Source organism: Erinaceus europaeus, chromosome 13 (assembly GCF_950295315.1).
Source record: "Erinaceus europaeus chromosome 13, mEriEur2.1, whole genome shotgun sequence".
NCBI lineage: Eukaryota > Metazoa > Chordata > Mammalia > Eulipotyphla > Erinaceidae > Erinaceus > Erinaceus europaeus.
Genome location: NC_080174.1, coordinates 91,714,084 through 91,996,668, shown reverse-complemented (window position 1 = coordinate 91,996,668; position 282,585 = coordinate 91,714,084). Strand labels below are relative to the sequence as shown.

General features: G+C 49.4%; 5 protein-coding genes across 7 annotated transcripts in view; all 5 read left to right on the top strand.

Annotated features, from left to right (window-relative positions):
• PLOD1 (procollagen-lysine,2-oxoglutarate 5-dioxygenase 1) overlaps positions 1-54,367 on the top strand; it is a 59,162-nt gene extending 4,795 nt beyond the window's left edge. For 2 of the 3 annotated variants that reach the window (XM_060170885.1, XM_060170886.1), the window contains exons 2-19: positions 12,552-12,643; positions 13,925-14,055; positions 17,745-17,908; positions 19,241-19,353; positions 20,697-20,760; positions 24,368-24,465; positions 25,549-25,650; positions 25,857-25,988; positions 35,836-35,957; positions 41,323-41,427; positions 41,927-42,052; positions 43,426-43,567; positions 43,875-43,988; positions 44,474-44,539; positions 46,373-46,477; positions 48,667-48,813; positions 50,479-50,604; positions 53,412-54,367. In XM_060170885.1, the coding sequence (XP_060026868.1) occupies positions 12,552-12,643; positions 13,925-14,055; positions 17,745-17,908; positions 19,241-19,353; positions 20,697-20,760; positions 24,368-24,465; positions 25,549-25,650; positions 25,857-25,988; positions 35,836-35,957; positions 41,323-41,427; positions 41,927-42,052; positions 43,426-43,567; positions 43,875-43,988; positions 44,474-44,539; positions 46,373-46,477; positions 48,667-48,813; positions 50,479-50,604; positions 53,412-53,567 (2,105 nt within the window). In that variant the 3' untranslated portion in view covers positions 53,568-54,367. The remainder of the gene's footprint in view (positions 1-12,551; positions 12,644-13,924; positions 14,056-17,744; positions 17,909-19,240; positions 19,354-20,696; positions 20,761-24,367; positions 24,466-25,548; positions 25,651-25,856; positions 25,989-35,835; positions 35,958-41,322; positions 41,428-41,926; positions 42,053-43,425; positions 43,568-43,874; positions 43,989-44,473; positions 44,540-46,372; positions 46,478-48,666; positions 48,814-50,478; positions 50,605-53,411) is intronic. The other variant, XM_060170887.1, reaches the window with a different exon arrangement.
• A 9,161-nt stretch (positions 54,368-63,528) lies between these two features.
• MFN2 (mitofusin 2) lies at positions 63,529-93,488 on the top strand. Its single transcript, XM_016192529.2, has 19 exons — positions 63,529-63,700; positions 65,730-65,877; positions 70,034-70,212; positions 73,753-73,888; positions 77,665-77,827; positions 78,830-78,954; positions 79,751-79,859; positions 79,972-80,079; positions 81,639-81,792; positions 82,242-82,309; positions 82,427-82,548; positions 85,252-85,378; positions 86,269-86,373; positions 86,552-86,654; positions 87,044-87,264; positions 88,064-88,219; positions 88,445-88,641; positions 90,156-90,290; positions 91,579-93,488. The coding sequence occupies exons 3-19, from the start codon at positions 70,038-70,040 to the stop codon at positions 91,646-91,648; spliced, it is 2,274 nt and encodes a 757-aa protein (XP_016048015.1). The 5' UTR covers positions 63,529-63,700; positions 65,730-65,877; positions 70,034-70,037; the 3' UTR covers positions 91,649-93,488.
• An 18,968-nt stretch (positions 93,489-112,456) lies between these two features.
• On the top strand, positions 112,457-122,605 carry MIIP (migration and invasion inhibitory protein). The gene is made up of 9 exons (XM_007532993.3): positions 112,457-112,901; positions 113,005-113,622; positions 115,585-115,666; positions 119,912-120,020; positions 120,108-120,160; positions 120,968-121,097; positions 121,192-121,288; positions 121,569-121,703; positions 122,332-122,605. Exons 1-9 carry the CDS (start codon positions 112,788-112,790, stop codon positions 122,416-122,418), a joined length of 1,425 nt encoding a protein of 474 aa, XP_007533055.2. The 5' UTR covers positions 112,457-112,787; the 3' UTR covers positions 122,419-122,605.
• Positions 122,606-155,023: 32,418 nt separating this feature from the next.
• On the top strand, positions 155,024-241,874 carry TNFRSF8 (TNF receptor superfamily member 8). The gene is made up of 14 exons (XM_060204960.1): positions 155,024-155,265; positions 179,417-179,504; positions 184,594-184,710; positions 192,068-192,220; positions 193,506-193,599; positions 193,919-194,055; positions 199,127-199,243; positions 212,671-212,761; positions 213,644-213,750; positions 215,483-215,578; positions 215,672-215,725; positions 218,568-218,688; positions 229,046-229,317; positions 237,728-241,874. Exons 1-14 carry the CDS (start codon positions 155,203-155,205, stop codon positions 237,955-237,957), a joined length of 1,740 nt encoding a protein of 579 aa, XP_060060943.1. The 5' UTR covers positions 155,024-155,202; the 3' UTR covers positions 237,958-241,874.
• Positions 241,875-277,269: 35,395 nt separating this feature from the next.
• Positions 277,270-282,585, top strand: part of TNFRSF1B (TNF receptor superfamily member 1B) — a 44,531-nt gene continuing 39,215 nt past the window's right edge. Inside the window, exon 1 of the mRNA XM_007532995.3 lies at positions 277,270-277,424. Within this exon, the coding sequence (XP_007533057.1) occupies positions 277,338-277,424 (87 nt within the window). The 5' untranslated portion in view covers positions 277,270-277,337. The remainder of the gene's footprint in view (positions 277,425-282,585) is intronic.

Sequence of the window (282,585 nt, the reverse complement as noted above, 5' to 3'; positions counted from 1 at the left end):
GGAGAGGGAGGCAGAGGGGAGAGAAAGACAGACATCTGCAGGCCTGCTTCACCACCTGTGAATCGACTCCCCTGCAGGTGGGGAGCAGAGAGCTCGAAGTGGGATCTTTACGCCGGTCCTTGCACTTCGTGCCTTGTGTGCTTAACCTGCTGCACCACTGCCTGGCTCCCTCTCTCTTTTTAAGATTTTATTTATTTATTAATGATAAAGGGGGAGAGAGAGAGGAAGAACCAGACATCACTCTGGTACATGTGCTTCCAGGGATTGAATTTAGGACCTCATGCTTGAGAGTCCAATGCTTTATCCACAGCACCACCTCCCTGACCACCCTCTCTCTCTCTCTTTTTTTTTTGCATAACCATTATGCTATCTCCCCAGCGTTGGTCCACTTTCCCCTGGATCCCTGTCCTTAGTTTTGGCTGGAGAGAGACAGAAAAAGAGAGGTAGGAGACAGAGAGATAGACAGACAGACACAGACACACCAAGACCATGCAACCTGGCAGCTATTTAGATGAGGCACCAGGGATGGCAGATGGGCATCCTGGATCACGCACTTCAGCAGGACACGGCAAGGTGGAGCCAGGCAGGCCCAGCTGTGTGTGTTGGCAGGAAGAGGGGGCAGGGGCTGAGTAGACCTCAGGCAGCAGCAGTAAACAGGCAGCCAGACCTGGAGGGGCCAAGGTAGCTCCTGTTTGCAGAAACCTGCCCTTGACTTCCCGATGGGCTTGGAGAATGGGGCGGAGCCTCCCTCATGCCAGCTGCGCACTGAGCAGACACACTGGCTCCCCTCTCTGTGACTCGGCCTGACCTGACCGTGCGCTGGAGGAGGGAACTTGGCTCTCCTGTGCTCCATCAACCAGGGCCCAGAGGCCCTCTGCTTCTGGAAGCTTCTTCTGCACATCTGTCCCTCCCTGCCAGGCCCTCTGACTCAGCCTCTCAGCTTGTCCTTGTCCACCGGAAGCTCCTTTGGCTCCACCCCTGAGTCCAGCCCAGTCCCCGCTCAAACACTGTTCCCTCTAAGGGGAGATCCTCTAGGACAAGCACCCATGAGGCAGCCAGGGCTGGGTACTGCACTAAGTGCTTCAAGGACTTTAGCTTGTTTAATCCCCATAGGTCTCCCTGGAGGCAGGGAGTATTGTCATGACTCCTGTTTTATTCTTATTTTATTTATTATGTTATATTATTATTGTTGTTGTTGTTGTTGCCTCTGGGGTTATTATTGGAGCTCAGTGCCTGCACTACAAATCCATTGCTCCTGGAGGCTATTTTTTTCCCATTGTTATTGCCCTTGTTGTTACTGTTGTCATTGCTCTTGTTATTGTTGGATAGGACAGAGAGAAATCAAGAGAGAAGGGGAAGACAGAGGGAGAGAAAGATAGACACCTACAGACCTGCTTCACCGCCTGTGAGGTGACTCCCCTGCAGGTGGGGAGCCGGGGGTTCAAACTGGGATCCTTACTTTGGTCCTTGCACTTTGTACCACTTGTGCTTAACCTGCTGCGCTACCACCCAGCCCCCTATTTTTATTATCTTTATTTATTGGATAGAGATAGCCAGAAATATGGAGGGTAGGGGGTGGTAGACAGAAAGAGAGAAAGAGACAGGGAGACACCTGCAGCCCTGCTTCACCACTGGCAAAGCTTTCCCCTTGCAGGTAGAGACCAGGGGCTTGAACCCGGGTCCTTACACATTGTAACATGTGCACTCAACCAGGTGCACCATCGCCTGGCCCCCATGGCTTCTATTTTCCTAATGAGGAAATGGAGGCACAGGAAGCCCCCCCCCAGCAAGCTTCCTTGGCCACCACACCCTAGTGTCCTGTGTTGACCTGCTGACCAGGGGTCATAGGTTGTGTGGGGGGACAGCTGCTGAGTTTGGGCAGCAGATGGTGAGGTTGTTTAGCTCTCTGTGCCTGGGCTTCCTCAGCTGTCTCCCTGCGGGCTCGCTCATCTGGGTGCTGTGCGTGCTTTGCTGTGTGCGTGACGGGACTGGGGAGGCTTCGGTGCTATGGTGTCTTCCCCTCTCTTTTTTATTATTATTAATTTTCCCTTTTGTTGCCCTTGTTTTATTGCTGTCGTTATTGTTGTTGTTGATGTTGTCGTTGTTGGGTAGGACAGAGAGAAATGGAGAGAGGAGAGGAAAACAGGGGGAGAGAAAGACACCTGAAGACCTGCTTCACCACCTGTGAAGTGACTCTCCTGCAGATGGGGAGCCGGGTGCTTATGCCAGTCTTTGTGCTTTGTGCCATGTGTGCTTAGCCTGCTGCGCTACCGCCCGACCCCTGCTTTTTTTTTTTTTTTTTGCCTTCAGGGTTATTGCTGGTGCTCAGTGCCGGCACTATGAATCCATTGCTCCTGGAGGCTATTTTTTCCCTTTTGTTGCCCTTGTTGTTTATCACTGATGTTGTTATTATTGTTGTTATTGCTGTTGTTATTGTTGGATAGGACAGAGAGAAATCGAGAGAGGAGGGGAAGACAGAAGGGGAGAGAAAGAGACATCTGCAGACCTGCTTCACCACTTGTGAAGTGACCCCCTGCAGGTGGGGAGCCGGGGGCTCGAAAGTAATTTTTTTTAAGGAGGGGAATTCATGATCACCATTGTACAGGAAGGGAAAGAGAGTCATTGGAAGAGGCGATTTCTCTCTCTTTCTCTCTCTCTCTCTCTCTCTCTATATATATATATATATATTTCCTTTTGTTACCCTTGTCGTTTTATTGTTGTAGTTATTATTGTTGTTATTGCTGTCGTCGTTGGATAGGACAGAGAGAAATGGAGAGAGGGGGAGAGAAAGATAGACACCTGCAGACCCGCTTCACCGCCTATGAAGCGACTCCCCTGCAGGTGGAGAGCTGGGGCTCTAACCGGGATCCTTACACCAGTGCTTGTGCTTTGTGCCACATGCACTTAACCCACTGCACTACTGCCTGACTCTCCCAGTATGAACTTCTATATCATTTGCTGGGCAAAATGAGACTGCCCATGGTTAAGACTGACCACATGTGGTAAAATAAGGAGGCCTTCCTGGAGGCAGTGGCCTGGGACCTCTTTAGGGTAAGTAGTGAGTTTTTTCAGGCAGGGCCAGAGAGTGGCCTATAGACTGGTAGGCTTGGGACAAGTGCCATGTAGTCCAAGGAGCCCAGGCTTTATGTAGTCCTGTTGGGAACATCTCAGGGTCAGGAAGACAGTGAAGAGTCTGGCTACATGGGAAGCAGGTGTGGTGGGGGTGAGGAGGCCTGCTCCCACCTCAGCTAGACGGCTTGGCTTCCTTAGATAAGACAAACAGATGGCCTGGCCACTGTCCTGCACCTGGGCACTGCAGGGAGACGTGAGGAAGAAACTATTATTTTTGTTGCCAGCAGGGTTATCACTGGGGTCTTGTCCTGTGGGGAAGAATCCACCATTCCTACTGGCCCTTATTTTTTTCTTTTTTAAAAAAATATTTATTTTTTTTATTCCCTTTTGTTGCCCTTGTTGTTTTATTATTGTAGTAGTTGTTGGATAGGACAGAGAGAAATGGAGAGAAGAGGGGAAGACAGAGAGGGGAGAGAAAGATAGACACCTGCAGACCTGCTTTATCACTTGTGAAGCGACTCCCCTGCAAGTGGGGAGCCAGGGCTTGAACCGGGATCCTTATGCCAGTCCTTGTGCTTTGTGCCACCTGCGCTTAACCTGCTGCGCTACCGCCCGACTCCCTCTTTCTTTATTTTTTAAAACTTCGTATTTATTGGGAGTTGGGCGGTAGCGCAGCAGGTTAAGCGCACGTGGCGCAAAGCCCAAGGACCAATGTAAAACTTACTTATTTATTCCCTTTTGTTGCCTTTGTTGTTTTATTGTTTTACTTACTATTGTAGTTATTATTGATGTCGTTGTTGGGATAGGACAGAGAGAAATGGAGAGAGGAGGAGAAGACAGAGAGGGGGAGACAAAGACAGACATCTGCAGACCTGCTTCACCGCCTGTGAAGCGACTCCCCTGCAGGTGGGGAGCCAGGGGCTTGAGCCGGGATTCTTACGCCTGGTCCTTGTGCTTTGCACCACCTGTGCTTAACTCGCTGTGCTACCGCCTTATTCTCCCTATTGGTCTTTTTTTCCTTTCTTTTTACTCTGTAGGACAGAGAAAAATTGAGAAGGAAGGGGGAGAGAGGGAGAAGGAGAGACACCTGCAGCCACATTTTACCCCTCATGAAGGTGGAGGCTAGGGGCTTGGACGCAGGTCCTTGAATATGGCGACATGTATACTCAACCAGGTGTAGCACCACCTGGCCCTGGGGGAAATATTTTTTAAGTTTCTTTATTGGAGGATTAATGGTTTATAGTCAACAGTAAAATGCAACAGTCTGTACATGTGTAATATTTCTGTTTTCCACATAACAATTCAAAGCCCACTAGGTCCTCTGTCCTCCAGTACCTGGCCCTCTCTCTCACTCTATCTAGAGTAATTGTTTGTTTGTTTTCACCAGAGCCCCACTCAGCTCTGGCTTATGGTGGTGTAGGGGATTGAACCTGGGACTTTGGAGACTCAGGCATGAAAGTCTCTTTGCATAACCACTATGCTGTCTACCCCTGCACTCCCCAGAGTCTTTTACTCTGGTGCAATACACCCTGGAAAAACTCTTTTAAAAAGTTACTACTACTATTATTATTTTTTAATATTTTACTTACTTTAAATATTTACTTTTTAATGAGAAAAATACAGAAAGACCAGAGCACTGCGAAGCTCTGGCTTATGGTGGTGCTGGGGATTGAACCTAGGACCTCAAAGCCTCAGGCATGAAAGGCTTTTGCAGAACCATTATGCTGTCTCCCCAGGCCTAAAAAATTATTTTTAAAAATTTATTTAGTAGGGAGTCGGGCTGTAGCGCAGCGGGTTAAGCGCAGGTGGCGCAAAGCACAAGGACCCGGCATAAAGATCCCGGTTCGAACCCCGGCTCCCCACCTGCAGGGGAGTCACTTCACAGGCGGTGAAGCAGGTCTGCAGGTGTCTATCTTTCTCTCCTCCTCTCTGTCTTCCCCGCCTCTCTCCATTTCTCTCTGTCCTATCCAACAACAATGACAACAACAATAATAACTACAACAATAAAACAACAAGGGCAACAAAAGGGAATAAATAAAATAAAAATATAAAAAAATTATTTAGTAGCTGAGGCGGGTGGGCACACGCAAAACACCTACAGGATTAGGCATTTATTTACGACTGCTCGATTTTTCAAGAAAATAATTTGAAAATTGCCACCAGATGAGGGACCCAAGAACCAGCGGGAAAGGAGAGAGACCCCTACATCATAAGAACCAGTTTACCAGTAAAATTGGTACAGTCCTGGCCTGGAGGGTGGCACACTGGATAAAGTGCTGGACTCTTGAGCAAGAGGTCCCGAGTTCAATCCCTGCTGAGTCTGATCCCTGGTACAGCATGTGTAAGAGTGATGCTCTGGTGTGTACACACACACACACACACACACACACCTCAGCCAAAATTCCAGGCTTTCAAATAAACAGTGTCCTCTCAAAAATCATACTTTGGCTACTGAACACAATTCTTTTTTTTTTTTTTTTTTAAGATTTTATTTATTTATTTATGAGAAAGAGAGGAGGAGAGAAAGAACCAGACATCACTCTGGTACATGTGCTGCCGGGGAACGAATATAGGACCTCATGCTTGAGAGTCCAATGCTTTATCCACTGCGCCACCTCTTGGACCACAACTGAACACAATTCTTAAAACTTCCTGGGGCCAGGCACTGGCGCACCTGGTTAATCATATATGTTACAGTGAACAAGGACCGAGTTCAAGCACCTGATCCCCACCTGCAGGGGGAAAGCTTCATGAGTGGTGAAGCAGGGCTGCAGGTGTCTCTGTCTCTCTCCCTATCTCCCCTCTCAATTTCTCTCTGTCTCTAGCCAATAATAAAGACTTTTAAAATCCTTTAAAAGGGAGTCGGGAGGTATCGCAGTGGGTTAAGCGCACGTGACACATAGCTCAAGGACCGGCATAAAGATCCTGGTTCGAGCCCCCAGCTCCCCACCTGCAGGGGAGTCGCTTCACAGGTAGTGAAGCTGGTCTGCAGGTGTCTATCGTAGAGATCCTGGTTCGAGCCCCGGCTCCCCACCTGCAGGGGAGTCCCTTCACAGGCGGTGAAGCAGGTCTGCAGGTGTGTATCTTTCTCTCCCCTTCTCTGTCTTCCCCTCCTCTCTCCATTTCTCTCTGTCCTATCCAACAACGATGACATCAAAAACAACAATAATAACCACAATAATAAAACAAGGGCAACAAAAGGGAAAATAAATAAATATTAAAAAATATTTTTAAAAAATCCTTTAAAAATACTTCCTAGGTCTAATATATAAATATTATTTTTATTCATTTATTTTTTTTTTAATTTATTTACTTGTGAGAATGCGAGAGTGAGAACCAGAGCATCACTATGGCACATGTGACTCTAGAAGTTGAACTTAGGACTGACTGCACCCATGAGGGTCCAAGTGCCTTAGACCCTGTGCCACCTAGGGAGTGGGGCTTTCCTGATGTGAGGAGCTGAGACAGCCCAGCCCCCTTTGCTGGGAGCTGGGAGCAGGACCTGCAGACACCTGGAACAGCCCCACCTCTCTGGGCTCCACCCTCCCCTTCCCGCCTGACTTCAGGGGCTCTGTTCTGATGAAGAATCCAGAGTCTTCCAGGGACTAGTTTTTCCACTAGTGAAATGTGACACCACTCTCCCTTCCATAAGGGCCTTGCAACTGGCTTGGCAGCGCTGGCTGGAGGAGACTTACCCATCCTGGCGGAAGTGGGGTGAGCTCTTACCCTTCTTCCTGGGCCCAGGGGCAGGCAGTGGAACCCGCCAGCCCCACACCTGCCCTCACGAATCCACCCCTCTGCAGCAGGTCCTGGGCTCACCTCTGGCCTGCTCCTGCCAATCCTTGCTGGCTGCCTGGCAGAAGCCTCTGCTTTGCAGCCTCCACCAAGTCCCTTTTAGCTCCCTCCCCTTCCTCTCCCTCCCTCTCTCTCCCCCTCCTCCATGCCTCTCCCTCTCTTTCTCTCACTCTTTCTTGGGTTGTAGATATATATATATATATATATCCCCTTTCAGGTTCATGTGTTTTGATTCTCTTATTTCTTCTACTTTCTTCCTCTCTTTCTCTCTTTCTCTCTCTTTCTCTTTCTTCCTTCCTTTCTTTCTTTCTTTCTTTCTTTCTTTCTTTCTTTCTTTCTTTCTTTCTTTCTTTCTTTCTTTTTTACCAGAGCACTGTCAGCGCTGACGTATGGTAGTGCTAGGGATTAAACCTGGGACTTTGGAGTCTCAGGCATGAGAATCTTCATATTCATTATGTTATCTACTTCCATCCTTGTTTCTTTTTTAAGGTTTTATTTATTTATTAATGAGAAAGACAGGGACAGACAGAGAAAGAACCAGACCCAGACATCACTCCAGTACATGGCTACCAGGGATTGAACTCAGGACCTTAAGCATTAGAGTCTAATGCTTTATCCACTACGTCACCTCCTGGCCCACCTCCCATCCTTGTTTCAATTCTCTATTTCCACTTATGAGTGAAATCATTCCGTAGCTATTCATTTTTCTTCTCAGATAAGAGAAACAGTGCCTGACTTCCTCAGGCATTCTCCAGAATCTCTTTCCACTCAGTGATGGTACAAAAACAAAGGCTCCTGGTCACAAAAGTTTTGGGTCCCAGTGGATTAGGGTTCAGAGCTCTCTGGTTATCTTCCCCTAGCATTTTCTCCTCTGGGAGTATGGACCAAAATTCTTGATGGGGAGCAGAAGGTGGGAGTTCTGGCTTCTGTAATTGCTTCTCCGCTGGACATGGGTGTTGGCAGGTGGCTCCACACACCCAGCCTGTATCTATCTTCCCTTGTGGGGCAGGGCTCTGGGGAACAGAGGTTCCGGGACAGGTTGGCATGGTCGTCTGTCCAGGAAGGTCAAGATGGCATCATGGAGTGCAAAGACCGGCATAGGGATTCTGGTTCGAGCCCCTGGCTCCCCACCTGCAGGGGAGTCGCTTCACAAGTGGTGAAGCAGGTCTGCAGGTGTCTGTCTTTCTCTCCCCCTCTCTGTCTTCCCCTCCTTTCTCCATTTCTCTCTGTCCTATCCAACAACAACAACATCATCAACAACAATAACTACAACAATAAAAAAAAAAAAACAAGGGCAACAAAAGGGAATAAATAAATATTAAAAAAAAAAGATGGTGGTCCGGGAGATGGCGCAGTGGTAAAGCTTTGGACTCTCAAGCATGAGGTCCCGAGTTCGATCCCCGGCAGCATATGTGCCAGAATGATGTCTGGTTCTTTCTCTCTCCTCCTATCTTTCTCATAAATAAATAAATTCTTAAAAAAAAAAAAAAGATGGCATCATGGTAGCAGCCCAGACTCCTCGGTGTCTGGTGTGAAGGTGTGGGAAGGCCTGACCTGTCTGTGCTGCCTTGACCACTTGGCCCATCTGTTTACCTGGCAAAGTGTTGAGTCCTGGACCCCAATGACCTCCTGAAACACTGTAGGGGATTTGAGAGGGCTTCCTGGAGGTGGTGGGAAAGAGGTGTTCAGTCATAACCCTGGGGTCTGGAGGCAGGTTGAGGCAAGTTGGGGGGCGGGAATAGTGGCAGGAGGGAAGAGGCCATGAAGCTGCAGCTACGGGCTAGTGGAGGTGGAGGCGTGAAGAGGCTGCCAAGCCATGCACAAGAGTCTTGAAGCTTAGAGCAGAGCACTTGTCTCTGAACAGATGAAGTAAGAGCCCTCATGTGTGCAGGGCCGGCTAGGGCAGCAGACTTGGTGGCTGAGACCCCAAGCCCCAGGTTCAGTCCTTAGCACCACGAGATCCCAGGGCGGACGGCTCATCCTTCATGCTTGTTCTCTGTCTTCTACCATAAATCTTTCTCTTTCTCTCTTTTTAAAGTATTCATTTTGATTATACTATAGAACTTACTCTTTTTAAAAATATTTTTATTTATTATTGGATAGAGACAGAGAGAAATTCAGAGGGGTAGGGGGAGATAGGGAGAGAGACAGACACCTGCAACCCTGCTTCACCACTCACAAAGCTTTCCCACCAGCAGGTGGGGACCAGGGGCTTGAACCCGGGTCCTTGTGCACTGTAGTGTGTGTGCTTAACCAGGTGTGCCACTGCTTGGCTCCCATAAATCTATCTCTTCCCCATAAAAAAATAAGTAAACACATGCATTTCTCTTTCTTTTTTCTTTTTTTTTGGCCTCCAGGGTTACCTCTGGGGTGTGGTGCTGGCACTATGAATCAATCCACTGTTCCTGGTGGCCATTTTTCCATTTTACTGCATAGGAGAGAGAGAAATTGAGAGAAGAGGGGGAGACAGAGGGAGAGAGACAGAGAGAAACTAGTAGACCTGCTTCACTACTTGTGAAGCATCCCCCTTGCAGGTGGGAAGCTAGGGCCTCGAACCTGGATCCTTGCATGGGTCCTTGTGCTCCATACTATGTGTGCTTAACCAGGTGAACCATAATAGTTTTATGCAAAGTGACTTTCATGCCTGAGGCTCTGGTCTCAGATTCAGTCCCCTGAACCACCATGAGGCAGAGCTGAGCAGGGCTCTGGTTAAAAACAAACAAACCAGGGAGTCGGGTAGTATCGGAGTGGGTTAAGCACAGGTGGTGCAAAGACCGGCATAAGGATCCCGGTTCGAGCCCCCAGCTCTCCACCTGCAGGGGAGTCGCTTCACAGGCAATGAAGCAGATCTGCAGGTGTCTGTCTTTCTCTCCCCCTCTGTCTTCCCCTCCTCTCTCCGTTTCTCTCTGTCCTATCCAACAACGACATCAATAACAACAATAATAATAACTACAACAATAAAACAACAAGGGCAACAAAAGGGAATAGATAAATAAAATAAAATAAAATAAAATAAAATAAAATAAAAACAAACCAGTATGTGCTACCATACCTGTGAGGACTTGCAGCCCTGAGCTCCCTTGCAAAGTGAGCAGTGCTGGAAGACAGCTTCTGGTTTTATTGCTGTTTTCGGTGTGTGTCTGTGTGGGGGGGCACTGAAGCTCAGAGAGGTCAGGGACAGATGTCCTGTCACACAGCTGCTGAGGACTGGAGCAGACCTTTGCCCAGGCAGGCCAGCGAAGGAGACTTCACTCCTCCGGGAACAGAGTCCCTACGTGTGATCTGGGATGCACTTTCCCAGGCCTCATCTCTGGCACTGCACCCAGTGGAGTGCACATACTACCATGAACAAGAACCCAAGTCCAGGCTACTTATCCTGGGGGGGGGGGTAGGGGAGGGGAAGCTTCAGAAGTGAGGAAGCAGGGCTGCAGGTGTCTCTCTGCTTCTCTCCCTCTCTCTCCCCCTCCTCTCAACGTCTCTGCCTTATTAAATGAAAAAAAAAGTTAATAGAATGTCATTTCCCTCTCTTGTCTGTTGCTCCTGACTTCACATGGCTGGGACACTTAACTTGGTGGTGAGTGTGGATTACTTTACTGTTGGTCAGAATAGCTAGTGATTGAAGAGAGTGGGGCCAGAAGAGATAAGTCCAAGCTTGAACTTGTTGGTGTCTGTCTCTCATCCCATCCTATCAAATAAAAGAAAGAGAAAGGAAGAAAGAAAAAATGCCTTCTGGGAATGGTGGGTTTGTCTTGCAGACATTGAACTCTAGTGATAACCTTGGTGAGAATTAAAAAGAATGATAACAATAAAATAAAAAGGCAGGGGGCGGTGTGTGTGCAGACAGTGGCATACCTGGTTAAGCACACATAGTAACTAGTGCTCGGATCTGGGTTCGAGCACCCACTCCCCATCTACAGGGGGTCTACTTCACGAAAGGTGAAGCAGGTCTTCAGGTATCTATCTTTCTCCCTATCTCTCCCTCCTCTCTCGCCTTCTCTCTGTCCTATCCAATAAAACGGAGCTGTGGATTCATAGCACTGAGCCCCAGTGATGCATGGAGGCCAAAATAAATAAATAAATAAAAGTAAAATGAAATAAAAAGGCAGTACAAGGGCTGGCAAGCCCTGGGACAGTACATTGCTTTGCCATGAGCACACCCCGGGTTTGAGCCCAGGTCCCGCTGCACGGAAAGAAGCCTTGGTGCTGCGGTCTCTTTCAAGCCCACTCTCTCTAAATGGCCACATAAGTAGGAAGGCAGGACAGCTGCTGTGGCCAGAGGCCAGGATTTCAGGTTGGTTTCCACGCCTGGCAGATTCTCCCTGGTTCTCACACTCAGAAGAATCAAGCATGAGACTCAGCGGGAAGGCCGCTGGGATGATGAGCTTGAGAGGGTGGCTTCCTGTGCAGTGTCCAGCGCTGGTCAGCGAGGCCTCATGATTAGCATCTTCCCTTTGTCCCCTGGGGACAGTGGCTTAGCTCCAGGGAGACCCCGTATCGCAGTGCTCTGTGGGCTTCGTAGCCTGCCCCTCAGTTACCAGGCATGAGGGAGCCCAGGAGAAGAATCATGACCTAGTGGGGAGGCTTTGGACACCAGTCTTCCTTCCATCTGGGCCCTGGGCCCTTGTCAGGAATAGGCTTCATGAAGATGTGTCCTTGGGATTATTATTATTTTTTAAATAATTTATTTATTCCCTTTTGTTACCCTTGTTTTATTGTTGTAGTTATTATTATTGTCATTGGATATGACAGAGAAATGGAGAGAGGAGGAGAAGATAGAGAGGAAGAGAGAAAGATAGACACCTGCAGACCTGCTTCACCGCTTGTGAAGCGACTCCCCTTCAGGTGGGGAGCTGGGAGCTCGAACCGGGATCGTTATGCTGGTCCTTGGGGTTTGAGCGTGTGCTTAACCCACCGCACTACTGCCCGACTCCCAGGATTATTATTACTATTATACATTTTTTTATTATTTTCCCTTTTCTTGCCCTTGTTGTTTTAGTTACTGTTGTTGATGTCATCGTTGGATAAGACGGGGGTGGGAGAGAAAGACACCTGCAGACCTGCTTCACCGCCTGTGAAGCGACTCCCTGCAGGTGGGGAGCTGGGGGCTTGAACCGGGATCCTTACGCTGGTCCTTGCGCTTTGCGCCACCTGCGTTTAACCCGCTGCGTTACTGCCCGACTCCTGATTATTATTATTATTTTAAAATTTTATTTTATTTGGTAGAACAGAGAGAAATTGAGAGGGGGAGACAGACACTTGCAGCCCTGCTTCACCACTCGTGAAGCTTTCCCCTGCAGGTGGGGACCGGGGGCTTGAATCTGGCTCCTTGCGCACTGTGATGTGTGCGCTTAACCAGGTGTGCCACCACCCGGCCCCTGTCCTTTGGGGTCTTTTTTTTTTTTTTTTCTTTTTCTGTTTCTGGGACTTTACCACTGTGACTTTATGAGATAAACAGAAAGAGAGACAACATAGCACCAAGTACCCTTTGGTGCCATAGAACTCCCACGTCAAGCACCAGGACCTTGAACCTGGGATACATGCAGGGTGGGGCAGGGCAGGGCAGGTACCCTCCTCTCAGGTGAGCTATCCCCCTCCCCACGAGGGTTTGACATGTCTCTGGGAGCAGTGACCACACCTGCCTGTCCTCTCACCCTGCTGTCCCGTTCACCTTTCTCTGTCCCTAGACAACCTCTTGGTCCTCACAGTGGCTACAAAGGAGACGGAGGGTTTCCGCCGCTTCAAACGCTCAGCCCAGTTCTTCAATTACAAGATCCAGGTGAGGGGCTCTTGGGGCTGCCTGAGCTCGTGGGTGATGGGGGGGGGGGGACTCGGCAGCTGGGAGCCTGGCCTTCACACACAGCGAGCTTCCAGGAGCCTGAGAGAGAGAAGAGGGTAAGTTGGGAGAAGCTGGGAGTACATGATACAGACAGGACGGTCCCAAAGGTGCACATGTGAGCAGTAGAGGTGGTGGCACTCAGTACTAGGCTCTCCTATGCCTGTGACTGCTCTAGAGGGCGGCACCTGGGAACCAGCATTCCCACAAGCTCCCCCAGCTGGCCTTGGATCAGCCACTCTCTGCAGGCCTCAACTGTGTAAACAGTGCTCGGGAGGAAATCTCACGAGTGGCGGACCCCTACTGTCTCTTTGTCTCTGTCTCTATCAAAAAAGAAAAAGGGGGCCTAGTAATGACCACCCTGGAGACGCCATGCAGTCACCGAGCCCCAGTGTAAACCCTGGTGGCAGAAAAGGAAGGAAAGGAGGAAAGAAAGGAAGAGAAGAGGGAGTCCCGCGGTGGCACAGCGGGTAAAGTGCAGGTGGTACAAAGTGCAAGGACCTGCGTAAGGATCCCGGTTTGACCCCTCGGCTTCCCACCTGCAGGCAGTGAAGCAGGTCTGCAGGTGTCTCTGCCCCTCTCTCTGTCTTCCCCTCCTCTCTCCATTTCTCTCTGTCCTATCCAACAACGACAACAACAATAATAACTACAACAGTAAAACAACAAGGGCAATGAAGGGGAATAAATAAATATTTTTTAAAAAGAAAGGAAGAGGGGCTGGTGCGGTGGTGCACCTGGTTGAGCGCATGTGTTACAGTGCGCAAGGACCCAGGTTTGAGCCCCCGGTCCCCACCTGCAGGGGACAAGCTTTGCAAGTGGTGAAGCAGGGCTGCAGGTGTCTCTCTGTCTCTGTTTGTCTCTATCTCCCATACTCTCAATTTCACACTATCTGTCCAATAAATAAAGATAATAAAAAATTTAAAAAGGAAGGAAGAGACAAAAAAGCCTTTCTCCACTATGAATGAATAGGACCGCCTTGAGGAAAGCCAGCCAGGCTTGTGCCACGACTTAAACCCAAGGCTGCGGGAGGGGTCGGACATCCTGATGGGGAGGTGTGACCATGTCCACCCAGTGTAGCAGAGTGGGGAAGGTGGTGGGGAGGAGGTGTGGGGAGGAGGTGCAGGACAGACCATTAAAGCCGAGGTGTTGACTTCTCAAGTGTGGGGAGGGGGCTGGCGAGATGAGGCTTCCCTGAGATCTCACCTGCGAGGGCCTTCCTCTCAGGCGCTGGGCCTGGGAGAGGACTGGGCCGGGAAGGAGGCATCCGCAGGTGGAGGGCTGAAGGTGCGGCTACTGAAGAAAGCCCTGGAGAAGCACGCAGACGAGGAGGACCTGGTCATTCTCTTCACAGACAGGTGTGTAGCTAGAGGGACAGAGGCCAAGGGGACCTGGGGGCAGCCTCTCAGTGAGGAGGTAGAAGGATTTATTATTATTATTATTTATTTTTTAAAAAGATTTTATTTATTTATGAGAAAGATAGGAGGAGAGAGAAAGAACCAGACATCACTCAGGCACATGTGCTGCCGGGGATCGAACTTGGGACCTCCTGTTTGAGAGACCAAAGCTTTACCACTGCGCCACCTCCTGGACCACTTTATTATTATTTTTATTATCTTTATTTGCTTATTTGATAGAGACAGAAATTGAGAAGATGGGAAGACAGAAAGGGAGAAAGAGAGATACCTGCAGCCCTGCTTCACCAAGCTTTCCACATGCTTGTGGGGAACAGGGGCTCAAACCCAGGTCCTTGTGTACTGTAACGTGTGCTCAACCAGGTGTGCCACCACCTGGCCCCAAAGGATTTTTTCAAATATTTATTTATTTATTTTCCCTTTTTGTTGCCCTTGTTTATTTTGTTGTAGTTATTATTGTTGTTGTTATTGCAGTCGTTGTTGTGTATAGGACAGAGAGAAATGGAGAGAGGAGGGGAAGACGGGGAGAGAAAGATAGACACCTGCAGACCTGCTTCACCGCCTGTGAAGCGACTCCACTGCAGGTGGGGAGACGGGGGCTTGAACCAGAATCCTTATGCTGGTTCTTGCGCTTTGCACCACATGCGCTAAACCTGCTGCACTATCACCAAACTCCAAAGGATTTTTTTTTACAAGATTGATTTATTAATGAGAGAGAGACAGAGAGAGAGAGAGAGAGAATCATGAATGGTGGAGATAGCATAATGTTTCTGCAAAAAGACTCTCGTGCCTGAGGCTCTTAAGTCCCAGTTTCAATCCCCAGCACCACCATGAGCCAGAGCTGAGCAGTGCTCTGGTCAGTCTCTCTCTCTCTCTCTAATAAAATATGTATATATATATATTGGGAGTCGGGCTGTAGCACAGCGGGTTAAGCGCAGGTGGCGCAAAGTGCAAGGAACAGCGTAAGGATCCCTGTTCGAGCTCCGGCTCCCCACCTGCAGGGGAGTCGCTTCACAGGCGGTGAAGCAGGTCTGCAGGTGTCTGTCTTTCTCTCCCCCCTGTCTTCCCCTCCTCTCTCCATATCTGTCTGTCCTATACAGCAACAACGACTGCAAAAACGACAAAAAGACGAAAAAAAGACGAAAGCTTTATCCACTACCCCACCTGGACCATGATAGAAAAATATTCTAATTCCTTTGACATTTTATTCATTTATTTTATTTTCCTTTCATTTTTGCTGACAGAAACAGAAATGGAGAGGGACAGAGGTGGACAGAGTAGTCTGGGAGGTGGTGCAGTAGATAAAGCATTGGACTCTCAAGCACGAGGCTCTGAGTTCAGTCCCCGGCAGCACATGTGCCAGAGTGATGCTTGGTTCTTTCTTGCTTTCCTCCTCCCTTTCTCATTAATAAATAAATAAAATCTTAAAAAAATAATAAAACTTTATCTTGGTCCAATCAAAGCCAAAGAATTTAATAGTGTAAGGGCCAGGCGGTGGCAAACCTGGTTATATGCACACACTACAGTGATCAAGAACCCCGGGTTCAAGCCCTTGGTCCCCACCTGCAGGCAGAAACCATCATGAGTGGTGAAGCAGGGCTGTAGGTGTCTCTGTCTCTCTCTCTCTTTCTTTTTTTTTTTTTTTTTTTAATCACCTTCTTCTATCTTGATGTCTGGCTGTCTCCAATAAATAAAGATAATTAAAAAAAAAAAAGAAGCAGAATCTACCAGGATGGATGGACTCATGCAGGTACAAAGCCCCAGTGGCAAGTCCTGGGAACAACAATAAAACACCACGGTGGCTCTGCAATGCTGGTGTGAGTAGAGCACAGGACACAGGACTTGTAGGCACAAGGTCCTGAGCGCAGCTGCCTCTGCATCTCAGGGGCCGGAGTCGGGCTTGGGTTCTCGCGCCCTCGAGCCACCATTAGCCAATCAACACAGCTTTTTGAAAAATACTTTACATCTGCTTCTTTTAAAAAAGTTTATTATTCATTAAGGGTGGAGTAGAGACACTGTCTCTTCAAAGATGAAGCGCAGGTGGCACAAAGCGCAAGGACCCGTGCGTAAGGATCCCAGTTCACGCCCCCGGGCTCCCCACCTGCAGGGGAGTCGCTTCACAGGCGGTGAAACAGGTCTGCAGGTGTCTGTCTTTCTCTCCCCCTCTGTCTTCAACCTCCTCTCTCCATTTCTCTCTGTCCTGTCCAATGACAGCAACAACAACAACAACAATAATAACTACAACAATGATAAAAGAACAAGAACAGCAAAAGGGGAAAAAATGGCCTCCAGGAGCAATGAATTCGTGGTGCAGGCACTGAACCCTGGCAATAACCCTGGAGGCAAAAAATAAATTATTATTATTATTATCTATTTGATAGAGACAGAGAGAAATCCAGAGAGAAGGGGAGATAGAGAGGGAGAGAGACACCTGCAGCCCTGCTTCACTACTTGTGAAGCTTTCCCCCTGCAGGTGGGAGCCAGGGGGTTGAACCTGGGACTTTGGAGCCTCAGGCATGTCTCTTTGCAGAATCATTATGCTATCTACCCCTGCCCCCCTACATTTATTTCTTTTTAAAAAATATTTATTTATTCATTCCCTTTTGTCCTTGTTTTATTGTTGTAGTTATTATTGTTGTTATTATTGATGTCGTTGTGAGATAGGACAGAGAGAAATGGAGAGAGGAGGGGGAAGACATAGAGGGGGTGAGAAAGATAGACACCTGCAGACCTGCTTCACCTTGACTCCCCTGCAGGTGGGGAGCCGGGGGCTCCAACCGGGATCCTTACGCCCGTCCTTGTGCTTTGCACCACCTGCGTTTAACCTGCTGCGCTACTGCCTGACTCCCCCTACGCTTATTTCTTTATGAGGGGGCGGGAGGGAGGGAGAGAACCAGAGCATCAATCACTGTGGCACATTCAATGCCAGGGCTCAAACTTGGGGCCTCGTGCTTAAGAGTCCAGTGTTTCTCCACTGTGCCTACTGGCTCACTAGATACATCTTTAAATCAATCAATCAATCAATCAACAGTCAATCATCAATCAATCAGTCAACTCAAGGGAGCCTCCAGGGAAAACCAGAGAGCAGGACCACTCTGGTTAGGCTGCCCGAGGGCAGTGGGAATCACCCTGTGGTTCACAGCATCACATTGTAGAGAAGAGATGGGGACGGTGCCAGGGCAGGTGTGGAGATGGTGCCAGGGCAGGTGTGGAGATGGTGCCAGGGCAGGTGTGGAGAGCTTGCTGGGTCCCCGCCCTGCAGGCTGTGGAGACTCTGCTCAGGTGGCCCAGGCCCGGCAGTGAGGTGGGGGCTGCAGAGCTCTGAGCGGCTGCTGCCTGTGCCCTGACCACACTCATGCCTGCCCGGGCCTGTCTCCTCCCTACTCACCCCTGCTTCTCCCCATCTCCTCCCTACTCACCCCTGCTCCTCCCCATCTCTCTACTCACCCCTGCTCCTTCCCATCCCCTCCCTACTCACCCCTGCTCCTTCCCATCTCCTCCCTACTCACCCCTGCCCCTCCCCATCTCCTCCCTACTCACCCTGCCCCTCCCCATCTCCTCCCTACTCACCCCTGCCCCTCCCATCTCCTCCCTACTCACCCCTGCCCCTCCCCATCTCTGTGGGGCCTCAGCTATGACGTGGTGTTCGCCTCGGGCCCCCGCGAGCTCCTGAAGAAGTTCCGGCAGGCGAGGAGCCAGGTGGTCTTCTCAGCAGAGGAGCTCATCTACCCCAACCGCAGGCTGGAGGCCAAGTACCCGGCAGTGTCTGACGGCAAGAGGTTCCTGGGCTCTGGAGGTATGGAGAGAGTGTGTGTGTGTGTGTGTGTGTGTGTGTGTGTGTGTGTGTGTGTTTGTGTGTGTGTGACTGTGAGTATTTGTGTGTGTGTGACTGTGTGTGTGTGTGAGTGACTGTGTGTGACTGTGTGTGTGTGACTGTGTGTGAGTGACTGTGTGTGTGTGACTGTGAGTGTGTGTGAGTGACTGAGTGTGTGTGTGACTGTGTGTGTGACTGTGAGTGTGTGTATGACTGAGTGTGTGTGTGTTTGAGTAACTGTGAATGTGTGTGTGACTGTGTGTGAGTGAGTGACTGTGTGTGTGTGAGTGACTGTGACTGTGTGTGTGTGTGACTGTATATGTTTGAGTGACTGTGTGTGTGTGAGTGACTGTGTGAGTGACTGAGTGTGTGTGACTGTAGTGTGTGTGTGTGCGCGTGCGTGTGTGACTGTGTGTGAGTGACTGTGATTGTGTGTGTGAGTGACTGATTGTGTGTGTGTGACTGAGTGTGTGATTGTGTGTGAGTGTGTGTGACTGTGTGAGTGTGTGTGTGAGTGACTGTGATTGTGTATGAGTGACTGATTGTGTGTGTGAGTGACTGTGATTGTTTGAGTGACTGTGAGTGTGTGAGAGTGACTGTGTGAGTGACTGAGTGTGTGTGTGACTGTAGTGTGTGTGTGTGTGCGTGCGTGTGTGACTGTGTGTGACTGTGAGTGTGTGAGTGACTGTGATTGTGTGTGTGAGTGACTGTGATTGTGTGTGTGTGACTGAGTGTGTGATTGTGTGTGAGTGTGCGTGTGTGTGTGTGTGACTGTGTGAGTGTGTGTGTGACTGTGATTGTGTATGAGTGACTGTGATTGTGTGTGTGAGTGACTGTGATTGTTTGAGTGACTGTGATTGTGTGTGTGAGTGACTGATTGTGTGTTTGAGTGACTGTGATTATGTATGAGTGACTGTGTGTGTGTGTGTGTGTGACTGTGATTGTGTGTTTGAGTGACTGTGAGCGTGTGTGTGTGACTGTGTGTGTGTGACTGTGTGTGTGTGTGACTGTGGTTGTGTATGTGACTGAATGTGTGTGTGTGTGTGACTGTAAGTGTGTGTGTGACTTTGTGTGAATGTGTGTGAGTGTGTGTGTGTGAGAGTGCATGTGTGGTGGGGTGTTTGTGTTGAGGGGGGAACAGGTAGGCTCCAGAAAGGTTCAACCCTTATCTGTGAGAATCCTAGGAGGACTTCTAGGAGGAGGTGGGCTCCCGGGTAAAGGAGTGTGAGGGATAGAAGGGGAGGCTTAGAGTGCTGAGTCTAGGTGTTTCTCTGTGCTCCTTGCTCACCCCATCTCCTTCCCCATGGCTCCCAGGCTTCATTGGTTATGCCCCCAACCTCAGCAAACTGGTGGCCGAGTGGGAAGGCCAGGACAGCGACAGTGACCAGCTCTTTTATACCGAGATCTTCCTGGACCCAGAGAAGAGGGTAAGATGGTGTGGCTGGGCTGGGCTGGGCTGGTTTGGGGAGTCCCAGCTTCCACCCACCAGGCTGTACCTGGTGCAGCCCCTGAGGTCCACAGCCCTGGGCTGCACTGGGCGGTGCTACAGCGAAGCCGGCCGTCTGCAGGTTCCTCTGTAGTTCTGAAAACCCAGGGCTCTGGCTCTGAGCAAAGCACCAGGCAGTGGGCTGTGGGGCTTTGCTGCTGACTGGTCCAGCTGCCCTGTCTGTTGGCACAGAGTGGATTGGGGGAGAGAAGTGGTGGAGGGACCAGTGGTGACATCTCTGGTTGAGCACACACATTATCATGCACAAGGACCTGGGTTCAAGCCCCCATTCCACACCGGTAGGGAGGAAGCTTCATGAGTAGTGAGTCAGTGCTGCAAGTGTGTCTGTCTGTCTGTCTCCCTTCTGCCCTCTCTATCCCCTCTCCCCTCTCAATTTCTCTCTTTCCTATTGAGGAAAAAGAAAGGAAGGAAGGGGGCAGGGGTAGACAGCATAATGGTTATGCAAATAGACTCTCATGCCTGAGGCTCCAAAGTCCCAGGTTCAACCACCTGCACCACCATAAACCAGAGCTGAACAGTGCTCTGGTAAAAAAAAAAAAAAAAAAAAAAAAAAAAAAAAAAAAAGGAAGGAAGGAAGAGGGGGACACTGGTAGAGTGCACATGTTGCAGTGCACAAGGACCCAGGTTCAAGTCCCTGGTCTGACCTACGGGGAGAAAGCTTCACGTGTGGTGACGTAGGACAGCTGGTATTTCTCTGTCTCTCTCAATGTTTCTGTTTCTATCCAATGATAAATAAATAAAACTTAAAAAAGGAAAATGGCTAATAAAAATTTTAAAAAGGAAGAAAGACTGGAAGCACCAAATCCCAGCAGTAGCCCTCGTTGGGGAAAAAGAAGCAAAGAAAGAAAGAAAGGAAGGCAGGAAGGGAAGAAGGAAGGGGGGAGGGAGGGAGGGAGGGAGGGAAGTGAGGGAGTGGGAGGGTAGGTATGGTGGGTGTTATGCCCACAAGTTTGAGTCCTGATCTCCTGCAAAGAAGACCAGAATCACATGCAATAGCAAGAACCTTTATTAGGAAGCTTAAGCTTAGGCCGCCGACACCCTTCCAAGTAAAGGGAGAGTCTGCGACCCCAATCATTTCTTGTCTCACCTTTTTATAGTTATCACAGGGTGGATATGGGTGGAAATATTTACGCAGAACAAGGAACAGTTGGTTTCGGGTCAACAGCTGCTCTCAATATTCGGGGCTTTTCTTTAACCTCACAGTGGGGCCCTGTCCTCTGCTAGGCCTGGGCCTGCTGTAACCTGCCGGTCTCCCTCCTACAGGGCCGTATTAACATCACCCTGGACCACCGCTGCCGAATTTTCCAGAACCTGGATGGAGCCTTGGGTGAGCAGGCCGCATGGGAGAGGCCACGGGGAGGGACAGAGGAGCTCGGCAAGAAATGGCACAGGTCTGGGGACACTGCTCAGTGGTAGAGCCCTTGCCTCTGCCACTCCAGCCCTGAGCCCATGGAGGAGAGCCAGGCTGATTCCTGCCTACTCATAGTGCTAGGAAGTCAGCCCTAGTGGATGACCCCCTGGTGGGTGTCTTGCTGGGAGCTGCAGAAAGGAGTCCACAGAGCCCAGCAGACTCTGGGCTGGAGAGCTGCGTCCTGCCTGCAGTCTGTGGGCCTCACAGCTGAACTTGCTCACCTCCGTGGTGAGGGCTTTCTGGACTCCTGGGGGACAGAACTGAGCTGGCAGGGAAGTGATGGGCTACTTCGGAACTAGAGAGACTGCTTGGCCCTGGGAAACACAGGAGCTCTGGGCCTGGCCCTGCGTCATGACTGGTGGTGGCATGGACGTCACCTCTTGTCCTCGGGTACAATCTCTGCACTGCTGAGCCAGCAGGTGCCTCCCCAACCCCATCCCTGGGCCTCTCTGAGCTGTGTCTAGAGCTCGGTAACTCCAAACAAACATCTCTCTCTCTCTCTATTAGGTCTCACTTTCCCCATCTGCAGAAAGCTGCAGCTTCTTGCTCAGAGAATACAGAAGTAGCCTCACTTTTTTGTTTGTGGCTTCTGGGAGTTCATGAATCTTGAATTAAGAACCCAAATCTATAGCTCCAGTCTCAGGTTCAATTCCCTGTACCACCACAAGTCAGCTGAGCTGTGCTCTGACAGGAAGAAAGAAAAGAGATGACAGAGAGAGACAGAGACAGAGCACTGGGCAGTTGAACTCACACATTACCATGCATAAGGACCCAGGTTCAAGCCCCCGGTGCACCCCCTGCAGGAGGAAAGCTTCATGAGCGGTAAAGCAGGGCTGCAGGTGTCTCTGTTTCTCCTCACTCTCCCCCACCCGCCCTTGATTTCTCTGTCATATCAAATAGGAAGATGTAAATTAAATAAATAGGTTTTTAAAGAAAGAAAAGCAACTTGGGAGTGGTGAAGCCCTGGTTTAGATAAAAACAAAACAAACAGAAAGGGAGTTGGGCGGTAGCGCAGCGGGTTAAGCACAAGTAGCGCAAAGCGCAAGGACCGGAGTTAGGATCTGGGTTCGAGCCCCTGGCTCCCCACCTGCAGGGGAGTCACTTCAGAGGTGGTCTGCAGGTGTCTATCTTTCTCTCCCTCTCTCTGTCCTCCCCTCTTCTCTCCATTTCCCTGTCCTATCCAACAACAACAACATCAATAATTACTACAACAATAAAACAAGGGCAACAAAAGGTAATAAATAAATTTAAAAAACCAATAAAACAACAAGGACAACAAAAGGGAATAAATAAACAAATATTTTTAAAAATTAAAAAAGAACACAAACAGGAAACCCAACACTCGGTAGGGTGTGTGTTTCAAGCTCCAGTGCTGTGGTCAGTCCATCTCTGTCTTTCTGTCTGAATGAAACAGTCCCCCTGGAGTGGTGGAGTCCTACCTGCGCAAGGCCCCAGCTCTGCAATAAGAAGAGGAAAAAGGCGTGTGGGGAGGTGGGGGGGAGGCCTAAGTCTAAACAATAAATAAACGGGGTCAGAGAGTCACCGCTTGGACAGCCCAGGAACTTGCACTGTGGCGCCCCTTCAGCCACAAACACCCCTCCCTGCACGTTCCCAGCCTTCCAGGAAGGCCTCTCTGTGTAATTGTGATTCCTTCTGGTCCTGTAATTGCTGGACCAGGTTGTTCCCACCACTGTCTTTCTTTTCTTTCAAAATTTTATTATTGGATAGAGACAGAGAATTGAGAGGAGAGGGGGAGATAGAAAGGGAGAGAGACAGAGAGACACCTGCAGCCCTGCTTCACCACTCGTAAAGATTTACCCCAGCAGGTGGGGATCAAGGGGCTTGAACCTGGGTCCTTGCGCTCTGTAATGTGATCATTTAACCAGGTGCACCACTCACTGCCTGCCCCCCTTTCCTCAATTGTCTTTCTTGTGCAAGACTGAGGCCAGGGCCCTGATGGCAGGGGCTTATCTGTGGGCATCACCTCCGAGGTGCTGACCCAGCAGAGGCCTCCCAGGCTCCTTCCCTGAGGCTTCCTGGAATGTGTCTGGGGCTTCAGTGTCTCAGGTTTTGTTTGTTTTGTCTGAGCCCTGCTGAGCTCTGGTTTATTTATTTGCTTTTTTATTTTTACCATAGTACTAACCAGCTCTGGCTCATGGTGGTGCAGGGGGATTGAACCTGGGACTTCCAGAGCCTCAGGTATGAGGGTCTATTTGCAGAATCATACACTCTCTACCTTCCCTTTTCCCACCGACTCAGCTCTGGTTTTTGGTGGTGCCAAGCATTAGACCCAGGACCCTGGAACCTCAGACATCAAAGCCTTTTCTTTTTTTGCCTTCAGGGTTGTTGCTGGGGTTTGGTGCCTGCACTACGAATCCACTGCTCCTGGTGGCCATTTTTCCCATTTTTGTTGCCCTTGTTGTTGTTGTTGTTATTGTTATTGCTATTGTTGTTGGATAGGACAGAGAGAAATCAAGAGAGGAGGGGAAGACAGAGAGGGGGAGAGAAAGATAGACACCTGCAGACCTGCGTCACCACCTGTGAAGTGACTCCCCTTTAGGTGGGGAGCTAGGGGCTTGAACCGGGATCCTTATGCCGGTGTGCACTTAACCCGCTGCGCTACCACCCGGCCCCTGACATGAAAGTCTTTTCCATAATCATTATACTATCTCCTTGTCACAATTTTTTTTTGCATTATCTTTATTTATTTATTGATAGAGACAGCCAGAAATCGAGAGGGAAGGGAGTGATAGAGAGGGAGAGAGACAGACACCTGCAGCCCTGCTTCACCACCTGTAAAGCTTTTCCTCTGCAGGTGGGAACTAGGGGCTCAAACCTGGGTCCCTGAGCACTGTAACATGTGCGCTCAACCAGGTGTGCCACCACCCAGCCCCCCCCCCCCCCCCTTTTTTAACCAGAGCCCTGCTCAGCTCTGGCTTATGGTGGTGCAGGGGGTTGAACCTGGGATCTGGGAGCCTCCGGCATGAGAGTCTCTTTGCAGAACCACTGTGCCATCTACTCCCGGCCTTGCTATCTCCTTGTCATCCCACCCTGTCCTGCCTCCAAGACTGTGACAAGCAGTGATGAGATTAGGGGGCTGCCGCAGGCTCCTGGCTCACCCTGTACGGGCTGTGGTGCTGAGTGCCAAACCACGAACCCTTCCTCTTGTACCTGCATTTCACAGATGAGAATGCTGGGGTTTAGATAAGTAAGCTCCAGGGGGCCAGGGGGCAGGGCATTTGGTTACTTAATCACGGTGTGCAAGGACCCAGGTTCAAGCCCCCGTCCCCACCTGCAGGGGGAAAGCTTCAGAGTGGTGAAGCAGGGCTGCAGGTGTTTCTCTGTCTCTCTCCCTCTCTAGCTCCCCCTCCCCTCTTAATTTCTCTGTCTCTGTCCAATAATAAATAAATAAAATGACTGTTTAAAAAAGTTTTAAAAATGTGCCCTGCTGATAATGGGGGACCCTGTTATCTGCTGGGCTTCTAAGCCTGAGTCCGGCAGGGCTGTGTTTCCTCACCCTTAGATGAGGTCGCGCTTAAGTTTGAAAAGGGCCACGTGAGAACGCGGAACCTGGCCTACGACACCCTTCCCGTCTTGATTCATGGCAACGGGCCCACCAAGGTAGGGAAGCTCCCAGCCCCGGGGGCCAGGGGTGAGGAGGGGAGCTAAGGCCAGCGCCCCTGACTGTTTTCACTGCAAACACAAAGCTGCTCCTTGCTAGCCCATTGCCAGATCCCTGCCTCTGACCTCACATCTGAGTTCCACATGGCACCTTTTTTTTTTTTTATAAAATAATAATTACTTTTACTATTTATTTACTGGATAGAGACAGAGAGAAGTTGAGAGGGTGGGGTGGGGTGGGGAGATGGAGAGGGTGAAAGAGAGACACCTGCAGACCTGCGGGGCACCCCCTCTCACTAATAAACGAATCTTTAAAAAAAATTTATTATATTTATTTATTTTCCCTTTTGTTGCCCTTGTTTATCATCATTGTTGTTATTGTTGTCATTGTTGTTGGATAGGACAGAGAGAAATGGAGAGAGGAGGGGGAGAGAAAGATAGACACCTGCAGACCTGCTTCACCACCTGTGAAGTGACTCCCGTGCAGGTGGGGAGCTGGGGGCTCGAACTGGGATCTTTAGGCCGGTCCTTGCGCTTTGTGCCACCTGCGTTTAACCCGCTGCGCTACTGCCCGACTCCCATAAATGAATCTTTTAATATATATATTTATTATTGGATAGAGACAGAGAAATTGAGAGGGGAGGAGGAGATAGAGAGAGGAAGAGAGACAGAGAGACACCTGCAGCCCTGCTTTACCACTTGTAAAGCTTTCCCCCTGCAGGTAGGGACCAAGGTCTTGAACCTGGGGCCTTGCGCACTGTAACATGTGCACGCATAACCAGGTACACCACCACCCGGCCCCCTCATGTTCACATTTTCCTACCCAGCCCAAGAGCCACACAGTGGGAATTCTGGAGGGCCTGAGACCCAGGACTCTGCATGTTACCAACTCCAGCAAATCCAAATAAGGAAGAAGCCTCAACCTGCAGGCTCTCTCCCATGCCTTCACCCCTGGCAGCTTTGGGGGTCTTCAGAGGCACACCCCATCCTCCTGTGTGGCAGAGGCTTGGGCCGTGTGTCCCCATGGAAATGTGGTGTGGTGACTCCTGGTGGCAGGGCGGGTCTGACCCTGTCTCCTCACAGTTGCAGCTCAACTATCTGGGTAACTATGTCCCACGCTTCTGGACCTTTGAGACGGGCTGCGTGGTTTGTGACGAGGGTCTGCGTAGCCTCAAGGGCATTGCGGTGAGACTTCTGGCCCTGGGTGCAGTGGGGGCTGGAGCGGGCTCTGAGGTCACCTCCCCTCGCACCCCTTGGAGCTCTCTGACCTGCACCCTCTCCTGCTAAGCCCGCAGACTGCTGGGGCTCCAGGTCCCTCTGGCCACCCTCCCGCTCGGCTCCCCAGGGTGGCTGCACATTGCCAAGCCCCCCGTGTGTCTTCCTTCCTGCAGGACGAAGCTCTGCCCACAGTGCTGGTGGGCGTGTTCATCGAGCAGCCCACACCGTTCCTGTCCCTGTTCTTCCAGCGGCTCCTGCGACTCCAATACCCCTGGAAACAGATGCGGCTTTTCATCCACAATCACGTGAGTCCAGTGCTGGGTGCCCCAGGCCTCTGAGGGACCAATCGGGCCCTGATGGGAGTAGGCGTCCAGTGCTGGGTGCCCCAGGCCTCTGAGGGACCAACCGGGCCCTGATGGGAGTGGGCGTCCAGTGCTGGGTGCCCCAGGCCTCTGAGAGACCGACCGGGCCCTGATGGGAGTGGGCGTTCAGTGCTGGGTGCCCCAGGCCTCTGAGGGACCGACCGAGCCCTGATGGGAGTGGGCGGTGGGCTGTGGCCCCAGTCACGGGGTTGAGCCTGGAGTCGGCTGGCTGGATCTGAATCCCAATGCCACTGCTTCTAGCATCTGTGTGACCTGGGGTCTCCTCCTCAGCCCCTCTGGGCTTTAGCTTTTTCTCATACACAATAGATAGAATGGTGGTGTTCCCACAGAGAGATGCTCCAGGGGCTGAACAAGCTGACACAGGAAGCACATAGGAAGGAAAGAAGGAAGGAAGGAATAGAAGGAGGAAGGAAGGAATAGAAAGAGGAAGGAAGGAAGCAGGTTCGAGCCCCCACTCTCCACCTGTAGGAGGGATGCTTCATAAACGGTGAAACAGGTCTGCAGGTGTCTGTCTTTGTCTTTTCTTCTGTCTCCCTCTCCTCTCCTCTCTCTGTTTCTTTCTGTCCTAACAAAATGGAAAAAATGGCCTCCAGGAGCCGTAGATTCGTAGTGCTGGCGGCACCAAGCCCCAGCGATTACCCTGGAGGGAAAGAAAAGAAGAGAAAAGAAAGATTGAGAGAGAGGAAGGAAGGAAGGAAGGAAGAGAGAAAGGAAGGAAGAAAGAAATAGAGAAGGGGGAGGAGAGAGGAAGGAAGGAAAGGGAAAGAGGAAGGAGGAGAAGAAAGTGTCTGGCGTGCAGGAGGTGCATATAGAAGGTGGTGCTGTCTGTTGCCATCATCACAATTTCTTTTTCTCCTCCAATTTTCTCCTCCTGCCCCCCTGTCCCCCTGCCCCAGTTATGGGGGCTAGTGATTTACAGGACAGTTGCTGACATGCAAGGACAGCTTCTCATCTCCCCTGACAGCTGTCTGCAAAGCACCCTCACCTCCAACTCAACTCCCTTTCCACCGTCCTGCACCAGCACCCCCACCCCTCAGTTCTTTGCTTTGGGGCAGAGTATGAATCACAGTTTGACTATTTTGAGGCCAGTTTCTAGTGGGGAAGAGTATGAAGGGAGATGCCGGCAATAGCAGTTCTCCAGGGGAGCCTGAGAATACATCAGGCTTCTGACACCCTAGAGATAACCATCAGGATCTGCTTAAGTGGAACCTCAAGAGTGGAACCTCAGAACCTCAAGGCAAGAGTCACAAGTCCGAGATGTTATCTGTACTCTAACTTAGTGACTACAAATCAGAGCTTTCCCTGGCCCCCTCCCTGGGTTCCTTTAATTTTATTATTATTATTATTTTAATTTTTAAATATTTTGTTTTGTTTTGTTTGTTTGTTTTTTAAATAATTTATTTCTTTATTGGGGAATTAATGTTTTACATTCAACAGTAAATACAATAGTTTGTACATGCATAACATTCCCCAGATTCCCATTTAACAATACAACCCCTACTATGTCATTCATCATCCTTCATGGACCTGTATTCTCCCCACCCACCCACCCCAGAGTCTTTTACTTTGGTGTAATACTCCAATTCCATTTCAGGTTCGACTTGTGTTTTCTTTTCTAATCTTGTTTTTCAACTTCGGCCTGAGAGTGAGATCATCCCATATTCATCCTTCTGTTTCTGACTTATTTCACTCAACATGATTTTTTCAAGGTCCATCCAAGATCAGCTGAAAACGGTGAAGTCACCATTTTTTACAGCTGAGTAGTATTCCATTGTGCATATATACCACAACTTGCTCAGCCATTCATCTGTTGTTGGACACCTGGGTTGCTTCCAGGTTTTGGCTATTACAAATTGTGCTGCCAAGAACATATGTGTACACAGATCTTTTTGGATGGATGTGTTGGGTTCCTTAGGATATATCCCCAGGAGGGGAATTGCAGGGTCATAGGGTAGGTCCATTTCTAGCCTTCTGAGAGTTCTCCAGACTGTTCTCCACAGAGGTTGGACCAATTGACATTCCCACCAGCAGTGCAGGAAAGTTCCTTTGACCCCACACCCTCTCCAACATTTGCTGCTATTACCTTTTCTGATGTATGACATTCTCACAGGAGTGAAGTGATATCTCATTGTTCTCTTGATTTGTATTTCTCTGACAGTCAGAGACTTGGAGCATTTTTTCATGTGTTTCTCGGACTTTTGGATCTCTTCTGTGGTGAATATTCTGTCCAAGTCCTCCCCCCATTTTTGGATGGGGTTATTTGTTGTCTTGTTGTTGAGTCTGGCAAGCTCTTTATATATGTTGGTTATTAAACTCTTATCTGATGTATGGCATGTAAAGATCTTCTCCCATTCTGTGAGGGGTCTCTTGGTTTGGGTAGTGGTTTCTTTTGCTGTGAAGAAGCTTTTTAATTTGATGTAGTCCCATAGGTTTATACTTGCCTTAGTCTTCCTTGTAATTGGATTCGTTTCATTGAAAATGTCTTTAAAATTTATGCGGAAAAAAGTTCTGCCAATATTTTCCTCTAAGTATCTGATAGTTTCTGGTCTAACATCCAAGTCCTTGATCCACTTGGAATTTACTTTTGTATTTGGTGAAATACAGTGATTCAGTTTCATTCTTCTGCATGTTTCAACCCATTGTTTCCAACACCATTTGTTGAAGAGACTCTGCTTTCCCCATGTAATAGTCTGGGCCCCTTTGTCAAAGATTAGATGTCCATAGGTGTGGGGCCTCATTTCTGGGCTCTCAATTCTATTCCACTGGTCAGTGTGTCTTGTCGTATGCAGTGTCTGTTCATGTTCTAGTACCAAGCAGTTTTGATGACAATGGCCCTATAATACAGTTTGAGATCTGGGAGTGTGATGCCTCCGGTTCTGTTCTTTTTTTCTCAAGATTGTTTTGGCAATTCTCGGTCTTTTCTGGTTCCAGATAAACATTTGTAGCATTTTTTCTATTCTCCTAAAAAATGTGCTTGGGATGTTGATGGGGATAGCATTAAATTTGTAGATGGCTCTGGGTAATATATTCATTTTGATGATGTTAATTCTTCCAACCCATGAACATGGAATATCTTTCCACTTCTTTGTGTCTTTTTCAATTTCTTTGAGTAGTGACTCATAATTTTCAGTATACAAGTCTTTCACTTCTTTGGTTAGGTTTACTCCTAGATATTTTATTGTTTTTGTTGCTATAGAAAAAGGAACTGATTTCTGGATTTCAATTTCTTCTAGCTTAGTGTTTGCATAGAGGAATGCCACTGACTTTTGAATGTTAATTTTATAGCCTGACACATTACTGTATTGCCTGATGATTTCCAAAAGCTTCTTGCTGGATTCCTTAGGTTTTTCCATGTATACTATCATGTCATCTGCAAATAAGGAGAGTTTGACTTCTTCTCTTCCAATCTGTATGCCTTTAATTTCTTGCCTGATTGCTATGGCAAGAACTTCCAACACTATGTTGAATAGTAATGGTGATAGTGGGCAGCCCTGTCTGGTACCTGATCTGAGGGGAAATGCTTCCAGTTTTTCACCATTGAGTATGATGTTGGCTGTAGGTTTGCTATATATAGACTCCACTATCTTCAGGAATTTTCCATCTATTCCCATTTTTTGTAGTGTTTTGATCATAAAGGGATGTCGTATTTTGTCAAAGGCTTTCTCTGCATCTATTGATATGACCGTGTGGTTTTTGGTCTTGCTTTTGTTGATGTGGTGGATCACATTGATTGATTTACGTATATTAAACCAACCTTGCATGCCTGGGATAAACCCCACTTGGTCATGATGAACAATCTTTTTGATATACTGCTGTATCCGGTTGGCTAGAATTTTGTTCAATATTTTCGCATCTATGTTCATCAGAGATATTGGTCTGTAGTTTTCTTTTTTGGTTGTGTCCCTGTCTGCTTTTGGTATCAGGGTGATGTTGGCTTCATAGAAGCTGGCAGGGAGTATTCCAGTGTCTTCAATCTTCTGGAAGACTTTTAAAAGTAGAGGTATTAGTTCTTCTTTGAAAGTTTTGTAGAATTCATTTGTAAAACCATCTGGTGCAGGACTTTTATTTTTGGGGAGATTTTTGATAACTGTTTCAATTTCATTAGCTGTGATGGGCCTGTTCATGTTATCCACTTCCTCTTTACTTAGTTTTGGAAGTTGGTAGTATCTAGGAAATCATTCATTTCTTCCAGGTTCTCTAACTTGGTGGCATATAGTTGTTCATAGAAGCCTCGCATGATATGTTGAATTTCTGCAGTGTCTGTTGTGACATCTCCTCTTTCATTTACTATCTGATTTATTTGGGTCTTCTCCCTTTTTTGTTTTGTGAGTCTGGCTAAAGGCTTGTCGATTTTGTTTACTCTTTCAAAGAACCAACATTTACTTTCATTGATCTTTTGTATGGTTTTCCTATTCTCAATGTTATTTATTTCTGCCCTAACTTTAGTGATTTCTGTCCTTCTGGTTGCTTTAGGATTCCTTTGTTGTTCTTCTTCTAGGTCTTTAAGATGTGAAATCAGGCTGTTTATTTGTGCCTTTTCTTGTTTCCTAATGTGTGCTTGTATAGCTATGAACTTCCCTCTTAGGACTGCTTTAGCTGTGTCCCAAATATTTTGATAGCTTGTGTCTTCATTTTCATTGAACTCTCAAAACATTTTGATTTCTTCCTTGATTTCCTCTTTGACCCAGAAGTTGTTAAGAAGTGTACTGTTGATCTTCCACATTTTGGGACTGTTACTAATCTTTTGTTGATTGTTAAGTGTTAGTTTAATTCCACTGTGGTCTGAGAAGATGCTTGGGATGATTTCAGTGCTCTTGAATTGGCTGATGCTGTCTTTGTGGCCTAACATATGGTCTATCCTTGAGAATGACCCATGTGGATTTGAGTAAAATGTGTATTCTAGTTTCTTGGGATGAATGACTCTGAAAATGTCCAATAGTTCTAGTTTATCTATCTCTTCATTTAGCTCCCTTATGTCTTTACTGATTTTCTGCCTGGATGATCTGTCAAGTTGAGATAGTGGGGTGTTGAAGTCCCCTACTATAATTGTGTTACTGTTAATATATTGCTGTAGCTCTTTCAGTAGAAGTTTGATGTATTTAGATGGCTTCTCATTGGGTGCATAGATATTAATAATTGTTAAGTCCTCTTGATTGACTGATCCTCTGAGCATTAAGTAGTGTCCATTCCTATCTTTTTTAATCTTATCTATTTTAAAGTTTATCATGTCAGATATGAGAATAGCTGTTCCTGTCCTTTTTTGTGGGCCATTGGCTTGTATGATAGTTTTCCATCCTTTCACTTTAAGTCTGTGTTTGTCTTGTTGAGTTAGTTGAGTTTCCTGTAGACAACATATTGTTGGGTTGTGTTTTCTGATCCATCTTCCTACTCTGTGTCTTTTAATAGGTGAATTCAGGCCATTGACATTTATTGATATCAAAGATTGAAGATATTTTAATGCCATTCTTGTAGAGTTTTAGAGTGTTTTGATATATGTCCTATTTGTGGTGGTCTGGTTGTTTATAGGAGACCTTTCAGAACTTCTTTCAGGGCAGGCTTGGTGATGGTTGCTTCCTTCAACTGTTGCTTGTGTGAGGTTTTGATGCTTCCATCTAGTCTGAATGACAGTCTAGCAGGATATAGTATTCTTGGCTGAAAGCCTTTCTCATTGAGCACTCGATAGATATCTTGCCATTCTCTTCTGGCCTGTAGTGTTTGTATGGAGAAGTCTGCTGCTAATCTTATGGGTTTTCCTTTGTAGGTGACTCTTTGTTTTTCTCTTGAAGCCTTGAGGATCCTTTCTTTATCCTTATTCCTTTCCAATCTAAGTATGACATGTCTTGGTGTCTTTAGGTCTGGGTTAATTCTGTTTGGGACCCTCTGGGCTTCTTGAATCTTTATGTCTTTGGTGTTGTCTAGACTAGAGAAATTTTCAGCTATTATGGTCTGGAGAATGCTTTCTTCCTCCCCTTCTCTTTCTTCCTCTGGTAAGCCAATAATGCGTATATTGTTTCTTTTGAAGTCATCCCACAGGACTCTGTTGTTGTTTTCAGCATCTCTTAATCTCTTTTTGAGATCTCTTACTTCTTTTTTAGTTGTCTCTAATTCATCCTCAATCTTGCTAATTCTGTTTTCAGCCTCATAGATTCTATTCTCTCTGCCCTCTACTGCTTTCTGGAGTTCATCTATTTTGTTGCCCTGCTCTGATACTGTTTTATTTTTTAATTTTTTTTCTCTTTTTTTTATTTATTTAAGAAAGGATTAATTAACAAAACCATAGGGCAGGAGGGGTACAACTCCACACAATTCCCACCACCCAATCTCCATATCCCACCCCTCCCCCGATAGCTTTCCCATTCTCTATCCCTCTGGGAGCATGGACCCAGGGTCATTGTGGGTTGCAGAAGGTAGAAGGTCTGGCTTCTGTAATTGCTTCCCCGCTGAACATGGGCGTTGACTGGTCGGTCCATACTCCCAGTCTGCCTCTCTCTTTCCCTAGTAGGGTGGGTGTCTGGGGAAGCAGAGCTCCAGGACACATTGGTGGGGTCTTCAGTCTAGGGAAGCCTGGCCGGCATCCTGATGACATCTGGAACCTGGTGACTGAAAAGAGAGTTAACATACAAAGCCAAACAAATTGTTGAGCAATCATGGACCCAAAGCTTGGAATAGTGGAGAGGAAGTGTTAGGGGGTACTCACTGCAAACTCTAGTGTACTTCTGCTTTTCTGATACTGTTTTAGCTTGTTCAGCTAGTTGCCTTCTTAGCTCAGCGATTTCAGCTTTCAGCTCTCTAATAACCATGAGATAATTAGAATTTTCTTCCATTTTCTCATTTGTTGTTCCTGCATTTCTGATTACAATTTTTTCAAATTCTTTACTCACTCCTGTTATTATTTCCTTAGCTAATGTTTGGATGTTGAACTCATTGTTTTGTGCTTCACCCTCTGGAGGACTTTTAGCTGGACTCTTGTCCTGGTTCGAGTCTCCAATATTTTTTCTTGTTGTTTTAACCATTTTATATAAGTTAACAGTTTTTTCAATCCCTGAGTTGGAGCTCAGTGGTGTAAAAGCCTCTTTTTTTTTCTTCCCTGTAGGCTATGGGAGCCTTAGGGCTTTTAAACTATCAATAGGCTTCTTAGCTTAATCACTGACTCCTGACCAAGAGATAAAGCAGGGTGTGGCAGAGATAATCTAGTGGTTATGCAAAGAGACTTTCACAGCCCCTCAGCTATGCCACTGAGGTATAGGTCTTCTCCTGAGTTTCCCGGTTAGATCTCTGTGCCCTGGTGTCCCTCCCTGTTGCTGCTCCAGATTCTGAGGGTAGTAGCAATTGAGACTCAGAGTTGCACTTAGTGAGTCTCTGGGGAGTCCTTTCCTCCCTTCAGCTGTCCCCTTGTTGTGGAGCAGACTGGAGGTGGTGTCTCCACTGATAAACTGTTGAACTGTTAGCAGTCACTTAATCTCTCCTTAGGCCCCTCTCTCCTCTCTGTCACCAGCCACGTGTGTTTGTACTCATGGGTGATTTACTGGGTTCCTGTGGTCATTCTAGTTCTGTCTTGTTTCGGTCCGGGTGGTCTCCTTTGGTATTCCTAGTTGATCTGGGAGAGAGAGGAGAGGAGAGGAGAGGAGAGGAGAGGAGAGGAGAGGAGAGGAGAGGAGAGGAGAGGAGAGGAGAGGAGAGGAGAGGAGAGGAGAGGAGAGGAGAGGAGAGGAAGCGATCTCGATTTACTGGGTTCCTGTGGTCATTCTAGTCCTGTCTTGTTTCGGTCCGAATGGTCTCCTTTGGTATTCCTAGTTGATCCGGGAGAGGAGAGGAGAGGAGAGGAGAGGAGAGGAGAGGAGAGGAGAGGAGAGGAGAGGAGAGGAGAGGAGAGGAGAGGAGAGGAGAGGAGAGAAAGCGATCTCAATTTTTAAATATTTTATTTATTTTCTTTTTTGTTGCCCTTGTTGTTTTTATCATTGTTGTGGTTATTGTTGTTATTGATGTTGTTGTTGTTAGATAGGACAGAGAGAAATGGAGAGAGGAGGGGAAGACAGAGGGGGAGAGAAAGATAGAGAGAGACCTGCAGACCTGCTTCACCACTTGTGAAGCCACCCCTCTGCAGGTGGGGAGCCAGGGACTTGAACCGGGATCCTTACGCCACTCCTCAAGTTTCGCACCATGTGTGCTTAACTTGTTTCACTACAGCCCGACACCTATTTTTCTTATTTTCATTATTATTATTACTATTGCTATTGCCACAGGGTTATCACTGGGGCTGCCTGCACAACAAATCCACCACTCCTGGTGGCCATTTCCCCCCTTTTTCTTTCTTTTTTCTTTGATGGGACAGACAGAAACTGGGAGGGGGGAGGAGAGAGAGGGAGAGTGACTGGGTGGTGGCGCACCTGGTGGAGCACACACATTACGGTGTGCAAGGACCCAGGTTCAAGCCCCTGGTCCCCACCTGCAGGGGGAAAGCTTCACGAGTGGTGAAGCAGGGATGCAGGTGTTTCTCTGTCTCTCTCCCTCTCTACCTCCCCTCCCCTCTCAATTTCTCTCTGTCTCTCTCCAATACTAAATAAATAAACTATTAAAAAGAGAGAGAGGGAGACAGAGGGACACAGGCAGCCCCACTTCAGTGTTCGTGAAGCTTCTTGGGGGCCAGGTGTGTGAAACTGGGTCTTCCCACGGGGTGGGTGGTGTGCAGGCTAAATTGGGTGCCACACCACCTAGTCCCCTGGTTGTTTCATGATTTGCTGGGGCTGTTCACACAGATGAACTCACATAAACAGGCCATCCCTAGGCTGCTGGTTCCTTATAAGAAGAAACCATTCAGGGGCAGCTAGGTCAGAAAGGTGCCTAGGGCAGGGGATGTGGGAATCACCTGGCATTGAACTTTTGGTATTAAAGCACATCCTGGTAGGGGCCAGGTGGTGGTGCACCTGCTAGATCACTCACATCTCTGTGAGCAAAGAGCAGAGTTCAAGGGCTGGGTGGTGGCACACCTGGTTGAGCGCACATGCCATAGCGCACAAGGACCTGGGTTTGAACCCCGGGTCCCCAACTGCAGGGGGAAAGCTTTGCGAGTGGTGAAGCAGGTCTGTAGGTGTCTCTCTGCCTCTCTCTTTCTCTAGCTTCCCTCCTTCTCTCAATTTCTGGCTACCTCTATCCAATAAATAAATAAAGATAATAAAAAAGTTTTTTAAAAAATAAAAAAAGAGATTTAATTAAAAAAAAAAAAAAAGGCAAGTTTAAGCCCCTGGTCCAAAATAGTAGATATGGGCTGCAGGTGTCTCTCTCCCACTCTGTCTCTCTTACATCTCAATTTCTCTCTTTTTAATGAAGGTCATTCTTTATTTTTAATTAATGAATTAATTTAGTATTGGATAGAGACAGAAATTGAGAGGGGAAGGAGGGAGATAGAGAAGGAGAGAGACAGACACCTGCAGCCCTGCTTCACCTCTCATGAAGCTTTCCCCCTGCAGGTGGGGACCAGGGGCTTGAACCCAAGGGGTCCTTGTGCACTGTCATGTGAGCATTTAACCAGGTATGCCACCGCCTGGCCCCCATTCCAACTTCTCTGTCGCTATCCAAGAAGGAAAGAAAGAATGGAATAGCAGAAGTAATGGGTGGAAGACAGAGGATCAAGCCAATCCTCAGGGCCATAGCAGAAGCCCGAGATCCAGATGTGGGGCCTGCTGTTCTGGTGACAGGCGTCCTGAGGAGGCTCTGTGTCCCTGGGGTGGACATGTGTCCTCCTCCTCACCTCCACGTGGCCCACCCACAGGAGCAGCACCACAAGGCTCAGGTGGAACGCTTCCTGGAGGAGCACGGCAACGAGTACAGGTCCATGAAGCTGGTGGGCCCCGAGGTGCGGCTGTCCAGCGCGGATGCCAGGAACATGGGCGCGTGAGTCGGGGGCCATTGACTCTGCGGGGATGTGGGGGCCAGAGGGGCCAGCACCTCAGGAGCCCGACTGAGAGGTAGTTCAGGAGGCTGTGTGTCCTCCAGCAGGTTTCTGTCCCTCTCTGGGCCTTATTGGTCCCAGCTACCTGAAGCGGGTGTCATCTTTTCCATCACTGTGGGGGCTCCTGGGTGGGCCTGGGCGACAGAGCTTGGAGCCGGGAAACAAATATCAGGAAGAGAGCCGTGACAGTTGCAGAAACATACTCTGACGTTTCCCTTATTTACTTATCTTATTTATGATTATTATTATTATTTAAACCTTTTAAAATTTTAATCTAATTAATAAATTATAAATAATGTGATCTGATGGCTCTAAGTGGGAGGGGTGGGCCCCCAATATATATAGCAGGAGTTCTCCAATATATATATATATATGTTTAAATTATAAATTATAATACATTAATATTAATCAATAAATTTAAATATTAAGTTAAAATTTAAATTTTTAACAAATTTATTATTGGATAGAGACAGAGATAAATTGAGGGGGGGAGATAGAGAGGGAGAAAGAGAGAGGCACCTGAAGCCTTGCTTCCCCTTGCAGGTACGGACCAGGGGCTTGAACCTGGGTCCTTTTGCACTGTAATATGTGTGCTCAGCCAGGTACTCTACCACCAGCCCCCCCCCACCTTTTAAAAAATCTTTTAATTTATTTACTATAGCATAGAGACAGAAAGAAATTGAGAAGGGAGGGGAAGATAGAGAGATAGACCCCTGCAGACCTGCTTCCCTCTGCAGTTGGGGACCAAGGACTTGACCTGGATCCTTGCACACTATGATGACAACTTAACTAGGTGCGCCACTGCCTGGTCTCCTGTTTCATTTATTTTATCCAGAGCACTGCTCAGCTCTGGCATGTGGTCCAGGAGATTGAACCTGGGAGCTCAGAGCCTCAGGTATGAGAGTCTGTTTGCATAACCATTATGATATCTCCTTTGTCCAAATATAGACACATAACAGACAGATAAACAGATAGATAGATGGGTGAAAGAGGAGGAGGAGGAGGGCGGAGAGAGAGAGAGAGAACCAGTGTATCCGTCTAGCCATTGTAACCCCAGGGATCTAAATCATAAAGCATGGCAGTGTACTGCTGTAGTCAGTGTGCCTATCCTGGGGCAGCCCCCTCTGTTATTCAAAGAAAGGGTGTGTGTTGATGGCAGGGGACCTGGAGTCTGGAAAGGAGGCAGGCAAACTAGCAGGAAAGCTCCCTTCAGGACGGTAGGGGGCCAGGCTCAAGCCTGACTGGTAGCCATGGTAAAACAAGTATACACTAGCCACGTGAGCCCTGGTGTGGCCCAGCCTGCTTCCAGCGGCTGTCCCTAACTCCGGTGTCAGCTCACAGGGCGCACAAAGCCAAGTGCTGCGGTCCTGACTCGGGTAGAAGCCCACTTACTTTTTTTTTTTGACCCCAGGGTTATTGCTGGGGCTCGGTGCCTACACCACAAATTCACTGTCTGGAGGCCATTTTTTCCCTTTTGTTGCCCTTGTTGTTTATTGATGTTGTAGTTACTATTACTGTTGTTGTTGTTGGATAGGACAGAGAGAAATGGAGAGAGGAGGGAAAGACAGAGGGGGAGAGAGACACCCACAGACTCGCTTCACCACCTGTGAAGCGACTCCTGTGCAGGTGGGGAGCCGGGGGCTCGAACAGGGATCCCAGCGCCGGTTCTTGCGCTTTATGCCACGTGCTCCCTACCCGCTGTGCTACCACCCGGCCCCCACTATTTTTTTTTAAATATTTATTTTATTTATTTATTCCCTTTTGTTGCCCTTGTTGTTTTATTGTTGTAGTTATTGTTGTCATCGTTGTTAGATAGGACAGAGAGAAATGGAGAGAGGAGGGGGAAGACAGAGAGGGGGAGAGAAAGACACCTGCAGACCTGCTTTACCGCTTGTGAAGCGACTCCCCTGCAGGTAGGGAGCCAGGGCTTGAACTGGGATCCTTCTGCAGGTCCTTGCACTTTGCGACACCTGCGTTCAAACCGCTGTGTTACAGCCTGAATCCCAGAAAACCAGTCATGATTAACTGACTGATTCATTGGATAGAGATAGCCAGAAATCAAGAGGGAAAGGGGAGATGGAGAGGGAGAGAGACAGACAGATACCTGCAGCCCTGCTTCACCGCTTGTGAAGCTTTCCCCCGGCAGGTGGGGGCCGGGGCTGTGAACTCTGGTCCTTGCGCACTGGAGCATGTGTGTTCAACCATGTGCGCCACCGCCAGGCCCTGGCCCCTCCTGCTCACCATCCTCCCTAGATCTATTTGCTACTTACTTTCCTCAATAAATGTGCTCTTTATGGATATAAACTTCATTTGCTCTCTGCTTTAATCCTGTCCTCAGATGTTGTAGCCCTTATACAGAATAGAGATCCAAATGTTTGTACAAAGAAAACTCTTCCATTGCTTCTGAGTGTCCTTGTTCCCTGCTGTCTCCACTAACTGAAATGAGCCACTTAGCTGGAAAACGTCCATCCATCAACCAAAGCCTAACTGCCATGTCACCTCTCGTCTCTTTTGTCCCCACACACAGTTCCTAACCCCTTTGTTTGACTCCCTTACTGTCTTACCCCCATCTGTAGCAGCAGTGTGAGAGGAATGTACTGTGCTAACCCCAGTGCAGGTTTACGTGTGTTATTCACGTCGACTTTCTGACAAGAATAATGGCTTGTGATTCACACTTGTGCCTCCCTGAATCTAGCACAGTTTCTGATAACAACAGACCTTTAATAAATATTTATTTTAAATGTGAAAAAAAAAGTAAACAAAACTGTCAAACCATTCTTTCCCCATATGGCTGGGGCTTCACTGCTCCAGGCCGACTTTTTCAGATAGAGAAGGAAGGACCACACAGCATGGGAGCTTCCTCCGGTGCAGGGGGTTGGCAGGCTGGAGTCTGGGTCAGGTACATGACAAAGCAGGTGCAGTATCCTGGTGATGTCCCTTGCCAGCCTTATAAAACCATTCTTCTCGGGAGCCGGGCGGTAGTACAGCGGGTTAAGTGCACGTGGTGCAAAGCGCAAGGACCGGCATAAGGATCCCGGTTCAAGCCCCCGGCTCCCCACCCGCAGGGGAGTCGATTCACAGGCGGTGAAGCAGGTCTGCAGGTGTCTGTCTTTCTCTCCCCCTCTGTTTTCCCCTCCTCTCTCCATTTCTCTCTGTCCTAGCCAACAATGACGACAACCATAATAACTACAGCAATAAAAAAACAAGGGCAACAAAAAGGAATAAATAAATATTTTTTTTAAAAAAAATTCTTCTCTTCTCCTCCTTCTTTTAATTTAGTTTCTTTTTGATAAGAGACATAGAGAAATTGAGAGGGGTGGGGGAGATAGAGAGGGGCCAGGTAGTGGTACACATTACAATGTGTAGGGATAGGGGTTCAAGCCTCTAGTCCCTACCTGCAAGGGGGATGTTTCACAAGTGGTGAAGCAGGGCTGCAGATGTCTTTCTATCTCCCCCAAAATAAATAAATAAAATGTAAAGGGGGGGATGAGAAAGAGAAATACCTGCAGCAGTTTCTCTGCTTGTGAAGCTGCTCTTTGCAGGTGGGGACTGGGAGCTTGAACCTGGGTCCTTGGACACCGTAATGTGTGCACCTGACTAGAGGTGCCACTGCCTGGCCCTTTATTTATTTTGCCAGAGCACCACTCAGCTCTGGCTTTTGGTGGTGTGGGGACCTGGGACCTGGGAGCCTCAGGCTTGAGAGTTGGTTTGCATAACCATTATGCTATCTCTCCCACCCTACCTGGCCTCTTATAAAAACTCTTCTTGAGGGGGCTGAACCATGGTGCCCTTGGTTAAACACACACGATACAGTGTGCAAGGATCCAGGTTTGAGTCCCTCGCCCTCAACCCGGTTCCCACCTGGAGGGTCGGGGAGCTTTGTAAGTGGCAAAGCAGTGCTGCTCCACCCCTCCAAGATCCGTTTTGCCACCCACAAACAAACAAAAGAAACCCACCACTGTTCTTGACTTCTGAGCTGTAGGGAGCGGGCTTTGGGTTGAATCTGGATGATGGGCCGTGGGCAGCTTGCTGAGCCCTGGTCCAGAATCCAGGGAGACAGTGAGAGCCTTGGACTTGAGAGGACGGTGGCCAAGGCCTTGGGGTTTAGAGTCAGAAGGGATCTTGGAGCTGTGGGTGGCAATCTGCCTCGGGGCTGGCCTAGCTCTGCCCTCGGTGGCTGGTACCCAGTGAGGCAGAGTCGGCAGCCTCCAGGGGAACCCAGCTCCAAAGCTCCTGCCTGCCGGGCTAGCGTGGGGGTGCCTCTTCCTGGGTGCATACTCTCTGGGTTGGAGAGAACGTGACCGGAGCCAGCCTGGGCTGCTTACTCACTCAGCGACGCTAGGGAGATGACTCAGAACCAAGCTCATAGTGTGAGGCAATGCAATTTCTTTACTGATCAGAGAGCCAAGGCTTTTAAAGGGCAGACCCGGAAGTGGCAAGTCGGAAACGGAAATGGCTAGGAAAGGGGCGGAGAAAGGCAAAAGGGGGCTGGGAAGGTAGGAACTTCCTTAGCAACTATTGTGAGGGTTTTAACTGGTGGGATTAATATTACCCTGGAGGCAGGGAGGGTCTTGGGGGGTAGAAAGAAGAGAGATCAGGGAGTCAGGCTGTAGTGCAGCGGGTTAAATGCAGGTGGCGCAAAGCACAAGGACCGGCATAAGGATCCCGGTTCGAACCCCGGCTCCCCCACCTGCAGGGGAGTCACTTCACAGGCGGTGAAGCAGGTCTGCAGGTGTCTATCTTTCTCTCCCCCTCTTCTCTCCATTTCTCTCTGTCCTATCCAACAGCGACAACAACAATAATAACTACAACAATAAAAAAAACAACAACAAGGGCAACAAAAGGGAATAAATAAATAAAATAAAATATTTTAAAAAAAAGAAGAGAGATCAAAGGAATAAAATTGGTGGGGATCTTTCAGGAAAAACAATGATTATGATGTAGATAGGCCATAGTATCAGGAATACAGGGTGGAGCAGGGGGAGCTGGCTTAATGTTTTAAGGAATGCCAGGCTCCTGGAGGCAGAAAAATGCAGGGCGCTTTGTGAGGCTCCTCACAATTTCCTGACATCTCCCCCTTTCTTTTTATCTAATGGCCATAGCATCAGGAATGTGGGGTGCTTTGTGAGGCAGGGAGTCTGATAAGACGAGGCAAACCTTTGGGGTTGCTCCTGTTTCTCCTTGCTCAACCTCTCAGTAGAGAGAGAGACTGACAGGATAGACGCACTCCTCAGGTCAAGCCCTGCCAAGCTCAACCACATCCTCACAATTTCCCGACACCTGCCCACATCACCCTCTTCCCCACAGGGATCTGTGCCGGCAGGACCGAGGCTGCACCTACTACTTCAGCGTGGACGCGGACGTGGCTCTGACCGAGCCCAGCACCCTGAGGCTCCTGATCGAGCAGAACAAGTGAGCTGTGGGTGGCAGCAGTGGGTGGGCAGGCAAACCCCAGTCTGGTCCTTGTCCAGCCCAGTCCAGTACTGTGCACCATAGGCCCCTGCCTGCCTTTCCCTCCCTCACCTCCTCACCCTCCTCTTCTCATCCTCCTCTTCCTCTCCTCTCTCCTCTTCCTCCCCTTCTCCCTTTCTCTTTTCCTCACCTCCCCTTCACCTCCTCTCCCCTTCCTTCTCTTCTCCTCTTCCTCTTCCCTCTCCCACCTTCCCTTCTTCTTCATCTTCCCCTTCCTCTCCTTCTCTCCTCCTTCCTCTTCCTTCTCTTGTCCTCTGCCTCCCCCTCCTCCCCTCCACGCCCTGCCCTCCATGGCCTCATCCATTCCCCTGTATGCGCCTGGCAAGCTTGTCTGGGCCTGGCCTGCCGCCCTCACACCTCCCTGCTGCAGGACGAGGGGCGCCCACACTGACTCCAACTCCCTTCCCGGATCAGCTCCCACCCAGTGCCTCTTCCCCAGGAACATCATTGCCCCGTTGATGACCCGTCACGGGAGGCTGTGGTCCAACTTCTGGGGGGCGCTGAGTGCAGACGGCTATTACGCCCGTTCTGAGGACTACGTGGACATTGTGCAGGGCCGCCGCATGTGAGTGCTGGGGGGGGGCCTGCAGGGCCGAGTGTGAGTGCTGGGGGGACCTGCAGGGCCGAGTGTGAGTGCTGGGGGGTGGGGGGCCTGCAGGGGTGAGTGTGAGTGCTGGGGGGGCATGTAGGGCCGAGTGTGAGTGCTGGGGGGTGGGGGGCATGCAGGGCCGAGTGTGAGTGCTGGGGGGTGGGGGGTCTGCAGGGCCGAGTGTGAGTGCTGGGGGGTGGGGGGCCTGCAGGGCCGAGTGTGAGTGCTGGGGGGTGGGGGGCCTGCAGGGGTGAGTGTGAGTGCTGGGGGTTGGGGGGCCTGCAGGGCCGAGTGTGAGTGCTGGGGGGTGGGGGGCCTGCAGGGGTGAGTGTGAGTGCTGGGGGGTGGGGGGCCTGCAGGGCTGAGTGTGAGTGCTGGGGGGTGGGGGGCCTGCAGGGCTGAGTGTGAGTGCTGGGGGGTGGGGGGCATGCAGGGCTGAGTGTGAGTGTGTGGCGGGGGGCTGCGTGGCCTGCAGGGTGTAGGCTGGTGCCTCTTCCCCAGGTCTGACTGCGGGACTTCCTGATGAGTATCTTGGCCTGTGCCCCCTTCCTTTTTAAAATTTTAATTAATTAATTAATTAAAACATGTATTTATTTATTATTGGATAGAGAGAAATTGAGAGGGGGAAGAGGAGAGATGGGGGGAGAGATGGCACACCCGGTTAAGCGCAGACAGTGTGTAACCCAAGGGTCCTGTTTCAAGCCCCTGGCTCCCCACCTGCAGGGGGGATGTTTCACGAGTGGTGAAGCAGGTCTGCAGGTGTCTCTCTTTCCTTCTCCCTCTCTTTCTCCTCCTCTCCTCTCAATTTCTCTCTGTCCTGTCCAACAAAATGAAAAAAAATGGCCATAGAGCAGTGGATTCCTAGTGCCGGCACTGAGCCCCAGCGATAACCCTGGAGGCAAAAAAAAAAAAAAAAAAAAGGGAGGGAGTTGGGCGGTAGCGCAGCGGGTTCAGCACACGTGGCACAAAGTTCTAGGACCAGCGTAAAGATCCCGGTTCGAGCCCCTGGCTCCCCACCTGCAGGGGAGTCACTTCACAAGCGGTGAAGCAGGTCTCTCCCCCTCTCTGTCTTCCCCTCCTCTCTCCATTTCTCTCCATTTCTCTCTCCTATCCAACAACAATAACTACAACAATAAAACAACAATGGCAACAAAAGGGAATAAATAAATTAATTTTAAAAAAAAGAGGGAATGAGACACACCTGTAGCCCTGTTTCATTTGGGAAGCTTTCCCCCTCCAGGTGGGGATGGAGGGCTTGAACCTGTGCCCCCCCCCCCCAGACCCCTGCACTCAGGCCCCACCAGCGCCTTCAGCCTGTGACCCCCACCCCCCATTGCCTCTCTCCTCAGTGGCGTGTGGAACGTGCCCTACATTGCCAGCATCTACCTGATCAAGGGCAGCGCCTTACGGGCTGAGCTCCAGCAGCAGGACCTGTTCCACCACAGCAAGCTGGACCCTGACATGTCTTTCTGTGCCAACATCCGGCAGCAGGTCAGCCCACGGGGCAGCCCAGGAGCCCCGCGTGTGGGACAGTGGGTTCCTGCCTCCCAGAGGACGCTCTCATCCCCCCCCCCCACGGGCCCTCCAGGAAGCCTTCCTTGATAGCACACTGGTCGGTGTCAGACTGGGCCAGGGGCTGGGAGATGGGACAACCTTCCCTCCTTCCCTCCCTTATCTCGGGAACTTGCACCTGGTGGGTGGGAGGGGGCCTGCAGCCTGCCCTCCTCCAGGGGGGAGGTGGGCTGGGGTGGAGGTGGCGTGGGGGTGGGTCCGTTTCATCAGGCCTTGCTTTCCCCAGGATGTCTTCATGTTCCTAACCAACCGCCAGACCTTTGGCCACCTGCTCTCTCTGGACAGCTACCAGACCACCCACCTCCACAACGACCTCTGGGAGGTGTTCAGCAACCCTGAGGTGAGGTCCTGGGTGGACGCATGTGTCAGAGCTGGAAGGAACCTGGGGCTTCTTTCTCCCTTTGAGAGCTGGAATGGGGTGTGGGGGCTGTGTCCCCCTGTCTCCCTCTACCTGGAGGGTTGGGGCCAGGGCTGGGGTGCAGCGCCACCTGCTGGAGGAAGGAGCAGGAGCCAGAGGCCTGGCCCCTCATCTGAGCCTGGCTGTGACCTTAGCTCTAAAGCTGATCTGTGGTTCCAGACTGCCTCATCCCTGACAGGCCGGGTGGCGCTCCAAGGAGGACTGAGTTGTGGCTGTGTTCCTAGCCGCGGGAGCTTGTGGCTGGAACCTGCTCTCAGACTTGTGTTCACCTGTGCGGGCACCTTGTGCTTCCCCAGTGTGTGTGTGTGTGTGGGGGGGGGGGGTTAGGGGGGGGTCCCCTCATGGAGCTGCGTGGAGGATGAGCCTAGCTGGCCCAGGGACCCCAGCCCCCGTCCTGCTCCCCACAGGACTGGAAGGAGAAGTACATCCATGAGAACTACACCCAGGCCCTGGAGGGGAGGCTGGTGGAGACGGTAAGGAATGGTGTCTGCCGTGGGGCTTGGCTGTGGTCTGGTGGTGCTTGGCGTGGGCTGCTGTGCTGCCAAGCCCTGTGGGCATTTTCCAGGGGGAGCTAGTAGGCCTGGAGCCTGGGGCTTCTTCCCCAGCCAGATGGGAGAGGAAGAAACCCATCCAGAAGTGTGATACCTCTCTCTCTCTCCCCCTCTCCCTCTCTTTCTCTATATCTCCTTCCTTTAAAAAAAATTTTTTTTATATTTATTTATTTTTCCTTTTGTTGCCCTTGTTATTTATTGTTGTTTTTATTGATGTCGTCGTTGTTAGATAGGAAAGAGAGAAGTGGAGAGAGGAGGGGAAGACAGAGGGGGAGAGAAAGATAGACACCTGCAGACCTGCTTCACTGCCTGTGAAGTGACTCCCCTGCAAGTGGGGAGCCAGGGGCTTGAACCGGGATCCTTACTCTGGTCCTTGCGCTTTGTGCCATGTGCACTTAACCTACTGTGCTACCGCCGGACTCCCTTTTCCTTCCTTTTTTAACCCCCCTCAGAGCACTGCTCAGCTCTGGCTTATGGTGGTGTGGGGGATTGAACCTGGGACTTGGGAGCCTCAGGCATGAGAGTCTCTTTGCAGAACCATTATGCTATCTCCACCCTCCTTTCACCCCGGAAGTGTGATCTCGATCATGGACAGTGGCCCCAGGTGCAGGACTGAGCATGGAGTCTTTCTGCTTGCCCTGCAGCTGGCAGGCTTCTGCCCCTGAAGTGGAAAAGAAAAGAAAGAATGTTAAGGAAAGACAGAGTTAACCAAGCAAGCTGCAGGAAGGTGGCAGCAGACCCCGAGAAAGCCCCCCAGTAGTGGGATATTTCACCCTGACAGGCCACGGAGCTTCTGAGTCCCGCTGCTAACATCCCCCAGACACGGCTCTGCGGGGAAAGGCGCCAGTAAGGAAGGCGCCCAGACCCTGAGCGGTGGGTCCACGTCCACCCCGTTAGCCCTGCAGCCTCTGCTCTGTGCTGAGCTTGCTGGACCGTCCCTGTGCTCAGGGCCCAGAAGGCTCTAAGAACACCGGCTCTTTCTGCGGCCCGTTCACGCTAATGAACTTCCTCCTCGTGGACTCCCATCAGCTGGCTCTGGGTCTCGAACCCTCAACACCCCTTCAGTGTCCATATTCCCTTCCTTCCCCTGCTGCCAGCCCATAGCTCTGTCAACCTTGGCTAGGAAGGGTTGACTCCCAGTGCTGGCTCCCTTTCCCTTGTATTCTTTCTTCTTTTCTTCCTTTTCTTTCTTTCTTTCTTTCTTTCTTTCCTTCCTTCCTTCCTTCCTTCCTAACTTTCTCCCTTCCTTCCTTCCTTTCTTTCTTCCTTTGGCCATCACTGTATTCTTTCCTCTTTTCCTTTCTTTTCTTCCCTTTCTTTCTTTCTTTCTTTCCTTCCTTTCTTTCTTCCTTCCTTTCTCTCTTTCCTTCTTTCTTTCTTCCTTTGGCCATCACTGTATTCTTTCTTCTTTTCCTTTCTTTTCTTTCTTTCTTCCCTCCTTTCTTTCTTTTTACCAGAGCACTGTTCAGCTCTGGCATATGGTGGTGTGGGGGATAGAGCTTGGGACTTGAGAGCCTCAGGCATGAAGGTCTCTTTACAGAACCACTATGCTATCTACCCCTGCCCCATCACTGTGTTTTCGTAGCACTGGCTAGGTTCCTGAGCCATAGCCACAGACTGGGTGCAGAGGGTGTGCTCCACATGGGGGTGGGGGTGGGGCTGCCTGCAGAGGGCCTCGGGACACCGGAGTGGGGGCAGGGAGAGGATGCGGTGGTGCCACTCCGGGCCCCTGTGAGCATTCCCTGCCCTCACCAGCCTTGCCCGGATGTGTACTGGTTCCCCATCTTCACGGAGACTGCCTGTGATGAGCTGGTGGAGGAGATGGAGCATTACGGCCAGTGGTCTGTGGGAGACAACAAGGTAGGCCCCCCAGGCTTGGGTGGGGACGGTCCTCTCACTGGGGCCGACTTTCTTTTTTTAAAGCCTTAATTTCTACTTCTTTTTTAAAACACTTAATTTATTTTAATGTATTTATTGCATAGAGACAGAGAGAACTTGAAAGGGAAGGGAAAGAGAGGGAAAGAGAGGGGCTGGATGGTGGTGGTGCACCTGGCTGAGCACATACATTACAGTGCACAAAGACCTGGGTTCAAGCCCTCAGTCCCCACCTGCAGGGGGAAAGCTTCACGAATATGAAGCAAAGCTGCAGGTTTCTCTGTCTCTCTGTCTCCCCATTCCCCTTGATTTCTGGCTGTCTCTATCCAATAAAGACTATTAAAAAAATTAAAAGGGGCCGGGTGGTGGCACACCTGGTTAAGCACACATATTACAGTGCACAAGGACCCAGGTTCAAGCCTCTGGTCCCCAACTGCAGGGAGAAAGCTTCTCTGGTGGTGAAGCAGGGCTGCAGGTGTCTCTCTCACTCTCTATCTCCCCCTCCCCTCTCAGCTTCTCATTCATTGTCTCTATCCAATAATAAATAAATAAAAATAATTAAGAAAAAAATCTAAAAAAAAAAAGATGGAAAGAGACAGAGAGAGAGCTGCAGCCCTGCTTCACTGCTAACAAAGCTTTCCCCCTGAAAGTGGGGAGTGGGGGCTTGAACCCAGGTCCTTGGACACTGTAATGTGAGCGCGTGACCCGGTACGCCCCCAGGTGCCAACTCTCTAGACTCTTCCTGGGAAAGGAGCCAGCCTCTCTGGGCTGAAGGCTCTGGCAGGGAGGCCCCAGGCACAGATGCTGGGCTAGCATGAGGGTGCTTTTGCCCCGGCACGTGGTCTCTGGGTTGGAGAGAACTCAACCGGAGCCAACCTGGGCTGCTGCTTACTCAGTGATTCTGAGAGAGAGACCAGGAACTCGTGGTGGAGCAGAATGCAATGCGTCTTTATTGATCAAAGACAACGCCTTTATATCTTTTGAAACGGAAGTAGCAAGTCGGAAAAGGAAATGGCTTGGAAGGGGGGCTGTAGAAAAGGAATGAATGCGAAGGTAGAAAGCTTCCATAGCAACTGTTGGGAAGGGTGGGATTAATTAATACCCTACAGGCAGGGCGGGTGTCAGGCAAAACAATGATTATGTAAATAGGCCATCGTATCAGCACAGAGTAGGGAGGCAGAGAGGCTGGCTGCAGCCCGATGTCCCCAGTCTTGTGTGGTCTGTTAGGACTTTTTTTAAATACTTTTTAAAACATTTATTTATTCCCTTTTTTTGCTGCTCTTGTTTTTTTTTGTTGTTGTTGTTGTTGATGTCATTGTTGGATAGGACAGAGAGAAATGGAGAAAGGAGGGGAAGACAGGGGGGAGAGAAACATAGACACCTGCAGACCTGCTTCACCACTTGTGAAGTGACTCCACTGCAGGTGGGGAGCCTGGGGGTTTGAACTGAGATCCTTATGCTGGTCCTTGCGCTTTGCACCACGTGCACTTAACCCACTGTGCTACCACCCGACTCTCTTTTTCTTTTTTTAATATTTATTTTCCCTTTTGTTGCCCTTTTTTATTGTTGTTGTAGTTATTGTTGTTGTTATTGACATCATCATTGTTAGATAGGACAGAGAGAAATGGAGAGAGAAGGGGAAGACGGGGAGAGAAAGACAGACACCTGCAGACCTGCTTCACTGCCTGTGAAGCGACTCCCGTGCGGTGGGGAGCCGGGGCCTCCAACTGGGATCCTTACGCCGGTCCTTGTGCTTTGCACCACGTGCGCTTAACCCGTTGTGCTACCGCCTACCTTGAGAATAAATAAATATTTTTAAAAAATCAAAATAAATAAATAGAACTTAAGAAATAATAAGAATAAAAAAAAAAGGGAGAGAGAGAAATTTAGCTTCCTTCCCAAGATGTGGGGTGCAGCGGGGGCAGAGTGGTCAAGTGTAGGGTGCGGATGAACCCCCGGCCAGGCAGACAGCAGAGGCAGGGGGTGTGCTGTGTCTGGGTGGCTGTGAGCAACCTCCAGGAGGAAGCCCGTGACGGCATGGCGTCTGCCCAGTCCGAGCTTTAGCCCGCTCATGTGCACAGGTTGGGGGGGAGCCGCAATTCTTGCCTAAAGAGCCAGGGTGGGAGCAGGGGACATGGTAGAATTCTGTCTCCCACACTCTTGGCCTCTTCCAGGACAACCGCATCCAGGGCGGTTATGAAAACGTGCCCACGATCGATATCCACATGAACCAAATCAGCTTCGAGCGGGAGTGGCACAAGTTCCTGGTGGAGTACATCGCCCCCATGACGGAGAAGCTGTACCCCGGCTACTACACCAGGGTGGGCATGTCGGGGCCGGGGGATGGGAGGGAGGCCAAGGGGCCGGGGACCACGGGGAGAAGCGAGACAGACATCCTCCAGGCCTGGCGGGTGGAGTGGACCTCAGGGAGGCAGGACCTGGGATGGGCCCCTTGCGTCTGGGTTCTGATCTCAATTTTTCTTGTTGTTTAACCAGAGCACTGCTCAGCTCTGGCTTATGATGGTGCGGGGGATTGAACCTGAGACTTTGGAGCCTCAGGCATGAGAGTCTCTTTACATAACCATTATGCTATCTACCCTTCACTCCTCAGTTTTTAAAAAAATATTTATTTACTTATTCCTTTTTGTTGCCCTTGTTGTTTTTGTTGTTGTGGTTATTGTTGTTGTTATTGATGTCATTATTGTTGGATAGGACAGAGAGAAATGGAGAGAGGAGGGGAAGACAGAAGGGGAGAGAAAGACAGACACCTGCAGACCTGCTTCACTGCTTGTGGGGACCAGGGAGCTCGATCTCAATTTTTTTAAAAATTTATTTTGTCCTCTATTGGGGGATTAATGTTTTACAGTCGACAATAAATATAATAGTACATGCATAACATTTCTCAGTTTTCCACAACCCCCACTAGGTCCTCTGTCATCATTTTCCAGGACCTGAATCCTCACCCCACCTGAACTCCAGTCTTTTACTTTGGTCCATCAATCTTATTTATTATTTACTTATGTATTTGTTCATTCATGAAAAAGATAGGAGGAGAGAGTGAAAGAACCAGACATCACTCTAGCACATGTGCTGCTGGGGATTGAACTCAGGACCTCATGCTCAAGAGTCCAGTGCCATATCCACTGTGCCACCTCCCAGGCCACTTTCTTTTTTTTTGTACTAGACCCTTGCTCAGCTGTGGCTTATGGTGGTGCGGGGGATTGAACCTGGGACTTAAGAGCCTCAGGCATGAAAGTCTCTTTGTATAACTATTAAGCCATGAGTCTTTGTATAACTATTATTCCATCTACCCCTGGCCTTTAATTTTTTTTTAAAAAAATCTATTTATTTTTGGGTAGAGACAGAGAGAAATTGAGAGGGGCACGGGAGGTAGAGAGAGGGAGAGACAGAGACACCTAGAGCCCTGCTTCACTGCTCGAGAAGCTGTCTCCCTACAGGTAGAAACCAAGGGCTAGAACCTGGATCCTTGTGCTCTGTAATGTGAGCAGTTAACCAGGTGTCCCACTGCCTGGCCCCCTATTTTCTTATTTTAACCAGAACACTGTTCAGTTCTGGCTTATGGTGGTGTGGGGGATTGAACCTGGGACTTTAGAGCCTCAGGCATGACAGTTTATTTGCATAACCATTATACCATCTACCCCTGGCCTTTAATTTCTTAAATCTATTTATTTATTTTTGATAGAGACAGAGAGAAATTGAGAGGGGAGAGGAAGGTAGAGAGAGAGACAGACACCTGCAGCCCTGCTTCACCACTCGAGAAGCTGTCACCCTGCAGGTGGGGACCAGTTGCTTGAAGCCAGGTCCTTGCGCACTGTAATGTGAGCACTCAGTCAGGGTGTCACTGCCTGATCCCCCATCCCATAACTTCTCTATCCCATCGCCTGTTGATGGCAGTTAGGCTGCTGTGGGTGGTGCGGCTGTGAACACGGCCTCCCTCTGGCCCTCTGTCCCATCCTGTGGTGCAGGCGCAGTTTGACCTGGCCTTTGTGGTCCGCTACAAGCCGGATGAGCAGCCCTCTCTGATGCCACACCATGACGCATCCACCTTCACCATCAACATCGCGCTGAACCGGGTTGGGGTGGACTATGAGGTGAGTGTCCCCACCCCGGGGCAGGGGCCACACCAGTGCCAGAGAACTAGGGAGAGCTGGTACCTGACCCACAGGAACACTTCCCAGGAGTGGGCCCAGGGCACAGTTCGGTAAGAAGCAGTCAAGCCAAGGCACCGGGGCTCCAGGCCACCCCAAGACTGCAGTGCTATCTGCACCTCCAGTTCCGCAGCCTCACATTTCTTCTCAAGGATGGGGGAGTTCCCCTATGCCCTACCATGCTTTCACATAGTCCCACAGTAACGTGTGCACTTAACCAGATGCAACACTGCCTGACCCCACAAAGGTCTTTTATGTTTGTTTGTTTGTTTATGGGGTGGGAGAGAGAAGCAGAACATCACTCAGGCACATGGGATGCCAGGGATTAAACTTAGGGCCTCATGCTTGAGAGGTGAATGCCTTACCCACCCTTCCACCTCCTGGGCTACTCTCTTTTTATTTTTACTACAGCACTACTCAGCTCTGGCTTCCAGTGAGTGGTGCAGGAGATTGACCCTAGGGCCTTGAAGCTTCAGGCAGGAAAGTCTTTTGTATAGCCATCATGCTACCTTTTCCACCCTTTATGTATTTTTATTATCTTGACTAGAGCACTGTTCAGCTCTGGGTTATGGTGGTGCTAGGGGTTTATTTTATTTATTTCGAGATTTTATTTATTTATTTATTTATTAATTTTTTATTTTTCTTCTTATTATTTTTTTCCTCCAGGGTTATTGCTGGGCTCAGTGCCTGCACCATGAATCCACCGCTCCTGGAGGCCATTTTTCCCCCTTTTTGTTGCCCTAGTTGCTGCAGCCTCGTTGCGGTTATTATTGCCATTGTTGACATTGCTTTGTTGTTGGATAGGACAGAGAGAAATGGAGAGAGGAGGGGAAGACAGAGAGAGAAGGGAGAGAAAGATAGACACTTGCAGACCTGCTTCACCGCCCGTGAAGCGACTCCCCTGCAGGTGGGGAGCTGGGGCTCGAACCGGGATCCTTACGCCGGTCCCTGCGCTTTGCGCCACGTGCGCTTAACCCACTGCGCCACCGCCTGACTCCCTATTTATTTATTAATGAGGAAGACAGGATATCACTTGGGACCTCATGGTTGAGAATCCAGTGCTTTATCCTTTGTGCCACCTCCCGACCATGGTGCTAGGGGTGTAAACCTCAGGCTTGTAAGTCTTTTTCATGACCATGTTGTTATCTCCCCATCCCTAACCTTTAACGTCTGTGTTCCAGAAGGGGAAATTTGGCGCAGTTTAGACACAGAATATAAAGCTTATAGGTGACATTTATCCAGAGCTGCCTGACTCTGCGACCAGTGCTCTTGGTCACTTGATCTTTGCTGAGTGTCTTCCTAAGACCAGCAATGGACTCAGTCCACTAGGCACCCCTAGCATAATGGTTCTGCAGAGAGACTCTCCTGCCTGAGGCTCCAAAGTTCTAGGTTCAATCCCCCACACCACTGTAAGCCAGAGCTGAGCAGGGCTCTGGAAAAAAAAAAAAAAAGACTACCTCAGGAACCAGGAAGAGAGAAGGGGAATGGGAGGGACATTTGGATGTAGTGACAGATGTAGGTGTGACTCAGAAAGGAAGAGAAAAAAGGACCCCCCCAAAAAAGCAAAAGGGAGAGGGGCAAATGTATACAAGTACAGACAGATGGTTGTAGAAATAACAGTCAGCCCTTATCTGTGACCTTGGGAGAACTGTTGCGGCTTCCAGTGGAGGGAGTGGTGACACAGAACTCTGGGGGTGGGGACACTGCAGAGCTGTATCCCTGTTGGCTTGTAATTTTGTAAATCAATATTAGATCACTAATAAAATTAAAATTAAGTGGTCTGGAAGGTGGTGCAGTGAATGAAGCATTGGATTCACAAGCATGAGGTCCTGAGTTCAATCCCCAGTAGCACATGTACCAGAGTGATGTCTGATTCTTTCTCTCTCTCCTCCTATGTTTTTCATAAATAAATAAATAAATAATTTCAAAGATGTTATTTAATTTATATTTTAATATTTTTTCATTCCCTTTTGTTGCCTTTGTTGTTTTATTGTTGTAGTTATTATTGATGTCATTGTTGTTGGATAGGACAGAGATAAATGGAGAGAGGAGGGAGAGAAAGACAGACACCTGCAGACCTGCTTCACCACCTGTGAAGCGACTCCCCTGTAGGTGGGGAGCCGGAGGCTTGAACCAGGATCCTTACGCCGATCCTTGCTTTGCGCCACCTGCACTTAACCTGCTGTGCTACCACCGACTCCCGATTTTATTTATTTACTAATTAGAAAAATAGGAGGAGAGAGAAAGAACCAGACATCACTCTGGCACATGTGCTGCCGGGGATCGCACTCAGGACCTCATGCTTGAGAGTCCAAAGCCTTATCACTGTGCCACCTCCTGGACCACTAAATAAATAAATTCTTTTAAAAAATTAAAATTAAAAAGAGAGAGAAGGGGAGGTCACACTCCAGGATGGGTTTCTTCCTCTCCCATTTGGTTGGGGAAGAAGCCCCAGGCTCCAGGCCTACCAGCTCCCCCTGGAAAATGCCCACAGGGCTTGGCAGCACACAGCAGCCCACACCAGGCACCACCAGACCACAGCCAAGCCCCCCGGCAGACAGCGTTCCTTACTGTCTCCACCAGCCTCCCCTCCAGGGCCTGGGTGTAGTTCTCATGGATGTACTTCTCCTTCCAGTCCTGTGGGGAGCAGGACGGGGGGCCGAGAGAAGAGGGGACAGTGAGCAAAGACTCTACTTCCTGTTGGGGAATAGACACTTCCTGTGAAGGAACTGACACTTCTTCTCCCTCAGGGCGGCGGCTGTCGTTTCCTGCGCTACAACTGCTCCATCCGAGCCCCGCGGAAGGGCTGGACGCTCATGCACCCCGGGAGACTCACACACTACCACGAGGGCCTCCCCACCACCAGGGGCACCCGCTACATTGCTGTCTCCTTCGTGGACCCCTAGCTGGCCCAGCCGGCCACCTCAGCCCTTGTCTCATTGCCAACGGTCACTGCCAGCAGCCTCTGGGGCCTCTGGAGCCTCTGGAGTCCAGCCACCTGGTGTAGCCTCCGGACTCTTCACTTCTCACTGTGCCTGGAGTCTCCTCGGAGAGGTGGGGCCACACCCGGGCCACACCGGAGGTGAAGAAAGCACATCCTTGCATGGTCCTGGCCTGGTGGTCCAGACCAGCCCTTGAGCCTCCGATCACTTTCTTGGCTCTGTCGTAACTTGCCCTCCCACCCATCCTCCTGAAAAGAAAAAGCCATCTCTCTTCCTCCGCTTTTTAATTATTTGACCCAGAGCACTGCTCAGCTCTGGCTTAGGGTGGCGCCGGGGATTGAACGCTGGATTCGCAGGCCTGGAGGTCTTTTCGCATCACCGTTATGCCGCGGTTCTTCTCCCGTGGGCTGAGCCGAGAAGGGAGACTTGAGGGCCGAGAAAGCATGCCCCAGAGTTTCTCCCGGGCACAGCCACAACGCCAGGGACTTCGGTTTCAAGTTTGAGGTGGACACCCAGGCCTGGATCCACCTCGAGTGCCCAGCTGACCACACCGAGGCCAAAACCCTTCCCCCGTGGCTCCTGCCCTGAGCACAAGAGGGTGACTCAGAAACTTCACGGTGAGGAGGCTGGAAATATATCGCTGTCACAGCTCCACCTCTGGTTTGTCTGCTGCCGCAGGCAGGCACTGCTGTGTCCACACTCTGCACTGCCCCTGAGGGAGCGGCAGCCCCAAACGGGTTTCTATTAAAGGCCTTTGAACCATGGATGGGAGAGGCTCTGGGCACTGTGTGCAGGGATGGGTTCTTTTAACTTATTTTATTCTATTTTACTTTTGCCTCCAGGGTTATCGCTGGGGCTCAGCGCCAGCACTACACATCCACTGCTCTTGGCTGACATTTTTATCATTTTATTGTCTAGAACAGAGAGAAATTGAAAGAGAAAGGGGAGATAGAGAGGGGGAGAGAAAGATAGACCCCATGTAGACCTGCTTCATCACTTGTGAAGCGTCCCCTCTGCAGTTGGGAAGCCTGGATCCTTGCATCAGTCCTTTGTGCTTCGTACTGTATGCACTTAACCCAGTGCGGGTTTTCATATTTATTTATTCATTCATTCATTTAGGTAGAGACAGAGACGTTGAGGGGAAAGCGGGAGACACAGAACACATAGCGCTCATGCAGCTTCCTCCCTGCAGGTGGGGGCTGGGGACTTGGACCCAGGTCCTGGCTCATTGTAACCTGTGTGTTGTATCTGGTGTGTCCTTCAGGAGGGCTTTAAGCGTCCTAAGTTGGCAAGAATGGCTTTGGTTTTTTACTGCCTGCAGGGTTATTGTTAGGGCTTGGTACCAGCACTATGAATCCACGGCTCCTGGTGGATATTTTTTCCTTTTCATTGGATAGGACAGAGAGAAATTGAGAGAGGAGGAGAAATAGAGAGGGAGAGAGAGACAGAGAGACACTTGCAGTCCTGTATCACCACTCGAGAAGTGTCCCCTCTGCAGTTGGGGATTGGGGGCTTGAACGAACCCAGGTCCTCGTGCCTGTCCTTGAACTCAGTACTATGTGTGTCTAACTGGGTGCGCCACCTCCTGGCCCCCACAAAAAACAAGAACTGCTTTGGAAACTGATTTGGTGTCTGGCATTTCCCAACTTTTTGCCTCCAGGGTTATCACTGGGACTCAATGCCAGCACTACCAACCCACTGCGCCCGGTGGCCATTTTTGTCATTTTATTGGATAGGACAGAGAAAAATTGAGAGAGGAGGGGAAGATAGAGAGGTAGAGAGACACCTGCAGACATGCTTCACAACTCAAGTGACGCCCCCCCACAGGGGGGTCTGGGGGCTCAAACCCAAATCCTGAGTGCACCACCAGCCATATTTTTCCTCTTCTAGATAGAGTTGAGAGGCAGAGATAGGAAGATAGAGAAAGGAGAGATGCTATAGCACTTCTTTACTGGTCCTGAACCTTCCCCATCTGCAGGTTCTCCCATGAGGTAGCTGGGGGTTTGAACCTGGGTCTTCGTGTGTGGTAACCTGTGCACTCTACTGGTTGATCTGCCTCTGGGCTCCTATTTCACTCTCTTTTTTTTTTTTCTTTTATTTATTCCCTTTTGTTACCCTTGTTGTTTTATCGTTGTAGTTCTTATTGTTCTTGTTATTGATGTCGTCGTTGTTGGGTAGGACAGAAAGAAATGGAGAGAGGAGGGGAAGACAGGGGGAGAGAAAGACAGACACCTGCAGACCTCCTTCACAGCCTATGAAGCAACTCCCCTGCAGGTGGGGAGCCAGGAGCTCGAACCGGGATCCTTAAGCCGGTCCTTGTGCTTTGCGCCACGTGCACTTAACCCATTGTGCTACCGCCTGACTCCCTCGCTCTTTTTTCTTTTAGAAAAAAATAACTTAATTTCATTTTGTTGGTATCAGATCTTCACTGCTCTGGATTTCAGATAGATAGACAGACAGACAGGAAAAGACACCACAGCAATGAAGCTTCCTCCAGTTTCCTGACTCTGAGCTCATGTCTGGGTCAAGCACAAGGCCAAGCAGGTACACTATCCAGGTGAGTTATTTTGCTGGTCTATCTTCCTTCAATGCCTTGGGGACCAGACTTTAACCTGGTCTGGCACATGGCAAAGCAGCACACTATGTTCCAGCAGCAGCAGTCTGTGCCAGCGTCCAGGGCTTAGGCCGGAGCTCGCTGGAGAGAACGGGCTGGGTAAGAAGGGGCCAGGCGGCGGCGCACTGGTTACGTGCACACGGCACAATGCACAAGGACCCAGGTTCAAGCTCCTGATCCCCACCTGCAGTGGGGGAAACTTCACAGGTGATGAAACAGGGCTGCAGCTGTCTGTTTCATTCCCTCTCTCTCTCTCCCCCACCCTTCTCAGTTTCTTTGTTTCTATACATTAGTAAATAAATAGAAATAAAGGGAAATGGCCAGGTGCTGAGTGGTGGTACACCTAGTTAAGTGCACATAGTATGAAGCACAAGAACCTGGGTTTGAGCCCCCGCTCCCTACCTGCAGGGAAGACACTTCACGAGCGGTGAAGCAGGTCTGTAGGTGTCTCTCTGTTTCTCTCCCTCTCTATCTTCCCTTCCCTTCCCTTCTCAATTTCTCTCTGTCCTATCAATAAGTTGGGGGTAAAAAAAAAAAAGACCACCAGGAGCAGTGGATTTGTAGTGCTGGCACTGAGCCTCAGCGATAACCTTGTAGGCAAAGTAATTAAATATAAAAAAAATAATGGCAAAGAAAGTAGTGAGGTCAGGTGAGGCTCTAGGACTCCTGACTTAGGCAAGATTCTCCAAAAGAAGGGAAAGGAAATAGCTTTGGGAAAATGGACAGTCCCTTTAGGGAGGTCAGCCAGGAGGAGACAGGGGACATGAGTAGCGTGCGTCATAGGCCCCAGTGTGGGTCACACCCAGGGCCGGTCACACCCCAGGTAGCCTCCAAAGCAAGGTTCTTGACTCGGGCCCTCAGGTCACTCTGGGCAGGGAGGGCAGGGCAGCCCACTGTAAGCAGTTTCTGATAAGCTGCTGGGTCCTCTCAGGACTGACTGACCTCTCGAGGTACCTAGTGAAACTTTGCCACGGTGTGGCACAGTGCTGCCCAGAGGGTATCCGTGAGCCTGGCAGCTGTGCCAACTGGGTTGCTTTCCCTCACCCTGCACACGGCACTCCCCCCTCCTGCTGCTGCTCAGGTCACTAGGCGTGGGGTCCTGTTCCAGGTGGAGTATTCCATCCCCCGTCCTCGGAGGGCGTGGAGTCCTGAGAGTTCAGTTCCTTCTGTGGCCCAGCCCCACAGAAAGGCCCCTGCGGTAAGCCCAGGTCCAGGTTGTCACGGTGCTTCTGATCCACCGCCCGTCAGTCACAGATTCCATGCCCCACCCCTCTTTGGCTCTGATGGATGTCCTGCGGCGACTCACAGAGCTCAGGAAAACAATTTACTTGCTCCGTCAGTGGGTCAGTGGCGTCCTATAAAAGGCCGCCACCCAGCAAGAGCCACATGTCTGGGAAAGGTGCCAAGGGCCTCTGTCTCCCCTGCTCTGTGGGGAGCCCCACCTGTCATTTCTCTCCAGCTCCTCTCAGACCAACCCCAGAGGCTGAAAGGTTGATGGCACCAGAAGTTCCAACCCTCTGAGGGTACTGCTGGTTGCCCTGGCAATCAGCTCCCATCCTTGCATGCTCTCAATCACTCAGGTGTGCCTCCAATAAGAGATACCCTTGTCGCTGTCTCATGAGTAACCCTGGAACTATTTCAGGAACTGAGGACAACAATGCCTATAAAAGCAAAAGATGGTGTGGTGGTGGTGTGTGTATGTGTGTGTGTGTTTAATTTGTTTTCACCAGAGCACTGCCCAGCTCTGGCTTATGGTGGTGCTGGGGATTGAACCTGGAACCTTGGTGCGTTGGGCAGCAAAGCCTCTTTTGCAGAACGATGATGCCATCTTCCCAGCCCTCCCTATGTGTCCTCTATGACAGTCATAAGGGCTTAAGAAGCTATGGGCTGGGAATAGGAACAAGGACCAAATGTACTAATACACATATTAGCACAAACCATAGCTATTAAAGGGTCACAGTCATGGGAATCAGAGACCTAACTGATGTACTGAAATAGTTCATTAATTGGACAGTGTCCCATCTAGTAAATATAAAGGCCCTGTCAGGAAGGGTTTGTTTGTTTTGTTTTCTTTTTTTTTTTCTACCTCTCCAATTACTACACATCTAATTTTTTTATTTCTCAGTTTTACACATAACAATCTATAATTTAATTTTTGATTACTGATTTAATACTGGTTTACAAAATTTTAAGATAATGGGTACAATTCTGCACCATTCCCACCCCCAGAGTTCTCTGTCCTCATTCCCTCCGTTGAAACTGTAGCGGTTCTCTCAAGGTCACAGATATGGAAATGTGGGTTGACTATTATTCCATATGTGTGTGTGTGTGTGTGTGTATATATATATATATATATATATAATTTTTTTTTGCCTCCAGGGTTATCAATGGGGCCCGGTGCCTGCACTACGAATCCACTGCTCTTGGAGGCCATTCTTCCCCCCCCCTTTTTTTTCTATTCAATCATTAAGGAGAGAGACTGTCAGAGCATATGAAGTGCTGGGGACCCAGTCCTGAACTCAGGAACTCATGCTTGCAATCACATTCTACCTGCTGCACAGTCTCTGGGAGATTTGTATAGTCAGAGGGCGGGGCAAGAAAACAATTTCAGGGAGTAGCTCAGAGATGGCTCACCTGGGTTCAAGCCCTTGCTACCATCTGGGAGCCCCAGGCACCAGGGCAGTTCTGTGGATGGGAGAGTGGTGCTGTAGAGTCTCTGATTTAAAAAGCTCACTGGGAGCAGTGGACACACACACACACACACACACACACATCAGGAAAATCCACCATTAAGAGAAGACAGGGTAAAGAGGTAATAAGCCTGTGTGGGGCTTTGTCATAAAGGATTCCATCTTGGTTCTCCTTCCTCCCTCTCCCTTCTTCTCTCCCTCCCTTCCTCCTTCCTTCTCGCTTCACAGGGAGCTACTCATTTTTATTTATGAGAAAGATATGAGGAGAGAGAAAGAACCAGACATCACTCTGGCACATGTGCTGCCAGGGATCGAACTCTGGACCTCATGCTTGAGAGTCCAAAGCTTTTAACACTGTGCCACCTCCCGGACCACAGAGCTACTCATTTAATTTTAGATGATGGGAGAGGATGGAGGTCAGGGCCCTGGGAATCAAACCCAGGGCTCATGCATGCACAGCATGCCCTCTACCATCCTGCTACATCCTAGTCCATATATATATATTTTTTTTTCTCCTAATTTATTATTTTTTTTGTCAGAGCACTGCTCAGCTCTGGTGGGTGGTGGTGGGGGTGTTGGACCTGGGACTTTGGAGCCTGTGTGGGGCTTTGTCATAAAGGATTCTCTTTCTATAACCATTATACTATTTACCCCTAATAAGATATTTTATAGTGTTAAATAACAATAATCAAACAAGTTTGAACTCTAGTTGACCTTAGTAAACCTTTCCTGAATCAGGCAGCAACCTACTCAGCAAGGATTTAGTTACTCTCATTAACTACAAAATGGAATGTTTGGTTTTAATAAACAGGAAGCAGAGAAAAAGGCAAGTATTGCTTTCTGGCGTGGCACCTCCCTGCCAGGCAGGGGGATGGGAGGGGTCTCTCAGGCGGATTAGATGAGGAGTGCTAACTAACCTGGGCTAGAGGCTACACTCCTGGGGTAAACTGAAGCTGCGTTTAGGTTAAATATTAAGTCCTGGCTCAGTGGCAGTATAAACCTTAACACAAATGACTCCATTTTAGTCCTGTTACCTCTTTTCCTCAAAAGTAGTCATGGGGCTGGGTGAGTTACCATGTGCAAAGACACGGGTTCAAGGCCCCATCCCCACCTCTGTGTGTGTGTGTGTGTGTGTGTGTGTGTGTGGGAGCTTCTCAAGTGGATGAAGCAGGTCTGCAGGTGTCTTACCTTCTCTCTATCTCCCCCTTCCCTACCAATTCCTACATGTCTCTATCCAATAAACAAATATGAAAGAAGTCACATATTACTTTTGAATATATAGTACTGAGAGAGAGAAAGGGACGTGGAGGGAAGGAGAGAGGGAGGGAAACCAAAGTATCATTGCTAGGGATTGAACTCAGGGTCTCAAAAATATAAGGCGTGAGCTCTTCCTATGAGCCACTTACCAACTCAGTAGCCATGACTTTTTAATTTTTTTTATTATCTTTATTTGATAGAGACAGCCAGAAATTGAGAGGGAAGGGGGTGATGGAGAGAGAGAGAGAGAGAGAGAGAGAGAGAGAGAGAGAGACCTGCAGTACTGTTTCACCACTCATAAAGCTTTCCCCCTGCAGGTGGGGACCGGGGGCTTGAACCTGGGTCTTTGTGCACTGTAACATGGGTGCTCAATCAGGTGTGCCACCGCCTGGCCCCAGTAGCCATGTTTTAAGCAGTAAAAAAGAAGCAAAGGCCAGAGAGATAGTACAAGAAGTAGCCAAACAGACTTTCATGCCAGAAGCACCAGAGCAAGAGAGAAGGAGAGCTCCCAGGTTCAGTCCCTTGCACTACTATAAGCCAGAGCTGAGCAGTGCTCTGGTGAAGATAATAACAGCAACTGGAGAAATAGCTAAACTAGTAAGAGCCCTGGATTTTAATGCCTGAGGTTATAGGACCAATCCCCAGCACCACATATCCCAAAGTGGTGCTCTGTTTTCTCTCTCTACCTCATATGTGAAACACTCTCAGTCAATCTAGGGGGCTGGGTGGTGACGCACCTGGTTAAGCACACATGTCACCATGTGCAAGGAACCAGGTTCGAGCCCCTGCTCCCTACCTGCAGGGCTTAATATCCCATGAGCTACGAAGCAGATCTGCAGGTGTCTGTCTTTCTTTCTCCCTCTCTATCTCCTCCTCCCCTTTTAAATTCTCTGTCCAGTTAAATTAAAATAGAAAGGAAAAAAAAGTAGTGGTCCAGGAGGTGGTGCAGTGGATAAAGCATTGGACTATCAAGCATGAGGTCCTGAGTTCTATCCCCAGCAGCACAAGTACCATAGTGATGTCTGGCTCTCTCTCTCTCTCTCTCTCTTTGATAAATAAAGTAAGGGGAATCAGGCGGTAGAGCAGCAGATTAAGCACAGGTGGTACAAAGTGCAAGGACTGGTGTAAGGATCCTGGTTTGAGCCCCCGGCTCCCTACCTGCAGGGGGGTCACTTCACAAGTGGTGAAGCAGGTCTGCGGGTGTCTGTCTTTCTCCCTCTATCTTCCCCTCCTCTCTCCATTTCTCTCTGTCCTATCCAAAAACGATATTAATAACAATAACTACAACAATAAACAAAGGCAACAAAAGGTAATAAATATTTAATAAATAAATAAAATTGGGAGTCAGGTGGTAGCACAGCGGGTTAAGCATATGTGGCACGAAGCGCAAAAACCAGAGTAAGGATCCCGGTTCAAGCCCCTGGCTCCCCACCTGTACGGGGGTCGATTAACAAGTGGTGAAGTAGGTCTGCAGGTGTCTTGTTTATCTTTCTCTCCCCCTCTGTCTTCCCTGCCTCTCTGCATTTCTCTCTGTCCTATCTAACAATGACATCAATAACAACAATAAAAACAAGGGCAACAAAAGGGAAAATAAATAAAATAAAATAATAAATTTAGTGACAGAACACATTTCTTTTTATTTTTTAATTTTTATTTTCCCTTTTGTTGCTCTTGTTTTATTGTTGTAGTTATGGTAGTTGTTGATGTCATCATTGTTGGATAGGACAGAGAGAAATGGAGAGAGGAGGGGAAGACAGAGGGGGGAGAGAAAGACAGACATCTGTAGACCTGCTTCACCACCTGTGAAGCGACTCCCCTGCAGGTGGGGAGTCGGAGGCTCGAACAGGGATCCTTATGCTGGTCCTTGTGCTTTGCGCCACCTGCGCTTAACCTGCTGCGCTACCGTCCGACCCCTGGCAGAACACATTTATTAAAAAAAAAAAAAAAGAAAAGAAAAGTAAAAGTAAAAATGGCCACAAGGAGTAGTGGATTTGTCGTGCAGGTACCGAGCTCCAGCGATCACCCTGGTGGCAAAATAAATAACAATAATAAATAAAATACATAAATCTTTAAAATTAATGGGCAACACTAGAAAATAAGCAGGTGAGTTTGGGTAATTCACCCAAGTAATCGAAAATATTGGCATTTATCGGGGGCTGGGCGGTAGCACAGTGGGTTAAGCTCAGGTGGCGCAAAGCGCAAGGACCGGCGTAAGGATCCCTGTTCGAGCCCCCAGCTCCCCACCTGGAGGGGAGTCGCTTCACAAGCGGTGAAGCAGGTCTGCAGGTGTCTATCTTTACCCCTCTCTGTCTCACCTTCCTCTCTCGATTTCTCTCTGTCTTATCCAACAACAGCAATGGCAACAATAATATTAACAGCAACAAGGGCACAAGATGGGGAAAAATGGCCTCCAGGAGCAGTGGATTCATAGTGCAGGCACCGAGCGTCCCAGCGGTAACCTTGTAGGCAATATAGTCACTTATCACAGAATCAGTAAGATAAAGTTGACATTCCTTTTCTGCACTGTCTCCCATCGCAGCTCAGGTTGCACCGGTCAGGTCACCTCTCATGGCTACTGAGCTGCAACAGGTAGGCAGGCTGGTGGCTGTGCCCAGTGGGCCTGTCTCCTGCCGTAGCCCAGCGCCTGGCACACAATGAGGCCCAGTGACCTGCCCAGTGTCAGCTGCAGTGAGCTTTCCCCAAGCCTCCGGGGAGAGCCTGTGTGAAGCTCACATGCAGGTTGCGTGCCCAGCTCAGCCACTGCTGATGGAAGGCACACTTCCTCCAAGTCAGCTGGCCCAAGCCTGCCTTTGTCTTCCTTCCTGCACTCGTTAATTCAGTCGACGCTTCTGAACCTCATAAGAGGTCTCTGAACCTACAGAAAGCTAGCTAGGCTTCTAGAGCAGCCAGGAGCCCTGGGTTCAGTTCAGCCTTTGGCGCAATGAAAGAAAGAGCGGGAACCTCTCAGCCTTCCACGCCCTTGTTGTCTTTGCCTCTTGACAGTGCCAAGCCCCGCCCCTCCCTGATGGGCGCCGGGCAGAACTACAACTCCCATGACGCAACGGGCGAAAGTCCCGCGACTGCGCGTCATCAGTTTGGGACGCACGGCAGCGCGAGAGCTCGCGGAGACGCCTCTCCGGCCTCTGAGGAAGCCGGATCTTCCACCCTGGAGGAGGGGCGCAGTAGGGTTTACCTGGCCGAGCTCGAGGCCCACCCGCTGACCCGGACCGGGGCGCCAGGCTGGTGGCCACCCGGGCGGCGCGCGCGTACTCCCGCCCCTCGCCCGCCCGTCTCCGGCGCTCACTGGTGACGTAGACGGCATGATGGCCGCCGGGAGGCCGGGAAGGTGAAGGTGAGAGGGCGGGCGCGCCGGGGTGGAGGGAGCCCGCTTTGGGCCCTGCCGTGGAGTCCCAGCACCCCGTGCTGTGCCGGTGGGACCCTGAGACCCCGGGTTCTGGAGATCCGAGCGGGAGAGCGCCCCCACCTGCGGACCTCCCCGCGGGGCCTTGGCGGCCCTAAGGAGGCGGGACGAGCGGGTGAGACCCCACTTCCCAGCCTCGGGACCCCACTTCCCAGCCTCCGGGTCCCCCACTTCCCAGCCTCTAAGCCCCCCGACTTCGCAGCCTCCGGGTCCCCAACTTCCCGGCCTCGGGCCCTCAACTTCCCAGCCTCTAAGCCCCCCGACTTCGCAGCCTCCGGGTCCCCAACTTCCCAGCCTCTGGGCCCCCCGACTTCCCAGCCTCGGGACCCCACTTCCCAGCACCCAGGTCCCCCACTTCCCAGCCTCAGGCCCCCAACTTCCCAGCCTCCGGGCGCCCCGACTCCCCAACCCCAGTGCCTGGCCCACTCCTGCCCTTTCCCTTCTGGTCACCGACATTTACTCAGCCCACACGCCCCCTTCCTGCCTGTGGGCGGTGCCCGGGTCTCGCCTCACTTTGCTCCTTCAGCAGATTTTTAAAGATTTTATTTATTCTTGAGGAAAATATGAAGAGGAAAAGTGGGGAGGAGGGAGGGAAAGAACCAGCCATCACTCTGGTGCATGTGCTGTGTGGGATTGAACTCAGCGCCTCATGCCTGAGAGCCCAACACTAACCACTGCGCCACCTCCCGGGCCACCCAGTCTTCTACTTACTTGTACGATTTCTGATTTGTCTTGGAGTCCTCCAGGATGAGAACTGTTCTTTTTTGTTTGATTGTTTTTTTTTTTTTTTTTGCCTACAGGATTATTGCTGAGGCTCAGTGCCTGCACCATGAATCCACTGCTCCTGGAGGCCATTTTCTTCCCCATTTGTTGCCCTTGTTGTGATTATTGTTGTTATTGATGTCGTCGTTGTTGAACAGGACAGAGAGAAATAGAGAGAGGAGGGGAAGACAGAGAGGAGGAGAGACAGATACCTGCAGACCTGCTTCACCGCGTGTGAAGCGACTCCCCTGCAGGTGGGGAGCCAGGGGCTCGAACCAGGATCCTTATGCCGGTCCTTGTGCTTAACCCACTGTGACCCCCCTTTTTTTTTTTTTTTTTAATCCTTAATTCTGGCGCCTTGCAGACACAGAGGCGTGCAGAATAGTGAACACTGGTGTTTGGTTCCCGTCTTCTCTCTTGGGCTTCTCCCAGAAAGGGTGCTGACTATCTCTCTTTTCACCCCCTCCAAGGGCAGGGTAATGAATGGGCAGACCCACTTACTTTATTTTATTTATTTATTTTTTTTATTGAAAGCTTGAGAATTCAGCTTACTATTCTTTTCCATAAACAGACGGAGGCTGTTGAGACCCACTTACTTTAAAACAAATGAATTTTGGAATCTTGGGAAGGCAATCTATTGTGGCTTACCTCTCAGTCAATAATTCTTTTGTATCCTTGTTCTGCTCTGTCCCCTAGAGGTGAGAAGTAATATGTTTCGAGACATTTGGTACACAGTCTTTGAATAAGTCCCACTTCCCTGTTTCAGCCCCAGCTCCGTCCTTGCTGTGGCCCTACCCCAGCCCAGCCCACTTGCTTTTCTCACCAGCGGTTGGCTGGAAAATGCTGTGTCCCGGGAGTCGGGCGGTGGCGCAGTGGGTTAAGCGCACGTGGCGCAAAGCGCAGGGACCGGCTTAAGGATCCCGGTTCGAGCCCCCGGCTCCCCACCTGCAGGGGAGTCACTTCACGGGCGGTGAAGCAGGTCTGCAGGTGTCTATCTTTCTCTCCCCTCTCTCTCTGTCTTCCCCTCCTCTCTCCATTTCTCTCTGTCCTATCCAACAACAAAGCAACGTCAACAATGGCAATAATAACCGCAACAAGGCTGCAACAACTAGGGCAACAAAAAAAGGGGGGAAAATGGCCTCCAGGAGCGGTGGATTCATGGTGCAGGCACCGAGCCCAGCAATAACCCTGGAGGAAAAAAAAAAATGCTGTGTCCCCAGCTTTGTCCCCACTCTGTGTTGTGCTCGTCCCCAGGCCACTTCCTCCTGGCTGGCCCCTCGGGCACTTCAGGGACCAAGTTTGCTTGACTTTCAACCCGGCTTTGCATACCTTTCACTCCCCCCGCCCCAACTGTCTGGTGACACCTGCCTTTTCCTCTTCAGCCAGCCAGCACTGGCAGAGTCCACGCAACCGGCTGCCCTGAGACCTCAGTCCGAAGGAGGACAGAGGAGAGAACTCAGGGTCACTTTCGGCTTTGACTGCAGCCATGCCCACGATGTCCATGTTGTGAGGTCTCCCGCCATCTAAGAAGTGAGTCGTTGGTGTGCCGGCTGCCCGCGGCCTGGATGGCGGTGGGGCAGGAGGAGGCGTGGGCTGGGGGTGGGCAGGTGGATCGCACACGGAGCCAGAGGTGTTTCAAAGCTGCCGTAGAGCCTCTGTGCGTTCACGGAGAATTGCCCTGCGCTGGCTGCTGACCACGACCGTGTAAAGACGGTTCCGAGAGAGCCAGGCCCCAGACTCCCTGCACAGCACGTCTGTCCTCCCTGTCCGTCTGTCCTCCTCTGCTGTGCGGGCTCCTCCCAGTGCCTTACCACAGCACCTGAGAGCCCGCCCGGCCCCTTCACGCTCTGTTCTTCTGTCTCGATTTCTCAGCCTCTCCCCTGTTCCGGTTGTGCCAGCAGACCATCTGTGGACCCATTCTATTCTCTTTTCCCTGCTGGGAGGCGCTGTGCAGACCTTGCAGGGCCTTGCCGCCTCCATCCTCACACTCCAGTAGCAGGTACCCGGCAGCTGACAGCCTGAGCCGAGGCGCGGCTTTCGAGTGTTCGAGTGCTAACGGCAGCCTTGACGCGTAGAGCCAGCTCAGCCTCTGATAATAGTTGCCCTCGGCACTTGTGAGGGACGAACACCCCCTCACCACTTAGGATCCTGCGGGCTTTAAGAACTTACGCAGAGGCAGCTTCTGTAGGAAGGGCCACAGAGGTTCCTGGGGAGTGTGACCGTAGAGTTGGGTCTAGAAAGACAGTGGGGTGGGGGGCGGGCGGTGGTGCACCCGGTGAAGTGCACATGTTACCAAGAACAAGGGTCCCGATTTGAGCCCCCTGTTCCCCACCTGCAGAGGGGATGCTTCACAAGAGGTGAAGCAGATCTGCAGGCCTCTGTCTTTCTCACCCTCTCTCTATCTCCCCATTCTCTCTCGATGTCACTCTGTCCTATCTAGTAAAAATTAGAAAATAATTTTTTTAAGATTTTATTTATTGGGTGAAGGGTAGATAGCATAATGGTTATGCAAACAGCCTTTCATGGCTGAGGCGCCAAAGTCCCAGGTTCAAGCCCCCGCACCACCATAAGCCAGAGCTGAATAGTGCTCTGGCTAAAAAAAAAAAACAAAACATATATATATATATGTATATGTATATGTATGTATGTTTGTTTATTTAACTAATGAGTGATGGGAGGAGAGAGAAAGAACCAGACATCACTCTGGTATATGTGCTGCGAGGATAGAACTTAAGACCTCATGCTTGAGAGTCTAATGCTGTATCCACTGTGCCATCTCCCAGAACACAGGGAAAAAAAGTTTTTAAATGACCTCCAGGAGCAGTGGATTCATAGTGCCAGCACCAAGCCCCCGCAATAACCCTGGAGGCAAAATAAAATAAAATAACCGTAGGCGTTTTCCAAATTGGGTGAAAGGGGAAAGCGGATTCCAGCTTGCAAACAGCTTGTCCAGCGTGGAGTCTCGGCTTCGGGTCAGCAAAGTCAGAGCCGCAGCATTTAGAAGGGTCTGCAGGAGGATCTGTGTGAGAGGCTTGAGGCTGGGGGCACAGACCTCCAGCCTCTTGCGCTTCCTGAACTCCCAGCAGACCTTGCAGCCTCTAGCCTCTGCATTCACACTGCCGTGCATGCCTCTGACCCCGGCACTTACACATGACTAACACTGGCTTCTGTCTTCCGAGCTTTCAAACAGTGGCCAGCACTCGAAAGCACTCGCTCCACAAGCCCAGTGGATCTCCTGGAACATATGGCTGCCTGCCGGGGCCGGGCAAGGCTAGCCCCTGCCCTGAGCAGACCTGTGTGTCCCATCCCTGTGAGGTGGGAACGTTCTCTGCTTTGGGAGGGTCGGGCTCCTCTTCCTCAGTTTCCCTTCTTCAGTCTCTGCTGCTTAAGCCTTTGACACATGGCCTCCATGCTAAGGAGCTGTCTTTCGAGATTGTCTCACCTCTCTGAGGAGCAGGAGAGAAATAGACATAGGATTTTGGGTGACAGTGAAAATGTTTATGTCGAGAACTTCGTTTTCTTTTGTTTGCGAACAGCTTTCATGCCTGAAGTTCTGAGGTTCCAATTTCAGGTCCACAACAACCTTAAATGAGAGCTGAGCAGGGCTCTGGTAGAGAGAGGGAGAGGGAGAGGGGTGGGTGGGTGTATGGTCACTTCTCTCTCTCGTCTCCCTCAGGAATCATTAACATCAAAAATGAGCTCTTGGCTCAGACAGACAGCACACGTGGGTTCCACATCTCTCTCAGTCTGTCTTTCTACCCACTGTCTGCAATTCTGAGAACCAATTTTCAGTACTTGCATACTTTGCAGAAGGTTTTTTTTTTTGTATGCTTCTCAGAAATTGGTTCCGAACTCACTGGGAGCCACTCTGCTCTGCTCGCTCATAGTGAGTGCTGGGCCGGGTGTAGAGGTGCTGCTGCTTTGACCAGGAAGTGGGCAGCAGAGTTGCTGGCAAGAACTTGCCAGGGTTGCAGGGGCAGAACCAGGCACGCTGTGCTTGTCCTTAAGGGACCTGTTCCTTGGACTTCCCAGGCTCTAAACTCCTGGAAAAGTAGCTGTGTCCACTCGAGACCTTGGCGGGGCGATCCGCTTTGGGCTTTGGGGATGCCCACCCACGCTTAGTTACCGCCTCTTCCAGGATGTCTGCCTCTCAGACCAAACAGCTTTGAAGTCAGGTCTCTCAACTCCTCACAGGTTTTTGCTATATGAAGAGAGAAGGCAGTTTGGGAGAGTGGGAGGGAGAGAGAGAGAGATGGAGAGAGACTCCAATGACGTGTGTGAGATTGACTGAGGGCAAGAGAGTTTACAAAAACCAGCTGTGCTATCTGCAGAATCTTTTTTTTTTAATAATTTTTTTTTAGGTTTTATTTACTTATTTATTTTCTTTTGTTGCCCTTGTTTTATTGTTGTAGTTATTATTGATGTCGTCGTTGGGGAGTACAGAGAAAAATAGAGAAAGGAGGGGAAGACAGAGAGGGGGAGAGAAAGACAGAGATGCTTCACCGCCTGTGAAGCAAGACTCCCTGCAGGTGGGGAGCCGGGGGCTCGAACCGAGATCCTTACGTGGGTCCTTGCACTTTGTGCCACGTGCACTTAACCCACTGCGCTACCACCCGACTCCCTATCCACAGAATCTTTGCGTTGTTTCTCCTCTGGACACACATCTTCTGTAGTCACACGCTTATAACGAGAGGTGCCCACGTGGGCCTGTGAAGTAGCTCCCTTGGATAGAGCGCTGCTCTGCCGTGACCCAGGTTCAACCCGTTCCCCCCCCCCCCCGTCCTGGAGCAAGCTTCTGTGCTGCGATCTTTTTCACTCTCTCTACCTCTCCTTCTATCTTAAAAAAAAAAAAATCAAAAAGGATATAAGTGTTTTTAAGAATTGCAGAAATGGTCTTTCTCTATGAGACTCAGTCTTCCTTGTCCACCTCCCACTAAGACAAAGTTTGTGGGGCCTGTTAAGACTCAGCGCGTTGAGACCAGGGGGGCGGTGATGGGAGCTGCTAGCGAGGACCTTCCCTTGGCTTTGGCAGCTTCTCCTTTCCAGGCCTTTTCCCTCGGGCGGGTGACACACCAGAAACACAAGAGATTTGAGTTGTGTACATTCTGCTTATGACCAAAGCAGCCCCTCTGTATCTCACTTGGTGACTCCTCCCTGTCCTGCTGAGGTGGGGCAGACAGAGCTCGCCACTCTTTGTTTCGCTAATTTGATTATTATTGGAGAGACAGAGAGAAATAGAGAGTGGAGGGGAGATAGAGAGGGAGAGACACAGAGACACCTGCACCCCTGCTTCATCACTCGTGGAGCTTTCCCCCTGCACGTGGGGGCCAGGGCCTTGAACCCGGGTCCTTGCACACTATAATGTGAGTTCTCAGCCAGGTGTGCCACCTCCTGGCCCTGAGCTCGCCACTCCTACAAGTGAGGGTAGCCGGTGCTGGGTCTGAATCAGGGCCTCACTATAGGCGCCTGAGTGTCTGTGTTGTGTGACCGGCAGATGACCTGTGTCCTGAAAGCATCTCTTGCTTTTGAGGTGCTGGTTCCTACCCCACCCTGACCTGTTCCCGGAGACCCCCTGGTCTTGACGGAGTGCAGTTGGCCCCCTCCACCCAGCGCCCTGTGGCGCCCACAGCAACATGTCCCCAAAGTGTGTCCCTGCCCTGTCTCCTCACGGCGTCTTCTCTTGCAGCGCGATGTCCCTGCTCTTCTCTCGATGCAGTCCCGTTGTCACTGCCAAGAAGGACAAGAGACACATGGCTGAAGTGAACGCTTCCCCCCTCAAGCATTTTGTCACCGCCAAGAAGAAGATCAATGGCATTTTTGAGCAGCTGGGGGCCTACATCCAGGAGAGCGCCACCTTCCTGGACGGTAAGATGGGCAGAGTGGCCTCCTAGCTCCTGCCTGAGGCGGGGGCTAGGGGAAAGGGGGTTACAGCCGAGTTCTGTGCCCACACGGCTGGTCACCTCAGCAGTGCTCTGCTCTGAGGAGACGAGGCCAGGAAGGTAAGCAGTCTGTCATTTAAGAAGTCCTCCTGTGTTCTCTGCAGTCATGGGGTCAGGTGAGTCTTTTCTGGTGACAGCGACAGAGCAGGGCCACTCGGGTGCCTCTTCTCCTCCTCCAGCTCATCCCTGGGGCTCAGTGCCGGCACTAGGAAGTCCCTGCCCCTGCCGGCGGCCCCTCCACTGTATTGGCTAGGACAGAGAAAAATCCAGAGGAGGGGGTAGAAGGAGAGGAAGAGAAACTGAGGCACCTGCAGACCTGCTTCACTGCTTATAAGGCATCCCCCCTGCAGGTGGGGAGCAGGGGCTGGAACCTGAGTCCTTGTGCTTAGTACTATGTGTGCTTGACTGAGTGAGCCACTGCCCGGTGGCACCCCCCCCCCCCATTGTGTTTGTGTAAGAGCAAGACCAGAGTACCATTCCATTCTTGATATTTTCCGTGTCTTTGTCTCGTTACATGGCGTCTCCTGCATGCTGGGCAGGTGCTTAACCACTGAGCAGCTGGCTGGCCCCTTCTGGGTGTCATCCTGGACTGTCCACACCTGCGCTGTCTGGGGTTACTTTCCTCTGACGGGAAGTTTTCTCTCTCGCTGATATTTTTAGGCTGGCGACAGGGCTATGAATAGATCTGTGTCGCCTGTGCCGTTGCCACTGCTTGCTGATTAGAGTCAGCCTCTAGTTCCTGTGTCCCTGGGGGCCGTCGTTCCTGGGGCCCCACTAGGTCTGAGTGCCAGCATGGCACTTGGCACCAAGTCCTGAGACTCAGTGAACATCCAGCAGCTGGATCTTCAGCTGTCCTTGGCCCAGGCGAGACTGGGAGTTGAGAGCAGGTACCCCATTCTCTGCTCTCCACCCGTCGGGCATGCCAGGCTGTCCCCTAGGGCTCCCTGTGAGGAAAAAGAGTGTGCCCAGCAGGTGCTGTGAGTGGGTGTAAACCCTAGTCCACATGCTGGAACTCTGACACCCAGCCTGGTGGCTTTAGAAGCCAGAGCTTTGGGAAAGTGGTTGGGTCATGAGGGTGAAGCTCGTGGCAGAGACTAGTTCCCTTAAGGAGAAAGAGAAGCCCCAGAGCTCCCTCATCTCCTCTAGCCACAGGACAGAAGGGGAAAAGAGCCTTCACCAGCCAGACTGGTCACCTGATCTCAGACTCCCAGACTCCACAACTGCGCCCTCCCTCTCTTAATTTAATTTTTCACTTTCCTTCTCTTTTTTTCTTTTTCTTTTTTCATTTTTTCCTTCAAGGTTATTGCTGGGGCTCAGTGCCTGCACTATGATCCACTGACCTAGAGGCCATTTTTTCCCATTTTTGTTGCCCTTGTTGTTGTTGCTGTTGTTGTTGGATAGGACAGAGAGAAATGAGAGGAGGGGAAGACAGAGGGGGAGAAAGACAGACACCTGCAGACCTGCTTCACCACATATGAAGCGACCGCCCACCCCCTGCAGATGGGGAGCCAGGGGCTCCAACTGAGATCCTTATGCCAGTCTGTGCACCATGTGTGCTTAACCTGTTGCGCTACCACCCAACCCCCTATTTTTTTCTTTTAAATTTATTCCCTTTTGTTGCCCTTCTTTTACTGTTGTCGTTATATTGTTGTTTTTATTGCTGACGTTGTTGGATAAGACAGAAATGGAAGACAGAGAGGGGGAGAGAAAGACAGACACCTGCAGACCTGTTTTACCACTTGTGAAGCCACTTCCCTGCAGGTAGGGAGCCAGGGGCTCAAACCAGGATACTTAACGCTGGTCCTTGTGCTTTGCGCCACCTGCGCTTAACCTGCTGCGCTACCGCCCAACTCCCCTACTTTTTCTTTTTTTCCTTAAACCATGGCACCACTAAGCTCTGGCTTATGGCCATCTTAGGAATTGAACCTGTGACCTCAAAATATCAGGAGTGAGGGTCTTTTTGCATAACCATTACACTCCCTCCCCTGCCCATTTCTGTTGTTTATCAGCCACTTCTTCAGTATTTGTTATTGCCACCCTAAATATTTGTTAGGTTTAGAATTTCAGTTTTGTGGCCAAGGAGGTAGTTCAGCGGGAAGGGTGCCTGGCTTGTGAGAATGAAGTCCTGTGTTTGACCCCCAGCATCAAGTGTGCCAGGGTGATGCTCTGTTTCTCTGTCTTTTCTCTCTTGTAGACAAATAATTTTTTTCAAATCTTAATTTTGGAGGGCTGATACTACATGGAGAATGTGATAGTTAAGGGGAAAAAATTATTTTTGGAGGGCTGGGTGGTGACATGCCCCGTTGAGTTACAGTGCTCAGTGACCTAGGTTCAAGCTCTCAGTTCTCAGCTGCAAGAGAGAAGCTTCACAAGTGGTGAAGCAGGCCTGCAGGTGCCTTTTTCTCTCTCTCCCCCTCTCATCTTAAGTGTCTGTCTCTAGTCAATAAATGAACAAATAGATTCAGTTAAAACAACGCTGAGTGGGGAGTCGGGCGGTAGCGCAGCGGGTTAAGCGCAGGTGGCACAAAGCACAAGGACTGGCATAAGGATCCCGGTTCAAGCCCCCGGCTCCCCACCTGCAGGGGAGTCGCTTCACAGGCGGTGAAGCAGGTCTGCAGGCGTCTGTCTTTCTTTCCCCCTCTGTCTTCCCCTCCTCTCTCTGTTTCTCTCTGTCTCTATCCAGTAACAAATGAATAAATAAAGAAATGAACTTTAAAAAAAAAAACAAAACAATGCTGAGTGGCTAGTAAACAACATGCTTGTGTCTCTCCGTTCTGGAGACTGAACTTCAGGGTGAGTGTCAGGTCTTGTGTGTGATAAGCTGACTAGCTGAACTGCCAGCTTTTCTGTGACCTCACGTAACCCTATGTGGGGAACCTCGCTGGCAGAGACACCACCCCAGGTATGCAGGCTCTGCTTTCAGGACCCAGCACTCCATATACCACCTTAGCTCTGCGCCCCTGGAGTGAGCTGAGAGACAGACACCCAGCCCACGGATGCCCCTTCCTAGTGTGGGTAGACGCTGGGTTCCTTTGAGAGCTTGTTCTCCGTCTGGCAGACACTACCATGGTCGTCTCGTTTCTGTGGGTAGAGTGGACTCTGAGCACCTGGATATAGGGGTCAGTTGGGCACTCGGGTCGATGATGCAGACGGGGGCCTAGATTGCCCCATGGACAAGGTCATTGCTGGGACGGGAGGGGTGCTGGGTGCCGGGGGGGGGTTCGCAGGCGAGGGAACTCGCCTCGATTGGGTGGCGGCAGTCTGGGCCTCCACTGGGGGCTCTGTCTCTCGGCTAGACCTGAGGTGAAGCGGGAACCAGCCCGAGGCAGTGGGTGGGTGGGTGTGGTGTGTGAGACGGCTGACAGGGCCTCTAGCCTGCCAACATGACAGGAGATGGCAGAGAGCCCTAGCGCTGAGCCCCGTCCCCTCCAGGCTCGTGACACTGCCATTGCCCGTCTCTCGGCAGACACCTACAGGAATGCAGAGCTGGACCCGGTCACCACAGAAGAGCAGGTCCTGGATGTCAAAGGTTACCTGTCCAAAGTGAGGGGCATTGGTGAGGTGCTGGCACGGCGGCACATGAAAGTGGCTTTTTTCGGCAGGTAAGTCCCGGAAGCCCTCACACCTTTCTCCTGTGGCGGGGGAGAGGCCCTGTGTAGGGCCAAACACACAGTGTCTCAGGGCTGGGCCGCTGGCCTGCCATAGAGCCTGTCGCTCTCCTTGCTTTGCTATTTTTACTTTGAGTAAAATGCACAGGATCCAAAATTGAGCATCTTCATTAACCATTTCCTTTTCTTCCTTCCTTTCTTCCTTCCTTCCTTCCTTCCTTCCTTCCTTCCTTTCTTTCTTTTTTTGCCCCCAGGGTTATCACTGGGGCTCAGTGCCTGCACTATGAATCCACTGCTCCTGGAGGCTATTTTTTCCCTTTTGTTGCCCTTGTTGTTTATTGTTATTGCTGTTGTTGTTGGATAGAACAGAGAGATGGAGAGAGGAGGGGAAGACAGGGAGAGAAAGATAGACATCTGCAACCCCGCTTCACCACTTGCAAAGGTTTCCCCCTGCAGGTGGGAACCAGGGCCTTGAACCTGGGTCCTTGTGCATTGTAATGTGTGCTCTCAACCATGTGCTCCACTACCCGGTCCCCCCCCTCTTTAAAAATTTTTTTTATTGGGGGGGTAATGCTTTACAGTACAGTCATTGCATCTGTACACAGTTTATATAATAGGCACCCAGAGTTTTCTTCCTCTCTACCCTCCTGCTCCCTCCCCACCCTTCCCAGAGTCCTTTGTGTTGGTGCAGTACCCCATGTCCAGTCCATGTTTCACTCTGTGCTCGAGAGTCCAGTGCTTTATCCACTGTGCCACCTCCCAGACGCTCATATTGTTTCCTTCATGAAGAAACCTCTGGATTGTTTCCTGTGGTGACTTTATATTCCCACCAGCAGTGCTTGAGGGCTCTAATTTCTCCCAGCACTTGTTTCCCATTTGTTTATTTTATTTATTTTTTAAAGATTTTATTTATTCATGAGAAAGGTAGGGGGAGAGAGAGAAAGAACCAGACATCACTCTGGTACATGTGCTGCCAGGAATTGAACTCAGGACCTCGAGCTTGAGAGTCCAATGCTTTATCCACTGTACCACCTGCCAGACCACTGTTTGTTTGTTTGTTTGTTTGTTTGCTTTAAAGCTCTGATATGTTTGAGAGAGAACCAGAGCATTGCTCTGGTGTGTGTGTTCTGGGGGTGAACTGGGCCTCCTGCTTTCAGGTCAGGAACTCTGCCTGCTGCCCAGCCCCAAACTGCGTTTCAGGATTCGTGACAATGTCTGTCGCTGCCCTGAGGGTGTGTGGTGCCCCTCACTGCCCTCCTGCTGCAGCTCCATTATGGGCAGTGGTGTTGAGCGCCTTTTTTTTCTTGTTGTTGCCAAGACTTCACTCTGGGCCAACTTTTTTAGATAGAGAGAATGACACAGGCAGAGGGAGAATGGAAGACTGGCACCAAAGCTGCCCCCGGTGTGATGTGGGCCGGGCACCTGCCCAGGTCCCTGCCTTGCGGACCCTGCTGGCACCTTCTGATGTGTCTTTGGCTCTGGCATCTTTATTTTTGAAATGGTTGTCGTTGTGATGTGTAGGGAAACTTCCTGTAGTCTGGATGTTAACCTCTTACCAAACTTTTGATTCGTAAGTATTTCCTCCCATTCTGTAAGATGCCTTTTCACTGTCTTGACTCTTAAAATAAGTTTATTATTACTGTTACTTACTCATTTTACCCAAGTCCTTGCACATTGTAACATGTGCACTCAACCAGATAAATAGATAAATAAATACGAATTAAAAATAAATAACTACAGGGGGGTGGTAGTGTGCCCCCTGTAGTTATTTATTTATTTTTAATTCATATTTATTTATCTATTTATTTTCCCTTTTGTTGCCCTTGTTTATTATTGTTGTAGTTATTATTGTTGTTGTCATCGTTGTTGGATAGGACAGAGAGAAATGGAGAGAGGCGGGGAAGACAGAGAGGAGGAGAGAAAGATAGACACCTGCAGACCTGCTTCACCACCTGTGAAGTGACTCCCCTGCAGGTGGGGAGCCGGGGGCTCGAAACGGGCTCCTTATGCTGGTCCTTGAGTTTTGCACCAGCTGTGCTACCGCCTGACTCCCGCCCCCCTGTATTTATTTATTTATTTAATTCCCAGAGCCCTGCTCAGCTGTTCATGATGGTACAGGGGGTTGAATCTGCGACTTTGGAGCCTCAGGTTTCCCAGTCTCCTTGCAGAACCATTGTGCCCTCTCCCTGCCTGTTTGGACATTCCTTACGCTTCCTCTGACCTCGTCATACTTCTTTTCCATTGATCTCATCCACTGAGTGTCACTAGGCCATAGCCTGGAAGCCTTCCCAGGGAGTTTGCTTAGCTCTGTTGAACTTGGGTTTTCTGCTGGTCCTTTTGCTCCCTCACTGTGGATACTTCCTTCTGTCTTCTCCTTATTTCTGGTGCTCCATGAGGACCTGGGCCCAGGGTCTGGGCTTGAACGGGCTAGGAGGTAGCCGGGGGCGTCGGGGGGGGGGTTGGCAGTTGCATGGCTGTGGCACTGCAGTCAGCCGGCCTAGGCTGCGGTCTGAAGGGGCTCAGGGGGTGAAGACTACGCACCTTCCAGGCTGGGAGGCAGCAGCGGACTGCGAGGGCGTGGGCAGAGGAGTCACTGTGGGCAGGAAGTCTGCAGGGCTGTGATTGGTCAGGCGGGGCTGATGCAGGCGGCTTCTGTTTGCTTGCCAGCAGTTAGTCTAGATCAGAGCCTCTGGCTGCTGAGTGCAGTGTGCTGCTGGTCTCTGGTGATCTGCCCCAGAAGAGGTCGCTGTGGAACTTTAATTCCTTGATGGCATCTCAGCAAAGCTGCAGAAGTCGGTGAGGTGCCTCCTGGGGCTCCTACCCAGTTTGGAGCCCGCACTGACGGGCTTTGCTTCTTGTTGCAATGCTGAAGGGGTTGTGATAGGATGGGCTGCTAGGAGTTTGATGCAGTCCGCCCCCTGCTCCCCAGATTAAAGTTTGACACTTAACATTTTGATTGTTGTCATGTGGTGTGGTTTGTGGGTTTTTTTTTGGACGGAGGGCATCTGTTTTTTTTCCCCTCCAGAGTTATCACTGGGGCTCAGTGCCAACACTATGGATCCACTGCTCCTGGCAGCCATTTTTTCCATTTTTATTGGACAGGACAGAGAGAAATTGAGAGAGGAAGAAAGAAAGATAGACACCTGCAGACCTGTTTCTCCTCTGCAGGTGGAGAGTGGGGACTCAAACCTGGATCCTTTCTTGGGTCCTTGGGCTTAGTACTACTATGTGCACTTAACCAGTGTGCTACAAGGGAGGGCTGCTCTCAATGTCCTCACTTGCCAGGATGCTGACGTGTTATTTCATGCTCTGAAGGTTTTTTTTTTTTTTTTTGGGGGGGTCTGGGTCTACACGTGGCTCCCCACAGCCCTGTGTGTCTATGCTGTTACCGTGGTAGGAGATAGATACGGGCTTCCTGCTCAGCCTTCTTGGCCGTAACCCCCATTCCACCTCTCTCTCCCCCGTCTCTCTTTCTCTTTCTCTCTCTCTTCCTGGTGGCGGTTACTATCACAGGGGCTTCCCTGCTCCCCGCTGACTTTTTCAGATAGAGTCAGAGGGGGAGAAAGAGGCTCCTGTCTGACGCTTCCACTGGTGTGGCAGGGGCTGGGTGGGGCTGTCATGTCTGCTCTGTCTCTCCGATTCATCCACACAGTGCCTGCTTCTCCCATCTGGATGCGGGCTTTGCTGCCAGCTCCCACTCCGGTAGCCCCCGTATGAAAGCCCCAGACCCGGTCACCGCTCCACCCACTGATGGCGGTGTTTCCCCTCAGGACGAGCAATGGCAAGAGCACCGTGATCAACGCCATGCTCTGGGACAAGGTGCTGCCCTCTGGGATCGGCCACACCACCAACTGCTTCCTGCGGGTCGAGGGCACGGACGGCCACGAGGCCTTCCTCCTCACCGAGGGCTCAGAGGAGAAGAAGAACGTCAAGGTAAGGAGGCTGTGACGGGCGGGGGCTGAGCGGTTTCCGCGTACCGGCCCGGCTTCCAGCCCAGGACACCGGCAGGTCTGTCTGAGTACAGAGCAAGCCATCATGGCCTCTGAGACTGCACCCCTGTAGTGAAACATGGGGAACCCCGTCTGTCATAGCTGTGAAGAGGTGGACGGGGGCCAGGTGGTGGCGCACCTGGTTAAAGGCATGTGCTAACATGTGTGAGGACCCGGGTTCCAGCCCCTGGTCCCCACCTGCAGAGGGAAAGCTTCACAAGCAGTAAAGCAGGGTTGCAGGTGCCTCTCTGTCTCCCTCCCTCCGGCTTCCCTCAATATTTCTTTGTCTTGTCAATGAAATAGTTAAAAAAAAAAAAAAAAGAGGATCCAGGGCTCTGCGGAGGGTCTGAACCCTGGGACCCCAAGAATCAGGAAACTTGAGTCCCTGTGCCGCTCGTTTTTCTGAATTCTCTGTCGGCAACCAAGAGTATTGTCTTTGCCTTATTCCCAACAGAGATCTCTTCTGCTTTCACCCTGTGGCTCTGGTGTCTCAGGCAGAGGCACGTGCACGTTGGCTTGCCCTCGAGCTGCTTGTGTTGCTGAGGGTAGGTGCTCGTGCTGGCTGGTTAGGCTTCAACGGAGAGCCAGCTCAGCCTTGACTGATGCCCAGGAGGGTGCCTGAAAGAGGAGCGAAGAAGAGTTGCTTCTTGTCGGCAGCTCCCAGGCTACCACCACCACCTTCTCCTCCTCCTCCTCCTTTTTAAAATTTACTTATTTAGTTATTTTGGTTGGAGAGAAACTGAGAGGACAGTGGAGGGAGAGACAGACATCTTCGGCCCTGTTTCACACTTGTGAAGCTTTCCCCCTGTAAGTGGGGGCCAGGGCCTTGAACCCAGGTCCTTGTGCACTGTGGCTTGTGTGCTCGACCAGGTGAAATGGAGGAAGAGGTGGTGGCGGTTTGGACAGTAGCCTCAGTCCCGATCTTTCCTCCCCTCCTCCCCATCAGACCGTGAACCAGCTGGCCCACGCCCTCCACCAGGACGAGCAGCTCCATGCGGGCAGCCTGGTGAGCGTGATGTGGCCCAACTCCAAGTGCCCACTTCTGAAGGACGACCTCGTGCTGATGGACAGGTGAGAGGGAACGCGCCCGTGCAGACAGCTCAGAGCGGGAAGCGCCAGGTTCCGTTGCTGGGTCACCCCTGGACCCTGCTGCCCTGCTTAAGTGCGGCTGCCTCTGGACTGGCTGGGCCACCTCCGCCTCTTGGGTTTCCTCAGGGTCCGGGCTCTGTGCCTGTTGCTCTCAGTGCCTGCAGACGTCCCTGTGGTGGTCTGTAGCAGGAAAGGCAGTTCTCAGCTTCAGCCTGCTGTTAGTCTGTGTGTCAGAGGTAGGAGCTTGTGCCCTGTGCTGTATGCTGTTTCTCTCCAAAGAAAGCCCTGCCCCTATCTGGGGGACATGTGACAACTCCGTGAGAAATAGAAGTGTTTGCTAGGTTCACATACAAACAAAACAAACTAACAAAAAGGAAAAAAAAGAAAAATCCTTCACCTTAGTTCATTGTGTATCTTAAAATAAAATAAATCAGTGTGTTCTTAGGGAAAGCGATCAGTGTGGGAGGTAGTGCAGTGGGCAGAGCACTGGACTCTCAAGCACGAGGTCCACAGGATGCTCTGAACCTTTCCCTTCTGGTTAATAAATAAGTTAATCCTTTAAAACATCGTTAAAATGTGATACATGTATTTGGCAACAGTTTTGCAGTGGAAGGTTGTCAGAGAAAAAGGCCACATTTTCAGTGAGGACCGAGTCTGGATTTTGTCCCCATATTGGCCCTTTCCTCACTGAGCCAGCTGCCTTAGGTTTTCCGAAAGCAGAGAGGTGGGAGCCATGCTCTGTTCCGTGTGCCTGCTGACTGTGTCTTGTCGCCTCTAGCCCTGGCATCGATGTCACCACAGAACTGGACAGTTGGATCGACAAGTTCTGCCTGGACGCGGATGTGTTTGTGCTGGTGGCCAACTCGGAGTCCACGCTGATGCAGACGGTGATGCCCCCTCCCCTCTCCTTCCCCCTCCCCCTCCCCCTTCCCCTTCTCCTCCACTCTGGGAGCTTAGCTGGCAGGCCCCTCCCCCGCTGACATCTTTCCATCTGTCTAGGAAAAGCAATTCTTCCACAAGGTGAGCGAGCGCCTGTCCCGCCCAAACATCTTCATCCTGAACAATCGCTGGGACGCGTCTGCCTCAGAGCCCGAGTACATGGAGGAGGTTGGTACTTCTTCCAGGGCCTGGGGGACACCTCCCCGCACGAGCAATGTCTCCCCGGGATGTAGCAGGCCCCTGAGTGAATTTCATCGCTGAAGATGTAAGATGTTCCTGGGGTCACTATGGTGTCTTCTGGTGTTTTTTTTTTTAACTTTTTTTTCCTTTTAATTTATTTATTGGGGAATTAATGTTTTACATTCGACAGTAAATACAATAGTTTGTACATGCATAACATTTCCCAGTTTTCCACATAACAATACAACCCCGACTAGGTCCTTTGTCATCCTTTTTGGACCTGTACTCTACCCCCCACCCACCCCAGAGTCTTTTACTTTGGTGCAATACACCAACTCTATTTATTTTAAACATTTAAAAAAATATTTATTCCCTTTTGTTGCCCTTGTTGTTGTAGTTATTGTTGTTATCGTTGTTGGATAGGACAGAGAGAAATGGGGAGAGGAGGGGAAGACGGGGAGAGGAAGACAGACACCTGTAGACCTACTTCACCACCTGTGAAGCAACTCCCCTACACGTGGGGAGCGAGGGGCTTGAACCAGGATCCTTATGCCAGTCCTTGCACTTTGCGCCAACTGTGTTTAACCTGCTGTACTACCACCCGACTCCCCCTGGTGATTTTTAAATGTGAATATATACACATGTATGTGTGTATCCTTGCACATATACATATTTTTAGACACAGATAGAGATTCCATAGGCAATACGCCAACCCCAGTCCAAGTTCTGCTTTGTTTTTTTTCCTTCTGTTTTGATTTCTCAACTTTCTATGAGAGGGATCATCCCATATCACCCTTCCCTTTCTGGCTGATCTCACTTCACATGATTCCTTCAGGCTCCATTCAAGATGAGGTGAAGACAGTGAAGTCACCATTTTTAATAGCTGAGTAGTATTTCATGGTGTATCTAAACCACAGTTTTCTCAGGCACTCATCTGTTGTTGGACACCTGGGTTGCTTCCAGGTTTGGGCTATTACAAATTGTGCTGCCAAGAACATATGTGTACACAGATCTTTTTGGATGGGTGTGTTGGGTTCCTTAGGATCTATCCCCAGGAGAGGAATTGTAGGGTCATAGAATAGGTACACTTCTAGCCTTCTGACTCAAAATTCTTTAAAAAAAAATTTTTTTTTTATTACACACACACACAGAGTGGATAAGCATATATTGTGCTAAGGATTGAGCCTGGACCTCATGCTTGCAAGTCCATCGCTCTGCTGGTGCACCAACATTGTAGATTTTGTATGTGAAGTGGAGATAAAGGGAGTAAAGGTACAGTGGGGTGAGTAGGTCTGCAGGCAGACATGGCAGGTCTGTTTCCTCTGGCTGCACCAAAGTGAGACTCCACAGGCCCAAGTAAGAGGCACTTTAGGGCATGTCTAAGCGTCTCTGCATGTCTAAGACATTGGCTCTGGGGTGCTCACCAAGAAGAACCGGTGGCAGTTTTCTGCGAGTCTCTGGCCTGCGACCCTATGACTTGTCCCTTAAAGAGGAAGGCCCCACCTGCTCCCTCCCCTGCTCACAGCTCCCATCTGCTTGGGCCGCAGGTGCGGCGGCAGCACATGGAGCGTTGCACCAGCTTCCTGGTGGATGAGCTGGGTGTGGTGGACCGAGGCCAAGCTGGAGACCGCATCTTCTTCGTGTCTGCCAAGGAGGTGCTCAATGCGAGAATCCAGAAGGCCCAGGGCATGCCTGAAGGAGGTGAGTGGGGGACTGAGTCCTCGTCGCAGATATTGGAGACGCCGGCTTCTCACTGAGCCAGCCAGTGGGAAGCAGCTGGGGGTTGGGAGCTGGCTTTGGGGACTTGACAGTGAGAAGAGTCTCTAGGGAGAAGCCTGCTGCTTCCTAGCTCAGTGCCCAGTCCCCTTGGCTGTCTCGTTTTATTTATCTATTATTGGATAGAGACAGAAGTCCAGAGGGAAGGGAGAGGGGCAGAGACGGCTACAGCCCTGCTTCACTATTGATGAAGCTTCCCCCGGCAGGTGGGGACCACAGGCTTGAACCCAGGTGCTTGCGCACTGTAGAGTGTGCGCTTAACCAGCTGTGCCAGCACCTGCCTTGACTCTCTGCGGTGAGAGGGGAAAGGCGGAGAATTTCACCCTTTTCCTCTGCCCAGTGTTGATCCTATTAAAGTCTTATGGTTCCCCTAGGGGGCGCTCTTGCTGAAGGCTTCCAAGTGAGGATGTTTGAGTTTCAGAATTTTGAGAGGAGGTTTGAGGTGAGTCCTTTGCTTCTGGTACCTGGAGGTTCCCTGCCTCCCCGGCTCACCTGGCACATTCTCCTGACCCGTTGCCAGTGCCCTCTGCGGTGACTCGGCTCTGCCTCTGTGTTCCAGGAGTGCATCTCCCAGTCTGCAGTGAAGACCAAGTTCGAGCAGCACACAGTCCGTGCCAAGCAGATCGCAGAGGCCGTGCGCCTCATCATGGATTCCCTGCACATTGCGGCTCAGGAGCAACGGTGAGACCCCGGGCCATGGGAGTCGGGACCTCATGCCCTAGCTGGGGCTCTGGGAGGCCTCTGGTGTCCCCTGTGCCAGACTGTGATCTGGTCTGTGTCCCATCCTCCCTCCAGTCTTTAAAAAATCATCTTTGCGGGGATTGGGCGGTAGTCAGCAGGTTAAGCACATGTGACACTAAGTGCAAGGACGGATGTAAGGATCCCAGTTCAAACCCCCGGCTCCCCACCTTTAGGAGAGTTGCTTCACAGGTGATGAAGCAGGTCTGCAGGTGTCTCTTTCTCTCCCCTTTTCTGTCTTCCCTTCCTCTCTCTATTTCTCTCTGTCCTATCCAACAACAACAACAGTAATAACAACAATAAACAACAAGGGTAACAAAAGGGGAAAAAATGGCCTCCAGAAGCAGTGGATTTGTAGTGCAGGCACTGAGCCTCAGCAATAACCCTGGAGGCAAAAAGAAAGAGAGAGAGAAAAAAACCTTTGCTCTGGATAAGTTACAATAGAGGGGGTCCCAGAGAAACCACTCTAAGGTCTCCGATTAGGCGCACAGCACCGGCAGGGTTTGCTTTGTTTTCTCTTGAGGTAACGTCAGTTTCTAATACTGTTTACGTCTAAGCATCGTGGTTCTGCAAAAACACTTTCCTGCCTGAGGCCCTGAGGCCCCAGGTTCAGTCCTCAACATTTATAAGCTAGGGCTGAGCAGGGAGGGCTCTGGTCTAAAAGATAAATTCAGGCTACAGTTTCATTCCTCGTCAGCCTCCCAACTCCCCCACCTGTTGTGCTCACACTCTGCCACCGCACCCACTGGGCCGGCCCCACCCCAGTCCTCTCCCCTTCCCAGCTGGCAGCCTCAGGCCTGTAGCCCAGAGTCTAAGGGTCTGTTCCTGCCTGGTTTTGTCCCCTTGCTTGGTCTTTATGTCCCACAGATGAGCGTCTGTCTGTTTCCTCTCGTCTTCTTTGAGTCAGCACGGCCCATTAACCCATTTGTGCTGTCGCAAAAGCCAGGATTGTCTCTTTTTGGCTGAGTCGTTCTCAGCCGTGCATGTTGACCCCATTCCTTACCTGTTCATCTGCTGCTGGGCACTCGGGTAGTTTCCATGTCTTGGTCATTAGAAGTAGAGCTGCAGGGCGGGGGTAGACAGCATAGTGGTTCTGCAAGGAGACTCATGCCCGAGGCTCCAAAGTCCCAGCCTCCATCCCAGGCTCCATCCCCCATACCACCATTGGCCAGAGCTGAGCAGGGCTCTGGGAAAGAAGGAGCAGAGCTGCCGTGAACATATATATGCCTTACGTTATTGTTTCTTTTCTTTTTTTTTTTTTTTAAATATTTATTCCCTTTTGTTGCCCTTTTTTTTCATTGTTGTAGTTGTTGATGTCATCATCGTTGGATAGGACAGAGAGAAATGGAGAGAGGAGGGGAAGACAGAGAGGGGGAGAGAAAGACAGACACCTGCAGACCTGTTTCACCACCTGTGTAGTGACTGTCCTGCAGGTGGGGAGCCGGGGCTTTGAACCAGGATCCTTATGCCAGTCATTATGCTTTGTACCATGTGCGCTTAATTCGCTGCACTACTGCCCATGTTATTGTTTCTTAAGATTTCTACTGGGGACCAGTGGTTTCTAGTCATCAGTAAAGCACAGTAGCTTGTACATGCATGGCATTTCCACACAACCACACAGCCCCCACAGGGTCCTCCTGGCTATGTTATTTCTCAGCTGTAAGGGAGAACCCAGGAAGGAAGTGAGATTCCCTTCATGGGCTATTCCTCAGCGACAACTGTGATCAAGGATTTTGCGCTTAGTCCTCGCATCCATTTCAGGACTTTCTTTTTTGCCTGGACCCTATGGCAAAAAAGAAGGACCTATAACACTGCTTTGCCGTAGTACGTGTGCTGACTGGCGTTGTGGCATCCTTCCGTGCGTCCCTGTGCCTGGCTGGGCTGGGCTGGGCTGGGCTGGGCTGGGCTGGGCTGGGCTGGGCTGGGCTGGCCACCTCAGCATCGTGCTTGCTTGCTTGCTGTCTTCACTGGCACATGAAGTCGGTTGGACGCCATTTTTTTTTTTTTTTTTTTTTTGGCATAGAGACAGAAATTGAGAGGGGTGAGGGAGAGAGAGAGACAGACCCACAGCACTGCTTCACCACTCATGAGCCCCCTCGCCAGGGGGGACTTGCACCTGGGTCCTTGCGCATGTTCACATGTGCTCTCAACCAGCTGACCAGCTCCACCACCAGGTCAGGCGGCACTCTTGTCTCTCTTCCCTACACATTTCAAAGACTTGTTCCAAGATCAGCTCCTGGAGGCGGAACCCTTCTGTCTCAGGGCAGGCGTACGCGTTTTCCATTTCACTCGAGTGCTCTGGTTCCCCGGACCCTCTGTGCCCCTCGTAGTCCTAGCCTCAGCCTGTGCGCAGCCCAGGACTCCACATGGCAGTTCTTATCATCTTCTGGGTGAAGGGTGCTCCCTCTTGCTAGCCTCATTTCCTCGCTCACTGGGGGGCTGAACATGTCCTTTCCCCGTTGCTCACAGGCAGAAGTCGTGCTAAGCGCTCTGACAGCCTCCTCCCTGTCCTTCACCACCGTGTCTATGTCCAGGCGGGAGCGCGTGCCCCCCCCCTTGCACCCGGGGAGGGAGGAGCCCGTCACTGCGGGGCCGGCCGGGTGTTAGCTGGCTCCCTCCTGCTCCCCTGACCGGCTCTTCCCTCAGTGTTTACTGCCTGGAGACGCGGGAAGAGCGGCAGGAGCGGCTGAGGTTCATCGACAAGCAGCTGGAGCTGCTGGCCCAGGACTACAAACTGCGCATCAAGCAGATAACGGAAGAGGTCGAGAGGCAGGTGAGGAGCGGGGCGTGCACTGGGGAACTGCAGGCTGAGTCCGGCCGTGAATAGGAGCGGCTGGTGTCCTTCCCTGAGGGTCTCGGCCTGCAGAAGGGAACTGTGGGCCTGTGGCAGACACAGCCTGGCTCCCGGTGTTTCTGTCAGACCCAGACGGGTGCCCTGCTGGACTTTCTCCTTGTCTCAGCATCCAGCCTGCCATTCTCTGATGCTCCTCCTCCTTCAGAAACATTCCTTGGTTAAACATTAGAAATGGAGCTGCAGGGTGGGGGTCGACAGCATAGTGGTTCTGCAGAGAGACTCTCATGCTTGAAGCTCCAGAGTCCTAGGTTCAATCCCCCGCATCACCTTTCTGAGGGTCAGGAGGAGGTGCACCTGGTTAAGTGCACATATAGCACTAAATGGGGGGCCTGTGCAAGGATCCGGGTTTGAGGTCCCCCCTCCCCCCGCAGGGACACACTTTACAAGTGGCGAGGCAGGTCTGCAGGCGTCTCTCTCCCTTTCCCCTCTTAATGTCTCTCTGTCTTATTGAACAAAATGGAAGAAATGGCTGCCAGGAGCAATGGATTTGTACTGCCTGCACTGAGCCCCAGTGATAATCTTGGAGATAAAAAAGGAAGGAAGGGAGGGTCATTCCCGCAGCCTGGGAGGTGGTGCAGTGGACAAAGCATTGAGGCTCTCGGGCATGAGGTCCTGAGTTCTACCCCCTGCATTGCTTATGCCACAGAGATGCTGTCCTTTGCCCCCCCCCATATTAGATTAATAAATCTTTTTTTAAGCATGCATTTCATTGATCAGCTGAGGAAATGCTGGTTTTAGGGGAAGCACAGCCAGTGTTAGGCTCCGTGGGGCTCTTTCCAGGGATGGCAGCCCAGTCTTCCCACCTGTAGGTGTCCACCGCCATGGCCGAGGAAATCCGGCGCCTGTCCGTGCTGGTGGACGAGTACCAGATGGACTTCCACCCGTCTCCGGTCGTCCTCAAAGTGTACAAGAACGTGAGTCTGAGTGGCAGGCGCTCCCAACAGGCCTCTGCCACCAGCTCCTTCTGGCCGTCAGTGGCCGCTCTGAACACACTTAGCTTCAGCCCCTGCTGGTCTGTGTCAGCCCCGCGGCCAGAGAGACAGGACCCAGTTGTCTCTGGGAGCTTCTGACCTGCCTGTCTTCTGGCCGCAGGAGCTTCACCGCCATATAGAGGAAGGGCTGGGCCGGAACATGTCTGACCGCTGCTCCACGGCCATCACGGGCTCCCTGCAGACCATGCAGCAGGAGATGATAGGTCAGTACCCGGCTCGAGGTGCCGAAAGCTCAGTCTCAGAGGCCAGTCTGCAGAAAGCCGTCGGTTTGATGCTTCAGTTTGGGGAGGGTCTTGTGCTCACGGACTCGGGGAGCCACCGCGTGCTGCCACCTGGGGTTATCAGACTGCGAGTCGGGGCTGTCCCTTCGATCTCGTGTGCTAGAAGGTGTGGGTGGGGACCAGGGGCGTTGGTCTTCCCGACCAGACCAGAATCTTCTGACCCCACCGGCCTGCACATCCAGGCCTGGTTTCTGGACAGAGCCACCAGCGTCCTTGGCAGCAGCTGGCCTGGTCCCTGTTTTGGGGCTCAGCACTGGTGTGGCACCAGCCATGCTGAGTGGACACGCTCTCTCCCCTTTCTGTCCTGGCAGACGGCTTGAAGCCCCTGCTCCCTACATCTGTGCGGAGCCAGATGGACATGCTGGTCCCTCGGCAGTGCTTCTCCCTCAGCTACGACCTCAACTGTGACAAGCTGTGTGCTGACTTTCAGGAGGACATCGAGTTCCACTTTTCTCTTGGGTGGACCATGCTGGTGAATAGGTTCCTGGGCCCCAAGAACAGCCGCCGGGCCTTGATGGGCTACAACGACCAGGCAAGCAGAGCCCCAGCCTGGGCGTCAGTCAGTCTGCACCGCCTCCTCCAGACCCACGGACCTCGGAGGAAGGGGCCCTGGGACTAACAGTTGCCACAGAGCCACCTACCTTTCCCTAATCACACACACATTGGTAAAATGGCAAGCGTTGTATTTCTTTCTTTCTTTGCCTCCAGGGTTATTTCTGGGGCTTGGTGCCAGCACTACAAATCCACTGCTCCCGGAGGCTATTTTTTCAGTTTTAATGGATAGAACAGAGAGAAGTTGAGAGAGGAGGGGAGATAGAGAGTGAGAGAGAAAGACAGTCACCTGCAGACCTGCTTCACCGCTTGTGAAGTGTCCCCCCTGCAGCTGAGGGAGCTGCGGGCTCGAACCCAGATCCTTGCGCAGGTGCTTGTACTTAGTACTGTGTGCGCTTAACCAGGTGCGCCACTGCCCTCCCCCCCCCCCCATTTTTTTCTCCAGAATACATTCAGCCAAGTATGGAACTCTTAAATTGAGATGACTGAGAACCATCCATACACCACTTCAGAGTGCACACTGCAGAACGCCTGTCTCTGTGTCACTTGAGTGACTGTGTGTCTGCTCGTGGTTCACGCCCCATCCTTGGGGCCCTCTGGTCTCCACGTTCAGGGCTGGTGGGCCTGGGCTGGCAGGTCTGCTCTGAAGCCAGAATCTTCCATCACCACGTTTCTCCCCCTTTGTGCCCATGTCATTGATCCAGCTGCTGGCCCTGGGGCTCACTCAGGGCTCCGCCAGCTGAATTGTGACGAGTCCTCCTCCCATCATGGCTCTTCAGGTCCAGCGTCCCATTCCTCTGACACCAGCCAACCCCAGCATGCCTCCCCTGCCCCAGGGCTCGCTCACCCAGGAAGAGCTCATGGTGTCCATGGTCACCGGCCTGGCCTCCTTGACATCGAGAACGTCCATGGGCATCCTCGTGGTGGGAGGAGTGGTCAGTAACAAGCCCTGGCAGCGGGGGTGGGGGTGAGGGCTGGGGGCTTTCTCAGAACCCTGCTTGGGGTGGGGGGCAGGTGTTGAGGGTGCTGTGAGGACCCTGCTTGGTGGGCTGGTGGTGCCCTGAGGGCCCTGGTGGAGGTGCTGGTGGCGGTCTGGGGGTTGCAGCTCTGAGCAGGAACTCTGGAGGGAGACAGCCCCGCCAATCGCTATCTTCCCGTAGGTGTGGAAGGCAGTGGGCTGGCGACTCATCGCGCTGTCCTTTGGGCTCTACGGCCTGCTCTATGTCTACGAGCGTCTGACCTGGACCACGAAGGCCAAGGAGAGGGCCTTCAAGCGCCAGTTTGTGGAGTATGCCAGCGAGAAGCTGCAGCTCATCATCAGCTACACAGGCTCCAACTGCAGCCACCAGGTCCAGCAGTGAGTTGACTGCCCGTCGAGAGCGCGGTGCCCTCCCTCCCTCATGGTGTGCACTGTCTCTTGGTGGGGGTGCTCACCCTGCCAGGGTGCTGATGGGTACTGAGTGCCGACTAGCTCTGCAGTAGGACCCTGAATTGGGTCAGTAGGACCCCAAGGAGGGGAGATGGGGAGGTGAAGTATATTACTTGTTTTGTTCAGTTTCTTTCCTCAGAGCCCTGCTCAGCTCTGGCTGGTGGTGGTGTGGGGGATTGAACCTGGGACTTTGGAGCCCCGGGCATCAGAGTCTCTGCATAAGCATTATGCTGTCTCTCCAGCCTGAGAGATATTACCTGTAAGATTTTCTTTTTTTTTTTTTTTCTTTCGCCTCCAGGGTTATTGCTGGGGCTCGATGGCACGAATTTACTGTTCCTGGAGGCTATTTTTTCTCCTTTTGTTGCCCTTGTTTTTTATTGTTATTGTAGTTATTATTGTTGTTATTGATGTTGGCGTTGTTAGATAGGACAGGGAGAAATGGAGAGGAGGGAAAGACAGAGAGGGGGAGAGAAATATAGACACCTGCAGACCTGCTTCACCACCTGTGAAGAGACTCCCCTGCAGGTGGGGAGCTGGGGGCTTGAACCAGGATCCTTATGCCGGTCCTTGGCACTTTGCACCATGTGTGCTTAACCTGCTGCGCTACAGCCTGACCACCCCCCCCTTCTTTTTAAGGTTGCTTTGTAGAAGTAACAGCCTTGAGTGGGAGAAACAACATAGTGGTCATGCAAAAAGATTTCGTACCTGAGGCTCCAAAGTCCCAGGTTCATCTCTAGCACCAACATAAGCCAGAGTTCAGCAGCACTCAATAAAATAAAACAAAAATCACAAATAAAAAACCAACAGCACATAGTTGCTTTGAAATTTTCTGCCATTGCCCCCTCCCCCCCTTTTTTTTGCCACCAGTGTTACCGCTGGGGTTTAGTGCCTGCATGACAAATTCACCATTCCAGGGGGCATTTGTCATGTCCTCCCCCTTTATTTGAGAGAGGAGGGAAAAAAAGAAAAAGAAGGGGACAGAAACATCTGCAGCTCCGTTTCACCGCTCGTGTAGCTTCCTCCCTGTAGGTGGGGCCCAGGGGCTCGAACCGGGGTCCTCGAGCACTGCAGTGTATGCACTCAAGCTTGTGGGCACCACCTTGCTTCCTCCTGGCACGTGCGGAGTCGGGAGTGCGTGGCTGGACCCGGGTGGCAGGGAAGAATGTGCCGGCTGCCTGCTTAGCTGTGCACCTGTTCTCCCCCGCCCCCGAGCTGTCTGAAGCAGACAAGTAGATTGAGACTTGAAGAGCGGCTGCTTGTTCCCTGCCACTCACCTGACTGGCAGCAGAGTCAGGCACTGTGCCGAGTGCCCAGGATGCCTGGGACCACTGTGGGCAGGAGTCCCTGCAGGGGGGAGAGGGAGCAGCGCTGGGGGGACCCTCTGAGGGTGAGCTAGAAAGAACAAGCCACAGAGGTGCAGCTGATGTCAACCCTCCCCTCAGGGAACTGTCGGGAACCTTTGCTCACCTGTGCCAGCAAGTCGATGTCACCCGGGAGAATCTGGAGCAGGAAATTGCCGCCATGAACAAGAAGATCGAGGTTCTCAACTCACTTCAAAGCAAAGCCAAGTTGCTAAGGTGAGCTCGGCAGGGGCGGTGGGTTCCGTGGCTTCGCTGAGCCTTGTGGGTGGAGACTTGGCCTCAGTGCTGGAAGAGACAAGAACACGGTCCCTGCTTTTGAGGTGCTTGTAGCCGGGGGCAGGGGCCAGTGGAGGAAGTGGGCAGGGGCTGCTGTGAGTTGAGGCTAGCTCACTGGCTCTGTGAACACGCCTTGGGGCTGGGTCTTCAGAGGTTAAGTGACTGAACTCCACGCACTGAGGGAGCTGAGCAGCACCATCTATGAAGTCCTGGGGCCACTGGCCTGGACCCCTATACTCTCCACTTTCCTTTGAGCAGTTTACCCCCAGGGCATCTGACCAGGTAGTTGGCGTCAGGCAGAGTAGGGATTGGAACCCACTACTGTCTGGGTCTCTGTGAAGCCAGGCTCCATTTTGGAGTCAGGAGGGTTCTGGCCCGGGTGCTCACTCGGGCAGATCTCTGAGTCCCCGAGTCAGATCTCATGATACAATGGCACAGAAAAGTGCTCTTGAGAAGCCCTCAGCCCACTCTGCTGAGATAGCATCAGGCCCCGGGGACCCCGTGCTTCCTGCCTCCGCCCCTGACGTCAGTGCCCGGGCGTCAGCCCTCAACTCACACGTGGACTTCCCCTGCCCTGACTCCCTGGCTGTGTGCGTGTGCCCTCCCTGTTGCACCACCCTGCGACGCTGTACTCATGCCATGGCAAGTGTGTGTGTGTGTGGTTAATCTGCTGCTTATCAGGCCCAGGGTCAGGGCTCAGCAGCTTAACTGTGCTGCTACTTTTTAAATACTTTTATTTACTTATTAGATAGGGACAGAGAGAAGTTGAGAGTGGAGAGTTGAGAGTGCAGCCCTGCTTCACTGCTTCACCACTCATGAAGTGTCCCCCCCTGCAGGTGGGGACCAGGGGCTTGAACCTGGGTCTTTGTTCACTGTAATGTGAGCACTTAGCCAGGTGCACCACCGCCTGGCCCCAGCTTGGCTTCCTTTAGCAGGTCAAACCCCAAGTTCCCAGCCATCCAGGGACAAGCCCGTGATGGTAGAGGGAAGCCAGTACAGGCCCCGAGAGTTGAGACGAGGCCAACTTCAGCTGATATATCCTGTGGCCTGAGGGAGTCATCTAACCTCTCTAGGCCTCCTTTCCCTGGTCTGTGAAGCAAATAAACCTGTGGATCTCAAAGCCTGGGCACGGGTGTGGGCACATTACATCCCTAGGTCGTCTTGCCAGTACGTAAGGCTCACGACCTGCCGTCCGCTGCTGCCTTTGTAAACAGCCCTTTCCTCACAGGAACAAGGCCGGCTGGCTGGACAGCGAGCTCAACATGTTCACACACCAGTACCTGCAGCCCAGCAGATAGTGGGGCCGAGCTGGAGCCGCTGGAGCCGGCGGTGCTCGCTAGGGGGCCTCCGTTGCCACCGCCACGGCCACCACCGTGAGGATGAGCGCGCACCTGTGCCTCGCACCCCTTCCGGCCCTCAAGCGCTAGTCATGTCCCCCTCCCCTCCCCTGCTGCTGAAGGGAGCCACCCGCTCGCACCCTAGAGGAGACTTTTATCACACACCCCGTGGACAGCACGGTACCGAGGAGCGAGTCCCGTCTCTGCTTCGTCAGGTTCACTTGATGGGAAATCGCTCGATCGCTCAGCAGGGTCTCAGCAGGGTCTCGGGAGCTCCCAGCCTTGCGGAACGCCTGCGCGGAGCCCTTGATGGCGTCTGCAGGCGCCCTGTCGCCGGCCAACACCCACACTGGCCCGGGCACCTGCGGAGAGGGGCCACCGTGTGGCACAGGGGCGGGAGACTTTTCCTCCCAGATCGCATCAGAAACCCTGCCAGGAAGGCCGAGTGCGCCCCGGCTCGCAGCCGCGTGTCTGACCCTGTGGCTTCGCTGCTTCGTCCTGTTGGCAGGGCCTTTCGGATGCGCCTGGGTGGTGGGGCTCAGCACTCCCTGTGGCACGAGGGAAGGGGAAAGCGTCTGGGGAAAACGTGTGGAGCGACTGGCGTGGCAGCGATGCTTCAGGGAGAGAGGGTTTAGATGGGGTATGTCCCCATGTGGGCCGCCAGAGCAGGGCTGTTAACTCCACGAGAGGTGCTGTTGCTCCCTTTTCCTCGTTTGTCCTGTGCTGTGTCAGTCCTCGGCTGTGTGGCCTGCTTTGGCTCATGGTGGGGGCGGGTTTTGGTGTAGATCGTCAGAGGATGTCGTAGGAAAGACGGTGGGAAGAGACCCGAGTCAGTGTGAAGCAGGGCCCTTTGACGTCACTCACTCAGGCTCATGGGACCTGAGGCCCCACATCCACCCACCCAGCAGCTGATGCATTTCCGTTAGGCCCTTTAAGAGACATGCCCTGCCCCTGCCTCCCATTAACCACCCTGGACTTACCAGCTGAGGCACATCAGTTGGCCCTTGCACCCCGAGCATCGACTGGCACCCAGGCGGCCTCCCGTTGACTGAGAAACGTTCCCTGCTGTTGCTGATCAGAGTGGGGGCAGGTTCCTGGCTCCAGAGTGTTAACTGTGTGTGGAAGCAGCCTTTGGGTGACAGTCTTAGCAGTGCAGACTAGAGAACTTTCCAGAAAGCAGCACCTCTCTCCCAGAAAGAGGCCGGGCTCAGGCCGCGATGCCGGCTTTCTCCTCCTTTCTGAATCCAGCCACCTTTGCCGACGGGGCAGTGAGTTGGTGACCTCTGCTCTCTGATGGTGGTTGTGCGGGACTGTCCTCCAGGTCCCTACTGGCCCCGCAGGCCCTCGGCCTACCCTGCTCTGTGGAACAGGGTGGTGGATATTGCCAGGTTCAGCCGGTAGGGGAGGATGTTCCAGAGCATTCTGCCAGGCCTAGGTGACAGTCCCAACAAATCAGTGTCACACAATTCGAATGAATTTCGTGCTTTTTGAAAAAAACATGATTTATAATAACATGACTTTTTTTTTAATGTAGCCCCTGGGCATGAAATGGAATGGGATCTTGAACCTCTTACACCTTAAGTAAAATTGACACCACTACGGAAGAGACTTTCAAAAGCACTTTAACTTCATGCTGCTTACCCTGTTCTGTGTTCCTCTGTTCATCGCCGGAGTGTGAGATGTGCTTGACAATGAGTTTTTCTCTAATGTATTTAAAGTGATATACTTGCTGAATCATCCTGTATCATTGCTGGTAATATTGCAAACTAAAATAAAACCTAGTTGGGAGTCCTTTGTGCCACCTCTGCAGACTCACTTTGACAGAACCACGTTGGCGGCTGTATTTTGAGATGACCTTGACTTTGATTAGGGGACGCTCCCGTTAGAGTGGTGATCTGCCTGTGGGTTCCTCCTTACTCTAAAAAAGGAATCTGATACTTCTTAGAAGAGCAGGCGGTGTAACTGATCTTTAGGACCAGGAAATCAAGAATGATTTCTTGACAGATTACACCGAATCTCTAGACCACTCATTTTTCACTTTTAAAAAAAGTACATCTATATATATAGTGACTCAGATTGGTCCACCCTACTTTGCTTTCTGAGAAGTTTCTGTGACCTTTTCAGTTGTCAAAGGGCCCTCAGCAGCTACTTCTGTGACGAGTCAGTTCCTCTGGCCCTCCACACCTGTCCCCTGGGTGTTGGCACCCACCTGTCCAGTCAGTTCAGAGGCTCCCCGACTCCACGTCTCAGTGGCTGGCAGCCTCGTCCTCACTGATTCTCTGGCTACAGGGCTGGCAAAGTAACTCGCTAGTGCTCTGCTTTGTGATGTACACAGTCCAGGTTTGAGCCTGGGCACCACTACATTGAAGGGAACTTTGGTCCGATGGGGTCTCTCTCCCCTCTGGAAAAAAAAAAATGTCATCCTGGATTCCACTATCACGTCACAAAAAACCTTCAAAACCTTTAACCGACAACTAGCCCACTCGTTTGCCACCACCACCCTGGCCCAGGAACTGAACTGCCATCGAATTTGTCGCCTCCCGTGCCCTTTGGTGCAGCCAAGGTGACCTTAATGTTGATTTGAAATAGAATTCATGTCATTTTGCAAAACCCTGCTCTGAACCCCGTCCTCCCAGTGGTTGACGCCCAAGCCCTGTGGGCCCCTCAGAATCTGCACTGCCTCAGGCCCACTACCTGCTTGTTTCCTGGCTCCTGTGTTGGCTCAGCTGACTCCTTGCTGCCCCCTGGGACTACTGAACACACTTTAATTTTGATTATCTTTATTTATTGAATAGAGATAACCAGAAATCAAGAGGGAAGGGGTTGATAGAGAAAGAGAGAGACACCTGCAGCCCTGCTTCACTACTTGCAAAGCTTTTCCCCTGTAGGTGGGGAAAACATAAAGACGCGGGGCTTGAACCTGGGTCTTCATGTGCTGTAACAGGTGCCACCACCTACCTCCCTGAAAACACTTCTCCACAAGACCTTTTGTCCTGGTATTGAAGTGGAAAAGAGAATGTTAAGGATAGACGGAGTTAACCAAGCGAGCTGCAGGAAGGAGAGAAGTCCAGGTGGCAGCAGACCCCGAGAAAGCCCCCCAGCAGTGGGATATTTCACCCTGACAGGCCGCGGAGCTTCTGAGTCCCGCTGCTAACGTCCCCCAGACACGGCTCTGCGGGGAAAGGCGCCCAGACCCTGAGCGGTGGCTCCACGTCCACCCCCCTTTCCCTGCAGCCTCTGCTCTGTGCTGAGCTTGCTGGACCATCCCTGTGCTCAGGGCCCAGAAGGCTCTTTCTGCGGCCTGTTCACACTAATGAATTTCCTCCTCGTGGATGCTGTCAGCTGGCTCTGGTTCTCGAACCCGCAACAGTCTTTCAGATAATGGCCACAGCTGGTTAATTCCCTGATCTGGAGAACAGAATTGCCACTTCAATATGTGTGTCCAAGCTACCTCATGTGCAATCCTTTCTCTTCCCTGGAACTCTTGAGTGTCCTCTCCCCTGAAATGTGTGTAGCTTAGACATTTCCCCTACTAGTCATTATTAAGATGGCTAGGCTAGAACAAGCTGTGAAATACACCATGTCTGTTTTTATCCTGTGTGCAGCATTTCCAGACCCAAGTCAGCACGTGCCGCCTTAATAAATCCGGCCGGGAGTCTGGCGGTAGCAGCAGGTTAAGCTCACATGGTGCAAAGCACAAGGACCGGCGAAAGGATCCTGGTTCGAGTCCCCGGCTCCCCACCTGCAGGGGTGTCGCTCCACAGGCGGTGAAGCAGGTCTGCAGGTGTCTGTCTTTCTCTCTGCCTCTTTGTCTTCCCCTTCTCTCTCCATTTCTCTCTGTCCTATCTAACGACGATGATATCAATAACTACAACAACAACAATAAAAGAAAATCCGGCCTTCACAGGAGTCCTCACTGACCTCCAACACCGGTGGATACAATGACTAGGTTCTACTGGGCACTTGCTCTTCATGGACCTGATGCCAGTGGCTTGCAGGTGCACTGTGGGTCTAGCGATTGGTGTCCTCAGCTCCGCCAGGAAGCACTGGGGACCAGCGCAGATCACAGCAGCTGAAGGAGACTGCAGTGATGGAGACTGGACTGGAGTCCACGTCCTAATTTCCCTGGATTCCAGGACTTTCAATATATTTTTATGTGTTCATAGGGTATGAGTTTGACATCAAACTGAGGAGATCTTTTTCTTTTCTTTTTTGCCTCCAGGGTTATTGCTGGGGCTCAGTGCCTGCTCTACAAATCCACTGCTACTGGAGGCCATTTTCCCAATTTTTGTTGCCCTTGTTGCATCCCTGTTGCTACTATTACTGTTGTCATTGCTGTTGTTGTTGGATGGGACAGAGAGAAATGGAGAGAGGAGGGAAAGAGAGGGAGAGAGAAAGGTAGACACCTGCAGACCTGCTTCACTGCCTATGAAGCGACTCCCTTGCAGGTGGGGAGCTGGGGGCTCGAACCAGGATCTAGAGCAGCTAGCTGGTCCTTATGCTTTGCACTATGTGCGCTTAACCTGGTGCGCTACTGCGCAGAGCCCCCTCCTCCCCACTTTTTTTTTTCATTTGATAGGACAGAGTGATATTGAGGGGAAGGTAGACAGAGGGAGAGAAAGAAAGACACCTATAGACCTGCTTCACTGTGAAGTGGACCCCTTGCAGGTGGGGAGCAGGGGGCTTGAACCCCGGTCCTTTTGCACAGTACTATGTGTGCTTAACGGCGTGTTACAACCCGGCCCCCTGTACATTTTTTTTTTCCAGTCTTAACCCCACAGTTAGGATGCTGGACTGGCAAAGTTCACTTGGATAACTGGATAATGTGATTGCTTTGTCATGGGCACAACCTGGGCTCCAGCCGGGACCCCACATCACTGAAGGGAGCTTCTGTGCTATGGTATCTTTTTCTCTCTTGCTCTGGCTCTATCTTTCTCTCTGAAAGAGTTAACCTGGAGTAGTGAAGAAAAGCAGACAAGAAAGAAAGAGAAGAAAGAAAACATGATCCCATGTGCACAGGTGAAAACCAGAACAGTGAACTCTAACACAGGTGTCTTCTCACTAGGAAGCTGCCACCTGCTCCCCCCACCTAGTCACCAGTAAAAAAGAGGCTTTCTTGGGGCCGGCCAGGTGGTGGCATACCTGGTTAAGCGCACATAGTACGAAGCATAAGGATCCCGGTTCGAGCCCCCCTCCCCACCTGGGGGGGTGTGGGGGTCACTTCACAAGCAACAAAGCAGGCCTGAAGGTGTCTTTCTCTCCCCTTCTCTGTCTTCCCCTCCTTTCTCAAGTTCTCTCTGTCCTATCCAACAAAACAAAAAAGAAAAAAAAAGGAAAAAATGGCCACCAGGAGAAGTGGATTCATAGTGTAGGCACTGAGCCCCAGCAATAACCCTGGAGGCAAAAAAAAAAAAAAAGAAAGAAAAGACTTTCTGGGGCCGGGTGGTGGTGCACCTGGTTAAGCACACACATCACAGTGTGAAAGGACCCAGGTTCAAGCCCCTGGGCCCCACCTGCAGGAGGAAAGCTTTCCTAGTGATGAAGCCTCTCTTTCTCTCAATCTCCTTCTCCCCTCTCGATTTCTGGCCTTCTCTATCCAGTATATAAATAAAGATAATAAAAATAATTAAAAAGAAAAGAAGAGGCTTTCTCCACTAGGTTGCCTCACTCAGACGCATTCCTGTGGGTTCTCACAGCACCTCGGCAGCCCACTGAGTTCTGAGGAAACCAGGGAGGCTGGGATGTGGGGCCTCTCGTAACAACACAATCTCACAAGTATTTGGCCAGGAATGCACCCCACACAGGCCTCCTCCCAGCACAGGGCCTCTCCCATAGATGTCTGCTGTCTCCCAGGACATGAGCTTTCTGTCTCTGAGTCAGACTAGAATTTGAGATGAGACTAGCCAACCCAGTCCTTTTGCTTTTCTTTGTCAGTCACTAGGACTTCATTGCTCCAGGCTGACGTTTTTTAGATGGAGGTGTGCGGAGAGAGGTAACATACCGGGTGGGGGCAGGGATTTGAACTATGGTTGTGAGCATGGCAAAGCAGCAGCACTATCCAGATGAGCTGTCTTACCATCCAAGAAGACTAACGAGGTGGTGGGGTAGGTGGTGGCACACCTGGTTGAGAGCACATGTTACAATGTGCAAGGACCCTGGTCCTCACCTGCAGGGGGAAAGCTTTGTGAGTGGTGAAGCAGGGCTGCAGGTGTCTCTCTGTCTCTCTTCCTCTCCATCTTCCCCTACCTTCTCAATTTCTGGCTGTTTCTATCCAATAAAGATAATTAAAAAATTAAAACATAATTGTTAAAAGTGAAATATACTGATCTTTGTTTTAGGGAAATGTGGAAACTGTATCTTGTGACAACAGAAACCATGTAAATCAACATTTCCTCAGTAAAATGATACCAGAATTGAAGAACACCAACTTTAAAAAACTATTTAATGGAAGTCAGATAGTGCAGTGGGTTAAGCATATGTGGTGTGAAGCTCATAAGGATCCCGGTTCGAGCCCCCGGCTCCCCACCTGCAGGGGAGTCGCTTCACAGGCGATGAAGCAGGTCTGCAGGTGTCTGTCTTTCTCTCCCCTACTCTGTCTTCCCCTCCTCTCTCCATTTCTCTCTGTCCTATCCAACAACAATGACGTCAAGAACAACAACAATGATAACTACAACAATAATAAAAAACAAAGGCAACAAAAGGGAATATATGTATATGTATATTAAAAGAAAAAAATATTTACATATTTTAGATCTTTCATTAGAGATCTAATAGTGATTTACAAAGTTACAAGATCACAGGGGACAACAGCACACTGTTCCCACCACTAGAGCTCTGTGTCCCCACTCCCTCCACTGGAAGCTATAGCAGTTCTCCCAAGGTTGCAGATATGGGTTCACTACTACTTCTAGAACTATCTGTCTATATTTGGCCTTTTAAAAAAAATAGGTCCATCCTAAAGCAACCAGAAGGACAGAAATCACTAAAGTTAGGGCAGAAATAAATAACATTGAGAATAGGAAAACCATACAAAAGATCAATGAAAGTAAATGTTGGTTCTTCGAAAGAGTAAACAAAATTGACAAACCTTTAGCCAGACTCACAAAACAAAAAAGGGAGAAGACCCAAATAAATCGGATAGTAAATGAAAGAGGAGATATCACAACAGACACTGCAGAAATTCAACATATCATGTGAGGCTTCTATGAACAACTATATGCCACCAAGCTAGAGAACCTGGAAGAAATGAATGATTTCCTAGATACCTACCAACTTCCAAAACTAAGTAAAGAGGAAGTGGATAACATGAACAGGCCCATCACAGCTAATGAAATTGAAACAGTTATCAAAAATCTCCCCAAAAATAAAAGTCCTGGACCAGATGGTCTTACAAATGGATTCTACAAAACTTTCAAAGAAGAACTAATACCTCTACTTTTAAAAGTCTTCCAGAAGATTGAAGACACTGGAATACTCCCTGCCAGCTTCTATGAAGCCAACATCACCCTGATACCAAAAGCAGACAGGGACACAACCAAAAAAGAAAACTACAGACCAATATCTCTGATGAACATAGATGCGAAAATATTGAACAAAATTCTAGCCAACCGGATACAGCAGTATATCAAAAAGATTGTTCATCATGACCAAGTGGGGTTTATCCCAGGGATGCAAGGTTGGTTTAATATACGTAAATCAATCAATATGATCCACCATATCAACAAAAGCAAGACCAAAAACCACATGGTCATATCAATAGATGCAGAGAAAGCCTTTGACAAAATACAACATCCCTTTATGATCAAAACACTACAAAAAATGGGAATAGATGAAAATTCCTGAAGATAGTGGAGTCTATATATAGCAAACCTACAGCCAACATCATACTCAATGGTGAAAAACTGGAAGCATTTCCCCTCAGATCAGGTACTAGACAGGGCTGCCCACTATCACCATTACTATTCAACATAGTGTTGGAAGTTCTTGCCATAGCAATCAGGCAGGAGCAAGGAATTAAAGGCATACAGATTGGAAGAGAAGAAGTCAAACTCTCCTTATTTGCAGATGACATGATAGTATACATGGAAAAACCTAAGGAATCTAGCAAGAAGCTTTTGGAAATCATCAGGCAATACAGTAAGGTGTCAGGCTATAAAATTAACATTCAAAAGTCAGTGGCATTCCTCTATGCAAACACTAAGTTAGAAGAAATTGAAATCCAGAAATCAGTTCCTTTTTCTATAGCAACAAAAACAATAAAATATCTAGGAGTAAACCTAACCAAAGAAGTGAAAGACTTGTATACTGAAAATTATGAGTCACTACTCAAAGAAATTGAAAAAGACACAAAGAAGTGGAAAGATATTCCATGTTCATGGGTTGGAAGAATTAACATCATCAAAAGGAATATACTACCCAGAGCCATCTACAAATTTAATGCTATCCCCATCAACATCCCAAGCACATTTTTTTAGGAGAATAGAAAAAATGCTACAAATGTTTATCTGGAACCAGAAAAGACCGAGAATTGCCAAAACAATCTTGAGAAAAAAGAACAGAACTGGAGGCATCACACTCCCAGATCTCAAACTGTATTATAGGGCCATTGTCATCAAAACTGCTTGGTACTGGAACATGAACAGACACACTGACCAGTGGAATAGAATTGAGAGCCCAGAAATGAGGCCCCACACCTATGGACATCTAATCTTTGACAAAGGGGCCCAGACTATTACATGGGGAAAGCAGAGTCTCTTCAACAAATGGTGTTGGAAACAATGGATTGAAACATGCAGAAGAATGAAACTGAATCACTGTATTTCACCAAATACAAAAGTAAATTCCAAGTGGATCAAGGACTTGGATGTTAGACCAGAAACTATCAGATACTTAGAGGAAAATATTGGCAGAACTTTTTTCCGCATAAATTTTAAGGACATTTTCAATGAAACGAATCCAATTACAAGGAAGTCTAAGGCAAGTATAAACCTATGGGACTACATCAAATTAAAAAGCTTCTTCACAGCAAAAGAAACCACTACCCAAACTAAGAGACCCCTCACAGAATGGGAGAAGATCTTTACATGCCATACATCAGATAAGAGTTTAATAACCAATGTATATAAAGAGCTTGCCAGACTCAACAACAAGACAACAAATAACCCCATCCAAAAATGGGGGGAGGACTTGGACAGAATATTCACCACAGAAGAGATCCAAAAGGCCAAGAAACACATGAAAAAATGCTCCAAGTCTCTGATTGTCAGAGAAATGCAAATCAAGACAACAATGAGATATCACTTCACTCCTGTGAGAATGTCAGACATCAGAAAAGGTAACAGCAGCAAATGCTGGAGAGGGTGTGGGGTCAAAGGAACCCTCCTGCACTGCTGGTGGGAATGTCAATTGGTCCAACCTCTGTGGAAAACAGTCTGGAGAACTCTCAGAAGGCTAGAAATGGACCTACCCTACGACCCTGCAATTCCCCTCCTGGGGATATATCCTAAGGAACCCAACACATCCATCCAAAAAGATCTGTGTACACATATGTTCTTGGCAGCACAATTTGTAATAGCCAAAACCTGGAAGCAACCCAGGTGTCCAACAACAGATGAGTGGCTGAGCAAGTTGTGGTATATATACACAATGGAATACTACTCAGCTGTAAAAAATGGTGACTTCACCGTTTTCAGCCGATCTTGGATGGACCTTGAAAAAATCATGTTGAGTGAAATAAGTCAGAAACTGAAGGATGAATATGGGATGATCTCACTCTCAGGCCGAAGTTGAAAAACAAGATTAGAAAAGAAAACACAAGTCAAACCTGGAAAGGAATTGGAATATTACACCAAAGTAAAAGACTCTAGGGTGGGTGGGTGGATGGGGAGATTACAGGTCCATGAAAAATGATGAATGAAATAGTGGGGGTTGTATTGTTAAATGGGAATCTGGGGAATGTTATGCATGTACAAACTATTGTATTTACCGTTGAATGTAAAGCATTAATTCCCTAATAAAGAAATAAATTATTAAAAAAAAAAAGAATGGGAAAGCTGTCAAGGGAGTGGTTTGGATACTGAGTTCTGGTGGTGGGAATTGTATGGATTTTTTTTAAAAAAAATATTTATTTAATTTATTTATTCCCTTTTGTTGCCCTTGTTGTTTTATTGTTGTAGTTATTATTGTTGTCGTTGTTGGATAGGACAGAGAGAAATGGAGAGAGGAGGGGAATACAGAGAGGAGGAGAGAAAGATAGACACCTGCAGACCTGCTTCACCGTCTGTGAAGCGACTCCCCTGCAGGTGGGGAGCCGGGGCTCGAACCGGGTTCCTTATGCCGGTCCTTGTGCTTTGCACCACCTGCGCTTAGCCCGCTGCGCTACAGCCTGACTCCCAACTGTATGGATTTTTACCCCACTTATCCTATGGTCTTGTTGTCAATATTTCCATTTTATAAATAAATACAAAATAAAAATTAAAAAAAAATAGGTCCAATATTCTCTTTCTTTCCAAGTTATACCTGCACCTATTATTACATCCAAATGCCCCTCCCTCTTTCTGGGTCCTGATGGAGTTGGAGTTCAGAGCCCTCTGGTCATCTTCCCCCATCATTTCTCCCCCACTGGTAGTATGAACCAGAATTTTTCCTTTCTTTCTTTCTTTCTTTCTTTCTTTCTTTCTTTCTTTCTTTCTTTCTTCCTTTCTTCCTTCCTTCCTTCCTCTCTTACTTTTTTTTTTTTTTAAAGATTTTATTTATTTACTAGAAAGACAGGGGGAAAGAAACAACCAGACATCAATCTGGTACATGTGCTGCTGGGGATCAAACTCAGGACCTCATACTTGAGAGTCTAGTGCCTTAGCCACTGCGCCACCTTCCAGACCACTGGACCAAATTTCTTTATGGGGAGCAAAAGGTGGGAGGACTGGCTTTTGTAATTGCTTCTCCACTGGACATGGGCGTTGGCTACTGGGCTAGCTTTGCAGGCAGGAGACAGACGACCAGGGACTTATAGCTGATCTGGGAAGCAGTGCAATGTTTATTGAGAAAAGAATCTGCATTTATAGTTTCCAGGAAGGAAGTGGTAGGGTGGAAAACTGGGTGTGACTAAGGAGTAGGGGGCGGAGTGAAAAGAGAGTGCGAATCAGTGGGGATTAAACCAATGCCTTGCAGACAGGGCGGATCTCAGACAAAACAATGATTATGTAAACAGACCACAGCGTTAAGCAATGCAACAGAAGGGCTCTTAGAAGCAGAATTAGAAGCAGACCAACAGTTGGCAGGTGGATCCACACCCCCAGCCTGTTTCTCTCTTTCCCTAGTGGGGCAGGGCTCTGGGGAGGGGAGGTTCCAGGACACATTGATGAGGGAAGTCAGGATGCCCAGGGAAGTCAGGATGGCATCATGGTAGCATCTGCAACTTGGTGACTGAAAGCCAACATTAGACATAAAGCAGGACAAAATGATTAATAACAGGAACCAAAAATAGGAACAGAGTAGATGAGAATAGCGATCTTAGGGTGAAAGGAAGCTAGGGAATCCATTTTAGGTATGTTCCTAGGGGCCTACGACTATCATAGTTTTTTCTTGAGTTTGATAGCTAGCATGAAGTCGGACAAAAATATTGTCTGAGAAGATAATGTCAGTGTAGAGAAAAGGGCTAGAAAGTTGGATTAGCCCTGGCTCCCCACCTGCAGGGGAGTCGCTTCACAGGTGGTGAAGCAGGTCTGCAGGTGTCTGTCTTTCTCTCCCCTTCTCTGTCTTCCCCTCCTCTCTCCATTTCTCTCTGTCCTAACCAACAACAATGACACCAATAACAACAATAATAACCACAACAGTGATAAAACAACAAGGGCAACAAAAGGGGGGAGGCCTCAAGGAGCAGTGGCTTTGTGGTGCAGGCACCTAGCTCTAGCGATAACCCTGGAGGCAGAAACAAAAAAGTTGGATTAGGGCAGAGAGTAGCTCTCACTCTTGAAAAAAAAATCTATGAATAAAGTTAACTGCTGACCTTGACCCACATAGTCAACGACTGCCACCTCTCCAGATTCAAAGGAGGTCTCGAAACTTTACATCAGGCTCAACCTGACGCTGTTGACTGGCTATGGAAGAAGGGCAAACGCTAGAAGAAGACTGCTGACCTTATCCACCCTATCCAGGGCATATATGTGCATATTTAGCACAAGAACCTGTGTGATCTCTGAGTCCCTATTGGTCTGAGCTTGCAGTTGATGGTCACAGCTGGGAACATTCTAGGCTGCACTCATTTCAGGACCTGTCTTCCTCAAGTGGCAGGGCAGGATACCCCAATCTCCCTTTGGAGACTGGAGAAGTCCCCACCATTGCTGCTTTATGGTGAGAGCAAGGTCCTGGGAAGGCCCATAAGAGGGTTTATGATAACGTTCCTGAAGGAAGTGACTATTGATGGAGAGAGGGATCTATCAGAGGCCTAGGTCCACCATATCTACGTGGGAACCCAAGGATTCCCTGACTAGGGCCCCAGATGATGGGGTAGTGTGGTACTAACCAAAAAGGCCATCAAGTGAGCCAATCTCTTGCTTTTATCCAACTTTTAAAAAAAATTATTTATTTATTTATTCATGAGAAAGATAGGATAGAAAGAACCAGCCATCACTGTGGTACATGTGCTGCTGGGAATCAAACTCGGGATCTCATGGTTGAGAATCCAATGCTTTATCCACTGCATCATGTGGGATTACGTGAAAGCTTGGTAGAGCTTAGGGGAGCTCTCCCATCCTTGGATGGAGGTCTGGAAAGACACCCCACTTGTTGGCCTCTCCCATATAGGGATGAGCCAAGAGGGAAAAGTCTTTCATGACTCAGTTTCCCCTTGCTAGTCTCCCAAGCCCTCAGAAATCCTACAAGCCTCTCACACCTAGTTCCCCTGCTAGCAGGCCAAATGGCTGCCTGCTTGAGGGTTCAAAGTCCACTACAATCATTCAAAGTTCACACATTCACTATAAGTTCACCTTTTGATCATATAGGAGAACACACTCTATCATACACCCTTGCCAGTACCTTGGCAGTGAGAACCCCACATCTATTTCCTTGACTTTGATATCTATGATTTACATCAAGCCTTGTCTCTTTCTGTTTCATCTCATGCTACTGGTTTAGCCACTATGTTTTTCTTAATACCTTTGGATAATTAAGATGCCCACATGGAAAACAACTGCCTTGGCCTTTTGGTATCACATCAATTCTTGTCATTCCTGCCCCTCCCCACCTATAGGGGCAAGCTGACCTTTAAGAAACCTGTAATTTCTGACATATGTGAACAATGTCCTTTGTTCTGTTTGCTATAAAGCCTGTGTTCTACCCCAAATAAACTAGAGGTTCATACTAGGATCTCCACTGGTGTTCTTACTGCATCACAGAGTCCCTAGAACAGAGAAGCCAGTGGCTTACCTCCTGGTCGGAGGCACTACATGTGAATGCCAGCAGCGCCACCTCCCGGATCACTTTTATACAACTCTTATAGTCCTCTCTTTATCTGATGACCTTAGACTTTCTCCCAGTTGTTTAAGCTCGAGTGTCATTTTTTTGTTCCCAACCAGAATTAGGTTTTGGGAATCTGTCTCCTTTGGTCCTTTCTGCTAGATTGCCAAGCTACTTTGGTCTCAGTCTGATCCATTAGAGAATTATACCTTCTCTAGGCACTTCTAGGATTCCAGCCTTAATAGGTATAAATCTAATCACAGGAGACTATTAAGCACTTTTACTTTGAATTATATCATTGCCCCCTTGCCTGTGGATGCATGTACACCTGTCCCCAGTACCCAAAACCTTAGCCTGTATCTGTATCTGTAACTTTGTTAGATGATGTGTCATCTAAAGTGGAATTAGGTAGTTCCCTGTGTTAGGAAAGATCTCAGCAGATTAGAGGGGGGTTGACATCTCAGGCTCCGTAGCTCCAGCAACAATCCAAAGTAAGAATTCAGTAGCAGCGTAATGTGGGATGCCAGCACCAGTAGTGGTAATTGGTTGAGGTCAACGTAGTACAGCGGTAAGAAATTGGAGTGAAGAATTATCAAGAAGTATGGGGGTCTTGAGAGTGCGAAGGGTTTCTTGTAGTCTTAGAGTTTAAAATAGCAATAATTACTATTACAACCAGGTTGGTTGGGGGGTTGGTTTTCTTTTCTTTTTTTAATATTTATTTATTCCCTTTTGTTGCCCTCATTGTTTTATTGTTGCAGTTATTGTTGTTGTTATGATGTCATTGTTGGATAGGACAGAGAGAAATGGAGAGAGGAGGGGAAGACAGAGAGGAGGAGAGGAAGATAAGACACCTGCAGACCTGCTTCACCACCTGTAAAGCGACCACCCTGCAGGTGGGGAGCCGGGGCTCAAACTGGGATCCTTATGCTTTGCGCCACCTGCATTAACTCGCTGTGCTACCGCCCAACTCTCGCCCGACTCTCAGGGGTTTGGTTTTCTTTTTTCTTTTCTTTTTTTTTTTGCCTCCAGAGTTATTGCTGGGGCTCAGTGCCTGCACCATGAATCCACTGCTCCAGGAGGCCATTTTTTCCCCCTTTTGTTGCCCTTGTTGTTGTAGCTTTGTTGTAGTTATTATTGTTATTGTTGATGTCATTTGTTGTTGGGTAGGACAGAGAGAAATAGAGAGAGGAGGGAAAGACAGAGAAGGGGAGAGAAAGACAGACACCCGCAGACCTGCTTCACCACCTGTGAAGTGACTCCCCTGCAGGTGGGGAGCCGGGGGCTCGAACCGGCATCCTTACGCAGGTCCTTGTGCTTTGCGCTTAACCCGCTGCGCTACCGCCCGACACCCAGGGGGTTGGTTTTCTATCAATATCCTCTTTTAGTGTTTTTTTTTTTAAATTTATTTCTTTATTGGGGAATTAATGTTTTACATTCAACAGTAAATACAATAGTTTGTACATGCATAACATTCCCCAGATTCCCATTTAACAATACAACCCCCACTATGTCATTCATCATCTTTCATGGACCTGTATTCTCCCCATCCACCCACCCACCCCAGAGTCTTTTACTTTGGTGTAATACTCCAATTCCATTTCAGGTACGACTTGTGTTTTCTTTTCTAATCTTGTTTTTCAACTTCTGCCTGAGAGTGAGATCATCCCATATTCATCCTTCTGTTTCTGACTTATTTCACTCAACATGATTTTTTCAAGGTCCATCCAAGATCGGCTGAAAACGGTGAAGTCACCATTTTTTACAGCTGAGTAGTATTCCATTGTGTATATATACCACAACTTGCTCAGCCACTCATCTGTTGTTGGACACCTGGGTTGCTTCCAGGTTTTGGCTATTACAAATTGTGCTGCCAAGAACATATGTGTACACAGATCTTTTTGGATGGATATGTTGGGTTCCTTAGGATATATCCCTAGGAGGGGAATTGCAGGGTCGTAGGGTAGGTCCATTTCTAGCCTTCTGAGAGTTCTCCAGACTGTTCTCCACAGAGGTTGGACTAATTGACATTCCCACCAGCAGTGCAGGAGGGTTCCTTTGACCCCACACCCTCTCCAGCATTTGCTGCTGTTACCTTTTCTGATGTCTGACATTCTCACAGGAGTGAAGTGATATCTCATTGTTGTCTTGATTTGCATTTCTCTGACAATCAGAGACTTGGAGCATTTTTTCATGTGTTTCTCGGCCTTTTGGATCTCTTCTGTGGTGAATATTCTGTCCAAGTCCTCCCCCCATTTTTGGATGGGGTTATTTGTTGTCTTGTTGTTGAGTCTGGCAAGCTCTTTATATATGTTGGTTATTAAACTCTTATCTGATGTATGGCATGTAAAGATCTTCTCCCATTCTGTGAGGGGTCTCTTGGTTTGGGTAGTGGTTTCTTTTGCTGTGAAGAAGCTTTTTTATTTATTTTTTTATTATTTTTTATTTTTTTATTTAAGAAAGGATTAATTAACAAAACCATAGGGTAGGAGGGGTACAACTCCACACAATTCCCACCGCCCAATCTCCATATCCCACCCCCTACCCCGAGAGCTTTCCCATTCTCTATCCCTCTGGGAGCATGGACCCAGGGTCGTTGAGGGTTGCAGAAGGTAGAAGGTCTGGCTTCTGTAATTGCTTCCTCGCTGAACATGGGCGTTGACTGGTCGGTCCATACTCCCAGTCTGCCTCTCTCTTTCCCTAGTAGGATGGGTCTCTGGGGAAGCTGAGCTCCAGGACACATTGGTGGTGTCTTCAATCCAGGGAAGTCTGGCCGGCATCCTGATGACACCTGGAACCTGGTGACTGAAAAGAGAGTTAACATACAAAGCCAAACAAATTGTTGAGCAATCATGGACCCAAAGCTTGGAAAAGTGGAGAGGAAGTATTAGGGAGGTACTCACTGCAAACTCTAGTATACTTCTGCGTTCTTACTTTGGTGCCATACTCCAAACTCAGTCAATTTCTGCTTTGCGTTTCTACTTCTTTTTTTTTTCTTTTTACATGCATAACATTCCCCAGATTCCCATTTAGCAATACAACCCCCACTATTTCATTCATCATTTTTCATGGACCTGTATTCTCCCCATCCACCCACCCACCCCAGAGTCTTTTACTTTGGTGTAATATTCCAATTCCATTTCAGGTTCGACTTGTGTTTTCTTTTCTAATCTTGTTTTTCAACTTCGGCCTGAGAGTGAGATCATCCCATATTCATCCTTCTGTTTCTGACTTATTTCACTCAACATGATTTTTTCAAGGTCCATCCAAGATGGGCTGAAAACGGTGAAGTCACCATTTTTTACAGCTGAGTAGTATTCCATTGTGTATATATACCACAACTTGCTCAGCCACTCATCTGTTGTTGGACACCTGGGTTGCTTCCAGGTTTTGGCTATTACAAATTGTGCTGCCAAGAACATATGTGTACACAGATCTTTTTGGATGGATGTGTTGGGTTCCTTAGGATATATCCCTAGGAGGGGAATTGCAGGGTCGTAGGGTAGGTCCATTTCTAGCCTTCTGAGAGTTCTCCAGACTGTTCTCCACAGAGGTTGGACTAATTGACATTCCCACCAGCAGTGCAGGAGGGTTCCTTTGACCCCACACCCTCTCCAGCATTTGCTGCTGTTACCTTTTCTGATGTATGACATTCTCACAGGAGTGAAGTGATATCTCATTGTTGTCTTGATTTGCATTTCTCTGACAGTCAGAGACTTGGAGCATTTTTTCATGTGTTTCTCGGCCTTTTGGATCTCTTCTGTGGTGAATATTCTGTCCAAGTCCTCCCCCCATTTTTGGATGGGGTTATTTGTTGTCTTGTTGTTGAGTCTGGCAAGCTCTTTATATATGTTGGTTATTAAACTCTTATCTGATGTATGGCATGTAAAGATCTTCTCCCATTCTGTGAGGGGTCTCTTGGTTTGGGTAGTGGTTTCTTTTGCTGTGAAGAAGCTTTTTAATTTGATGTAGTCCCATAGGTTTATACTTGCCTTAGTCTTCCTTGTAATTGGATTCGTTTCATTGAAAATGTCCTTAAAATTTATGCGGAAAAAAGTTCTGCCAATATTTTCCTCTAAGTATCTGATAGTTTCTGGTCTAACATCCAAGTCCTTGATCCACTTGGAATTTACTTTTGTATTTGGTGAAATACAGTGATTCAGTTTCATTCTTCTGCATGTTTCAACCCATTGTTTCCAACACCATTTGTTGAAGAGACTCTGCTTTCCCCATGTAATAGTCTGGGCCCCTTTGTCAAAGATTAGATGTCCATAGGTGTGGGGCCTCATTTCTGGGCTCTCAATTCTATTCCACTGGTCAGTGTGTCTGTTCATGTTCCAGTACCAAGCAGTTTTGATGACAATGGCCCTATAATACAGTTTGAGATCTGGGAGTGTGATGCCTCCAGTTCTGTTCTTTTTTCTCAAGATTGTTTTGGCAATTCTCGGTCTTTTCTGGTTCCAGATAAACATTTGTAGCATTTTTTCTATTCTCCTAAAAAATGTGCTTGGGATGTTGATGGGGATAGCATTAAATTTGTAGATGGCTCTGGGTAGTATATTCCTTTTGATGATGTTAATTCTTCCAACCCATGAACATGGAATATCTTTCCACTTCTTTGTATCTTTTTCAATTTCTTTGAGTAGTGACTCATAATTTTCAGTATACAAGTCTTTCACTTCTTTGGTTAGGTTTACTCCTAGATATTTTATTGTTTTTGTTGCTATAGAAAAAGGAACTGATTTCTGGATTTCAATTTCTTCTAACTTAGTGTTTGCATAGAGGAATGCCACTTGACTTTTGAATGTTAATTTTATAGCCTGACACCTCACTGTATTGCCTGATGATTTCCAAAAGCTTCTTGCTGGATTCCTTAGGTTTTTCCATGTATACTATCATGTCATCTGCAAATAAGGAGAGTTTGACTTCTTCTCTTCCAATCTGTATGCCTTTAATTCCTTGCTCCTGCCTGATTGCTATGGCAAGAACTTCCAACACTATGTTGAATAGTAATGGTGATAGTGGGCAGCCCTGTCTAGTACCTGATCTGAGGGGAAATGCTTCCAGTTTTTCACCATTGAGTATGATGTTGGCTGTAGGTTTGCTATATATAGACTCCACTATCTTCAGGAATTTTCCATCTATTCCCATTTTTTGTAGTGTTTTGATCATAAAGGGATGTTGTATTTTGTCAAAGGCTTTCTCTGCATCTATTGATATGACCATGTGGTTTTTGGTCTTGCTTTTGTTGATGTGGTGGATCATATTGATTGATTTACGTATATTAAACCAACCTTGCATCCCTGGGATAAACCCCACTTGGTCATGATGAACAATCTTTTTGATATACTGCTGTATCCGGTTGGCTAGAATTTTGTTCAATATTTTCGCATCTATGTTCATCAGAGATATTGGTCTGTAGTTTTCTTTTTTGGTTGTGTCCCTGTCTGCTTTTGGTATCAGGGTGATGTTGGCTTCATAGAAGCTGGCAGGGAGTATTCCAGTGTCTTCAATCTTCTGGAAGACTTTTAAAAGTAGAGGTATTAGTTCTTCTTTGAAAGTTTTGTAGAATCCATTTGTAAGACCATCTGGTCCAGGACTTTTATTTTTGGGGAGATTTTTGATAACTGTTTCAATTTCATTAGCTGTGATGGGCCTGTTCATGTTATCCACTTCCTCTTTACTTAGTTTTGGAAGTTGGTAGGTATCTAGGAAATCATTCATTTCTTCCAGGTTCTCTAGCTTGGTGGCATATAGTTGTTCATAGAAGCCTCGCATGATATGTTGAATTTCTGCAGTGTCTGTTGTGATATCTCCTCTTTCATTTACTATCCGATTTATTTGGGTCTTCTCCCTTTTTTGTTTTGTGAGTCTGGCTAAAGGTTTGTCGATTTTGTTTACTCTTTCGAAGAACCAACATTTACTTTCATTGATCTTTTGTATGGTTTTCCTATTCTCAATGTTATTTATTTCTGCCCTAACTTTAGTGATTTCTGTCCTTCTGGTTGCTTTAGGATTCCTTTGTTGTTCTTCTTCTAGGTCTTTAAGATGTGCAATCAGGCTGTTTATTTGTGCCTTTTCTTGTTTCCTAATGTGTGCTTGTATAGCTATGAACTTCCCTCTTAGGACTGCTTTAGCTGTGTCCCAAATATTTTGATAGCTTGTGCCTTCATTTTCATTGAACTCTCAAAACATTTTGATTTCTTCCTTGATTTCCTCTTTGACCCAGAAGTTGTTAAGAAGTGTACTGTTGAGCTTCCACATTTTGGGACTGCTACTAATCTTTTGTTGATTGTTAAGTGTTAGTTTAATTCCACTGTGGTCTGAGAAGATGCTTGGAATGATTTCAGTGCTCTTGAATTGGCTGATGCTGTCTTTGTGGCCTAACATATGGTCTATCCTTGAGAATGATCCATGTGGATTTGAGTAAAATGTGTATTTCAGTTTCTTGGGATGAATGACTCTGAAAATGTCCAATAGTTCTAGTTTATCTATCTCTTCATTTAGCTCCCTTATGTCTTTACTGATTTTCTTCCTGGATGATCTGTCAAGTTGAGAGAGTGGGGTGTTGAAGTCCCCTACTATGATTGTGTTACTGTTAATATATTGCTGTAGCTCTTTCAGTAGAAGTTTGATGTATTTAGATGGCTTCTCATTGGGTGCATAGATATTAATAATTGTTAAGTCCTCTTGATTGACTGATCCTCTGAGCATTAAGTAGTGTCCATTCCTATCTTTTTTAATCTTATCTATTTTAAAGCCTATCATGTCAGATATGAGAATAGCTGTTCCTGCCCTTTTTTGTGGGCCATTGGCTTGTATGATAGTTTTCCATCCTTTCACTTTAAGTCTGTGTTTGTCTTGTTGAGTTAGGTGAGTTTCCTCAAGACAACATATTGTTGGGTTGTGTTTTCTGATCCATCTTCCTACTCTGTGTCTTTTAATAGGTGAATTCAGGCCATTGACATTTATTGATACCAAAGATTGAAGATATTTTAACGCCATAATAATATTGTATACCACTATGACATCACTAATAAATAATAAAAAATATTTTAAAAGAAAAAAAAGAAAGAAACTCGCTTCCTCATGACACGCCATGACGCTGACCAATCAACGGCCCATCCCCGCCCCCGAAGTTGAAACTGCTGCTTTGGAATGTGGAGTAACGCTCCAGGAGCGTCCTGGCCTCACAGGGCCAATCAGAGCGGCGGATCGGGCGCGCGCGCGGGGTAGGCGGGAGCGTTCTGGCCTCACTGGGCCAATCAGAGCGCGCGCGGGCGAGTGGGCGGGGCGAAGCGCCGGGTGGCGGCGGCGGCAGCGGCGGCAGGCTGTGCGGTGCTGGGCGAGAGCTGGTGCGGTGGGCAGGGCCGCGGCTGGGGACCCACGTGCGGGGCGGCCCGCTGGTGCTTCGGGGGCTGCGAAGGCAAGTCTGCAGGAGGCTGGTCCCCCTTTCCCCTCCCGCGTGGCAGCGCGTGGTTACATGACGGAGGTCGCGGAGCTGGAGAGTGGCAGTGGGTGCGTGGGTTCCAGGCCTCTGTCCCCCCGAGGGGGCAGCCTCCTGGCCCCGCGTCTCGCCGTCTCGGCCTAGAGCCCCACCGCAGAGCCCCCTGCGACGCGGCCGGCGCTGACACCCGAGGGCGCTGTCATGCGGGAGACCCCGGACGCCGTGCGGCTGCGGCTGCTCAGCCTGGCGCTTCTGCGGCAGCTGCGGGCCGGGCAGGAGGCGGTGCGGCGCTCGGTCACCAGGGCGGCACCGCAGGTGCGTGGGTGCCCGTCTTGCGTCCTGGGGTTCGAGGGCCCAGGCCGGCCGGGTGGGTGGCCCGTGGACGGGTCGCTGCACTGACCGAGTGTCTCCATCCCAGTCTGGCCCGGATCCCAGCGGCAGCAGCAGCGGCCGCAGCTCGGACACCTCGTCTCCCCCAGACACGACCTCCACGCCCCTGGGAAGCTCCTCGTCGCGGGATGCGCCCCCCCGAAACCCCCGAAACCCCCGGGACCTGAGCGCTGCGCCCCCCGCCCGGTGCCCACGCCAGGCGGCCCGGGGTCACCCGAGGCCCCGGATCGAAGCCTGGCTCCGCACCCGGGACTCGGAGCACCCGCAGCTGTCGGCAGCACCGGGCACCTGGGACCCCGAGCACCCGCAGCTGTCGGCGGCATCGGGCATCTGGGACCCCGAGCACCCGCAGCTCTCGGAGGCATCGGACACCTGGGACCCCGAGCACCCGCAGCTGTTGGCGGGGCCGGGCACCTGGGATCCTGAGCACCCGCAGCTGTCGGCGGGGCCGGGCACCTGGGACTCCGAGCACCCGCAGCTGTCAGCAGCATCAGGCACCTGGGACTCGGAGCACCCGCAGCTTTCGGAGGCGTCGGGCACCCGGGACCCCGAGCACCCGCAGCTCTCGGAGGCGTCGGGCAGTTCGGGGCCCCGGGAGACACAAGCCGGGAGCTCCGTCCCCGGCCAGCAGAGCAACCGGCCCCAGGTAACACAGGGGCCTCCAGCCTGGCTCCGTCTCTGGCCGCTGTGCGGACACACTGCATACGGGGTGCGGGTGCGGGGTGCGGCCCAGCCTGAGCACAGAGCTGGCACCGCAGTTAGGGACAGCGCCAGGGGGGTGCCAGGTGCAGAACTTGGTTCCAGCAGAAGCAGGGGAGGCCCCGTCTGGGCCCGAGCCCAAGCCCTCAGCCAACACACGGAAAGGAGGTTTTGACGACGGTGGGATTCTCTCCCTTCCTCTCACCTTATATTGACAAAAAAAAAAAAAAGAAGAAGCAAATCAGGAGAGAGGAACTAAACTGGAGTTGGGGTCTAGAAAGCCCTGCCTTGGGGTGACTTTTATATCTGAGTTTTCTTCTCTATTTTATTTTATTTATAAAAAGGAAACACTGACAAGGCCATAGGATAAGAGAGGTACAACTCCACATAATTCCCAGCACCAGAACTCCGTATCCCATCCCCTCCCGATAGATTTCCTATTCATTAACCCTCTGGAAGCATGGACCCAGGGTCATTGTGGGATGCAGAAGGTGGAAGGTCTGGCTTCTGTAATTGCTTCCCCACTGAACATGGGCGTTGACAGGTGGATCCATATTCCCAGCCTATCTCTCTCTTTCCCTATTGGGAAAGGGTTCTGGGGAAGCGGAGCTCCAGGACATATTGGTGGGGTCGTCTATCCAGGGAAGTCTGGTCGGCATCATGCTGGCATCTGGAACCTGGTGGCTGAAAAGAGAGTCAACATACAAAGCCAAACAAATTGTTGAAAAATCATGGACCTAAAGGCTGGAATAGTGCAGATGAAGAGTTGGGGGAGGGGTCCTTCATTTTGTAGATAGCTAGTAGGCATATTTTAGTTATATTTCAAAGGGCCTGTGGCTATACTAGTTTTTTTTTTCCCTGAGCCTGAAATCTGATATGCAGGTGCATCCAAGTTATAGTGTGGGGAGATGATGTCAGGGCTTGGAAAAGGACCAGAAAGCTGGGTCAGGGAAGACAGTAGCTCCCAAGTATGGGAAAGGTGTATAAATATTGTTGACTATAAACCCCATTGATTTGCTGTGATCCTGCATTTTCTTTATGAGTTATAAAGAGAACAGCAGAGAGGGCAGGCAGTGGCACAGCTGGTAACATGCACAAGCGCCCACGTGCCAGGGGGAGAGCTTCAGGAGCAGTGGAGCAAGGCTGCAAGGATCCCTCGCCCTCTCTCTCCCACTCCGTTTCTCTCTGTCACTATCATAATCATAATTTAATACTTAAATTCTTTTTTTTTTTTTTTTTTATCAGGGCACTGCTCAACTCTGGCATATGGTGGTGTAGGGAACCGAACCTGGGAACTCAGAACCTCAGGCATGAGAGTCTTTTTGCAGAACCATTTTGCTATCTCCCCTGCCCCCCCTTTTTTAACCAGAGCCCTACTCAGCTCTGGCTTATGGTGGTGCAGGGGATTGAACCTGACACTTAAGAGCCTCAGGCATGAGAGTCTTTTTGCAGAACCATTATGCTGTCTACCCCTGCCAGACTATCATAATTTCATAAATAAATTCAAAAGAAAAGAAGAGCAAATGAGCAGACAAGGCTAGAGGGAGAAACATTCCAGCAGCAGTGACCTGCCTACAGCCTGGCAGAGGGTCTTCTGGCACTGCAGTCTGCTCACCTGCCCGTGGGGTCACTGGAACCTGCCCGGCCCAAGCAAAGGGGAGAAAGACGAGATGCCAGCACAGGACCAACACTTTGACGGCTGGCACCGAGAGAGAAAAACCGGGGCTCAGAGTCTTGTGTGGGGTGGGGTGGTGAAAACGCTTGAAGTCCTACCTCCCACCCCCTCCGCTGAGCTCTGGGGCCTGTGCCAAGGCCTCAGCGGAGAAAAGACCCCTCACAACCCCCTGCAGGATGGCCTCCTATGAGCTGGGCTCCCCTGACCCCTGCTGCCCTTTGTCTCTGTCCGCAGAGAGTGACGTTCCATCAGGAGTCTCTGGTGCCTGAGAAGAGTTGGCGTCTCCGACCGTTCCTGGGCTATGACTGGATTGCAGGTGTGTGCTTTGCTGGGGAGGGGAGGGGTGGGTTGTACTCGGGCACAGGGAGTGTGGGGCAGGGTCCTGCCTTGCCTGTGTCCCTGCTTGACCCTCTGGGGGATCTGTTGCTATTTTCCTGACTTTTATTTTATTTTATTTTAAGGAGAGAAAGAGAGACAGAGACAGACCAAAGCACAGCTCAGGCCTGGTTTATGATGGTGCTGGGAACTAAACCTGGGACTTTGGAGCCTCAGGCATGAAAGTCTTTTTGTGTAACTTCTCTTTCTCTTTTAGTTGTTAATTTAATTCACTTAGTTAATAGTGAGAGACAGGAGAAAGAGAGAGAGAGAGGGGAAAAAGGAGAACCAGAGCATCACTCTGGTACATGCAATGCCAGGGATCAAACTCAGGACCTATGCTTGAAGGTTCAGTGCTGCATTCATGGCCCCAGCTCCCAACTGCCTCATTTTTATTTTATTTTATTTTATTTATATTTATTTCTTTATTTTCCCTTTTGTTGCCCTTGTTGTTTTACTGTTGTAGTTATTGTTGTTGTTATTGATGTTGTTGTTGGATAGGACAGAGAGAAATGGAGAGAGGAGGGGAAGACAGAGAGGGGGAGAGAAAGATAGACACCTGCAGACCTGCTTCACCGCCTGTGAAGCGACTCCCCTGCAGATGGGGAGCCGGGGGCTCGAACCAGGATCCTTAAGCTCGTCCTTGCGCTTCATGGCACATGCGCTTGACCTACTGTGCTACTGCCCAACTCCCTCATTTTTATTTATTTTCTCTCTTTTTTAAATATTTATTTATTTATTCCCTTTTGTTGCCCTTGTTGTCATTTTTATTTTCATCCGCACTCTCTTCTGAATCCTCAGCTTGTCTGTGGCAGTCTTCTCTACATGCTGGTAGAAATCTTAAACTAAGGGGGCCAGGTCATGGCACACCTGGTTCAATGCACATGTTACAATGCTCAAGGACCTGGGTTCAAGACCCCCAGTCCCCACCAGCAGGGGAAAAGCTTTGCGAGTGGTGAAGCAGTGTTGCAGGGGTCTCTCCCTCTCCCTCTCTATCTTCCTCTTCCCTCTGGATTTCTCTCTATTCAATAAATAAAAAGTAAAGAGAAAGAAATCTTAAACTAAGCTTGTATCTCAGATACAGTCTTGGTTTCCACGCTGCCTGCTCTTTGTTAAAAACAATTTTTTTTTTTTTATCTTTTATGAGAGAGAGAAGCGCCAAAGCACAACTCAGTTTGGACATTGAGGGTGCAGGATATTGGACCTGGGGTTTCAGTCGTGCAAGTCCAGCGCACAACCACCGAGCTATCTCCCAGTGCACCTGTGGTCTCCTGCCCCTACGTGCCAGTTCCGTGTTCTTGGTAACTAAGACAACCCGTTATCTGCCAGCTGCAGTCCCTTCTTTCCTAGTTCTTTGGCATATCCTAGTAGCCCTGTGTGCCAGGGCCTGGCCCCTGCCCCTCTGTCTGGTTGGCTGTGGTGGTGGCCTAGCCTGTGCTCCTGCCTGTCCTCTGCTGGGAGCAGCCAGCGGGCAAGAGCAGACATACAGCCGAAGGACCCAGGAGGTGACACAGTGGCCACAGCATTGGATCCTCAAGCTTGAGGTCCTGCCTTTGACTGCTGGCATCCCATGTGCCTGAGTGATGCTCTGGTCCCCCCGCCCCCCACCTCTCTCTCTCTCTTCCTTTTTCTCTTTCATTAGTAAGTAAGTCGGGACTGGGCAGTAACACACTCAGCCCAGTGCACATGCCACCACAGGAGAGGAGGAACTAGATTTAGGCCCCGCAGGGAGGCTTCAGGAGCTCTGGAACAGCACTACAGCTGTCTGTCTTCCCCCCTCTGTTCTTCTGTTTGTTTATTTACTTATGAGAAAGATAGGAAGAGAGAGAGTCAGAGAGAGACAGAGAAAGAGAGAGAAAAGATCGGATGTCCCTCTGGTACATGTGCTACCAAGGACTGAACTTAGGACCTCATGCTTGAGAGTCTGATGCTTTATCCACTGTACCACCTCCTGGACCACTCCCCACTGTTTTTCTCTATCTCTGTCCTCTCTCTGTCTCTCTCTCTCTCACACACACACACAGGGTTATGGTTGGGGCTAAGTGCTAGCACTACAAATCCACTGTTCCTGGGAGCCATTTTTTAAAAAAAATATTTATACCCAGGAGTCAGGAGGTAGTGCAGGTAGTGCAAAGTGCAAGGACTAGTATAAGGATCCTGGTTCGAGCCCCCGGCTCCCCACCTGCAGGGGAGTCACTTCACAATCGGTGAAGCAGGTCTGCAGGTGTCTGTCTTTCTCTCCCTCTTCTTTGTCTCCCCTCCTCTCTCCATTTCTCTTTGTCCTATCCAACAATGACAACAACAATAATAACTGCAACAATAAAACAAGGGCAACAAAAGGGAATAAGTAAATAAATAAATATTTAAAAAAGACAAAAAAAATCTTTAAAAATACTTATTCCCGGGGGTCGGGTGGTGGCGCAGCGGGTTAAGCGCATGTGGCGCAAAGCACAGGGACTGGCGTAAGAATCCCGGTTTGAGCCCCCGGCTCCCCACCTGCAGGGGAGTCGCTTCACAGGTGGTGAAGCAGGTCTGCAGGTGTCTATCTTTCTCTCCTCCTCTCTGTCTTCCCCTCCTCTCTCCATTTCTCTCTGCCCTATCCAACAATGAAAGGCATCAACAATGGCAATGATAATAACCACAATGAGGCTACAACAACAAGGGCAGCAAAAAAGGGGAAAAAATGGCCTCCAGGAGCGGTGGATTCATGGTGCATGCACCGAGCCCAGCAATAACCCTGGAGAAAAAAAAAAAGAAAAAAATATTTACTCCCTTTTGTTGCCTTTGCTTTATTGTTGTATTGTTGTTAATTGATGTTGTTGTTGTTGTAGTTATATTGTTTTTATTGCTGACTTTGTTGGATAGGACAGAGAGAAATGGAGAGAGGAGGGGAAGGCAGAGAGGGGGAGAGAAAGACACCTGCAGACCTGCATCACTGCTTGTGAAGGGACTCCCCTGCAGGTGGGGAGCCAGGGGCTCGAACTGGGATCCTTATGCTGGTCCTTGAACTTTGCGCCACCTGCGCTTAACCCGCTACCTCCCGACTCCCCAGTTTTTCCATTTTATTGGACAGGACAGAGAAATTGAGAGAGGAGGGGAGGTAGAGAGGGAGTGGTGCACCTGGTTGAGTGCACATGTTGCTATGCACAAGGACCCGGGTTTGAACCCCCAGTCCCCACCTGCAGGGGGAAAGCTTCACGAGTGGTGCAGCAGGCCAGCAGGTGTCTCTCTGTCTCTCCCCCTCTCTACCACCCCTCCCTCTTGATTTCTAGCTGTCTTTATCAAAAAAATAAAGATAATAAAAAAAAAAAGAAGAGAGAGACCTGCAGACCTGCTTCACTGCTTGTGAAGTGTCCCCCCTGCAGGTGGGGAGCCAGGTGCTGGAACGCTGCACCTTGCGCAGGTCCTTGCACTTAGTACCATGTGTGTTTAACCAGGCGCACCACCGCCCAGCCCTTTTTCTCTATCAGGACAAAATGGGTGGGGGAATGGCTGCTGGGAAGAAGATATTTGTCGTGCAGGGCCCAAGCTCCATCATCATAACCATCGTCTTTAAAACAACAATGACTGTTGTCCCCAGCCCTTCTTCTGGGGGCCACCTTCATCTTCTCTGGGCTCACTCACCCCTCCCTTTTCCTCCGCTCGCTCTCACCTTCCTTCCGACTGTTCCTCCAGCCCTCTTGCTATAAATTCTGGAGGATCAGGCGCACGGCTACCCCAGGACCTTTGTACTTTCTCTCCTGCGTGTCAGTGGAGAGATCCACGCGGCTCCTCCCCTCGCTAGCGCTGTCCAGGCCCCTCCCCAGGGGTAGGGGCGGCTCTCCCTCCCCAGATGCACCCCCGGGCTGCCTGCTCTCTCCCACTCTAGCACGTTCACTGTTCCACGTTGTCCCGGACTTGGGCGGCTGTGTCCTCTGCTGGCTGTCACTGGCAGAGTGCCGGCCTCGTGAGGGTGGGGCGCCATCCGCTCCACTGCCTTTCCCTGATTGTACACGTGCATGACCCCGGGCCTAGCGGGGCTCTATGGGTCTCTCCCACGTGTGTGATCTGCACAGAGCTGACAGGGAGGTGGGGTCCAGTCTCTGGCGGCAGAGGCTTCTCTCCAGCGTGGTACAGTCGGGGTCCCCAGCCACGTGGCCCGGTGCCGAGGCCACACGGCAGCTCCCCGGTGCTTTGTCCACACCAGGAACCCTGGACAACAAGTCTACCATGAGCGACCAGCCTGACGCATTCTTCTCGGATCTGCGGCAGTTCCGGGAGGCCAACCAGGAGGAGTGTGTCGCCAGTGACAGCGAGTGAGCAGGAACAGACGAGGGTGAGGGAGAGGCCGGGGTGGGGGCAAGGGCCTGGCACCCAGATGCCCATCCTTCTTGCCTTCACAGACCCCTCTTCAGCAGCCTGCCCGGGAGCAGCGAGGTCGACAGAGACCATGAATGTGAGTGCCAGCCCCACCCCTGAGTCCCCCCTCCCCAGAGCAGCTCCGCTGCCATCTGGGGCCCAAGGGAGGCCTGGTGGGGTGAGAGGGAGGCCTGTGGCCATGTCAGAATAGGACGAGGCCCGGGGAGGAGGGGCAGCTGGGGCCTGGGCTCCTGGCCTGTGGCCTTTGCCCAACACCTCTCTGCTCCCCCCACCCAAGAGCTTTTTTTAAAAATATTTTTATGTGTTTATTATTGGATAGAGACAGGAATTGAGATGGGAGGGGGAGATAGAGAGGCAGAGAGACAGACAGACACCTGCAGCCCTGCTTCATTCACCACTTGTGAAGCTTCTCCCCTGCAGGTGGGGACTGGGGACTTGAACCTGGGTCCTTGCACACTGAGATGTGTGCGCTTAACCAGGTGTGCCACCGCCTGGCTCCCACACAACACCACTTTCCTGCCCAGATGCCCCGTTTGCCCACACAGCCCTCACCTACTCCTCTGCACGTGTGTGGGGGGGGTTGGCGTGCGGGCTGTGCCGCTTCACATGCGCGTGTGGGGGCGTTCAGGGGCGCGGACCCCTCGTGAGTGGATGGCAAGGGCGTGTGTGTCTGTCTGTAGCTGCCCCTGGGGCATGTGAACACATGTGTCACTGTCACACGTGCCACGTTCGGGTGGAAATGTCTGTCGTGTGTTTCTGTGTTCGCTCTGCCACGTGCACCTGCCCAGGCGTGTGGCCTGAGGGTCGACGGCATGGGGGGGGGCTCGGGGGCTGAGGGTCTGGAGCCCCAGCTCAGAGGGCCCCACTTCTCACGGTCTCATAGGCTTGTACTGTTATCGTGTCAACCGGCGATTGTTCCTGGTGCCTGTGGATCCCAGCTCGCCCTGCCGCCTGTGCAAGGTCCCCCGGGGCCAGCGGGGCCCAGAGAGCATGGCGCAGCCCGCGCAGGTCAGGTGAGTGAGCGCAGGGCCACCCCGGGCGGAGCAGAGCCTGGGCCACCAGCCCTGCAGCACCGCAGCGTCTCCTCCCACTGTCACTCCCACCCAGGGTGAGCCTCCCCCTGTCAGCCCTGGACCCCCCCCACCGGTACCGCATCCACCGGAGGAAGAGCTTTGACGCCTCCAACACGCTGGCCCTACCCCGGGTGAGTAGCCCCTCGGGGGTGGGATGGAGCCCTGAGCCTCAGGCTTCCGGGCTGCCTTGCACAGAGATGGGGTGGGTCGGGGCAGGGGCTGGAATCGCTGGGCTTAGGGAGGACTCAGTTTGCTCCTCTGGGCAGTGGGCGGTGCTGGCCTGGCTATGTGGGGAGGTGGGTAGTTCACTGAACTTGAGCCTGTTGTGTGTGTGTGTGTGGGGGGGTCTGGACCCCAGCCCAGCACTCAGGACCTGCCCTGTCGTGCCTGGGGCCTCCTTGTTCTGAACAGCACTGCCTGCTGGGCTGGGACATTCTCCCTCCAAAGCCAGAGAGAAGCTCGGCCCCCAAGAGCCTGGACCTCTGGTCATCAGTCCCCTCGGAGGCCCAGCACAGGAAGCTGCCAGCTGCTCTGCCCTCCTGCTTGGTATGGCCCAGGGCACCTTGGGAGGGGCAGGTGCCCAGGAGCAGGCTGGGGGCTTCAGCCTCCCTGGGCAGCAGAAGCTGGGGTAGGGCGGGGAGAGCAGAGTGGAGGCGAAGGTGAGTCTGAGATCCAGAAGGGAGTGAGCCCAGAACTGGTGTGAGTGCATGTGAGTGACTGTGTGAGTGTGAGTGTGAGTGAGTGTGTGTGTGAGTGAGTGTGAATGACTGTGTGTGTGTGAGTGTGAGTGTGAGTGTGGGTATGTGTGAGTGTGAATGTGTGTGAGTGTGAGTGAGTGTGTGTGAGTGAGTGTGAGTGTGTGAGTATGTGTGTGTGTGTGTGTGGGTATGTGTGAGTGTGAATGTGAGTGTGTGTGTGTGTGTGTGTGTGTGTGTGTGTGTGTGGGTATGTGTGAGTGTGAATGTGAGTGAGTGTGTGAGTGTGTATGTGAGTTAGTGAGTGTGTGAGTGAGTGAATGAGTGTGTGTGAGTGTATGTGATTGTGTGTGAGTGATTGAGTGTGAGTGAATGTATGAGTGTGAGTGAGTGTGTGTGTGTGTGTGTGTGTGTGTGTGTGTGTGTAGGAGGTGCTGCTCTCTGAAGTGTTCTCTGACCCCACCCCATTCACCTTCCAGGCCTTGTCTGATCGGGTCCCACACCCTACTCCAACCTGGTCAGAAACCCAGGCCCCTGTGCCCTGTGCCCGCCGGCTAAAGCCCTGAACTGGTCACTTGGAGGAGGGCCACACCCCCACTGTAGCTTCGTACCCCCCGTCACAAGATGGGGGCCTGTCCAGCCTCAGGCCTGACCCTGTGAAGTTGTCTGCAGGCCTGCGTCCATCCTGGGGACTTTGGATGTGGAGAGGGGATTCTGTGACTTGTTGATGAATAAAGCTGAGTTCTTGGCTGCTCCAGGGCCTCTGGTGCTAGGCTGGCCTCCCCTCACAGGAAGGACACTCCTGACTCTGGGGAGATGGCCCTAGGCGGGCAGGCTGGGGCCCAGCTCAGTGTCAAAAGGCATTTATTTATTTTAAATCTTTTAATTAATTTATTATTGGATAGAAATAGAAAAAAATGAGAGGGGAGAGATAGACACCTGCAGCCCTGCTTCGCCATTCCTGAAGCTTCTCCTCTGCAGGTGGGGGTGGGGGCTTGAACCCAGTTTCTTGTGCATTGTAATGTAAATGCTTACCCAGCTCCTGAAACCATCTCTGTGAGGGGTTAGGGTCTTGGGTCTCCGCCTGTCTCCCATGGGTGAGGCTTACATGATAGTGCCAGAGCGGGCTCTCCTTCCTGGTCCCTGAAAGGGGCGTGTGCTATGGGGAGGCCATCGGGCCCAGTGCCCTCACACCCCTCTCCAGCTCAGTCCTAGAAGCCAGGGACTTCTAGGACTTCACAGATCATGGCAGGGACAGACGGGGAAACTGAGGCCAGGCTGTGAATCAGATGCAAGTTGGCAGACAGCCCAAAACATTTAATTTTAACTTTATTTTTTATGAATGAGATAGAACCATATGTGATGCCGGGACTTGAACTCAGGACTGCATGACTGACCAGGACCGATGGATGCTTTGTCCTTTGCGCCACCTCTGGGCTACAAGAGAGCCCAGACATTTCTCTTGGATTAAGGAACAGACCTGTTGGGGTACGGGGCAGTCTGGAATCTCTGTTTCTGAGGATGCAAACAAAGATGTGGAAGCAGACACCTGGAGAGAGCGTGAGCCTATTATTTATTATTATTATTGGATAGAGACAGAAATTGAGAGGGAAGGGAGAGATAGAAAAGGAGAGAGACAGACACCTGCAGCCCTGCTTCACTCATGAAGCTTTCCCCGTGTAGGGGAGGACTGGGGGATTGAACCTGGGTCCTTGTGCACTGTAATGTGTGCGCCTAACTAGGTGCACCACCACCTGGCCCCAGGATAGACATTTCTAAAAAAAAAAAAAATTATAAAAATATATTTAGGGAGTCAGGCGGTAGTGCAGAGGGTTAAGGGCATGTGGCACAAAGCACAAGGACTGGCATAAGAATCCCGGTTTGAGCCCCTGGCTCCTCAACCTGCAGGGGAGTCGCTTCACAGGTGGTGAAGCAGGTCTGCAGGTGTCTATCTTTCTCTCCTCCTCTGTCTTCCCCTCCTCTCTCCATTTCTCTCTATCCTATCCAACAACAGTGACATCAGTAACAATAATAACTACAATAATAAAACAACAAAGGCAACATAAGGGAATACATAAATAAATATTTTAATATATATATATACCACTAGCTGGAGGAAATGCTAATCAAAATACAGCAAGGTACATGATAGCTATTAGAATGGCTATTGCTTAGAAAGGGATTCAGGGAGGGGAAGATGAAGAGGGAGGGGAAAAAAGACAGGGTTGCAAGACAACTCACTCAGCTCGATAGTTGCATTATGCACAAAACCCTGGGTTCAAGCCCCTGCACCACACAAAGCACTATAGCCACTAAAGACATGGAGGCTGGAACCACAGGTAGGGGACTTGAGGCAAGAATCCCACGTGCGCGGCTAGGGAGACAGCACAGTGGTTCTAAGGCTCCAAGGCCCCAGGTTCAGTCCTCAACATCACCATAATCCAGAGCTGAGCAGTGTCCTGAAAACAACCCGAAAATCCCTAGTGTTCATCTGGCTAAAGGCCTTTACTGTCCAGAGCATGGGGGCTCCCCATGGCCCTGAGGCTACACAGACTCAGGCTCACCACAGCTTCCAGTCTGTCTGTCAGGCTCAGCCGGCTCCTCACAGACCCACAAACAGAAGGGACTTGCTGTTATTTTGGGACTGAAGCAACTGGTAATATCTCCCACATGGAGCCTCATCTGCTCGTGGGTCTCCTCCAAGGATGGACGTGAAAATAGGAGGCCTCACCTGACCTGGATAAACACGGAGTGTGAATGAGTCAGCAAGAGATAAGCCTGAGGTCCAAAGAAACAGCCGACTTGGGCAGTTGGCATGACCCGGGTTCAAGCATGGCTCCCACCGCACAGAAGTCTGTGTTTAGTTTCTTTGTCTCTGCCTCTCTGAGTGTCTATGTATGTGTGTGTATATATATATGCATGCGCCTTCTTTTAAAAAAGGCATAAGCCTTGGAGTTGCTGGGGGGGTGGCACACCCAGTCAGGTGTGCACTTTACCATACTCAAGGACCCAGGTTCAAGCCCCCAGGCCACATGAGAGTGCCTGCAGGGTGGGGGGTGGGAGGCTTCCGTGCAGTGGGGCAACATGGCATCTCTCCATCTCTCTCCCCCTTAGACTCTCAACCCCTTTAAAAAAAAAAAAAGAGCTCAGGGCTGGGTGGTGGCACACTTGGTTGAGCACATGTTACAGTGCACAAGGACCCAGGCTCAACCCCCGGTCCCCACCTGTAGGGAGAAAGCTTCACAAGTGGGGAAGCAGGGTTTCACCTTCACCCCATCCTGGATGGACCCTGAAGGAATCATGTGAAGTGAGATCAGCCAGAAAGAGAAGGGTGAATATAGGATGTTCTCACTCACAGAGTTTGGAAAATAAGATCAGAAAGGAAAACACTAAGCAGAGCTTGGACTGGAGTTGGTGTATTGCACCAAAGTAAGAGACTCTGGGGTGGGTTGCGGGGAGGGTTCAGGTCCTGGAACATGATGGCAGAGGACCTAGAGGGGGTTGCACTGTTATATGGAAGTGTTACTCATGTATAAACTATTGTATTTTACTGTTGACTGTAAACCATTACTCCCCTAGTCAATTAAATAAAAAATCCAGATTGAGGGGGCTGGGCAGTGGTGTACGAGTTAAGTGCACACAGTAGGAAGTGCAAGGACCCACGAGAGGATCCTGGTTCGAGCTCCCAGCTCCCCACCTGTAGGGGGACAAACTTCACTAGTGGTGAAGCAAGTCTGCAGGTGTCTCTCCCTCTTTAAAAAAATTTTTTATATTTATTCCCTTTTGTTGCCCTTGTTTTATTGTTGTAGTAATTATTGATGTTGTTGGATAGGACAGAGAGGGGGAGAGAAAGACAGACACCTGCAGACCTGCTTCGCCACCTGTGAAGTGACTCCCCTGCAGGTGGGAGCCGGGGGCTCGAACTGGGATCCTTATGCCGGTCCTTGCGCTTTGAGCCACTTGTGCTTAACCTGCTGCGCTACTTCTTGATTCTCCTCTCTCCCTCTTTATCTCCCCTCCTCTCTCAATTTTTCTCTCTCCAATCCAGAAAACTGAAAAAATGGTCACAGGAGCAGTAAATTCATAGTGCCAGCACTGAGCCCCAGCGATAACCCTGGAGGAAAAAACAAAAGAATGCAGATTGCTATGTGGGCCTTTGAGTCTGTCAGGGAAATGGTTTTGGGGAAAGGACACGTCTTTTGATCATTCAGAAGGTTTCTGACCTTTATGCTTTTAGTCAATCTCATGTGAAACAACAAAAAAGGGGGATTGGGTGGTAGCACAGCGGGTTAAGTGCATGTGGTGCAAAGCGCAAGGAACGGCGTAAGGATCCTAGTTCGAGCCCCTGTCTCCCCACCTGCAGGGAGTCGCTTCACAGGCGATGAAACAGGTCTGCAGGTGTCTTATCTTTTTCTCCCCCTCTCTGTCTTCCCCTCCTCTCTCCATTTCTCTGTCCTATCCAACAACGAAACGACGACATCAATAACAATAATAACTACAACAACAAAACAAGGGCAACAAAAGGGAATAAATACATGAATATAAAAAAATAACTACAACAACAATAAAAAAGGGGCAACAAAAGGGAAAATAAGTATATATATATATATACATATATATATATATATATATATATATATATATATATCCATATATCCACAGCCTGAGATCTCCAGACTGCTCTGTTAAACCCAGGATTGGCAGAGTGGCAGATTCTTCAGTCCATACTAGCTGTGAGGAAGTGCACTGTAGAGACTTTAAAATGTGAAGAAATTCTGAGAATTTACAAAGCTTTGGTGCCACTGGGCTGATACGAACCTTGGTGAGAGGCTTCTGTTAGACTTGCCAGCTAGATTTGGAGCCCAGGGGAGGGGCACAGAAAGTGGCTTCAGAGAGCTGTTTGCCCATCAGGGTTGTGCCGTCTCTACTCCGGCATGGCTGGTGGTGGGATGGGCAGCCCGTGTGATCCGACCAAAGACTGTCCCCGTACCCCTGGTCAACATCATGCTCAAAGCAACAGCAGCCTGGGTAGACAGTGGCCTGCCCTCTCCACTCTTCCCTGCTCCCAGCGAGTGGACGTGTGGGGAGTGGACATGGCCTCTCCAGTCCATGGAGAGCTATCTGCCAGGGGCTTTTGCTGAAAGTTGGAGCAGCAGTCTTCTCCCCTGCGGGGGACTGGAAGGTTATAATTCCCCCACCCCAGCCCCACCCTGGCTGCTGTGACCAAGGGCCTTCCCCATGGCAAGATGGGCCGTCTGAGACTACAGGAAGTGGGTTGGGGAAGTCAGCCTCAGGAGACTGTGGATGGACGACGGGGATGGTGCTAAATCGGAAGGTGGGGGCTCAGCCGGTGGGAGTCTTGTGCTGGCTTGGTGGGTCATCCCCCTGTTGTGACTCCTGAGTCCTGACCACAGGGTGCTGTCTCTCAGGTCCCCTGTATCTGTGGCTGGATGTAGCAGAACTTCTTGGTCCATCCCCAGCAACCATCAACTAATTTTTTTTTAAATTTATTTTCCCTTTTGCGTTGCCTGTGTTGTTTTTTATTGTTGCTGTAGTTATTGTTGTTGTTATTGATGTCGTCATTGTTGGATAGGACAGAGAGAAATGGAGAGAGGAGGGGAAGACAGGGGGAGAGACAGAGACACCTGCAGACCTGCTTCATCGCCTGTGAAGCGATTCCCCTGCCGGTGGGGAGCCGGGGGCTCGAACCAGGATCCTTACGCGGGTCCTTGCACTTCATGCCATGTGCACTTAACCCGCTGCGCTACCACCCGACTCCCCTCAACTAATGTATAAGATGAGGCAGAAGACCTTCTTCCTCCCCCAGGCCAGGCAGCACCTGCTCTCCTTGGGTTCTTGGCTGGCAAAGAAGGGAATCAGTACATGAGAAGTTTCCAGACCTCAGACCTGGTGGGGGGATATCTTACCTCAAGGACTGGAGGGTCAGAAACGCCCAGCCCAGGTGGACTGGGACTCAGCCGCCCCTCCTTCCCATCCCTAATGCATTCTGACAAAAGTTCCCTCCCTGACTTGTTCGAGTCTCTGTGAGGAGGAGTTGCAGAAGACAGGATCTGTGTGGGGCCAGTGCCCGCAGTGTGGCTGGGCACTGATCTCAACGCCTGCTCCAAGTCCTGGGCAAGTCTGTGGGCCTTTGGGACATTCAGTCTCCTCACTGGTAAATTGGGGATTGGAATGTTGCCTACTGAATAGGGGAGTTTTGAGGATTAAGTGAGATGATCAGTTTATGAAACTCTTTATTTTACTTTTTTCCCTGAGAGCACTGTTCAACTCTGGTTTATGCTGTACTGGGGATTAAACCTAGGATCTTTGGTGCTCCAGGAATGAAAGTCTTTTTGTATAACCACTGTATTCTCTCCTCAGCAACCCCCCCTTTTTTTGATGGAACCAAGGCCTCATTTATATGCAGTGCTCTTCCTCCCTCCTCCTCCTCCTCCTCCTCCTCCTTCTTCTCTCTCTCTCTCTTCCTTCCTTCCTTTTTTTTTTTTTTTTTTTTTTTTTTTGCCTCCAGGCTTATCTCGGGCTCGGTGCCTGCACTATGAATCCACTACTGCTGGAGGCTATTTTTCCCATTTTGTTGCCTTTGTTGTTGTTGCTATTGCTGTTGGATAGCACAGAGAGAAATCAAGAGAAGAGGAAGACAGAGAGGGGGAGAGAAAGACACCTGCAGACCTGCTTCACCACTCCACTTTTGAAGTGACCCCCCTGCAGGTGGGGAGCCGGGGCTTGAACCGGATCCTTGCATCAGGCCTTATTGCTCCATGTAGGCTTAACCCAGTGCACTACCACCCAGGCCCCCTGCAATTCTACTTCTTTAGGCCACTTCTCTCTTTTTCTCTCCCCCCACATCTCTTATCTTCTTTTTACCACCAGGGTTATCTCTGGGGCTGGGTGTCCGCACAACTCCACTTTTCCTAGTAGCCATTTTCCTGATAGAAGGAGAGAGATGGGGGAGGAGAATGAGAGAGAGAGAGAGAGGAGAGAGAGCGAGCGAGAGAGAGAGAGATGGTGCTACCAAGATGCTAGGGCTCGAACAGAGTCATACACATGGCTATCCAGCTGTGCTACCCAGTCAGCTGTCTCTCTAGCCTGAAATTACTTTTATTTATTTATTTATTTATTTATTTATTTATTGCCTCCAGGATTATTTCTGGGACTCGGTGCTGGCACTAGGAATTCACTGCTCCAGGTGGCCATTGTTTTTCCCCTCCATTTTATTGGATAGGACAGAGAAATTGAAAGAGGAGGGGGGAGATAGGGAGGGAGAAAGAAAGACACCTGCAGACCTGCTTCATCACTTATGAAGCTTCCCCCCTGCAGTTGGGGAGCTGGGGGCTTGAATCTGGGTCCTTGAGTGAGTCCTTGTGCTTCGTACTGTGTGCACTTAGCCAGGTGCACCACTGCCTGGCTCCTGGTTTTAATTTTTTCTTAAAGATTTATTTCATTTAAAAAAAATTTTCTATTTACTTATTTATTTCCTTTTGTTGTCCTTGTTTTATTGTTGTAGTTATTACTATTATTATTGATGTCATTGTTGTTGGCTAGGATAGAGAGAAATAGAGAGAGGAGGGGGAGAGAAAGACCTGTTTCACCGCCTGTGAAGTGACCCCCCCTGCAGGTGGGGGGCCGGGGGCTAGAACCTGGATCCTTACACCAGTCCTTGCGCTTTGTGCCACATGCACTTAACCCACTGATCTACAGCCCGACTCTTGATTTATTTCATTTTTTAAGAAAGAGAGGCTAGGGGCCAGGCGGTGGCACACCTGGTTAAATGTGCACATCACAGTGCCCAAGGACCCAGGTTCAAGCCCCCGCTCACCACCTGCAGGGGGAAAGCTTCATCAGTGGTGAAGCAGGGCTGCAGGTGTCTCTCTGTCTATCTCTCTATCTCCCCCCTCAATTTCTCTCTGTCTCTATCCAGTAATAAGTAATGTTTTAAAAAGAAAGAAAGAGAGAGAGAGAGACTAAAGCCCCCTTCTGGCATCTGCAGTGCCAGGGACTGAACTAGGGACTCAAACATGCAAGGGCCGCGCTCTCCCTGCTGAGTCACCTCCCTGGCCACAGTGAGCTCAGTCGATAGCTGTAAGAAGTTATTGTTTGGAAACCTGTTGAAGTTTAACTGAAAATGGAGTTAGCTTTAGGACTTTATTGCATAAAAGGATTCACAGCGGGGAGCTGGCAACAGGTTTAAACAATACAAGGTTTATTAGGACATTACAAAAGCATGGGACAATTCAAAAATGGGGGGAGGACGTGGACAGAATATTCACCATAGAAGAGATCCAAAAGGCCGAGAAACACATGAAAAAATCTTCCAAGTCTTTGTCAGAGAAATGCAAATAAAGATAACAATGAGATACCACTTCACTCCTGTGAGAATGTCATACACCAGAAAAGGTAACAGCAGCAAATACTGGAGAGATTGTGGGGTCAAAGGAACCCTCCTACACTGCTGGTGGGAATGTCAGTTGGTTCAACCTCTGTGGAGAGCAGTCTGGAGAACTCTCAGAAGGCTAGAAATGGACCTACCCTATCCTCCTGCAATTCCTCTCCTGGGGATATATCCTAAGGAACCCAACACACCCATCCAAAAAGATCTGTGTACACATATGTTCTTGGCAGCACAATTTGTAATAGCCAAAGCCTGGAAGCAACCCAGGTGTCCAACAAGAGCTGAGTGGCTGAGCAAGTTGTGGTATATATACACAATGGAATACTACTCAGCTATTAAAAATTGTGATGTCACCATTTTCAGCCCATCTTGGATGGAGGTTGAAAAAATAGTGTTAAGTGAAATAAGTCAGAAACAGAAGGATGAATATGGGATGATCTCACTCTCAGGCAGAAGTTGAAAAACAAGATCAGAAGAGAAAACACAAAGCAGAAGTTGGACTGGGTTTGTTGTACTGCACCAAAGTAAAAGGCTCTGGGTGGGGTGGGGGGAATACAGGTCCAAGAGGGATGACAGAGGACCTAGTGGAGGTTGTATTGTTATATGGAAAACTGGGGAATGTTGTGCATGTACAAACTATTGTATTTACTGTCGAATGTAAAACATTAATTCCCCAATAGAGAAATTTTTGAAAAGCATGGGACATAGATTTAGATACACAAAATAAGCAATTATCATCAGGGGTTAAGAGTAAGCTAGGTCCATAAAATTTGAGTATAGTTGGGCAGTAGTGCAGCAGGTTAAGTGCACATGGGGCAAAGCGCAAGAACCAGCATAAGGATCCCGGTTCAAGCCCCCGGCACTCCACCTGCAGGGGAGTCGCTTCAGAGGTAGTGAAGCAGGTCTGCAGGTGTCTATCTTTCTCTCCCCCTCTCTGTCTTCCCCTCCTCTCTCCATTTCTCTCTGTCCTATCCAACAATGATGACATCAATAATAACTACAACAATAAAACAACAAGGGCCACAAAAGGGAATAAAAATAAAAAGATTAGTCCCATAAGATAAACAATTATCAGCTGAGGTAAAGGTTGCTCATGGCTGTAGGAGGGGCCTCAAAGTTTACCACCTAGCAGAGTCACACGTGCTCATTTCCCAGGAGAAGTGGCCATAGCAGATACCTGGAGCAGATACCTCCATGGAGATGCATCTGAGCAGGAGAAGCAGCAGCAGCCAAAGAAAGTGACCTGCTCCAAGTCCGTGCCTTTTATACATTCCCTTCTCTGTCTCACCTCCTCAGGCTGACATCATTCGCATGCTAATATCCCCAAACCCCAAACCAAGGCTGGTGTGTATATTTGCAGTGGGGACCCTGGAGGCCTGGCAAGTATCTTGTCGGTAAAGTACACACCTTGCATGTGTGAGGCAGTAGGCTTGATATCCAACAATGCATAAAACGTCAGGCTGGGGAGTCGGGCCATAGCGCAGTGGGTTAAGTGCACATAGCGCAAAGCGCAAGGACCGGCGTAAGGATCCTGGTTCAAGCCCCCAGCTCCCCACCTGCAGGGGAATCACTTCACAGGTAGTGAAGCAGGTCTGCAGGTAGCTGTCTTTCTCTCCCTCTCTGTCTTCCCCTCCTCTCTCCATTTCTCTCTGTCCTATCCAACAACAACTACAACAATACAACAACAAGGGCAACAAAAGGGAATAAATATTAAAAAAAATATTTATGATAGAAGAGAGAGAGAATCAGCACCACCCTGGCACATGCAGTGCTGGGGATTGAACTCAGGACCTCATGCTTATAGGTCCATCACTCGAGTCATTGTGCTTACTTCCAGGTGACTCCAATAAGAGATTGCTGAAGGGCTCTGCCTCAGTGTCACTGCTAACGTTGGCTCTTGAAGACTTTTATTTCTGGCAGTAGTGGGTGAGGGAGAACAGCCTTTCTGGGCTGAGCTGTTCGGGGAGGGAGAGGGGCCTCAACACCACTGGGACTCTCTCGGAGTCCTCAGGTTCAAACCCTGTGGGCACGGGACTGCCTGTGATCACATAGTCATGCATCCTTCCATGGGACATGCATTCCCAGGCGTGCACTCACACACGCACACACACACACACACACACACACACACACACACACACCCTCTGTAGGAGGCCCTTCTCTGGTCTTTGTGGCCCCGGCCTAGTCATCCAACAACCCACCAAAGCTGCACCTCTTTCATAGCCTGTGCTCGGTTTTCTTTCTCGAGATATTCTCACTCAATTTCTCTGTCTCGCTTTTCATTCTGACTGGAAGGAGTTTTTTTTTTTTTTTCTCTCTCAGTCTCTCTCTTGTGGTTTTCAGCGCCTGTGGCAAGAGCAGAGAGCCCACAGCTTGGGGGGGGCTGCCTCTGGGGGGGGAGGGGTCCTCAGGGGAGGGCCCAGGCTGTCAAATTAACAGTCCCCAGCTTCACCAGACCCTTTGTGACGTGAAAGGGGAGGGTGTGAAGTGAAGGATGTGTGGTGAGGCCACAGGGGGGCTGTGGACTCCCTCCCCCCACCACCCCCAGAGCACAAGTGTGTCACTGGCCTCCTCTGCTGGGGTTTCTGTGAGTGATTCCAGTGCTTGGGCAGAGAGCGTTGTGATGTCATAGCTGAGAACCCTTCAGGGATCTTGGGGTCACGGAGTTTTTAGGGGTGGTGCTGACACCTTGCTCCAGATGTTCAGGCCCTCCCCCGTGCTCCACCCTAAGGGTGCCTCCCAGCTGGGGTTCCACTCCCCTCCCACCAGCCTGAGTTCAAGTCTAGCTTCGTCATAGCTAATGGGAAGTTCTGGGCAAGGCATCCCATGTTTTATTTATTTATTAATGAGAGAGAGAGAGAGAGAGAGTGAGAGAGAGAGAGAGAGAGAGAGAAAGAGAACCGGGTATCACTTTGGCATGTGCTGCCAGGGATTAAACTTAGTACCACCTGCTTGAAAGTCCAACGCTTTCTCCACTGTGCCACCTCCTGGGCCATCCCACATTTATTTATCTATTTATTTGTTTATTTTGCATGTCCTCGTTTGTTTTAATTGCCACCAGGATTATCACTGGGGTTCAGTGCCTGTGCTACGAATCCATCAATACTGGTGGGCATTTTTTTCTTTATTTGGTAGGACAGAGAGAATTTGAGAAAGGAGGGGAGATAGGGAGGGAGAGACAGACACCTGCAGTACTTGCCTTGCAGGTGGTGGTGGGGGGGCTTGAACTCAGGTCTTTGTGCATGGTGATGTGTGTATGCACACCACTGCCCAGCCCCTCTTCCTTCCTTCCTTCCTTCCTTCCTTCCTTCCTTCCTTCCTTCCTTCCTTCCTTCCTTTCTTTCATTCCTTTTTTTTTGCTCCAGGGTTATCTCTGGTGCTCGGTGCCTGCACTAAAAATCCACTGTTCCTGGAGGCTATTTTTTTCCCCTTTTATTCCCTTAGTTGTTGTTATTGCTGTCATTGTTAGGACAGAGAGAAATGGAGAGAGTAGGGGAAGATGGAGAGGGGGAGAGAAAGATAGACACCTGCAGACCTGCTTCACCATTTGTGAAGCAACCCCCTTGCAGGTGGGGAGCTGGGGGCTAGGACGGGTCTTTGAATTGGTCCTTGCGCTTCGCACCATGTGGGCTTAACCCGTTGTGCTACAGCCCGCCCCCTTTCTTTTTAAAATATTTATTAACATGAAGAAAAAGAGGAGAGGAGAGAGAATGAACCAGAGCATCCCTCTGGCACCTATGATGCTGGGGATCGGTTTTATCACAAGTTTGTCGAGTCCACAGCACCACCTCCTGGCCTGTCCTGCCCTGCCCTGCCCTGTCCCCATGTCTGACAGTGGCCCAGGGTCAGGTATTAATACACAGCAGGCTGTTTTGTATGAAAACAACCCGGGGCGGGGGGCTGGGTGGGGGTTGGCAGCCTCTCCCAGCCCTGGAATTTATTAGAGTCCAAGTCCCATAACTTCCCTCTTTCTCACCAAGATATTTGGAGATATATGTGTGGGGTGGGAGGGACACAAAGAAGTGTGTCATGCACCAGAAAATCAGGAAATTATGCTATTTAAAAAATCATCTATAAAATTTATTTGTTGGGAGTCGGGCAGTAGCGCAAGTAGTGGGTTAAGCGCAGGTGGCGCAAAACGCAAGGACTGGCGTAAGGATCCGGGTTCCAGCCCCTGGCTCCCCACCTGCAGGGGAGTCGCTTCACAGGTGGTGAAGCAGGTCTGCAGGTGTCTATCTTTCTCTCCCCCCTCTGTCTTCCCCTCCTCTCTCCATTTCTCTCTGTCCTATCCAATAACAACCACATCAATAACAACAACAATAATAACAACAATAAAAAAAAGACAACAAGGGCAACAAAAGGGAAAATAAATAAATAAAAATAAATAAATAAAAATTAATTTGTTGGATAGAGACAGCCAGAAACTAAGAGGAAGGGGGATATAAAGGGGGAGAGACAGAAACACCTGCAGCCCTGCTACCCCTCGTGAAGCATCTTCCCTGCAGGTGGGGGCTGGGGGCTTGAACCCGGGTCCTTGCACACTGTAACACGTGCGCTCAGCCAGGTGCGCCATCACCCAGTCCCCAACCATCTCCTTTTTTCTTTTTTGTTTCAGATATGACATTAGTCAGTTTGTCTCTCAACTTAGCTTCATGTTGGAAATTGGCTATTGTGGTGCAGTGGAGAAAGCATTGGACTCTCAGCCATGAGGTCTCTAGTTCAGTCCCAGCAGCACATGTACCAGAGTGATGTCTGGTTCTTTCTCGCCTATCTTTCTCATGAATAAATAAATGAAGTCTTAAAAAGAAGAAGAAGAAGAAGAAGAAGAAGAGGGGAGACCAGCAGGCAAGTCTACACATACAGAGGAGAGGTGGCACGAGGCCACAGTGAGGAGAGGGGAGCTTGTGAGATCCCAGGAGAAACCAAAACTGCTGACATCTGGATTTCAGACTTGCAGCCCCAGAAGGATGAGACACATTTCTGGCAACTGTCGGGGGCAGGAGCGAGCCTGAGGTGCCCAGTTTGTTCCCAGACAACAGCACCACATGTGCCTGAGTGCTGGTGCTCTGACTTCTTTCTTTCTCACGGGAAACTTAACCCCAGTCTCTCTGGAAGTAAATACAGTGGTCCCAGAGCTGGTGCAGTGGATAGTGCATTGGACTCTCAAGCAGGAGGTCTTGAGTTCAATCCCTGGTAGCACATCTAGTTCTCTCTCTCTTCTTAAATATTATTTACTTATTGTTGGATAGACAGTGGGGAATTGAGAAGAGGGGGGAGATAGAGATGGAAAGAGACAGACAGCTGCAGCCCTGCTTCACCACTTGTGAAGCTTTCCCTCTGCAGGTGGGGACCAGGGTCTTTAACCTGGATGCTTGCACATTGTAATGTGAGCTTAGCTAGGTGTATCACTGCCTGGCCCCATATGGAGTTTTTTTTTTTCTTTTCCCCAGAACACTACTAAGCTCTGGTTTGGGGAACTGAACCTGGGACTCCAGAGCCTCAGGCATGAGTCTCTTTGCATAACCATTATACTATCTACTACTTATTTCTCATATACAAATAAAACATTTTAAAAATGAATACAAGGAACCTTTTTTCTTTTTTTAATATTTATTTATTCTCTTTGCCCTTTTTAAATTATTGTTATTGATGTCATCATTGTTGGACAGGACAGAGAGAAATCAAGAGGGGGGAAGACAGAGAGGGGGAGAGAAAGATAGACACCTGCAGACTTGTTTCATCGCCTGTGAAGAGACTCCCCTGCAGATGGGGAGTTGGGGGCTCGAACTGGGATCCTTTTGCCAATCCTTGTGCTTTGTGCCACCTGCACTTAACCTGCTACACTACCACCTGACTCCCAAATACAAGGAATCTTAAAAAAAAAGTCATCATAAAGTTTAGTTGTTCAACTTCTGCTACCTCAGTGTGGTATTTTGTTCTGACAAGATCAAAAAACCAGTACCAGGGCCATCACTGTGATTCCTGGCAGTTACTATAACAGCAGTTACAGCTGGCAGCCAGCAGTGTCGTTGGGATCATTCTTCCTGGTGTTTCCACACAACTGTCATCTTTTATCCTCTATCACTTTCTCAAAGATGTCTGGGTAGGAAGCAATCTTGGGAGGTAAATGTCTCCCTGTGGGTTAAGAACAGAAGATATTGAAGGAAAAAAAAGAAGACAAAAGAAAAAGAACAGAAGATATTAGACAGGGGAGACAGCATAAGGGTTCTGCAAAAGACTTTCATGCCTCTAAGGCTCTGAGGATGCAGGTTCAATCCCCAACACCACCATAAGCCAGAACTGGTGTGTGTGTTCTTTCACTAATATATATATATATATATATATATATATATATGTATTTATTCCCTTTTGTTGCCCTTGTTGTTTTATTGTTGTTGTAGTTATTATTGCTGTTATTGATGTCATTGTTATTGGATAGGACAGAGAGAAATGGAGAGAGGAGGGGAAGACAGAGAGGGGGAGAGAAAGATAGACACCTGTAGACCTGCTTCACCGCTTGTGAAGCGTCTCCCCTGCAGGTGGGAGCCGGGCTCTAACTGGGATCCTTACACCGGTCCTTGGGCTTTGTGCCACGTGCACTTAATCTGCTGTGCCCGACTCCCCTCATTAAAATATTTTTAGAAAGCTGTTATTACCTTTTTAAAAAAATATATATATTTATTTATTATTGGAAAGAGAGAGAAACTGAAAGGGGAGTGGGAGATAGAGAAGGAGAGAGAGAGAGACACCTGCAACCCTGCTTCCCCACTCGTAAAGCTTTCCCCCTGCAGGTGGGGACCAGGGGCTTGAACTCGGGTCCTTGTGCACTGTAATGTGAACACTTAACCAGGTGTGCCACCACCTGGCCCCGCTATTACCTTTTTAAAATAGGGAAGAATAGGGGGTATTTCCCATTCACGATGGAGACACCCCTACCCCATGGTGATGCTCATTCACTCCACCCCAAAGGCAAAGCAGATAATGCTTTCTGGAACAAACTGGACAGGTTTGCCTGCTGGGATGGGGGGACGGGGTCTTGCGTGCCAGGTCCCAGACAAGTGTATCCTCATCATTTGCCTAGGCATCACTGCATCACCTTGGGGGGCTGGAGGTTGAGAGAGTCTGTGCAGACTGGAGGCTCAGGCTGTTTCATGTCCGGCCTCCTTAGCCACCAAACCACTGTCAGCGTTACAGCCGAAGGCACCGTTACTGTTATGAACTCAGGGTGCCTGGATTAATTTTCATCAGCCGGTGCTGTGTCAGTCTCTGGGGGTTTTGCTGTCCTTGGGGGTCCTGAGGCTCCATAATGAGGGACAATGTGGCCTCTTCCGTCTGTGTGGCTGGGTCTCCCTAAGCCTGGCACTTGGTCTTGTGTTTGTAGCGAGTCTTTGAGAGCTTCCTGTGTGCCCAGCCCCTGCTCAGATTTCTCGTCTCCTTTCATGTGTGCATGGCCCTGTGAAGTGGGTGAGATGGGGCTTCAGGGAGGGTAAAGCAGCTTTGCTGTGAGCAGCGGTGGGATTGAAACCCCCTTTGGTTTCTCCAGACGCTTTTAAAAAAAAATAACATCAGGATGCCTCCAATTACATTTTATTAGCACAAAGCAGTCATTTTCTCTTCTCTTGTTTGTTTCTAGCCTTATTTACCAAGAGGGAGAAGAGAGAAGAGAAAGAGAGAGAGAGAGAGAGAGAGAGAGAGAGAGAAGAGAGAGGGAGAGAGAAGAGAGAGGGAGGGAAGGAGAGAGAGAGAAGAGAGAGAGAGCGAGAGGGAGAGAGAGGGAGAGATAGAGCAAGAGGGAGAGAGAGAGAGAAGAGAGAGAGAGAAGAGAGAGACAGAATGAGAATAGCTCTGACATAGTGGTGCCAGTGAGGGTAACCCTGGTCTCTTGTAGGCAAGGGCCCAGCCACCTCTCCATCTGCAAGTTTTTTTGTTTTACATGTTTTAATTTGCAAACTTGACAACATAAAAAAAATTCTCCATGTGCCATTCATTTTTCTCCACACCTGAAGGGAGACCCTCCCCAGCCCCCCTGCGCCCCACTCAGCTGCTGCAGAGAAGTTGCTTAGCCACCTGGGGCTGCAGGGTGAGCTCTTAGTTGGGGGGGGTCATTCTGAAATCAGGGGCCCCTCCTGAGAAGGGTGCAGATTGGGGAATGTGGGGAGCTGTGCATGCAGCCTCAAAACCGGGGCTTGAGATGACTCACCCGGGCCTATTTATGACCCTGCGCCCTTTCTCGGTCTGATTGGGCTTGCGGGCTGAGCCCCTTCCTTCAGGGCGCCTGTAAGTAGTCGGCCAGGCCTGCTGCCTCTGGCCTCATCTGGGGCTCTGCACCTCCAGTGACACTGGGGCCCCTTGAGGCCACAGAAGTTCCCCCCAACTGCCCCCTTCAAGGGCTTCCCAGCAGTTCTACCCTGGGCCAGCTCCTGCCTCTCCTCCCCTCCTGCTTGAATGCTCCCTCCTTGGGAAATCTCTCTGAACAGCTCAGCCCAGCCCAGCCCGGTCTGTTTCGGGGATTGTTCTGCCGCCCCTTACAGTCCCGGCTGGGGTTAACGGACTACCCCATCCTCCCCGCTCAGTTGAAAGCCACATCTTCCTTCTGGTTTCTCAGTCCTGTGAAAGCCTCACCTCACCTCACAGGACCGGGGGAGGGGGGTTGAGGGGAGGTGATTGTTGGAACTTCAACAGGCAGCCCCTCCTCTCCCTCCTCTCTCCTCTTGGTCCACCCCTCCACTTCTCCCCTGAGAAGTTGGTCTCCTCCCTCATCTGTCCCCCTTTATCTCCCCTTACACCCTGAAGTCTGTTTCTAGGAAGTAGCCAGAGTGAACCCAGAAAGGCCCAAGTCAGATGCTGCTCCTCTGCTCCAAGTCCCTGAGTGGCTCCCATCTCTCTTGGGGTAACAGTCAAAGGCCCTGTCACAACGCAAGCCCTGCAGGACTGCCATTTCTTCCCTTGTACCCCTCCAGCCCCTGCCAGCTGTCTCTCTCTCACTCTCTCTCTCTCTCTCTCTCTCTCTCTCGGCTTCAGGGTTATCACTGAGGCTCAGTGCCAGCACTACCAAGCCACTGCTCCTGGAGACCATTTACCCATTTTATTGAACAAGACAGAAAGAAAAATGAGAGAGAAGGGAGAGACAGAGCTGGAGAAGGGGGTCAGGGTTAAGCTCACATAGTACAAAGCTCAAGGACCCATGCAAGGATCCTGGTTCGAGCCCCGGGCTCCCCATCTGCAGGGGGGTCGCTTCGCAAGTGGTGAAGCAGGTCTGCAGGTGTCTATCTTTCTTTCTCCCTCTCTATTTTCCCTTCCTCTCTCAATTTCTCTCTGTCCTATCCAATAGAAATGGAAACAAACAACCAACAACAACAACAACAAAACCCTGCTGCCAGGTGGATTTGTAGTGCAGATTCCAAGTCCCAGTGATAATCCTGGAGGTGGGGGAGAGAGAGAGAGATACATGCAGCCCTGTGACACTACTTGTGAAGCATCCCCCCACCCTGCAGGTGGGGAGCCGGGGGCTTGAACCCAGATCCTTATGCTTTGTACTATATGTGCTTAACTTGGTGCACCACCAGCCGCCCAGCCCCAGCTGATTCTCTCTCTTGAACAAACTCCCTTCTGCCGGCTCAGTCCTCTGAGGGCCTTTGCACCATTCACCATTCTGTGCCACCTCCGCTGTCTGCCCAGTGTTCCCTCTCTCCAGGTCTTTCTCTGTGAGACCATTCTCCTCCTCCTCCTTTTTTCTTAGACAGAGGCAGAAAGAAAGCAAGTGAAAGGGAGTCGGCTGTAGCGCAGCGGGTTAAGCGCAGGTGGCGCAAAGCACAAGGACCGGCATAAGAATCCCGGTTCGAACCTCGGCTCCCCACCTGCAGGGGAGTCCCTTTACAGGCGGTGAAGCAGGTCTGCAGGTGTTTATCTTTCTCTCCTTCTCTCTGTCTTCCCCTCCTCTCTCCATTTCTCTCTGTCCTATCCAACAACGACAACAACAATAATAACTACAACAATAAAACAACAAGGGCAACAAAAGGGAATAAATAAATAAAATAAATAAAAAAAAAAAGAAAGCAAGTGAAAGAGACCACAGCAATGGAATTTCTTTCAGTGAGCAGGTGGTCAGGCTTGAGCCTAGGCCATACCTGGTGAAGCAGTGCACTGACTGAAATAACTATTTTACGGGTTCTATGAGGCAGTTCTTTTTTATTTTATTTAATTAATTAATTTATATTTTAATATTCTTTATTTTAATATTTATTTTCCCTTTTGTTGCCCTTGTTTTTTTATAGTTTTTTTGATATTTATTTTCCCTTCTGTTGCCCTTGTTTTTTTGTTGTTGTTATAGTTATTGTTGTTATTGATGTTGTTGTTGTTACCGCTCGGCTCCTGTTGTGCTTGTTTTATTGTTATTGTTATTATTGTTGTTAATGTAGTTGTTGTTGGATAGGACAGAGAGAAATGGAGAGAGGAGGGGAAGACAGAGAGGGGGAGAGAAAGATAGACATCTGCACACCTGCTTCACTGCCTGTGAAGCGACTCACTACAGGTGGGGAGCTGCTTGAACCGGGATCCTCACATCGGTCCTTGCGATTTGCACCACCTGCACGCTACCGCCCAACTCCCTCTTTTTTTTTTTTTCTAATCTTTATTTATTTATTGGATAGAGACAGCCAGAAATTGAGAGGGAAGGGGGTGATAGGAAGTGAGAGAAACAGAGAGACACCTGCAGCCCTGCTTCACCACTTGCAAAGCTTTCCTTTTGTAGGTGGGAGCCAGGGCCTCAAACCCGAGTTCTTGAGCACTGTAACATGTACACTCAACCAGGTGTGCCACCACCCGGCCCCCAGACACACTTTCTTATCCTTACCAAGTTCCCCCAGCCAACTGAGCACCAGTGCTTCTGGTCGTGGCCGGGACGCTGTTCAGAGCATTTGAGCCAGACTGCTGAGGAGGGAGGCCGATCCTCCCGTGTGAAGGTACAAGCAGTGTTCAAAAAGGCCCCCAGCTCCCTGACTTTCCTCCAGCCCTGGCTCCCTGCCTGCCTGCCTTGCCAAACTCCTGAACTCTGAGGTGGAGCCTTTGCCTCTCCTCATGGAAGGCCCAGAGGAGGCAGCGGCTCTGAGGCAACAGCTAAGCTCAATCAAACAGCTGGTGGCTAGGGCTCTGGCTGGTGGTTGGAGCCTTGGGACTTGGGAGCTGTTTTGATACAAACTTGCAGCATGGTTCTCATCCCAGCAGCTTCTGGAGGTAGACAGGACAGTTGGCTGGGGAGAGGAGGGGCCCCCTCAACTCTCCCTTTCCCTCCGGGCTACCTGCCCATGCAGACCAGCTGCTGCTTAGCAGACCCACTTTTTTTTTTCTTTTTTAATTGCCTCTAAAGTTATCGCTGGGGCTAAGTGCCTGCACTACAAATCCGAAACTCCTGGTGCCCATTTCTTTCTTTCTTTCGTTTCTCTTTCTACTTTCTTTTTATTTAACAGAAGAGAGAGAGAGAGAGAGAGAGAGACCTCAGAGGGGTTTTCTGAGTCCCCATGTCCCCTCAGGCTGCCACCCTGTTCTGGGTGCAGTCACACCACCATTGACAGGCAGGTCTGTTCCAGGAGCTGGGCTTCTCCTCAGAGGGAGAGCTTGTGGGGCAGGGCCCAGGGGTCCTGGCTGTCTCCAGAAAATGGGTTGGCTTCATGCAACATTGGGAAGTGGAATTTAGAGAGGGAGAGAGACAGACACCAACAGCCAGCCCTGCCTCACCACTTGCAAAGCTTTTGCCCTGCAGGTGGGAACTGAGGGATCAAATCTGGTTCCTTCTGCATTGTAACATGTGGATTCAACTAGGTATACCACCACCCAGCCCCCACCTTTTTTTTTTTTTTTTTTTTTTTTTACAAAATTATGAGATAACAGGGAAATGATTCTGCACTATTCCTACCAACAGAGTTCTGTGTCCCCAATCCCTCCATTAGAAACTGCAGTAGTTCTCCCAAGGTCACAGATATGGGTTGACTATTATTTCTATAACTGTCTATATTTTTATATATTTGCCCATTTTTTTCCCAACAGCCCTGCCTTCTCTTACTTTCTTTTTTAGAAAATATTTATTTATATTTATTTTTCCCTTTTTGTTGCCCTTGTTTTCTATTGTAGTTATTATTATTGTCGATGTCATTGTTGTTAGATAGGACAGAGGGAAATGGAGAAAGGAGGAGAAGACAGAGAGGGGGAGAGAATGATAGACACCTGCAGACCTGCTTCACCGCCTGTGAAGCGGCTCCCCTGCAGGTGGGGAGCCGGAGGCTCAAACCGGGATCCTTACGCTGGTCCTTGTTCTTTGCGCCACCTGTGCTTAACCCGCTGCACTACTGCCGACTCCCCTTCTCTTCCTTTCTAAGTCACACCTATGCCTGTCCTTTCTTTTTCCCTTTTCTCTCTTTGTGTCCTGATAGAGTTGGAGTTCAGAGCCCTCTGGTCATCTTCCCCTAAGATTTACCCCTCTAGGAGAATGGGCCAGAATTCTTTTTGGGGTGCAGAAGGTTGGAGTTCTGGTTTGTGTGATTTCTTCTCCGCTGAACATGGGTGTTGGCAGGTGTATCCACACCCCCATCATTCTACATCTCCCTAGATCCTGACTGTGTTGCAAGTTCTCACTGTGGGTACAGACTTCCTGCCCTGGGGGTTCTTTTCCTCTTGAGAAGTCATCAGACTGGGGCCCTGATTTCCTCCTCTGGAAAGCAGTGTGGCTTCATGGGGTTGAGGGACTCTGAGGTGTGGCGCTTTCTTTCCGAATGGGACCCCCACGCCCAGCTGCCCTCCCTGAATCTGGGGCCTCCTTGCATGGTCAGGCACATGGAGACACAACCTCTTTATCCAGGCCTCTTGATTTGCTGTCACCACAATCCGTTGCTTCTGTCTCCTTCTTAGACCAAAGCTTCTGAGTCCATGATTAATACTGGACAAAGTTTGGTTTCCTGAAAGTCTAAATGACTCAGCCCCACTCACAACGGCCTTGCTGAGCAGGGAAGTCTGCAGGGTGCATGGGGGGCTGTGTGACAGGGACTCCATGAACCTCTAGAGAGCTGAGGTTCAGAGGGGTCTCCCCACTCTGTTGTGCACATCTCTTCCTCTCTGTGGTCTCAGCTTCCCCTTCTGTCTCTGGGGAAGGTGCAGGAAAGACCTGAGATTGCACAGTTCCTCTCTGGCTCCAAACACCAGGAGCTCAGGAGGCTGAAGACCAGCTGACTGGTCTAGAGACTGGGATGTCATGAAGGAGCCCATGATGGACAGATTTCCTCCTGGAGCTCAGACCCTGAGGGAGGACTGGACTCCCAAGGAAGCTGGAAAGGTCTCCCAGGCTTCCTTTGCTGGAAGCACCATCTTCCCAGTGACAGGTGAGGGCACTGAGGCTCAGAGAGGGGAGAGAGCTGGCTCACATTGGTTTGGAATTTCTTTTTCTCTTTAAAGAACTTTAAAAGAAACTTATTTATTTATTAATTAGTGAGAGAGTGAGGGAGAGAGGGAGAGAGAGCAAGAGTGAGACAGAGAGAGAAAGTGAGGGAGACAGTGAGATTGAGGGAGGGAGGGAGAGAGAGAGAGAGAGAGAGAGAGAGAGAGAGAGCGAGAGAGCCAGACATCACTCTGGCACATGTGATGCCAGGGGTAAAAATCAGTACCCCGGGAGTCAGGTGGTAGCGCAGCAGGTTAAGTGCATGTGGCACAAAGCGCAAGGATCCCAGTTCAAGCCCCCACCTCCCCACCTGCAAGGGAGTCACTTCACAAGCGATGAAGCAGGTCTGCAGGTGTCTGTCTTTCTCTCCCCCTCTTTGTCTTCCCCTCCTCTCTCCATTTCTCTCTGTCCTATCCAACAACAATGATATCAATAACAACAACAATAAAACATCAAGGGCAACAAAAGGGAATAAATAAATAAATATTTTAAAAAAACACCTCAGTACCTCATGCTTGAGAGCTTAATGCTTTATCCACTGCACCACCTCCCAGACCATAGTAGTTTCTTTTATTTTTATTTTTTATTAGTGATTTAATATTGATTTACATAATCAGAAGATAATAGGTAAGACATTAATCCTCCAATAAAGGAAAAAATAAGATAGTAGGCATTTGGGTACAACAAATGACACTCAGTGCTTTAACAACTGGGAGAAAATTTGAGCTTGTCAGATAGAGAAGGGACTATAAACTGGATAAGGAGGGCTGGAGTAGATAGCATACTGGTAATGCAAGGAGACTGTCATGTCTGAGGCTCCATAGTCCAGGTTCAGTCCCCCACACCATCATAAACCAGAGCTGAGCAGTGCAAAATACAAATTAAAGTAAAAAAAAAAAAAAAAAACTGGATAAGGGCAAGAGATTGGCTCACCTAATGATGGCCGCTGCAGTACCACCCTATCTTTGGATTCCCCCATGGATCCTATAGGCCTAGACCAACAAATCAGTCTCTCTCTCTCTCTCACCAGTTTACTGCTCAGTTCTGGCTTTTGGTGGTGTGGGTGCTTGAACCTGGGATTTGGAGACTCAGGCATGATTCTCTTTGCAGAATGATGCCCCAGATCCCTCTTTCTATTGTCATTGGTCACTTCCATCAGGACCATCATCATGGGCCCCTTTCCAGGCCTCTCAGGGTCTTGCCCTCACTGTGGATTAGCAGTGGTGAGATCTGGCCCCCCTCTCTGAAGGGAGGCTGGTCATCCTACTCTGCCACCGGTTCTGAAGTGAGTGCAGCCTAGAATGTTCCCAGCTATGACCATGGACTGTGAGCGCAGACCTACAGGGACTCAGAGGGCACACAGGCTCCTGTGTTAAATGTGAATGAATGTGGGTCCCAGGTCAGATCAATGTGGTAATCAGCTAATTGCATTTATATATTTTCTTCAAGTTTAGGAGCTGCTCTCTGCCTTAATCCAGCTTTCTAGCCCTACTCTCAACCCTGAGACCATCTTCCCAGACAATATTTCTAGTCTACCTGCACGTTAACTATTAAGCTCAAGGAATGATTGCCAAAAACAATGGGCCCTTATACTAAAATAAGCTTCCTAGTTTCTGTCCACCCTAAGGTCTCTATCATCATCTCCTCTATTCCTACATTTTGGTTCCTTTTCATTAATCAATTTTTTCTGCTTTATATCTTACCACCATTCAGCCACCAAGTTGCAGATGCTACCATGACGCCATCCTGACTTCCCTGGGCAGCTGATCTTACCAGTGTATCCTGGTATCTCCCCTCCCTAGAGCCCTGCCTCACTAGGGAAAGATAGAAACAGGCTGCCAGTGTCCATGTTGACAGAGAAGCAATTACAGAAGCCAGAACTCCCACCTTCTGCACCCCATAAAGAATTTGGGTATTCAGGTCCTCATTCCCAGAGGTGTAAAGGGAAGGTGACCAGGGAGCTCTGAATCCCAGTTCCACCAGGACCCAAAGCATTTGTCACCAGGAGGCTTATTCTCCTACCATCACAGAGAGGGGAGCACATCTGGAGAACACCAGAGGGAACCGGGCACTGTTTCTCTTATAAGAGAGAAGAAGGGAGTTGAACTGTAGCGCATAGGGTTAAGCGCAGGTGGCACAAAGCACAAGGACCAGCATAAGGATCCCGGTTTGAGCCCCCTGCTCCCCACCTACAGGGGAGTCACTTCACAGGCGGTGAAGCAGGTCTACAGGTGTCTGTCTTTCTCTCCCCCCGTCTCCCCCTCCTCTCTCCATTTCTTTCTGTCCTATCGAACAATAAAGACATCAATGACAACAACAGTAATAACTACAATAGTAAAAAAAAAAAGAGAGAGAGACATAGAGAGAAGAAGAAGAAGAAGAAGACGAAGAAGAAGAAGAAGAAGAAGAAGAAGAAGAAGAAGAAGAAGAAGAAGAAGAAGTAGGTGTAGGTGGGACTTAGGAAGGAAGAGAACAGGCAGGACCACGGAAAATCAGGAATAGGTGCGGAGACAGCATAACGGTTATGTAACAAGATTCTACTGTCCAAGGCTCCATATTCCCAGGTTTAGTTCCCTACACCATCATAAGCCAGAGCTGAGCAGTGCTCTAGTAAAAAAAAAATAGTGATGTATGAAAGGCAGGAAAAAATGGGCAAAAGACATAGATACATAGACATACAGATAGCTACAGATATAAAGTCTGCCCATATCTGTGGCCATGGAAGAACTACTGCAGTTTATTTTATTTTATTTTATTTTATTTTATTATTTTACTTTATTTTATTTTATCTCCAGGGCCATTGCTGGGCTCAGTGCCTGCACCATGAATGCACTGCTCCTGGAGGCCACATTTCCCCCCTTTTGTTGCCCTTGTTGTTGTAGCCCTGCTGTGGCTATCACCGTTGTTGCTGATATCATTCATTGTTGGATAAGACAGAGAGAAATGGAGGAGGGGAAGACAGAGAGTGGGAGAGAAAGATAGACACCCGCAGACCTGCTTCACCGCCTGTGAAGCGACTCCCCTGCAGCTGGAGAGCTGGGGGCTTGAACCAGGATCCCCACGCCCCGGTCCTTGCACTTTGCACCACGTGCGCCCAACCCGCTGCACTACCACCCAGTCCCATGCAGTTTATTTTTTAAAAAATATTTTTATTTGCTTATTATTAGATAGAGACAGAGAGAAATTGAGAGAGGAGGGGGAGATAGAGAGGGAAAGAGACAGAGAGACACCTGTAGCCCTGTTTCACCACTCATGAAGCTTTCCCCTTGCAGGTGGGGACCAGGGGCTTGAACCTGGTTCCTTGTACACTGTAGTGTGAGCACTTAACCAGGTGTGCCACTGTCTGGCTCTACTATTGCAGTTTCCAGTGGAGGGGATGAGGACACATGTACCCAGTGCCCAAGGCCCTAGCCTGCATCTTGTATGTGGAATGCTGTTAGAAAGCACACTGTCTGAAATGGAACTAGGTCATCCCATCTGTTAGGAAAGATCTCACCAGGTTAAAGGGGTCAGGAGATTGACATCTCGGGCTTGGTGTCTCTGGAGACAATCCGCAGCACAAAGGCAGTAGCAGCCTGACTCAGCCTGGTGGCACTGGTTACGTTGACTCACCTGAGACCACGAGAGGTAGGAGGGATGACAGGGGAAGGCATCGGGACAAGAGACACTCTGAAACACAAGCAAAAGTCCCAGAGGTTCCAGAATGAGGAAAAATACAAATTTTAAAGAGGATGGGAAAGGTTCCTCGTAGACATAGAAAGAGTTTAAGATGGCAGTAGTTAATTATTATCATGGCCAAGTTAGTTGGGGGTTTGTTTTTCTTTGAAAACCCAATGGTTGGCCCTTACTTACTCTGAGCCTTAGACGCCGCTCACCTGTGAAGTGGGGATATTGATGATGCCTTGAAATATTTCTGTCTGACCCAGGGTGTATTGTGTGTGTGTGTGTGTGTGTGTGTGTGTGTGTGTGTGTGTACGCTGCCAGGGGCTCACCCAGGTGGATGGGAACCTCCAGTGCCCATTCTTGGCTCTGAGAAGTGAACTTCATGCCTCAGGCCTCAGTGACCACTGTTCAGCAGCCTCTGAGGGACCAGAGCTGTCCCCAGGATCCAGGTTCCAAGGAAAAGCTTCTGGGGGCTTGAGCTGGAGGCAGCCTGACATCCGGGGCTCTCTAGGGGGTCCAGGGCATAGTCCGGGAGGTGGCCCAGTGGATAAACCATTGGATTGTCAAGTGTGAGGTCCTGAGTTCAATCCCTGGCAGCACATGTACCAGAGTGATGTCTGGTTCTGTCTCTCCTCCTATTTTTCTCATTAATTAATAAAGAAATACAGAGAGAGAGAGAGAGAGTCCAGGGCTCCCAGGAAAGGTATTCAGAAAAGTAGCTGGGTCCAGAGGAGTGGAAAAGTGCAGAAAGGCTCAGCCTCCTGCCTGCTGCTGCCACCAGCAGAAAGGCTCAGCAGAGGGTATTTTAAGGCCCTCTGGGGGCTGGGGTTCCCAGCTGTTGGGGAAATCCCTGAATTTTCTGAGCTAAGTCAGTAGCTGGGTGTCTTGCTCAGCATTACTTTTGATGGTTCCCTTCAAAGGGCTTCCTGCTGTAGGCCCTGGGGCCCCTTCCCTGAGGTGAGATGGTGGCTGCAGGCCTTCCAACCTCTGGCAGGCTGGGGATGGGGCTTCACAGCTGGCTCTGAGAGAGGCAGCGAGCCCTCCTGAGGTCTCACATCAAGGCCACTGCAAGGCCTTGCAGCAGCCCAGGGACTTCCCCTCTGGCTCTTCTAAGCACTTTCACATGTTCTGGGGGTTCTGGATGGCTCCAGGTCTGCAGAAGAGGCCTAGCTGGTTCTATCCTCAGAGTCCCAGGAGCGAGTATCCAATGCCATCCCAATCCCTGCTCCTCTCTCCTCTCCCCTCCTCTCCCCTCGCCAGAATCCCTCATTCTGGGATTCCCAGCTATGTGCCTGGCACTGTCTGGGGCCCCAAGAGTGCCCTCTTTCTGGGGCCCATCTTGCCGCCCAGGGCAGCTGAAGTCATGAGCCAGTCATTAGTCACGCCATAGCGAGATCAGTTCTAGAATCGAGGCACAAGAAGCAACAGAACCCGGCCTTCTGACTGGAAATCAGGAGGAGGAGGGGAGGCTACAGTGCCAGGAAAGTGGAGGAGGGAGCCCGCTGGGAAGCAAACAGGACTCTCTGTGCAGATCAACAGGGACAGGAGGTTTGAGGGGAGGGGAGGGGAGAAGCTGACAGTGACACCAGAGAAGTAGGTTCCCGTCACTGGGAAAGGCCTTGAGGATCACTGGATTGGGGACCCCTGGTCTAGGGGCTCCACCGTCCAGTGCCTGGATGGCTGACCTGCAGAAGGAAGGGACGCAAGCTCATTACGGGGTTCCCCTGAGGACTCAAGCAACCAAAGCTTGAAAAGTCTTTTATTAAACTTTATTTTATTTAGTAGAACACAGAGAAATTGAGAGAGAGAGAGAGAGAGAGAGAGAGAGAGAGGCACCTGCAGCCCTGCTTCACCACTCGTGAAGATTTCCCCTGCAGGTGGGGACCAGGGGCTTGAACTTGAGTCCTTGTGCATGGTAATACATGGTTTTAAAAAATATTTAAAAATATTTATTCCCTTTCGTTGCCCTTGTTTTATTATTGTAGTTATTATTGTTGTTGGATAGGAGAGAGAAAAATGGAGAGAGGAGGGGAAGACAGAGAGGGGGAAAGATAGACACCTGCAGACCTGCTTCACTGCCTGTGAAGAGACTCCCCTGTAGGTGGGGAGCCGGGGGCTCAAACTGGGATCCTTACACTGGTCTTAGCACCACCTGCACTTAACCCGCTGCGCTACCGCCTGACTCCCGGTAGTACATGGATTTAACAAGCTCTTATAGCAATGAAAGCAGCAGTCAGACTGTTAGTATATTACAGCATGAGTGAAGTAACACAAGAGTCATACATAGACAAGACATCTTTGGGTAAGGAAACTCTCCTCCCTGCCCTGTGTTGAAGGGTTCCATGCAGAATGGTGGTTGCGGAAGAGCAGCGTTAGAAAGCTCTTGGAGGGGGCAGAGGGATAGCATAATGGTTCTATAAAGAGACTTTCATGCCTGAGGCTCCAAAGTCCCAGGTTCAATCCTCCTCACCACCATCAGTCAGGGCTTGATAAAAGGGCTCTGATAAAAGAAAGCTCATGGAGGAGAATGACAAGGAGAGATGAAAGTTGCATGGGGAGCAGTGCAAATAATGTTTCCCTTCTTTTCTCTCTTCTTTTTTCCTTTCTTTTCTCCTCCTCCTCCTCTTCTTCTTCCTGCTATCAGGGTTATTACTAGAGCTTGGTGGCCTACAAGACTACCACTTCCAGCAGTCTCTCTCTCTCTTTTTTTTTCCTTTTCTTTATTGTTCTTTTTTTTTTTTTTTTTAGAGATGATAGACAGGAAAAGAGAGAGAGAGAGAGACAGAGAAAGAGAGATGCCAACAGCACTGCTCTGCCTCTCATGAAGCTTCCCCCTTACAGGTGGGGACTGGGGACTGGGACCCGGGACCTAGTGCGTGGTAACATCTATGCTCTACCGTATGAGCCCCCTTCTGGTCCCTATAATTAGTGTTTTTTGGTGAGTATTTAGCATTCTGTCAAATGGCCTCACCCCAATTTACTTAATCATTCCTATTTGCTGGGGTTCTTAGGGTATTTCTAAAGTTTGTAAAGTGTGTTTGGGCAGGGGTAGATAGCATAATGGTTCTTCAGAGACTCTCATGCCCAAGGCTCCAAAGTCCCAGGTTCAATCCCACACACCACTATAAACCAGAGATAGTTAAAAGAGAGAGAGAGAGAGAGAGGCAGAGAGACAGAGAGAATAAAGAGTGTTTTAGGAAACATAACTTACACTTACTCACGGTTTTCTTTTCCAGTTGAACTATTTCTCTGGTAGGGTAAAATCACTGAGCCACAAGTTGTAAATATTTGGGGAGTTCTGCTGTTAAGAATGACCATGCTGCTTCTGAAAAAGACTGTCAGATTTCCCAGCAGCAGATGAAGGCGTATTCTGGTTTCACCACAAGGGCAGGGTTGAATTTCACTAAAGTCGTTACTATAAAGAAAATAACCTGGGAGCCAGGAAGATAGTTTAGCTTGTTAGGGCATAGAACATGTTTTTTTTTTTTTTTTAAAATATTTTATTACTTTATTTTATTTTTTTTAAAGGAAAGCTTTATATATATTCCATTTTGTTGCCCTAGTTGTTTTATTGTTGTCGTCATTGTTGGATAGGACAGAGAGAAATGGAGAGAGGAGGATAAGACAGAGAGGGAGAGAGAAACATAGTCACCTGCAGACCTGCTTCACCACTTGTGAAGCGACTCCCCTGTAGGTGGGGAGCAGGGGGCTCGAACTGGGATCCTTATGCCGGTCTTTACGTGCACTTAACCCGCTGTGTTACCGCCTGACTCCCTATTACTTTATTTTAATGAGAGAGAGATACAGAGAACAGAGAAAGAGAGTTAGAGAGACAGAAACCAGAGCACTGCTCAGTTCTGGCTTGTGGTGGGGCTGGGGATTGAACCTGAGATCTCAAAGCCTCAGGCATGAGGGTCTTCTGCTTATGCTATCTCCCTAGCCCAGGAAATTTTTAAAATATGTTTATTTATTTATTTATTTATTTATATTTGGTAGGAGAAACTGAGAGGGGAGGGGAAAATTAAAGAGTGAAAGAGACAGATACTTGCAGCCTTGCTTCACTGTTTTTGAAGCTTCCCTCCTGCAGGTGAGGACAGGGCCTTGAACCCAGGTCCTTGCACATGGTAACTTGTGTGCTCAGCCCAGTGCACACTGCCCAGTCCCAGAGCATAAACTCCTGTGGCTGAAGTCCTAGAGGTGGCAGGCTCATTCTCCGGCACTACCTAGAGCTTAGCAGTGCTCTGGTCTCTCTTCCTCTCTCTTCTCATTCTCTTTCACTCTTATTCGATATATTTAAAATTATTTTTATTTATTGGATAGAAACAGCCAGAAATTGAGAGGGTAAGAGTCCCCCCCACCCCGTAAGGGGGAATCAGGGCCTTGAACCTGGGTCCTTGTACACTGGGCACATGTACTCAACCAGGTGCACCACCTCTCACTCAGCCCCTTAGTTGATTTTTTTTTAAGAAGGAAAAAGCCATGATGAGTGAATATATTTATTTGGATTTCTTCAATTGCTATGGAAGAGAAGCTTCTTAAAAAAATTTAAAATATATATTTATTTATTTATTCTCTTTTGTTGCCTTTGTTGTTTTATTGTTGTAGTTATTGTTGTTATTGATATCATTGTTGTTGGATAAGACAGAGAGAAATGGAGACAGGAGGGGAAGACAGAGAGGGGGAGAGAAAGACAGACACACCTGCATACCTGCTTCACCACTTGTGAAGCGACTCCCCTGCAGGTGGGGACCCGGGGGCTTGAACTGGGATCCTTACACTTGTCCTTGTGCTTTGCATAACCTGCACTTTACCCACTGTGTTACAGTCTGACTCCCAAAGAGAAGCTTTTACAACTCAATTAATTTTATTTTCCTTGTGTAAGCTCTCGTGTGTGTGTGTGTGTGTGTGTGTGTGTGTGTGTGTGTGTGTGTGTGTGTAACAAGGATTTCTTTATTCAGCACACCAGTAATTTTACAGCAGGAAGTTCTAGACAGGGAAGCAAGCATCCTTAGTTGCCTTGACCTCGGTCTTGTTCTGTGAACACAATAGTGTGTGTGATTTTCATAGTCACTTAGCTAATTATTTAACATTGTCTAGGCCAACCATCTCAGAACTGGGCTTGACACATCCAAGGGAAGAGCTCGAAAGTGGGTCTCCAAGAAGGGCAGTTTATACAGGTGGAGTTCAGGCACTCAAAGAGGGGTGGACACAGGGTGATCAGCTCTGGAGACAGTAGGAAGAATTCTGACTTGAATTTTTTTCTGAGGGGCCAGGCAGTGGTGCATCTTTTTAAGTACTCACATTGCAGTGCACAAGGACCCAGGTTCAAGCCCCTGTTCCCCACCTGCAGGAGGGAAGCCTCATGAGTGGTAAAACAGGGCTGCAGGTGTCTCTCTCCCTCTCTATCTCCCCCTCATCTCTTAATTTCTCTCTGTGTCTATCTAATAATAACATGAATAATAATAATAATTATTATTATTAGATAGACATTTTGCAGGACAGACTGAGATGCAGAATCCAGAGGGTCCTTGGACCATTCTGAGCTCAGGGAAAGTAACTGGCCATCTTTTTTTAAAAAAAAATTATTTATTTTCTCTTTTGTTGCCCTTTTTTATTCCCTTTAGTTGCCCTTGTTGTTTTATTGTTGTAGTTACTATTGTTGTTGTTATTGATATCATCGTTGTTGGATAGGACAGAGAGAAATGGAGAGAAGAGGGCAAGACAGAGAGGGGGATAGAAAGATAGACACCTGCAGACCTGCTTCACTGCCTGTGAAGCGACTCCCCTGTGGGTGGGGAGTCAGGGGCTTGAATCAGGATCCTTACGGCGGTTCTTGTGCTTTGCATCACCAGTGCTTAACCTGCTGTGCTACTGCCCGACTCCCGTAACTGGCCATCTTTTACCAGAGTGTCAGAGTGTACAGGACCAGTACCTGCTACTCATCCCTGGTTTCTTTCTTTCTTTCTTCCTTTCTATTTCTTTCTTTCTTTCTTTCTTTCTTTCTTTCTTTCTTTCTTTCTTTCTTTCTTTCTCTCCTTTCTTTCTTTCTTTCTTTCTTCCTCTCTCCCTTTCTCTCTCTTTCTTCTTTCTTTCTTTCTTTCTTTCTTTCTTTCTTTCTTTCTTTCTTTCTTTCTTTTCTTGCCTCCAGGGTTATTGCTGGAGCTCAGTGTTGAATTCATTGCTCCTGGAGGCCATTATTTTTTTTTCTATTGTTGATGTGATTGTTGCACAGGACAGAGAGAAATTGAGAGAGGAGGGGAAGACAGAGAGGAGGAGAGAAAGACACCAGCAGGCCTGCTTCACCACTTGTGAAGTGACTCCCCTGCAGGTGGGGAGCCAGGGGCTCGAACCGGGATCCTTGCTCCAGTCCCTCTACTTTACACTATGTGTACTTAACCCGGTGTGTTACCACCTGACCCCCTCAGCCCTGGTTTCTATGTTTGAAAAGAAAAACAACCAGATGCCAAATGAGTAATGAACACTTGACTTATGGTGTCTGAACATGGAATGTCTGGAGCAGAGAACTCACAGGGTGGAGAAGTGCTGGGAGGAGAACCATCCAGCTGTGAGACACACTTTCATCCCAAAGAGGTTGCTGCTGTTTCTTTTAGGTGAAAGAAGGATCCTTCTCTGGTCAGGAAACCACCAGAAGGTGGAGCATCACCTGTGCATCGCTAATCGAATGCTTACTTTTTCTGTCCATCAGTCCCTCCCAGCTACCTGTCCACCTATATGTCCAGCCGCCCCCATACACCCATTCACACACCTATTCGTTCACCTACCCCCTCACTCATCCACTCATCCACGCACTCATCCATATTCCCTGTTGCTCACCCATTTGCCCACACTGTTATGCACCTATGTGCCCACCTATGCTCTCATCCATTATCCATCCATCCATCCACCCACCATTCATTCACTCACTCACTCATTCACACACTGACATATCCATCTAGCCACCCATTCATCCACCCACCTCTCCAACCCATCTACCACTCAGCCTTCCATTCCCACACTCATTCATCCACTCACCCACCCACCCACCCATTCATCCATTCATATACCCACTTAGTCCATACATCCATCATCCATCCACCCATTATCCATCCATCCATCCATCCATCCATCCATCCATCCATCCATCCATCCCTTCATCCATCCATCCATCCATCCATCCATCCATCCATCCATCCATCCATCCATCTATCCATCCCTCGTATACACCCATCCACCAGTACACACATTCACCCATCTATTTACGCCCCTCTCCCATACATTCATCATCCATCCATCTACTGATTCATTTCACGGCAAGTGTCTATGAAGGCTGGATAGCTGCTTTCCCGCCGCGGACTCTAGACTCAAACTGTCCCTTTCAAAGGCTCCTCAAGCAGGAGAGAAGCCTGGGTCAAGAGCCTCAAGGGGGGGAATGTTCTTGGAGGTGGGGAGGAACACCTCTTCTCTCCCCCACCTCCAGAACCAAGAGCTGCCTTGCTCAGCCCTCAGGGCTGCAGGGTGGAGGGGAGGGGCCAGGAGCCAACTCCCTGAAGAGAAGGCAGACCCCTCCTTTCACACGGGGCGGGACCTTCACACAGCAAAAGGGGAGGGGGGTGAGGCTGTCCTGACTCATCTTTGCACGTGTGTCCCCTCTGAGCAGCAGACCTTCCTGGAAGTCGCCCAGGGGACCTAGGCGCCTCCAGGCGAGGGAGGAAGAGCCTTAGGCTGCGGGCTGGGCGAGGAGCTTAGAAGAGGCTTGGCAACGTGCAGTGGGCCGGACGCCAGCCAGCAGGGCTGGAGGTCAGCCTGGCCAGTGTCTCCTGCCCGGTCGCGCTGCCCAGGCTGCCCGCCAGCCCGATGCACGTCCTCCCTGCAGTGTTGGGGCTGCTGCTCCTGGGGTGCCTCCGAGCCTTCCCGCAGGTAAGGAAGAACACAGCAGCCTGGCGGGGCTCCTCTTTCCCTCCGAGCCCTGAGCCCGGGGGTGGGAGGTGGAGGGGAGCTGGGGAGGACTGTGGGCACTTCTCAGGTCACCCCCTGTCTGGTTGGGGTGAGGAGAACAGGGGGGCAAGGGGGCAGGGGAGTGAAAGTGAGGCTGTATAGGTGAGAAGTGGGAGGCTGATTCATGGGGGACCTCCTCTCCCTGGTGGAACTCTGAGATCATTCATTCATTCAACTTGAACTGTGCCAGTAGGCTGCCAGCAGAGGCATTTTTTAAGTTTCTCTTTTTCTTTATCTTTATTTATTTGTTGGATAGAGAGAGCCAGAAATTGAGAGGAGGGGGGAGGTAGAGGGAGAGGAAGAGACAGAGAGACACCTGCAGCCCTGCTTCACTTGCAAGGCTTTTCCCCTGCAGGTAGGGACCAGGGGCTCGAACCAGGATCCTTGTGCATTGTAATGTGTGCTTAGCCAGGTGTGCCACTACCCAGCCCCCAGCAGAGGTGTTTGTAGGTAAAGTTCTAGATAGTCTGTATGAGACCTGACCAGGCTGGGGACCCCTTGGCCAGAAGAGGCTGGGGTTTGCGGGTTGCCCTTACTCTCTAAACTGGCCGCTGAGCTAAGCCAGGCAGAGAAGGAACATTTGGTGTGAGAAGTGACCAGCCTGACCGCCGGCTCTGCTGCCCAGCTGACCCATGGGGATTGTGTGTCCAAGGGCATGTGCTAGGTGTCTATTCTGGGGAAGAAACCTGGTGTGTGTGTCTGTGTGTGGTGTGGTGTGGTGTGGTGTGGTGTGTGTGTGTGTGTGGTGTGTGTGCATGGTGTGGTGTGTCTGTGGTGTGGTGTGGTGTGTGTGTGGTGTGTGTGTTATAGTGTGGTGTGTGTCTGTGGTGTGTTGTGATGTGGTGTGCATGTGTGTGGTGTGGTGTGTGTGTCTGTGGTGTGGTGTGTGTGTGTGTGGTGTGTGTGCATGGTGTGGTGTGTCTGTGGTGTGGTGTGGTGTGTGTGTGGTGTGTGTGTTATAGTGTGGTGTGTGTCTGTGGTGTGTTGTGATGTGGTGTGCATGTGTGTGGTGTGGTGTGTGTGTCTGTGGTGTGGTGTGTGTGTGTGTGGTGTGTGTGCATGGTGTGGTGTGTCTGTGGTGTGGTGTGGTGTGTGTGTGGTGTGTGTGTTATAGTGTGGTGTGTGTCTGTGGTGTGGTGTGATGTGGTGTGCATGTGTGTGGTGTGGTGTGTGTGTCTGTGGTGTGGTGTGGTGTAATGTGGTGTGGTGTGGTATGTATATGTGTGGTATGATGTGGTGTGTATATGTGTGGTATGGTGTGTTTGGTGTGGTGTGGTGTGATGTGTTGTGGTGTGTGTGTGGTGTGGTGTGTGTGTCTGTGGTGTGGTGTAGTGTGATGTGGTGTGATGTGTGTGTGTGGTGTGTGTGTGTCTGTGGTGTGGTATGGTATGGTGTGATGTGATGTGTTGTGGTGTGGTGTGTATGTGTGTGGTGTGGTGTGTATATGTGTGATATGGTGTATGTGTCTGTGGTGTGGTGTGATGTGATGTGGTGTGTTGTGGTGTGGTGTGTGTGTGGTGTATATGTGTGGGGTATGGTGTGGTATGGTGTGGTGTGGTGTGGTGTGTATGTGTGGTGTGATGTGATGTGGTGTGTTGTGGTATGGTGTGATGTGGTGTGGTGTGGTATATATGTGTGTGGTGTGGTGTGGTGTGTATATGTGTGGTGTGATGTGATGTGGTGTGTTATGGTATGGTGTGATGTGGTGTGGTGTATATGTGATGTGGTGTGGTGTGTGTGTGGTGCGTATGTGATGTGGTGTGTGTGTATGTGTGTGTGTGTGTGTGTGTCAGGTGTGTGTGTGTGTGTGTGTGTGTAGGGAGCTCGGATTAATCAGAACTGGTCTGCTGTCCCAGCACTGAGCAGGTGCTGACAGCCGGTGTCTGTTGAACACAGACATGAATGGCAGGAGGGAGTAGTTTGTGGAGTGGGGAGGAGGGGGAGAACAACCCCCTTTTACTTTATTTATTTATTACTATTATTATTTTTTTATATATTTTTTACTTTCAACCAGAGCACTGTTCAGCTCTGGCTAATGGTGGTGCAGGGGATTGAGACTGGGACTTTGGAGCCTCAGGCATGGGAGTCTGTTCGTATAACCATTATGCTATCTACCCTCCGCTGGACAACCCCCTTTTAATCTTGGGGCAGGGGTGGGTGAAGAAGTCCCATTCATTCCACCTTAGGACAGGGGAGGAGAGAAGTGGAGAGAGAGAGAGAGGGAGAGGGAGAGGGAGAGGGGGGAGTGTGTGTGTGTGTGTGTGTGTGTGTGTGTGTGTGGTGGAGGGGGTAAGTTGGGAAAGGGGACAGCAGATGCCTTTCTCCCAAGAGGAGGACAGGGATGGGCGGCTGCTGGCTTCATGCCAGAGCTCCCTCCCAGCCCTTTCCAGCCTCTTCTCCAAGACTTCTGCTTATACCCAAAGAAAGGGGAAGAGTTCGAAGTGCTAAGGAATTAGGGTGAGAAGGGGAACAGTGGGACAAGCTTGGTGGATTTTGCTAAGTTTGGTGACTGAAGCTCACATGCTTTCTTTCTCTGCAGTGAAACTCCTTTTGAAGGTTTAAAAAAAAAAGAACTGAGTTGCACTAGGAAGATATCGCTATATCCTTGAGGCAAATTGCATTAGGACTCTGCAGATAAACATGCATCTCTGGCCATCTCCTCTTTCTGATTCTTCTAAAGACACAACTGCCACAAGGTCATGTCCATTTTTAGGGGCCCGGGTGGAGGCGCACCTGGCTAGGCACACACCGTACGAAGTGTAAGGACCCGCACAAGAATCTGGGTTCAAGCCCCTGCTCCCCACCTGCAAGATGAAGCAGGTCTGCTGGCATGTCTCTTTCTCTCTCTCCCTCCCTGTTTTCTCCTCCCCTTTCAATTTCTCTCTGTCCTGTCCAATAAAATGGGGGAAAAAGGCCTCTAGGAGCTGTGGATTCATAGTGCCAGCACCAAGGACCCAGTGATAACTCTGAAGACAAAAGAGAAAAAAAAAGACACATCCATTTTCACCTTAGTTTATCGGTCTCAGTTGCTTAGGACTTCCCTGTGTGGTACATTACACGACAAGAATGTAAGCTTCTTTTTAAAAAATATTTATTTATTTTCCCTTTTTGTTGCCCTTGTTGTTTTATTGTTGTAGTTATTATTGTTGTTATTGATGTCATCATTGTTGTTAGATAGGACAAAGAGAAATGGAGAGAGGAGGGGAAGATAGAGAGGAGGAGAGAAAGACAGACACCTGAAGATCTGCTTCACAGCCTGTGAAGCGACTCCCCTACAGGTGGGGAGCCGGGGCTAGAACCGGGATCTTTAAGCCGGTCCTTGTGCTTTGTGCCATGTGCATTTAACCCACTGCGCTACCGCCTGACTCCCAGAATGTAAGCTTTTTGTGACCTCTGCAAAGTCTCTGTGTGTCTGGGAGACCTTTCCACGTTGATAAAGACCACACTGACCTACAGAGGGATCTGTGGGGGCTCCCATGGGCGACTTCTGTCCTTCATGGATGGCTGTAAAAGTCTTCTCACGTTGTGCTTGCCTGTTTGCTGTTGAGGGGAAGTGTGTGTTTCCCACCTGGAGCTGATGCTGAGAAAAGCAGGAGCACGTGGGGTGCTGCCAGGTGTCCTTGCTCTCCAGTTAACAAGTTAACAGGACACAGAATGGCCTTCCACGGTGGTTGGATGAGTTATTCTCCCTCCCACACGGGTAGGGTGCTTGAGAGTATCGCTTTCCCCACATCCTAACCGACTTTGATCTTATCGGAGTCTTTATTTTTGTCAATCTGAACCCGCCTACTAGAGAGACCTGAACTCCTTGTCTCTTGTGGGTCAGACATCCTTGGGGCGTTTCTGGGCAGGAATTGAGGTGTCTGCCCCGCTGGGTACTCCCACTTCTGTTTGTTTACTCAGAAAGTATTTGAAGGGCTCATTTCTTTATCAAAGAAACAGAAAAGAGCCCCAAAGGAGGACTTGGATGTTGAGCCCTCCTCTGTTGCCCTCTGATTTTTTTCTTTAAATTAAAAAAAAATTATTTTCCCTTTTGTTGCCCTTGTTTTTTTTTTATTGTTGTTGTAGTAATTATTATTATTGATTATGTTGTCATTGTTGATAGGACAGAGAGAAATGGAGAGAGGAGGGGAAGGCAGAGAGGGGGAGAGAAAGATAGACACCTGCAGACCTGCTTCACCGCTTGTGAAGCGACTCCCCTGCAAGTGGGGTGGAGCTGGGGGCTCGAACTGGGATCCTTATGCCGGGATCCTTATGCGGGTCCTTGTGCTTTACACCATGTGTGCTTAATCCGCTGCACTACCACCGACTCCCTTTTTTTTTTTTCCGACTCCCTTTTTCTTCTTTTTATGAGAAGCCATCATTTTGCAGCTGTCGCTCTGAGGCAAGACTGTGTTCTCACTGGTTGTCAACTTCTGAGAAAGACATTCAGTCTCCCCAGAGTGGTATTTTTTTGTAAGCTGACCCATGACTACTCAAATTATGTGAGTTCTGTGAATCCCCGATGAGAATTGTTTATTCTGCCACCTCTTCCCTTCACACTCTCCGCCTTCTCCTGTGGTGCGGAAGCCCCAGGTGAGGAGTGCCAGAGTTCTGCAGACTTCCATCCCTCTTCCAAGCCAGTGTCAAAGCTGTGACAATCTTCCCTCCTCAATCCATGTCCCAGGTTCCCACTGGAGACAGATCTTGGCTCAGAGTCTGAGCTGTTGCTTCTGCTGGGGGAGGTTCTCCCGGAGGCCCCTCTCCCTGTCCAAGGCTCAGCTAGTGACCCCACAGAGGTGTAGCGCAGGCTGGGAGACCACAGAGGCTTGGGGAACACCACCAGGCATACCAGGAGGAGGGGAGCTAGAGAGCAGGGCCCCTGAGGTGAAGGGATGGGAGGAGGAAGAGGCACAGGCTGGTTTGAGTTAAGGTCTCCCCCACATGGGGAGCAAGGGGCATTACTCAGCCTGAAAACAGTTGGTGCTGGGAGCAGGGCTGCGTTTACTGGAAGCCTCTGCTCCTGTTCCCACTCATCTCTGACCGAGACTCAAGACTTGAGTTAATTGTGATTCATTCTTCTCAGACGTACCTTCTTCCTCACCCACTCCCTTGTTTGAGGTCAGAAGAAGTAACAAGGTCAGAAGGAAATTGGGGCCTGGGGGTCTTTTCAGCCCAGCCTGGGCCAGTGTGATCTCATCACACCTGTGTGGTGGTGATTCTGGGGTGGCCTGTGAGAACACCCATCTTGCAGACTAAGCTGGGGTGTGAGTTGTGGGGTGGGGTCTGGTCCACAGCTCCAGGACTGGCGGGGACAGAGTCCCGCCTTGGACATGTGGACAGATTGCCAAAAGGCAGAAGCATCTGCAGCCGGGCTTGTGGTCTTGGTGCTTCTCTCTTTTCCCCCTCCCCCAGGGCTGTTGGGTTGAGTAGGGACACCTCATTCTGGAATCTTCCCTGTTTATGGTAGAAAAGCCACTGGGCATTCTCAGTAATGGGGAGGGACTTTACAAACTCAGTCCAGTCCAGTTACTCATGGAGTCTCTAGGCACGTCCACCCCAGTGTTCATGCATTCATTCGTCCATCCATCCATCCATCCATCCATCCATCCATCCATCCATCCACTAATTCACTCATTTATTCAGAAAGGTTTAAAGGAATCACTGACTGGTGCCAGCTCTAGGGGTTTCTACTCCAGGCTGTCCCAGCTTCTGCTTTCAGTGGTAGAGTCTCTCTCTCTCTGTCTCTCTCTGTGTGTGTGTGTCTCTCTCTCTCCTCCATGATTAGCTCTGACATTATAACATCTTCCTGATGAGCTGAATGTTCCCTTCATCTCTCCTGGCTCTGCAAAACTAGGCCCGTGTCTCCCTCAGATACTCCTCCAGCCATCCGGAGTCCATAGTCTGGTCCTGAGCATCCCTGGTCACCCACATGAACCAACCCCTCCAATGTTTATTTCACATATGATCTGGGATCGAAACCTCCCTTGTGCTCCAGGAACGCAGTCAAGCACTGCCGTGTAGCAGGGAGCGCTCTGGGCCTTGCTGGTCTGCACACAGCACCGGGTATCTGCCTTCTGGAACTGATGTTCTGCCTTGCAGACAGACAGACAGACAGACAGAAAGAAGGCTAGTAAGCACACAGGTGCTAGCTGCAGTGGGGGGAGTTAGAATCTGCTAAGAGTCAAAGAGGCAGAGTGGTCAGGGCTGCTGGCAAAACAGGAAGAAGGCCAGAGTGGCCAGAGGGAGGTGGGCAAGGGGAGAAGTGCCTCGAGGGGGTGGGGGGGAAGCTGGAGGTGGAGGAGGGCAGGCCTGTGCGGACTGCGGGGGAGGGGTTTGGAAGCGACGTCACATGATATACTGGGGAGGGTGATTGGAGTGACCGAATCCAGGATCTTGTACGTGCAAAGAATGCACTCTATATGTCCAGGGGGCACATGATGGGGTTTAAAATAGGTTTATTTACTAATTAGAAATGGGGGAGGCAGGGAAGGATGGAAGGAGGGAGAGAGAACCAGAGCATCACTCTGACACATGCAATGAAGAGGCTCAAACTTGGGACCTCATGCTTGAGAGTCCGACACTTTATCCACTGTGTCACTACCCTGATGGCCACATGACAGGGCTCAGAGTGCCCCGTTTGTCGCAGGGGTGGGGGCTGGGGGAGCAGGCAGATCAGCAGCAGGAGGCCTAGCTATTGCTGTGCTGCAGGGGAGGGGTGAGTAGAGATGGACATGTACATTGGAGCCAGACTCAGGGGGTTGCAGTGGTCAAGAGTAGGTTGGGGGAGTCCTATCCAGGTTTGGGGAGTCAGCACTTGGTTGAATGGTGATGTCAGTTTTGGGAAATGGAGGCCGGGCACAGGCATTTAGGAGAAGAAGAAGATCTCTGTTTTGCTCACGTTTGTCAAGTGTGGCTGGTTGTTGGACTGTGGGGCTCTCTGCAAAACTTGGGTCACAGGAGTGTGTGAGAGAGTATGTGTGTGTGTATGTATGTGTGAACATGTGTGCATGTGAGCATGTGTGTATATGTGTAAGCATGTGTATATATGTGAGCACGTGTGTATCTGTGAGCATGTGTGTATGTGTGAGCATGTGTGAGCATGTATGTGTGTGAGCATGTATGTGTGTGAGCATGTATGTGTGTGAGCATGTGTATGTATGTGTGAGCATGTGTGTATGTGTGAGCATGTGTGTATGTGTGAGCATGTGTGAGCATGTATGTGTGTGAGCATGCGTGTGTATGTGTGAGCATATGTGTGTGTATGTGAGCGTGTGTGTGTGTGTGTGTGTGTGTGTGTGTATGTGTGTCTTTGGTAGTAGAGGTCATTGCAGACTTCCTGGTTCTGCCTGGATCACACCTCCCTCCCTGGAGCCACCTTTTTTTTTTTTAATTTTTAAAAATATTTATTTATTTATTCCCTTTTGTTGCCCTTGTTTTATAGTTGTAGTTATTATTGTTGTTTTTGTTGTTGGATAGGACAGAGAGAAATGGAGAGAAGAGGGGAAAACAGAGGGGGAGAGAAAGACAGACACCTGCAGACCTGCTTCACCGCTTGGGAAGTGACTCCCCTGCAGGTGGGGAGCTGGGGGCTCGAACCAGGATTCTTAAGCCGGTCCTTGCGCTTGGTGTCACATGCGCTTAACCCAGTGTGCTACTGCCCGACTCCTTTTTTTAAAAATTAAAAAATATATATTTATTTATGGGAGTCGGCCATAGTGCAGTGGGTTAAGTGCACGTGGAGCAAAGCGTAAGGACCAGCTTAAAGATCCCATTTCGAGCCCCCGGCTCCCCACCTGCAGGGGAGTCACTTCCCAAGCGGTGAAGCAGGTCTGCAGGTATCTGTCTTTCTCTCCCCTCTCTGTCTTCCCTTCCTCTCTCCACTTCTCTCTGTCCTATCCAACAACGACAACATCAATAACGATAGTAACTACAACAATAAAACAACAAGGGCAACAGAAGGGAATAAATAAATATTAAAAAGGAACTTTTCTTATAAAAATATTTATTTATTTTCCCTTTTCGTTGCCCTTGTTTTTTATTGTTTTTGTAGTTATTATTGTTGTTGTTATTGATGTCATAATAAAGTGTAGGGGGGGAGCTGGGGCCTTGAACTGGGATCCTTATGCCAGTCCTTGCACTTTGTTCCATGTGCGCTTAACCTGCTGCACTACCGCCCGACTCCCTGGAGTCACCTTTCTGCTGCTCACAGAGCCCATGGCTCTGTGTCTTGTCGGCCATCACAGGAGCCCAGGGTCTGCTTCTCCTTCTGGTTGCTCTTAATTGTAGTTTCCTTGTTCCCTCCTCCAGATCAGAAGCCAACAGTCACAAGCCCCATAGATGGATAACACCAGTGAATAGGGCACACTTTTGGCTATTGTGAATAAAGCCGCTATGAACATGGAGTGCATGTACCCCTTCAGATCAGTGTGATTATATCTTTTGGGTAAATGCCTAGTCGTGGGATTGCTGGGTCAGGTGGCATTTCCACTTGTATTTGTTTAAGGAGTCTCCGTACTCTCTTCCTTAGTGGTTGCACCAGTCTGTACTTCCGCCAACAGTGGAGTAGAGTTATTCTCTCTCCACATCCTCTCCAACACCTGCCTTCTCTGGCTTCCTTGATGGAATAGGATATGATTCTGTGCTGTCTTCCACTTACTGAGTTGTGTCTTGTCGCTTTGCTCAGATCTTTTGGGAGGAGACTAGAATGTTGTGGTTAAGGGAATGAGATTTGGGCTCACATTTTTTTTTTTTTTTAATGATGTCTTTGTCATGAGAGAATAAGAGAACCAGAGCATAGGGGATGCTGGGGGTTGAACTTGGGACTTCATATTTAAGAGTTCAGAGTCCTGGGGGTCGGAAGGTAGCGCAGCTGGTTAAGCGCATGTGGCGCGAAGTGCAAGGACTGGCATAAGGATCCTGGTTCAAGCCCCCGGCTCTCTACCCGCAGGGGAGTCGCTTCACCGGTGGTGAAGCAGGTCTGCAGGTGTCTGTCTTTCTCTCCCCCTCTCTGTCTTCCCCTCCTGTCTCCATTTCTCTCTGTCCTATCCAACAGTGACAACGATAAACAACAAGGGAAAAATGGCTTCCCGGAGCAGTGGATTCATAGTGCAGGCACCGAAACCCTGGAGGCAAAAAAAAAAAAAAAAAAAAAAAGAGTTCAGAGTTGTATCCACTGCACCACCTTGGGGGCCTATTGGCCCCTCAGTTGTCCCCTGCTTCCAATGCCATGTGGCGAGATCGCTTCTCTATGCCTCAGTTTCCCTGCCCTGTAGGGCCATTGAAAGGACTATATGGGTTATGATGTGATAAGTACCAGAAGAGCTTCTGGCTTTGGGGGAAGTTGTGAAAAGGCGAACTTTGCTTCTGTGCCCTCTGCGTTGTGGACACAGGGGAAGGTGACCCCATTACAGGCCTTGCCCTTGAGCATGTAGGCCATAGTGACCAGTGTGGGTGAAGAGCCTGTCCAGGTCTGTGAAAGCTCCTAGGGTCCTGTTCTCACCAGGACTGTTGTGATGACAGGTTCTGCCCCACGAGTGGTGCTACTGTCCTCCTTGGTGCAGTGCCAGGCCTCACAGTGGTCAGAGTGTGCTTGAACAGACCAGCCAGGAGCAGCTCTCATAGACGGTCTGTGGGCCGGGGGCAGGGGCTGGCCTTGGGCTGCACCTGCATAGCCTCTACACTCTAGGGGAGCAGTCTCCTGAGTGCTCCCAGCCCGTGGGAACCAAGTAACCCTCCTTTCCTCCCCACCCCTCACCCCTGGACATGTGCCCTCTGCTACTGAGTCGGGGACAGACAGACAAGAGTTTCTTTCTCCCTGCACGGGAAGGAGGAAGAGACGGTCAAGGAAACCTGTCAGTCCCTCGAGGCCAGTGGGCTGACCCTGGTGGCACCCCAAAGGAGGACAGGAAGCCAAAGTACTGCTGGAGTGGCCCCTCCCCTTTTTCCCCTTTGTTTTTTATTTTTTTTTTATTTTTTTTAAATTTTTAAAAAAATTTTTTATTTAAGAAAGGATTAATGAACAAAAACATAAGGTAGGAGGGGTCCCTTTTCCCCCTTTGAATGTCACCAGTGACTTCTAGACAGCTACAATTGTCTTTTTTTTTTTTAATGATCTCCAGGTTAATCACGGGGGCTCACTGCCAGCACTAGGAATCCACTGCTCCTGGCAGTCATTTTTTTCATTGTATTGGATAGGACAGAGAGAAGTTGAGAGGGGTGGGGGAGATAGAGAGGAAGAGAAAGAGAGACACCTGCAGACTTGCTTCACCTCTTGCGAAGCATCCCCACTGCAGGTGGGAAACTGGGGCTTGAACCTGGATCCTTGTGCATCGTACTATGTGTGCTTAACCAGGTGTGCCACTGCCTAACCCCACATCTCTTTGACTAACCTTTCTATGTCTCTTCTGGACTGGACTTTTTTTTTTTTTTTTTAACATCAGTGCTCTGAGCTGATTTTTTTTTTTTCAGAGAGAGAGAGAGAGAGAGAGAGAGAAACGGACACAGAGAGAAAGACACCACAGCACCAAAGCTTCTTTCAGTGTACTGAGGTCTTGGGTCACGCACAGGGCAAAGCACCACGCAGGTGAGCCCTTCCTGTGCTGTTTGTGCGGGCCCTGTGCCCTCCACCCACCACCTGGTTTGGAAGTCTCCGTCATCACCCCGGGGTCACAGAGTAGCACGTGGCACCCTTCAGCCTGTGTTGCTAGGCCAGGTGACTCATCCGTGGCTCTGGGGATGAGGGCCAGGGCATCTGTAGAGAGGCTCTGCTCTGCTCTGCTGGTGACAGGTGCCTGCTCTCCCCAGACCAGGAGGCCTCTGTCCTTGCAAACCTTGTCTTGGGCGCCTTGGAGGTAATCACTTGTCCTTGGGTTCTTTCCCACCAAAGGTTCCAGACTCTGTTTTTCTATAACTGTCTCTGTAGCTGCTGTTTTATTTTTATTTATTCATTTTGGGGGCGGGGTTTACCTCCAGCCTCAAGACTTGGCTGCACAGAGTGGAGCGGTGCACACTTCCCCTCAGCACCCTGGGGACTGAGGAGGGCACTGAGGGGAGTTCCACCTGGCTCTGCTCACAGGTGGGGCAGCCTCCAGGGACACAGCTGCAGCCACATGCAGACTGTGGCCACGGGGAGCAGGATGGCCACGTTTCCAGGTGGTACCTGGGCCAGGTGGGCACTGGGGTGCAAGGAGGAGTTCAGAGTTGCCCACAACTAGGGGAGACCGAAGCCCTGCTTATTGGATAACTATTATGCTTTCTCCTCAGCTCCAATTTAAATGTATTTATTTGCTTATTACCAGAGCACTGCTCAGCTCTGGATTCTGGTGGATCTAGGGATTGAACCTGGAACCTTTGGTGTCTCAGGCATGAAAGTTTTCTTGCAGAATCGTTTTGCTCCCTCCCAAGCTCTAGCCCCACTGTTGGTCTAACAGCCTAGTGGTTACTTCAAAGCAGGACTGGAGTCTGTAAAATCACTGTCCCTTAGAAACATCCAGACCTTATGACCCTGCAATTCCCTTCTGGGAACCCAGATCCTGAGGAACCCAACACACCCATCCAAAGAGATTTGTGTAGACCTATGTTCACAAAAGCACAATTTGTAATAGCCAAAACCTGGAAGCAGCCCACGTGTCCAACAACAGATGAGTGGCTGAGAAAGCTGTGGTCTATATACACCATGGAATACTACTCAGCTATTAAGAATAACAAACCTAACTTCTTCAACCCATCTTGGATGGAGCTTGAAGAAATGATGTTAAGTGAGATAAGCCAGAAAGAGAAAGATGAGTATGGGATGATCCCACTCATAAATAGAAGTTGAGAAAGAAGAACAGAAAGGGAAACTCAAAGCTGAATTTGGACTGGGTTTGGAGTATTGCACCAAAGTAAAGGACTCTGGGTGTGGGGAGAGTAGATTTTCAGCTCCCTGGTAGGGTGGTGGGGGGAGGGACACAGATCCATGTTGGTGGGAATGGTGTTAATCTATGATCCTATTAACCTATAGTCTTTTTTTATTGTTATCTTTATTATTGCATAGAGACATAGAGAATTTGAGAGAGGCGAGGGCAACAGAGAAGGAGAGAGACAGAGAGATGCCTGCAGCCCTGCTTCACCACTCATGAACCTTTCTTCCTGCAGGTGGGGACCAGGGGCTTGAGCCTCGGTCCTTGTGCACTGTCATGTGAGTGCTCAACCAGGTGTGCCACTGCCTGTCTCCAACCTATAGTCTTATAGATCACTGTTTATTTAATATGAAACTAGCAAACAGACAACCATACCTTGGCCCCTGGAGCCTGTGGCTGTGTCCCCTCATGGGGTGGAGAGACTATATCCCTGTGACTAGGAGTGTGGGCCCTTCTTTCTTCTAGCGTTTGCCCTTCTTCCGTAGCCAGTCAACAGCGTCAGGTTGAGCCTGATGTAAAGTTTCGAGACCTCCTTTGAATCTGGAGAGGTGGCAGTCGTTGACTATGTGGGTCATAGTTTGTCTGGGCCCTGAGACTGGGGGATAGCCAGGGCTGTACAGGCAGACCCTAAGTCTCAGAGTCCTCAGCATGACTTTGGTGAGCCCCTGAGCCTTTCCTGACTGCGAGAGAGAGAGAGAGAGAGAGAGAGAGAGAGAGAGAGAAATATGCAGGAAGAGGTTGATGCCACAGGGCAAGGACTTGCCCTGATGTTTTAGGCTTTGCAAGAGGACGAGGAGGAGGACCGTGAGCCCAGCATCATGGCAGCACCTAGAAGCTGGGAAGTCATCTCTGCTGATGGTCAGCAGAGATGGACCTGTCTTTACCACAAGGAAAGATCTTCCTTCCTAGAGCCTCCTGCAAAGGACTGTCATTTTAGGGAGCTGGGGTCTGACCTGGCGGGGAAGTCAGAGAGAAGTGGCACTCACCAGTGAGGCTCTAAGGACAGATTTGTTCAGGACAGATCCCAAGGCAGGAAAAGGGATGGTTTGGGGTTGCAGCTGGGAGTGGGGTATGCGTGTGATTGAAAGGAAGGAAGGAAGGAAGGAAGGAACACTGCTGGGAGAGAGTGAGACACACAGGTCGGAAGGGCAGGGCAGGTCTCTCTTGGGTCACTCCCTGGGACTTCCGGGATCACTCACAGTTGACTTGATGCTCTAAGCCTTTTTAAGGAGGGGGGAGGAGAGAAGGAGGGAGGAGAAGTAGGTCTGTGTTTTAAAAAGGTCCCGACAGGGGGGTGGGGTGGCGACATATCTGAGTGCACGTGTTACAGTGGACAAGCACCTGGGTTCCAGCACCCTGGTCCCCACCTGAGGGGGAAAGCCTTGTGAGTGGTGAAGCAGGACTGCAGGTGTCTCTCAGTCTCTCTCCCTCTCTATTTCCCCAACCCTCTCGATTTCTAGCTGTCTCTATCCAATAAATAAATAAATAAATAAAGATAATTAAAAATTAATATATATACAGGTCCCAGGTGGGCGTAGAGAGCATAATTGTTCTGCAAAGACTCTCATGCTTGAGGCTTCAAAGTCCCAGGTTCAATCCCTCTCGTCACTATCAGCCAAAGCTGAGCAGTGCTCTGGTAAAAAAATAAAAATTAAATTAAATTAAATAAGATAAAAAGGTCCCTTAGGGGCTGGGTGGTGGCACAAGGACCTGGTTGAGTGCACCTGTTACAATGTGTAAGGACCCAGGTTCAAGCCCCCGTCCTCATCTGCAGGGGGAAAGCTTCACAAGTGGTGAAACAGTGCTGCAGGTGTCTTTCTGTCTCTCTCTCGCGCACACACACACACACACACACACACACACACCCTCTTCTCTATTTCCCCCCTCCTTTCAATTCTGGTTGTCTCTATCCAATAAATAAATAAAGATTAGAAATAATAATAAGGTCCCTCCACTTCCTGCACTGCAGGAGACAGGGTGAGCGTGAGGGGATCCTCCACCAGCTGGTGGTGGCAGGGTTGAGAAAGGGTTGGTGGGCTTGAGGCTAGACCTGGTGGGCAGCCAGACAGGGCACAGGCGAGAGGGCTCAGTCTCATTCTGGGCCAGAAGCTGGAGCTCTGCTGGCGGGCGTGGTGAGGCTCACACATCCTGAGGTGACACTCTGCTCCCTTCATGCTAACACGCTGCTGTCAGTCAGTGGCGAATCAGTGCAGCTTCTTTGTTGGCCTTTGTTGGGGCTTCACCACTCAGGACAGATGGGTATTTGAAGCTAGAGACAGTCAGAGACAGAGAGGCCATGAGAGATGCCACAGCACTGAAGCGTCCTCCATTGCAGTGCAGGCCAGGCTCGAGCCTGGGTCACGCACATGGCAAAGTGGCTTACTTTCCAGTTGTCTTGCCAGCTTTCGGTAAAACTTTAACTTCAAATAAAACACAACGGGGTAGTGGTGGTGTACTTACCATGCACAGGGACCCATGTTCAAGCCCTGGTCTCCACCTGCAGGTGGAGAAGCAGGTGGAGCAGTGAATCAGGGCTGCAGGTCTCTCTCTCTCTCTCTGTCTCTCTCTCCTTCTGCCTTCTCAATTCCTCTCTGTCTCTAGCAACCAAATCAAACAAAAACAGGCAAGCAGTAAGCAAACAGACAGGACAATGATGCAGAGTCTGATGTCTGACTGTGTGAAACCGGTCTGCCGGCTCAGGGCTCTGACTGCTTTGTGGTGAGACTTAGACATGCTTCCTCGACCTCCCTCCTGCCTGAATGGGGGAGGTAGGCCAGATGGGAAAAGTCTCAGGTGGGGTGTAGGAGTCTGCATTTCCAGCATGTTGCCAGTGCTGCTGGTCCACCCTGAGTAAGGGAGGTGAGCGAACATCTCCCAGGCCAGCGTGGGGGGTCACCTCCCCATCCTGTCTCCTCCAAGTATTTGCACTTAACCTGATTTCTCCACCCCACAAGACTCTTGGTTCCTCCAGGTGAGTACCCAGCTTCCGGTTCTCACTTCAGCTGAGAGGAGATAGGGCTTTTTGAAAGTGAAATTTGCCAGTCTTTGCAGGAAGAGCCAAACCAATCTGAGAACCAATGGGGCTTAGATGTGGGGAGGCGGTGGACTTGGCGCTCTGTGTCTCGAGGCTGCTGGGACTGGGCCACGGACGCCTTGCTGTGCCACTGCTCACCTCCTGAGCATCTCCTTTAGCTTTGAACCTGCTGGGGAACCCCATCCAAAAGCCCCCCCACCAGAACTTGAACTTGGGCTTCCCCCTCCCACTCTTCTCTTTCTGAGCAACCACGAACCCACCCCCCCAGCCCAGGCTGCCCCACTTCCCTTTTGGGCAGGGACCAGAGTGCCTGCCTGTTTATTTCTCCTGTTTTCCCATTAGTGGCAGGAGCTGATGGACTCTGGGCCATAGACCATGGGAACTGGCAGGACCTCAACATTCAGAGGATCACACTTTTTTTTAAAATAGTGATTTAATAATGATCAGCAAGATTGTAAGATAACAGGGGTACAATTCTGCACAGTTCCCACCACCAGAGTTCCCTGTCCCATCCCCTCCATCGGAAGCTTCCCTATTTTTTATCCCTCTGGGAATATGGACCAACATTCTTTATGGGGTGCAGAAGGTGTAACTGCTTCTCTACTGAACATGGACATTGGCAGGTGGATCCACACCCCCAGCCTGTCTCTCTCTTTCCCTAGTAGCGGTAGGGCTCTGGGGAGGTGGGGTTCCAGGACACATTGATGAGGTCGTCTGTCCAGAGAACAGGTTGGCATCATGGTAGCACCTGCAACTTGGTGGCTGAAAAGTAGTAAATATAAAGTGGAACAAATTGTTTAATAAGTGGGAACCCAAAGGTAGGACTAGAGAAGATGAGAATAGGGACCTTAGGGTGGAGGGAAGCTAGAAAGTTTATTTTAGGTATGTTCCTAGAGGCCCATGACGTTAGAAATTTTTGCAGGTGGACTAAAAGTCTTGTCTGGGAGGATGGAGTCAGAGGTGAGAACAGGACTAGAAAGCTGGATCAGGGCAGAGAGCAGCTCCGAAACACTAGGAAAGCATGTAACTACCACTGCCTGTTTACCCCATCAGTCTGATCCAGGACCCACGTCTGCTCCTATTTAGCGCAGGAGCCTGTGTGACCTCAGAAGGCCACACTTCTTAGCGCTCTACCAAGAGCAGGGGTGGGTGAAGTGGGCAGTGGTTGGTGGGGCAGAGGGGCCTGCTGAGAAAGTGTGAGGGATGGCAGAGGGGTCGTATGAAGAGGGGCTAAGAGGACGGCTATGTCTGGGACAGGGCATGGGCCAGTTAGGGAGGACCACAGTGACATAGAAGAACTCAGAACCCAGTGCCCTCAGCCTCTCGTCTGGGAGCTGGGGAAGCCCTGGGGAGGGGGTTGTGCCAAGGTTGTTCTGAAGGGCAGTTGTTTTCCTTCTTTCTTTTTTTCTTTCTTTCTTTCTTTCTTTCTTTCTTTCTTCCTTCCTTCCTTCCTTCCTTCCTTCCTTTCTTTTTCTTCCTTTCTCTCTCTTTCTTGTCTCCTTCATTGTTTTCTCTTTCATTCCTTTTTTTTTTTTTTTTTTTTTTTTTTAACCAGAGCACTGTTCAGCTCTGGCTTATGGAGGTGCAGAGGATTGAATTGAACTTTGGAGCCTCAGGCATGAGAATCTGTTTACATAACCATTATGCTACCTAGCCTCTGCCTTTAAAAAAATATTCATTTATTTATTTTCCCTTTTGTTGCCCTTGTTTTTTATTGTTATTGTAGTTATTGATGTCGTCGTTAGATAGGACAGAGAGAAATGGAGAGAGGAGGGGAAGACAGAGAGGGGGAGAGAAAGACAGACACCTGCAGACCTGCTTCACTGCCTGTGAAGTGACTCCCCTGCAGGTGGGGAGCTGGGGGCTTGGAGGGGATCCTTACGCTGGTCCTTGTGCTTGGCGCCACATGCGTTTAACCCGCTGTGCTACTGCCCGACTCCCCCCCCCTTTTTTTTAACTTCCAGGATTATTGTTGGGATTCAGTGCGTGCACTACAAATCCACTGCTCCCTGTTGCCATTTTTTCTCTCTTTCTTTCTCTCTCTCCCTTCCTTCCTTCCTTCCTTCCTTCCTTTCTTTCTGTCTTATTTTTTATTTGAGAGGATAGAGACAAATTGATAGGGCAGGGAAGATAGAGAGGGAAAGAGGATGACAGACACCCACAGACCTGCTTCACAGCTCATGAAGCATCCCCTCTGCAGGTGGAGAGTGGGGCACTGAATTTGGGTACTTGCACTTATTGATGTGTGCACTCAGCCTGATGTGCCACCGCCCTGCCTGCCCTTCCTTCCTTTTCTCTTTCATTTATTTATTCTTATATTACAGAATTGCCTATTGACAGCTTTGGTTCCACACCACTCCCATCACCAGGGTTCTGAATCTTCAGTCTCCCCACTGCAATCCATCGCAGTTCCCCAAGGCTGTAGACATGGGTCAGCTGTCATCCCTACAACTACCTGTCTACATTCATACATAATTTCCCCCTTTTTTCTTTTCCTCTGCTTAAAAAAAAATTCATTTATTTGCCCTTTTTTTGTTGTTGTAGTTATTATTGTTGTTGCTATTGATGTTGTCCTTGTTGGATAGGACAGAGAGAAAATGCAGAGAGGAGGGGAAGACAGAGGGGGGAGAGAAAGACAGACAGCTGCAGGCCTGCTTCACCACCTGTGAAGCGACTCCCCTGCAGGTGGGGAGCCGGGGCTCAAATCAGGTCCTTGCACTTGGCGCCACATGCCCTTAACCCGCTGTGCTGCTGACTCCCCTCTTCTTCTTTTTTTATGCTGTTCTGATCTTACAGTGGCGCTGGGCACTAAGCCTGTCACCACTGGGGCTTTAGGCACAAGACCCTATTTGCATAACCCTAATGCTGATTCCCCAGCCTGGGAGGGCATTCCATTTTTATGGTGCACAGCCAGTGCTTGTAATTGGTAAGAATCCCCCTCCCCACCCTGGGCTTAGCTCCAGCCCTCCATGAAGTGTGTCCCTGGGCAGGCCTTCCCTCTTCAGGACCAGCTCCCCTGGACAGTGAGGTCTCAGCCACCACTGGGTTCAGTGCCTGCTGTAGAGGCCCGGGGGAGCCCCATCCGTTGTGTGTTCCTTTCCCAGGTGTGCTCCACGTCCCAGGTGCGAGTCCGTGGCGCTGGGGAAGCTGTAGGTGGTGGAGCAGTGCTGGGGCGGGGGGGGGGGGGGGGGGGGGGAAGAGGGAGGGGATCTCTCCCACCTGGTCTGCTTCTCTCCATCTCTGTCTGACTCTGCCGGTCTCTATCTTGGATGGAAAAGAATAAAGAAAGAAAAAGATCTGGTTTGAGAGCGGTGGGGTCACAAGTGTGTGAGAACCTGGAGCTGCACGTGATTTCGCGTTTGCAACAGCTGGTGCTTGGAGGCGCGTGGGAACGGTGACATCAGGGCATTACAGTCCCGCTGCCCTCCACCCCTGCATTTCTGGGCTTGGCTGGGGAGCCTGGGGCCCCGGCTGAGCCCCTCTTCACCCAAGCCCTGCATGGGAGTGGAGACCCAGAAATCCTATTCCTCCCTGCATGGGGATGCCGAGGAGTCTTGGACCTCCTGGCTGAGCGCCCATCGCCCCTCCAGAGAGCAGTGAACAGCGCCCCCTGCTGGCAGGCCCCAGCAGCAGACAGATTTGAGGCTGAACCGATGAACCAGACACAAGAATGGTGGTCCATCCTTTGGAATAATTGCGTCACTCATACCTCTCTGTATACACACACAATTATTTTTTTAAATGTGTTTTTTTCAAATTTTTTATTTCTTGTGAATAGTTTTTTTTTTACAAGATTGTAAGATGAGAATAGCTCCACACCATACCCACTACCAGAGTTCCACACCTCACCCTCCCAGCTCCCAAAGATCACCGCCAGAGTTCTCACAAGTCTTTTCTTTTGTTTTATTTACTTTATTAGTGATTTCATATTGATTCACAAAATGGCATGTCAACAGGGTTAGAATTCCACACCGTTCCTATCACCAGGGTTCTGAGTCCCCAGTCTCCCCACCACAATCCAACACAGTTCCCTTAAGGTTGCAGACGTGGGCCTACCATCATCTCTACAACGATCTGTCCATTTATTTATTTATTTATTTATTTATTTATTTATTTATTTATTTATTTATTTATTTATTTCCCCCCTTTTTCTTCCAGGTCCAGTCCGCTCTCCCCCTCCAAGCCACTCATGACACCATTACTACGTCCACATGTCCCTCCTCTTTTCTTCCACTCTCTCTCCGGGTGCTGCTGGAGCTGGAGTTCAGAGCCTCTTACCTTCATCCTGTCACTTCTCCCCCACTGGGTGTGGACATCAAGGTTGTTTTTGGGGAGCAGAAAGTGGAAGGTCTGGCTCCTGTCATTGCTTCTCTGCAGAACATGGGTGTTGGCAGGTGGATCCACACCCCCAGCCTGTTTCTGTCTTTTCCCTGGGGCAGGGCTCTGGGGAAGGGAAGTTCTGGGACACATGGGTGAGGTCGTCTGCCCAGGGAGGTCAGGATGGAGCCATAGTAGCATCTGCAACTTGGTGACTGGAAGGTGGTAGGATGTGAAGTGAGAAAAAGTGGTGAATGAATAGGAACCAAGAATGTAGGAACAGAGAAGATGAGATTGGGGACCTTAGGGTGGCAGAAAGTTAGCAAGTCCATTTTAGGCATGACTATGGTAGTTTTTGCTTGAGTTTGGTAGCTAGCATGAAGTTGGATAGAAATATTGTCTGAGAAAATGCTGTCAGGATAGAGAAAAAGGCTAGAAAGTGGAATTAGGGCAGGAAGTAGCTCCCACTCTTGAAAAAATTCTGTGGATAAAATGTGACCTAGAGCATGTATCTATATATTTATACTTAGCACCAGAGCCAGTGTAACCTCCAAGTCCCTGCTGAAGTTCTCACAAATCTTACAAACAGTTTGCTTGATTCTTTTTGTTTGGATTTTTTTTTTGCAAGTTCATGGAGATCAGATGTCTAAATTCTACATACAAGCTCACAGAATTCTGTTATTTATTTATTTATTTATTTATTTTTTGCCTCCAAGGTTATTGCTGGGGCTCAGAGCCTACACTACAAATCCACTGCTCCTGGAGGCTATTTTTCCCATTTTGTTGCCCTTGTTGTTGTGCTTGTTGTAGTTGTTATTGTTGCTATTGATGTCTTTGTTGTTGGATAGGACAGAGAGAAATGGAGAGAGGAGGGGAAGACAGAGAGGGGGAGAGAAAGACCTGCTTCACCGCTTGTGAAGCGACATCCTGCAGGTGGGGAGCCGGGGCTCGAACCGGGAGAATTCTGTTATTGTTTTTTTTTTTTTTTTTTTTTTAACCTCCAGGGTTATTGCTGGGGCTCAGTGCCTGCACTACGAATCCACTGCTCCTAGAGGCCATTTTTTCCCGCATTGTCATCATTATTGTTGTTATCATTGCTGTTGTTGTTGTTGTTGGATAGGACAGAGAGAAATTGAGAGAGGAGGGGAGACTGAGAGGGGGGAGAGAAAGACAGAAACCTGCAGACCTGCTTCACCGCCTGTGAAGCGAACCTCCTGCAGGTGGGGAGCCAGGGGATTGAACCAGGATCCTCCTGTCGGTCCTTGCGCTTTGCGCCATGTGTGCTTAACCCGCTGCGCTACCGCCCGACCCCCTGTTACTGTTTTCTTTTGCTGAACCAGTTACAAGTAACTTGAAGACATTTTGATCTTTTGTCCTTAAATATTTTTTACCAGGGCCAGGTGGTAGCGCACCTGGTTGAACACACGCATTACAATGCGTGAGGACCCGGGTTCGAGCCTCCGGTCCCCACCTGCAGGGGGAAAGCTTTGCGAGTGATGAAGCAGGGGTGCAGGTGTCTCTCTGTCTCTTTCTATCATCCCCTTCCCTCTTGATTTCTAACTGTCTCTATCCAATAAATAAAGATAATAAAAAAAATAAAAATAAATATATTTATTTTTTTTACCAAGTTTCTTCTACAATAGGGACCTCAGTGGCACAAAGGAGCTGTAAGGTCAGGCACTCAGTAATAATGAAAGATCATCAAATACAAAGTTCACACTCGAGGCTGGGTGGTGGCACACTTGGTTACCATGCACAAGGGCAGGGTTTAAGCCCCCGGTTCCCACCAGCATGGGGACAGCTTCACAAGCCGTGAAGCACGGCTGCAAGTGTCTCTCTGTCTCTCCTTTCTTCCCTTTTGTTTCCCCCTGCTCTATCAAGTAAAATAAGCTTTTAGGAAAATAAAAAGTCCACCTTGAGATGGCATGAGCCACATGGTGTTTTTCTTTGCAGCAGCTCCCCTCCCACCCTGCCTCCCGGTCCAGCCCCAGACCAGTGTTGCCTCCAGTCATCCTGTCTCTCTCATTCCCTTTCTCAGGAATCTTCCTGTGGCCCTTCTTTGTGTCCCCACATGGGCATTCCCAAACAGTCCTGGTGAACGGTCCTGTGGGAAGCCCGTCTGGCAGTACAGACTTATACTGGAAAGACTGCTGTTGTAATGTGGTGTCTTTCTCAGCACTGTGGGGTTTATTTCCTTTCTTTCTTTCTTTGTTTCTTTCTTTCTTTCTTTCTTTCTATCTATCTATCTTTCTTTCTTTTTTTCTTTCTTTCTGGCCAAGTAAAGCTCTATTTATTTTTTAAATTTTCTTTATTGGGGGATTCATGTTTTACAGTCGACAGTAAATATAATAGTTTGTACATGCATAACATTTCCCAGTTTTCCAAATAACAATACAACCCCCACTAGGTCCTCTGAATCCTTCTTGGATCTGTATTCTCCCCACCCACCAACCCACCCCAGAGTCTTTTACTTTGGTGCGATACACCACTTCCATTTCAGGTTCTACTTGTGCTTTCTCTTCTGATCTTGTTTTTCAACTTCTGCCTGAGAGTGAGATCATCCCATATTCATCCTTCTGTTTCTGGCTTATTTCACTTAACACTATTTCTTCAAGCTCCATCCAAGATGGGCTGAAAATGGTGAAGTCACCATTTTTAATAGCTGAGTAGTATTCCATTGTGTATATATGCCACAACTCGCTCAGCCACTCAGCTCTTGTTGGACACCTGGGTTGCTTCCAGGTTTTGCCTATTACAAATTGTGCTGCTAAGAACATATGTGTACACAGATCTTTTTGGATGGGTGTGTTGGGTTCCTTAGGATATATCCCCAGGAGAGGAATTGCAGTGTCATAGGGTAGGTCCATTTCTAGCCTTCTGAGAGTTCTCCAGACTGTTCTCCACAGAGGTTGGACCCATTGACATTCCCACCAGCAGTGCAGGAGGGTTCCTTTGACGCCACACCCTCTCCTGCATTTGCTGCTGTTCCCTTTTCTGATGTCTGACATTCTCACAGGAGTGAAGTGATATCTCATTGTTGTCTTTATTTGCATTTCTCTGACAATCAAAGACTTGGAGCATCTTTTCATGTGTTTCTCGGTCTATTTTCTTTTACTGTTGGTTTTTATTTTATTGTTGCCACCAAAAATAAATGATGTGATTTGGTCACAAAAAAAAAAAAGACGGTGGGTTGCGGAGTTGTGATGGTGGGAGTTGTGTGGAATTGCACCCCTCTTACTGTACTGTCTTATAGATATTTTTATTTTATAACTAAGTTAATAAAAATATGCATAGATACATGGAGCTAGAACTAGAGATAGAAAGGCCAGAGCACTGCTCAGCTCTGGCTGTGGTGCTAGGGATTGAACCTGGAAGCTCAGAGTCTCCAGCACAAAAGCCTTTTGCTTGGGGGTCAGACGGTAGCGCAGTGGGTTAAGCGCACATGGCACAAAGTGCAAGGACTGGCATAAGAATCCTGGTTTGAGCCCCCGGCTCCCCACCTTCAGGGGAGTCACTTCACAAACAGTGAAGCAGGTCTGCAGGTGTCTATCTTTCTCTCTGCCTCTTTGTCTTCCCCTCCTCTCTCCATTTCTCTCTGTCCTATCCAACAACAACAATAATGACCACAACAAGGCTACAACAACAAGGGCAACACAAAGGGGGAAAAATTGGGCTCCAGGAGCAGTGGATTCATGGTGCAGGTACTGAGCCCCAGCAATAACCCTGGAGGAAAAAAAAAAAAGCCTTTTTCAGAACCATTATGCTGTCTCCACAGCCCCAACATGGATGATTCTTAGCATGGCTCAGCATTGGTTTAGTGCCGGGCTAGCTTCACGGGCGGGAGAGAGACGACCAGGGACTCATGGCTGACCTGGGAATGCAGTTCAATCTTTATTGATGAGCGGGGATGCAGTTCAACAATCTAATCTCTAATCACAATTCTGTCCTATATATCTCCTGAGGTGGAAGTGTCAGGAAGAGGAAGTATGTAGGATAGGGGGTGGGGAGAAGGAAAAAGCTCTGGAACCAGTGGGGATTAAACCAATGAAAACAATGATTATGTAAATAGACCACAAGCAATGCAACAGAAGGGGTCTTAGAAGCAGAATTTAGAAGCAGATCAACAGCTTAGGATGGTGTGAGGGGTTTGAACTTGTGACTTTGAAGCCTCAGGCATGAGAGTCTCTTCACATAAGCATTAAGCTATCCCCCCCCACCCCATATAATGTTAAATGAACGGTAGTCAGTGGTAAGAGAAGAGAGGGCATGAATCTGCGTCAAGTCCGAAAGCAGACAAAGTGGATCTGTGGTGTAGAAGTCAAGTCTTTGGGTCGTATCTGAGGACGCACACTTGATCTGGGAGCTGGCTGCCCTGTGGTCGTGGTTTTGCCTGGACTAGGTCAAGACTCAGTTCTGTCTTCTGGTGGTGCTGGGAATCGAACTTGAGACTTTTGTTGCTGCAGGCATGAAAGTCTTTTTGCACCACCATTTTGCTATCTCCCCAGCCTCTGTATGCTTACCATATAAAAATTTCAGCAAACTTCAGTAGATGAGTGGAGTGTATACACTGGCGATCTGGGTGGTTTTTGGAATTCAGGATGGGCTGGGTTTGTAAGTCCTGAGCAGACAGAGTCAGGGAGACCCCAGGAGTGTAAGCTGAGTGATGAGAAGCTGCAGAGGGCTTGGAGGAGGTGAGATACTAGGCACCTGGATTCCCGGTTCCTCTTCTAGAAAGTGAAGCTTGGTCCCGGGCCTGGCCGGGTCTCCTGGGGCCTGAAGGGCAGGGGGGAAGATGGGTGTTAGTGTCCTGCTTGCCTTATACCCATGTCCCACCCTTCAGGATCGGGTCAGCACAGAGGCTTGTTCCAGAACCCCCAGCCACTACTACAACAAGGCTGTTCAGAGGTGCTGCTACCAATGCCCAGAAGGTGAGTAGGGGTGTGTGGGGGGCGGGAGAGAGAGTTTTCTCAAGTTACAACTGTTAGGGGGCCAGAGAAGGGCAGGAACCATCACTGTCATGGTTTCTTCTTTTCCTTCTGCAACTCCCTCTCTTCCCTCCTCTGCTTCACCCTCCACCCTCCTCTTTCCCTCTCTCCCTCTCTCCCCCCTCCCCTCCCCTCCTCTTCTCTTTCCCCTCCAGGGTTATCACTGGTGCTTGGTGCCAGCACTATGAATCCACTGCTCCTGGCAGCAATTATCTTTGCTCTTTTATTGAATAGGACAGAGAGAAACTGAGAGAGGAGGGGGAGATAAAGAGGGAGAGAGACAGAGAGACACCTGGAGCCCTGCTTCGCCACTTATGAACTGTGTCCCCTGCAGATGGGAAGTGGGGGGCTTGAACCTGGACCCTTACATGGGTCCTTGCGCTTCATACTATGTGCGCTTAACCGGTGCAGCTGTTCAATAATTGTTAATAGCTTTTTAAAAGATTATTATTATTATTATTTTAATTGTGATAAAATTTTTATTTATTTATTTATTTATTAATTTTTTATTTAAGAAAGGATTAGTGAACAAAAACATAAGGTAGAAGGGGTACAACTCCACACAATTCCCACCACCCAATCCCCATAATCCCCCCCCTCCCATGGTAGCTTTCCCATTCTCTATCCCTCTGGGAGCATGGACCCAGGGTCGTTGAGGGTTGCAGAAGGTAGAAGGTCTGGCTTCTGTAATTGCTTCCCCGCTGAACATGGGCGTTGACTGGTCGGTCCATACTCCCAGTCTGCCTCTCTCTTTCTCTAGTAAGGTGTGTCTCTGGGGAAGCTGAGCTCCAGGACACATTGGTGGGGTCTTCAATCCAGGGAAGCCTAGCCAGCATCCAGGTGGCATCTGGAACCTGGTGATTGAAAAGAGAGTTAACATATGAGGCCAAACAATTTGTTGAGCAATCATGGATCCCAAGCTTGGAATAGTGGAGAGGAAGTGTTAGGGAGGTACTCACTGCAAACTCTAGTGTACTTCTGCTTTCAGGTATATATTTTGCAGTAGTTTATGGATACGTGTGCACATAAGCTCTCTCTCACAGAAACTGGTGTATATCTAGATTATGGGACTTTGTTAGAAAGTGAACTACCTGAGATGAAATTAGAGTAAACTATAAAAGGAAAGGTCTCACCCGAGTAATGAAGTTGAAGGGTTGTCATTCCACACGTGAAGTCTCTGGACACAGTCTGAGGTGAAGCATATTGATGTGGCAATCGTTGCTTTTAAAGATTATTTTATTAATGAAAGAGGGAGAGAGAGGGAGAGGAGAGAGAGGGAGACAGAGAAAGAGAAGGAGGAGAGAGAGGGAGGGGAAGGGAGAGGGAGAGGGGAGAGGGGAAAGGGAGAGGAAGGAGAGGGAGACAGAAGGAGAGGAGAGGGGAAAGGGAGAGGAGGGAGAGGGAGACAGAGAAGGAGAGGGAGAGGGAGGGAGAAAGGGAGGGAGAAGGAGGGAGGGGGAGAGGGAGGGGAAGGGAAGGAAAAGGGGGAGGGAGAGGGGGAGGGAGAAAGAGGGGAAGGGAGAGGGAGAAGGAGGGGAAGGGAGAGGGGAGAGGAGAGAGGGGAAAACAAGAGTGGTTAATGGAGAGGAGGGAGAGGGAGAGAGAGAGAGAGACAGGGAGAGGGAGAGGGAGAGACAGAGAAGGAGAGGGAGCCCAACCCAGAGCATCTTCCGGCAGGCACAATGGTGAGAATCACTCAGGCTCTCATGCTTGAGAGTCCAGTGCTCTGCCTGCCTGGGCTGCTCTCTGCTCAGTTTCCAGTCTCTGGACCCTGCTCTAGGAGCTGTTGACCCTGAGTCCTGGGCACTCAGTGTGCTTCCAGACCTCTGGGCCCTTGCACACATCTGCTGGCACCTGGAGCACACCCCCAGACCCCACCTGCTGCAGGCAGGCACCCCCACGCCCGCTACCTGCACCCCCCAGGCCAGCCTCACAGGGGATCTGACACTCTGTGCCTGCTGTGACTTTCCGCAAGACTGACCACATGACACAGAAAGACAGACAGACAGACAGACAGACACTTCCTTCCTGGGTCCTCGGACCTCACCCTAGTGGGTGGCCTTGAGGGAGAGTGAGTGGTGGGTCCCGTGTTCTCCCACTTAACCACGGCTTCTGAAAAGGGGGCTCCCTTCATGTGTCCTCCCTGGGGACCAGTGGCCCTTGACAGACCACTTCTGGTTGCTATGGTGGGTGGGACACTTTGCTGGAGTTTTATTAATTGTGTTTCAGGGTAACAAAGAGAAAAAGAAAAAATAGAAAAACCCATGAAAACCCCTTTCTCAGCCTCTGGGGGAAACTCCTGACATTTTGCCCACCTGCCTGCAACCAGCACTGAGCTGGGGGGTTCGCTGGTGGAGGAAGGAAGCCGGGGCCTCTGAGATGAAGAGATGGGGAGTCCTCTGGTCCCTGCCAGCCCCCAGCCCCTGTCTGGCTGAGGCCACCCTGGTTTTTGTTTTTTTATTTTTGCATCCTGGCCCTTGGACCCCCAGCCCTTTGTGAGCACGTGTGTGCATGCACGCACACACACATACACACACACAGACACATACAGTCACACAAAGACACACACAGACACAGACACTCATACAGACACACACACAGACACACACAGAGACACACAGACATACACACTCACACATACACAGATTCACACACAGAGACACACGCACACACACAGATTCACACAGAGACACACACAGACACACACACACACAGATTCACACAGACACACACACACAGAGACACACACAGACACACACACAGACACACACACACACAGACACACACACACACAGACACACACACTTATTTATTTTTAACCAGAGCACTGCTCAGCTCTGGCTTATACAGATACTGGGGACTGAGCCCAGGACCTTTGACGCTGCACTGCTGAAAGTCTTTTCGTATAACTATTATGCTATCTCCCCAGTACTAAATTACAGAATGCTTTGATACCCATATTCCAACAGAGTCTGTCTTCTTTGTAATACTACATTTCGCATTTATTTAAGACTCCTTCATTTATTTATGAAGGAGAGAGGGGAGAGGCCAGCCAGAGCACCACTCTGACTCACACGGTGCCTGGGCTCAGACCTGGGACCTCAGGCTTTCAAGTCTGCCAGCTTCCAGGCCACAAGTTCTTTTTCATTTCACACACATAGCAACATGATTCTCACCTGTTCGGGCTCCCCCAGACTAGTGGGGCCACAGGGGATGTGAAGAAGTCCAGCTCTAGACCCTTCTGGTCACCATTTTCAGGACCCTCATGAGCTGAGGGTCAGATGGGAGGGGGGAATAGCTGGCCCAGTGACAGTCAGTCCATGTGCCAGAAGCTCAGGTTTGGGGATGCTCCCTGGGTCCACTCCTCTCCCTCTCTGTGCTCCACTGGACTAGGAGCTGCCTCTTTCTTGGCCAGGCCTTGTCTACACTGCAGCAGCAGGCCTGGGCTTCAGCTGCGTTTGCAGGCAGGAATTCAGTCAGGAGAGGCGTCTTTTCTTTCACTTTATTTATTTTATTTGCTAGAACAGAAAGAAATTGAGAGGAGAAGATGGAGAGGAGAGGGAAAGGGAGTGGGGAGAGCTGCCACCCTGCTTCACTACTCATGAAGCTTTCCCCCTGCAGGTGGGGACGGGGGCTTGAACGTGGGTGATACATGCACTTAACCAGGTGTGCCACCTCCTGCCCCATGAGGGGTTTTTCCTTTTCTCAAAGTGGCATTTGACAAACTCTCAGAAGAGCTCATGAGCCCAGCCCCAGCAGAGAAATGCCTGGAGCAGGCTCTGGGAGCAAGACACCGGTGGTTCTAACTGGGTCCTGGGCACCGGTTCTAACTGGGTCCCGGCCACCATGGGCACTTACTTCCCTCACGTTCAGTCCCACAGCCCCTTGGCAACCCCGTCAGTGGCCCAGGAGGCGGGCGCTACTGCCCACTTCATTACTGTCTAATGATTATCCTTTCTAAACAATATTTAGTTATTAATAAGGTGTGGGGGACCAGCTGATGTCACACCTGACAGAGGCACATGTTACGAAGTACAAAGTCCCAACTCTGAGTCCCAGCTCCCCACCTGTGGAGGGGGGAAGCTTAAGCTTCATGAGCTGTGAAGCAGGTCTGCAGATTATCTATCTATCTCTCTCCTCTCTCTCCCCCTTCTCTCTCACTTTCTTTTACCCCCCCTTTTTTTTTTTACCAGACCCCTGCTCAGCTCTGGCTTATGGTGGTGCTGGGGATTGAATCTGGAACTCAGGCATGAGAGTCTCTTTGCATAACCATTGTGCTATTTATCCCCTACTCTTCTAAACATTTTTAATTAACTTTATTTATTTATTAGATAGAGACCACCAGAAATTAAGAGGAATGGGGAGACAGAGAGAGAGAAACAGAGAGACACATGCAGCCCTGCTTCACCACTTGTGAAGTTTCTCCCCTGCAGGTGGGGACCGGGGACTTGAACCCAGGTCCTTGTGCACTATAACATGTTCACTTAACCAGGTGTGCCACTACCCAATCCTCTTTTCTTTTTTCTTTTCCCCTTTCACTTTTTGTCTGTCCTATCCAGTAAAATAGAAAGAAAAAAAAGAAGAAGAAGAAGAAAGGAAAAATGGCTTCTAGGAGTGGTGGATTTGTATTGCTAGCATCAAGTCCCAGTGATAATTCTGGGAGAGAGAGAGAGAGAGAGAGGGGGCCAAAGCATCACTTGTTCCACTCAGGTACACTCGATGCTGGGGATCGAACTCAGGACCTCATGCTTTCGAGCTGAGCGCTATAGCCACTGAGCCACCTTCCTATGGTTATTCAGCCACGAGGCCATCACTGCGTGCACCCTGAGGTGCTGGTTCAGTTCTTCTCTTTACCCACAGACTCTCCCGCTCACCAGGTGACCTTGGGTGGGCCGGGTCTGCCCTCTTGTCTGCCCTCTTCTTGTGGGCTTCTTCTTGGGCAGAGCTTCGAGGATGATGGCGGAGGCTGGGCAGGTGAGACATATGCCAAGGGGATCTGGATTGCCGGTGACTTTCCTGGCTCTTCCCTCAGGGCAGACCTCGCATGAACCGTGCCCGCAGGGGCCCACCGGATGCAGGAAACAGTGTGAGCCTGACCACTACCTGAGCAGAGAGGGCCGCTGCCTTGCCTGTGTGACCTGCTCTGGAGGTGAGAGCCTATGTCTGCCTCCAGGGGTTCCTTCAAGGAGGAGGGGCCTCCCTGGGGGAGAGGGGAAAGAGTGGGGACCATTGGGATGGGGTGCCTCAGCTTACCCCTCTGCATACTAAGAGTCTTGGAGTGTCTTTATAAGCTTTCTGCAACCTTTCTCTGATAGTCTCTTTCCATCTATAATTTCTTTTCCTTTTTTTAAAATATTTATTTATTTGCCCTTTTGTTGCTCTTGTCTTTTTTTGCCTCTAGGGTTATTGCTGGGATAACCATGCCTGCACCATGAATCCACTGCTCTTGGAGGCCACTCCCCCCCCTTTTGTTGCCTTTGTTGTTGTAGACTTGTTGTGGTTATTACTGTTGTTGTTGATGTTGATGCCGCTCGTTGTTGGATAGGACAGAGAGAAATGGAGAGAGGAGGGGAAGACAGAGAGGGGGAGAGAAAGATAGACACCTGCAGACCTGCTTCACCACCTGTAAAGCGACTCCCTTGCAGGTGGGGAGCCGGGGGCTCGGAGGGTATCCTTATGCTGGTCCTTGTGCTTTGCACCACTTATGCTCAACCCACTGCGTTATAGCCTGACCCCCCACTCTTACTGTTTTTTATTGTTGTAGTTATTGTTGTTTTGACTGATGTTGTCGTTGTTGCATAGGACAGAAAGAAATGGAGAGAGGAGGGGGAGACAGAGAAGGGGAGAGAAAGATAGATACCTGCAGACCTGCTTCACCGTCTGTAAAGCGACCCTCTTGCAGGTGGGGAGCTGAGGCCTCAAACCGGGATCCTTACGTGGTCCTTGCGCTATGCACCATCTGCGCTTAACCCACTGCATTACCGCCCAACTCCCAGGGTTGGGCTTTCTTATGGTCACAAATGTCCACCCCCCTTTTTTGGTGTGTCCTTGCCTGCAGTGCAGAAGGCTAAAACCCCTGAGTTAAGAATTAGAAGGCCATAGGCTCCCTTCTCTGATTACTGGTACTGCACTGCTCTGTCTTCACTGCTCACTGCGTGTAAGAGGCGAAACGGCACCGTGCTATGCTGCCCAGAATTCAAAATTTCGGTGTTTGGCTTCAATCCGGTGCCCCTTCTCACCCCAACCAGGTGAGTGCCAGCACCCACCTGGCCTGTGGATGTCTCATCTGTAGTTGGTGGGTTTTGTTAAGGTCTGTATTGTAGTTATTTGATGTTTTGGGGGAGATGTGATCTGGTCCTGGTTACTCCGTGGCCATGCCTCCCAGAAGCCAGGCCCCTCTGCCTCTGTGCACTGTTGTTGGCCGTGCTTACGCCGCTACTAGTACAGCAGTCACAGCAATGACGACTGCTGCTGTTGCTACTTTATCTTCTTATTATTTGCTTTTAATGTTTTATTAGTGATTTACAAGGTTATAAAATAATAGGGATAGGAGTCAGGTGGTGGCACACCTGGTTAAGTGCACACAGCACAGAGCACAAGGACCTGAATTTAAGCCTCTAGGGGCAAAGCTTCACAGTATAGAGTACAAGGACCTGAATTTAAGCCTTCAGGGGCAAAGCTTCACAGTACAGAGCACAAGGACCTGAATTTAAGCCTCTAGGGGCAAAGCTTCACAGTACAGAGCACAAGGACCTGAATTTAAGCCTCTAGGGGCAAAGCTTCACAGTACAGAGCACAAGGACCTGAATTTAAGCCTCTAGGGGCAAAACTTCACAGTACAGAGCACAAGGACCTGAATTTAAGCCTGCAGGGGCAAAGCTCCACAGTACAGAGCACAAGGACCTGAATTTAAGCCTGCAGGGGCAAAGCTTCATGAGTGGTGAAGCAGGGCTGCAGGTGTCTCTTTTCCTCTCTGTCTCTACCTCACTCTGCATCTCTCTCTGTCCTATAAAAGATAAAGAGTGAGAAAATGGCCACCAGCTAGGTGGTTAGGCACCTGACTAAGAGCTCACATCACAGTGCACAAGGATCCAGGTTCAAGCCCCTGGTCCCCACCTGCAGGGGGAAAGCTTCACAAGTGGTGAAGCAAGTCTGCAGGTGTTTCTCTGTCTCTCTATCTCCCCCTTCCCTCTCAATTTCTCTCTATCTCTACCCAATAATAAATAAATAGGGGGTCAGGCGGTAGTGAAGCAAGTTAAGTGCACATGGCTCAAAACTCAAGGACCAGTGTAAGGATCCTGGTTCAAGTCCCCGGCTCCTCACCTGCAGTGGGATCACTTCACAGGCAGTGAAGCAGGTCTGCAGGTGTCTGTCTTTCTTTCCCCCTCTCTGTTTTCCCCTCCTCAACTTCTCTCTGTCCTATCCAACAACAACAATAGCAATGACAGCAATAATAGTAATGACAACAAGAAGGGTAACAACAAGGGCAACAGAATGGGAAAAATGGCCTCCAGGAGCAGTGGATTCATAGTGCAGGCACTGAGCCCCAGCAATAACCCTGGAGGCAATAAATAAATAAGATAAAATAAGTAGATAATAGGGATATAGTCCCATAGCACTCCAATCACAAAAGTTCTGTCCCTACCCACCCTCGCCTCCCAGGGTACTTTTTAAAAAATATTTATTTATTTATTCCCTTTTGTTGCCCTTGTTTTATTGTTGTAGATATTATTGTTGTTGTTATTGATGTTGTCATTATTGGATAGGACAGAGAGAAATGGAGAGAGGAGGGGAAGACAGAAATGGGGAGAGAAAGACAGACACCTGCAGACGTGCTTCACCGCCTGTGAAGCGACTCCCCTGCAGATGGGCAGCTGGGGGCTCGAACCGGGATCCTTATGCCGGTCCTTGTGCTTTGTGCCACGTGCGCTTAACCCGTTGCGCTTAACCCTTTGCACTACTGCCCGATTCCCCCCAGGGTACTTTTTAGACCTAGTTAGTATGTTTCCTTAAGGGAGGGAAAGAGTCTTTTCTTAGCATGGTTTTATGGTGAGGAAGCTGAGGCATTGTGAGGCTAAGGACCTTTCAAAGTCACAAAAAGTTTGGTTTGAAAACTGGCATTTGAGCTGGTGGTCAGACACCAAGAGCTGTGGTCTCCCCTGAGACCACGACAGTGCTTCCAGAACTCTTTCAATATGCGTTTTCATTGTTTCTTTCTTATTGTGGTTAGTACATGTGGTTTGTGCACTGTCTATTTTTTCTGTATGTGTGGGGGTTTTGATGGGAAATTTGGCTGAAATTTCTTGAGGTCTAATAAAATTGCTATAGATTTTTCAGAATGCTTACTGCATGTGGGGGAAAGGCGTATTCTATTTGGTGTGTATGGAAGTGTGCACATGCATTTATTAGATCAAGCTTGTTGGTTGTGTTGTTTAAATAATGTGTGTCATTATTTCCTTATCTTCAAAAAAGTTGGCTTCTAAAATGTGTTAAAATCTGTTTCTCTGGAGTCGGGCGGTGGCGCAGCGGGTTAAGCACATGGGCGCAAAGTGCAAGGACCGGCGTAAGGATTCCAGTTCGAGCCCCCGGCTCGGCTCCCCACCTGCAGGGGAGTCGCTTCACAGGCGGTGAAGCAGGTCTGCAGGTGTCTTATCTTTCTCTCCCCCTCTGTCTTACCCTACTCCATTTCTCACTGTCCTATCCAACAACAACATCAATAACCACAACAATGTTAAACAACAAGGGCAACAAAAAGGGGAAATAAATAAATAAATATTTTAAAAAATCTGTTTCTCATTATTGTATTTTTAAATTTATTTTCTTCCTTCCTTCCTCTCTTTCTTTCTTTCTTTCTTTCTTTCTTTCTTTCTTTCTTTCATCTTTCCCAGTATCACCTCATTGAGGGAATGTTGATTTCAAGGATTTTTTTTTTTTGGTTACAGGTTACATTCCCACATTTCTTCAAGATCTGTACATTTCACTGCCAACCAAACCATCATCTTACTCCACCATAGGTCCCCAACTTCCTCCTAGAGCTCTTTCTTCCCTTTGCCTGTCTGACTCCTCAGAGCTTCCTCAGTAGCTGACAGTCCACCGAGGATTCATCCTCTACCGTTCTCTGCTTTGCTCCCATCTGTGGCTGAGTTCACCTGGTGTTTATTCTTCTTCTGGCTGAACTTGCTCAACATGGTTCCCTCCAATTCCATCTGTGTTGTAGCAAAGGAGAATCTGCCATCATTTCTTACAGCTGTGCAGTGTTCCACTGTGTGTACAGTTTCCACTTCTCTTTTTTATTTGTTTTTCATTTATTTATTCCCTTTTTGTTGTCCTTGTTTTATTATTGTAGTTATTATTGTTGTTGTTATTGATGTCATCGTTGATGGATAGGACAAAGGGAAATGGAGAGAGGAGGGGAAGACAGAGACGGGGAGAGAAAGACAGACACCTGCAGACTTGCTTCACCGCCTGTGAAGCGACTCCTTTGCAGGTGGGGAGCCGGGACTCGAACCAGGATCTGTATGCCAGTCCTTGCGATTTGCACCACGTGCGCTTAACCCACTGTGCTACTGTCCGACCACTTCTATCATTTTTCTGTTCTTGGACACTTGGGTTGTTTCCAGTTGTTGGTATGACAGATGGCACATGGCTGTGCACGAACCTTTTCCAGAGAGGTTCTGCAAATCAGTACGCGGCTAGGAGTCACTGATGGGTCACCTGTCTTTGTCGTACAATCATGGCCTGGCTGCTTCTGTCTCTGCTTGGACTGATGGAGTAGGTGGACTCTGGGTAGTGAAATGTGTAGCAGTTGACTTGCCAGCTCCCCCACCTTCTTCATGACTGATTGTCTGCAGTATATATCAGTATAGCTAGTGACTTCCATTTTGTTTTATTTTTATTTTATTTAATTTTTAAAATATTTATTTACTCCCTTTTGTTGCTCTTGTTTTATTGTTGTAGTTATTATTGTTGTTGTTGTTGGATAGGACAGAGAGAAATGGAGAGTGGAGGGGAAGAGAGAGAGGGGAGAGGAAGACACCTGCAGACCTGCTTCACTGCTTGTGAAGCGACTCCCCTGCAGGTGGGGAGCCGGGGCTCAAACTGGGATCCTTACTCTGGTCCTTGCGCTTTGCGCCACCTGCGCTTAACCCTCTGCTCTACCGCCCGACTCCCGATCTTTTCAATTTATCTTCCAGCCCTTAATTAGAAAAGTGTGGAGGTGGCTCAGTGGTGGAGCATGCTCCCTGCACGAGTGAGACCCAGCTTGGATCCCCAGCACCACAAAAGCTAGTTACTCTCTGTCGAATGTAAAACATTAATTCCCCAATAAAGAAATTAAAAAAAAATCTAGTTACTCTCTGGTCTCTCTCATGTTCATAAACAAAAAATTTTAAAAACTTAACTAGGGGGCCAGGCAGTGATGCGCCTGGTTAAGCGCACACACTACAGTGTGCAAGGACCCGGGTTCAAGCCCCTGGTCCCCACCTGCAGGGGAAAGCTTCATGCGTGGTGAAGCAGGGCTGTAGCGGTCTCTTTGTCTCTCTCTCCCTCTCTATCTCCTCCTCCCCACTCAATTCCTCTCTGTCTCTATCCAGTAATAAATCAATAAAAATAATTACAAAAATTTAACTAGAATGTACCTTGACAGTAATTGCTTGCAAACAATTCTGCCTGCTATCTTATATATCTTTTTCTGCCTGAACATGTCATTCTTTCTTCATTTTGGGGAATTACCATAGATTTTCACTTCTGCTCTTTTTAATCTCTAAGTCTATCTCTGTCTCTGTATATCTCTCTCACTATAACTCGTCACTTACATCTACTTATGTCTGTGTTTCAAGGCCAATTTTCTGGGGGTTCTAGTTATTCTGAACTTTGACTGTCTTTGCCTTGCCCTTCCTTCCTTCCTTCCTTCCTTCCTTCCTTCCTTCCTTCCTTCCTTCCTTCCTTCTTTCCTTCCTTCATCTCTCCCCCGTCCCTCTTCCTTCCTTCTTCTTCCTTCCCTCCCTTCCTCCCTCCCTCTTTCTTTCTTTCTTCCCTTTTTCTTTTCTTCCTTTCTCTCTCTTTTTCTTTCTTTTTTTTTTTTTAAACTAGAGCACTGTTCAGCTCTGGCTTGTGGTGGTGCGGGGGGTTGCACCTGGAACTTTGGATCCTCAGGCATGAGATTCTCTTTGCATAAACATTATGCTATTCCCTGCCACCACCCCTTTCTCCCTTTCTACAGCACTACTCAGCTCTGGCTTATGGTGGTGCAGGGCATTGAACCTGGGACCCTGGAGCCTCTGACATGAAATTCTTTTTGCATAACCACTATGCTGTCTCCCTTGCCCTGGCTTTGTCTTTCTTCTTTGTCCTTTACTTTCTCTTCTTTAATGTTTTTGTCTTTTTATTTTGAACCCACTGGCTTTTCTTCATGTCAGTGTCATTAATTCAACTTTCTATGTACTTTCTTTTAAAGAATTTATTATTTATTTTTAACCTTTTTATTTATTATTAGATAGAGACAGAGAGAAATTGAGACAGGAGAGACAGATGGATACATAGATAGATAGACACCTGCAGCCCTGCTTCACCACTCCTGAAGCTTTTCCCCTGCAGGTGGGGACCAGGAGCTTGAACCCTGTGAGCACTGTAATATGTGCACTTAACCAGGTGCGCCACCACCTGCCCCCACTTCTCCCCCACTTTTCCTCTGTCAGCTATCAGCAGCACACTGCCATGAATATTCTTTCTGAGGATGGTATTGCTGCATCTCTGTTTTCTCCAGCAACACAGTCTGCCTTGTGATCTCTGACTTAAAAACAAAACAGAAAACCTCTTGGAGCCCAGAGGATTGCTCAGTGGCTACAGTGTCCAGTGGTATGGACCAAAATTCTTTATGGGGAGCAGAAGGTGGGAGTTCTGGCTTCTTTAATTGCTTCTCCGCTGGACATGGGCACTGGCAGGTGGAGCCATACCCCTAGACTCTGGGTTTTTAACTTTTGCTTTTAAGTCTAAAGATCCAGCCACTGCGCTGGCTCCCAAGCCACAGTTGGGCTCTTCGTGTTGGATTTTCTCAGATCCTTGGTGACTTACAGTTCTGCATTCTGTATTTGATGACTTGGAATGTGTTTCTGCAAGTAGGACTTGTGAAGCCCAGCTCCCAGGGTGGTTGGTGGGGGTGAGTGGGTGGGACAGCTGGTGGGCAGGGGTCGCCAGTGACCGGGCTAGTGGATTCGTGTCTCACAGTTATGACCAGGATATCTTGTCCAAAGATGACCTTGGCCAAGACTTTGTCTGAGGGGGAGACTGGCTTCTAAGCTAGCTCTGTGACCCAAGAGATGAAGAGTGGGAGTATTCACTTGACTTTGCCCACCAGGCTCCTGAGAGGGCTCCCCGAGCACCCCACCCTCCGTCCCTGCTGTCCTGATCCTAGAGCTTCTGGAAGCCTCTCCCATCTTCTCTTGGGGGTCCTCAGGGCCCACCCTCATCCTCTTCTGCTGCCCCTGGCCCTTTTCTGTGCCCCTCAGGTGACCTCGTGGAGAAGACTCCGTGTTCGTGGAACGCCTCCCGGGTCTGCCAGTGCCGTGCCGGCATGTTCTGCTCCACCTCAGCTGCCAACTCCTGTGCTCGCTGCTTCCCTCACTCTGTCTGTTCTCCAGGGACTGTTATCAAGCTCCAGGGTGAGTGTCCTGCCCAGACCTGGCCTCTTTTCCCTGAGGTGTGTAGGGAACAAGGCATCTGCTATCCTTTGGCAAACGTGGCTGGGCCGCTTACTGGACCCCAAGTCTGGGAAGCTGGTATTCACCATTCTTTTCTTTTAGGTTCAAACCATTTTAATCCCTGCCCCTTTCTCTTTTTCTTTTTCCAAAACAATTTAAGTAGTTTTTATTTGTGAATGGATGTCTTTTTTTAAAAAAAATTAATTTATTTATAAAAAGGAAACACTGACAAAACCATAGGATAAGAGGGGTACAACTTCACATAATTCCCACCATCAGATCTCCATACCCCATCCCCTCCCCTGATTGCTTTCCTATTCTTTATCCCTTTGGGAGTATGGACCCAGGGTCATTATGAGGTGCAGAAGGTGGAAGGTCCAGCTTCTGTAATTGCTTCCCCACTGAACATGGGCGTTGACAGGTCAATCCACACTCCCAGCCTGTCTCTCTCTAGTGGGGCGGGGCTCTGGGGAATCGGAGCTCCAGGACACATTGGTGGGGTTGTCTGCCCAGGGAAGTCTGGTCAGCATCATGCTATCATCTGGAACTTAGTGGCTGAAAAGAGAGTGAACATACAAAGCCCCTGCCTCTTGCTTTTAACAGAGATGTTATATCTGTGCTCATCATTCTAGCGATGCCACTGATGTTACTAATCTTGTGGTTGGTGAGGCAGAGGGGAAGGCTGGTGGATGTACTGTGTCATCCTCGGGCTCTAAGGGCCTTAGATGCTCTGCTTTTTCCTCCCCACCTTACAGAATTCTCTCATTTTGTTTACTTAATTCATTACATTATTCTATTTATTTTTTTAAAAATATATTTATTTATTATTGGGTAGAGACAGAGAGACATTGAGAGTGGAGGGGGAGATAGAGAGGGAGAGAGAAAGATAGACTCCTGCAGACCTGCTTCACCACTTGTGAAGCGACTCCCTGCAGGTGGGGAGCCGGGGGCTCAAAGCGGATCCTTACGTCGGTCCTTGTGCTTCCTATGTTGTGCCCTTAACCTGGTGAGCCACTGCCCAGCCCCAGGTCCCTGTGCATTGTAGCATGTACACTCAACCAGGTGTGCCACCACCCAGCCCTCACTGCCTGTCCTTGCTTGGAGGGAAGGGCACAGATTCCAGCTGGCCACATCTTTCTTCACACAACACCTCTGTTCAGAATGGCAGTTCAGAATGGCAGTTCTGCTCTTGGAGACTTTGGATGCACAGGTACCAAAGCTGAAGGCTTTGTTGTCCCCCCTGCAGGCACAGCAGAGAAGGACACTGTCTGTGGACCTGCGTCCCCAGCCACCAGCCCTGACTGCAGTGCCAGCGCAGAGGACTGCCTGCAGCCTGCCAGGTGACTCCCAGCCCTTCCTACCCCTCACCGGCCTGAGTCTGAGGTTGCTGAACTGCACCCGCACTGATGCCCAAAGCCCCTCTGGTGGGCGAGAGTTGAGGTTCAGTCCAGGGTGCAAGGACTCCAGGTGCCTCTTGGCCGAGGCCACATGTCATGTGAAGGCCTCCTGTGTGCCCTGCTTGTTCTGAGCATGCCTAGGCCTTGTTTCCAGAGCAGATGGTAGACTAGTCTGAGATTGGGAGACACCCGCTACGGGAACCTTTGTTCTCCCTTGGCATAGCCAGAGAACTGAAGGTCCCATCTCCGGCTTCCTTCCCAGTGGTGCCACCCTGCAGGCCAAGTCCTTGCAGACCACACCAGCCAGCTCTGATGCCAAGACCATTGAAGAGGGCAGCCCCCCGGCTGTGGACGACACACCCCAAATGCAGCCTGACTCTCCCTCCCCAAAAAACCCAGGTAACCTCCCTGGGAAATGTGGGTTGTCCCTCTCTCTCAATGTTTTTTTTTTTTTTTTAAATATATAGCTATTCACTTATTATTAGATAATTATAGAGAGATATTGAGAGGGGAGGGGGAGATAGAGAGGGAGAGAGACAGACACCTGCTGCCCTGCTTCACCACTCATGAAGCTTTCCCCCTGCAGGTGGGGACCAGGGGCTTGAACCTGGATCCTTGTGCACTGTAGTGTGTGCATTTAATCAGGCGCATCACCGCCTGACCCCTAGGTTTGTTTCCATGGGTAAATGGTGGGAAGTCAGTGCAACCCAGGGAGACAGTCCTGAGCTGTGGTGTCTCCTGGCACTGAGGGGAGGAGTAGTGACTCCAGGCCTGATCTTTTGGGGCTGAGGGTTCGAGCCCAAGGGCCAGTGGTGATGATGGAAGGATTCATTCACTCAGCACTTCTGACACCCAGTGGACGTGGAAGATATCTGTACGCCTGAGCTCATGATGAAGCTGGGGGGACCTTTGCACACACCCATGTGACACCTTCCTGGTTTCCATAGTAGTGGACAGGAGCCCTCAGCTCACTCCTATTCATTGCTTAGCAGCTCTTCCTGCTCAGGAATATATTCATTCATTCATTCATTTTTTTATTAGTGATTTAATAACAATTAACAAGACTGTAAGATAACGGGGGTGCAATCCCACACAGTTCCCACCACCAGAGTTCCCTGTCCCATCCCCTCCATTGGAAGCTTCCCTATTCTTTATCCCTCTGGGAGCACGGACCAACATTCTTTATGGGGAGCAGAAAGTGGGACTTCTGGCTTCTGTAATTGCTTCTCCGCTGGACATGGACATTGGCAGGTGTATCCATTCCCCAGCCTGTTTATCCTTCCCTAGTGGGACAGGGCTCTGGGGAGGTGGCGTTCCAGGACACATTGGTGAGGTCGTCTGCCCATGGAGTTCAGGATGGTGTCATGGTAGCATCTGCAACTTGGTGGCTGAAAGGCAGTAAGATATAAAGCAAATTGTTCAATAAATAGGAACCCAAAGGTAAAAATAGAGCAGATGAAATTAGGGATCTTTGTGTATGAAGAAGCTAGAGAATCTATTTTAGATATATTCCAAGGCGTCCATGACTTTAGTAATTTTTGCCTGAACCTGACAGCTAACATGCTAACAGCTAACAAATGGTGTCAGAGTTGAGAACAGGACTAGAGAGCTGAATCAGGGCAGAGAGTAGCCCCCAAACATGAGGAAAGTATATAAATACCACTAACTGTAAACCCCACTGATCTGACCCAAGGCCCATGTCTGTTCACATTCAGCACAGTAGCCTGTGTGGCCTCTGAGTCCCTGTCAGTCTGAGCTCTCAGTCCATGGCCACAGCTGGAACATTCTAGGCTGCACTCATGTCTGGACCTGTCTTCCTTGAGGGGCAGAATAGGCTGACCAGCCTCTCTTCAGAGAGTGGGGCCGTCCCCACCATTGCGGCTCTAAAGTGAGGACAAGGTCCTGGAAAGACACAAAAGAGGGCTTATGATGCTGTTCTTTTTTTAAATATTTATTTATTTCCCCTTTGTTTTTTTATTGTTGTTGTAGTTATTATTGTTGTCATTAATGTTGTTGTTGGATAGGACAGAGAGAAATGGAGAGAGGAGGGGAAGACAGAGGGGGGAAAGAAAGATAGATACCAGCAGACCTGCTTCACCGCCTGTGGAGTGACTCCCCTGCAGGTGGGGAGCCGGGGGCTCGAACCGGGATCCTTACACCGGTCCTTGCGCTTCACGCCAAGTGCGCTTAATCCACTGCGCGACCGCTCAACTCCCATGATGCTGTTCTTGATGGAGATGACCAGTGATGGTGGAGAAAGGGGTCTGTTCGAAGTCTAGGCCCATCACATCTATGTGGGAACCCCAGGACTTCCTGGCTAGAGTCCCAGGGTTATCACTGGGTCTTGGTGCCAGCACTGTGAATCCATTGCTCCTGGAAGCCATATTTTCTTTTTTAATTCTGGTTGTTTTTTTTTAATTTGATAGATCTCAGAGAAGTTGAGAGGGGAGGGGGAGATAGAGAGGGAGAAAGAAAGACAGACATCTACAGCTCTATGTCACCACTCCTGAAGCTTCTCCTCTGCAGGTGGGGAGTGGATAAGGGGCTCAAAGCCAGGTCCTTGCTCATAGTGACATGAGTGCTCAACTAGGTGTGGTGCTGCCTGCCACAGACATTTACAGTTTTCTTGGACATACTTTATAGTGATAACGAATAATGGAGGACCAGTTTTTATGTGGGTGTAGCTTCTAATTTCTCCTGGGTTTTTGTGTTTGAGTTGACTTGTAAGACATCTGAGGTTGAAGCCTTTGCCCAACAGTAGTATTCAAGAAATCACATTTCTCTTAGTAATTTCCCCAGTTTCCCCCCTTTCTTTCTTGGAACTAACAATAAAAAGAAGAATAAAGTATTTTTTTAACTAAAAAGACATAGTAGTATTGAAAATACCCCCTCTGCCTTTCTCTCTGTCTCTAAGTCACTAGTGGTTTGATATGGTTCACACGGCAATCGAGTTGCAGGACTGTAGTCCCACACCACACTCACCATGAAAGTCCTGTCTCCCCTCCACCCTTGTGCCTTGTTCTCACACCGGTGACACCAGAGTTCTCGTGAAGTCTCAGAGACAATGTGCTGCGTGGCTACTCCCCCTCACATTCACGTATTTCAACTCTCTCTATTTCACATACGAGGGAAGCCATCTAGTAGTTATCTTTCACCTCCTTGCTTACTTCACTGAACATCATCACCTCCAGCCCCACCCATTTTGTCCTGAAGGACACAGCATCATCTTTGTAAACTACGGCGTAGTATTCCGTGGGGTATATATCCCATAACTTCTTTTAAAATTTTTTTATTTACTGGGGGATTAATGGTTATAGTCAACAGTAAAATACTATAGTCTGCATGTGCATAACATTTCCCAGTTTTCTACAAAACAATACAACCACCACTAGGTCCTCTGCCATCATGTTCCAAGACCTGAACCCTCCCCCACCCCCCAGACCAGAGTCCTTTCCTTTGGTGCAATACACCGCCCATAACTTCTTTATTTTAAATATTTTTATTTATTGTAATTGGATAGAGACAGAGATAAATTGAGCAGAAGAGGGGAGATAGGGAGGGAGAGAGATGTGGTCTGGGAGGTGGTACAGTGGATAAAGCATTAGATTCTCAAGCATGAGATCCTGAGTTCAATTCCCGACAACTCATGTACCAGAGTGATAATCTGGTTCTTTCTCTCTCTCTCTCTCCTCCTACTTTCTCATTAATAAATAAAAATTTTTTTAAAAGAGAGAGAGAGACAAAGAGGGAAAGAGACTACTTCACTACTCATGAAGCTTTCCCCCTGTAGGTGGGGACTAGGGACTTGAACCTTAGTCTTTGCGCACTGTAATATGAGTGCTTAACCATGTGTGCCACTGCCTGGCCCCACATCCCATAACTTACTTATTTTTTCTTTTACTGCTCAGCTCCGGTTTATGGTAGTTCAGGGGATTGAATCTGGGACTTTGGAGCCTCAGGCATAAGAGTCTCTTTGTAGAACCATTATGCTGTCTCCCTCGCCCTCCTAACTTCTTTATCCAACTGTTCGCTGATGGTGGCTTCCACTCCTTGGCTGTGGTGGATGGTGGAACAATCTCATTCTCTTTATGGTTTCTTTTCTTTCTTCCTTTCTTTCTTTCTTTCTCTCTTTCTTTCTTTCTCTCTTTCTTTCTTTCTTTCTTCCTTCCTTCCTTCCTTCCTTCCTTTCTTTCTTTCTTTCTTTCTTTTTCTTTTTTTGTTTGTTTTGTTTTGTTTTTGCCTCTAGGGTTATCACTGGGGCCTGATGCCAGCACTACAAATTCACTGTGGCTGTGGCCATTTTTCTCATTGTACTGGACAGGACAGAGAGAATTGAGGGGAGCGGAGACAGAAAGGGAGACAGACAGAGAGACACCTGCAGACCTGCTTTACCTCCCGTGAAGTGCCCCCACCCCTGCAGGTGGGAGCTGGGGGCTCGAACTGGGATCCTTGTGCTTCATACTATGTGCACTTAACCTGGTGTGCCACCACCTGGCCCCCTCTTTATGGCTTTTTTGGGTGAAGATTTTTAATTTTCTTTCTTTAATTTGTAAATATTTATTTATCTATTCCCTTTTGTTGTTCTTATTGTTTTATTGTTGTATTCATTATTGATATCGTTGTTGTTGGGTAGGACAGAGAGATAAATGGAGAGAGGAGGGGAAGACAGAGAGGGGGAGAGAAAGACAGACACCTGCAGACCTGCTTCACCGCTTGTGAAGCAACTCCCCTGCAGGTGAGGAGCCAGGAACTGTGATCCTTACGCCGGTCCTTGTGCTTTGCGCCACTTGCGCTTAATCCACTGCTCTACCGCCTGACTCCCTGAAGATTTAAATTTTCATGTTGCCAAGTCAGTCCATCTTGTCCTTTCTACTAGAACCCTTTATGTTTGGCTCTGTGGGCCTTTTCCTCTGCAGTCTCAGACACACCCTACCCATATCTCCTGGGATATGACCCTTTTGCCTACCCTTGACCCTGGGGGTGGGTACAGCCACAGCCCCATATGCATATACTTTTATTAGAAAGCCCAGAGCATTGTCCCACCTTCTGATTAGTCCTTGGCCCTCACCTTCCCTGCCTGGCCCTACTCCATTGCCAGGGGAGTCCCCGGGTCCACACACAACAGAAGTTGTAGTGGTGGGCATCTTTGATTGGTGACCAAGGAAGAGTGGCCCCCAGATCTCTGAGCAGGACAATGCCTCATGAGTGAGACAGGTGGGGAGAGGGGCCGTGCTCAGGCTGAGTGGGTGGCAGAGGGCAGTGCAGGTGGAGTGAGGGGTGGGTGGTTAGAGGGCAGATAGCACTCCCTCTCTGTGTGCCCTGAGACACATTCTCCCTCTCCCTGGCTCTGACATAATCTGACGTGCTTGGAGTTTGGAGGCTGACTGTGGAGCTGGGGGGCTGTAGAGCCTGGGGAGGGAAGAAGCCTTTCCCAGGGGCCTGGCCTGGAGCTTCCTGCTTCTTTCTCCAGAGCTGGCCTCCCAGCAGCTGTGCTCACCGGGGTCCGGGGACTGTAGGCGGCGTTGTGAACTTGAGTATTACCTGGACCAAGCCGGCCGCTGCACAGCTTGTGTGAGCTGCAGTGGAGGTAAGGGCCTGGCCTACCGTCCACGGAACTTCTTCCCTGAGCAGACAGGCTTGGAGGGATTTTATTCATTCACAGAGAAGATAGAGAGAAAGAACCAGAAATCACTTTGGTACATGTGCTGCCGGGGATTGAACTCAGGATCTCATGCTTGAGAGTCAGTGTTTTATCCACTGTGCCACCTCCACATGGCTTTCTAGTTTCAGTCACAAATAGAGTGTGCAGAAAACTCCCAATATATAAATGCACTGTGAAACCTTTTCTTTTACTTTTTTATTCATTTATTTACTGAGGGGGTGGGGCAAGGCACTGGAGCTTCCTACAGTGGGAAGGGGACTGGGTTCAAATATTTCACTGGCCCTTTAAACTTGTGATTCAAGAAAACATTTAGCATTTTACCTTTTGAATTTGAGAAAACAAACAAACAAACAAAAACAAAACCACACATCTAATTTATTTATTTGAAAGAGGCCAGTGTACCACTCGACCATATGCAGTCCTCACCCAAACCAGATATGAACTCCATCTGCAGAGTTTTTCTTTGCTGTCAAGTTCATGTGAGTCAGGTCTCTAGATTCCCCCTGAGTGAAGCCATCTGGCAGCCGTCTTTCATCTCTTTACTGACTTCACTAAGCATCATCCCCTCCAGTTCCATCCATTTTGGAACACAGTCTCATCTTTTTTTGATTGCAGAGTAGTATTCCATGGAATATATATCCCATAACTTCTTTTTTAAATTTTTAAAATATGTATTTATTTTCCCTTTTGTTGTCTTTGTTGTTTATCATTGTTGTTATTGCTATCGTCGTTGTTGGATGGGACAGAGAGAAATGGAGAGAGGAGGGGAAGACAGAGGAGGGGAGAGAGAGACAGACACCTGCAGACCTGCTTCACTGCCTGTGAAGCGACTCCCCTGTAGGTGGGGAGCTGGGGGCTCGAACTGGGATCCTTATGCCTGTCCTTGCGCTTTGCGCCACGTGCGCTTAACCTGCTGCACTACTGCCCGACTCCCCCTATAACTTCTTTAGGGTGTAAAATCTTTTTGTTTATCTGTCTGTTTCAATTTTGTCATTGCAAATTCCAAACATTCAGAAGCAGAGACAGGAGTGCTTATGAACTTCAACCCAGTTTTATTAACATCATTATTATCATTATTATTATCTTTATAGCAAAAAGGAATGGACTCTGGGCACCACACTGCCAGTTTCCCTCCCTCCCTTCCTTTCTCTTTCCTTCCCCCCCCCTTTTTCTGTGTGTGTGTATGGGGAGCTTGAAGTAGGGAGAGAAGGGAGAGAGACAGACAGAGAGGACGGACCCCTCAGAACTGCTCTCCCCATCCACTGTGCTCTCTGTGGTGCGCCCAGTGCGTGTGGGCTTGGACACGGCCCCATGCACAGGCAAGGCCTGCCCTCTACCAGGGAGCTGTCTCCTCATCTTCCTCCAGCTTAAAGTAACTGGCGCGCCTCTGCTAGTCTTGGCTCATCTGTATCTCACCCGCTCACTCTGTCCTTTGGGTCCTTTCTCTTTCTATCTTTTTTTTTTTTTTTAGTTTTTTTAAATATTAATTTATTTTCCCTTTTGTTGCCTTTGTTGTTTTTCATTGTTATTGTAGTTATTGTTCTTGTTATTGATATCGCCGTCGTTAGATAGGACAGAGAGAAATGGAGAGAGGAGGGGAACACAGAGAGGGGGAGAGAAAGACAGACACCTGCAGACCTGCTTCACCGCCTGTGAAGCGACTCCCCTGCAGGTGGGGAGCCGGGGGCTCGAACCGGGATCCTTAAGCCAGCCTCACGCTTTGCGTCACGTGCACTTAACCCGCTGGGCTACTGCCTGACTCCCGACTTTCTCTTTCTTTTTTAAAGATTATTATTATTATTATGAATCTCATAACATAGAGAGGTCAGAGCAGCATTGTGGCATGTGTGGTGCTGGGAACTGGACTTCATGTTTGCAAGGACAATGCTCTCCCCCTGAGCCCCTCAGATTGCAAAACCAGTTTTTATTCATTTATTTATGTTTCCCAGAGCCCTGCTCAGCTCTGGCTTATGGTAGTACATGGGTTTGAACCTGGGACTTTAGAGCCTCAAGCATGAGAGTCTGTTTGTATAACCACTATGCTATCTGCCCTCAGCCCTATTTTCTTTTCTTCCTGTGGAGCCCTGGCCACATTAAAGTGCCAGAACATCAGCAGACAGACCCTGACACATTCCGGGGAGGCAGAATACAGGAGAAGGGTGGTAGCATGTGGCACCATGCAGAGGAAGCCCCCACACACTCTGCACCCCTGAATTGATTCCATGGAGGCAGTAGGCATTGGAGGGGGAGGGGGACTTGCTCTGTGCTCAGGGCAGGCAGGTGACACAGAGGATGGTGCAGTGGCTGCACGGGCACTGGTCATCTGGACAGACAGACAGAACCTGAGTTTTGACCTCCTGGTGGAAATAACCAGCTTTTTTCTCTAATGGTGCTTAAGGCATGTCTAGGTGTCTCTCTCTCCCTCTCTCTCTCTCTCTCCCCCTCCTCCATTTCTCTCTGTCCTGTCCAACCAAATGGGAAAAAAAATGGCCACCAGGAGCAATGGATTCATAATGCTGGCACTGAGTCCCAGAGGTAATACTGGAGGAAAAAAAGAAAAGAAAGAAAGAAAGAAAGAAAGAAAGAAAGAAAGAAAGAAAGAGAGAGAGGAAAGAAAAAAAGAGAGGAAAGAAAGAAAGAGGGAGAGAGAATCAGAGCGTCACTCTGGCCCGTGCAACACAGGGCATCCCATTCAGGGCCTCCTGCTTTATCCACTGCGCCACCTCCTGGGCCACTGTAGATTTGTTTTCTTTCTTCTTTATTGGGGGATTCACGGTTTACAGTCGACAGTAAAATATAGGCCACAGCTTGCTCAGCCTCTCATCTGTTGTTGGACACCTGGGTTGCTTCCAGGTTTTGACTATTACAAATTGTGCTGCTGTGAACATAGGTGTACACAGATCTTCTTGGATTGCAGAGTCCTCTAGATGTTGGGGTGAACCTGTTTGCATGCTGTCCCTGTCTGGGTTGCCCTGGAGTGAGGGCTGCCTGCTCACACTACACCCACAGGCCCAAGGTTCGAGGCAGGCCTCTTCCTCAGGGAGGACGCACACCATGGAAGGGACAGGCTGAGGGCTGCTAACACAGCTTGCCTGGTTAGAGCTTTGCTACACGTCAAAGCCAGGTTTCGTCCCAGCCCTTCCTGCTCTGGAGAAAGCCATGGCGCTCGAGTGTCTCATGACCCCTTTGTCTCTGTCTCTGGTTTTCTGTTTCTGGCTTTCATTCTGTCTGAAAAAATACAGTCTTGAGCGTTGAGGCTGTGGCAACACCGCCAATAACAAAAATACTGATATCACAACAACAACAACAAAATTCCATCAGTGAGGCCAGGCAGTGGCGCACCTGGTTAAGTGCTCACATGACAGTGCACAAAGACCCAGGTTCAAGCCCCTGGTCCTCACCTGCAGCGGAAAAGCTTCACGAGTGGTGATGCAGTGCTGCAGATGTCTCTCTGTTTCACACTCTCTTTTCTTCTTTCTTTCTTTCTTTCTTTCTTTCTCTCTCTTTCTTTCTTTCTTTCTTTCTTTCTTTCTTTCTTTCTTTCTTTCTTTCTTTCGTGCCTCCAGGGTTATTGCTGGGGCTTGGTGCTGGTACTATGAATCCACTGCTCTTGGAGACCATTTTTTCCCCTTTTTGTTAGACAGGACAGAGAGAAATTGAGAGAGGAGGGGAAGATAGAGAGGGGGAGAGAAAGAGAGACACCTGCAGCCCTGCTTCACTGCTTGTGAAGCATCTCCTATGCAGGTGGGGAGCCGGGGGCTGGGACCTGCATCCTTGCACGGGCCCTAGTACTTCATATTATGTGGACTTAACCCAGTGCACTGCCCTACCCCTGTGTCTCTCCCTCTCTGTCTCCCCCTCCCTTCTCAATTTTTCTCCATCTCTCTCAGAATGATAAATAAATAAATTTTATTTTATTAAAATTTTTTTTTATATTTATTTATCCCTTTTGTTGCCCTTGTTTTTTATTGTTGTTGTTGATGTCATCATTGTTAGATAGGACAGAGAAATGGAGAGAGGAGGGGAAGACAGAGAGGGGGAAAGAAAGACAGACACCTGCAGACCTGCTTCACCACCTGTGAAGCGACTCCCCTGCAGGTGGGAGCTGGAGGCTCGAACTGGGATCCTTACGCTTCACACAGTGTGTCCTTAACCTGGTGCGCTACCACCTGACCTTCCTTCCTTCCTTCCTTCCTTTTTTTTTTTTTGCCTCCAGGGTTATCACTGGGGCTCAGTGTTGGCACTACAAATCCACTTGTCCTGGCATCCTTCTTTTTTTCCTTTTTATTGGACAGGACAGAGAGAACTTGAGAGAAAAGAGGGAGATAGCAAGGGGGAGAGATAGAGAGACACCTGTAGACCTGTTTCACTGCTTATGAACCATCTGTGCTGCAGGTGGGGAGCCTGGGGCTTGAACCCAGATCCTTGTGCTTAGTACTATGAGTGCTTAACCTGGCCTCTTCTTTCCTTCTTTCTTTCTCTCTCTTTTTTCATCTCCAGGGCTTGACTATTATAGACTCCTCCTCCTCCTCTCCCCCTCTGTACCTATATCTGTATATAGATATAGACGCAGCAAGAGAGACATCAGCCCCAAAGCCCCCTAGCGCCATACCTCTCCCATGGAGTGTTCGGGGTCTGGAAACCTTGGCTGCTCACACAGGACAGTAGGATCCTGCCCCCCCCCCCCCACCGGAGCTTTGCAGTGACCCTCTGGGCTGCTGAAATGACATTCTCCTTTGGGCCGTAGCAGCTCCTGCTGAAGTCTGAGCCTACAATTCTTTTTCTTTATTTTAATTATTTTTATTTATTTATTAGATAGAGACACCCAGAAATTGAGAGGCAGGGGAGATGGGGTGGGGGAGAGACCTGTAGTCCTGCTTCACCACTTGTGAAGCTTTCCTCCTGCAGTGGGGACCCGGGGTTTGAACCTGGGTCCTTGTGCACTCTAACATGTGCACTCAACCCAGCACCAACAGTTCTTTATTTTCTCTAGCGTTTTGAGTTGCTTTTCTTTTTCTTGTTGATGACAAAGCGAGCCTTCACCATGTCATCTTCTAACTCTGCAGATCATGGGACTGGCCCCTTCCTTTACCCAGACTGCTCCTGGCCTTCCCTCCACTTCTTTTCCTCCTCTGTGTGGGCTCCACCAGTCTGCAGTACAACAGTAGCCTACAACTTCCTCTCCCTACTCTCTGGGGACACGGTCACTTGTTTTCTACATTCCATGAATTCTTTGTTTTTGTCCCCCTCCCCCCCCAATGCTAGTTGGATTACATCTTCAAGTAACTTTCTTAGAACAAACACAAGGGGGGTGGGGCAGAGGGAAAGGGAGAAGGGACTTTCAGGGCCTGTAATGCCTAAATAGTTTTTATTCTGCTTTTAAACTTAATTGCAAATTAACTGAACAAAGAATTGTTGGCTTGGGGCCAAGTGGCCCCGATTTCTGGCTCTCTTTATCCACTAAATAAATAAAGACAATAAAAAATAAATTCAAAGATAATGATGTCAAAGATAATGATGGAAATCTCATTTCATTCCTTGCAATAAGAGAACCCATTTGACCTTGATGTTGAGGCTATGTCTCTTTAGATGGCCCAAGAGCGGCTGTTTGGATTTAGAGAGAGAGCTAGCTCAGCCTGCTAAGTAACAACCTTTTTTCTTTTCCTTTCCTTTCTTTTTTTCTAAATTGGAACTAAGAGTAGGTAGGCTCTATTAATTAGTATTATTTCTTTTTACCAGAGCACTGCTCAGCTCTGGTTTATGGTGATGTGAGGAATTGAACCTGGGAGCTTCAGGCATGAGAGTCTCTTTGCATCACCATTATGCTATCTACCCCCACTGCACCCTCTCAACTCTCATTGGAGCTCATTGGTGTTTGAAATACTAATTTGAACACTAATTTGCAAACAAATAGAAATTATCATAGTAGATTTGCACCTTTCTCATAGCCTAAGGCCCTTGGGCTTCACCTAATGGGGGAGTGATTTGATGGTTCCCAGGAGAGGAAGGTTGCTCCGGGTTCTGTTGATCCAAGGAGTCAGTCCTAGCCTTGTTTTGCCTTCAAAGCCGTTCAGGAAAAATCTGTAAATGTGTTTAGATGGAAGGGCTGTCAGTGTGGGGGATGGTGGTGGTGGTTATTTTTTACCAGACCAGGGTGGTTCTGTGACCAGGGACCTGGGGGTGAGAGGGAGGGTGCCAGGCATCAGCTAGTTCCAATGTGGGTCAGTTCTGTCAAGGAAAGACATTAGTATTCCAGGAGACTGGAGCCAAGATGGGTGAAGGAGAAAGGAACTTTATTTGCTTGGACAGAGAGCCTAGGTCACCCTGTGAGCTGTTGGTCATGAATGCAAGTTTAACTTTCTTTTTTTCTTTTTTACCATTTTGAGTCAGGCAAGCAAGCAAAGTTAGCCTCAGGTTACAGAAGCAAAACAATCAGTTATAGCAGCTAAGTACTCACAGGGAATCTTGCTTTTCACGACCAGGAAGGAGGGATTGGGTAGGTTTACTGGAATTCCTTTCCAGCTAAAATTTTCTGAATTCTCTCTAGTTTCCCTCTCATATCTGCTCTAGAAAAGTAATTAATTGTGAACTTTTAGGAAAGTGCCCACAGTCTCCAGGAAGGAGGTGTGGTACAATGAGGAATCCCAGTTCAAGCCCCCGGCTCCCCACCTACAAGAGGGGACGCTTCACAAGCAGTGAAGCAGGTCTACAGGTGTCTCTCTGTCTCTCTCCTTTTCTATCTCCCCCTCCTCTCTCAATTTCTCTATGTCCTATGCAATAAAATGGAAAAAATGGCCGCCAGGAATAGTGGATTCCAAAAGTCAGCACCAAGCCTCAGCGATAACCCTGGAGGCAGAAAAAAAAGAAAAGAGCTCCCCCTCCCCAGACCTTCCAGCTCTGCAGTGTCTGTTCTTACAGAGAGGGGGCTGGCTCAGATCAGAAGTGATCAGATGTGAATTCGTCCTCAAAGACATTCTGCCTGGCTGGCAGTGACATAGCCACTCCCTGCCCCTGGACTCTGTGAAATCCTATGTCCTCACTGAATTGTACATGGAAACACAGCTGCCTTCTTCACATTAGCGCCAGGCCAGAAGTGACCCTAGTGTCCTCCAGTGGGTGGTGGTGCAGACACTTAGCACAGAGCTGCTGGGTCGTGGGAAAGAAGGAAGAGCTGGCACACACAGTGGGAATGAGGCCCCGGAACCTTAAGCTGAGTGACAGGAGCCAGACTTCACACTGAAAGAATTCAGCTGTGTGGAACTGGTCCATAAGGACAAGACAGTTCAGTCACGGTGTCTGCCTGGGGGGCTGGTTGTAGTGGGAGGCTTTCTAGAGTGGTGGGAATATTCTTTTTTTCTTTATTGGGGGATTAATGCTTTATAGTCAACAGTAAAATGCAGCAGTTGGGGGGGGGGTCGGGTGGTAGCGCAGTGGGTTAAGTGCAAGTGGGAACGTCAGGATCCCGGTTTGAGCCCCCGGCTCCCCACCTGCAGGGGAGTCCCTTCACAGGTAGTGAAGCAGGTCTGCAGGTGTCTGTCTCTCTCTCCCCTTCTCTGTCTTCCCCTCCTCTCTCCATTTCTCTCTGTCCTATCCAACAATGACAACATCAATAACAACAATAATAACCACAACAACGATAAAACAACAAGGACAACAAAAGGGGAACAAAAAGGTTTCCAGGAGCAGTCAATTTGTGGTGCAGGCACTGAGCTCCAGCAATAACCCTGGAGGCAAAAAAAAAAAAAAAAGTAGTTGGTATATGTGTAACATGTATAACATTTCTCAGTTTTCTTTTAAAATTATTTTTATTTATTTGTTATTGGGTAGAGACAGAGAGAATTTGAGAGGGGAGGAGAGATAAAGAGGGAAAGAAGCAGAGAGACACTTGCATCCCTGCTTCACTACTTGTGAAGCTTTTCCCCTGCAGGTGGGGACTGGGGGCTTGAACCTGCGTCCTTGTGCATTGTAATGTGTGTGCTTAACCAGGTGCACCACCACTTGGTCTCCATTTCTCAGATTTCCACGTAACAATTCTACCCCCTCTAGGTCCTCCTCTGCCATCATGTTCCAGGATCTGTACACCCCCACCACCCCCAAAGTCTTTCACTTTGGTGCAGTATACCAATTCCGTTCCAAGTTCTGCTTAGTGTTTTCCCTTATCTTCTTCTTCTAGCATTTGCCCTTCTTCCGTAGCCAGTCAACAGCGTCAGGTTGAGCCTGATGTAAAGTTTCGAGACCTCCTTTGAATCTGGAGAGGTGGCAGTCGTTGACTTATGTGGGTCATAGTCTGTCTGTAGCCGCAGGGGCAGTTCGTGTCGTCTCTGGCTCCCCAGCGATGGAACATAGCGGCGCACCGGCCATGGCCTGTTCGATAGCGATTGAGGAGGGCCCAATCATAACATGCTAGGTCAAAGCCGGGTTGACGCTTGCAGGGGTCTGTGATGAGGTGTTTGTTCTTTACCTCAGCTGACTGCCAACTCTGTTTCCAAGAGTCTGGAACAGAGAAGTTCAGTGTAGGCGTAGGGGACCAGATTGGGTGACGAGACGTCAAGCGTTGGACAGGGTGGGCGAAGATATCCGCGTATACTGGCAGGTCCGGTGGAGCGTAGACGTGGGAAATGAACTTAGATGATGCCGCATCCCCACGAATATCTGGCGGGGCGATGTTGCTAAGAACTGGCAGCCATGGAACCAGGGTGGAACAGATGGTTCCAGAAATTATCCTCATGGAGGAATATAATTTGGAGTCGACCAAGTGGACATGGGGGCTAGGGAACCATACTGGGGCACAGTATTCTGCGGTGGAATAGCATAATGCCAGAGATGATGATCGTAGTGTGGAAGCGCTCGCGCCCCATGAGGAGCTGGCCAGTCTTGCAATGATGTGACTCCTCGCGCCCACCTTTGCTGCAGTTTTTATGAGATGTTCGTGAAATGACAGAGTGCGATCGAGAGTAACGCCAAGATAGACTGGCTGGGCTTCATGCCGGATTCTCGTATCGCCAAGCTGCACATTAAGCTCACGCGAGGCCGAGGCATGGTGTAGATGGAAAACAGATGATACCGTTTTTGCAGTGCTAGGGATTAGTCGCCATTTTTTACAGTAATCAGATATCAGAGACATGTCTTTCGTGAGTGTTTCCTCGAGGATGTCGAACTTGGATGCCTGAGTTGCACAGCAGATGTCATCGGCTTTTCCCTTTTGGTCTTGTTTTTCAGCTTCTGTCCATGAGTGAGATCATCCCATATTCATCCTTCTCTTTCTGGCTGATCTCACTTCACATGATTCCTTCAAGCTCCATCCAAGATGGGATGAAGAAGGTGAATTCACCATTTTTTTTAAAAAAAGTTAAATATTTATTTATTTATTACTTTTTGTTGCCTTTGTCGTCTTTGTTGGATAGGACAGAGAGAAATGGAGAGAGGAGGGAAAGACAGAAAGGGTGAGAGAAAGATAGACACCTGCAGACTTGCTTCACCGTCTGTGAAGCAACTCCCCTGCAGGTGGGAAGCCAGGGGCTCGAACCCGGATTCTTATGCCCGTCCTTGTGCTTTGCGCCGCATTCGCTTAACCCGCTGCGATACTGCCCTACTCCTGAATTTACCATTTTTAATAACTGAGTAGTATTCCATTGTGTATATAGACCACAGCTTTCTCAGCCACTCATTTGTTGTTGGACTCCTGGGTGGCTTCCTGGTTTTGGCTATTACAAATAGTGCTGTTATAAACACAGGTGTACACAAATCTCTTTGGATGGGTGTGTTGGGTTCCTTAGGATCTATCCCCAGGATAGATTGCAGGATCATAGGGTAGGTCCATTTCTAGCCTTCTGAGAGTTTTCCAGATTGTTCTCCACAGGGGTTGGACCAATTGACACTGGTGATGGGAATATTATATATATTTGCCTCCAGGGTTATTGCTGGGGCTCAGTGTAGGCAGTATGAATCCACTGCTCCTGGTGGCCATCTTTTCCTTCCCCCCCCCCCTTCTATTTTATTGGCTAGAACAGAGAGAAATTGAGAGGGAAGGTTAGATAGAGAGGGGAAGACAAAGACGGACACCAGCATACTTGCTTCACTGCTCATGAAGTGTCCCTGCTGGTGGCGGGGGGGAGGCTCGAACCCTGGTCCTTGTGAACCTTCTGCAAAGTACTATGTGTGCTTAACTGGGTGTGACGCCACCTGGCCCCCAGTGTTCTAGATGTTGAATGGAGCTAGTGCTGCTTGGAAGTGGTTATTATTATTATTTTTTTTCTTGGTATGAGAGCGCTGCTCAGCTCTGGCTAATGGTGGTGCTGCGGATGGAGCCTGGACCCTTAGAACCTCAGGCAGGAGAGTCTTTTGCAGAACCACTGTGCTGTTTCCCCCTTCTGTGTACAATCTTTGGAATTAAAAAATACTTATTAATGAGAGAGGAGGAGGTGTGTACAGTTTGGCCTAGGTTTGTCTAGGGATGTATCTCTCTCCCTTCTCCTGACCTGGCCTCCTGGCTGAGGAGTTGCAGGAAGGGAGCTAGGAGGAGCAGACACCCCCTCAGGCCCAGGCTGTGAGTCCTGCCTCAGCCCCTGAGCAGAGAAGCCACATGGACATCGGACGTAGGTGGGGAAGGCACGCAGGCACCTGCCTCTACCTGGCCAGTATGTTCGTGGGGGCTGAGGGAGGAGCCGGTCCTGGAACACCACCTGCCTGACTGATCCCACTCCACTGCTGTCAGGGCTGGGAAAACAGCTCACCTGAACAGGTACTGCTTGGCCTGCCATGTACATGGCCCAGGTACCAGCCTGGCCCTCACCAGTGTAGAGCTTTCGGTGCAGCAATGTCCTGCCCTCTCTGTCTCTGTCTACATGTATCTAGCTTTAAAAGTTCACCTGGGGGGGGGGGTTTAAAAAGTTAACTTGGGGTGGCGAGCAGTAGCACAGCAGGTTAAGTGCACATAGTGTGAAGCACAAGGACTCGCGCAAAGATCCTGGTTCGAGGCCCCGGCTCCCCACCTGCAGGGGAGTCACTTCACAGGTGCTAAAGCAGGTCTGCAGGTGTCTATCTTTCTCTCCCCCTCTCTGTCTTCCCCTCTTCTCTCCATTTCTCTCTTTCCTATCCAACCACAACAATGGAGAAAAAGATGGCCTCCAGGAGCAGTGGATTTGTAGTGCAGGCACCAAGCCCCAGTAATAACCCTGGAGGCAAAAAAAAAAAAAATTAACCCAGGGTGGAAGAGATATGCAAAGAGACACTCTTACCTGAGGCTTCAAGGCCCCAGGTTCCATCCCCTGCACCACTATAAGCAGAGCTGAGCAGTGCTCTGATACAAATAAATAAATAAAATGAATAATTAAAAATAAATAAATCTTTTAAAATGTTAACCTGAAGCAGTGATGCCCTGGAAATTACAAAAAAGAAAGAGAGGAGGATGGAAAGAAAATTTTCACTGTGGCAAGAAATACCCCCATTTGGGTTTTGTTTATTTGTTGGCTTCATTTTTTATTTTGTTTATGTTTGTTTTTTGATGCTGGGGGTCAAGCCCAGAGCTTCATACATGCTATGAATGTGCTCTACCACTAACTAAATCCCTGAGCAAGAGTTCAAGTCTAAAATGAGCTTTACTGTGACCTGGAGGGGGGGTGCAGTGGGTAGAGGGTTGGGTTTATAAGTAGGAAGGGGGTGTTTTTAAATCTTTATTTATTGGGTAGAAACAGCCAGAAATTGAGAGACGGGGAGACAGAAAGGGAGAGAGTTAGAAAGATACCTGCAGCCCACCACTTGTGAAGCTTTCCCCTTGCAGGCAAGGACAGGGGGCTTGAACCTGGGTCCTTGCACATTGTAATGTGTGTGTTCAACCAAGTGCACCACCACCTGGCCCCTCTTTTCTCTCTTGTGTTAATGAATAAATGGTCTTGAAAAAAATATCAAAATCAAGTTTTATTGCGGTATGATCTATGTACTACAATATATAGCTAGTTCTAAATATAGAGTTAAATAACTTTTAAGAAATTCATAGCCTAAGGGGCTGGGTGGTGGCGCACGTGGCTGAGTGCACGTCACAGTGCACAAGGACTTGCGTTCAAGCCCCTGCTCCCCACCTGCAGGAAGAAAGCTCTATGAGCGGTGAAGCAGGGCTGCTGGTGTTTCTCTTTCTCTCTCCTTTTCTGTCTCCCCCTCTCCTCTCAGTTTCTGGTCGTCTCCATCCAATAAATAAATAAAGATAATACAAAAATTCATTAGAAATAAAAAGAGAATCTATAGTTGTGAGTCTATCTTATGGTCTAAGAAACTTTGTGCCTAGCAGTAGTTGAACTCCATGCTCAGCCCTACAATCCTTCACCTACTTTATCTGTTTACTTACTAGAGACAGAGAAATTGATAGGGAAAGGGCAGGTAGATAAATGACAGATAGGTAGATAGATAGATAGACAGATAGACCTGAAGCACTTCTTCGTGGATCGTGAAGCTTCCCCCCTTAAGTTAGGGACCGGGGTCTTGAACTCGGATCTATGTATGTTAATAATATGTACTCTCAACCGGGTGTGTTACCACTGGCCTGTCATCTGTTCTCTGTTCCTCTGGGTGATCCTTTCTGGGACATTCCTAGACTGTGCACTGACCTCTATCTGACAGGATGCTCTGGTAACCTCTGTGCTGCTGCATGTACCATCATCTCGGTCCCTGGTCACTAGAGTACAGGCTGTTACTACATTTTGTGTTAAGGCTGTTTCTTCTCTGACTGCCAGGCAAACACCAGATGTTGTAGCGAATCATCTGAGACCTGAGGCTGTATCGCAGCCTCTGTTTTCTGCTTTCTATTTCCTCTGATTAGATACCCTCCACCCTAGGGTGAGGGGAGACAGCATACAGACTCTCCTGCCTGAGGCTCCCAGGTCCCAGGTTTAATCCCCCGCACCACCATAAACTAGAGCTGAGCAGGGCTCTGGTCTTTTCTCTCTGTATCTTCAACAACAACAACAACAACAATAAAATAAATTAAAAACAATTTCCACCCGCACTCATATTTCAGTGATCCAAAGCTCAGAGAACCTGTCAGACCAGGTTGTGTCCTCTCCCTCCTCTCATTATGGGAACTCCACAGACCTTTCATGATCACTGAGTGTCACTGTCAGCCCCGCCAGCCTGAGTGCTGGGGATCTTGTCTGCTTGGCTCAGCTTGGATCCCAGTTCTCGCTCTAGTCCCTGGATCCCAGCAGATGCTCAATCAGAGTTGCTGAAGGCAGGAGGTGAGAGAAAAGGGAGGTGTCCCAGTCTGGACACAGACCTGGGCTACAGTGTCTGCCCCCTTCTGGCTCACCGTTACTCCTGCAGGGTAGGCTCCTGGGCCCTGATTCTGAGTTGGCTTCCTGCAGGTATGGCTGAAAGGGACACCGCTGAGAAGTCACCTCCCCTAGGGGTCCTCCCTGACTGCAGTACCAACCCAGAGGAAGCAGTGCCCACCAGGTGACTCCCAGGGCCCTTCCACCACATGGCCACAGCAGGACAGGTGTTGTCTGCCAGCCCACAGGATGCCAGGGAGGCAGCTGGGCCAGGGGAGGCGGTGGGGTCTGGGCCGGATCCCTGCGTGTGTGGCAAGGCTGTGCACATGGCTCTGAGCTGCTCACAACCTGGAGATCCAGCCGCTGCCACTCCCCCCCCCATGCCCAGCAGAGGCTACGGGCAGAGGTGTGGGGACTCAGCCCTGTGAAGCTGTCTCTGCAGAAAGGGGACCAGGCCACTCGCCCCCCCCCCCATGCCCAGCAGAGGCTACGAGCAGAAGTGTGGGGACTCAGCCCTGTGAAGCTGTCTCTGCAGAAAGGGGACCAGGCCACTCCCCCCCCCCCATGCCCAGCAGAGGCTACGGGCAGAGGTGTGGGGACTCAGCCCTGTGAAGCTGTCTCTGCAGAAAGGGGACCAGGCCACTCCCCCCCCATGCCCAGCAGAGGCTACGGGCAGAGGTGTGGGGACTCAGCCCTGTGAAGCTGTCTCTGCAGAAAGGGGACCAGGCCACTCCCCCCCCCCCCATGCCCAGCAGAGGCTACGGGCAGAGGTGTGGGGACTCAGCCCTGTGAATCTGTCTCTGCAGAAAGGGGACCAGGCCACTTCCCCCCCCCCATGCCCAGCAGAGGCTACGGGCAGAGGTGTGGGGACTCAGCCCTGTGAAGCTGTCTCTGCAGAAAGGGGACCAGGCCACTTCCCCGCCCCCCATGCCCAGCAGAGGCTACGGGCAGAGGTGTGGGGACTCAGCCCTGTGAAGCTGTCTCTGCAGAAAGGGGACCAGGCCTGAGCATATGCTTCTGCTTTCCTCTCCAGACTGTTTACTGACCTCTGGCTTCTCTCCTGCAGCAGTGAGGGGCAAGCCAGGGGTGTCACCCACGCCTGGGAGGATGCCTCCACTCCAACCAGTGTCCCCATCTCCTCCTCCTCCACAGGAAAGCCTATTTTCATTCCAGGTAATGTCCATTCTCCGGGGACAGGGGATTCCTCCCAGGTGACCAGAGGGACAGATGGAGGCTTCTTCCCTGCCTGGTGACAGAACACTTTGGGCTGGGGGGGGGGGGGCAGAGACCAGGGCTGAGGAAGGTCTGCATCTTCCGGTGCTGGGGTTGGGACTCATCATTTTCTTTCTTTCTTTCTTTCTCTTTTTCTAATTTTTTTTTTAAAAAATCATTTTTATTTATTTATTTATTTATTGGGTAGAGACAGTCAGAAATTGAAAGGAAAGGGGTGATAGGGAGAGAGACACCCGCAACACTGCTTCGCCACTCGTGCAGGTGGGGACTGGGGGCTTGAACCCCGGTCCTTGCGCACTGTAACATGTGAGCTCAACCAGGTGTGCCACTATCCAGCCTTGGATTCTGTTACTTCCTGGTGATCTTACTTCATTCTTGTGAACAGAGTTTTTAAAATTTTTTTTCTTTTTTCTTTCTTTATTTCCTTTTGTTGCCCTTGTTTATTGCTGTAGTTATTATTGATGTTGTTGGATAGGACAGAGAGAAATGGAGAGAGGAAGGGAAGACAGAGAGGGGGAGAGAAAGACAGACACCTGCAGACCTGCTTCACCACCTGTGAAGCGACTCCCCTGCACTTGGGGAGCCAGGGGGCTGGAACCTGGATCCTTAATGCACTTTTTCTTAAGTGCGATTCGTTTCAGGGCCTGCAGTTTTGCTGATGGGCACGAGGTGGCGGTAGCTCTCAAGCTAGCGTTGATACTAATCATTCAGAATTTACAGCCTCCACAACTTTCAAAAGCAAATCTACAGCCCCAGCCCGGGCTAGCCTCCCTGAACCAGAACCCAAAATTAATTAATTAATTAATTAATTAAAAAAAAACAACAGAGCCCTGCTCAGCTCTGGCTTATGGTGGTGCGGGGGACTGAACCTGAGACTTTGGAGCTTCAGGCATGAGAGTCTTTGCATAGCTATTATGCTATCCACCTTCTGCCCTTTCTTCCTCTCTTTTCCTGTCTCTTTCATGATTTAATTTTTTTATATATATTTACTTTCCCTTTTGTTGCTCTTATTGTTTTTATTGTTGTTGTAGTTATCGTTGCTGTTATTGATGTTGTTGGATAGGACAGAGAGAAATGGAGAGAGGAGGGCAAGACAGAGAGGGGAAGAGAAAGATAGACACCTGCAGACCTGCTTGTGAAGTGACTGTCCTGCAGGTGGGGAGCCGGGGCCTCAAACCGAGATTCTAATGCTGGTCTTTTGCTTCGAGCCATGTGTGCTTAACCCGCTGTGCTACAGCCAGACTCCCTCTTTCATGATTTATTAGTGATTTACAAAATCATATGACTATAGGGGTATAATTCCACACTATTACCCCCACCAGAGTTCTGTGTCCTCAGACCCCAAGTCATTTTTTTTAAAGCTTTATTTATTAACTGATGAGAGAGATTTGGGAGAGAGGGAATGGAAACACCACTATGGCACTCGAAACAGAGATGAAACTCGTGATCCCATGCCTGACAGTCTAAGGCTTCATCCACTGTGCCACTGCCGGGTGGCTCCAGGCTCAGGGCTTTGGTCTGTCAGCCCCTGTGGTTTCTGGGTCCCAGGGGGAGCAGGAAGCAGGCTGCCCTCAGCCCTGTGTTGAGTGGCAGCAGTGGGGCCCTGGACGCCGTGTGCCGTGCAGTGGACGTCGGTGGCTGTCGGGGATACAGGGCTGCCTCTGTCTTGCAGAGCCCGTGATCTTCCTGGTGATCGTGCTGGTGGTGGGCGTCAGCTCTTGCTTCTTCCTGTACCATTGCCAGCTGTGCAAGAAGTGGATCCAGCAGAGTGAGTCCGCCCGCCCTGGGCCCTGGGGAGGACGTGGCCCTGGCCCCTGGCTACCCTGCCCTCTGAGATGCCCTCTGCCTCCTGTTGTTTCAGAGCTTCATCTGTGCCACCCAAACCCGATCCCCCGGCCCCAGCAGGAACCCGTGGGTAGGTGCCCAGCCATCTACAGGGGTGCCAGTCACAGGGCAGTGTGGGGGCCAGCTTGGGGGTCCCCTGCCCAGCAGCTGCCTCTCCTGCTCCTGCACCTTCTTCTCTGTCAGGAATGTCACCCAGGGGTCAGTGTGATGTGTCTCAGGAGTGACTCTGCATGACTATCCTGTTATCTCCTCAGCCCTCCCCCACTCCCAGTACAGCATTTGGATGGGACTGGGGGGGGGGGGATGAATCCATCTCATCTTTCATTCTTTGCTCCACCCAAGCTCCCCTCCTCCCCACAACCAGAAGAAACCCCCCACAATGCCCTTTTTCCTCCCCTCCTCTGTCCCCAAAGCTAAGTTCCTACCCCATCCATCTTCTTTCCGAGCTCCTTCTGCCATAAGCCTGCTCCCCATTGTGGGGAGGCCAGAAGGCCTGGGAGATGGGATCCTTACAAGTGAGGGATAGCCCTTGCGTGCGTTACTGGATTCCCCAGGGTCCAACTTTCCTTTTTTTTGTTTAAATTAATTAATTTATTATTGGGTAGAAACAGAGAGAAATCGAGATTGAGAGGAGATTGAGAGGGAGAGAGACGCCTGCAGCTCTGCTTCACCACTCGTGAAACTTCACCCTTACAGGTGGGGACCAGGGCCTTGAACCCGGGTCCTTACACATTGTTGTATGTGTGCTTAACCAGATGCGCCACTGCCTGGCCCTGGGTTCCAGCCTCCTTATCTGTGAAATGAGAGAAGTGGCTGTTCCTTCAGAGGTTGAACTAGAGGATCAGTCCAGATGGGGGTCACCCAGGGCCAGGGCTCCCATAGACAGTGGGCGCCCTTTGTTTCCAGAGGGTCTGTGCTTGGTGTGTGGGCTTCTCTCAGGTCCTCCTGAACTCTATACTGTGCCCCTAGTCCCCTCTTCTCTCAGTTCAGGCTGATGGTGGTGTGGGGGATCGAACCTGAGATCTCAGAGCTCCAGACAGGAAAGTCCTTTGCAGAGCCATTATGCTGTTTCCCCAGCCTTAGATTGTTCTGTTCCTTTTCTGGGCCTTGCTCTCTGATCCTTGCCCAGCCTCTAGGCCACCTCTTCCAGAGGGCCCTCCAGGATGGCAATGACCATCTTGTGCTGGTGCCTTCTCTCCTCTGTGCAGAGTCTTACTTAGTACTCCACAGTGTTGACTGAGCACCTACTATGTCCTAGACCCTGACCACAGGGAAAGAGAGGCACTGAATTGTGTTGGCATAGCTTCTAATTTGGGCGTAAGATTCCATAGACTTTCACCAGATCCAAGGACCCCAGGGCTTCCTGATGATCCTGTTAGGAGGAGGCTCCTGGGTGGCTGGGAAGGTGGGTGGTTGGCCTTCGTCACAAAGCCTGGAGGTGCCATCCCGCCCCCGTCTCCCCAGGACACTTGGGGAGCAGCAGTATGAACACCCCAGGCCCCCAAGACATGTTTTCAATGTGATGAGTTTCCCCTTTGCGAGGGGGGTTTTTGTGTTTTGATGGTTTCAAGCCTTTTTCCGTGAGCTCTCAATCTCTACTCTTACTGAAACCTGCCTTTGCTTTCTTGACATTTTTCTAGTATTAGAATTTCCACCGCCGTCAGGTTTTTTTTTTTTTTTTCTTCTTCTTCAAACTTTCATGATGGTAGTTTTCTCACAAAAAGGAAGAGAGGGAGCTTTCCCTGAAGAATTTAGTCCTACACGGAACAGAGTCCAAGACTGGGGTGGTTGGCGGGGGGGGGGGGGGGCGGAGGCGAGATTCTCCTTTTTGGGGCCACTTCTGATCCTTGGTTTCTGCTGGGGCTTTTGCACCGGGTTCTAGGTGTGATATGGATGGTAGGTGAGAAGGGAGTGGGCAGGTATCTATTTATTTAATTATTTATTACCAGAACCCTGCTCAGCTCTGGCCTATGGTGGTGCAGGGAATTGAACCTGGGACCTTGGCTCCTCAGGCATTAAGAGTCTGTCTGTATAACCACAATGCTACACCCCCCCCCACCCTCATTCAGTCTGTTTGCTCAGTCCTGCATCCAGATCCTTCTCACTTAGCTTCCTCCAGTGCCTCTGTGCTGGGCCAGGCACCCACCTAGCTCCCCTGAGAACAGACACCCCAACAGTCCCCATCTGGAGCGCCTTGACTTGATGGTGTGTGTGTCTTTTGGTGGTGGGTTTTGCAAAACATGTAAAAATGCTTGCTTTCCCCCTCCTCCCTCTCTCCCTCCTTCCCTCATAAAGCTCCTTCTTGTAATTGTAGCCACTTCACAGATGGGGGGATGCACAGGACACAGGAAGACAAAGGCACTAATTCCAGTGTCACTTGGCTAATAGTAACCAGTACAGCCAGAGAGAGAGGGAGAGGGAGAGGGAGAGGGAGAGGGAGAGGGAGAGGGAGAGGGAGAGGGAGAGGAAGAGAGGGAGAGGGAGAGGGAGAGGGAGAGGGAGAGAGGTTTTGGTGTGTTTTGCAACAATTTCAGACTCACCGAGAAGTTTCAGGTACAAGGTGAAACATCTGTTTTTCTCAGACCATGTGCAAGTTAGTGACTCGATATCTTTTCACCCCCGAACTTGTGTCATTCAGGGAAACAGGTTGTGCTTTCATGTGCCTGAAGTAAGGTCATAGGCAGTAGAGATTTTGCCTATTTGCCTATTTGCCTATTTTGCCTATTTGCCATTTGACAAATGTCCAACCCCCCGGGCAGGTTTCCTCCTCCTCAGCCCCAGTGCTGGTCCACTGAGCAGAACCCACTGGTGGGGAGTCTCGTGCCGCCTCTGGGCGTCCTGGCACCCAGTCTCTGTGGGTCTAGGTTGGGTCCTTGGGCTTTTCCTTCTCACTGGGACCGTGTCCCGTTCAGGTCACCCCAGCCACTCAGCGGCCACCGTCATCTTGGCCTGGTCTACATACCCCCCCACTGTGGTCTGTCTGGCCTTGGGTATCTGGCAGGAAGACCCCCGGCAAGAGACCAGCTCCCTCTTGTAGCTGCCGTCCCACCAGGTTTCTGCTGTGTCTCTCCCTGTGTCACTGGCTGTGAGACCATGGGGTCTGGTGAGACTTTCACCTGGGAGTTACTCTCTCCCCACAGCTGACGGCTAAGTATTCTGGAGAGAGTAATAACCTTTTTCTCAGTGGACTTGCCTTTTTCCCCTTTAAGGTTACACCTGTAGGGACTCATGGCTTCCTTTTTATTCTATTACCATTATTATTAGTAGTAGAAGAAGTAATGGTAATGGTTGGTAATGGTGATGGTAATGGTTGGTAATGGTGATGGTAATAGTAATGGTTGGTAATGGTTGGTAATGGCAATGGTTGGTAATGGTGATGGTAATAGTAATGGTTGGTAATGGTGATGGTAATGGTTGGTAATGGTGATGGTAATGGTAATGGTTGGTAATGGTAATGGTTGGTAATGGTAATGGTGATGGTAATGAATGGTTGGTAATGGTAATGGTTGGTAATGGTGATGGTAATGGTAATGGTTGGTAATGGTTGGTAATGGTGATGGTAATGGTTGGTAATGGTGATGGTAATGGTTGGTAATGGTAATGGTTGGTAACGGTGATGGTAATAGTAATGGTTGGTAATGATGATGGTAATGGTAATGGTGATGGTGATTGTCGTATGCTTTACATTGGTTTGTTCTAGCCCTCCCTCGCCAAGAGAATTGGATCAGTCCAGTTAATTTCACGGGCCCGCTTGGCCCCGCCCCAAGGAACCCCAGGAGAGGGTTCCTGAGTTGGAGAGTGCCAGAGTTTCAGAGGGTTCCCCAATACGAGAGTTCCAGAGTTCCAGAGTAAGAGAGAGTTCCTGAGTTCGAGAGTAAGAGAGAGTGTGCTTGCGCTGCCGCAAAGAGACAGCAGAGTTCTGTTTGGTGATTAGTTTGTCTTAGTTTATGAATCGTTGTTCGTGAATAAAGAAATACAGCTTCCCTGCCCAGCCATTGTCTCTGCGTCTCTGTTCACCACCGCGAAGCCAACCTGGCCGGCAAGAGCCTCCGAAATTTTAACAACAGGTGATGGTGATGGTATTACCAGAGCACCACTCATTTATGGCATATGAGAGTGCTGGGATTGAACCTGGGAACTTGGAGCCTCAGGCAGGGAGACCTTTTTGCATGACTACTATGCAATAATGATAGCCCAGTAGCTAATATTACTCAGTTTGCATTCAGCCTTGGGAATTTATTTTATAATTAATTAATTAATCACTGCACAATTAACCACTGCACTGCTCTCATTTATGGTGGTGCAGAGGATTGAACCTGGGACTTGGAAGCCTCAGGTATGAGAGTCTTTTTGCATAACCATTATGCTATCTACCCCAGCTCCTCAATTTGCATTCAGACTGTCCCAGATTAAGCCAGTGGGAACCCCTTCCAGCTGTGATCTTGGGTCTTTTTTTTTCCAGCTGTGTCCTGGGTCCTCCTCCCCCCATCCCCATATGGTGCAGGAGAATGACATCAGAGTTTTGTACCTCAGTGATACAGCTGACTAGCCCCCCGGGGCTGCTTGTCTTCATTTCTAGAGAGAAGGGGCAGGTGGAGAGCACAGCCCTACACCACATCCCCTGGCGCACCTCCTGCATAGTACGACAGTCTCCTGGGCCCCCAAGTCAAGTCCTCACTTCTCTTTTTTTTTTTTCTTTTTGTCTTTCTCTCTCTCTCTCTTCCTTTCATCTTTTATTTATTTATTATTGGGTAGAGACAGAGGGAAATTGAGAGGGGAGGAGAAATAGAGAGGGAGAGAGACAGAGAGACACCTGCAGCCCTGCTTCACCACTCGTGAAGCTTCCCCCTGCAGGTGGGGACCGGGGGCTTGAACCCGGGTCCTTGTGCACTATCATGTGAGCGCCTAACTAGGTGTGCCACCATCTGGCCCCTGAGTCCTCCCTTTTGCACTTTCCTGTCTCTGCCCTGAATTGACAGTCTCATAGGAGCCCGGGCCATGAGTCTAAGAGTACTCATAATGAAAGTCTGGCTGAACTTCACTCCAGAGCCCACCTTGGGGTCTCTCCGCTCCTGGTGACTGGGATCCCAGACGAGGTGAAAGGGGAGAGTGACGGTGCTACAGAGCCGTCATGGCAGAGCTCACGTGCTTGGTGAGAGAGGCTCTTGGAGCAACCCCAGGGCACCATGCCCTTGGCCCAGGCCACCCTCCTACCCAGCACACATTATGCAGGGTCTGGTGCACATCCAGGAAGATCCTAGTTACCCCCCAAGCAAGAAGCCAGATAGAAGGAGACAGTGTGTGGAAGCAATCTTTTAAAAATTCATTCATTCATTCATTCATGATAATGTTGATTTACAAAATTCTAAGATAACAGGTATATAACTCCATACCATTCCCACTACCAGAATTCTGTGTCTCCATTCCCTCTATTAGAAAACTGCAGTGGTTTTTCCAAGGTCACAGATACGGGTTGACTATTATTTCTGTAATGGTTTGATCTAATCTAATATATATTTACTAGAGCCCTGGTCAGCTCTGGCTTATGGTGGTATAGGGGATTGAACTTGGGACTTTGGAGCCTCGGGCATGAGAATCTCTTTGCATAACCATTATGCTATCTACCGTCACACTTTGTTGCCCATTTTTCTTTTTTTTAATATTTATTTATTTATTCACTTTTGTTGCCCTTGTTTTATTGTTGTAGTTATTATTGATGTCGTTCTTATCCTGGATAGGACAGAGAGAAATGGAAAGAGGAGGGGAAGACAGAGAGGGGGAGAGAAAGACAGACACCTGCAGACCTGCTTCATCACCTGTGAAGTGACTCCTCTGTAGGTGAGGAGCTGGGGGCTCAAACCAGGATCCTCACCCCCAGTTCTTGAGCTTCGCACCACATGGACTTAGCCCACTGCGCTACCACCCGACTCCCTGTTGCCCATTTTTCTATGGTCTTGCCTTCTCTTCCTTCCTTCCTTAAAGATACTTATTTATTTGTTTGTTTGTTTATTTATTTTAAAGATAGGAGGAGAGAGTGAAAGAGCCAGACATCACTCTGGCACATGTACCACCAGGGGTGAACTTTGGACCTCATGCTTGAGACTCCAACACTTTATCCACTGCACCACCTCTCAGACCACTCGTCTTTTCTAAGCCACACGTCCACCAGCTACTACTTCCAAGTGTCGGAAACAGTATTTTCTAGGTGAAAGGCCCTTGAGGAACCTGAGCTCTGGAATCAGCACACTTTGCTCTGATGGTTTGTTACAGTTCACAGGCGTCGCTACTGAGGGCCTATGTTAGAGGCACTGGACTCCACCTTCTCACCTGTCTCTTCTCTTATACTGAGTTGGCATGGAGCCTGAGTTTTTCCCTTCTGTGAGCCGGTCTGCCATGCGGAGAAGCCAGCATGTGCCTCTTGGGCTCCTTCCCTTTTGAATATCTGTAATGATTTTAGATTTGAGAACAGTTTCAGACTTTTAGAAAACTTGAGGAGACAATACGCAGAGCACCTTGCACTTGTTGTCTCAGTTTTTTTTTTTATTTTTTTATTTTTTAATTTTTTTAGTTTTTAATTTTTTTTTATTTAAGAAAGGATTAATTAACAAAACCATAGGGTAGGAGGGGTACAACTCCACACAATTCCCACCGCCCAATCTCCATATCCCACCCCCTCCCCCAATAGCTTTCCCATTCTCTAGCCCTCTGGGAGCATGGACCCAGGGTCATTGAGGGTTGCAGAAGGTAGAAGGTCTGGCTTCTGTAATTGCTTCCTCGCTGAACATGGGCGTTGACTGGTCGGTCCATACTCCCAGTCTGCCTCTCTCTTTCCCTAGTAGGATGGGTCTCTGGGGAAGCTGAGCTCCAGGACACATTGGTGGTGTCTTCAATCCAGGAAGTCTGGCCGGCATCCTGATGATACCTGAAACCTGGTGACTGAAAAGAGAGTTAACGTACAAAGCCAAACAAATTGTTGAGCAATCATGGACCCAAAGCTTGGAAAAGTGGAGAGGAAGTATTAGGGAGGTACTCACTGCAAACTCTAGTATACTTCTGCTTTCTTACTTTGGTGCCATACTCCAAACTCAGTCAATTTCTGCTTTGCGTTTCTACTTCTTTTTTTTTTTTTTTTTTACATGCATAACATTCCCCAGATTCCCATTTAGCAATAAAACCCCCACTATTTCATTCATCATTTTTCATGGACCTGTATTCTCCCCACCCACCCACCTACCCCAGAGTCTTTTACTTTGGTGTAATACTCCAATTCCATTTCAGGTTCGACTTGTGTTTTCTTTTCTAATCTTGTTTTTCAACTTCGGCCTGAGAGTGAGATCATCCCATATTCATCCTTCTGTTTCTGACTTATTTCACTCAACATGATTTTTTCAAGGTCCATCCAAGATCGGCTGAAAACGGTGAAGTCACCATTTTTTACAGCTGAGTAGTATTCCATTGTGTATATATACCACAACTTGCTCTGAATGACTCTGAAAATGTCCAATAGTTCTAGGTTATCTATCTCTTCATTTAGCTCCCTTATGTCTTTACTGATTTTCTTCCTGGATGATCTGTCAAGTTGAGATAGTGGGGTGTTGAAGTCCCCTACTATGATTGTGTTACTGTTAACATATTGCTGTAGCTCTTTCAGTAGAAGTTTGATGTATTTAGATGGCTTCTCATTGGGTGCATAGATATTAATAATTGTTAAGTCCTCTTGATTGACTGATCCTCTGAGCATTAAGTAGTGTCCATTCCTATCTTTTTTAATCTTATCTATTTTAAAGTCTATCATGTCAGATATGAGAATAGCTGTTCCTGCCCTTTTTTGTGGGCCATTGGCTTGAATGATAGTTTTCCATCCTTTCACTTTAAGTCTGTGTTTGTCTTGTTGCGTTAGGTGAGTTTCCTGTAGACAACATATTGTTGGGTTGTGTTTTCTGATCCATCTTCCTACTCTGTGTCTTTTAATAGGTGAATTCAGGCCATTCACATTTATTGATATCAAAGATTGAAGATATTTTAACGCCATTCTTGTAGAGTTTTAGAGTGTTTTGATATATGTTCTATTTGTGGTGGTCTGGTTGTTTATAGGAAACCTTTCAGAACTTCTTTCAAGGCAGGCTTGGTGATGGTTGCTTCCTTCAACTGTTGCTTGTCTGAGAAGGTTTTGATGCTTCCATCTAGTCTGAATGACAGTCTAGCAGGATATAGTATTCTTGGCTGAAAGCCTTTCTCATTGAGCACTCGATAGATATCTTGCCATTCTCTTCTGGCCTGTAGTGTTTGTATGGAGAAGTCTGCTGCTAATCTTGTGGGTTTTCCTTTGTAGGTGACTCTTTGTTTTTCTCTTGCAGCCTTGAGGATCCTTTCTTTATCCTTATTCCTTTCCAATCTAAGTATGACATGTCTTGGTGTCTTTAGGTCTGGGTTAATTCTGTTTGGGACCCTCTGGGCTTCTTGAATCTTTATGTCTTTGGTGTTGTCTAGACTAGAGAAATTTTCAGCTATTATGGCCTGGAGAACGCTTTCTTCCTCCCCTTCTCTTTCTTCCTCTGGTAAGCCAATAATGCGTATATTGTTTCTTTTGAAGTCATCCCATAGGACTCTGTTGTTTTCAGCATCTCTTAATCTCTTTTTGAGATCTCTTACTTCTTCTTTAGTTGTCTCTAATTCATCCTCAATCTTGCTAATTCTGTCTTCAGCCTCATTGATTCTATTCTCTCTGCCCTCTACTGCTTTCTGGAGTTCATCTATTTTGTTGCCCTGCTCTGATACTGTTTTAGCTTGTTCAGCTAGTTGCCTTCTTAGCTCAGCAATTTCAGCTTTCAGCTCTCTAATAACCATGAGATAATTAGAATTTTCTTCCATATTCTCATTTGTTGTTCCTGCAGTTCTGATTACAATTTTTTCAAATTCTTTACTCACTCCTGTTATTATTTCCTTAGCTAATGTTTGGATGTTGAACTCGTTGTTTTGTGCTTTGCCCTCTGGAGGACTTTTAGCTGGACTCTTGTCCTGGTTCAAGTCTCCATTATTTTTTCTTGTTGTTTTAACCATTTTATATAAGTTAAGAGGTTTTTCACTCCCTGAGTTGGAGTTCAGTGGTGTAAAAGCCTTTTTTTTTTTCCCCTGTAGGCTATGGTAGCCTGAGGGCTTTTAAACTATCAATAGGCTTCTTGGCTTAATCACTGACTCCTGACCAAGAGATAAAGCAGGGTGTGGCAGAGATAATCCAGTGGTTATGCAAAGAGACTTTCACAGCCCCTCAGCTATGCCACCGAGGTATAGGTCTTCTCCTGAGTTTCCTGGTTAGATCTCTGTCCCCTGGTGTCCCTCCTGTTGCTGCTCCAGATTCTGAGGGTAGTAGCAATGGAGACGCAGAGTTGCACTTGGTGAGTCTCTGGGGAGTCCTTTCCTCCCTTCAGCTGTCCCCTTGTTGGTGGAGCAGACTGGAGGTGGTGTCTCCACTGACAAACTGTTGAACTGTTAGCAGTCACTTAATCTCTCCTTAGGCCCCTCTCTCCTCTCTGTCACCAGCCACGCGTGTTTGTACTCACGGGTGATTTACTGGGTTTCTGTGGTCATTCTAGTCCTGTCTTGTTTCGGTCCGGGTGGTCTCCTTTGGTATTCCTAGTTGATCCGGGAGAGGAGAGGAGAGGAGAGAAAGCGATCTGCTGCTCGTAGCTCTGCCTCCGGAAGTCTTCAGAGCGTTGTCTCAGTTTTTATTCATTCATTTATTGACTGGACAGAGACAGAGAAATCGAGTGGGAAGGGGGAGAGAAAGCAAGAGAGAGAGACCCCGGGGCCGGGTGGTGGCACACTTGCTTGAGCGCACATGTTACAATGCAGAGATCTGGGTTTCAGTCTCCTGCCCCTACCTGCAGGGGGGAAGCTTCACGGGCGGTGAAGCAGGGCTGCAGGCGTCTTTGTCTCTCTCTCCCTCTCTATCTCCCCTTCCCTCTCAATTTTTTTAAATATATATATATTTATTTATTTATTCCCTTTTGTTGCCCTTGTTGTTTTATTGTTGTAGTTATTATTGTTGTTGTTGTCATTGGATAGGACAGAGAGAAATGGAGAGAGGAGGGGAAGACAGAGAAGAGGAGAGAAAGACAGACACCTGCAGACCTGCTTCACCACCTGTGAAGCGAGTCCCCTGCAGGTGGGGAGCCGGGGTTCGTATCGGGATCCTTATGCCGGTCCTTGTGCTTTGCACCACTTGCGCTTAGCCTGCTGCACTACAGCCAGACTCCCCCCTCTCAATTTCTGTCGCTATCCAATAGTAAATAAATAAATACATTTTTAACAGCTGAGAAGGAAAGCGAAGATAGTGAGGGAGAAACAGAAACACCTGCAGCCCTGCTTCACTGAGTATGAAGCTTTCCCCCTGTGGGTGGAGCCCGGTGGCTTGAACCCGAGAACTTGAGCATGGTAGTGTGTACACTCAACTAGGGCCACCCCCTGCCCCTGGCCCCCAGGCAGGCCCTAGTGACCTGAGCTGAGAGGGTTGTGAGCAAAGAGGCCTCAGGTAGACTGATGGGCGGGGGGGGGGGGGGGGTGCTGTCTGCTCTCCATTACCTGACCTTGACACCCTCTGTGAGTTTCACCTGGAGCCACTCTGGGCGGCTATGGGCTGTGCAGACTCGGGGGACTCCAAGGTGGTGTCGGCAGCCACAGACGCACAGCAGAAACCCTCTGGGTCCTGGTGCACCACAGGGCATGTGTGTGTGGGGGTGGGGTGCTGGGGAGGGGTCTAGTGTGCGACTGGCTTTGTGGCAGGTGTGGTGGGGGATAGTCCTTTAGCTGCTGCTGACCCTGACCCCATCTACTCTGCTCCAGGCCAAGGCCTGATGGGTTCCTGATACCACAGGTGGGTTGGGGGTGGGGTGGTGGGAGAGGGATGGTAGGGGGGTGGATGGGGGTGAAGGGGGTGGGAGAAGGGTGAGGGGGGTGGGAAGGTGCGGGAGAGGGGTGGGGGGCCATGGCATTTGCTATGTGTGGGTGACCAGGCAGTTACTAGACCCTCCTTGATGAAGTCACCACTCTTTTTCTTCCTGCAGATCCCAGCCCTGGAAAGAAGCCATCAGTAAGTGGCCGGCCCCTCCCATGCTGCCCAGCCGGCAGCCACCTGCCCCTAAGCTCCATACCTGCTGTGAGGAGGCCAGCTGGTGGGACCTTCCCTCCCTGCTGCTCTGGGTCAAGCTGAGGCTGGGCAGCCCAGAATGGGGAGCTGTGAGCACAGCCGGGCCTTGGCCAGACTGCAGCCAGGGCTTGACCTGCCCCCTCTGCAGCCTTGAGCTTGGCTCATCCCGTTCCCCCCCACCACCGCGCCCCCCCCCCCCGGGGACTTCCAGAAGGGCTGGCCAGACCGTGAACTTGGTTTTGGAGATTGAATTTGACTTTTCCTCCACTCCTTCCCGAGTCTCACTCTTGGAGCTGGGAGCCCAGATCATGTAGTTTTTCAAACATCCCTAGCACAGAACCAGCACCTCCTAGGAGCTAGGTAGGCATCTTGCCTTGTGCTTTCTTGTGGCTGTTTCCGCTGGTTCTTATGGTGCTCAGAGATCAGCTCTGTTGCTGCATTGTGCAAAGGAGAGAGTGGAGGCCCAGACAGGCAAGATGGTTTCATAGTGAGAGAAGAAAGCAGTTAGGGTTTGTACCCTAGTCTGTGTGACTCCAGAGCCCTCTGAGCTGTCAGCTGTCATTCACTCCTAGTTAGAGCATTTGCTGTTCTTCTCTCTCTCTCCCCCTCTATCTCTCCCCCTCTCTCTATCTCTCCTTCTCCCTCTCCCTCCCTCTCTCCCTCTCCCTCTTTCCCTCTTTCTCTCTCTCCCTCTCTTCCTCTCCTCTCTCCCTCCCCCTCTCTCCCTCCTCCTTTCCCTCTCTTTCTCTCCCTCTCTCTCTCCCTCCCCCTTTCTCTCTTCCTCCCTCTCTCCCTCTCTCTTCCTTTCCCTCTCCTTCTCTCTCTCCCTCTTTCTCTCCCTCTCTCCCTCTTTCTCTCCCTCCCTCCCTCCCTCGCTTCCCCTGTCTCTCCCTCCCTCTCTCCCTCTTTCTTTCCCTCTCCCACTCCTCTCTCTCTCCCTCTCCTCATTAAGTTTGTCTCTGGGGCTTGGTTTCCAAACAGTAACTCCACCATTTCTGGCAGCCAGTTTTTCCTTTGCCTTTTTATTTTCTGAGAAGGAAAAAGGAGAGAGAGAGAGAGAGAGAGAGAGAGAGAGAGGACTGTGCAGCTCTGCTCCACCACCTCAAAGCTTCCCCAGTAGGGAGCCTGGGTCCTCCAGCTAACATGTAGCTCACCTGTCTGTTTTGAGGTGCTTTCTTTTTCTTTGTGCAGACGCTGGGGGCAGGGAGAGGGCTAGTCTGACTCAAGCATTATCTGAATGTGATGGGCTTGCCTTTGTTCAACTTGCCTTGAGGTTTAGTGGTGACATGTTCAAAGCCCCCCCCCCCCAACACATACTACTCAGGTTATATAGATTATGTGCTTTCTGAGTTATTCAAAAACCTTCCACTTTGAAAGGAAACATACATCAAAGCATTTTATGAGACCACTTTTTTTTTTCATTTGCCTGTAAAAGTCAAACGCTAACCACTTTCCTAAAGACATTGCGATTTGTACAATAAATTCATGGAATCGTAAAAGGCTACCCTCCCGGGCCACCTGCAAAGTGGTGTTGTGGGCAGAGCAAAAGACTTTGAAGCATGAGGTCCCAGGCTTGATCCCTGGCACTGTGTGTGCCAGAGTGATGCTCTGGTTCTCTCTCTCATAAGTAAATAACACTCATTTTCTTAAAGACCTAGGCACCAGGTACAAGTACTGGTCCAGACAGGAACTGCCCCTGAAAGCCACTTGATACCTGTGCCTTCAACTCCTGCTCTGTCGAGGAAATGGACGCTGATATTAGCCACCTGCTGGAATTACTGTTGGGATCAACCTAGGCAGGGGGTCCCTCCCCCAAGAAAAGCCCCCCCCATGGCTTTCTATCTATTCTTTTATTTCATTATGCATTTGTGTGCTTATATTTATTTATTTATTTTTAGTTTGGAGACAGAAATTGAGAGGGAAGGAGATAGAGAGGGAGAGAGATAGAGAGACACCAGCAGCCCTGCTACACAACTTATGAAGCTCCCCCCACCCCCGTAGGTAGGGACGGGGGCTTGAAACTGGGTCCTTGTCCAGGGTAACATATGTGCTCAGCCACGAGTGCTACCGCTGTCCCCCGTGGTCTTTCATTTGTGTCATCAAGCACACGTTGAAGTCACCACGTTCACACAGGAGGTCAGGACACTGGTCTGAGAACCCAGGCATCTGGTGGCTGATTTAGAGAGAGAGGAGGAAGACACACTGAGTCCAGAGAGGTGAAGAGCAAAGGATTTCCTAGTCCAGAACGGGGGGTGGGGAGCAGGAGAGATTGGAGGCCCTTGCACCAGTGCCTTCTCTATGCCCACAGGAGCCAAAGAGGAGCGAGTCAGCGGCAGGACCAGGCACAGACAAGCTGGGGCTACTGAGCCCCCCGGCCACAGAGACATGCCCCAGTGTGAGGGCGGCTTGCCCGGAGACCCTCAGGCTGTTGGAGGCCAGTCCCCCGGGAGGCTCTGGGTCCTCCTCAGACCTCCCTGAGACCCGCGTGACCTCAGAGCACAACAACAACAGGATTGGTGAGTTGGCCTGTTATGGGGTGGGGGGGCAGCATGGCCAGGTCAAGGGGTGGCTTGGGAGATACACCCTGGGCCTTGGGGTCCTGGTGAAAGTCAGAGACTGTGGGTTGGAAGGCCCAGCAAGAAGGAGGTGGACTCTCCCAGAAGTGGGAAGTAGGAGGTGCTTTCTGTGAGAATCAGGTTGCACTTAGGTGTGTCAGACAGCTGGCTTCATCTCTTCAACCCAGTTTAATTTCTTGTCAGCCTGGAGTCAGGCGGCTCACTTGGGAGATTGTGTGTGTTATCATGAGTAAGGACCTGGGTTCATGGTCTGGGAGGTGGTGCAGTGGATAAAGCATTGGACTCTCAAGCATGAGTTCCTGAGTTCAATCCCTGGCAGCACATGTACCAGAGTGATATCTGGCTCTTTCTCTCTCCTATCTTTCTCATGAATAAATAAATTCTAAAAAAAAAGGACCTAGGTTCGAGCCCCTGCCCACCACATGGGGGCCTCTGTGTGTGTGTGTGCCACAGGACTTTCTCCCTTTTGGTGTCCAGGGCAGTGCATTATGGCCACCTCATCTGGCATCCAGATAGCCTCTAATAGGTCTAATATTTCTTGTTGGTTTCTTATAGCTTTACCTTCAGCTGTGAGCATCCCCTTTCTCGATATATAGCCCCATGGATGTGGGCTGTGGCAAAGGCATAGTGACTATCGGTGTAGATAGTAAGTCTTTTCCCTTTTCCTAGGTTGAGGGCTTATGTGAGGGCAATTAATTCAGCTTTTTGGGCTGAAGTCCCTGAGGACAGGGAAACTGCCCACACAGCCTCGTGTTCAGTAGTTACCGCAGCCCCAGCATACCTCACCCCATCTCTGAAGTAGCTGCTCCCGTCTGTATACCAGTTCACTTCTGTTCCTCTCAAAGGCTGGTCCTTCAGGTCTTCCCTGAGGCCAGACATGCAGCCCAGAATCTTGGAGCAGTCGTGCAAGGGAGCATCTAATTCAGGGTCAGGGAGCAAGGTAGCTGGATTCAAGGAAGCTTCATTAGTCAAATTCAAGGCAAAGATAAGAACTGGCATGGAGCTGGTGGTCACAACCACTGGTCCTTGGGGTTGGAAAGTAATGGTGCTCCCATCTTAGAAAGCAGGTCTCTCCCAAGAAGGAGGTAGGGGCATTCGGGAACAAGCATAAAAGAATGAGATACCTGTCCCTTCCCCAAGTCCACAGTCCTCTGAGTAGTCCAGGAATATTGTTTCATGCCAGTCGCTCCTTGTACCCAGGTCTTTTGTTTGGATAGTTTTCCCATGGACTGGGCTAACTGAATGTTGAGCCCCCGTATCTACTAAGAAGCCAACAGGTTTCCCCTCTACTGTTAAAGTTACCCTGGGTTCGGGGAGGGGACCCGAACCCTGTTGTCCCTAATCACCCAGTTCTAGGATTTTTGTCCCAGTATCTTTTTGTCTCCCCTTTCTTCTTGGATACTCTCTGGCCCAGTAACCCATTTCCCTGCAATATGCACACTGATCTTCAAGGAGCTTCTTTTTTCCCCTCCCTGTATGGACCTCCGGTCCCTTCAAACCCCTGGGGAGGATGGGCCTTTCGGCCTTCCCACCAAGGGCCTTCAGCAGTAGCTGCCAACAATACCTTAGTGAGGCTGCGAGTCTGTCGCTCGTTAGCTGCTGTTATTGTCCGTAATTGGCGTCCTTCAGTTGTTAAAGACTTTCTCTGCTACTGCCAGTAGTTCCTGTAAAGACTTATCTGCTAAATCTATTTTCTGAAGTTTTTTCCGGATATCAGGGGCAGCCTGATTTATAAAAGCTGACTTATTTTCTGGAGCTTCTGGATCTAGGGGAGTGAACATTTGCTATGCCTCCATAATTCTTTCTAAGAAAGCAGCTGGAGTTTCTATCTTTTCCTTGGCCAAATTAGTGGGTCAGCGTGCCGCTGCCCCACGACCACCCATTAGAGTCTTGTGATAGACCTGAAGCTTCTCCTTACCTTCAGGTGAGTTAAAATCCCAGGTGGGTCTTATCAGAGGGAAACCGGCATCTATCAGGGCTGGGTTTAAGGTGGGGTTCCCGTCCGCCCCAGACACAAGTTTTCGGGCTTCCAAGAGGATAAAAAGAATTTGTAAAAGCTGCTGGCAGTCGTCCCAGGTTGGCTGATGGGTAAAACAACAGACTCTTAATAGATCAATGAGTGCTGCTGTTTTTTCTGAAAACCTAGGGTTCTGCATTTTCCAATTATAAAGATCACTAGTGGAAAACGGCCAATATTGCATCAATTGTTCGCCATTTTTATTCGGGGATCCTATGGCCTGAAGGGGCAGGGCCACCGAATCAGGGGTCCTCTGAGCTGTACGGACTCTCATACAAGGAGGGCTCCGTAAGTCCTGGCCTGCTGCCGGGGTTCCTATGGGACTGGGGGAGGTTGAGGTTGATGGGGGGAGGATACTCTAGGAGGTCTTCTTCAGGACCACCTTGGAGAATAGGGTAGGAGGGGGAAGTGAGAGGGGGCGCAGAGGGGACAGTAGGTTGATGACGAGAATCCTTTAAAGCAAGAACAGCGGGTCATGAGCCCTGTGGAGGAAGAAAAAGGTTTAGCCAAGAGGGGGGAATTCTCTACCAGATCCTGCCAAGTAAGGATATAAGAAATCTGGTCCAGGTGTCCTGGATGTCCTAAGATGACGTCTTTGGTGGCATAGATAGTAGGCAGGTTCCAGGTTCCTTTTGGAGGCCAATTGGTAGAGAAGGTTGGCCACTTATTTTGGCAATAAGTGATCATCTGGTCCTGTTTTACCTCTAGACCCAAATTGTGAGCTCTATGTTTAAATTTTCTAAAATGATTCAGGACCATAGTCAGAGGAGTCAAAATAGCCTGACTCCTGACTTTGGACTTCAACACAAAACTGATAGAGACAACACCCACAAAGAAAATACAGAGACAACAACATACTCAAAGAGAACTCCAGCGGCCCAGCCGCCAACACTCTGAACCAACAGATGGGAGGACGGCCTCTCACTGCTTCCCTACAGATGGGAGGACGGCCTCTCACTGCTTCCCTACAGATGGGAGGACGGCCTTTCACTGCTTCATGAGTGCGACCCACTCTCCCCTTCCAAATTTGAGAGGGGGATCCAATCCCCTACAGCAGGGCCTGAGACGTCTCCCAGGACCCTGGACCTGGAGCTACCAGCGCGTCTGCCTTCAACTCCAAGGGTCTGTCGCTACAGATAGACCGGTCCTGAAGGCTCAGTGAAGCTGGTGTTCTTCTAGTGAGATGGGGATCCCGGACGAGGCCCCATATGTTGTGCCCAGAAGTTCGAGTCCCGATCTCACACAAGGAAGACCAGCATTTTTGGGGTGTCTCCCTCCTTCTCCATCAGGGTGTCCTCCAGGGGAAAGGTAACGGGCTGGTTCTTTCTCGCTCACGACAGGGGTGACACGAAGTAAAAGACACCAGGGGACTCTTAGCGTGAATCTAGAATCTGAGTCCTTAGAGTCCCAGAATCCTAGAGTCCGTTTATTAGCAAAGTGGACATGAGTTAAATAGAAAAGCAATGGAGGTAATTATTGTTGCAATATGATAGAAATTACAGGTTTCTTAACAGTCAGCATGCCCCTAAGGTAGGGGGTTGGTATGACAGGAATTGATGAGATACAAGACAGTTATTTTCCATAACACAAGCAACTTAATTATCCAAAGGTATTTGAGAGAAGCATAGGGGTTAAACCCGTAGGGTGAGACAGAGAGAAGATGGATATCAAAAGGCCATATAGTTTGGAATTTCTCTTGTCTGGGGTCTGAGGTGTGTGATGAAGTGTGTGATAAGGTGTGTTCTTCTGTGATCAGAAGGTGACTTTGAATGAGTGAATCTGTGGCCATGTGGCCTGCAGTTAATGGAGGGAAGTACTGGGGTATCTGTGGGCCTGAGAGTCAAGAAGGAAAGAACCAAGTCTGAGTTTCCCCCCTTATGCTCACCTCGGTTGAGAGAGACTTACCAAGAGGCTATCTTCTCAGACCTCCATCCAAAGATGGGGGTGGTTCTCCCTAAGCTCTATCAGGCTCACACATGTTCCCAACACAGCATCACATGCAATAGCAAGAGCCTTTATTATTAAGCTTTAAGCTTGGGCTGCCGACACCCTTCCAAGCAAAGGGAGAGTCTGCGACCCTGATCACTTCTCGTCCCACGTTTTTATAATTATCACAGGGTGGGCACAGGTGGAAATATCCACATGAAACAAGGAACAATTGGTCTTGGGCCAACAGCTGCTCTCAATATTCGGGGCCCTTCTCCAACCCCACAGTGTGCTCGACCAAGTGCTCCACCACCTGGCCCCTTTATGCCTTTCTTAATGGGAGAAAGAGGAGAGAGAAGAGCCAGAGCTAGCACATCACTCTGACAGGGCGATGTCAGGGATGGAACCTGGAACTTCACTCTTGCAAACCTGCTGCTCTAGCCTCTGCCACCTCCTAGACCTTGGATTCCAGAGTCTGCTCCCTGAGTTCAGTTGGGCCAACAGTGGCTTTATCCTCACTTGCCTTGCCTGCCTCCTGCTCCCCTGGGTCTCTCCTCCTTCTCAGGGGCAGTTTCCTGAGGCTACAGAGATCCCCCCCCCATGGCCGTGTCCCCCTATGGGGGCTGCCTTCCTGCAGATGCTGCTTATTTGCCTCCTTCTCCAAGAAGTCCTCCATGCCTTCCCATGCTCTTATCCATAGCAGATGCCTCTTCTGCTGTGTTCTACACATCCCCAGGCCACTCCTTCTCTGTCTCTACTGGAGCTTAGCCATCCTCAGTGGGCTGGCACCAAAGAGGGCTTGGTGACTACCCTGTACACCTTTGTAGCACCATTGGTGGGCAGAGCTGGAGGTGTGTGTGCATGCAGGCTTCTGTGTCAAAACAAAACTTCTGGAATTGTGACTTCCTGCCAAGTCTCATTTATTTAATTTTTTTAATTTTTTTTTCCTCCTCCAGGGTTATTGGTGGGCTTGGTGCCTGCACCATGAATCCACTGCTCCTGGAGGCCATTTTTTTCCCCCTTTTGTTGCCCTTGTTGTAGCTTCATTGTGGTTATTATTATTGCCCTTGTTGACGCAATTCGTTGTTGGATAGGACAGAGAGAAATGGAGAGAGGAGGGGAAGACAGAGAAGGTGAGAGAAAGATAGACACCTGCAGACCTGCTTCACCACCTGTGAAGCGACTCCCCTGCAGGTGGGGAGCCAGGGGCTCGAACCGGAATCCTTACACCGGTTCCTGCGCTTTGCGCCACATGCGCCTAACCCACTGCACCACCGCCCGACCCCCCAAGTCTCATTTTTTTAAAAAAAATTATTTATTTACTTTCCCTTTTGTTGCCCTTGTTGTTTTTATTGTTGTAGTTATGATTGTTGTCATTGTTAGATAGGAGAGAGAAAAATGGAGAGAGGAGGGGAAGACAAAGAGGGGGAGAAAAAGACAGACACCTGCAGACCTGCTTCACTGCCTGTGAAGCGACTCCCCTGCAGGTGGGGAGCCGGGGGCTCGAACCGAGATCCTTATGCCGGTCCTTGAGCTTTGTGCCACGTGCGCTTAATCTGCTGCGCTACCGACCGACTCCCTAAGTCTCATTTTTTTAAAGAGTGTATTTTGGGAAATACCACCAAGACACCTTCTGCAGAGTTCCTAAGAAGTGCTAACAGTTGAGTATGGTGCCTGGAATTTGGAGGATGGGACCAATGGAGTGTCGGAGGGGAGGAGAGGGGAGGGAAATGTGCCTGCCTCCTAAGACTTCCCTGAGGCCCTTTGGTGGGGAACATAACAGATTTCCAGGGACCTCTTTGTTCTCCTGACCCCACCCCAGTGAAACAACCCCTTCTCTCTCCTTTCCTTTCTTCTCTTTCCTTTCTCTCTTTACTTTCTTTCTCTTTTTCTTTCTTTCACCAGAGCACTGCTCAGCTCTGGCTTATGGTGATGTGGGGGACTGAACCTTTGGAGCCTCAGGCATGTGAGTCTCTTTGCATAATCCTTATGCTATCTACCTTCCACACTCACCGCCCTTCTTTATTTCCCAAGAGGGATCAAATCATGTCCTGAGCTTCAATCTTCTCTCCACAACCACCAGGCAGGGAAGCCCCTTCCCCCTGGCCCCTGCCCCTCCCAGACAGCTTGCCTGGATTCTGGAGTTCTGGGTGGGATGGGAAGTCTAAACAGCTTCCCAGAGACCCTCTCCCTCCCAGCTCAGTGGTGGACAGCGGGATGCAAGGATGCAAGTGCTGGCTGCTGCTACTTGGACAAACCCACCCTCTTCTCTCACACCCCTGCTTTGTGCTCCTCATTTCCTAGGACTCCCCTCTCTCTCCCCCTCTGACTCCCATCTCTTGCTGGCCCCCAGGTCAAGGCTTTAGGGCAGAGGCCAATAGATCTTGATGGAGGGTGTCTGGTGATGTGAGACTCCACTCTCTTTTGGGGTGTGTTGTGTGTGTGTGTGTGTGTGTGTGTGTGTGTATGTGGGGTAGCCCATAGTCTGCCTCACCCTCAACCCTTCTTCTGGTCTTGTTGTTATTTTTGAACACTTGTCCCTTTCCCAGGGGTGTTGTGAACCAAAACAGACTTGCCAGTATTATGCAATGGGGTTCAGGGTGTGTAGGAACCCCAATACTCTTTAGGGGTCTTGAATCAGACGGGTGGGACCTGCTTTCCCAAAGAGCCCCCTTGCCCCACCCAGCTCAAGTTCCCTCTTGAACTTCCCCATTCTGCTTCCTGAGTCCTGGGGTGGAGCAGCTGGGAGCTGGGAGCCTGGGCCATCAGAAGCAGGGCTACTGTGGTGTTTGGAGTCAGCTAACCATGGTGATGGCCAGGCCCCCCCCACTTCCCACCCAGGGACAGCTTATACAGTTCCCCTGAGCCTCTGGAGCCCCCGGTGCAAGACGGTGTGAAGGCCAAGTGTGGGTGGGGTGATAACACCTCTGGGAGTCTGGCAGGCTGTTCGCCCAAGTGGTACGCACGCACGGCTGTCCTGCTGTGTACAGGGTGACTGGCATTGAGGGCCGTTGGTGGGAGGTGGGCTGTGAGCCCAAAACACCTGACACCTGTGGTCCTGAGCAAGGCTGTTCAGGCCACCGGCTGTGTGATTGCAGGATGAGGGCCTGACCAGCTGTCTGGGTTTGCCTGGGCTTTCAGCCAGGACCATCACGGGCCAACTGGGGTAACTCAGTCACTTCAGGTTTCTGCTTTAGGAATACAGATGGTGCAGAGAAGGAAGTCAGGCATGCTGGGGGTTTCTCCTTCCTTCCTTCCTTCTTTCCTTTTTTTTTTTTCTCCTACCAGAGCCCCGCTCAACTCTGGCTTATGGTGGTACAGGGGATTGAACCTGGGACTTTGGAGCCTCAGGCATAAGAGTCTGTTTGCATAACCTGTTTGCTATCTACCACCGCCCCTCCTCTCTCCTTCCCCTACCCCCACAGAGGTGCTGAGAAACTTCTGAGCTTCTCCCATCGTGAGTAGCCACAGCAGGCCTGGTCCTCAGCTCAGTGCACAATTCCAAACCATCCCACAACTTGTGAAGCTTCCCCACTGCAGGTGGAAACCGGGGACTGGAACCCTGGTCCTTGTGCTCACCCAGCTTTTTTGCCTTTGAGTTCTAGGATGCCTGTCAAATTGTGAGGACTGACTCTTATCAGAGAGATTGTGGCATCTGTCTGAGCCCACACAGCAGGGGTGGGGCTGGGGGCCCTGTTCATGTCTGCTGCTCCGGGCTCCTCACTTCACCCAGCCTTTATTTCACCCAGAGTACTGCTCAGCTCTGGCTTATGGTAATGCTGGGGATTGAACATGGGACCTTAGGCGCCTTAGGCATAAAAGCGTTTTTGCATAACCATTACGCTATCTCCCCAGCGGCCCCCCCAACTTCCTCCTCCTCCTCCTCTTTTGCTACCAGTGTTGTCTTCACTGGGTCTCGGTGCCTGCAGCATACCACCATTTCCAGTGACTGTTTTTCTTTCCTTTTTTTTTTTTTTTAAATAGAAGTGAGAAGTTTTTAAACAGGGGCCGGATGGTGGCACACCTGGTTAAGCTCATATATTACTATGCATAAGGACCCAAGTTCAAGCCCCCATCCCCACCTGTAGGGGGGAAGCTTCATGAAGGATGGAACAGGGCTGCAGGTATCTGTCACTCTTCCCCTCTCTATCTTCCTTCCCTCTCAGTTTCTCTCTGTTCTATCAAATAAAATAAAGTAAAAAAAAAAAAAGTTACTTATACTACCTCTTATTCTCGTGGCTTCATTAAAAAAAAAAAGAAGTGAGAAAACAGAGAGTGATAAAGAGAAGAGAGACAGCCAGAGAGAAGGAGAGACTCCACCATGTGGAGTAGTTTCCGTGGAAACTGGGGACTTGAACCTGGGTCCTCGTGCATGGTGACGTGCTCACCCGACTTTTTGCCTTGCAGAGAAAATCTACATCATGAAGGCCGACACGGTGATCGTGGGGACTGTGAAGACAGAGCTGCCCGAGGGGCGGGGCCTGGTGGGGCTTGAGGAGGACCTGCAAGTGGACTGTGCCCCCCACTACCCGGAGCAGGAGACCGAGCTCCCCGAGAGCAGCTGTGGGGACGTCATGTTCTCAGTGGAGGAGGAAGGGAAGGACGATCCCACACCCACGGCAGCCTCTGAGAAGTGAAGCTAGGGCCTCAGCTGGCCTGAGAAGGCTGCCGAGTGTCCCCTGTGGGGGCTGGGGCTGGGTGGATGGCACAGGCTTGGGGCAGAGACCCATGTGGCCTGAGCTGGGACTCTGGCCTCTGTGGAGGGCCGTCTTGTGAGGGGGAGAGGTGCTGGTGGCCTCTGCTTGCTGTTCCCTCAGCTCTACTCTGCCGCACAGACCTTGGAGGAGCTGGGCTTGTGCCAAAGAGGCTGTGGGGAGCTGGGGTACTCATGGAGAGGTGTGTGTTGGTGTCAGATAGGTGATATTTGCTGGGCATCCTGCTGTCTGCTGCTACAGAGAAAAAAAGCCCCAGGACCCTGGTTATCAGACAGACCACTGGGGCTCTAGCATATCCAGTCAAAGGCTATGACTCCCAGCCCCCTGGCCTCCCTCCTGCTCTACCCCTGGCCTCAGGTGTGTTGTGTGGACAGCCCCACCACCGCCTGAAGCCCTGGGGACGGGGGCAGGGGGCAGGTACTGAGGCAGCATCTGCGGTTTCTTCTCTTGGGTCCAGAGGGAATCCATTGGCTGCTGATCCAGGCTGGCCCAGACTGCTGGGCACCGGACCAAGGGGACTGTGCGGCCTGACCATCAGCTCTGCTCAGACCGCAGGGAATCCTCTTGGGGCTGCCAGCCTCTCCCCTCACTGCAGCCCCCAGCAGCCTGCAGTGGCAGGTGTCTCAGGATTGCATGTTCTGTGCACGCACACGCACATGCACACACCTGTGTCCTGGGGAGTGAAGGTGCAGCTCTCCCACATCTGCCTGACCTGTGACTGAGGGAGCTGCTGCACCCTGCCTTCTAGCAGAGTCTTGGTGTGCCTGTCACAGCTGGAGCCCTGTCCCGCAGACATTCTGCCTGGCCAGTGACTGTGATAAACACACACGGAGTTGGAAAGCTGTTGCCACTTGGGTCCATCCCCCTCACCCCCTCACCCTGAGACCTTCAGATTCACATGAATGAACACATGGCCCCCAAAGGGATGGGCTTGTGGGCAGCCTGGAGGAATTACCCCTTGGAAGGGCAGGGGTGTAGCTACTGTTTATTCACTTGGCTGCCGGCTCTCTGGAGGAAGTTGGGGCCTCTGAGGACTCTCTCGGGTGCTTTCTGAATTGCTGCATGTTTTGGGGAAAGTTGGAGTGGCTGGGACCCTGTGAGCAGTGGTTATGCCAGCGGCTGACAGGAGAAGTTCTGTGGCGTGGAAGACATCAGGTTCTCAACAGCCCAAGGACACTCAGTGCAGCCAGCCGCGGGGCCCTTATGGCTTTGTGTTGAGGACAGTGTCACGTGGTCCAAAAAAAAGAAGCACTGCCTTCTCCTGGAACCCTTTGCAAACTTTTTCCTTTTTCTTCTTTTTACCTGAGCACTGCTCAGCTCTGGTTTATGATGGTGCAGGGCACTGAACCTGGGACCTTGGAGCCCCAGGCTGGAAAGTCTTTTTGCAGTAGTGTCATTATGCCACCCCCTCTGCCCCCCCAAAACTTTGCATCTTTTGAAAACTGGTGAGATTCAGGATGCTGCTGTCACTGAACTAGAACTAGAGAAGCTGTGTGTTGGGAGGAGTGGAAGGACCCAGCTAGTGCTGTGTTCCCCTGACAGGGTCCCCCCTGCTCTGCCTCTGAGGACCTGCCCCCCACCTCCACCTGCTGGTGCAGCCCTTCCAATGCCGGGAGGGTGCTGGGGGCATGCTTCTTCTATGTAGCACCCTTGTTGGTGCAAAGCCTGTCTGCAGAAGAGACTTGGAATAAAGCCACTCCTGTCCTAAGGGTCCCTGTCTTTGTGCAGAAAGGCATAGTGTGTGTGTGTGTGGGGGCACTCCCCACTGCCTTCACCGCCTCATGTGGGCCCAGTAGCCCCACAACTTGGGGAAAGAGAATCACAAAACATCAGAGTGAACTTCCCTTGGACTTGGGAGCAGGGAGAGGACTGAAAGGGGAGCGGGAGTTTGGGGGCTTCACATTGGAGCCAAGTGGCTCAATCAGAGCCTGGAGGGCACTTGGGGGCTTCTGTTGCCATTGGCAGCCAGCCTGGACCCCATCTTCCTCACCCCACCATCACTGTGGTTTCCTCATGGGGATGGGGGAAAGACATTAAGAAAGAACCATCACCACCACTCCCCCAGACTTCAGCTCAGCCCAGGCCTCAGCACTAGTTCAACCAAAAACCAGCCATGGGTGCTGCGTGTTGAGTCTGAAAGTCAAGGTGAATTCCCCTGCCCTGACTACAGAGAGAGTCCCTTCTTAGTTCCTGACAGGTGGAGTAGAGGACAAGATGTCCAGGTAGGTAGGTGAGACAAGGCCCCTGCTAGTCAGGGGAGTCACTGCCAAGTTGTAAGGAACCCTCCTCTCCTCTTTTGCAACCTTCTTCCTGGACAATTATAGTCAGGGAGTGACAGTAAGTGACAAATGTCCACCGGAAGTTGTTGCATTCAAAGAAAAACCATTGTTACCCAAGACAGTCTTGGAGATTGTAACCTAGTCTAGGTTCTCAGAATCTCAAAGGCTAGGGCTGGTCCTTAAAATGACACAAGTGGAATCCCAATTTGTGATGTCTATAGATTCAGGACAGTGTCTGAGCCACAAGGAAATAATTGACTGGGCTGAACAGAAACCACATCCAGGGCCCAGGTGGTGGTGCACCTGGTTGAGTGCACATGTCACAGTGTATAAGAACCCAGGTTCAAACCTCCGGTCCTCACCTGCAGGAGGAAAGCTTCACAAGTAGTGAAGCAGGGCTGCGGGTATCTCTCTGTCTCTCTCCCTCTCTATCTCCCTCTTCCTTTCAATTCCAGGCTGTCTATCCAATAAATAAAAATAATAATTTAAAAAAATAACCATTGGAAAAAAGAAAGAAAGAAACCAGGTCCATGCACAGAGGAGGGGTGTCTCTTCTTCAGTCCTTCCCTGACACCCTCTGCATCTCACAGTGGAGATAGGGGTGTGTGGGGAGGAGATGCAGGGATCCGATTCCAAGGCAGGACTCTAGGAGAGCTGTACCATGAAATGCTAGACCTTGACCAGAAGCCAAGATGAGGCTGTGGAAAGCTTCAAGATAGTTTTTTGGGCCTGGGAGGAAGTCGGTTGAGCCTTCATTGGGCTCCTTCCTACACCTTTGTTGCCTTGTATGGTGGCCCATGCTGGGTGCACCCCAGGAGCCCTGTGGGCCTGCTCAGCGGCCAAATCTCCAGCAGATGGGAGCCAGGTGCTGGGCAGAGAAGACACGAAGGAGTGACAGCCTGAGGTGGGGTCACAGTGCTCCCCCTCACCCCTGTTTCCTTTCAAAACACCCACAATGAATGAGGTCAGGTCTGGCTACCAAGGGTGCCCCATGCCAAGGGGGCCAGGTGGCTCTCCAGGGTCCCTGGTCCAGCAGATGACAGTGAATGGTCGAGTCAAATAACAAAGTCATTGCAGGGTTCAAGGCTGCCCAGGCACTACAGAAGGAACCCACTGCTCTGGGAGGCTGGGCATAGCATCTGGGACACATTGGTGAGGCCGTCTGCCCAGGGAAGTCAGGACGGACGCGTAGCAGTGTCTATAGCTTGGTGTACAACTGTCCTTCAACACCCCGTTCTTTGACTTTGCAGCTTCACTCCATTGTGGTGTTTTCAAATATATTCATTAAAAGGTTGATCAAAACAGTGAACATGATACAGTGAATGCTCAGTTGTCTCAGCCTGTATCAGAATCAAAATTAAAACGACTTGGTGTATTACATCGAAGTAAAAAACTCTGGGGTCAAGGGGAGGGCTCAGGTCCTGGAACATGATGGCAGAGGATCTAGTGGGGGTCGAATTGTTATGTGGAAAACTGGGAAATGTTACACATGTACAAACTACTGTATTTACTGTCGACTGTAAACCATTAATCCCCCAATAAACAGACAAAAATTTAAATGACGGTCCGCATGGACTGTAGGCCTGTGTATTCGAGCATCCCTGCACCACGCCAGCTGCAGCCGTCCAACCACTCCTGGTGTGTGTGAAATCAGGTGTGGGGAAGCCAAGCCGATCAGAGGAGGTAGCTCTCAGACGGCTTTTCCATCGCTACACATAGGAAGCAACTTTGCTCTCGGAAGTGTTTGCGATTTCTGAGAACCTCCATCTAAGTCCCACGATGGCTCTTCAACGTGCTGCTTCTTCTCAGCCTTCTGACGATGAAACTAAGCACTGGAGGAAGATGCTTCCCATCTAGGAGAAGGTGAGACTCTTGGAGATGATCAGACAGCAAGGAAATCATAGGGGTTGCCCGCCATTACGACTTGAATGAGTCTATACCGTTTGCTCCATCTGGAAAGACGGAAAGAACACGGACTCTCTCTTCAGCAAGAAAGCAAAGCTAAAGGGGTGTTATTGCGTGTCTATGGGCTCTGATAATGTTGAAAACAGTATTTAGAAGGTAGTAAACAGGTCTCCTATGCTCTAACTATGAACGTACTGGATTTATTTATTTATTTATTTTTAAAATATTTATTTATTTATTCCCTTTTGTTGCCCTTGTTGTTTTATTGTTGTAGTTATTATTGTTGTTGTCATTGTTGGATAGGACAGAGAGAAATGGAGAGAGGAGGGGAAGACAGAGAGGAGGAGAGAAAGATAGACACCTGCAGACCTGCTTCACCGCCTGTGAAGCGACTCCCCTGCAGGTGGGGAGCCGGGGTCCCAACCAGGATTCTTATGCCGGTCCTTGTGCTTTGCGCCACCTGCGCTTAACCCGCTGCGCTACAGCCCGACTCCCCGTACTCGATTTATAAATAAAGGACCCTACTTCGGGGAAGTTTACTAGTTGCCGTAGAGTCTGGAACTGATTAACCGCGATATACCAAGAACGGCTATAAGCCTTTTTTTTTTTAATTTTAATTTTTATTTATTTTTTCCCTTTTGTTGCCCTTGTTGTTTTATTGTTGTAGTTATTATTGTTGTTGTTGTTGTTGGATAGGACAGAGAGAAATGGAGAGAGGAGGGGAAGACAGAGAGGAGGAGAGAAAGATAGACACCTGTAGACCTGCTTCACCGCCTGTGAAGCGACTCCCCTGCAGGTGGGGAGCCGGGGTTCGAACCAGGATCCTTATGCCGGTCTTTGTGCTTTGTGCCACCTGCGCTTAGCGCGCTGTACTACAGCCCGACTCCTTGTGATTTTTGTTTTTTGTTTAACCTGAGCACTGCTTAGCTCTGGCTTATGGTGGTGCTGGGGATTGACCTTGTAGCCTCAGACTTGAGAGTTCTTTGCAAAACCATGATGCCATTTCCCCAGCCTGCCCGATGGAGGTAACATGTTTTGCCTAGGGCCCAGTAAAACAAAAGGAACCAGGGTCAGAAGAGTTGGGGTTCTTATTACAAGGCAGCTTTCTGAAAGCCAGAGTCATCACATAGGCCTGACTGTTATGGGAGAGTCTGTGTCACCACATAGACCTGACTGTTAGGGGAGCAGTTTCTTGATCCTCATGGAGCTGGGTCCCCTGCATATGTAAAGGGGCCTACGTTTATATTCTCTCATTGCCACTGCTTTTGAACAAGAAGGCTGTGTTTTCATTTTTGTGGGGTTTCACAAATCATGGAGCTGAGCTGGTATTGCATAATGAACTGGGAAGTGGTGTGTTAGGAATATACTCACCAGGGGCCAGGCAGTGATGCAACCAGTTAAGTGCTCATATTATAGTGTGCAAGGACCCAGGTTCAAGCCCTTGGTCCCCACCTGCAGAGGGAAAACTTCACAAGCTGTCTCTCTCACTCTCAATCTCTCTCCCTCTCTATCTCTCCCTGTCCCCTCTCAATTTCTCTTTGTACAATAACTTTTTTAAAAAGAAAGAAAAACAAATACTTTTTTAAAAAAAGGAATGTACTTGCCGTCAAAGCTCTGACCCACTTCCCACTTTGCTTCCCAGCAGCCCTGACTACAGGTGAACATGCTGGTGTCTGTGGTTGGAATGACTTGTGACTGGTCCTGGCTATCCTAGTCACTCTTGCTACAAATACATCACCTTGAAGCTTAGTGCTGCATAACTCTAGCTGTCACTGGCTTGCTCACAGAGCTGTAGTTTGGCTTGGGCTTACAAGAGGAGGAAGTTCATGCAGCCCAGAATGTTCCAGCTGTGACCATGGACTGCGAGCTCAGATGGACAGGAACACAGAGGTCACACAGGCTCCCGTGCTGAATAGGAGTAGATATGGGCCCTGGATAAAATCAATGGGGTTTGCAGTTAATGATATTTATATACTTTCCTCATGTTTCAGAGCTACTCTCTGCCCTGATCCAGCTTTCTAGTCCTATTCTCAACTCTGACACCATCTTCCCAGACTATGTTTTTAGTCCACCTGCATGTTAGCTGTCAGGCTCAGGCAAAAATTACTAAAGTCATGGGCCCCTCTGAACATCCCTAAAATAGACTTCCTAGCTTCTTCCCACATGCAGACCCCTAATTTCTTTTGCTCTATTTCTACCTTTGGGTTCCTGTTTATTAAACAACTTGTCCTGTTTTATATCTTACCATCTTTCAGGCACCAAGTTGCAGATGCTACCATGATGCCATCCTGACTTCCCTGGGCAGACGACATCACCAATATGTCCTGGAACCTTCCCTCCCCAGAGCCCTGCCTCACTAGGGAAAGATAGAAACAGGCTTGGGGTGTGGATCCATCTACCAACATCCATGTTCAGTAGAGAAGCAATTATACCTTCTGTACCCCATAAATAATTTGGTCCAGACTCCCAGAGGGATAAAGAATAGGGAAGCTTCCAATGGAGGGGATGGGACACGGAACTCTGGTGGTGGGAACCGTGTGGGATTTTACCCCTGTTACCTTACGATCTTATTCATCATTATTAAATTACTTATAAAAATTGAAGAAGAAGAAGAAGAAGAAGATGAAGAAGGAGAAGAAGGAAAAGGGGAAGGGGAAGGGGAAGGGGAAGAGGAAGAAGAAGAGGAAGGTGAAGGAGAGAAGGAGGAGGAAGAAGAGGAGGAGGAAGTTTCTCTCTGCTCACACAGGGCCAGTTAGACATTCTTGGCACTAGAGAATGCAGTTCTGAGTGGCCAGCAGGCTGCCTCTAGATGTTGCTGTGTGTCCATGGGCCTCTGCACAGGGCATCTCAGGCTTCCTCACAGCATGGCGGCAGGGTTCAAGAGCAAATATCTCCGTAGGCAGGGAGTATGGATTGCCAAATCTTTCAAATCTTGACCCACAAGTGGACCCAGCCACAGGGCCCAGGCTCCAGGGTGAGGGCAGGTAGAGCTCTCCTCAGGAGAAGAGTGTCAAGGCATCCTGAACTCTTGCTGTGTGCCAGGTGAGGTGCTTATCACTCTACCTTGTGCTTTCACTCACCTTCCATCTCCCACTCCCAATAATTTGCCATTATGGTTTCCTGACTTGGCTCAGAAAGACAGAGAACCTGCCCATGTTTGCACAGCTGGGGTCAGAATTCAGGCTTGTCTCTCGTGTGAACTCTGGGGACCAGTGCAATCAGAATATGTCCAGATCAGCACCAGAGCTCCTGTTTGTCTGGCTGGAGAACACTCAAGGCTTCCCCAGCCATTGGTTCTATCGCCCCACTTTTCCAGGCAGAGAAGCCGAGGCTGCCAGAAGCCTTACCGGGCCTGCCCTCAGAGGGGTGCCGGGGCTGGCACCTTGCAGGGCAGGATGGGGCCCTCCCTGCCGGGGCTGCACGGAGCTGGGTGGTCAGGAAGTCACAGAGAGCTGTGGGCAGATTATGCAAGAGCAGACGGTCGCAGGGACGTTGTTTTTCGCTGTGACTGCATTGCACTCAGGAAATACCCACGGCTTCGCTGGGTGTGGAGGGAGGGTGCCTCACCCTCTGCATGGGGGGCACTCTGCAGGTGGGCCAGGCTCAAGGGTGAGAAGTGTCACTGTGTGTCCGTGTCCCCTCCTGACTTCTGGAAGCTACGTGTTAGAGAGACCAGCAAACACTGGCTATTGTTGAGGTCTCCTTGTGTTACCTCAGTCCGATCGCACAGGGCTTTAGGAAGCAGTTGGAACCGCTGTCCTTCTGTTAACAGGTGAGGAAACCAACACTCAGAACAACCACGTCACTTGCCCTGGGCCATACAGCTGTGGAGTGGGTATACAGTCAGGATGCCAAGCCAGTCCCTGTGTGTGGTGGGGTCTGAGTCCCCACCCATCCAGGTGTCCGCCAGCCAGGCCCTGCATTGGCCCCTTGCTTCCTTCCACCTGCCTTTGCTTCCCAAAGCTCAGGGTCTTCCCTCGTAGACTCTCCCCATGTTCTTGTTGTCAGTTGATGGGTGGGTCCTGCTACCCCTCCAGGCTCCCACACCCAGCCCCTCTGAGAGGCCAGTGCACCCTGCTAGTCACCAGCCATGGAGTCACTCCCCCACCTTGGAATCTCTGCTCTGAACCCTAACTCCCAGCTGCCTCTTCTCCCTCTTCTTCTTCTCCCCTCCTCCTTCACCCCCTGCACCTCCCTCTCTTCCTCCTCTTTCTCTTCCTCCTCCACCTGGTTCTACTCCTCTTCTCCTCTCCCTACTCCCCCTCTTCCTTTAACCACCCCCTGCACCTTCCTCTTGCCCTCCTCTGACTCTTTTTAAAAAATTTTTAAATTATCTTTATTTATTTATTGGATAGAGACAGCCAGAAATCAAGAGGGAAAGAGGAGATAGAGAGGGAAAGAGAGACACCTGCAGCACTGCTTCACCACTCACAAAACTTTCCCCCTGCAGGTGGAGACTGGGGGCTTGAACCTGTGTCCTTGCACATTGTAGCATGTGCACTCAACCAGGTGTGCCCCCACCTAACACTCTGTTTTACTTTTCTATTATTGAATATGCAATTTGTTTTTGGTTTCCCAAATGTATATGTAATGTGCATTTGGTTTGGAATAAGTTGTGGAAAATCATGGTTAGCAAACAGGCAAAAAAAAAAAAAAATCTAGAGTAGAGGTTTCTCCTTTTGTCAGTCAGTCCATACTTTCTACCTTAAGTGCATCTTTAAAAAATTTTTTTTATTATTATTTATTTTCCCTTTTGTTGCCCTTGTTGTTGTAGTTATTGTTGTTGTTGATGTTGTCGTTGTTGGATAGGATAGAGAGAAATGGAGAGAGGAGGGGAAGACAGAGAAGGGGAGAGAAAGTCAGACACCTGCAGACCTGCTTCACTGCTAGTGAAGCGACTCCCCTGCAGGTGGGGAGCCAGGTGCTAGAACCGAGATCCTTATGCTGGTATTTGCACTTTGAGACATGTGCGCTTAACCCATTGTGCTACCGCCTGACCCCCAAGTGCATCTTTTAAGTCTTATTCTGCTCACTTGGTTGTGTACTCAGCCTTTTAAATTAATTAATTAATTAATTAAAATTTCTTTATTGGGGAATTAATGTGTTACATTCGACAGTAAATACAATAGTTTGTACATGCGTAACATTTCCCAATTTTCTATATAACAATACAACCCCCACTAGGTCCTCTGTCTTTTTGGACCTGTATTCCCCCCCACACACACACACACACACACGCACACTCCACAGTCTTTTACTTTGGTGTAATACACCAATTCCAGTTCAGGTTCTACTTGTGTTTTCTCTTCTGATCTTGTTTTTCAACTTTTGCCTGAGTGAGCTCATCCCATATTCATCCTTCTGTTTCTGACTTATTTCACTTAACATGAAATTTTCAAGGTCCATCCAAGATGGGCTGAAAATGGTGAAGTCACCATTTTTAATAGCTGAGTAGTATTCCATTGTGTATATAGACCACAACTTGCTCAGCCACTCCTCTGTTGTTGGACACCTGGGTTGCTTCCAGGTTTGCTGTTACACATTGTGTCAGCCTTTCTAATTACATAGGCATGGTTGCTGTGTCACTTTTTTTTAATGTTGCATTCAGGTGGTTTGGGGGTGGCACAGTGGATCAGGTGTCAGCTCATGAGCATGAGGGCCTGAGTTTCAACTCTGGCATTTTCTCTCTCTCTCTCTCTTTTTTTTTTTTTTTTTTTTTACCAGAGCACTGCTCAGCTCTGGTTTATGGTAGTGTGGAAGATTGAACCTGGGACTCTGGAGCCTCAGACGCAAGACTTTCTTTGTATAACCACTGTGCTATCTACCCCTGCCCAAACTCTGGTATTTTCATGTGCAAGAGTGATGCTCTGGTGTCCTCTCTTTCTCTCTCCCTCCCCTTCTCTTCCCCTCCCTCTCTGTTTTTCTCTCATTTGTAAATATATGAACTATTTTTTCACATCATTGCATTCTGAAGAGGAACTTGCAGGATCAAGCTGGTTCATCAGTTTTGGTGAGTATTTTGGTCTTGGTACCCACACAACTCCACCATTCCCAGTGGTCATTCCCCCCCCCCCCAGCCCACAGAAGGTGAGAAACAGTGAGAGATACAGATAGAGAGGAGGAAAGACACCTGCAGCACTGCTCCACTGCTCAGGAAGTTATGACCAAAGGCATAATTAAAAAAAAAACTTTAAAAATGTTTATTTATTTATTTTTCCTTTTGTTGCCCTTGCTTTTTTTATTATTATTTTGTAGTTATTGTAATTGATGTTGTTGTTGTTGGATAGGACAGAGAGAAATGGAGAGAGGAGGAGAAGACAGGGAGGGGGAGCCAAAGACAGACACCTACAGACCTGCTTCACCAACTGTGAAGCTGGGGAACCAGGGGCTCGAACCGGTATCCTTGAGCCTGTCCTTGCTCTGGTCCTTGCGCCCATCCTTGCGCTGGTCCTTGTGCTTCCGGCCACATCCGTTTAACCCGCTGTGCTACCGCCTGACTCCCACCAAGGGCATAATTTTTACTGGTTTCAAACGACGAACACTGCTGGGTGCTGGGGACACAGTTCTTGAAGAGGGACAGCCAGGAGGACTGTGCTCTCCTTTGCAGGTGGAGGCTGCTGTGGAGAAGAAGGAGACAGTTGTGTGGCGGTGTGGCCAGGGCTTGGGGCTGAGCGCGTGCTGAAAAGGTCTGGAAGGATGAAGAAATGCAGGACAGGCCATAAGAAGTGAGCAGCTAGGGAGTCGGGCGGTAGCACAGCAGGTTTAGCGCACATGGCGCAAAGCGCAAGGACCAGCGTAAGGATCCTGGTTCAAGCCCCTGGCTCCCCATCTGCAGGGGAATCACTTCACAGGCGGTGAAGCAGGTCTGCAGGTGTCTATCTTTCTCTCCCCCTCTTTGTCTTCCTCTCCTCTCTCCATTTCTTTCTGTCCTATCCAACAACGATGACAACAAGAATAACTACAACAATAAAATAACAAAGGCAATAAAAATAAATAAATAAATAAATATTAAAAAAAAAGAAGTGAGCAGCTGGGGGGCCAGGCAGTGATGCACCTGGCTAAGCACTCACATCACAGTGCTCAAGGACCCAGGTTCAACCCCCCAGTCCCCTGCAGGGGGGAAGCTTCAGGAGTGCTGAAGCAGGGCTGCGTGGGTCTGTCTTTCTGTCTCCTCCTTCCCTCTCAATTTCTCTGTCTCTATTTGATAATAACTAAACTAATATTTATTTTTTCAGTTTTTTGGGGTATTATGTTTATTTATTTATTGGATAGAGATAGTCATAAATTGAGAAGGAAGGAGAGATAGAAGGGGAGAGAAACAGAGAGACACCTGCAGCCTTGCTTCACCCCTTGCAAAGCTTTCCCCCTGCAGGTGGGGACCAGGGGGCTTGAACCCGGGTCCTTGTTTTATTGTAACATGTGCGCTCAACCAGGTGTGCTACTACCTGGCATCAGTAAATAAACATTTAAAAAAATACACAACACTAAAAAAAAAACAAAAAAAACAAAAACTGAGCAGTTGTGGTTGGGATATCAAAGACGACAGGATGTTGAGTAGCCGGTGGAAGGGGCCTCACTCCTGTAGGGAAATCTCGGGGTGTCTGAGGAGAAGGTTCAGTCATGCAGGTTCAAAGGCAGAAAGCACTTGGCAGCCGTCAGAGGGAGTGTGGCCGGGCCAGGCCGGGGGACTGGCGGGCAGGTAAAACAATCTCCAGAGGAGTCTGGCGGTGGCACAGCGGGTTAAGTGCACGTGGCGTAAAGCGCAGGGACCGGCGTAAGGATCCCGGTTCGAGCCCCTGGCTCCCCACCTACAGAGAAATCGCTTCACAGGCGGTGAAGCAGGTCTGCAGGTGTCTGTGTTTCTCTCCCCCCTCTGTCTTTCCCTCCTCTCTCCATCTCTCTCTGTTCTGTCCAACAATGACGACATCAAAAACAACAATAATTACAACAATAAAAAACAAGGGCAACAAAATGGAATAAATAAATATTTAAAAAAAGGGAGTCGGGCGGTGGCACAGCTGGTTAAGCGCAAATGACGCAAAACACAGGAACCGACGGAAAGACCCCTGTTCTAGCCTCCGGCTTCCCACCTGCAGGGGGGTTGCTTCACAGGCGGTGAAGCAGGTCTGCAGGTGTCTGTCTTTCTCTCCCCCTTCTCTGTCTCCCCATCCTCTCTCCATTTCTCTCTGTCCTATCCAACAACGACGACATCAATAACCACAACAAGGGCAACAAAAGGGAAAGTAAATAAATTAAAAAAAAAAAAAAAAAAAGCTCCAGCAGGAGAGGAACTACCGCAGGGCCCCAGGGCCTGAAGGGGGTTTTTCTGAATTTGAAGGGGAAAAGGGAGGCTGAGCATTTTGGGAAATTTATCAGGAAACCTACCTCTGCAGCCTGGAGAGACCCAGGGTTCCATTCTGGGGAGGCAGGCCACAAAGCCACTCTCAAGGAGTACTGAGTTCCAGGTGAATCTCCGTGCTGATTCTCACAAAGGGGAGTGATTTCTCCTTGTTCTATGGACAAGGTAATGGAGGCCTAAAATAATCAAGTACTCCATCTAAGGTCAAGGCCAAGGTCAAGGTCTAAGTGATGGCAAGGTTGATAGCTTCTCCTCCGCCTCCTCCTCCTCCTTCTCTTTTGATGACTTCTTGGCGCCTGAAATTTCATCATCCATTTCTAGGAAAGCTACTGGGATTGGGGCCAGGTAGTGGTATACCTGGTTAAGCGCCCATAGTACTAAGTGCAAGGACCCCGCAAGGACCCAGGTTCAAGTCCCCAGACCTCTACCTGCAGGGGAGTCGCTTCACAACGGTGAAGCAGGTCTGCAGGTGTCTCTCTTCCTCTCTATCTCTCCCTCCTCTCTCAATTTCTCCCCCTCCTCTCTCTGTTCTATTTTATAAAATGGAAAAATGGGGATCAGTTTGGGGCATACCTAATTGAATGCACATGCTACGATGTGCAAGGACCTGGGTTCAAGCCTCCAGCCCCCACCTGCAGGGGACACCTTCACAAGTAGTGAAGCAGTGCTGCAGGTCTCTCTCTCTCTCTCTCTCTCTCTCTCTCTCTCTTTGTTGCCCTTGTTGCTTTATTGTTGTAGTTATTATTGTTTTTGTTATTGATATTGTCTTTGTTGGATAGGACAGAGAGAAATGGAAAGGGGGGAGACAGAGAGGGGGAGAGAAAGAGAGACATCTGCAGACCTGCTTCACCACCTGTGAAGTAACTCCCCTGCAGGTGGGGAGTCTGGGGCTCAAACCGGGATCCTTACACCGATCCCTGCGCTTTGTGCCACATGCACTTAACCCTCTGTGCTACCGCCTGACTCCCTTTCTTTTTTTCTTTTTTTTTTTTTCCAGAGCACTACTCAACTCTGGCTTATGGTGGTGTGGGGGATTGAACCTGGGACTTGATAGCCTCAGGCATGAAACTCTCTTTGCACAACCATTATGCTATACCCTCACCCTGTCTCTCATTCTCTATCACCCTCTTCACTCTTGATTTTTGACTATCTCTATTCAATAAATAAATAAAGATAAATTTTTGAAAAAAAAGGGGGAGGAATGGCCACCAGGAGCAGTGGATCCATAGTGCCAGCACTGAGCCTAGCAATAACCCTGGAGGCAAATAAGTAAATAAAAGAAAGCTACTGGGATCCTTACTCAGCATAAGATTGGAGCAGGGTCTCCAGAGGCTGTGGGGCAAGGTGCTCACATGGTAGAATGCTAACTTTACAATGCAGAGGAGAAGCTGGGGTTAAGCTACCGGCCACCACATAGGGGCACCATGCAAAGGTGAAGAAGTACTGAAGTCTGTCTCTCTCTCTCTCTCTCTCTCTCTCTCCCTCTCTCCCTTTCATTCCCTATCTAGAACTGAAGGACAGACAGGATAGACCTGTTGTTTCTTTTTCTTGATCTTAACTCTTAAAGTGCCAGTGATCTGAGTTCTAGAAGCCCCAGTTCCATCTTTCTCTTCTTGGCACTGCAGTTTCTCCGTTTGCACCCGCAGAAGGAGGTGCTGTGTGGGGCTGTGAGGGCCGGGAGCCATGCTTTTTCTCCAGGGCAAATCAGTACCCAGCCTCAGCAACCCCAAGGGCACTGAAAACAGTACTTTCACTACCTTCTCCTTGTCCTCATCCTCCTCTTCCTTCTCCTCCTCATTTTTTTCTCCTCCTCCTCTTTCTTCTCTCTCTCTTTTTTTTGCCTCCAGGTTTATCATGGGGCTCAATGCCAACACAACACTTAAATCCACTGCTCCTGGAGGCTATTGTCCCCATTTTATTGGGTAGGACAGAGAAATTGAGAAAGGAGGGGAGATAGAGAGGGAGAGAGAAAGACAGACACCTGCAGACCTGCTTTGCCTCTTATGAAGCTTCCCTCCTGCAGGTGGTGAATAGAGGTGAAGGAGGGAGGCTCGAACCTGGATCCTTGCCCTTCATACTATGTGCTTAACCAGGTGCACCACTGCTCAGCTCCCACTCTTCTTCCTCCTCCTCTTCTTCCTCCTCCTCCTTCTCCTCTTCTTCCTCCTCTTCCTCCTCTTCCTCCTCTTTCTCCTCTTTCTCCTCTTCCTCCTCCTTCTCTTCCTCCTCCTCTTCCTCCTCCTCCTCTTTCTCCTCTTCCTCCTTCTCCACCTCCTTCTCCTCCTCCTCATTCCCCTTCTCCTCCTCTTCTTCCTCTTTCTCCTCTTCCTCCTTCTCATCTTCCCCCTCCTCCTCTTCCTTCTCCTCTTCCTCCTCCTCCTTCTCTTTCTCCTTCTTCTCATTAGTGAGACCTCAGAGCAACCAGTGAGAGCAAGGAAGTGACAGGGCCTTGACAACAGCTCCTTGCCAGACTGGGCTCAGGATGGCTCTGGGCCCAGTCCCCTGCCAGAGTCCTCCCGCTAGGAGACCAGGTGTATGAGACCTGCCCCCAACCTCCGCAGCCCCAATCAGCAAGGAGCCCGCCACACTGCAGCCACTGACCTCATTCCCCAGCAAGTTTCCCTGCCCTGGCTCAAAAGGAGGAAGAAAGAGATGATTTCCCCACACTGGTACAATTTCCCAATCTACATTCTTTCCAGTGTTTACAAGTCCAATTCTTGCAGCCACGGCCGGGCAGGGTTGATCAGCGGTGACTCAGAGTGGGTAAGCTTCCTGGAGACTGAGCAGGAAAAGGAGAACTCAGGGCCTCTTGACCTGGCAGAAGGACTCGGGGAGCTTTTCAAGTGTCCATAGTGACATGGCCACCTCTGGCCAGTCCTCAGATGATGTGTGTCTCCAGGACATCGTTCCTGGGAATCAGGATGGCCTCATCTCTCTGTCTCTCCTTTACATATATATGACTCTGAGTTTGAAAAAGAGTAGGGCACCAAAGTAAAAACCCTGGGTTGAGGGTGAGGGTGGATGTTCAGCTTCACAGGGTGGTGGGGGGGGGAGGGGAGGGTGGGATGGGACACAGCCTTTTGGTGGTGGGAATGGTGTTTATGTACACCCCTATTAATTTGTAGTCATATAAATCACTGTTTAATTAATATGAGAGGGGAAAATTGATTGAACGTCTCAAACTTTTGAAAACAGAGACTGAATCTTTTTAATACATAGGCTGTCTTTGATATGTTGACTCTCTTAAAAGCTTATATCAGGGAGAACAGAAGCAACTGGTTGCACAGCTATAGAGAAATAACGTCAAAGGACATAAATTATGGTGATGTTGTGTATGATACAGCAAATCCTAACAAAGGGATTTTTCAAAGTTAACCCAATTGTCAATGTGATTATAGCAATATCTATCTATTGTCTTCTTAAACCCTAAGACAGCAGGAACCTCCCGCTTCTTCTATAGAGCCTATATTTCCCCCAGTCCTGGAACCTCTAGAATGGGGCTCACTTTCCTGCATGCTTCTCTCAATTCATACCAAATGATATTGCATCCACTGATCCCAACCTAATCAATTCAATGAGTACCACCTCAGCATGCTTCACTTCCAACTGTGTCCAGAGACTTCAGGCATGGAATGTCAACCCTTCACCCTCATTACTCTAGTGAGACCTTTCCTTTCATAGGATTCTTTAATTTCATTCCAGGAGGCTCATTTCCTAACAAAGTCCCAAAACCTAGATATAGACCAGGTCCTGTGAGATAGAGCATATGTTCACATGTATACATAAATTAGGGCAAAATATATACCGGAAAGCAAAAATACACAATAGTCTGTAGTGAGTTAATATAAAGTTCATAATGACTTAGATACTCTCCTCACCTATTTCCTATTACAATTCCCTCAGTCACTCTAAAGCTAACCTTATCAAAGCAAGGACTGCAAAAGCTGAATAAGGGCAAGAGACTGGCATACTTTAATGATGACTCTTTAGTCACTATCAATCCACTCCATCTGCTGGGGCCCTAGTCAGGGAGTCCTGAGATTCCCAAACAGACATGATTCCTAGACCTCAAATAAATCCCTCTCTCTATTGTTACCGGTCATCTCTATGAGGAACAACAAAACAGACCCCTTTATGGACCCCCATAGGACCTTGCCCTCAACTTGGATCAACAACATGAGAGAATGTTTTATCCTTCGAAGGGAGGCTGGACAACATACTCTATGCTACACCTGAGGAAGATGGGTCGATATTGGGGCAGCTTGGAATGTTCCTACTGATGACCACAGAATGTGAGCTCAGATCTACAGGGATGCAGAGGTCACATAGGCTCCTAAGCTGACTATGGGTCCCAGATCACATCAAATCAATGGGGTTTACAGTCAACAATATTTACACCCCTTTCCCATATTAGGTAGCTACTCTCTTCCCTGACCCAGCTTTCTGGTCTTTTTTCTAGCCATGACATCACCTCCCCAGACAATAACTTGGATCCACCTGCATATCTGATCTCAGGCTCAAGGGAAAAAAGAAAAAAAAAAAACTAGTATAGCCACAGGCCCTTTGGAATATAACTAAAATATGCCTACTATCTATCTACAAAATGGAGAACTCCCCAACTCTTCATTTGCACCATTCCAGCCTTTAGGTTCATGATTTATCAACTAATTTGTTTGGCTTTTTATATTAACTCTCTTTTCAGCCACCAGGTTCCAGATGCTAGAATGATGCCAACTAGACTTCCCTGGACAAACAACCCCACCAATGTGTCCTGGAGCTCTGCTTCTCCAGAGCCCTTCCCCACTAGGAAAAGAGAGAGGCAGGCTGGGAGTATGGATCCACCTGTCAACTCCCATGTTCAGCAGGGAAGCAATTACAGAAGCCAGACCTTCCACCTTCTGCATCCCACAATGACCCTGGGTCCATACTCCCAGAGGGATAGAGAATAGGAAAGCTATCAGGAGAGAGGATGGGATACAGAGTTCTGGTGGTGGGAATTGTGCAAAGTTGTACCCCTCTTATCCTATGGTTTAGTCAATGTTTCATTTTTATAAATATAAAATTAAAAAAAAAGAAAGAAAAAGATGTAAAAATAGAACACTGCTTCTTGACCTTTTGACTAAAGTCCAATGTAGTGTCTGTTTTTTTATTTTATTTATTTATTAGATAGAAACAGAGAAAATGAGAGGGGTGGGGAGATAGAGAAGGAGAGAGAGAGAGAGTGAGAGAGAGAGAGAGAGAGAGAGAGAGGAGAGAGAGAGAGAGGAGAGAGAGAGAGAGACCTGCAGTCCTTAACACTTGTGAAGCTTTCTCCCTGCAGGTGGGGACCAGGGTCTTCAACCAGAGTCCTTGTGCACTGTAATGTATGTGCTTAAGCAGGTGTGCCACTGCCTGGGCCTGCTGTCTGTTTCTTTCTTTCTTTTTTTTTTTTTAATATTTATTTTATTTATTTATTCCCTTTTGTTGCCCTTGTTGTTTTATTGTTGTAGTTATTATTGTTGTTGTCGTTGTTGGATAGGACAGAGAGAAATGGAGAGAGGAGGGGAAGACAGAGAGGAGGAGAGAAATACAGACACCCGCAGACCTGCTTCACCGCCTGTGAAGGGACTCCCCTGCAGGTAGGGAGCCGGGGTTCGGACCAGGATCCTTATGCCGGTCCTTGTGCTTTGCGCCACCTGTGCTTAACCCTCTGCGCTACAGCCCGACTCCCTGTTTCTTTCTTTCTTTTTAAATTTTTAATAAAAAAAGCATTAAGCAAGTAAAATCCCTCCATTCATGGTTATAATTGTATCCATTCAAAACCCTCTTGTACTATTAAAATCATACCCACCTAGCCATTACAAATGCTGGCACAGACAGGGGACTTGGGCTGTGAGTGTGAGTCTCACCTTGCAGGAGATCCTCTGGTGGGCAGGAAGCTTCTGGTGATTCTGTTTGGAACTCTTACTTGTACTTCTTGTTCTTTTATTTTGCAAACACGACTTGCTCTTCTCTGTGCTCTATTAGGGAGTAGATTACCCTACTTCAGATTCTAATTTTTCAAAATTCGTTTATTTATGTGGAGGAGAATAGAGAGACACCTAGAGCATCACTCTGTCACATGGCCAGTGTTGAGGATTGAACTCAGGACCTTACACCTGAGAGTCCAATGTCTTATTCACTGAACCACCTCTCAGACTGCCAGATTTTAAATCAGACACACAGTTAAAAAGTTATTGATATCCCCTGCTTCCTGCTGAGCACTGCTCAGCTCTGGCTCATGGTGGTGAAAGGAATTGAACGAGAGACCTCTCGGTGCCTCAGGTATGAAAGTCCCTTGCATAACCATTATGCTGTCTCCCTCACCCAGTTACTGACCTTCTGAGTAAGCTTATGCAATGCTGCTAATGTATCATAGGAGTCACTTCTCCAAAATGTTAATCACAGCTGGGCTGAAAGAGCACTTGGGGAATGTGGCAAAGCTGTTTATTTAAGCTCACCACATTGTGAATCTCCAGGAAATCCAAAGGGATCTGCCTTTGTGAAATTTGAAAAGAAAAATAACAAACAGTGAAAGTTTATTGAGCTAAGCTCAGAATTGAAAAAGGAAAAAAAAAGTCAATTCATGTTATAAATATGAACACATTTTGCAATTATTTCTGTTTCTTCACAGTTCACTATAAGCAACCTCAATAAGACCTGGCATAATTCCCAAGACAACGGAAAACAAGCCCATTGCTGCCCCAAGAGGAGAAGATGAGCTTTTTAATGTTACTACGTTGGTAAATTACATTGACGTAAAGCAAAAACTAGCGGCAGTTTTCCTATAAAGGGAAAGAAAGAAAAAAAAAAAGGCCAGATGAAGAGGGCAGACACATAGCACAAGGACCGGCTCAAGGATCCCGGTTCGATCCCCCAGCCCCCAAGCTGCAGGGGGGTCACTTCACTGGCTGTGAAGCAGGTCTGCAGGTGCCTTTCTCTCCCCTTTTCTGTCTTCCCCTCCTCTCTCCATGTCTCTCTGTCCTATCCAAGGGCAACAAAAGGGAAAAAATAAATACTAAAAAAAAAAAGATTTAAAAAAATAAGAGTAAATATATATATATATATAAAACAACAACCCAGAAGTGGAGGCTGAGTGGTGTTAGTGCCTCCCCCAAGGTCATACAATTAATCCAGACCCAGGCAACTTGCGGAGACGCTCTTATCTCTTCATCAAATCTTCCATTTTTGAAGGAAAAACATTACAGTCTAAAACATTACAGTTTAAAAACACCTGTGAGGATCCCAGATTTTATGCATCCTGGTGCTCTTTTCTCCACTGTCTGACTTCCAGGCAGAGGGCGAGAGGCTCCTGTGGGCTGGGGGGGATCCTGTGGGGCTTCAGAGGGGAGCAGACACACCAAAGAGGAGACCCACTTGTTGCTGTCATTGTCTCCATGGGTCCAGCACCCTGGACCTCTATGTGCAGACAGGACAAGCATGAGGGAGAGACACCACAACACTGACGCTTCTTCCTGCAGTGCTGTGATACTCCCGTGGTGGGGCTGGGGACTCAACCCTGGGCCATGAGCACGACAAGGAACAACACCCTCTGTGGTCAGCTTTCTTGCCAGCCATACATCGCAATTAAAAAAAATTGTTAGTGATTTAATTAATTAAGAGATTTTCCTCCAGGGTTATTGTCGTGCTGCGCCACAGAGAAGAGAGAGAGGAGATCCGGAACGAAGAGGGAACACAAATCTTTATTTGCGCTGGCACCTCAGAGTTGGGTGAGAGAGAAGCAGGGTGGGCCACGTGGAGGTAGCAAAAATGGCTGCCTCACGCAGTAACCTTTCCTGCGTCTAAACACCGAAGTGAAGAACCAGCGAGAGAGAGGTGCAGAAGAAGAAGGGCTTTTATGGGAGTAGCTCTCTTGAGAATGGGAAGGGGGAGGAGTAACCAAAGCACTTCAACTATGGCAGGGAAATAGACAATGCCCTGAGGGCACAACATGGCAGAACAGGCTCTCTGAGAATGTCCCAACTCTCTGGGAACTAGCAATAGCCTGAGTGGACAACATGGCAGATGTGACTGCATCTGCACAATTTCCCAGCATCTCCCCCTTTCCTTTTATCTAATGGCCACAGTATAGGAAATTTAGAGGGGAGCAGGTTCGTAATGAGGGGGCGTTTCCTGCCTCAAAGTGCAGGATCTGTAGGCGGGAGGGCATGGCCTGCCAAGCAGAGGGGCTATTTGGCATTGTATAGTCCTCAAGGCGACAGTCTGTAAAGTCTATGAACTACTCAGGGTCAGTCTATGAAAAACCAGCAACGTGAAGGGAAGGAAGCTGCTGTAAAATTGTCTAAAGTGTCCAAAGGGTATACCAGCAAGTCCAATAGAAGTCTCAGTCCAAAGTAGGTGACTAGGGGGAGAAATGGCAGGGTGAAATGCTGCATGAGGAAGGTCAGCCGTTGGGATTCTGCTTCTCTGTAGACAGTGAGCTGGAACCACCAAAACGTGACAGGCAAAGCAGAAGTAGAAAGGGCAGGCAGGCAGTAAAAAAGTTCTGTCCTTGGAGTCTGTGAATCAGGTTCTTCAGATCACGTCAGGTGACATCTAGGGTTTCAGGGGGCTGTGCCACTGTAGTCGTGCCATCTAGTTGGTGATGTCAGAGGTGCCTACTAGAGCCCCAAACTCTAACAACATATGGCGCCCACGTGGACCTAACCTGCGCATCCCCCAGATAAGTGAATCCATTATGGGCTGCTTTTCTGCTTGTGAAGAGGTTTCCAAAGGCCTCTGCTCTTTCTTCACGAGACTGTTTCTGTGTTTCTGGAACATTTCTCTCTGGTTTCTGCCTGCTGCCCACCTGCAGGAGCGGTGCTTGGCACGGGATGTTGGGCGCAGGCTCCCTCCACGTTGCTCGGCTGCTGGGAGCAGGGAAGCAGACATGGCAGGCAGGGTTGCAACCTATCCTAGCTGCCACCCCGGGGCACCTCGGCCCGCGCCTTCTGCATGGCTGGCCCACCCGCCCTCCTGCTATGAAGTCTGGGCAGATCCTGGACCACCAGGAGACCGCAGGCTCCCTGCTGAAACTGGGCCCCCTGGCTGAGATTCCCCAACTCGGCTCTGAAGTCAGAAAAGCTGGAATACGCAGAGATCCCTGCAGAGATCGTAACCTACAATTCCTGGAGCTGAAGTTGTGCAAGAGGCCACCGCTAGACAACGCACTTCCCGAACGGCTAAGACAGTACAGATCTAAATTCGTGTTTAAAATGACATGTCTTCGTAACAAAAGTTTTCCTCCTTGTGTATTGAAGACCATGTTTACATGTGTGTTTAAAGTTTGGTAAACATTGACTTTAAGGTTAAAAATATAACCTTAAGGCTATATTCTTACCAGACAGAGTTAAACAAAAAAGGTTTCCAACATAATTCTCATAAAGGTAAAATTAACTTACATTTAAAGTCTGAGGTAAAAATTAGTTAAAAATCAATATATTTTAACTAAGTTGGTCTAAAAAAAAACAACCTGCGCACACCTAGGGTGTGTCTCCATCTTAAATGGGTGTAACAAAAGGTTAAATAGACTTGTTGATATGTAAAACTCTCGATTACCCTCTCAATTAGAAATGGTAGATTACACAATGGTTATGCTAATGATTCTCATGCCTGAACCTTTTTTTCCATGGTTCTTCTGTTTACCTTTCCACATTTTATTGTTTAAACTTTAAACAACCTTAAAATCATACTAAAAAAAGACTTCCAATTGTAATAGAGTTATCAATTATGGTAAACTAAACTGCTACAAGTTTTGTTTCATACGTAAGTGAATTGCAGCTGTCAAGTTCTCTACAGAAAAGTGGAATTCTGATGGCTGACATTCCCCATCGAGACAGACGTACAACAATTCACCCCCTGTCATTCTCCTGTGGACATCTGTTTTGGACTGGCACTTCTATCGGACTCACTGGTACACCTCTTGGACACTTTGCACAAAACTAGCAGCTTCCCTTTATGCTGCTGGGTTTCTTAAAGACTGACTGCAGCCAGCTGCCTTGGGACTCCAGGCCCCCATGCTAGATAATGCCTGTTGAGGCAAGTAACGCCCCCCAGAGGCAAAAGAAGCCCCCAGAGGCAGGAAATGTTTTTTTAGCTGATAAAGCTTTGCCCACAGAGGCAAAAACGCCCCCCTCAGGCCTTCCCTTGGCAGCACACTGGTTCTTGTTGCTCGCTTACATGTTCCTCCACGTTTGTGCCAGTTTCTTTTTTGAAAATGCCTGTACGATATAGGTTTCTGTTCGCCCCACACTCCTGATACTATGGTCATTTAGTTAAAAAGAAAAGGGGGAATTGTTGCTATGTTTCACATTGGTTTGGTCTCACTCTCCCCGCCGGGAGATTGTGGTTTAGCCCTTGCTAGTTTTCGCGCTGCTCCCTTCTCCCCGCCCCCTATCCTACGTACTTCCTGAGTTCCCGACTTAGCCGCGGGAGGAGAAAGATGGAGAAGCACATGGTGTGGTGATTTGCCTGCTCGTGAATAAAGATTAAACTGTGTTCTCTGCCCAGCCGTGTGTCCGTGAGTCTCAGTCTACCACCGCGAAGCTAGCCCAGCCTACTAGAGCCCCGAACACTAACGACAATGTCAGAGTGTGCAGGGGTCCAGATATTTTTTTTTCTTCGGGATTCCTGTGAAAGAAACACAAACAATCTGCTTCTCGTGGTTAGCAGGGCATCTGATTTGAATTTTTTATAGAAAAAGAGGTTTGGTGCCTTAGCCAACTGAGTATTGAGGGATGTATCTTTCCTATTTATTTATTATTATTATTATTTTATGTGTCATTGTAATCAGCCGTTATCTGGAAGGTCTTAAGGGGGATTCATGGGAAAAAGAACTTATCTTTTAACAAAGACTCTAAGGTGTAGGGAAGCAGGAACTTATCTTTAACAAAGACTCTATGGCCATACCAATAGCAAACTTGAGGGCACATATGGCTCCCCACAGGTTATCACTGCCAGCATTACAAATTCACCACTCCTGATGGCCATTTTTTTCCACATTTTATTAGACAGGACAGAGAGCAATTGAGAGAGGAGTGGGAGATAAAGAGGGAGAGAGAGAGAAGGAGAGAGAGAGAGAGAGAGAGAGAGAGAAAGACACACACGAAGACCTGCTTCACCATTTGTTAAGTGTATACCCTGCAGGTGGGGAACTGGAGGCTCAAACCCGGATCCCTGTGCAGGTCCTTGCACTTAGTACTATGTGCACTTAACCGGGTGCACCACTGCTTGGTCCCCTATTACTGATTCAATAATGATTAGCAATATGGTAAGATAACAGAGGTACAATTCCACACAATTGCTTCTACCAGAGTTCCCTGTCCCATCCCCTCTATTGGAAGCTTCCCTGTTCTTTATCCTCTGGAAGGATGGACCAAAATTCTTCGTGGGGAGCAGAAGATGGAAGTTCTGTCATTGCTTCTCTGTAGGACATGGGTGTTGGCAGGTGGATCCACACCTCCAGCCTGTTTCTATCTTTCCCTAGTGGGGCAGGGCTCTGGGGAGGTGGGGCTCCAGGATATATTGGGGCGGTCCAGGTAGCGTCATGGTAGTGTCTGCAACTGCTCCATGTCACGATTCAGTATGAGGCTGCACCTGAACTCACTGGAGCTGGAGGTTGGAGCCTGGGGAGGTGAGATGAGAATGGGTTCAGGAAAGCTCTTTTTTTTTTTTTTTAAGATTTTATTCATTTATGAGAAAGATAGGGGGAGAGAGAAAGAACTAGACATCACTCTGGCACATGTGCTGCGGGGATGGAACTCGGGACCTCATGCTTGAGAGTCCAACGCCTTATCACTGTGCCACCTCCCAGATCAAAAGCTTGGGAGTCCGACAGTAGCTCAGCGGGTTAAGTGCACGTGGCACAAAGCGCAAGGACCAGAGGAAGGATCCCGGTTTGAGCTTTTGGTTCCCCACCTGCAGGGAAGTCGCTTCACAGACCGTGAAATAGGTCTGCAGGTGTCTATCTTTCTCTCCCCCTCTCTGTCTTCCCGCCTCTCTCCATTTCTCTCTGTCCTATCCAACAACAATGGCATCAATAACCACAACAATGTTAAACAATAAGGGCAACAAAAGGGAAAGTAAATAAAAAATTTAAAAAAGCTTAAAAAAAAAGACACAGAGACAACATGACAGTTGTGATGTTGGCCGCTCAACCAGCAACCATCAATGATTCTGCATAGGGATGGGCCTGATAATTCACCTTTTGCTAAGGGTCGGCCCCGGAGGAGGTCCAGGCTCAGAGCACGTTCCTCTGCAAAGCATGTCCTCTCTGTGATGAGTGATCTAGTTCAACATAGAGGCTACTGGCCCGGATGTGGAAAATTCTTTATGAAACAGACTTTTCAGGTTCCGATGTGATTTTCTGTAGACAGCTGTGCACTGCACCAGGTGCCCTGAACTCTGAGGGCTGTGCTGACCCGCACACACTGTTCGCAATGACGTCCTTCCACTCAGCATACCAACTATTCAGTTTTGGAAAATATTCTCAGAGAACTCAGGTCTAACAGAAGTCATGACTAGGGAAGGGGTGGTGATGACAACTCTGACCCCTGCCCCATGCCCAGAGAAAAATGCAAACTATTCAAAGACACCAAGTGAAATGGTAAGTAAATAAATGTTTACTGGTGGAACAAATTAGTTCTGTGGTGATGTCAGCTCTCCTCAATATTTACCCATCAAGTCAGTGGAATCATAGTTAAAATTACTATTAATTTTTAAGTAGTCAATTTATTTATTTAGAAATAGAGAAGCAGAGAGAGAATGAACGAAACCACAACACTGACGCTTCCTTTTTTCCCTTTTTTTTTTTTTTTTTGCCTCCAGGGTTATCACTGGTGCCTGGTGCCTGCACTATGAATCCATTGCTCCTTGTGGCTATTTTTTTTTTTTTTACCATTTTAGTGGATACAACAGAGAGAAACTGAGAGAGTAAGGGGAGACAGAGGGGGAGAGAGATAGACACCTGCAGACCTGCTTCCCCACCTGTCAAGTGTCCCCACTGCAGGTGGGGCGCTGGGGTCCCAAACCCAGATCCTTGCTCTGGTCCTGGTGCTTAGTTCTATGTGTGCTGAACCAGGTCCGCCACCAGCCCCCCGAAGTGCCCTTCAGTGTGTTGGGGACTGGGCTCAGAGCTGGGTCGTGTGTAAAACCAAGCAGTACACTGGCCAAGAGAGCTATTTCTCCTGCTCTCAACTAGTACTACTACTGGAATTTGAGGAATTGAACAACTGCATTCTTGAAAGTTGAAGGAATAAAGTATCATTTATAATCAGACCGATTTTGGAGAAGAGCAGAGGGGAATCACTCTACTAGCGACTAAACCTTTCAAAGCTCTACAGTGAAGAGGTGGAGCTGATATAGGAATGAGGGAACTGGCAGACTAGAATTGACGGGTTGGCAGCAGGCCAGGTAATTCTGATCAAAGATGCAGCATCAACTGTTTGGCTAATGGTAGAGCTGAGAAAAACTCACACTATGGAAACAATAAATCAAGTAGGATTTCTATTTATTTAGTTATGGATAGAGACAGAGAGAAAATGAGAGGGGAGGGGGAGATAGAGAGGGAAAGAGAGACACCTGCAGCCCTGCTTCACCACTCTTAAAAGTCCCCCCCCCCGCAGGTGGGGACTAAGGGCTTGAACCCAGGTCCTTGTGCATTGTGACATGTGTGCTCAACTAGGTGCGCCACTCCCTGGCCCCTCAAGTTGGATTTATTTTTATAAAAATTTTAAATCCTTTTGGAGACGGGCGGTAGCACAGCAGGCAGGTGGTACAAAGTGCAAGGACTGGCATAAGGATCCCGGTTGGAGCCCCCGGCTCCCCACCTGCAGGGGGTTGCTTCATAAGCAGTGATGTAGGCCTGCAGGTGTCTGTCTTTCTCTCCCCCTTTCTGTCTTACCCTCTCTCCATTTCTCTCTGTCCTATCCAACAACAATGACATCAACAACAACAATAATAACTATAACAATAAAACAAGGGCAACAAAAGAGAATAAATAAATAATTTTAAATCTTTTTATTTTACTTTTATTTATTATTGGATAGAGACAGAGAGAAGTGGAGAGGGGAGAGGGAAGTAGAGAGGGAGAGAGACAGAGAGCAGCCTGCTTTACCACTTGTGAAGCTTTCCCCCTACAGGTGGGGACCAGGGGCTTGAACCTGGGACCCTGCACATTGTAATGTGTGCATTTAACCAGGTGTGCCACCGCCTGGTCCCTCTCAAGTTGGATTTTTATACTTAAATACCACAGACAGTTAAAATAAATTCACTGAAGACCTAAATGTGAGATGTAAGATCACAAAACTGGCAAAAGAAAATATAAAAACTATTTTTACATTTCACAGGTCTGGAAGGAACTTCTAACCAAGGCTTTAGTGGCAAAAATGTTTTTTCCATAGATTTATTCACATTCAAATTAAGGATTAAAAATAGAAACAAAGGGTACCACAAACAAGGATCCCAGGCAGATGACAGAACTGGAGAAGTGTCTGTGATAACTAAAAGTAACAAAGAGTTAATATCTAGAATATACAGGAATTATTGCAAACCTACAAGAAAAAGACAGGAAATCGTAGAAACATGGTCAAAGGATGTGAACAGTTCAAAGAAGGGGAAACCCGGGTGAGTAACAGATATTGAAGAGGTGCTCAAACCCACGGATGTTCAGAGAAATGCAAATAAAATAGCAGAAGGCTCCCCATCACGCTGCTCAGCTTGGTCAGAATCAGAATGTTGGCTCATGGTGAGCTTGGGGAAAAGGGGAGTGTGAGTAAAGGTGGCTCTGGCCACTCCAGAAGAGGTGCAGACACTATGAGCAAAACACAAGTGTCCAAGCTCTCCGGGGTCTGGCAGTCCTATGCCTAGCAATGGAAAACCCACAGACCTCACCACAGATTCACAAGGACTTGTGGAAGGGCAGGGGCATAGCCTGATGGTTATGCCAACAAACTCTCTCATGCCTGAGGCTCTGAGGTCCCGGGTTCAGTCCCTCACACTGAAAACCAGAGCTGAGCAGGGCTCTAGGAAAACAAGCAAACAAAGGGAGTCAGGCAGTAGCGCAGCACAGTGTGTTGAGTGCACATGGCAAAAACAAACAAACAAACAAAAATAGCACTCATAGATTAAGCTTCCGGTGGAAGCAAGATATTCACCTTGCAAGGTTAGATCTGAAGAGTGTGGACTCACCCAACCCACTCTTACCAGGTCCAAAAAAAAAAAAAAAAAGGCAATGAGAGTAGCTATGCAAAAAAGAAAATTTAACAAAGGTGCCATTCAAAATTTAAAAATACCTAGGAATGGATATTTGTTTATTTATTTATTTAATGGCACCATTAGCACCAGGGTTATTGTCAGAGCTTAGTGCATGTGCAATGAATCTACCACTCCTGGAAATCATGTTTATCCCTTTTTTTTTCTTTAAATAAAGACAGCAAGAAACTGAAAGAGAAGGGGGGACATAGGGAGTGAGAGAAAGAGAGATCTGCAGCCCTGTTTCACAGCTGATGAGGCTTCTCCCTACACACTGGGGATTTTAGTCCAGGTCCTTGTGCATGGTGACGTATGTGTTCTACTTGGTGTGTCACCACCTAGCCCTTAAGGGTTACTTTTCAAAGCGAGGAGGGCTGGAGCTGAGGGCTAGCCGAGGAGGTCTCCTTCCTGCAGAGGCCAGAGTGGCCTACTTTGTCATGGAGTACAACAGCCAGAGGGGATTCCAAGTGGAGCAAGGAGTCGGGACACAGATGGTGTCCAGAGGACTCCGGTGGAAACAAGCATAGTTTAGATCCTTGATGAGATCTTGTAGACCCCTGCTTCTTTGGTCATGAAGGAGATGGAGTGAAACAGGGTGAGTAGGGAGATTGGAGAGTGAGGTAGATGGGTGATGATTTGAAGGGTGGAGGAGTGGAAAAAATGATAATGGAGGGGTTGGGTGGTGACACACCTGGCTGAGTGCTCACATTACAGTGTGCAAGGACCCAGGTTCAAGCCCCTGGTCCCCACCTGCAGGGGGAAAGCTTCATGAGTGGTGAAGCAGGGCTGCATGTATCTCTCTCCCTCTCTCCTCTCAATTTATCTCTTTCTCTATCCAATAATAAATAAACAAATAAAATACAAAGCATGAGTGGCAGGGAGAGATTAGTTTGGGAGTCCTAGGCAGAAGGAGAATTCTTTTTTCTTTTTTATCTTTATTTATTGGATAGAGACAGTCAGAAATTTAGAGGTTAGTGGGAGATAGTGAGGGAGAGAGACAGCTGCAGCCCTGCTTCATTCATGAGCTTTCCCCCTGCAGGTGGGGAGCAGGGGTTTGAACCTGGGTCCTTGTGCACTGTAATGTGTGCACTCAATCAGGTGCACCATCGCCCAGCCCCTGGAAGGAGCATTTTTCATCTGAGGAGAGGAAGACTCTCCTTAGGCTGACACAGAGGCTGAAAGCAGATAGGAGAATGAGGAATGCTTTGAAAATAATGGAGAAACCCACTGGCAAGATGAAATGCCTTTGCAGCTGTGGGCCCACGGGTGTTGCTGGGGGGAGAGGAACTGGGCAGAAGTGAGAATGCACACAGCCCACGGGTGGCCGTGCCCCTGTCTAGGTGCTGGCCGGCATCCTGCATGGCCTGCTTGAGCCTGTGCTTGAGGAGACACGAGGGGGCAGAGGACCAGGAACAGAGGGGCAGAGACCACGGGGCAGGCGCGGGGCAGGGCCACGCAGCAGGGAGAAAGAAGAAGTTGGGCCTGAACTCATCAACACGGAAAGTTCCCAGAAACACAGCAACAGGAGGGGAGGTTAAAGGGCAGGCTGGCTTGGCTTACGTCAACCATTCACAGAGCACATACACATGCAAATATTACCGTGCCTTGCCTGTGGCTAGCTCACATGTGACCGCGCCACCAGATTCACGGACCCACAGCTCTTGGGGCTAAAGAGAAGGGACCGGGACTGAGACAGGCAAGGAGTCATGGGGGCTCCGGCCGTTACTGTAAAGTAAGAGGATCAGCACAAGCAAAATGGTCACTAAATGAATATCTACGGAGCATCTCGATCATCATTTTCCTCTTTATTTTTTCATTGCCGCCAGAATTATCTCTGAGCACCTAGTATTAAAAAAAAAAAAAAATCCTAAACAATGGCTGTGCTACTTTCTAGAGAGTGAAACAAAGTCCCTGGACCAAAGAAATTAATAGATGGAGTAGGGAGGATAGCATAGTGGTTATGCAAGAGGTGCCTGAGGCTTCGAGATCCCAGGTTCAAGCCCCTACACCATCATAAACCAGAGCTGAGCAATACTCTGGTATTGTAGAACAACAACAACAACAACAACAACAATAATAATAATGTGTGTGTGTTTAAAATTTAAATATATATATAATTGGGCCGGGTGGTAGTGCACTTGGTTGAGCGCACATGTTACAATACTCAAGGACCTGAGTTCAAGCCCCTGGTCCCCACCTGCAGAGGGAAAGCTTCACAAGTTGGGGAGCAGGGCTGCAGGTGTCTCTCTGTCTCTCTCCCTCTCTTATCTCCCTCTTCCTTTCAGTTTCTGGATGTCTATAAAATAAATAAATAAATAAAAGATAGTAAAAAATTAAAGATTAAGAAGAGAAAAAATAAATACACATATAATGAATGTCTCCCTTATTTAAAAGTAAAACATTAAAAAAAGAGAAATAAATTGGGAAATGATAGTAACTGCTATGCAGAAGAATAAGGAGATGATTTCTCAAAAAGATTTACATATTTTGAGGGAGGGCTAGAAGGCATCGCCAATGCTGGGAAATCAGGGGTCAAGTCGCCCCTCTGGTGGCAGGGTAACTACTTTAGTGAGGGAGCCCCTTGGGGAGGAGAGGGTGACCTCAAATGCAGAAGTGAGTTTTGCCCAAGTGGAGGAGGGCCACCCAGGCATTGGGCAGGGCAGACGGATGGTGTAGAGGTAGGGCGTGCTCTACGTGCTCAGGGACAGCAGCAGGGCAGGGGGTCAGGCTCCTAGCATCGAGGGTCAGAGAGGAATGAGGGCACAAGGTGGTCTGCTTGATGACATGGGTCACTTGCAGGTAGTGGGAAGATTTTTTTTAAATTTTTTATTGCTTTGAGTCTTTTTTTTAAATTAATTTTTATATTTATTTATTCCTTTTTTGTTGTCCTTGGGTTATTTTTTGTAGTTATTATTGATGTCGTTGTTGTTGGTTGGGACAGAGAGAAATGGAGAGAGGAGGGGGAGAGAAAGATAGACACCTGCAGACTTGCTTCACTGCCTGTGAAGCGACTCCCCTGCTGGTGGGGAACCGGGGAACTCAACCGGGATCCTTACTCCAGTCCTTGCACTTTGTACCATGTGAGCTTAACTCGCTGAGCTACCCCACCTGACTCCCCAGCCTGATGTTTTTTAAAAAATATTTATTTATTTCCTTTTTGTTGCCCTTGTTTTATTGTTGTAGTATTATTGTTGTTGTCATTGTTGGATAGGACAGAGAGAAATGGAGAGAGGAAGGAAAGACAGAGAAGAGGAGAGAAAGACAGACACCTGCAGACCTGCTTCACCGCCTGTGAAGCGACTTCCCTGCAGGTGGGGAGCCGGAAGCTTGAACCAGGATCCTTACTCCGGTCCTTGCGCTTTGCGCCACCTGCACTTAACCCACTGCACTACCGCCTGACTCCCTTTCTTTCCTTTTTTTTTATATAGGTCTCTGTTTAAAATTTTTTTTAATTATCTTTATTTATTTGATAAAGACAGCCAGAAATCAAGAGGATAAGGGTGATAGAGAGGGAGAGAGACACCTTCAGCACTGCTTCACCACTTGCAAAGCTTTCCCCCTGCAGGTGGTGACTGGGGACTAGAACCTGGGTCCTTGAGTACTGTAACATGTGTGCTCAATCAGGTGTGCCACCTCTTGGCCCCCAGGTCTCTATTTTTTAAAATAAGCTTCTCTCTTTTATTTATTTTTTTGTATTTATTATTGGCTAGAGACAGAGAGAAATGGAGAGGAGAGAGGGAGATAGAGAGAGGCAGAGACACCTCCAGCCCTGCTTCACCACCTGTGAAGCTTTCCACCGCAGGTGGGGAGCAGAGTCCTAAACCCTAGTCCTTGCACCCTGTAATGTGAACACTTACCTAGGCATGCCACCACCTGGCCCCTTGGGGTTTTTTTTTCCTTAAAGCAAACTAAGCAAAGACAAAGGAAGGCTTCGATGCAGAAGCGAATAAAATTTAGTGGCAGCAGTGGTGTTGCACTGGGATGAGGCGGGTGTGTGTGTGTGTGTGTGTGTGTGTGTGTGTGTGTTAGTTACCCATGTGATGAAGGCCTGCAAAGTGGGCCTTTCCTGCAGGGAGAGTCCAGCCCCCCCCTCCCCTGCCTCCCCCAGGATTGGGAAAAGTTGGAAGTCAGCATTTCAGTCCAGTTTGGCTCCATCCTTCTTCCTTCCTTTCTCTCTTTCTTTCTTTCTTTCTTTCTTTCTTTCTTTCTTTCTTTCTTTCTTTCTTTTGCCTTCAGGGTTATTGCTGGGGCTAATTCACTGCTCTTGGAGGCCATTTTTCCCATTTTGTTGCCCTTGTTGGGACTGATCTGGTGGTTGGTTCCTGACAAGAAGTAGCCCAGAACAGGGAATTTTTTTTTTTTGGTGACCAGCAAAAAGAAAGGGGGGGGGGAAGATGAGGATGACTTGCTTCTCCAAATACTGGGGTCCCACTCAAGACTATGGGAAGGGAGCACTGCACCCCTCACCCTCCTCTTCTTTGAGAGAGGATGGAGCCTGGAGATGACCAGCATTTCTGGGCCCAGGGCCCCTGGACCCCAAGCTTGAAATGGTCAGCTCAGCCCCAGGCAGGCCCCAGGGCAGGATGGAAGGACAGATGAAGGAGGTGGTTTGCAGGGCTATGACTAACCCAGAATGTTACTTCCTGTTGGAGATTTTGGGACATGAATCATCAGGGGGCTGGCCCAGTGCATTTGGGTGCTGAGGTAAGCAGCCCACTGGGGCTAGACAGAAGGTTGTCTGTCCTGGCTGCAGCCAAGCTGGGTCCTGTTACCCAGAAGCCCCTGCAAGACAGGATGTAACCCATTGCCCACCCCAGAGACAAGGCCAGAGAAACCAGCTTTGTAGAGAGTTCTGAGACCTTCCAAAGTCCCCTTGGCCGCAGCAGCAGCAACCCCCCCCAAAAAAAAAAAAAAAAAAGTGTCCGTCTTTCCCTGAGCTCCTTAGCAATTCGGACCATTAGGCCCTCAGTAGACCTGGGGTGGAGGCCCAGGGAGTTGTGGTTTTTGGTGTGTGTGTGTGTGTGTGTGTGTGTGTGTTTCTTCCAGGGTCATCACTGGTACTTGGTACCAGCACTGTGAATCCACTGTTCCTGGTGGCCATTTTTTCCATTTTATTGGCTAGGACAGAGGGAAATTGAGAAAGGAAGGGGGATAGAGATGGAGACAGACAGACACCTTGTGACCCGCTTCACTGTTTGTGGAACATCCTCTCTGCTGAGGGGGAGCTGGGGGCTCTAACCTAGATCCTTGTGTGGATTCTTGCACTTAACCTGGTGTGCCATTGCCTGGTCCCTGAAGTTGCTTTTGAACAAGACTTTCAGATGATTACAAGGCTGACTGATGCTGGAGAGCCATTCTGCCCATCACCACAACTCCTGGCACATAGTAGCTGCTCAGTTAGTACTGCTGGGCAGACCGGCTGCCTCTGCACACAGTGTCCACTACAACTGACCCCTCTTCAGCTACTGGCGAAGCAAGATGGTCAGCTTGCAGGGGGTGCTGAGAGCTGGGGAAATGAAGAGGGGAAGAGCTCTGGGAAGTGAAGAGGGGCTCCAGGGAACCCCAGATCAAGGGTGTAGCTATTGTGCATGTATGCCCTGAATTGTTCACCAGATGGGCCTTGGTCCTCTCTGCTGGCTGTGTGCTTGCTACTTATCACCACGGAGCAGGTGGGGTTTTGCTTGCTTGTTTGTTTGCACTTTGAGACTAAGCATCTAAGTCACGCAGGTAACTGGGTTGGGCTGAATTCTTGGTCCTTCTACCTTATATCCCTTCTCTCCTTCCTTCCCTTCCGCCCTCCTTCCTTCCCTCCCTCCCTCTGCCCTTTATGGCCTACATGCTGTGCTCAGTTCTACATTATGGAGCCTCTCCCGCTGTGTGGAGTCCCAGTAGTGTGAGGCCATGGCTGAGCACAGTTCCTCAGCTGTGGAGGCCATCAAACTTGGCTTGAATCCACTGAACTTCGGGCAGCTGCCCCACCTGAGTTGGACACAAAGCTCGACCCTGGGAGAGAGGCAAAAGCTGACTGTCATCTGTCCCAGAGCTGACTTCCAATAACGGAAGCATCACAACACTAAGTGGGGGAGGTGGAATGCTGAAGTTAGAGTCAGAGCTGGTAGAGTGTGTGTTCAGGGCAACTTTCCCGGAAGAGAGAGTTGGACTTCTGTCCAGCAGGGAAGCAACAACAGAAGCCAGAACTCCCACCTTCCGCACCATAAAGAGAATTCTGGTCCATACTCAAAGCGGGGGAGAAGTAATGGGGGAAGATGACCAGCAGGCTCTGAAATTCAGCTCCTTCAGGACCCAGAGAGAGGAGGAAAAAGGGAGAGACATTTGGTTGTAGTAACAGGTGTAGGTGTGACTTAGAAAGGAAGAGAAGACGGGATATATGTGCCAACAGATAGTTGTAGAATAGTGAACCCATATCTGCAACCTCAGGAGGACTGCTGTAGCTTCCAATGGAGAGAATGGGGATACAAAATTCTGGGGGTGGGAACAGTGTGGAGTTGTACCCTTGTTATCTTGTAATTTTGTAAATCATTGTTAAATCACTAATAATAATGAGAGAGGGAAAGGGAGAGATGGAGAGGGAGAGAGGGAGAGAGAGAGAGAAAAAGAGAGAGAGGGAAGTTGGGTGGTAGCACAGCGGGATAAGCACACATGGCACAAAGCGTAAGGATCCTTGTTTGAGCCCCCAGCTCCCCACCTGCAGGGGAGTCGCTTCACAGGCGGTGAAGCAGGTCTGTAGGTGTCTATCTTTCTCTCCTCTTCTCTGTCTTCCCTTTCTCTCTCCATTTCTCTCTGTCCTATCCAACAACGACGACATCAATAATAACAACAAAAATAACTACAACACTAAAACAAGGGCAAAAAAAGGAATAAATAAATAAATATTTTTAAAAAGAAAAGAAAACTGAGAAATGTTATGCATGTACAAACTATTGTATTTTACTGCTGACTGTAAACCATTAATACTACCAGTAAAGAAAAAAAGAAAGGAGTCGGACAGTAGTGCAATGGGTTAAGTGCACATGGCTCAAAACTCAAGGACCAGCGTAAGGATCCCGGTTCGAGCCCCCGGCTCCCCACCTGCAGGGGAGTCGCTTCACAGGTGGTGAAACAGGTCTGCAGGTGTCTGTCTTTCTCTCCCCCCTCTCTGTCTTCCCTTCCTCTCTCCATTTCTCTCTGTCCTATCCAACAATGACATCAATAACAATAATAATAACTACAACAATAAAACAAGGGCAAAAAGGGGAATAAATAAATAATTTTTTAATTTAAGAAAGGAGACATTAACAAAACCATAGGATAAGAGGGGTACAGTTCCACACAATTCCCACCACCCGATCTCTATATCCCATCCCCTCCCCTATAGCTTTCCCATTCTCTATCCCTCTGGGAGCATGGACCCAGGGTCATTGTGGGCTGCAGAAGGTGGAAGGTCTGGCTTCTGTAATTGCTTCCCCGCTGAACATGGGCATTGACTGGTCAATCCATACTCCCAGTCTGTCTCTCTCTTTCCCTAGTAAGGTGGGTCTCTGGGGAAGTGGAGCTCCAGGACACATTGATGAGGTCATCTGTCCAGGGAAGTCTGGTCGGCATTGTGCTGGCATCCAGAACCTGGTGGCTGAAAAGAGAGTTAACATACAAAGACAAACAAATTGTTGAATGACCATGGACCTAAAGACTGGAATAATGCAGATGAAGTGTTGGGAGGTATTCCCTGCATGCTCTTGTGTACTTCTGCTTTCAGGTATATATTTTTCCCCTAGTTTATGGGCATGTGTGAACATATGCTCTATCTCAGGGGACCTGGGCTATATCTAGGTTTGGGGACTTTATTAGGGAGTGGAACACTTGGAATGGAATTAGAGAATACTATGAAAGGAAATGTCTCACCCGAGTGATGAAGCTGAAGGGTTGTCATTCCACACCTGAAGTCTCTGGACACAGTCTGAAGTGAAGCATGCTGGGGTGGGACTCGTTGCGTTGATTGGGTTGCAATCCGCGGATGCAGTATTACTTGATATGAATTGAGAGAAGCATGCAGCAAAGTGGGCCCCACCCTAAGGTTCCAGGACTGGGGGAAATATAGACTCTATAGTGGAAATGTGAGGTTCCTGCTATCTTAGGGTTCAAGAAGACAATGGATAGTTATTGTTATCATCACATTATTTGGTGATTGGGTTAACTTTGAAAAGTCCCTTTGTTAGGGTTTGGGGTATAATACCCAGTATCTTGTATATAGCTGTGCTACCAGTTGCTTCTGTTCTCCCTGGTCTAGGCTTTTGAGAGAGTCAACATATCAAAGACAGCCTATGTATTAAAAAGACTCAGTCTGTGTTTTAAGAAGTTCTAGACATATGATCAATTTTTCCCCTCTCATATTAATTAAATAGTGGTTTATATGTCTACAATTTAATAGGAGTATACATAAACACCATTCCCACCACCAAAAGACTGTGCCCCATCTCAACCACCCACCCCTGCCCCCCCCCCTCCGGTATTTTTTTTTTTTTTAAAAAGAAACATACCTGGAAGTCAGGAGAGAAATCTCCCTCTAAGGCAGGTTACAAACCCTTGTGAAGTGGAGCCTGAGGGGCCAGGTGGTGGTGCAACCCAGTAATGGGGGAAACTTCAGGAGGGATGAAGCAGTGCTGCAGGTATCTCTCTGTCTCTCTCCCTCTCTTTCTTCCCCTCCCCTCTAAATTTCTATCTGTCTTTATCCAATAATAAAAAATGTAAAAAGATTTAAAAAATCCAAAAGAGAGAGAGAGGAGAGAGAGAGAGGAGAGAGAGAGAGAGAGAGAGAGAGAGAGAGAGAGAGAGGGGAGGCCTAGTGAGTTCCCGGCACAGGCGGACTCTGTCATCTGAGAGAACAGAGCGTTCTTTCTTTCCTGTCCTTTTGGGAGCACCTGGGAAAACTCTGGGAATCTGTCCAAGATTTCCTGCAGAGGCTGGGAAAGGACACTCCCCCTATGTAGACGTAAAGACTTACCATTTATTTATTCAGGAGAGGTTAGAAGAAAGAACCAGAGCTCCATGCTGACACACATGACGCTAGGATCAGACTCTGGAGTCCCAGTCTGTGAGGCTGGTGTTCTGCTTTACCGCCATTTCTGTGCAAGTCTGAAACAAGGAGTAGGGCTCTCTCCGGTTATCTGCCTGTGCTCAGTGCCAGGCTCCACTTGGCTCTACTGATTTTTTTTTTACTTTTTATTTGTTATTAATAGTTTGTTATAAGATTGTAAGATGACAGTCTAGTCCACACCACACCCAACACCAATGTTGTGTCTCCACCTTCCTGCCTCCCAAGATGACCATCAGAGTTCTCACAAGTCTTACAGTTTACTTGCTTCTGTTTTGCTTGGATTTTTTTTTGGCAGGTTCATGTAAATCAGAAGCCTAGATTCCACATATGAATGAAACCATGTGGTAGTTGCCTTTCATCTCTTTACTTACTTCACTAAGCATAATCACCTCCAGTTCCATCCATTTTGTCCCAAAGGATACAATATCATCTTTTTGATGGCAGAGTAGTATTCCATGGAGTCTATATCCCATGACTTCTGTAGCCAGTCATCTGCTGGTAGGCATCTAGGCTGCTTCCGCTCTGGCTGCTGTGAATCATGCAGCTATGAACACAGGGGTGCCTGTGTCCCTTCTAATTAGTGCCTAGACATCACTCTGCTCTACTCTATCACTGCCTATAAACCATTTTCTTGGTTTCCTGTGAACTGTTTCTTGTCTTAGGTCTGGCCACAGGGGAGATGGGAGGGCAGGAGGGAGAAGCCAGGCTCCTTCCCATCTTCCAGCAGTGGTAACTGTCTCCTCGGTGGCCCCAGACCTCCCCTATAGGCCCTGCTAAGACCAAAGAGGCTCCGACAACACCATCACCAGCACCAGAGGTGGTGGCTGCTTCTTGTAGCTGGTCTCAGGTCTGCCACCCTTCCCACCGATTGTCCTTGTAATACCTTTGACACTGCCACAGTCAGCTACTCTGTGCTAAGTCTCTGCCTGGGTTGGGCTGGTAGCAGACCTGCCTGTCTAGCTGGCTGTCTCACACCTGCAGGTCCTGGGGTGGAGTTGGGGGCCTCAGTTGGAGCTCCTATTTGAGTGGTGTTGACGTCATCCCGAGACCAGAAGCTGGTTGGAGAGACTACTGGTGAGGCAGTGGACCCGCTAGGTTTGAGGGGTGTGGAGGACATTCCGGGAAAGACATCCACTCCGGCTTTCATCGAGTGACTCCCCTCCCCCCCCCACTCAGCGTTTGGGCTGTCTCTTATGAATCAAGGAATCTTCCAAACTGCTTCCAGGGGAGACGTGAACGGTTCAAAAGCCCAGGTGTGGAGGTGGGACCTCTTTACAGAGCTGGGGTGGAGGACTGTGCCAGCCACCCCCTCCACGTGACTTCCACCTCAGAGACACACGGGAACCAGGTGATTTCTCAAATCCTGGAGAAAAGGTGGAATTTTCCAACCCTCCCTCCAAGGGTCACTTCCCACTTTCGCACTGAGTGCCTGAAAACACCAGACTTACTATCTCCTTCTTGGAAGGGTGGTGGTGGTCTATGTATCCTTTGGGACAGCCTGCAGAGTGGGAACAGGGGACAGAGAAACCTCCTGCCAACTTGCCTGCCCCACCCTCCGAAATGCATAGTGGACTGGGGACAAGGATGCCAGGACCAGGGGATGTGTGTTTAGGCCAGAGAGGGCTGACCCTGGCATTCAAACTGGTGATTAAACTGAAGGATAGCACTAGGTGTGGACCCAGCACATGTATGGACCCATCCTAGCTATGGACTCAGTCCCGCTTTAGAACCATCCTGGTATGGATCCAGGCCTGGGTATGGACCCTCCCTAAGTATGGACCCAGTCCTGGTATGGATTCAGACCTGGGAATGGACTCATTTCTGGTAGGAACTAATCCCTAGGTATGGACTCAGTCCTGGTATAGACCCAACCTGGTATGGACGCAGACCTTAGTATGGACTCAGTCCTGGTATGGACTCATCTGGTATGGACATATCTCTAAGTATAGACCCAGTCCGGGTATAGACCCATCCTGGTACGGACTCAGCCCTGGATATGAAGCCAGCCCTGGTGTGGATCCAGCCCTGAGTATGGACCAGCCAAGGTATAGACCCATCCTGGTATGGACCCAGCCCTGGTATGGACCCAGCCCTGGTGTGGACCCAGTCCTGAGTATGGACCCAGCCAAGGTATAGACCCATCCTGGTATGGACGCAGCCCTGGTATGGACCCAGCCCTGGTGCCGACCCAGCCGCGGTTATGGACCCAGTGATGGGGTGAGGGTGGGGAGGGAGTTTTGGGGGGCGTGGGAAGCGCGGAGGGGTGTGCCCAGCGCCCTGGCCCCGCCCGGGTCCCGCCCCCGCCCTCCTGGCTGCTCTAGCCCTAAGGCTTTCGCTTTCAGTGGCGCCTGGGACAGAGGGGAGAGGCACGCAGGCTCGCACCCTGGACCACCGCCTCGCCATGGCCCCCGCCGCGCTCTGGGCCGCGCTCTGGGCCGCACTCTGGGCCGCGGGACTGCAGCTTTGGGCCGCGGGGGAGCCCGCGCAGGTGGGTGACTCACGCGACTCCCTGGGGCGCTCCCGCGCTGGCACCTCGGGGTGCCCTGGCCGCGCTCTCCAGGCAGGCTCCGCGTGACCCGAGGTGCAGGGGATGGGGAGACGGGATGCCGCATCCGGCGCCCACCCGGGTCAGATGCCCCTGGAGAGTTGCTTGGGGGTCCCGGGTCAGACACAGAGGGTCTTTGGACCTGTAGCCTAGGTGCCCCCCTGGGTCCCGGGTCCCTGCACCTGTGCTGCCCCGTGAGACAGATCCAGAGCCTCAGGGACCGCTGGGTCTGTGGTGATCAAACCCCCCCCCCCCCCCTTGCTGACCAGGTCTCCCTCCTTAGAAAACTTCCTTTAATTCTGGGATAAGTGTTTCTCATTCTTAAAACCAGTAGGGCTGTTGGGGGGGGGGGGGAGGGGGGGGTTAGGCTCCCGTCCTCTCTGCCCTTCCCTCTTCGTCCCCAAGGACCACGCTGGTGATTTCAGCGGCCTGTTCTCTCTTGAGGCTGGGGTCCTCTGAGGGGTAGACAGTGCCCACAGGTTCCTCAATCTCTCCACCCCAGCTGGACTCCTCAAGGACCTCGGCTGAGTTCTGGGACCTGAGGAGTGAGGAAGGCCATCTGGGCTGGTCATGGAGGCATTCTGGTACTTGAGGGGCTCCAGGAAAGTGTCTCCGTGGCAAGTTCAGTCCCCGAAGTTGTTTCTTTTCTTTTGCCTGAGTTGCCTGTCTCCAGGAGCTGAGGGGTAGGGCATCCTGTTTTACAGGGAGAGGAAAGCAACACGGAACTCCTGTGTGTCTCAGAAGGGCATGGGGACACTTTGCTTTCGGGGGGGGGGGTCTTCCTTTCCCCTTTGGTGTGAAGGAGGTTTGTCTTTCCATCTTACCTTCCATGTGGGGGTGGGGGGAGTGAGCTGTGTGCTCACCTGTCTGGCCTCCTTGACCTGGGGAGGGGGTGAAGTTTGTTCCTATGGTCACGGGGGGTGTGGGGGTGTGGGGGGGGTGACTCACTAGCTAATTCAAACATTCTTAGAGGCCAGAAGAGCATAGAGACTGTCAGGCCAGAAATGTCTCACTTGCAGTGGACTCCTGAGTCTTGAGGAGGGGGGAGGGAATGGCCCTAGAAGTTGTCTTGGAAGAAAGGATGGTCCTAGAATCCCAGCAGTGAGAGCAGAGGTCGAATGCCCATAGCTGTGATCCTCCGGCAAGCTCATGCCACAGACTCAGGCCTCCAGGGTAGCCATCCTGCCCTGGGGAACCACAGGAGACAGAGGCATAGGGCTTTTGCTTAGGACCCCAGGCCCAAGTCTTGGAGTCCTCAGATGAGTCCTCTCTGCCCAGCTCCCATGCTGGTTTTCCCCAGGACCTCTCCAGAGCTGCTCAGCTACTCCCCATCTCCCAGCTCTGGCCCGTCTCACTGACCCTCATTGCAGGAGTCACTGGGGAGCCCCCCCCTCAGGTTGGGGCACCCTTTCCCACCCTGAGAAGTTTCCATGGTGCCTACTCACTGAGGCAGAAACCCCTCCAGATAGCCCAGGTCAGAGTGAGTGAGGAATCTGGGTCGTTCCTGCCACCTGAGCAGGAACCTCGTGCCCCTGTGTATCTGCATACCTCGTGCTGCCGTTCCCTCTCCATGGTGCACTCCTCAGCCTCAACTTTCAGTATCTTTTGCAGGGGCCAACCCCACCAGGAAAGCTTTTCTCCACTTCCCTGCTTGATCTTGATCTTCTCTTTGAACATCCAGAGGCCCAGCCCTCTGCAGGACAGCCTACATCCTGCTGCTTGGCTTAGTCGTGAGACAGGAACCTCAGTAAATGGAAAGTTCCCTGAGGATGAGGGCTATGCCCCCTCCTACTTTACATTATCTAGTGGTGCATTAGCACGTGGTTTGTGACCACCTGCCAGTGACAGGTACTGTGCTGGTACTTTCCTACTGCATCTCACTCAAACCTTCCTTCTGACAGCTCTTCAGAGCTGGATATGCTATTTCCACTCAGAACTGTGAGCTAATAATCCTACAGTGCATATCTGAATGGTGTTTGATAAGAGGAGGTCTTAAATGTTCTCATAGAAAATGGCATTTTGTGACGGTGTGTGGATGATGGGACCTGTGGCCATCATTTTGCAGAGCATGCACATCTCCAGTCATTCTGCTCTCCACCTGAAACGAATCGGACGCTATGTGCCAATTATACTCCAGTACAAATCATTTAGTATCAAAAAGCATAGAGGGCCAGAGAGATAGACAGCAGCTGAGTGAAGGACTTGCATCCCGGAGACCCCAGAAGTCCCAGGTTCAATCCCAGGTGCTTCCATATGCCAGAGCTCAGCAGTACTCTGGTACCCCCACTCTCTCTTTCTCTCTCCCTCTCTCTCTCATAAAATAAAATCTAAAAAATAGAGAGATAGGGGCCAGGTGGTGGTGCACTGGGATAAGTGCACACATTACAATGCTCAAGGACCCAGGTTCAAGCCCCTGGTTCCCACCTGCAGAGGCAAAGCTTCAGGAGTGGTAAAGCAGGGCTGCAGGTATCTCTCTGTCTCTCTCAAAGAGCTGGGAAGTGGGATGGTGGGATCTGAGCTCAGGTTCACCTGCTCCAAAGCCCTTTTCACTTTACCCCACCCGCACCCCCACCTGTCTCTGCGCGTCTTAAAGATCTGAGCTGACCTTAGATCTGTCAGACTCACTTTGCCTTCAGGACTTTTGACTCCTATAAAAATTTCCTTTGCTGGCTGTTGTGGACTGCATCATTCATTCATCGAGTTATTCATTCATTCATTCATTCATTCATTCATTCATGGCTAAAGCCAGTAATACCAGCAGGTGGAGAGAATGTGTGGTGCTTCTAGTGGGGGGTGGGTAGGTAGGACCCTCACAGTCTGCTTTGTCTGCTTATCACTGGGGAGGCAGCTGGGGTCACCCTCCCTGCTGTGTCTGGCCCACCAACCACTGCAAGCTTGAAACAGAAGGCTGCTTGCTGTCCTGGGGTGTGTGCCTTCCCCCGCCTGATGTTCCAGCAGGGAGCCTGCGTGCTGGCTGAGGGAAGATGCCCCTGGTGGCCAGGGTACTTCAGAGAGCACTGGACAGGAAGGCCCGTGTTTGGTGTAGTGCCATTCATTTATTCTCTCACCCTTACCATTTTTCTTTTTTAAATATCTTTCTTTTGTGTGAGAGTGTATGTGAGTGTGAGTGTGTGTGAATGTGAGTGTGCATGTGTGTGAGTACATGAATGTGTGTGAATGTGAGTGTGCATGTGTGTGAGTATATGAATATGTGTGAGTGTGTGTGTGTGATTGTGAGTGTGTGTGAGTGTGTGTGACTGTGTGTGTGAGTGTGTGATTGTGAGTGTGTGTGTGAGTGTGTAATTGTGAGTGTGTGTGAGTGTGTATATGCAAGTGTGTGTGTGGGGGGGAGTATGTGAGTGAATGTGTGTGTGAGTGTGTGAATGTGTGTGTGTGAGTGTGTGTATGAATGTGTGTGAGTGAGTGTGGATATGAGTGTCTGTGTGTGTGACGGAGTGTCAGTGTGTGAGTGTGTGTGAGATTGTAAGTGTGTGTGAGTGTGTGTGAGAGTGTCAGTGTGTGAGTGTGTGTGTGAGTGTGTGTGTGAGTGAGTGTGTGTGAGAGTGTCAGTGTGTGAGAGTGTCAGTGTGTGAGTGTGTGTGTGTGAGTGAGTGTGTGTGTGAGTGAGTGTGTGTGAGAGTGTCAGTGTGTATGTGAGTGTGTGTGTATATGTGAGTGTGTGTATGAATGTGTGTGACTGTGGATATGAGTGTCAGTGTGTGAGTGACTGGATATGAGTGTCTGTGTGAGTGAGTGTGTGAGTGAGTGTGTGTGTGAGTGAGTGTGTGTGAGTGTGTGAGAGAGAATGTCAGTGTGTGAGTGAGTGTGTGTGTGAGTGAGTGTGTGAGAGAGAGTGTCAGTGTGTGAGTGTGTGTGAGAGGGAGTGTCAGTGTGTGAGTGAGTGTGTGTGAGAGTGTCAGTGTCTGAGTGTGTGTGAGAGAGAGTGTCAGTGTGTGAGTGTGTGTGAGTGTCAGTGTGTGAGTGTGTGTGAGAGAGTGTCAGTGTGTGAGTGTGTGTGAGAGTGTGTGTGTGAGTGTGAGAGAGAGTGTCAGTGTGTGAGTGTGTGTGAGAGTGTGTGTGTGAGTGTGAGAGAGAGTGTCAGTGTGTGAGTGTGTGTGAGAGTGTGTGTGTGTGAGTGAGTGTGTGTGAGAGTGTCAGTGTGTGAGTGAGTGTGTGAGAGTGTCAGTGTGTGAGTGAGTGTGTGTGTGAGTGAGTGTGTGTGAGAGAGTGTCAGTGTGTGAGTGTGTGTGTGTGAGAGTGTCAGTATGTGAGTGAGTGTGTGTGTGAGAGAGTGTCAGTGTGTGAGTGTGTGTGTGAGTGAGTGTGTGTGAGAGAGAGTGTCAGTGTGTGAGTGAGTGTGTGTCTCATCACATCTCAGCCCTCACTGCTGTGCCTTGCTGGTTGCTCTTCTCTGCAAACTCCCAGCTGCTCACTAGCCTCAGGGCCTTGGCACCTGCTTTCGCCTCTTGCTTGCAATACCCCTCCGCTGAGATCCTGGTCTCACTTTCTTGTTTTCTTCTCCTCAAGTGTCTTTTCCTCAAAGGCCTTCTCTGACCAGCCTGCCTTATTTCAAGCTTCCCTCTTTGGAAGGTTCTCTCACTTCTCCGGAGCTGCTTTGTTTTCCTTTATAACACTCGTGGCTTATTCTGTTCTTTTTTTCATGAAAGAGAGAAAGAGTATGTGCAAAACATGACTTCACTATCTGTGAAGTTCTTCTTCCTTTCTTCTCCCTCTCCTCCTCCTCCTCTTCCTCCTCCTTCCTCTTTCTTCTTGTGGTGACAAGAGCCAAGGACTGGACTGAGGGCTTCCTAGATGCACAGCAGAGGCTTTGCAGCTGAGTCCTCCCCCGACCCTTATTTTTGTCCCCTTCGCTGAGTTCCCTTCATACTGTAATATAAGCACTGGGAAGGCAGAGTTGTTCAGTGCTGTAGACGTCAGCCTGGAGCAGGGCTTTCCATGTGGGCACTGCTGACATGGTCTACGGGGACCACATCTGACTCTAGTGTGGAGTGTATCTTATATCTTTTTAAAAAAATTGTTTTCTATTTATTTATTTATTTATTTATTTATTTATTTATTTATTTATTACCAGAGCACTGCTCAG

What these genes read in the sequence shown, in the direction of transcription:
- MFN2 (XM_016192529.2), top strand. Translation starts at nt 70,038, where the DNA reads ATGTCCCTGCTCTTCTCTCGATGCAGTCCCGTTGTCACTGCCAAGAAG. An exon ending in AGGAGAAGAAGAACGTCAAG is followed by an intron (nt 77,828 to 78,829) that starts GTAAGGAGGCTG and finishes CCTCCCCATCAG; the next exon opens with ACCGTGAACCAGCTGGCCCA. An exon ending in AGCAAAGCCAAGTTGCTAAG is followed by an intron (nt 90,291 to 91,578) that starts GTGAGCTCGGCA and finishes CTTTCCTCACAG; the next exon opens with GAACAAGGCCGGCTGGCTGG.
- MIIP (XM_007532993.3), top strand. Translation starts at nt 112,788, where the DNA reads ATGCGGGAGACCCCGGACGCCGTGCGGCTGCGGCTGCTCAGCCTGGCG. An exon ending in AGCAGAGCAACCGGCCCCAG is followed by an intron (nt 113,623 to 115,584) that starts GTAACACAGGGG and finishes CTCTGTCCGCAG; the next exon opens with AGAGTGACGTTCCATCAGGA. An exon ending in CTGCTCTGCCCTCCTGCTTG is followed by an intron (nt 121,704 to 122,331) that starts GTATGGCCCAGG and finishes TTCACCTTCCAG; the next exon opens with GCCTTGTCTGATCGGGTCCC.
- TNFRSF8 (XM_060204960.1), top strand. Translation starts at nt 155,203, where the DNA reads ATGCACGTCCTCCCTGCAGTGTTGGGGCTGCTGCTCCTGGGGTGCCTC. An exon ending in CTGCTACCAATGCCCAGAAG is followed by an intron (nt 179,505 to 184,593) that starts GTGAGTAGGGGT and finishes CTCTTCCCTCAG; the next exon opens with GGCAGACCTCGCATGAACCG. An exon ending in GCACAACAACAACAGGATTG is followed by an intron (nt 229,318 to 237,727) that starts GTGAGTTGGCCT and finishes TTTGCCTTGCAG; the next exon opens with AGAAAATCTACATCATGAAG.